Genomic DNA, 283,335 nt, shown 5'->3' with positions numbered 1-283,335 from the left:
AGCTAGAGGCCTTGGCTACAGCCACAGCTGTGGACTGCTCACAGGGAAGGGAGTGGGTTTGTCCTGGAGCCTGATCTCCAGGACCAGGCTGGCCAGCTGCTTGGACGTCCCTGTTAGAGACACATGGAAGGATCTGAGTATGAAGTGTGTGTGTGTGTGTGTGTGTGTGTGTGTGTGTGTGTGTGTGTGTGTGTGTACATGATGGCTAGGAAAAGGAGCTGGACACAGTGACACGTGCCTGTAATCCCAGCTAGTTTAGAGGCAGAGATAGGAAGATCACTATTCCAGCTAACCCAGGGCAAAAAGAGAATGCACAGGGCCTGGGAAGGTGGCTCAGTGGTACAGTGCTCATATCTCGCATGCATGAGGCCCTGGGTTTGAATCCTCAGCACCACATAAGCAGAAAAAGCAGCAAGTGGCGCTGTGGCTCAAGTGGTAGAGTGGTAGCCTTGAGCTGAAGAGCTGAGGGACAGCGCCCAGGCCCAGAGTTCAGCCCCACAACCAACAACAACAAAAAGAGGATGCATAAATGTATGGTTCAAGTGGTAGAGCACCTGCTTAGTATGCAAGGGGCTGAGTTCAAAACCCAAGTACACCAAACACACAAACACCAGGCAAATGCCATTCCAAGGCAAAGTCAGCAGCCTTTCTGTGGCCTCTGGCCCACAAGGTCTGGGGACGGAGAGGACAAAGGGGAGGCTTGCCGGCAAAGCAGCCAGATTTAAAAAAAGAAAAGAGGAGGAAAGGAAAACAGAAGAAGAACCTGCCAAAAAGCTTAGGAGAGAAAAAAAATGACAGCCCCAGAGATTTGAGTGTAGTTTTTTTTTTTAAAGTGACAAGTGCTTGGAGCCTGGGAGAGGTTTTCTGTAGAAGATGGAGGGGGCTGTCTCCTCTAATGAGAGACACTTGAAAATTACAGATCAGCCCCAGGTCGGTAATTTCTGTCAAGTTCAGGGCAGCTGGAGGTCAGAGGCCCCAGGTGAACACAAGCGCGGCGCGGCCTGGTGGGAGGGCAGGCGGCCTGGTGGGAGGGCAGGCTGGATTCCCCGCTCTCATGTAGCAGGTTGTACTTTAAGTAATTAATGAGGGCAACAATCTCTCCCCAGACATCTGGTCCCCGAAATTGCTATTCTGCTACTGCCTCTAATTTCTCCGAGGTCCGAAAATAGATGGCACACGGGACTTGGAGCCTGACCCTCACTGCACACACGCTGTGACTGTAATGCACGCTCAAACCCACACTGCACAAACCGTGTGTTTCTCCCCCCCCCCCCCCCCCCGCCGTGGGCCATATCTTAATGCTGGCTATAAAAATGGTGCTCGGTCTAACAGGCTGGGCCAGGGGAGTGGAGGGTAACACCAGTCCCTAAGCACAGATTGGTGAGGGACCAAGAGGAGTACTGAAGTTCAGAGAGGTTAAGACACCAGCCTAGGTGGCACAGCAGAGAAGCCAGAAGAGGAAGCCAGGTCTGTGTTCACTGGTTGATTGGGCACAGGAAACAAGGATGTGCGTGTGTGTGTGTGTGGGGGGGGGTGTGCATGCATGTTGGTATCAGAACTTGAACTGAGGTCTACACACCTTCGCTTGTTTACTTCACTTAAGATTGGTGCTCTACCACTTGAGCCACAGCTCTACCTCTGGCCTTTTGCTGGTTAGTTGGAGATAAGAGTCTCATGGAACCTGGGCGCTGGTGGCTCATGCCTGTAATCCTAGCTACTCAGGAGGCTGAGATCTGAGGATTGCAGTTCAAAGCCAGCCTGGGCAGGAAAGTCCGTGAGACTCTTTTTTATTTTGGGTCCGGTCGTGGGGCCTGAACTCTGGGCCTGGACACTATCCCTCAGCTCTTCAGCTCAAGGCTAGCGCTCTACCACTTGAGCCACAGCGCCACTTCTGGCTTTTTTTCTTTTTGCTTATGTGGTGCTGAAGAATCGAACCCAGGACTTCATGCATGCAAGGCAAGCGCTTTACCACTGAGCCACCTTCCCAGCCCAAGTCTGTGAGACTCTTATCTCCAATTACCACCAGAAAACTGGAAGTGGCGCTGTGGCTCAAGTGATAGAGTGCTCACCTTGAGCTGATGAGCTGTGGGACAGTGCCCAGGCCCAGAGTTCAAGCCCCATGACCAACAACAACAAAAAAAGTCTTATAGACTTTCTGTCTGAGTTGGCTATGAATCTCAATCCTCAGATCTCAGCTTCCTGAGTAATTACGATTACAGGCGTGAGCCACCAGCTCGTCTGGCTCCTTTGTTCTTTTTGGAAATGAGAATCAATTTGCTATGCCTAGCGGGCAGGCCACGCCTCCAGACCATCCCAAGGCTCCACGGTGTGCTACAAAGCTGCTGGTGGATAAATACTGGGGGACACCAATTCCAATATGGGGGCTAGGTGCAGGGGTGTGTGTCTGCACGTGCGGCGCGCCTCCAGGTCAGGCTATCTGTGTCTGAGCTGAGGCTTACCATGCAAACGAGTGGCAGAATGGATGGGGAGTAGAGGGCACACCCCACCCATCATCTGAGCCCCTGCCCCAGTCCCGGCTCACGCGCGCTCTTCCCACTCAGGGGACTATTTCTTTTTCCTCAAGTGACCTGTCTTTTGTATACACAGGGTCATGCAGCTGTGGCTCACTCAGATTCCATCAGTAGGTAGATGCTAGATAGATGCTAGAGTTGTTGTCAGTTTTGTTTTTCTGCTAGCAACATTTGTGTATATATCATCGTGTGGGTATACATTTGCTGTCTTTTTTCTTTTTGGCTGTATTGAAGTGTAAAATCCAGGGCCTCACTGGAGCTGTGGTCCTCGACCACTTGAACAACACTTTCATCCTTAATTTTTGCTAGTCATTTCTGAGCTAGTATTTCATGAATTACTGTTTTTGAGCTGGCCTCAAACTGCATTGTCTGGATTTCAGCCTCTTGGGTAGCTAGGATTATGGGTACCAGGTTCATTTCTCTTGAGTATATATCTATTCATGGAATTTCTAGACCATAGGAGACTCTGTTTAGAAATAAGAACTGCCAAAGTATTTTTAAAAGTGCTTGTGTCTATTTTTATTTTATTTTTTTTTACTGCCTGGGTGATCCTGTTTCTCTATATCCTTGCAGCACTTGTGATTATCTTTTTAATTTTAGATACCCTGGTAGGTTTAAATTGGTATCTCACTGTGTGTATGTGTGTGTGTTTGTCAGTCCTGCGACTTGCACTCAGGGTCTGGACACTGTCTGTGAGCTTCTTTTGCTCAAGGCTAGCTCTCTACCACTTGAGCCACAGCACCACTTCCAGCTTTTTCTGTGTATGTGGTGCTGAGGAATTGAATCCAGGGCTTCACACATGCTAGGCAAGCGCTCTACCACTGAGCCACCTTCCCAACCCTCACTGTTTTTTAATTTGATTTTATTGTCAAGGTGATATACAAAGGGGTTACAGTAACATTGTAGTGGTACATTTCTTGTCAAACTTGTTACCCCTCCTTCATTTTACTCCCACAAGTTCTAGGGCTTGAACTCAGGGCTTGGGTTCTATCCCTGAGCTTCTTTTGCTCAAGGTTAGTGCTTTACCATTGAGCCAAGTGCCACTTCTGGTTTTTGTTTGGGTAGTTATGGAGAGGTAAGAGTCTCTTGGACTTCTTGCCTGGGCTGACTTCAAGCTGCGATCCTCAGATCTCAGCCTCCGGTGTAGCTAGGATTACAGGTGTGAGCCACCAGTGCCTGGCTGAGGCTTTGATTTGCATTTCCCTCATGGCTAGTAGGGCAGAACACCTTTCAAGTGCTTAGTGCAACATGTATGTTATCTTTGGAGCGATGTCTGTTAAGATAACTTACCCACTTGGAAACTGGGATATTTACCCTTCTCGTTCTGAATTGTAAGAATATTTCTTGAATATCCATTTGTACGGGTCCCACTACCAACACAGAAACTGCAGACATTTCCTTCTTCTCTGTAAGTCTGCTTCTTACTGTTTCAATAATATTTTTTTAACAGTCCTAACACTTGAACTCAGAGCCTGAGCTGCTTTTGCTCAAGGCTAGCACTCTACCACTTGAGCCACAGTACCACTTCTGGCTTTTTCTGTGTATGTGGTGCTGAGGAATTGAACCCAGGGTTTCCTGCATGCTAGGCAAACACTCTACCACTAAGCCACCTCCCCAGCCCTTTTTTTTTGATGTTGTTGTTGGTCATGGGGCTTGAACTCTGGGCTTGGGCGCGGTTCCTGCACTCTTCAGCTCAAGGCAAGCGCTCTACTGCTTGAGCCACGGCACCACTTCTGGTTTTCTAGTGGTTTATTGGACATAAGAGTTTCACTCCTGCCCGGGGTTGGCTTTGAACCGTGATCCTCAGATCTCAGCTTCCTGAGTAGCTAGGGTTACAGACGTGAGCCACCGGCGCCCAGCTGATAATATTCTTTGGAACACAAAGTTTTTAATTTTGGTGGAGTCTGAATTAATATGTTTTTCTTTGGTAATTCATACTTTACTTCCTTTTATATATAAATCTTACTTAAAAAATCTCATGCCTTCTAATTGCAATCCTCCTAAATATCAAAGCATTGCCTGTCTCTTGTTGTGTGTGTGTGTTTGTATGTGTGCACACGTACACACATACCAATACTGGGGCTTGAACTCAGGGCCTTAAGCTCTTACTCCACTTTCTTCATGCAAGGCTGGTGCTCTACTACTTGAGCCACTTCCTATTTTGCTAATTAATTAGAGGTCAGCGTTTTCCAGGCTTGTTTGCCCGGGCTGCTGGCTTTGAACCCCAATCCTCAGATGTCAACCTCCTGAGTAGCCAGGATTATGGCCATGAGCCACCGGTGCCTGGATAAATCTCATTTTAATGCAGCACACAAAGAAATAAATAGTAAAGACCACATAATAATTCATTTATATTGTCCCTCTAAGAGATCAAAACCGTGTCCATGAGGACAGACTGCCCCTTCTTCAGGCCGCCTGCATCTGATGGCAGGCGGGAGGGGAGGGAGGAGGTCACAGGAACTACAAGATGCAAGGAGGGCGGCGGTGGCCGAGAAGCCTTCCACGCAGACTCCCTGGGCCTTGTTACGCATCTGCTCCAGCTTCACATGGGTGTTGGGACAGAACCGGGGCGAACAGACGCTCCTGTAGCCATCTCAAGAGAGAATACTTGGTGCCAGTCATTTCCTTTAAGAGGCCTATTATTATTATTATATATTTTTAAATTTAGTGCTCATACTGGGGCTTGAACCCACAGCTTTACATTCTTGCTCGGCATTTTCCCTCAAGGCTGGTGCTCTACCAGTTGAGCCACATCTCCACTTAACGGTGTTTGGCTGGCTAATGGGTGATACAAGTCGCATATATCTTTCTGCCCCAGCTGGCTTCGAACCACGATCTTCGCATCTCAGCCTCCTGGGTAGCTGGGATTACAGGTGTGAATCAGTGCCTGGCAATGGTTCTGCTTTCAAGAGCCTTCCTTTTTTTGTACACAGTTTGGGCAGGCAGCTGGCCAGACACACTGACCTGGGGCCCATTGTGTGTAAGGACAGAGGATCCCCTGTGAATGGAGATCTTATGTGTGACCCCGAGGCCATCCTGGGCCCCCAGCCTGGCATGGAGGGGCCTTTCTCCCAGATTTGGTCCCAAAGGGCTCCGGTGGCTCTGCCCTTTCTCAGCACCTCCAGCTCGACGCAACAAAAACCCACAAAGCATTCATCATTGTGGCCTGGCATCTTTGAGACATCTCAGCCCAAGACAAATGACATTCTGGAAGAAGCTGCTGTGTAAGGGGACTGGATATGACCCAGAGGAAGCAAGGCCCCTCCTGGCCCCATCTCTACCTTGTACCCTGTGCGTCTCTCTCTCTCTCTCTCTCTCTTTCACACACACACACACACACACACACACACATATGCTGGCACCCACCCACCCACCCCAGGATGTAAATGATCACCGCCCAGCCATCACTTGTGAAGCTTGACAGAAAATAATGAGAAACACTAAATCTTTTATAAGGTCAACACTTGCCTTAGCCGAGCAGCTGTCAAACAAGAAAAGAATTTAACGCTGGAGCTGCGAAACTTCCATCGGCTCATTAAACCCAACAGGGCCCGGGCCTGGCGTGGCGGAGGAGACGCGGGGCCTTCCGTTTTGTGTCAGTAATTTGCGGTGGAGGAGGCAGAAGAAACAGCCAGTGCCAAAGGGACCCGGGGCGCGGCTGGGGAATCGTTAGCGCGCCAGGAGCGGCCCTGGCTCCTAATTGGAAGCGTTGGGCATTATCAACGGAGGATTTGCCTCGGCTCCCTGACAGCTAGTGGGTCCAGAATGATCGCCCACTTGTCAGTGTAAAAGACCATTAAAAACAAACCGTTTTGATTTAATTGGAGGCGGTACACCGGAGGGCCAGGTGAGGGGCGCTTCGGACGGCCTCGCCCGGCTGCACCCCTGGCCCTCACCGAGTGATGGGACAGAGGCCTGGGGACGCCTCTGGGTTCCAGATGTTCCACCTTTCAAAGGCACAGCCTTCGCCACCGCAGAGAGGCCTGTTTTCAATGGTGGTGTCAACAAACTGGGTGACAAGCTGACTGCAAGCTAGGGAGTGTGTGTCCCCATCTTCCAAGCCCAGATGACAGCAGTGTGCCGGGTTCTATTCTCCCAGGAGCGGGGTCCAGTTGGAGGGGCTCCGCGGGTGCCCGAACCTTTGCCATAGTCTGCCTGTCCAACTTAGAAATGTGACTTGGTGTGTGTGTGTGTGTGTGTGTGTGTGTGTGTGTGTGTGAGGGGAGGGGTTACTGGGGCTTGGACTCAGGGCTTGGGTGCAGTCCCTGCGAATTTTTTGCTCAAGGCTAGTGCTCTACCATTTGAATCACAGCTCCATTTTGGGGGTTTTAGTGGTTATTCTCATGGGCTTTCCTGCCTGGGCTGGCTTCAAATGGCAATCCTCAGATCTCAGCCTCCTGGGTAGCTGGGACTATAGGTGTGAGCTACTGTGTCTGGCTGAAAAGCATGACTTTTCTTCTCTTTAAGCTCAAGTGAGAGCTAAGGGACTGAGAGGAAGCCGTGTATTGATGGAGGCACTGCAGAAGGGTGTCTGTGAAGGGGAAGCCCAGGGATCTGGGCCCAGCAGAGCTTATGGTACTGAGCACCCTGATCACGAATCCTATCATCCCATTAGGAAGACACCGCTAAGCCAGGCGTCTGGGGCTCACACCTGCAATTTTAGCTACTTAGGAGGCTGACATCTAGGATTGTTCAAGGCCTGCTCAGGCAGGAAAGTCTTATCTCCAAGCAACCACCAAAAGGTTGGAAGCAGAACTGTGAGATTCATGCAATAGAGTGCCAGCCTTGAGTGAAAAGGCTCAGAAACACCATCCAGACCTTGAATTCAAAACCCCATCCTGGAATAAGAAAAAAACATAAAACAAAAGCTCCCAGTCGTGTAAATGGCAGGCTAAGCCCCTGGTGGGCCTCCCGCCACTGGCACACAGAGCTGCTACGGGGAGGCCCCGGCGCTGGGAGCTGGTGGGATCTGTGTGCACCATGGTAAATATTAATTGGAGCCCATGAGATCTCAGAGAAGTCCATACATTTGTATATGAGCCTCACCCCATCTACAAAGCCACAATCTCATTTACTGCCTACGTTTCTTTGGCAGTCGGGGCCAGCTTCCCATGCCACGCTGGAGGGGAGTTCTAGAGCCTGCCAGGTCAGGGAGCCTCACCAGCCAGCGTGTTCAAACCAACCCCACTCATTTCCACGAAGGAGCGGGCTGGAGGGTGACCCGATCCCCAGTGAGCGTCTAACTCCAGAGCTCCAGAGCAGGCTGCAGAGCTCGGACCATGGGGATTCCTTAATTATTTTCTCTGGAAATTTCCTGACAGGGCTTGCACAGGTAGCAGAAGGTGGTTATCCAGGCGCGTGGTTGCTCGGTTGACAGAGTCTTTGATTTTGTGCTCTGTTGCAAATGAAGTCCTTTGCTGTAGTGTTTGCATGGTGCGCACCAGCGGTGCTGTTTCCTATTCAGATAGGATGCAGGAGAGTCGGCATTACTGCAGGTAGCTGAGGCAACATTCAGAGGATAGGGTCTCTGCCCACAGGAATAGGGTGTATTGAAGTGGGGTTGATGTTATTATTCCCCCTTTGTCTTTCTGGAGTAGTGATCAAGATGGATTTTCCTGGCATCTTGGTGGAGGTCGACAAGTAGATCCTGCCAGGTCATAAGTAGGAGTGGAAGAATGGGTGACATGTCAGCAGGCGGGAGTCTTGGAGTAACTCTACTGTTAGGGACCCTGAGGAGACACTGACTAGATCTTGGGTGGACAAACATAAAGGGAGATGATAGAGGGATATATGCATGGGTGGATGGGTGGGTGGATGAGTGAATGAATGGATGATGGAACAATAGATGGATGGTTAGAAGGATGGGTGGATACATAGATTGATGGATGAATGGAGAGACAGATAAATAGATGCATAAGTAGATGGATGATGCATGCAGGCATGGACTGTTGGCTGGCTAGATGAATGGAGAGACAGATGAATAGATGCATAATCAAGTGGATGAATGGATGGACAAATGAATAAGTGGATATATGGACTGGATGGATGGAGATAGATGGATGGGAAGAGAGATAAATGGATGCATAGGTAGATGGGTGGATGAATAAATGGATGGATGGAAGGATGGACAGATGGATACATGGACTGGTGACTGGATGGACTGCTAGTTGGCTGGAGAGACTGATGAATGGATGCATAGGTAAGTGGATGGATGGAGAGGTGGATGAGTGGATACGTGGATGATGAATGGATACATGCATTGCAATGGGTGGATGATGCACGGAGAGAAAGATGAATGGATGCCTAAGGCCAGGATGATGGATGGATGCTGGCCTTTTGGACTGATAGATACGATGGCTGGATGAATGGATGGGTTCAGACACGGGTGAATGGGTGCATAGGTGAGTAGATGGATGGATGGATGGGTGGGGGGACAGATGGATTGATGGGTTAGGATCTTGTGATGAGACATTAGTACTGTTAGAAATGCATGTGAGTCCCAGGCATGCCAATAACCCTTTCTATCTGCTTTACCCAGCTGAGACGTTGAGTGGACACAGTGTTCTGTTCCCCCCAGCAGCGGCACCCTGGCCTCTTTCAAGTGATCTGAAGGTTCCCATGGGTGGTACATGATATGAAATAAGATGGCGTGTAGAAGAGACACCACCTCGAGTGAAGTGTGGAGACTTTTGAGCCCCTAAGTTGAGCTGCTCAGTTTTCCACCACATGGAGTACACAGGAGCAATTTCCAGCGTGCCAGCGGGTCTTCTCTCAACGGACGGGGTGGTGGCACTAAGTACTCTGTGGTCAGGAATGCAGATTTTTGCGTCAGATAGAGCTGAGTTGCAATCTTGGCCCTAGCACTTGGCAGCTGAGTGATGATGGACCTCAATTTCTCACCTTCATAGTGAACTCCTCCTACCCATCACCGGGTCACTGCCGAGCGCCTGGTGTGGTCCCTGGCACCCAGAGCAGCACTCAAGCCCTGCATGGTTGTTGCCGTTGTTGCTACTAATACTGGCAGCCAGCCTCAACTTCAGCTTGTTCCTGAAAGCACCTCCGACTTCTGGCTTTGTGGTTTCCTTGGACCGTCTTGTAGAAGGGAGAGCCAGCAATTAATTGTACAGGGTTCCAGAAGCAGTTAATACAGCCAGATGCCCATGGCCCATGCCTCTCATCCTAGCTACTCAGGAGGCTGAGATCTGAGGACTGCAGTTGAAAGTCAACCCAGGGAAGGAAAGCCTATGAGACTGTGATTTCTAATGAACTACTCAGAAAATGCTAGAAGTGGTGCTGTGGCTCAAGTTGTAGAGCAGTAGCCTTGATCAAAAAGAAGCTTAGGGACAGTGCCCAGGTCCCTAGGACAGACAGACAGACAGACAGACACACACACACACACACACACACCACCCAGAAGCAGGAAATACAAGCAAGAGACAAATGGAGCCTGATTTGGACTGAATGTGTCCACCCACCCGCCACTCCTGAAAAAAAACCCCAAAATCAACCACATAAATCCCTCCCAGTGGCATTGATGTACTGATGTCCAGGTCTTCAGGAGGTAGTCAGGGTTGGATGAGGAGTAAGTGCCCTTAGAAAGGGAGACACTGGAGACTTCATTTCTCCCGCCACAAGGATAGTGACCGGACAGCGGATGGTGAACCAGGAGACAGTCCCTCCGAACCCCACCACACCAGCAACTTGATTTTGAACTTCTGATTCCAGCACCACAAGAATATATGTCTGTTGCAGAAGCCATCTAGCCTTAGTAGTTCATCATAGTGGCTCAAGTACACCATCAGCACGTGTGTAGACGAGCACCTGTGCCCCAAAGTGCAGCTTTGGCTGCTCCAGGCCCGGTCAGGCTTTTGGATGGGAATCTGTTTTGTTTTGTTTTTTTTATCTGTGCAGGTATCAGGACTTAAATTCAGGACCTCTCATTCCTGCTTAGCTTTTTCTTTTTCTTTTTGTATGGAGCTTGAACTCAGAGCCCAGGCACTATCACTTAGCTTTTTCTGTTCAAGGCTGGTGCTCTACCACTCAAGCCACAATTCTACTTCTGGCTTTTCACTAGTTCACTGGAGATAAGAGTCTCATGAACTTTCCTGTCTGGGCTGGCTTTGAACCTGGACCCTCAGATCTCAGCCTCCTGAGTAGCTAGGATTATGGGTGTGAGCCACTGTGCCTCCATTTGACACCTGTCCTCAGAGGATCCTGGGTATGACCAAGCAAGAATCCAGGCCTCCTCTCATCCACAGATCCTGCAGCTGACTGTCCTCTTGCCAGATTTGGGCCAAGCATTTTCTCCACAAGGTTGTACGTGTTCGGCTGGTTACGCCTGTGTATGCCCATTTAGCAGATGTAGAGGCCGAGGCAGGCTGTCTGTGAAAGCCTGTGTGTGCAGACTCAGCCCCCCCCCCCCCGCCCCCTCCCAGTCCCCTCCCGGCTGTCTTTGTCTCTGTCTGCCTCCCACTTCCAACACAGCAAGGCTGTATGTGGAGCCAACGGGCCTCCTCCTCTTTAGCCTTGAGGCCAAACTCCAATTTCAAAGATGCTGGGGAGTTTATCAGGGTCTAATGGTTTTCAGGGCCGTGGGAAGTGTGTGGTTTATTGTAAAGGCTTAAATCAGCCAGAACAGGGCTGGCCACGACCCTCTGGACACTCATCAAGCCCTTGCCACTGACTGCCCTTCCTTTCCCTACCCTTCCACTGGGCCCTGACCTCAGCCACCTGCCGGCCAGGAGCTGGGGCTTGAGCTTTCTTTCTTTTGCTTTGCTTTCATTTCCTTTCCTTTCTCTCCCCTCTTCTCTCCCTTCCCCTCCCTTTCCCCCCCCTTCTCCCCTCTCTTCTCTTCCTGTCTTCTCCCCTCCCCTCCTTTCCTCTCCCCTCCCCTCCCTTCTGCTCCCTCTCCTCCCCTCCCTCGCTTTCCTCTTCCTTCTAACACAGAGATGTACCAGCGGCCCAGGCCAGCGTCTGGGAAGGCTCGGGATGGATAGTGGATGTCCTTGTCACAGCGGCCACCTGGGAGGCCCATCCTCACAGCCACTCTCTCCCTCGGTGCTTCTGGTTGAAGGCCTTTGATCCAACTACCCACATTTGCTTGTGTTGCTCTAGAACACCATTTCCTGGGACTTCTTTGAGCAGAGGAAAGGAATAGTCTAGACACTTCTAGCATCTTCCTTCTTCCCCAGGGTTGTTCCCTGGTGTAGTGGGCCTTGCCACTCTCTCCGAGGGAAGCCGGTGATCCTGTCATGTTGTGATGCACTTCACCTGCTGCTCCATGAGCCCCAGGTTTGTCCCAGGAAGCCGCGCTGGGCAGTTTATCTCATGGGCCTGCTGCTGGCTGCACTCACCATGGGGTCCCGGACGACAGAGGCTGACAAGTGGGAACATGGGGGAGATGAGAGACCCCAGGGGGACTTCAACAAGGTCCTCGGAAGTTAGGCATCAGGGAGCTGGCCTGATACTAAAGCAAGCAGTTCGACTCCATTTTCTGGTAGGTTTTGTACACAACTACTGTGTGTGGGGGGGGGGGACCTCGGGAGTTGGAGGGGGTGAGGGGTGGGCTGAACAGTGCCCGCCTGGCCAGCTCCAAGCCTGAACAGTGCTGCCGCAGACACTTTCAGACTTCTCCACTACTCTAGGAACTTGCCTCTCTCTTTCTCTCGGCCGCACTCCTGCACAACTCCTGCCTGTGTTTCCCATCCCCACACCTCCAGCTCTGGCTGTTTGTGCCTTGGAGCAGCAATGTCACCCCCTGAGCAGGCAGCCCCGAGGTGGTGGGTTATGTAAAGCCAGCGAAGCCCCTGCTCCTGCACGGGTGAGTCAGCGCGGGGCAGCGGTGGGTTTATAATGGGGTACCTGTCCTTAGGGAGGGACACCGGCCCCGTTCTTCCTCCCATCGCCCCCCCCCCCCGTTCTGCATGTGACACATCCATGCCAGCGCTCCCCACCCTCTCCCAAGCAACCCTGCAGGAGTTGAATTCCAATGCCAAAGAGACAGGGTTCTTAAAATACACCAGCAGCAGCAGGGCAGGTGATCTGGCATCTGTCCTTCCGCCCCCCGTGGGGTTGGAAAGCGTGACTCTGGGGTTGCAGAGGCCAGGCAGTGGGGTGGAGCCGTTCTGGGGTGTAACAGAGGGTTAACTTTCTAGCCAGCTATGATTTGTCAGAGGGTTCAAAGGTGGTGGAGAAAATCCTTTTTCTTAGATTCAGCAGCTTTCACTAATCAGCTGCTTCTCTGTCTGGGTGTCGCTGCTTGGCTGGCTGCTGATAGATTTTTTTTTTCTCCTCCATCTCTAGCTCCTGTTAGGAAGCCAGGGGCCCAGGAGACCCGAGGCAGGGTTAGTCTTCCACAGAGAGAGGCGCGCTCAGAGCACACGAGCTTGTAAATCTAGCTGTTAGCCTAATAGCCTGGGCCATTATTCTAAAGCAGTAGAGCTAAAACCAAAAGCCAAGTGAAAATATAGTCAATTTGTTCATACGTTAGTGACTGAATGACTATGAAATGTCGGTGGGACCCGTGCTGCAGGGAGACCCAGCTGTGGGAAGGGCGGAGGGGGTGGTGCAGGGGCGCTGCAGGGAGACCCAGCTGTGGGAAGGGCGGAGGGGGTGGTGCAGGGGGCCGGCAGGTGCTTGGGCAAAGCCTCTTCCGCATGGATCACTGGACTGAAATTCTAACTTGGACTTGGTCAAAAAATGATCCAGCCTCCAGAAGTCAGCAGGCCCAGCAATGTCTGCTTGACCCTCAGGCCTGACACAAACAACCACGAGAAACCAGGTGTGGCCTAAAGCACCCCAGTATTCTGAGACAACAGGAAGAATTGTCTCAAAGCGGGTGGACCGCTGGGAAGAGACTGGGGAAGAGTGCCACCTACTCTCCTCTAAAGCCCTCCTCTTTCTTTTTAAGAGATAGAATGAAAGGTGAAAGATTCATACGATCTGAAGAGAACGACATTGCCCCATTTGCCAGGAAAAAATTATCTATCTATCTATCTATATTTTTTTGCTGCTTCTGGAGCTTGAACTCAGGGCCTGGGCGCTGTCCTCCAGCCTCTTGGTGCTGAAGGCCAGCGTTCTACCACTTGAGCCACAGCGTCACTTCCAGCTTTTTCTGCTTATGTGGTACTGAGGAATCGAACCCAGGGCTTCATGCACGCAAGGCAAGCGCTCTGCCACTGAGCCACCTTCCCAGCCCCTGGAAAAAATTATATTAAGTGAAGTAAGCCAGGCCCAAAGAAACATAGGTCCCATGGCTTCCCTTATTTGCAATAACTAGTATATGTCTGAGTCAAGCAGAAAAGGTCAGATAAGTTGATGTTAGGGAATGAACTCCAAGATAAGTATTTAAATGTTTTTTTTCTTTCATGCAATTGTTTCTAACATATTTATAAGATGATTTCTATGTTGCTTTGTATGTCCTTCCCCCACAGTATAACCCCTGCTTTCACTGTATTTGATGTTGGTATAATTTGTGGAGGGTAAGGACAAAAACAAATCATTTAACTAGGGATACAGGTGGACCCATTGCAACAATGAGATGCACAAGTTGTTATGTCAAAAAACGAACTTTACAACTTTGGTGGGAGGGAGGAAGGATGGGGTGAGGGGAGGTGGGTGGAGTATGGGAAGGGATGGGAAGGGGAAACAAAGAGGAGGCAACAATGCTTGATAAGACATGTACTCGTTATCTTGCCCATGTAATTGTAATTCCTCTGTACAGTATTCTCACAATAAAAAAAAAAAAAGAGATAGAGTGTCAAACTCATGCTCCTCCTGAGTACTGGGATTACAGGCATGCACTTCCAGGCCAGGCTAAAATTTTGTGTGTGTGTGTGTCAGTCGTGGGGTTTGAGCGCTGGGCCTGGGTGCTGTCTGTCCCTCAGCTCTTCAGCTCAAGGCGAGCACTCTACCACTGGAGCCACAGTGCCACTTCCGGTTCTGGTGGTTTATTGGAGATAAGAGTCTTATAGACTTTCCTGCTAGGGCTGGCTTTGAACCGTGATCCTCAGATCTCAGCCTATTGAGTAGCTAGAATTACAGGCGTGAGCCACCCATGCCCAGCTTCCAGCTAAAATATTTGTAAAATGGCGTGGCTGGTTTTTATAAAAGATATATGTACTTATTGCCCACACCCAAACCTTACCGGAAAGCCTGTGAGAGAAAGGGAGAACACCCCGCTTCACCCAGCGCCACAGGATGTGGGGAGCCCCCAAACACCGGGAGTGTGACACAGACACAGCAAGGTAGACGGTGCTCTGGCCAGCCGGGATTGCACAGCCCAGGTTCTCCGGCAGCGATGTTCAGTGGAGGCCCTCATTACAGGCCCGAGTCCTGGCTTTCACTGGCCTGTGTCTTAGGGTGGGAAGACTGACCAGCAACCGTGTGACTTCAGAAAGGGCTCAGTAACAACAAAAGAGAGATCTGTATCCCCTCTCCTCAGGTCCAGTGAGGCAGACAGTTGGTCTGGGGAGAGCACGTGAACTGGGCACGCCAGCCTACCCTGGGGTGATGGGAAATAGGGGTGTCACTATGGGCATGGTCCCCATATCCCAAATGTGGGGGTGCCAGCTAAGCTTAATGTCCCTGACCATTTTAACATCTCACCTAGGAATGGGCTTTTTCAAACCATCCCTCCATTGATGCGGCGGTGTGTGTGAGGGAGAGATACTTATGAATGAACGAGTGGGTGATGAGTGAATGAATGATCGGCACCACCACCCACTCGGCAGCTGCCATTTATTGGTGGCTTCTTGTGGGCCAGCTGCCTGCTGAGCAGGGTACTCCCATGCGCTCTTCAAACCCTCCTAAGCTGCCCTGCCGGGGAGGAAGTAAATCACAGGACAGGTAGGAAAGGGCAGATGCCAATCTGACCCCCCTCTGGCTGACCCTGGGGGTTCACTCCCAGGCACAGGCAAGCCCCAGCCCTCCCCGCTACCACCCTGACCTGCAGCCCTCAGCACACACTGCCCACAACAGGACTAGACTGGACACCTAGTCCACCTTCTCAGCGGTGCCAGCCCCGCCTGGGCGGGGGGGGGGGGGGGGCTGGGGTCTTCCCCCACCCATCATGGTGACCCGGCCCACAGGGTGGCGGCTGCCCTGCCTGCTGCATTTCGGTGTGAAAGGTGTTTAATTGTTTCTGACAGAGTTCAGCGCCGACATCTGCTCCGAGCTGGAGAGTCCACTTAGCATATCCATCACTGTGACATGTGCAACTTTTTTGGGAAGCCTTTTTTTTTTTGTTTTGTTTTTTTCTTCTCCACAATAGGGCCAGGGGCAGCACAAGACCCAGACAAAGCCCCTCCTGGGCCTTCGTGAGCCGAGGTGGAGCGGCTGCCCCACGCAGGCACTGGCTGAGCTTCTGAGTCCACCCCCTCCCCCGGGCCCCCATCTGTGGTGGTGGGAAGTGCTTAGGCATTTGGGGAGCCAAGGGGTCAGGTCTGGGCAGTGCTGGCCATTCATTCAAGCATTCATTCATTCCCGCTGTTTAGTGACCGCCTCCTCTGAGTTAAGCACCCTGGCAGGCCTGGTCCTTGCGGGTTCACACTTCGCTGGGGACATCGGGAAGTATCCCTGATTGATGGGTTCATTGCAGAATGGCTAAGAGCATGACAGGGAGAAAGGAACCCTTTGGGGCTGAGGAGAGAGGGCTCCGTGGAGGGAAGGAGCTGTAGGAGACCCTGGGGTTTGGAGCCTCCAACTCCCCCTGGATCTGCTTCCTATAGGGGGTCTTCCTTCTGCTCTCCTAGCCAGGGCCCCCGGTGTGCCAGCCCTTGGCCCGCAGCGGGGCCTCTGCAAACTTCTCCCGCTGGGCATTCTTTCCTGACATCCCATAATGGCAGTGCCCGGGAGCCCAGGGTCCCCACTGGAGCCAGGCTGGGTGGTACCCTTGCAGGAGTACTGACCACAGATGGGGATCCAGGGAGGAGACTGTGGGCTGCTGAGGGCTGGAGAGGACCAGGGTGGGCAGACGGGCTGATGTGTTTTAAAAGGCAGAATGGCCGGGTGCCAGTGGCTCATGCCTGTAATCCTAGCTACTCAGGAGGCTGGTTCAAAGCCAGCCTAGGCAGACAAATTCAAGACATTCAAGAGACTCTTATCTACAAATAACCGCTAAAAAGCCAGAAATGGAGCTATGGTTCAAGTAGTAAAGCTCCAGCCTTGAGATAAAAGCTAACGGACAGCACCCAGGCCTTGAGTTCAATCCCCAGGCTTACACACAGGCATGGATACACACACGTGTGCGTGTGAGCACGCACGCACACACACACACACACACACAGAGGCAGGCAGGAGGTTGAGCGAGCCAGAGAAATGGGAGGGAGGAGGGAGGAGGTGAGGTGCTGTGAAGTGACAGCATGGCGGTGACCCCACGGCCTCGGGAACGCGCTGGCTCATGTTCTTTCCGTGACATTTGCTGTGATCGCAGAGGCAGCGGGGCTGACGGGCGGCAGGGCACATGGTCACTGACATATGCTGAGAGCCCACTTGGGCAGGAGGACATAGAGGCCACCCATGGGGGCGGGAGGCGGGTTGCCAGCCAAGCTTGTTCAAGTGCATTAGGCTCAGGAAGGCAGTAGCCCCCTTCAGTGTCTACAGTGTATTTCAATGCACACGACACAGCAGCCAGGCTGTCTTGTCTGTCTGTCTGTCTCTCTGTCTACCTCATGCAGCTGGCTTCCTGGGACCAGGCAAGTCCCTCGTGGCCTGCTACAGTGGCTCCTTCTCCCCGATTTGGGCACAGGTGGCCCCCTTCATTCTGGCGATGCTGGCTGCCTCCCACACTGCCTTCTCCCTGCTGAAAGTTGCTGACCTGCCCTGGGTGCTACAGGACAACAGAGCCAGAGGAACGGGGGCTCAGCTCCCATGCCAGAGCACGGCCCGGTGCCGGGGCCTTGTCTGTCACTGTGGTTGTATGCTATGCACATACACCAGTCACCCACAGACATTTGCTCCTCTTTCCCTAGGCCAGCACCACAAGGTGGGCACAGGGCTGTCTACATCCCCGAGTCCAGAGCCTGCAGGTGATTGATTGCATCTGTAATCCTGCATGTGACTGCATCCATAAGCCTGCATGTCATTGCGTCTGTAATCCTGTCCTTGCAGAAGGGAGATTGGATCCAGAAAGCCTCTGCCCTGGGTGGACTGATACCCAGCTCTGAGGTGAGGTGGCTAGGATCAGCCAGTGGCCCTGCCAGTGCCCACTACTGGCCCTGTTTCCTCCTGTGCCCAATAGGCGGGTGCTGCAGCTGTGTATAAGAAGAGTCTGAGTGAAGAGGGCTCGTGCCTGGCACCTAGGAAGCTCCCCAAAAGTGTCAGCCGTGATCACTGCCACCATTGTCTCTTTCACCCAATGGCTACAGGCCTGGAGGACCAGCGGAACTTCCGGTGCAGGACGGCGACTGCGAAGGAGACACTGACCTTCTGGAAGTGAGGCATGTGCCAGAGGCTGTCCAGCTTCACGGGGGGCTTGTACTTCCGCAGATGGCTGCTCCGGGTGTCGTACAGCTTCCCCAGGACCACCTGCGGGCGATCACATAGGTGAGAGCCTCCCCTGGCTGTGGAAGCCCTGGCAATGAACGGGGACCGCGGGGCCTCCTCCCTCCTGCTCCAGCTCGTTCTCTGAGGATGTTTAACAGCGGTCTCCCCCTCATCTCTGCCCCGGGGGGCTGCTTGTGGGCTGGGGGATGAGGTGGGGATAGGGGTTCATAGGATTCCCTGGCCATGAGATCCTGGTTTCCGGTGTGGCCCTAGGACACTTGGGGACCCTGCTTGGGGCCAAGCAGCAGCTCCCAGAGTAGGGAAGAAGTCCTGTCATCCTTGAACTTCTCCTCAGAGATCAACAGAACTGAGATTCACAGGGTCTCCACCATGTTTGAGTGATGAAAATGTGGGCTGGCCCACAGAGGAGGCCCACCCAGGCACAGAGACGTGTGAGGTCTCTTCAGGGGGCTCACTCTACCTCATATGCTCGGTGCCCACTAACAACTCTCCACAAGCCCATAATGCAAGTCCTATAGCTCCCGGGGTCTGCTGAAGACTGAGCTGTGGCCCTCAGATTCAGAGGGAGCAGCCTCTGATCTCATGCGAGGATGGTGTGGCGAGGAGGCGGACAGGGTTCATGCAGGATCACTGAGGCCCCTAGAACCTGACCCCAAATGACCTTCAGAGCTAGCTGGAGCAGATGTCTCAACGGCTGTGAAGCCTGAGGTGTGACAGCAGGCCGGCTGACTGAGCATACGCGCAGGACTGCCGTCCACGGCTAAACCAACCAAAATGAGCACAAGTTCCTCCTGGTCTGGTGAGCCAGATAAACACATCACGTCAGCAAGCTCTTTACTGATTTGTTCATCAGTTCCATCACCACCACCATCATCATCATCATCATCATCATCATCATCATCACCATCAACTCGGCCTGTGCTCTCACGAAGCCCCCTCCCCCTCCCCGCTCAAGGCTGGTACTCTACCACTTGAGCCATACCTCCACTTCCACTTTAACATTTTAATTATATTTTAAATTATCTTTAAGTAGCTGTACAGAGGAGTTACCACTCAACAAATCAGTTTATGAAGCCCATGCGTCTTGAGCCATGTCACTCCTTCCATTGTTCTCCCCCAACACGCCCCCCAAGCCCCACTCTTCCCCTCCATTCCCGTAATTTCATAGGATAGGCACTGAGTTTTATGACTGCATTCTCTCCCTCTTCCTTCTGGCTCTTTGCTGTTTAATTGAAAATAAGAGTCTCATGGATTTGTCTGCCTGGCTGGCTTCTAAGCAGGATTCTCAGTTCTCGCCTCCTGAGTAGCTAGGATTAGAGTGGGAATAATTTACAAGCCCTCTCAAACAGTATGGAAGCTACCAAAGTAGAGAAACCTTCTAGCCCACAACAGCTGGCCAGTGGGTCTTTAGACTCAAGCCAGTCCATTCCCCCTGCTGGGAAAGAGCTCCAGGTTTTTTGTTTTTCTTTTTTGTCAGTTGTGGGGCTAGAACTCTGGGCCTGGGCATTGTCTCCCAGCTCTTCAGCTCAAGGCAAGCGTTCTACCACTTGAGCCACAGCACCACTTCTGGTTTTCTGGTGGTTTATGGAGATAAGAGTCTCATGGACTTTTCTGCCCAGGCTGGCTTTGAACTGTGATCCACAGATCTCAGCCTCCTGAGTAGCCAGGATTATAGGCGTGAACCACCGGTGCCTGGCTGGGCTCCAGGCTTTGAGCAGAGCGGCCTTTGAATGGTGGTGATCAAATCCGGGGTACCCTGGCAGCAGTGTACAGACCTACAGTAGGGACACGTTACCCCTGGGACCGGGGCAGTCCAGCCTACAAACTGATCATCTTCATAGGCCAGACTCAGTAATACCTGATGGGTTCCTAGCTAGACACAAGACACCACACAAGTGTGGAGTGTGGTGCCAGCCACTTGCATCTCCCCTCTGCAGCCGCCGGCCCTGGGGCTAGGGCGGTTACCTTCTGCTTCTTCTCCAGCTTGATGGCTGCCTGCGTGGCCTTCTGCTCCTGCACCCACAGCTGCTGGTAGCGATGTTGAAGCAGATCGAAGAAGGGCGTCGACGGCCTGGGGGAGGCAAGGCCAGGCAGGGTTAGAGGCCGAGAAAGGAAGGTCAGCCCTCCTCCCTGCAGCCTCCATGTCTAGAGCTCACCCCAAGATTGTGCCAGGCTCTGGCCAGCACCCAAAATCTTGACAGAGGCAAGGCACGTGCATGAGTGCCTACGAGCAGAGCAGCAGAGAGGGCCAAAGCCCCTCTGACACACCTTCCGGGAGGGTGGACCCCGGGGCCGCATGCTTTCTAGGCATGTGTGCTGCCCTTGAAGCACATCCCTATCCCTTTCATCGCTTAACTTACTTTTTTTTTTTTTTTTTTCCGCTTAACTTACTTTTGAGAGGGGATCTCATGTTTTTTTCTTTTGGTTTTGTTTTGTTTTCAGAGCTGAGGAACTCAGGCCTTGCATCTGCCAGGCAAGTGCTCTTCACGAGCTAAATCCCTAACCCCATCATGCTTTTTTGGTCCAAGGTGGGCCTCAGACCTGGATCCTACCACCTCTGCTGCCTAGCTGGGATTATAGGCAGTCACCACTCAGCCTGGCTTTTCATTGGGCCTATACACCAGTTTTTTTTTTAAAATCTTTGAAGTGACGGCCATTGGTTGAAAGTCGTGATATCTCACATTTAGAAAAATGTGAGATTTTCAAGCTGGGTGCTGGTGGCTCACACCTGTCATTTTAGCTACTCAGGAAGCTGAGATCTGAGGATCACGGCTTAAAACCAGCCTGGGCAGGAAAGTTCTTGAGACTTACATCTCCAATTAACCACCAGAAGTCAAAAGTGGAGCTGAGGCTCAAGTGGTATGACACTAGCCTTAAACAAAAGCTCAGGGCCAGCACCCAGGCCCTTAGCTCAGCCCAAAGCCCCAGTACCAGCACACACACACACACTCACACACACACACACACACTCACACACACACACACACACACACACACACACACACACACATACACAAAGGGCTCGTGTCTTGAAACATTCCAGTTCTGATTTTTGGGGGTCTCATGCCAGTTGGCAATAATTGGTTAGCCATGAGATGAGCCTGGGCTGACCCGGCAGTCCTCACGCATGGTCTGGAGGAACTTGAGTTATCGGAGCAGAGGCTCCGTGGCTGTGAAATGCCCAGGTCCCTCACTGAACAGCCAGCAGTGCATCTATAAACACTGGCTCTTTGTTTTCTAGCTCCTTTACCCCTGTGGCGACTTTTATTACTTAATTATTACAAACCCCATGCCCCTGAGCAGCCTAATTTATAGCTGTGCTTTCTAATGACACTACGAGTGTGCGTAATCTCAAAATATCTACCCCAAGAGGCCGGTCCAAGGGAAGGGCTCTCCTCCCGGCAGCCTCTGCTATATCCATCACCAGAACCAGCCCTGGCAGTCCTGCGGCCTGGATGACCGCCTCTGGCCAGAGGTTCTTATTATTGGGAGAGAGAGGCAGGTGGGGCTGGAGCCTGGCACAGCTGCCAAGCTCTGCTCAGATCTAAGGCACTGGCTGGTCTTACTTCTGGTCTGGCTTCTTAACTTGGATAAACAGGAGTGGAGGCTAGAGAGAGAGAGAGGCTAGGACATAAATCAGATTCCCTCACTCCTTCCATTTCTCAGACCAAGTCCAGGAGCACCCAGCCACCTCTCCAAGACATCTGGCCCATCCTCAGATCCTTCCTGGCCTTCCGGGCCCTGTACCTTGCCTAGGGTCTTCTCCTGCCCAACTAGCACACACTTACTTCCCCTCTGCCTTGCAGTGAGTCCTGAATCATGGAAGCCTTAGACCATACAAACCCTATATATAACTATGGAATACTCCTCAGCCATAAAAAGCAATTATTAATACATGACACAGCTCATAGGGGTCTTTAGGTTTTGTTTTTGTCAGTCATGGGGCTTGAACTCTGGGCCTGGATGCTGTCCCTCAGCTCAAGGCTAGCACTCTGCCGCACCACTTCTGGTTTTCTGGTGGTTTATTGGAGATAAGAGTCTCATGGAGGGGCTGGGAAGGTGGCTCAGTGGTAGAACGCTTGCCTTGCATGCATGAGGCCCTAGGTTCGATTCCTCAGCACCACATAAGCAGAAAAAAAAAGACAGAAGTGGCACTGTGGCTCAAGTGGTAGAGCGCTAGCCTTGAGCTGAAGAGCTGAGGGACAGCGCCCAGGCCCAGAGTTCAGGCCCATGACCGGACCCAAAAAAAAAAAAAAGAGTCTCATGGACTTTCCTGCCTGGGCTGGCTTTGAACCATGATCCTTAGTCCTCAGCTTCCTGAGTAGCTAGGATTACAGGTGTGAGCCACCAGCACCCGGCATCTCTACTTTTTTTTTTTTTTGTCGGTTGTAGGGCTTGAACTCTGGGCCTGAGCGCTGTCCCTATGCTCTTCAGCTCAAGGCAAGCACTCTACCCAACACTTGAGCTACAGTGCTACTTCCAGTTTTCTGGTGGTTTATTGGAGATAAGAGTCTCATGGACTTTCCTGCCTGGGCTGGCTTTAACCCATGATCCTTAGTTCTCAGCTTCCTGAGTAGCTAGAATTACAGGTGTGAGCCACTGGTGCCTGGCTTCTCTAGGTTTTTATGCTGAGTGAAAAAGGCTGTTGATTTCATATATATATCATTCTTGAAAATTTCCAGGAAGTAGGGAATGGTGTGAAGGAAGGCTGGTACAGGGTGATCTCTGTGGTAATGGAACAATTTCTTGATTATCTTACACACTTACATGTGTAATAAAGTTGCACAGAACTAGGTTGGGTGAGGTTATTCATGCCTGTAATCTCAGTGACCTGGGAGAAGAAGTGGGAAGATCCAGGACTGAGACTGGTCCTGGGCAAAACATGGAGACCCTATCCAAAAATACCTAAGGCAGAAAAGGACTGGAAATGGGGCTTAAGTGGTAGAGACAGCCTGTTTACCAAGTACAAGGCCTTGAGTTCAACCTCCAGTACTGCCTCAAGAGATATTATGTAAAATATTGTTTGCCAATAAATTTGAAACCTAAACAAAGTGAGTGATTATGCTAGAAAAGTCTGAAAGAGCAAAGCTGGCTAAAGTATACATAGTTTGTTTATTTGTTTGTTTTTATTGGTCCTGGGTCTTGAACTCTGGGCCTGGGCACTGTCCCTCAGCTCTTCAGCTCAGGGTGAGCACTCTATCACTTGAACCACAGCACCACTTCCGGTTTTCTGGTGGCTTATTGGAGATACGAGTCTCATGGACTTTCCTGCCCTGGCTGGCTTTGAACCTTGATCCTCAGGTCTCAACCTCCTGAGTAGCTAGGATGACAGGCGTGAGCCACCAGCGCCTGGCTTTACATATATATAATTTAATATAGCTGAGGAATCAGGCCTGGGCACTCACACATGAGTTCTCCCAACTGTGATACAGAAAACATTCAAGAACATTCTAAAACTTTTAAAACAATGTCTCCACCTCCCCCCTTTTGTCTTTTTGCCGTCTGGGGCTTGCGCTCTCACTTGTTTCTTTCACTCAAGGTGGGTACTCTGCTATTGGAACCACAGCTCCACTTTGGCTTTTTTGGTGGTTAGAGATCAGAGTCTCATGGTCTTTCCTGTTCAGGCTGGCTTTGAACCTCAGTCCTCAGATCTCAGCCTCCTGAATCACTAGGATTATAGGTGTAAGCAGCCAGGACCTGGTTACAAATCAGGTTTTAATTACAAACAGAAATAAAGAGGGTTCACACTGAGTTATACTCAAAGAGCAATGAAAGAAACAATAGAAAACATCACTGAATCCCATGCGCTTTGTGCCAACACACAGAGACACATCTTGGCTGGGAGAGGGCACAGAAATGGGGCCCAGGGTGGGTACAGCTCATTCTCAGCCCCTCCCATTGAGCAGCCAGCATGGAGTGACCACAAATGTGTTTCCCAATGAAGCTGGAAGTTTCCATAATTCTCCTAGCCTGGACGTATTAACCAGTGCAATGGCGTGACAAGTGCCCAGGAAAACAACTTAAAACAAGGAAAGGGCCAGCCAGGCACTAGTGGCTCACACCTGTAATCCTAGCTACTCGGGAGGCTGAGTTCTGAGGATCGCTGTGGGTTTCTTCCTATTTACCTCATAGCAGCCAGGAAGGAGGGAGTGAGACAGAGACAGAGACAGAGAGAGAGAGAGAGAGAGAGAGAGAGAGAGAGAGACAGAGGTGACTATAGAAACAGGCCTTGAGTCTCTGTCCTTCCAATCTCTGCCTCCCAGATAGCTGGGATTACAGATGGAAACTACAATGCTTGGCAGGAAAAGGCAGGAAGCATCTTTAGGATTCACTCTTCTTATTTTCTTCCATATTTATCTTTTGCTGCTATGTTATATGTTCAGTTTGGTTTTGGTTTTGTCGATTGTGGGGCTTAAACTCTGGGCCTGTGCACTGTCCCTCAGCTCTTCAGCTCAAGGCCAACACATTGACCACAGCTGGCTTTGAACCACGATCCTCAGATCTCAGCCTTCTGAGTAGCTAGGATTACAGGTTTGAGCCATCGGCACCCAGCTCAGTTTTTTTTTTTGTTTGTTTTTGTACTGATACTGAGGCTTGAACATAGGGTCTGGCCACTGTCCCTTAACTTTTTTTTTTTTTGGGTCCGGTTGTGGGGCCTGAACTCTGGGCTTGGGTGCTGTCCCTCAGCTCTTCAGCTCAAGGCTAGCGCTCTACCACTTGAGCCACAGCGCCACTTCCGGCTTTTTTCTTTTTGCTTATGTGGTGCTGAGGAATCGAACCCAGGGTCTCATGCATGCAAGGCAAGCACTTTACCACTGAGCCACCTTCCCAGCCCTGTCCCTTAACTTTTTCACTCAAGACTGGCATTCTACCACTAGAGCCACTGCTCCACTTCCAGATTTTTAGTGATTAGTTGGAGATGAGCGTATCATGGGCTTTTCTGCCTGGGCTGGTCTTCGAGCTGAGATCCTCAGTCCTCAGCCTCGTGAGTAACTAGGTATTTTCCCTTTAAAATCAACTTAATTCAAGCCAGGAGATAGTGGCTCATGGCTGTAAACCTAGGTACTCAGGAGCCTGAGAGCTGAGGATTGAGTTTCAAAGCCAGCCTGGGTAGGAAAGTCCATGAGGCTCTTATCTCTAATCAACCACCAAAAAGCCAGAAGCAGAGTTGTGGCTCAAGTGGTAAGGTATTTGCCGTGAGCACAAAAGCTCAGGGACCGTGCCTAGGCTCAAGTTCAAGCCCCAGCACCTGTGCGCACATGCACACACACATACACACGCAAAAGTCAATGAAGTTCTTCATTGTAAAGAAAAGCACCACTATCCCCCATAAAGGTTTTGCCGTGGGCTGAGGCCCCTGTGGTAACAATTATAGTTTTCTCTGAACCTCACTTTTGAGGGGGTGGAGGAGTTCACAGAGAAGAGCTTAATTATTCATCCTCACTAAGTGAACATGGAAAAGGGAAGCAGAGGCCCAGATTGGTCAAAGAGCTTTCCCAGGGTCACCTGGCCACATCCACAGCAAAGCCCAGACTCCCAGCCCTCGGGCTACGGCGTCTCCAGTGCAGAGAATCCAGCTCCCCATACACAAAGGGCAGGCGGCTTAGGCTGACAAGGCTGTGCAGCTGGCCAGCTGCAGACAGAGGCCAAATGCAGGGGCCTGGCGATCCTCAGACTTTCCCAGCAACTGTCCTCTCACCAGACCCTGCAGCATCCCTGTCCCTGCCTTCCCATGGCTCAAGCTGCTCAAGCCGCTGAGGCTTTGGGGAAATGCATAGTGATTGATTTCTATCTGACCCCTGGGCTTCTCGCTGCCAGGGTCTGCGGGGAGCGTCTGGTGGGGGGTGGTTAGCATGGGCCTTTGCAAAGCCTCAGGCCCAGCTGCCTCCTGGCGCTTTTAGTGCTGCAGGCTTCTCTGGGGGGCCCGCATGCTAGGCAAGATCAAGAGTGCCTGCCACAGTGTCCCCTTTCCCATCTGGCTCTGGGAAGTTTGGCCCTGATGGTACCTGTGTCTCAGCTTCTTGAGTAGCTAGGTTCACAGGCGTGAGCCACTGGTATGGATGGCCTGTGGTTTCATGGCTGGGGGTGACCACTGGCCTGTCTGCTTGTCCTGCTTTGTGCTCAGGAGTGGTGGAAAGGCATGAATGGTGCGAATGTGCTGCTTGGACTGGCTGGAAGACTTTCCTATGTAGGAAAGTTTCTGAGGTGTTGATTCTCCGCGGGGACCATCGGGGGTCTCAGGCTGCGGGGTTTCTGTCTGCCGTTTCTGCTGGTCTAAAGCCAGCCCTGGGCTAGCCTGGGCACTCCCTCTGGCAAGGTGGCCATCTCCACACTGCTGCAGCTGCCCTGTTAAGAGCCTGACAAATCACCTGTTACCCAACCCTCTGAAAAGCTCCCGTTCACAGCCACACCTCGTCACTAAGTCTAAGAGAGCAGAAAATAGGGAGTAAAATAAAAATCAGCTCCTACTCTGGAGGGATGTTGGAGAACTTCCGATTAGTTTCATCAAATCTATCCTCCAGGCTTGGCGACGGATGCCCCAGACCAAGGGTTCCGAGGGACACAAAAGAGAAATGGAAATGATCATTTGCAAACATGAGGCTGACACGTGCGGTGCGGTGTGGCACGGGGTGGGCAGGCCGAGGTGGGGGCTGACAGCTCTGATTTGCCCAGGCCCGCCGCTGTCTGCCAAGAACGCTCTGTGGATTACAGGAGCCCCTTTCATGCAAGTCGTCTTCATCTGCCAGGCTCATTAAAACTTCTCAGAGCGGGAGAAGTTGGCGGGAGAGAGGAGGGCGGAGGCTCCTCGAGAGGGACGGGAGGTACACATTTGTTGAAAGGCGTTTCAGAAGGGAGCTTCAGGTCTGACAAACTGGATTTCAGTTCGCCTCTCCCATTCGCAGTGGGCTAAAATAATTGGTCATCAGTGACTACTAATTCAGTTTAGTAGCCAGAGGCGATTTTTTTTTCTTCCTGGAAAATCAATGACAGCACGGAGGTCTGAGCAACGCAGTTCCACTCAAGACGGGAGCCTTTCTTTGGTCATGTGCCTTCCAGTGAGAGACAGCTATTTTGTTAAAATAAAATTAAAATCCATCTCTTAGGTGCCGGCGGTCTCGGCTCCCTGGGGGCGGAGGAGGTGCTGGCTTGGCATCCGCACACCCTCAAGGGATACAGGGGACCGGCTGGGCGCCCTCAGAAGGGGACCTGATGGAGCTCCATGCGCTTCTGGAGGAGGAAGAGGCTGGCAGGCTGGTTTCTCTCAGAGTGCTGATCAAAACCCAGCCATGGGGGCTGGGAAGGTGGCTCAGTGGTAGAGCGCTTGCCTTGCATGCATGAAGCCCTGGGTTCGACTCCTCAGCACCACATAATCAAAAAGAAAAAAGCTGGAAGTGGTGCTATGGCTCAAGTGGTAGAGTGCTTGCCTTGAGCTGAGGAGCTGAGGGACAGCGCCCAGGCCCAGAGTTCAAGCCCTATGACTGACAAAACAACAACAACAACAAAAACCTAGCCAGATACCAGTGGCTCATGCCTATAATCCTAACTACTCAGGAGGCTGAGATCTGAGGGCTGAGGTTCAAAGACAGCCAGAGCAGGGAAGTCTGTGAAATTATTTTCAATTCATCAGTAAAAAGCTGGAGGTGGCAGTGTGGCTCAACTGGTAGAGTACCAGCCTTGAGTGAAGAAGCTGAGGGACAGTGGCCAGGCCCTGGGTTGAAACCCAAAACAAACAGAAACACAGCCTGTAGCCAATGTGGCACCTCCTGTCCCTCCTCTGGGACCCCCCACGCTGAGCTTGAGCTTTGGATTTGCCCCACCCCCATGGATGGCACCACAGCTGGCTCAGGAAGGAATGCTTTTCCTTTCGGTTTCCCAAATGGGCTCAGGTCTGACTGCCAAGAAGTATTTATAGAGCCCCTCACTCCTGATTTTCTTTTTTTTTTTTAAATTTTATTTTATTTTATTTGAGAACATACTGTACAGAGGGGTTACAATTACATGGGCAGGATAATGCATACATTTCTTACCAAGCATTGCAGCCTCCTCCTTTGTTTACCCTTCACCTCCCTTCCCAGCCTCCCCCCTCCCCCCCACCCAATCATACCCCCCTCCCTCCCCCCAACACCGACATTGTAAAGCTGGTTTTGACATGACATTTTGTACTTCTCATTGTTGCAACAGGTCCGCCTGAATCCTTAAACGACTTCCTGATTTTCTAAATGATTTGGAATAAATTTCCCTCCACACTACCAAGACTACTGCTAAGTCCTTTGTCTTGTGTGTGGTGTAACTGGCATTTGAACTCAGAACTTTGCATTTGCTGGACAGGAACTTTACCACTTGTGCCAAACCTCCTTTTTTTGTGATAGTCCTGGGGTTTGAGCTCAGGGCCTAAGTGCTGCTCCTGAGCTTTTTTGCTCAAGGCTAGCGCTCTACCACTTGACTCACAGCTCCATGGTGTGTGTGTGTGTGTGTGTGCGCGCGCGCACACACACACACACACACACACACACACACACACACACACACACACGCACTTAATTAGAGATAAGAGACTCATGGACTTTTCTGCCTGAGCTGGCTTCAAATCATGATCCTGAGAGCTCAGCCAGCCTCTTGAATAGCTAGGAATATAGATGTGAGACTCCAGTGCTCTACTCTTTCATTTAAAATAACTAAATAAATGAGGGGCTGGGAAGGTGCTTGCATACACAAGTTCCTGGGTTTGATTCCTCAGCACCACATAAGCAGAAAAAGCCGGAAGTGGTGCTATGGCTCAAGTGGTAGAGCTCTAGCTTTGAGCTGAAGAGCTGAGGAACAGTGCCCAGGCCTAGAGTTCAGGCCCCATGACCACCAAGGTCTTTGCCTCCAGTGAAGGGAGGGAGGAGGAAAGAATGAATTGCTGTCTTTAGAGAAGGCTTCTCCTTGAATTTGCCTTGTCTCCACCATTGCCCATTGCCTTAGCTCTGCCCCTATTCTCTTGTAGGCTTATGAATTTGTAACTCTAGGCCCTGGGTCTCTGCCTTTTTTTCCTTTTATTTATTTTTTGGCATTGGGGTTCGAACTCAGGGCCTTTCGTTTGCTGAGCATATACTCCGCCGCTTGAACCATAAGCAGTCCTTTCTGTTTTCCTTATTTTCCCAAAGGCTTGTTTTTTTCCCCTCAGGCTGGCCTGGACCGTACTCCTCCTATTTATGCTTTCCACATAGCTAGAATAACCAGAATGTACCACTATGCCCAGCTTTTTCTTGGTTCAGATAGAGGTCTTTTACACTTTTTGCCTAACCTGACCTTAAATCTGTACTTCTTAAACAACATCTACGGTCTGTTTCTCTTCCCCAGAGCTCAGAGACCTATCACAGGTGAGTCTACCCCATTGTTTCTGGTAGAGAGGTGGGGATGTGCGGTCCATGGGAACAGGCACGGTGGGGAGCCTTTGTGGAGTCTGGAGCTTTCTGGCTTCCATTCCTCCATGGTCCAAGTGGACCTCCCAAAACATGGGTTGGAAACTTGGACCTCAAATTCACAGGCTGATGGCACTGGCAGGAGGGGCCTTTGGATGGTGGTTAGGGTTTGATGAAGCTGTGAGGGGGTTGGTGGCCTCACAGGAAGAGCAAGAGAGACTTGGGCTGCCTCTGTCCCCCTGCAATGCCCTGTATGACACTGCGGGGCTACAGGAAGGCCTCACCAGACGCCAGCGCCATGAACCACGCATCCAGAACCACAAGCCAGAAACTTGTCTATCTGCATCAGTCTCCTGCCTCGGGTGTTCAATTAAACCAACAGAGCGCCAGTAAGACACCCCTCGGCCTTCCCGTTTGATCTGTGCACATAAGGAGAGTGAGGGACGCAGGAGGGGAGTGAGGAGAGGAAATCTTTCAAAGCCTCCGCTGGATTCGGGAAACATGGTGCCTGAGCCCCAAGACACTTCCTGGGGCACAAAATAGGTCTTCATTTCTTTTCAACCCAGATTGTAGTAAATGAGCTGGCTTGGATTATTGGGGTTTGGATTCAGGGCTTCACAGTTGCTAGGCAGGTACTCTACTGCTTGAGTCACACCCTCAGCACCCCACCCTCTATTTTTAGTTATTGTTCAGATAAGGTCCCTGTTGGGGCTAGCCTCGGACCACAGTGGGCCACACCCAGCTTGTTGAGGTGATTCCAGGCTAGCCTGGAATCTTATTATTATTATTATTTATTTATTTTTTTTGGTTGGTCATGGGGCCTGAACTCTAGGCCTGGGCGCTGTCCCTCAGCTCTTCAGCTCAGGGTAGCACTCTACCACTTGAGCCACAGTACCACTTGTGACTTTTTCTGCTTATGTGGTGCTGAGCAATAGAGCCCAGGGCCTCATGCATGCAAGGCAAGTGCTCTACCACTGAGTCACCTTCCCAGACCCTAGCCTTGAATCTTAATCCTATTCTAGCTGAGATTACAGGCATCAGCCACTGTGGCCAGCCACAGCATTGTATCTATTCCTGTGCCAGCAGAGCCAGAAAATACCTGAAGAGTTGAAGTAACTCCATTTTGAGGCAGCGGCCATTCTGTCATTTATGTTAAATTATGAGTGACCCAGAGCAAACATAAATTCCAGGAATATCTGTGTCGAAGTTAACCAGAGCTCACATAAATCCCAAGGACAGTTATCTGTGGCCACAAACTCCCCTCACTTCACAGATACCCCCTGCCCTTTATTGCCCTGGCCCAAACGGTCTGATCACCCCCTATCACCCCTTATCGCCCTAGAATGTCCTGTTAACACATCTGGTTGCTGTAACTTTGTGGTTTTGCCTTTTTAAGCCCTGTGAAATTTCAGCTCAGGGCCTTCCTCCTAAGCTCCGCTGAGTCGGTGTGTAGGATGAAGCCGGAGCTGCAGCCTGCCTGAATAAAGCCTTGCTTTTGCATTTCAGAACGTCTGACTCTCGGTGGTCTTCTTGGTGCGGGTACTGCAACGAGGTACAGGTACAACATACCCTTTTCTTTTCTACATGGAGGGAAGGACCCACAAAGACCAGAGCACCCAGGGTCTGCAGGAGCACCCAGGGTCTGCAACCCTGAGGGCGCGGCTCCCACACACCTAGGGCATGGGCCCTGAACCACGATCAGAAGTCTGACAACACGATCTCTCTGCCCTCCTGATGCCCATGCCACTCTCAGATGAGGAAGTGAAGAATCTCAGCCAGGTGCAGTGGCTCACACCTGTAATCCCAGCTACTCAGGAGGCTATCTGAGGATGGAGGTTGGTTTGAAGCCAGTCCAGGCAGAATAGTCTCTGAGACTGTTATTTATAATTAGTCACCAAACAGCCAGAAGTGGAGGTGCGGCTCAAGTAGTAGAGCATCAGCCTTGAGAGAAAAGGCTAAGGGCTGCACCCAGGTCCTGAGTTCAAGCCCCAGGATTGGTGCATGTGCGCATGCACACAAGTAGGACCCTCTAGCCTGGGTGAGGCCAATGAACCCACATTTTAACAGGGTGCACCCTAAACCCGTGATCCTAGCAGAGGCACCCCTGAACCTTTGTGGACTGCAGCTCTGAGCCTTTCCTGTGCGGAGGAATCTCTGCAGGCCCCCGTGCCCCGTCTCCAGTAGAGGCATTGAATGGGACGGTTGACTGGCCAGCTCCGCCCCCGGGCGCCCCCGGGCAGCTGCTGTCCACCCCTCCCACCACCCGCCTCTTTTCTGCTTGTCCTGCCTTTGCTCCAGGGCCTGGATTCCTGAGGGCCACTGAGGGGGCAGGGAGCGCCCAGAGCCTCCCTGACAGGGCTCTGAAGGCTAATTAGGCACGGGACCTCAGGGCTGGCCATTCTTTCTTAATTGTTTGTGGTTACAACACAAAAGCTAATGACTGCTGGGTTACAGCTCAGCCCTGACTTCTAAATTTGTCTAAGAGCTCATTTGCATTTGTTAACAATTTTCACAAGGGCGAATTCAATTAGTGACTCCAACACTGGGGCCTAGCTGCAGGGGGCGGGGGGGGGGGGGGGGAAGAGAGGGGGAGATGGTGGGGGGGAAGTAACTGAGAAAATCTAAGTTGTGACCACTGGGTGGTGGGTGGGGAGGGAGGGTAAAGGTGAGAGGCCTTGGGGCATCCAGACTGGGAAGAGAAACTAAGAGAAGGAACGACGGCTGGATGGTTGGACTTTGCCAAAGCAGGAAGAACAGCACGGGGGCCTGCTTCTTCCAGGCACTGCCCAACTCCCAGTCCTCCCACAGGACCCTTACTGCTACACTAGTGAGGTGGAATTGCAGAGATGGGCCCCTGGGGGCAGGGGTAGCGTGGGAGGCAGTCCCCGGTCACCTGCCCAGGAAAGTCACAGCTGTGTATCCGCTCTACAGGGGCTTGTTTCCTGGAGGACATTCAACATGATGGACAAGGTACTGCGACTCATGACTGTAATCCCAACTATTCAGAAAATTACCAGGAGGACTTCAGTTCAAGACTAGCCTGGGCAAGAAATTCATAAGACAACCCCCCCCCCCCCCACACACACACACTGGAGCTGTGTGTGCCCCATCCCACTCGGTAGCTAGAGTTGGTGGTACGGGCTGGGAAGGTGGTTCAGTGGTAGAGGGCTTGCCTTGCATGCCTGAGGCCCTGGGTTCGATTCCTCAGCACCACATAAACAAAAAGAAAAAAGCTGGAAGTGGAGCTGTGGCTCAAGTGGTAGAGCACTAGCCTTGAGCTGAGGAGCTGAGGGACAGCGCGCAGGCCTAGAGTTCAGGCCCCACGACCGGACCCTCCCCCCCCAAAAAAATAGAGTTGGTGGTACCCAGCTGTCCTTCCAGCTGTTCTGGAAGCATGAGTAGGGGGCTCATGGTTCAAGCTGGATGGGGCACAAAGCAAAACCTAATTAGAACAGTGTCGTGAACCAGCTGGGGGTGTGGCTCAAGCAGCAGATGCCTCCTTCAAACCCCAGGATGGGTCCTTTAAAAAAAAAAAAAGGGACGTGCTATATCCAAGGTGGTGGGCCAAGGCCCCCAATGCAAACGTGCTGAGTGAAAACATATGCTGCTGTGCAAAAGGACTCAAGGAGGGGATCACACTGGGACTAGCAAGTCTCCTAACAGGTGACATACACAAACAGTGTAAAGTGAAGGTCTGCCTTGAATCACAGTGCCAGCTCAGGCCGGGTTTAAGGCCAGGGGGGCACACAGGGGTGTCCCTCTGTGTTTATATGTTATAGTCTCTTCTTTTTCTTTTTGTCGGGCATGTGGTTTGAACTCAAGACTTGGGTGCTGTGTCTGAGCTCTTTTTGCTCAAGGCTATTGCTCTCACACTCTGAGCCAACGGCTCCACCTCCAGTTTTCTGGTGGTTCATTGGAGATGAGTCTCATGGACTTTCCTGCCCTGACTGGCTTTGAACCGTGGTGCCCAGATCTCAGCTTCCTGAGTAGCTAGGATGACAGGCGTGAACCATCAGTGCCCACCTATATTGTTTCTTTAAAAACAAAAGAAAGGACTAGAAGTGAATCCCAGCATGCGATGGTGTCTGTTGAATCTAAGAGGTGAGTTTCTGCAAGTCAGTTCTATAGATTCTGAACTTGTTTGCTTAGAAAGAGAAGTTTCCAGGAATTTCTCTAATAAACACAAAAGAAAGTGTTGGTAAAAATGTCTGCTCCTTAAACAAGCATTTGTGCCTGGTGTATTTTGGCTGATTAAAATACCACCCCCCTTCTTGTGCCAGCTGGGTTTTAACTCAGTGTCTTGCTAGGCAAGTCCAAGATCTTCCTATTTCTGTCTTCAGCATTGCTGGGATTATAGGCATAAGTCACTGTGTTCAGCACAGAGGCGAGACCACGGGTCCGAGCTAGAAGAGGATCAATTCCTGTTTCAGGTCACCTAGTTTTTGGTAACTTCTCACAGGAGCCCTGGGAAAGGAATCAACATGTCTCAACAGATGTGGCTAAAGCTTAGAGCCCAGACCCGAGGTGGCCACGTCCTATGTCCTTCAGCCCAAACATGTGGCATGGCCATTTTTTCCATGTAGGCAGCCAACGAGCATTCATAGAGAGCCTACTGTAGCCCATGCATGCACTAGGCACCACGACCCCCCGGTGCACAAGAGCCCCATGGAGGCTGGTGGGGAGGACAGGAGATGGAGGATGAGGAGCCTCGGAAGGGAGGGGAGCCATGCCGGGCAGGGCAGAGGCGGGGAAGTGTATCTGGGTTGGAGGGAGAAGCAGGGCGAGGCTGGAGGCAGGAGGAACAGGGACTGAGGCTCGGTGAGGCTCAGGAGGTTTCGAGTAGAGGCACTCAGGACCTGGAGTTCCCACAGTGCCCTTCACACATGGATCCTGCTGCCTCTGCCCACCTGGAAACTGCGCCACACTGTCCCTAGACACTGTCGGTGCCATCTTCCCTCTCTGTGCCCAGCACTGGTGGGTACTAAGCAAACATGCCGTAGGATGCAGGTGAGGGAGGGTTTAAAACAAACGCCAACACAGCCACCGCCCAACTGCACGATCATAGACCTGCATCCCCGGGCCTCAGTTTCCCCTTCTGTCAAATGAGGATAAGAGCCTATAGGGCTGCTCTGGAGATCTTGTGCTATGTTGGGAGTGACACAGCCATGAAACTGGAGAAACTGGAAACGGGTCTCATCATCATCATCATCATCATCATCATCATCATCATCATCATCATCATCATCATCATCATCCTTAATCAAAACGAACCCAGGGCGCTGAGGTTTCCAGCATCTACCACCACCTCCAATCAGCCTCTCAGCGGATCCAGATGGCACCTTCCAGCTTCAGTCCTGCTTGGCTGAGCCCAGTGGTGCCGGCTTGGCTGGGGGGCGGGGGTTCCATGCTGGTGTGATGCTGGTGGAGCCCAGCTCCAGCAAAAACAAAGCAGAGCTGGACGTGACTGGAGAGGCCCCAGGGGGCGCAGCAGCTCGTTAGTGCTGACCTTGGCACCCAGGAGTTCCTGATGGATGGGGTTCGGGTCTGGACAGGCCTTGGGGGAGCTGCAGCTCCATCTATTATGGGCCCATCAGCTCCGACCCAAGCCCTGCCGGTCCCCCATGCTGTAAGTGAGCGCCAGGCCAGGAATAAATCTCTGTGTGGGCCACAGGAGAACCAAAGGGAACAAGGGAAAGCATGAAAAATGTCTCCATCCTGCCTCTGGAAGAGGAAGCAGCAGCAGGAGCTTAGGGGGTCCGGGGAGATGCCAGGGCAGACAGGCCCCCACCCCAGAGAGATCTGGCTTCCTTCCAGAATGCCAGCTCCTTTCAGCCAGCACCCTGAGACTAGGTCGATAAAACTCCCTTGACACTGAGTATGGTGCATCCACCTGTAATCCCAGCACTTGGCAGGCTGTGGCAGGTAGATCATGAGTTCCAGGCCAACCTGGGATACATGTGAGACCCAAGTTTATAGAAAGAGGTATGAGGGGTGCCTTGTGTCTCAGTGGGACACGGCTGCACCAGACTAGGGTGCAGTCAACAGAGCCACATCCTCAATCCACCCATCCATCTTGTCACCTTTCAAGACAACCTCTCCACACCTCAGTTTCCATCAGCTTCAATGAAGGGGACAGGCACCTGCTTCAGAGAACTGCTGGGTGGATGGATAGAGCTGCTGGGGGAAGGGGGGTGCAGTCCCTATCCTTGCGAGTCACAATTGGCTGCTGAGTGCTATGGCTGCTCACTTCAACTGCCCCACCCCACAGCTCGGGGTGGCCCATCAGGGACAGAGGTTGGGAGGAGGAAGGGCTTCCAGGCTTCCTCATAGATGGGAAGGTATGGTTCCAAATTTGGCAAGTAAGTCTCTGCACCTCAGTTTTCCCATCAATAAAACCGGGCGATGATCTGCACTCAGTGGCAGTGAGTGCATTTAAGGAGCTAGTGCAGGCGTGAAGATCAATGCTGCACCGCGGGTCATCCAGAGCACTGTGTGGACATCACCCTCCACAGGTCCTTGTTTGATCTCCCCTCACCCCCCCCCCCACCAGTGAGCAGGACTCACTTCCTGTCTTGCTCTCTGTACACAGAGGTCATGTGCGCCTCTGACAGGTCCCCTCTGATATACTCTCCAGCTTCTAGACTTTTCTCCTGAACGGACAGTGTCCTGCTTTTTTGTATTTTTTTGGTGCCAGTATTGGGGCTTGAACTCAGGGTCTTGGGGGCTCTCCCTTAGCATTTTCTCTCAAGATGGGCACTCTACCACTTGCCACGGGTCAACTTTTGGATTTTTGGTGGTTAACTGGAAGTGAGAGTCTCGCAGACTTTCCTGCCCAGGCTGGCTTCGAACCTTGATCCTCAGATCTCAGCCGTCTGAGCTACCAGCACCCAGCATGTCCTGCACTTTTTAAAAAATTTAATGCTATAAGTAGGACCTAAGCAGCACATTGAACATGGAGGTTACTTCCTTCATTTGGGAACTGTTACCTCTATGAACACAGCCAAGGAACACAGTCTTTGTGGGGCCGTCAGGGCCCTGCTCTGTCATAAAATTAGCAGAAGTGGATGGAGGGCAAGGACCCTGCAGAGTCTGCTAATAACATAGGACTCTTCGGCTCTGCTATTCCTTTTCTGTATCTCCTCTCTCTGTCTCTCTCTCTCTGTATCTTTCTGTGTTCTAGTCCTGGCTTGAGCTCGGGCCCTGGTCACTATCCCTGAGCTGTCTTGCTCAAAGCTAATTCTCTACCACCTAGCCACAGCTCCATTTCCAGCTCTTTGGTTGTTAATTGGAGATAAGAGTCTCATGGACTTTCCTGCCTGAGCTGGCTTTGAACTGTGATGCTCAGGTTTCACTCTCCTGAATAGCTAAGATTATATTCATGAGCCACCCACGCCCAGCTTGGATCTCTTTATTTTTAATTACTGTCCCAAGGTCTGGGTAACAAACTCACCCAGTTCCAGGCATGGTAGTGGGCTCTGGCAATATATGTATATATAATATACAATATGATATACATATGGTATATAACACACAAACTATAAAACTTAGATAATTTTGGGGACAGAGTGCAGGGCCTCACTCTACCACGGAGCCACACCCTGGTCCCTGCGGGTGACTGAAACCACCACCCAGTGCCCCTGCCGAGCAGTGCAGTGGGCGGCTGGCATGGACTGGGGAGCAGGTGGTGGCTCCCAGGCCCAGCCTTCCCCAGTTCTCGCTGCGCCCCCTTGTGGTCAGCCCAGTTCGGCTCACGGCTGCCGGCGTGGCCGTCTTGGGAAGGGACGGATTGCTGGGGTTCTGGCCACCAAGTCTAGGCCCAGACTGATGAATGGGGCGGCTGTAAATTTGTAAAATGCATCAGTGTGGCAGGGAGATTCAACACCCTGTCAGGGAGCAAGCTTTTTTTTTTTTAACAGCCTGAAAATTTCCTCCATCCTTCACGCATGTCACTGTCAGGCGGGTGACATGTGACTGCAGGAAGTCCCTGCGCTTCCATCTTCTCTCCATGGACAGCACTAAGGCCGGGACTAAAGGTTCTGTGGAAGATGCCTTTTGCTACTGGCCTAACATTCAGCTCTGGATGTGACCAGCTGATCACGAATTCACTCAGCAAACATTTACTCAGGGCCTCTTCAGCAAAGGCACTAACTGTGGTCAGCACTAAGTACTGGGGTGAACAGATGCAGGCCCAAAGCACTCAGTGTGTCAAAGGAATCAGTCTACTAGGAAGACACTGAAAGTAAAAGAAATGACCTGCTTGGGAGATGGGGTGCGAGGTCCCCAAAGGCCCATGTGCTAAAAGGCCTGAGGCCCCCATGGCTACGCTGGGAGGTGGTAGGACCTTTAAGAGGTAGAACTAGCTGGAGGTGAGCTCTAGAAGGGATACTGCAGCCTGGTCCTCCTCCTCCTCTCCTCTCTGTTCCCCTCCTCCCTGTGGGGGGAGCAGGCTCCACCCCACAATGCCATCCCACCACAGGCCCAAAGCCACAGCCCAACTGCTCAGGGGCCAGCACCTCTGCAAGCCTGAGCCCAACAAACCTTTCCTCCTGTTAAGCTGATTACCTGAGGCATTTTGTTATACCCACAGAAAGCTGACCGACCAATGACACAACAAAAGGGAAGCTGAGGGCTGGGAATGTGGTGTAGTGGGTAGAGTGCTTCCCCAGTATGCATGAAGCCCTGGGTTTAATTCCTCAGCACCACATACACAGAAAAAGCTGAAAGCGGTGCTGCGGCTCTCAAGTGGTAGAGTGCTAGCCTTGAGCCAGAGAAGCTCAGGGACAGCGTCCAGGCCCAGAGTTCAAGCCTCAGGATTGGCAAAAAAAAAAGGAAGCTCAATGGATGCTTTAAATATTTTCAGATTGTGTTCTAAAGACCTGAGAAAAAAATGACAGACCCTGTCCTGTCTCATAACCTCTTTCAGGGCAGGAAAAACTGGGGGTACTCCCTCTAGTGATGGCCCCTCAACCCTCGATGGACGAGGCAATCCTTGCTGTAGCCAGTCTCCCAGGCAAGCAATTCCCTTTCTCTGACCCTCAGTCTTCCCTTCTGCAGATGGGGATGAAGAATTGCAAGCAGGTGCTCAGCAAGCTGCCCTGTTGCTCACAGAGGGCGCACCTGTGGTGGTTTCTGACATGTAACCCCAACAGTACACAGCAGCACTATGCATTCATCTGGCCTGTGCCACACGCCAATGCTTGGGCTGCTTGCTCGCTGACAGAATGATGGAATCCTCCTGCTGGTAATTCTGCCCACAGTGTAGCACGTGGCTCGTAAGCAGGGCGGTGGCAGAGCCCTGGGTCCCCAGGATCCACCTGGAACACCAGCTGTTCCCAGCGCCGTGGCTCCGGGCTCGGGGCTCAGCTCCTGTATCCCTGACTCACTGTAACTGACAATGCTCTGCCAATTACAAGCAGTAACAATTAAGATGTGCCGGGGGCATTTGCAAACACTTATTAAAATACATCAATAATTAAGCGCTCCTTTAATAGTTTCATGTCTGGCCTCCAGACATATCTGTGTTTGGACCCTGGGTCGCCGTGTGCTTTGAGATCTGGGTTAGGGCCTTACACGCTGGTAATGAGAATTTAAAATTCTTCCCTGACTAGAATTCTGAGGTCTGAGTGAACAGGAGCGGGGAGGGGGTGTGGCTCTGCCCAGATGCTGGATTCCAGAGGGGCTGCCTTCCCAGCTGTGCCAACAGGCTGGAAATCAACCCAGCTCCCCACTGTGCGGCCACAGCCCCTCCCTTCCCACATAGGTGTGTGCCCGTGGGAAAGACATGGGCATTAGCACTAGGGTGTGTAAATGTCCACGTCATTCAACACAAGTGATAGCTCCACGCTAAGAGCTCAAGACCAAGGCCTACACCAGCACAGGGAACTCTGTGTCTCCCCAAATGATGCACAAAAGGTAAAGGAGAGGGGGAGGGGGAGGGGAGTGTGTGTGTGTGTGTGTGTGTGTGTGTGTGTGTGTGTGTGTGTGAAGCGGGATAAAACAAGGAAGAAAACACTGTTCAAAATGAAATGTACTCATACCTTACATATGTACCTGTAACCTCTCTGTACATCACCTTTACAATAAAATAAAATTTAAATAGGGAAGGGAGAGGAGCCAGGCCAGGAGAGCCCCTCCTGCCCCAAGCCCCCACCCCCAGCCCCAGAGAGGCCCCGCCCCCAGAGAGGCCCTGCCCCTGGCACCACCTAGGGCTCTGTCTAGAGAAGCAAGAAGTCCAGCCTTTTCCAAACTGGTGCTAGGGATGGAAGCCAGGGCCTGTGGGAGATCCCACAGCAGGTGCCCAGGCACTGAGGCCCTGGGAACTGGGAGCTGGAAGCTGGGAGGGAAGTAATCGGGTAATTATTACTATTGTTATTCTTTTTGTTTTGTTTTTGTTTTTTTGGGTCCGGTTGTGGGGCCTGAACTCTGGGCCTGGGCGCTGTCCCTCAGCTCTTCAGCTCAAGGCTAGCACTCTACCACTTGAGCCACAGCGCCACTTCCGGCTTTTTTACTTTTTGCTTATGTGGTTCTGAGGAATCGAACCCAGGGCCTCAGGCATGCAAGGCAAGTGCTCTACCACTGAGCCACCTTCCTAGCCCCTATTACTATTGTTATTATCATGATTGTTATTTTGACATGTCTTATACCAAGAATTTATTTTTATTTTTATTTTTTGCCAGTCCTGGGGCTTGAACTCAGGGCCTTGGCACTGTCCCTAAGTTACTTTTACTCAAGGCTAGCATTTTACCACTTGAGCCACAGCACCACTTCTGGCTTTTTTCTGTGTATGTGGTAATGAGGAATTGAACCCAGGGCTTCATGCATGCTAGGCAAGCACTCTACCACTGAGCCACCTTCCCAGCCTGAGTTTACTTTTTAAATTATGGTGGGTTGTTTGTGCCAGTACTGGGGCTTGAACTGAGGGCCTCATGTCTGTGAACACATCTGTACTTCTGCATGAATGGTGAACGTTTGTTTCTTTTTTATTAGACCAAATCATCCTCAAGGATTCCTCGGGAGTCGAGTATAATCAGATTTGGTTTTTAACATGCTTTTAAAGTAAAGAAATAAATACAATCAAAGCGTATAAAAGGCAATCATTAGGGACTGGGCATGGCCACATAACTTCAAAGTAATAGTTCCATTATGGGGAGGGGCGCTGGGCTTGGGGCCCGGCCCCTTCCTTTCCATTGGAAGGGTGAAGGGTTGCCGGGAGAGCTGGGCATCTCAGTAAAAGCTTTTGCAGCTACCATTTAACCTCCATTTATGAAGAAATAAAGCGAAATGATACCGATTCAGCCAGCTTGGGGGGAGGCTGTGTTCGGTAAAAGCCCTGTTCCTGCCATTTGCTAAGTGGCCTGTCACTTTGGGAAGGGCTGTTGTTGATAAAGATAAAGCTTTATAGCCCTGGTATTCGCTGGTTACCACAACCTAATGTAGCATTTTCATTTTGGAGCAATTATTGTTAATGTCTGCCACGAAAATTGTCATTAAATACCATTTTAAAATCCATTCAATTTACATATGCAAAGCCCACTCTCTATCCTAGAAAATAGAACTCGCCCTTCATCATACACTCGCCCTGGAATTTCACCCGCTCAGTTTTATAGCAACTTAAGATTTTATATCAGAAGCTGATGATAATGCATGTCCCTTCCCAGCTTGTCTGACAGCAGCGGCTCCAGGGAAAACTGTAGCCTCAGGACCCCAAACTGGGGATGGGCTTTTGGAGGAGGGGGTGGTACTAGGGCTTGAACTCAGGGTCTGAGTGCTGTCCCTTAACATTTTTCATTCAAGGCATTCTAATGTTTGAGTCATACCTCTACTTCCAGCTTTTTGCTGGAAGACAAGAGTCACATAGACTTCACTGCTTGGGCTGGCTTTGAACTACCATCCTTAGAGCTCAGCCTCCTGAGTAGCTAGGATTAAAAATTGAACCACTAGTGCCTAGCAGCATTGTGGGTATTTTATACTGCACTTAGCTCTGGTCAACCCTGAACAGGGCAGCTGCAGCCTGGCTCCGCCAGCCTGGGTCTGCCAGCACTCTGCTGTGTGATCTGGGGACATTTTCTTCACCTCTCTGAACTTTCTAAATTCTCTCTCTTTTTTTTTTTTTTTGGGGGGGGTCTGGTCGTGGGGCCTGAACTCTGGGTCTGGGCGCTGTCCCTCAGCTCTTCAGCTCAAGGCTAGGGCTCTACCACTTGAGCCACAGCACCACTTCCGGCTTTTTTTTTTCCTGCTATGTGGTGCTGAGGAATCAAACCCAGGGCCTCATGCATGCAAGGCAAGCGCTCTACCACTGAGCCACCTTCCCAGCCCCGAATTGCACAGTTTTTGAGAATCACAAAATGCCCGATTCCTGGTGTGATGCCCTATTTATAGAGGAGGAACCAGAAGTCTGGGCAAGTGATATTAAAACTTCAGACACAGTAATCAGTTGGTTGAAAGTTCTTATTTCAGACAGGAGACCAAGCTGGAGGCGTGGCTCAGGTGGTAGAGTTCCAACAGAATGAGCAAGTAGGCAAAGCAAACGTGAGGCCCTGAGTTAAAAATCTAGTACTGACAAAAAAATTATCCAATTACAAGAGAGTAGAAAGAAGTTCAGAGAGGCGAAGAGCATTTTCAAGGTCACACAGCATATGAGTCAGGTCTTTCTGCTGGAGAGGGGAACAGCTCAGGCCAGCCCTGGCCCAGGCTCCTCCCTCAACACTGCACTGTATTTGGACAGTGTATCCAGCATAGACAAACCCTGTGATCTGTTTTTGAGGTGTGGACAGGGCTATCAGCAGGGGCAAAGAGGCAGACGCTGCAGGGAGGAGGAGTGGCAGGAAGGTGGTATGAACAGGGATAGATAATCCAGTCCAGGAGAATGTTCCAGTGTGTCTCCAATAACCACTGAGGGCGCTAGAAGCTGGGGCACAGAAGTGCATTTCTGGCCGGGCGCCAGAGGCTCACGCCAGTAATCCTAGCTACTCAGGAGACTGAGATTTGAGGATCAATGTTCAAAGCCAGGCCAGGCAGGAAAGTCCATGAGACTCTTATCTCCATTAACCACAGAAAACCAGAAGTGGCGCTGTGGTTCAAGTGGTAGAGTGCTCGCCTTGAGCTAAAGAGCACAGGGACAGCGCCCAAGCCCAGAGTTCAAGCCCCACGACCAACAACAACAAAAAAAGTGCACTTCTGGTCAGATTGACTAGCAAACAAGCCACAGGAGATGGGAGGCTTCCAGAAAGAAGGTGCTGAGTTGAACTTTGAAGAGCGAGAGGCTCTTGCCAGGTAAGAACAGGCAGAGGGGAAAGCACACACAATTGGGGTAGCTTACACACAAAAAATAGCATGGCAGCTCCTCAAAACATTATACAGAAGCCGGGCGCCGGTGGCTCACGCCTGTAATCCTAGCTACTCAGTAGGCTGAGATCTGAGAATTGTGGTTCAAAGCCAGCCCGGGCAGGAGACTGTGAGACTCCTATCTCCAATAAACCACCAGAAAACCAGTGGCCCTGTGGTTCAAGCGGTAGAACACTTGCTTTGAGCTGAAGAGCACAGGGACTGTGCCCAAGCCCAGAGTTCAAGCCCCATGACTGACCAAAAAAAAAATATATATATATATATACATATATATATATACAGAGAAAGGTAGGGCATAGCAGTACACGCATGTAGTCCCAGTTAATCAGGAGGCAAGGGTAGGAGGATCATAGTCTCGGCCCAGCACAGGGAAAAGTTAGTGAAACAAAAAGCAAAAGGTATGGAGATATGCCTCAACTGGTCGAGTGCCTGCCTAGCAAGTACAAGGCCCCAGGTTCAAATCCTACTACTCCATGAAAGTTAGAATGTGTTTGTGACTTTAACTACGCATCACTATCCCAAATACTGTGAAACTTGGGAAATTATGTAACCACTTAATCACAATAAAAAATTTGGAAAAACAAACAATAAATCCTACTACTGTGAAAAAATGCAAGTAGAATGACTAATGATCTTGCATGTATACTCAAAAGAGCTGGTGAGGATAGGGACCTGCTGAGAACATGCAATAAACTCCCTGGTCTGTGTGGTCATGGCACCAAAGAACAGATGTTTTGCCACGCGCTGGTGGCTCACGCCTGTAATCCTAGCTACTCAGGAGGCTGAGATCTGAGGATCATGATTCAAAGCCAGCCTAGGCAGGAAAGTCTGTGAGACTCTTATCTCCAATGAACCACCAGAAAACCAGAAGTGGCGCCGTGGCTCAAGTGGTAGAGCCCTGGCCTTGAGCTGAAGAGCTGAGGGACAGCGCCCAGGCCCAGACTTCAAGCCCCAAGACCAGTAAAACAAAACAAACAGATGTTTCCCAGGTAACTCTGGAGCTTCCTGGTGGGCCAACTGGGTTTGCTGTTTTCTTTTTAACTAGAGCTGGCCTGGAACCAGGAGCCTCCCCTCCCAAGGAGGCCGGTGTATGCCACCAAGCCCAGCTATAGTGGCTGAAAAAAAACGGGAGTCTCAAAAACTTTTTCCCCTGCTGGCTGGCCTTGAACCTCCCTCCTCCCGATCTCTAACCCTCCCAAGTAGCTGGGATCTCAGGTGTGAGCCAGGGTACTGAGCGATGTCTATGAGTGGTTTTACAGGAGCATTTCCACTTGCAAACTTCATTAAGATGAACACTTGGTGGTCTATGCACTTGATGATGCCTAAGTCAAATCTTGGTAATATTTCTTCAAATGTCATAGATCTTTTTTTTTGTTTTGTTTTGTTTTGTTTTATTTTGGTTGGTTGTGGGGCTTGAACTCTGGGCCTGAGTGCTGTCCCTCAGCTCTTCCGCTCAAGACTAGTGTTCTACCACTTGAGCTACAGCGCCACTTCAAGCTTATGTGGTGCTGAGCAATTGAACCCAGGGCTTCATGCACTCTACCACTGAGGCACCTTCCTAGCCAAAATGTCATAGATCTTGAGTCTGCAGCTTATACTGCAGGGTGGGAACTGACATTTATGAAGGGGTCCCAGAGCCCCAGCTCCGCACTGAGCAGCAGGTCACAGAATGCCCTGGGTATCAGAAACCGAGGCGTGGCCCTCGGTAATCACAGCCAGAGGCCAGGATTGAACCTGGGTCCTGTAATCCATCTCCCCACTTTCCACTCCATCTTCTTGAGTCCTTCCCTTCCGTTTTCTGCCTGATGGAGACGAGGAATGAGGACCCCCAGCCACGTCACAGACCCGGGGGAGGGCACAGGGGCCTCACCGTGACTGGATCCCGAAAGTCATGTCCGCAGGGATGGACGGTGGCTCCTTCTTCAGGCGCCTGTCATCCTGCTCACTGATGCGGATGTCATTGAGCCTCCGGTAGAGAACGTTCTCGTGGGCCGTCACCAGGCCGGCTTTCACCGCCCCTCGGTTCATGGCGATGTAGTTCCGGGTCAGCTCCTGGGGGCAGGTGGGCTGCTGCTTAAGCACGTTCCAGTGCCCGATGGCTGGGGACAGGAAGACAACTGGGGTGAAGAGCCCGAGGCGGCAGAGAAGAATCAGGGCTCCCTCATCCCACAGTGCCGGTAACGGCCCTGCATGCCCTGGAAACCATGAGACCTGAAAAAGAGGGATTCCCACAGGTCCTGGAGTGTCTGCCATGGAGTGGGCTTGTCTGGCCTTGACCCCAGTGGGGCCATCAGAGGCTTGCATTTTGTGTGTGTGTGTGTGTGTGTGTGTGTGTGTGTACACATGTGTGTATATCCTGGGGCTTGAACTTGGAGCCTGGAAGATGTCCCTCCGCTTTTGTGCTCCAGGCTGTTGCTCTACTACTTGAGCCATAGCTCCATTTCTGTTTTTTTGGTGGTTCATTGGATAAAAAGACTTTCCTAGCTGGGTACCAGTGGCTCACGCCTGTAATCCTAGCTACTCAGGAGGCTGAGATCTGAGGATCACAGTTCAAAGACAGCTTGGGCACGAGACTCCTTTTTTTGGGGGGATGGGGGGGGGGGTTGGTCGTGGGGCTTGAATTCTGGGCCTGGGCACTGTCCCTGTGCTCTTCAGCTCAAGGCTAGCACTCTACCACTTGAGCCACAGTGCCACTCCCAGTTTTTTCTGTGTATGTGGTGCTGAGGGATCAAACCCAGGTCCTCATGCATGCAAGGTAAGCACTCTACCACTGAGCCACCTTCCCAGCCCTCTGTGAGACTCTTATCTCCAATTAAGCACCAGAAAACCAGAAGTGATGCTGTAGCTCAAGTGGTAGAGTGCTTGTCTTGAGCTGCTGAGGAACAGTGCCCAGGCCCAGAGTTCAAGTCCCAAGACCACTACCACCACCAACAAAAAAGACTTTCCTGCCCCAAACTGTCTTAGAATGGTGATCCTACTATCTCAGCCCCCTGAGTAGTTGGGATTACAAACGTGAGCCATGATGCTCAGCTTTGGTTCTATTCTCGAAGCTCCATCAGCATAAAGCATGGGCAGATCCCCAATCCCTTCCTGAGGCTGCCCTAGTTGATCCTCCAGCCCCCCCATTCCTAGTCCCTGTGTGGTCCTCCCCATTTATCCATCCATGGCCTGTGGCCCTGCCACTGCCACAGCCACAGACTGGCGTCATCTCCACCGGCCGGGAGCTGAGCGCTCAGGGCGGGGAGGGGCATGCCAACCCGGCTCGGCGCCCTGTGCCTCACCTTCGGGGACCCCTCCGTCCAGGCCCCGGGTGTAGAGGCCGTAGTTGAATTCAACACCGGGCAGGCTGCAGTTTCTCTCCCTTGGCTTGCCCAGCTCTGCCTGTTGGGGGAAGGAGAGGGAGAGGTAAGAGCATGTTCCCCGCACCCCAAGGAGCCGCTGCAGGCGGGGATACTGAGGCATGCTCGGCAGGGGATGGCGGGGCCCGGGCTCTGTGACCCATCTGCCAGCTGGAGAGCGGGCCTGGGCCACTGCCAAGCTGGGTACCTGTGTCTGGTGGCACCTGGGCAGTAAGGGCAAGTTCAAGGAGGCACTGGAGGAGGGGGAAGGGGGCGAGGTAGCTCTTCCATCCCCACCAAAGATGGCCCCTCCCCTCTGACTCCTCGCCTTGGGGTGGGAACATGAGGTCGGCGCCTCTGGCCCCCACCCCGGCCCCTGGACAGTGGGTTCTAGGGGGCGGAATGCTTTGGCTCTTTGATTCCCAGAAGGGGTCTGTAAGGAAGGAAGCTGACCTGCTATTAACCTCGCCAAGCCTCCCATTTTCTAGCTAAATAAATTCAGGCCTTATCCAGGGTTCCTGAGGGACGGGCTGGATGTGGCAGGCAGGTGCACCTGTGCTGGGACTGGGCTTGAACTCAGGGTCCAGGCGCTCTACCACTTGAGTCACACCACCACTTTCAGCTTTTTGGTGGTTAATTGGTGGTAAGAGTCTTTGGAACCATGGCTCTCAGATCTCAGCTCCTGAGTGGCTGGGATTACAGGCGTGAGCCACCAGCCTGGCTCTAGTGGAGCTCTTTACTGCCCTGCCCTCCCAGACTGCTTCTCTCCAGAGCCATGCCCCCATGAGACAGGGGGGTCCCGCCCTGCCCAGGGTCCAGAGCCCCTCTGCATATAAGCTCTCTTGTTCATTTGGGACTTAGAATGAACTTCATTTCCAAGGATGTCCAGGTTGGACCACCTTGTTTAGACCCTAAGTTCCTACACCATCTGGTTGTGCCTTTTGTATTATACAGAGCAAGTATGGAACAATGCCCTGCACAGAAGCCTCTTCCTCCAGGAAGCCTTCTGGGATTGGCGTTGACCTAGAGCACTCCTCATTGTGGGCTGAGCCCAGGAGATGTCATCGGCCTCCTGTGTGTAGACTGCACATCTCACAGGCTGAGGAGAGCAGCTTTGTCCCCCGGACCCCCCTCATGACTAATTACCTGCAGGGGGCTTCCAGGATTTTCACCTATGAGTTTTGGAGGACACAGCATGCCTCCATGACCTTGTCCTCCTCAGTCTCCCCCCACACCCCCAGCAGCTCCTTATTTCTCTCCATCTCAAATCCCAGACTCCAGACAGAGGGTCTAGATCCAGGGGTCCTGAGTGTCCACCTCTGCTGGGTAATCTGCCGCAAGTCCTCCCGTGAGGCTCACTCTGGGCTGCAGACAAAGCCCTGGCCCCTCATTTGTTTAGGAAACCAGGCGGCCTTCCCAGGGACGGTGGCAAGGTAATTAAAACGGGGCCTCCCCAGAAGAGGCGCAGCGCCTGGGGGGCAGGGGCAGAGGCAGGTGGGCAGACTTCCAGCTGGCAGGAGACAGCCACCCTCCAGCAGGGAGCGGGCAGTGGGGAACGGCGGGCAGGTGCCTTGGACTTGGTGCTTCTGGAATCTAGCTGCAGAAGACATTGGCCAACAGGAGTTGCTTATGCTTTCACTCCACATGCATTTGTGTGTCACCTGTGCTGAGCGCTGTGCTTGGAGCTCTAAGGAGAACAGGACAGGCTCAGACCTCTGGGCTCGGGACATTCATGGTCACACACCCACAAAGGACACATGATGACAGTTGAGTATCCCAAGGACTGTGATGTAGGAAAGCTCAAAGGGCTCAAGCTCAAAAAATCTGAGGCCATAGCCGGGCACTGGTAGCTCACGCCTGTAATCCTAGCTACTCAGGATGCTGAGATCTGAGGATTGTGGTTCAAAGCCAGCCTGGACAAGAAACTCTGGGAGACTCTTATCTCCAATAAACCACTAGATAACTGGTAGAGCACTCGCCTTGAGCTGAAGAACACAGGAACAGCTCCCAAGCCCAGAGTTCAAGCCCCACAAGCAACAAAAAATAAACAAAACAAAAAAATAACTGAGGCCACAAAGTAAGAGAAGATATTTGCAATGCATATATCTGATGAAACTTCTGTGCCCTTCATATATAAAGAGCAGCCATAAATCAACAGGGAAAGTACTCTGATAGAAAAAAAAAACAGCAGAAGACTTAAATAGGTATTGTATTACAAGGATGTCCCAGGAGCCAAGATCTGTATGGCAAGGTGGACAAAGTCAGATCTCAATGCTATTGGCAGGATTTGGAGCAGCCAAGGGTCTGATGATCTTGGTGGAGTAGTATAAGCACAGTGGAAAGCAGTTTGGTGGTGTTTGTTACACGTCTGCCTGCCTATCATTCAACCATACTTCCTGGACACCCAAGAGTAATAGACAGCTCCTCAGGACCACACAGATCAGCTTTACTGAGAACTCTTGAAACACCATCTGTATTGGGCACTAGTGGCTCATGCCTGTAATCCCAGCTACTCAGGAAGCTGAGATCTAAGGATCGTGGTTCAAAGCCAGCCTGAGCAGGAAAGTCCATGGGACTCTAATCTCCAATTGACACCAAAAAGTCAGAAGTGGAGCTGTGCTCATGTGGTAGAGCATTAGACTTGAGCATGAAAGCTTGGGGAACAGAACCCAGGCACAGCTCAAGCCCCATGACCAACACCACAAAACCAGAACCATCATCATTAAAACATCAGCTTTTCAATTGGGTGCCTGTGACTCATACCTGTCATTTAGCTACAAAAACAAATAAATAGAAATCAGCTTTTCCTTTCCCACAAAACTATGTTGTTTCCCTCCTCCTCCTCCTTCTTCTCTTCCTCCTTCTCCTTTTTCCCATCCATCATGGGGCTTAAACTCAGGGCCTGGTCGCTGTCCCTGAGCTCTTTTGCTCAAGACTAGTGCTCTACCACTTTGAGCCATGACTCCACTTTGGATTTTCTGGTGGATTGGAGATAAGAGTCCCACAGACTTTCCTGCTTGGGTTGGCTTTGAACCATGATCCTCAGATTTCAGCCTCCTGAATTGCTAGGATTACAGGCGTGAGCTGCCAGCGCCAGTCACCTTCTTCTGGCTGAATTCTTCAAGCACCTCCCATGCAATCCTGAAGGTTATTAACCAGGCCCACTGTGGCTTTGCAAGGCAGGGAACTGCAGACAATCATCCGTCACCCAGACTGGGTTCTCTCGCCGGAGTCTCTTGTTCAGGAGGTCTAAAATGAGGTGTGGCTGCCACACATCCCTTAGCTGCCTTCAAACTGTGCCTTTCCCCCGAGTTTCCTCTGTCACCAAGTGGCTTGGCTGCAGTACAGCTCTGGGTGACAGCTGTCCGCATCAGCAGACAGCTTCATTAAACCTCATTAAGATGTCATCCGTCTCTGTCTTATTTTCCAGCTCTCAGCTCTAATTAAAACCATCTCTCTCCCTGTCCCTGGGGGGCCTGGGTTTCTCCTGGCTCCTTCTGCAACAGTGGCTCCCTCCTTTCCCTGTAGGAAAGACTGGAGCCCCAGAAACCAGCGCTGGGGCTCAGCAGGCAAGCAGGCAGGCAGGCAGGCTGGGACTCTGGAGCAGCCAGCGGGGGAGCAAATGATGGAGGTCCCAGGAACAAAGGTCCCGCCTATATTCATGAGCCAACTTCTTCAAAGCAAGTGACTCAGCCTTGTAAACCCCAAGGCGATCATTTCTCATCCCACACCACTTTCCCTAAGTGGGAACTAACGCCCCCTTCATGCCAAGTAAGCGCAATGGGTGGTCTCTGTTGGCGTTACTGGCCCAAACTAGACCTTGCTCTAGTTATTTCCCAAATGCCAGGTTTTCAACTAAGGAGCTGGAGGCCTGCATTGTAGATCTGAGCTGTCTGTTCCGTCAAGATCGAGCCCTCAAATGCACATCACTCCTGGCTTCCAGGCAGCCACGCTTAGCCCAGCTCCTGGACCTACAGCTGAGTGTTGGGGGACAAGTTGAGAAGCTTCCGCTCGCGGTCCCGCATGCTACTATGACACAGCGATGCGATTTCCCACAGAAATCGCCCGGTAGTTATTAAATAAATATCTGTGTACAGCTCGCCCGTGCATACAGATGCACACACATGCATTTGTGCTCACGCGCGCGAGGTAGTTCATTATTGTAAAACAACTTAAGATCCTCCAGTGAAAGGCACAATATAAATGCAAATGATGGTCATTATTAGCAGAGAGGATATTTATTTATTTCCATAATGAGAGCCTCAGATAAACATTCATGTAAAATAAGGTGCATTACGGATCAAAGGACTCTAGGGTATCCCGATTCTTTGAACCATTGTCTGAGTGGCGGTTAAACACGGCATAATATACTAAAACACACACACACACACACACACACATATACGAGAAGAGCACATCTAAATATGATCAAAGTCATAGCAAATAATGTCAAGTGAAAAGAAGCAGACACGGCGGGAGTTGACATTTTACACACACAGTGCTGTCATCCATGTTTGAAAAATGCACTGACAGGCAGGGACAGTGGTTCAAACCTACACTAACGCCTAGTTGAGAGGCTGAGATCGGAAGGACTGAAGTTCAAGGCCATGCTGAGCAAAATGTTTGTGAGCTACCATCTCAAACACTAAAAGCTGAATGTGATGGCACATGCCTGACATTCTAGCTACGTGGGAAATACAGGAGGATCACAGTCTAGGTTGGCCTGAGAAAAACCAAAATCTTATTAAAAAACTAAGAAATGCAAAAAGGACTGGGAGCATGAATCAAATGGTAGAGCAAGGCTCTGAGTTCAAACCCTAATACTACTGGAAAAAAACAAAAAAGAGAGAGAAAGAGAAAGAGGGAACAGCTGATACTAAGGAAGGAAATGTACATATCACCCAATTTGTTAGAAGTAGTTTTATTGTTAAAGTTCATGGTGTTCATAAGCTTTGTAGATGAAGATAATGATTGTGAAGGTTAAGAGGTTTCTGTGACTTTAGCTAAGTAGGCCCCAGTCTTGTGAAACTTATGTAGTCACATAATCTCAATAAAGAAATATTTTGGGGGAAAAAAAGCTTTGAGAAAATACTAAAAGGAAACAGAACATGTAGCTGTGCCCTGTGAGGGCACATGATTAGCAGGGGAGAGGGCATCAACATTTCACTTTTATCACTAAAAAAAATCCCAAACCAAGCCAGGTGCTGGTGGCTCACACCTGTAATCCTAGCTTTTCAGGAGGCTGAGAGCCGAGGATCGCAGCTTGAAGCCAGCACAGGCAGGAAAGTCTGTGAGATGATCTACAATTGACCACCAAAGAGCTGGAGTTGTGGCTAAGGGACAGTGCCCAGGCTCTGAGTTCAAGCCTCAGTACTGACTCCTCACTGCCCCCCCCCAAACAAAACAAAAATGGCAGTCCTGTAGGGAGCCCTGGTGGGTGGGGCTCCCCGGGTGGGTCTGGTTCTGGGCCAGGCCTGTGCTCCTGTCAGCTGATGTATGTCCTAGCTGAGAGGCGGTCCCTCCCCTCCCCCTCGCCAGCTTGAAATCAGCTCCTTCATTTGCATTTACATGATCTCGCTGTGTAGCTTATGAGATCCAGAGATTTATTTGCTACTTAGCTTGATGGCGGCAGCGGGCGGGCAGAGCCCGGCTGCTCTGCTCAGAGCCTGCGGCCTCAGGGGGCCCCTAACTCAGCCTCAGGTTTAGGTGGATTGGGCAAGGAAGGGAGGAGGGGGAAAACAGTATGTTTTGGGGGGGGGGGGGGAAGCAAAATGTGAGCGATTGGAAGGAACTAATAACCATGATTTGGACGTACTGTTTTTTAAGCAATATAAACGGGCCTGGAGTCACCTGAGATTATGAAGTGACTGCCGTCACTCATTGTCTTGGGGGTGAACTCACAGAAACTTTTCCTCCTGGGCTGAGCAAGAGGCTCCTGGAAGAGAGGCAGGTATCAGAGCCAAGAGTGGGGGTGAGCAGCAGCACATGGCCCACCAGCCACCCCCATGTGGTCTTGACCTGGTCATTTGTATGATCGGGTCACTAAAGGTGGCTCAGTGGTAGAGCGCTTGCCTTGCATGCATGAGGCCCTGGGTTCAATTCCTCAGCACCACATAAGCAGAAAAAGCTGGAAGTGGTGCTGTGGCTCAAGTGGTAGAGCGCTAGCCTTGAGCTGAAGAGCTGAGGGACAGTGCCCAGGCCCAGAGTTCAGGCACCATGACTGGCAAAAAAAAAACAAAAAAACCTTGCCCATCACTTTTAAAGTGAGAACTACACACCTAGTTTCTAGGCCAAAGGCTGTGACAGCCTCGGCCCTGTGGGGACACAGAGGACACAGCGATAGGGAGAAACTGACCTAGGTGACCAGACTGTTCTGGAATGACACAAGAGGGACGAAGATCACCACCGAGACTCTGCAGTCACATATCCCTGGCTTTTTTTCAGGGCGATCGTCAATGTGGGGGGTCGATCCCTCCCTCTCCCCCCGGGCAGGCAGCTCCCAATGGCTCCCAGCTCGGCATGCTCAAAGCAGAAAACTCATTTTCCTAGCAGTATGTGCCTGGCATGACGAGGCTGGAGATGGTGGCTGCCAGCCTCTTCCCCACATCCGATCCAAGCGGAAATCATTTGGCACCTTCCTGGGGCACGACGGTTGAGTGATGGAGAATGGAAGCTGAGGCCAAACAGCCCGCGCTGGAGTTCTGGCTTCTTCACTCTGTGACCTTGAGCAAGGTCACCTCCAGCCTCTTGCTCCTCACATACCAACCAAGTATGGCTGAGATGCCACTCGGCTCAGGGAGTGCCAGGGCAAAGTCATGGGAAAGGACAAGTGCTTCCTTCCTTTCTGAGACCTAACCTCTCTATGAAGCCCAGGCTGGCCTTGAACTCCGAGTCGTCCTGCCTCTGTCTCCAGGATACTGGGATGACAGGCATGTACTACTTCACCTAGCTCAGTCTTAGCAAAGGGTTTAGCAGGTTCTGAATAAAGAGGACACTCCACAGTTCTGAGTTGCCAGTAACTCTGTCTCCGTGAGCTAGACAACCAGCTATAAAATGAGTATAGTTACTTGCTGGTTTTTCAAAGAGTTAAAGATAGAAGTCACAAATGACTGAGAAACAAATTCCATTCCTAGGTACAGACCTAAAGGAATCAAAACAGGTGCTCAAGCTAGACCACGTGCACCTGTGTCCACAGCAGCACTGCTCGCCGTAGCCAAAAGAAAGAAACCACTAAATATCCACCAACAGACAACTGGAAGAGGAAGCCTGGAGAAACCTTGCCTGAAGAGTATTCAGCCATGAGAAGCACAAAGGATTACCCCACCGGTGACAACATGGGTGGGCCTGAAAACGTTATGCTCAGGAAGGAGCCAGCCAGACACAAACGACCACCCACAGACCAGAAGCAGACAGGGGCTGGCTATAGCTGGAGGGAGGAAGGCCAGGAAAGGAGGGTTCCAGATGCACGGCCTCCTTCTGAGGTGAGGGAAATCTCTTTTAACGAAACAGAGACACTGTTGGTGTGCCATGTGAAGTGGTTACAGCCACTGAATTGCTCAATTTAAAATTGGTTGATAAAGCACTTGTAACTCACACCTGTAACCCCAAACACTTAGGAGGCTGAGATCTGGGGATTGTGGTTTGAAGCCAGCCAGAAGTCAAATCTGAAAAACTTTTACCCCAATTAACCAGCAAAAAGCCAGAAGTAGAGGTGTGACTCAAGTGGTAGAGCACCAGCCTTGAGGGAAAAAGCCAAGAAAGAGCCCAAGGCTCTGAGTTCAAGCTCCAGGATAGGCACATGCACAATATGTACACACATACGCGCGCATGCACACACCACACACCCACACACACAAAACTTGGTTGATAGTTTTTATGTGAATTTTATCACAATAGGAAGGAAAATGAATGCTTCCCAACTGAGTGATTAAGGGGAGTCCTGGGAGACCTCTGCTGTCTCCCGGTAGGACGGCGGCGGCCTTGCACGCCCAGCTGCCCTTGTGGGAGAGGGTGTGGGGCGTGGGGAGCAGGGCTCTGTCTGGGCTGCGATGGACAGGAAATGGTAGGCCATGGTCATCCAGACCAGTAGCCCTCAAGATTTGTAGACACTTGTCTGTAAAGGGACAAACTGAAGATGTGTGGGCCGGACAGACCCCATTCACTCAGTTCCTCCTTTGCTTCCTGTCACCTGAGTGCTGGAAGCCTGAACCACAGGCTGTAGTCACGGTTTACCCTCCTTCTCCTCCATGCAGCCCTCTCGTCTGCACCTGGCCCCTAGTGACTTCCCATTAGAGTACTCTCTGCCCTGCTCGGTGTCTCTCGTGGATGGTGATGAGAGGATGGGAAGGAGTGTGTCGCCTTCACTCTGGGCCGGCTGGGCGGCTGCTCCATTACATGCTTCATGGATGAGAGGCCTCACATCACAGTGCTTTTGAAGGGAGTTCTGTGATCTTCAAGGAAAACAATATTGAACCAGATGTGGTGGCACACACCTGTAATCCCAGCTACTTGAGAGGCTGAGGCAGGAGTTCCAGGCCAGCTTGGCTCATGTAGAAAGACATATCTCAAAGAACAAACAAAAGAGCCAGGAGCTAGGGAGCCAGGTTCTGGGGCTTATGCCTGGAACCCCATTTATGTGGAAGACAGAGATGGGGAGAATCTTGGTCTGGGAAAAATGATGAGATACTATCTGAAAAATACCTGAAGCCAAAAGGGGCTGGAACATGGTTCAAGTGGTAGACCACCTTCCTAGCAGGCTTGACAAGGCCCTGAGTTCAAATCCCTGGTACTGCACAGGGACAGAAAGAGGGAGGGGAGTGTGGACTGTGCATGTCACCCAGTGGTAAAGCACTTGCCTGTGACCCTTCCAAGCCTTGTGACCCTGAACAGGCTCTTGACCTCTTTCAGTCTGTTTCCCCTCCCTCCTAAAACAGGCCTCAAAGGACTCTGTCCTGGGGTAATGACAAGATGGAGACAGAAGAGCAAGTGGTGGTGCCAGGCACCCAGTAGGGCTGCAGGAGTTGGGAGGGGCCCTTCTGCCTTTGTCTCCAGTGCCACACTATTTTCAGAAGAGGAAAAAATTTGCCAGGAGTTGGCAGCTCACGCCTGTCATCCTAACTACTCAGGAGGCTGAGATCTGAGGATCAAGGTTTGAAGCCAGCCCAGGCAGGAAAGTTCATGAGATTCTTATCTCCAATTAACCACCAAAAAGCCAGAAGTGGAACTGTGGCTCAAAGGGCAGAACACTAGCCCTGAGCACAAAAGCTCAGAGACAGAGCCCAAGCCCTGAGTTCATGCACCTGGAGTAGCAAAAAAATAAAAATAAAAAAAGAAGAGGAAGAAACTTCTCTGAGCCTGCCTTGATGATGTGGCCTCACGGTGGGTGCTGAGCCGCCTCAGCGTCCGGGGCGACGGGGGCTCAGGAAATAAACCCCACTGCCACTTGGTCATCGGGGTATTTGTGACACAGAGACTGTCAAAGCTGCCAAGTCTGCAGTGAGCAGATTTACGAGAGAGGCACGCACCCTAGGAAAAGAAAAAGGAAAAACAGAAAGAAAGGAAAGGAAAAAGCGGAGCATGATTTATGTACTTTTCAAAACTTAAAACAGAAATCAAAGGCAAACTGAACTGTTTTAAGTCTGACAGCTGCAGGCATGGTTCTGTTTGGTTACTCTATTTATGTTTCCATTTTCTGTCGAGATTCATTGAAAATCGAATCATGTAATAGGAAAAAAAAATGTTCAGTGCCCCCCCCTTCACCCCATAAACCTTGTTCCTTCCAGAGGAGAGATGAAACCGCCAGCACCAGGGAGACTTCCATTTTGATGTATATTTCATAATATCTCATTGATTGTAAGTTTTATTTCTATGTCAATAAAAAAAAGTGGCATTGTAATAAATGAGAAGGAATTTAACATAAAATGGCAGCTGACCTGTCAGCAAAGCAGGAAGCAGAGGGGCGGGAAGTGGCTAAAGAGGAAGTCTGTTAATAAGGCTGGGTGAGGCTTGGGAGCTGCGGCTGGTGGCTATGGATTCAGCCACAGCGGGGTGGGTGCAGAGAACATGGCTGTGGGAGCACAGTCCACAGAGTAGTTATGTGCTGGGCTCCAGACCAGCTTTGTACAGGGCAATGGCGGGGCCTAAGCAGCTGCAGAAGAGCAACCACTGAGCAGTGCAAACTGCCATGCTTGTACCCTGGAGCCTGTGATGGATGGAAATTGGGGAGGGGACAGGTAGGGAGTTCCAGGATTTGGGAGCTAATCAAGAAAAAAGTATATAAACACATAACAATAGTGACCATAGAAGCCAGGCACCAATGGCTCGTGGGGCTTGAACTCAGGGTCTAAGCTCTGTCCTTGAGCTCTTTTGTTCAAGGCTTGTGCTCTATCACTTTGAGTCACAGTCCACTTCCAGTTTTCTGGTGGTTAATTGGAGATAAGAGTCTCACTGGGGGGCTGGGAAGGTGGCTCAGTGGTAGAGTGCTTGCCTTGCATGCATGAGGCCCTGGGTTCGATTCCTCAGCACCACATAGGCAGAAAAAAAGCCAGAAGTGGCACTGTGGCTCAAGTGGTAGAGCTCTAGCCTTGAGCTGAAGAGCTGAGGGACAGCACCCAGGCCCAGAGTTCAGGCCCCATGACTGGACACAAAAAAACAAAAGACTCACTGGGCTGGGAATGTGGCTTAGTGGTAGAGTGCTGCCTACCATGCATGAAGCCCTGGGTAGGATTCCTCAGTCCCACATACACAGAAAAAGCCAGAAGCACTGTGACTCAAGTGCTAGCCTTGAGCAAAAGCAGCTCAGAGCAGGGCTGGGAAGGTGGCTCAGTGGTAGAGTGCTTGCCTTGCAAGCATGAGGCCCTGGGTTTGATTACTTAGCACAACATAAGCAGAAAAAGCCCAAAGTGGCACTGTGGCTCAAGTGGTAGAGCACTAGCCTTGAGCTTAAGAGCTGAGGAATAGCACCCAGACCCACAGTTCAGGCTCCATGACTGACCAAAAAAATAAATAAATAAAAATAAAAAGAAGCTCAGGAGAGTGCCCAGTCCCTGAGTTCAAGCCCCAGGATTGGCAAAACAAAACAAAACAAAAAACCTAAAAAAAAAACTGCGGCTGCTGATGATTAATGCCTGTAAACCTAGCTACTCAGGAGGCTGAGATCTGAGGATCATGGTTCAAAGCCAGCCCAGGCAGGCAAGTCCATTAGACTCTAATCTCTAATTAACCACCAGAAAACTGGAAATGGTGCTGTGGCTTAAGTGGTAGAGCACTCGCCTTGAGCTGAAGAGCTGAGGGACAGCACCCAGGCCCAGAGTTCAAGCACCACGACTGACCAAAAAAAAAAAAAGTCTCACAGACTTCCTGCAATCTTCATATCTTGGCCTCCTGAGTACCTAGGATTACAGGGGTGGGCCACTGGTACCTGGTTTCTATGGTCACTTTTGTTATGTGTTTAATATGTTTTTCCTTGATTACCTGGCTCCATGAGACTCTTATCTCCAGTTATCCACCAAAAAGCCAGAAGTAGAGCACAAAAGCTCAGGGATGGCACCCAGGCCCTGAGTTCAAGCCCTACGTAGGACTGGCACCAAAAAAAGTGGCCACAGGGTGGGGAAGTCCCTCCCAGCAAAACTTGCTGCCCAAAGACCTACAGCAAGTGGGGAGAGGGGAGCATGGTGGTGAGGGTCCCTGGGTTAGAGATTTCCATGGGTGGTCGCCGGCATCTAAACGCACATGTGTCTTCTAGAACTACATGGCCTGCTTCTTAGGCTCAGAAAGTCAGAGCAGCTCAGTCTGGGCACTTTTGGGCCACCTTGATGTGGGTTGCTGAGTGACCCTGGACAAGGGCCTCACCGCCCAGCGCTTGGCATCAGGTGAAGCTCTTTGCTGGCCTTCATATGATGGCCATGCCAACTATCCACAATCAGAATAAGTAGCTGTAATTCTTAATGAGACAGGAGGGGACCTGCCCCATGATCAGCTGCTGCCTTCATGCCCACGTGCACTCTAGCAGAATGCCCAGACAGAAGCCACTGGAACACGGACCATAGGCTCCCCAGTACCTCCTGCCAGCCATTTTGGGAATCCCCCTGGGTTTGTATTTTCCAGAACCTCAATAACTCCTGTAAATGGCTAACACTTGATGACAATCCCAGTGAAGACCCTCAAATCTCCTCAGGCCAGGCCCAGCCTGCCAAGCCTCCCCCCCACCCCCCCACGTGCCTGCATTTTAAATCGCCGAGGTTCTGAGTGCTCTATATAGTTGTTTTTGTTTTTTTTTTTGTCGGTCGTGGGGCTTGAACTCTGGGCCTGGGCGTTGTCCCTCAGCTCTTCAACTCAAGGTGAGCGCTCTACCACTTGAGCTATAGCGCCACTTGCATTTTACATCTGTGTGGACAATGGGCAGCTAGTGAGGTCACCCCATCATGGCTGGAAAGAGGGGGTGAGCCACACCAGAAAAGGTCTGGATTCCTGAATACATGCCTATTAAGGAGCAACATGAATGTGGAACTAGGGGCTGCACTGTAAGTGACTTCATCAGTGGCTTCTTCCATGGGACAGGGCTGCAGACGAAGGCAAAGATTTCAGATCTACTGTATCATTGCTACATGCAAAATCCATCCTCAGGGGGCTGGGAAGGTGGCTCAATGGTAGAGCGCTTGCCTTGCATGCATGAGACCCTGGGTTCGATTCTTCAGCACCACATAAACAGAAAAAGCCGGAAGTGGCGCTGTGGCTCAAGTGGTAGATCACTTACCTTGAGCTGAAGAGCTAAGGGACAGCGCCCAGGCCCAGAGTTCAAGCCCCATGGCCAACCAAAAAAAAAAAAAATTCAGAATGAGGAGACATATTAGGGCAAAAGACTCCAGTGAACATCTTTTTGTGTGGTGTGTGCCAGCCCTGGGCTTGAACTCAGGGCCTGGGCACAATCCCTGAACTTTTTCACTCAAGGCTAGTACTCTACAACTTGGAGCCACAGTGCCACTTCTGGTTTTCTGGTGGCTAATTGGAGATAACAGTCTCATGGATTTTCCTGTCCTGGCTGGCTTTGAAATCTGATCCTCAGAGCTCAATATCCTGAGTAGCTAGGATTACAGGCATGAGTCACAGACACCCAATTCACCAACTCATTTTTGCATTTTTGTTTATTTTAGTAGTTAATTGGAGCTAAAAGTCTCATGGACTTCCTTTCCTAGGCTAGCTTCAAACTGTGATCCTCAGATCTCAGCCTCTTGAGTAGCTAGGATTATAGGCACTAGTGCCCAAATTTTCAAAAGGATTTCAATTCAAGTAATCAGATGGTGAGTACAATGCATTTTTTTTTGGGGGGGGGGTCTGGTCATGGGGCCTGAACTTTGGGCCTGGGCTGGGCGCTGTCCCTTAGCTCTTTAGCTAAAGGCTAGTGCTCTACCACTTGAGCCACAGCGCCACTTCCAGCTTATGTGGTGCTGAGGAATTGAACCCAGGGCCTCATGCATGCAAGGCAAGTGCTCTACCACTGAGCCACCTTCCCAGCCCCAGTGCAATGCATCTTGATCAATGTGACCCCCTCCCTCATTGTCTCCCAGCTTTCCCAACCCCATCCCACCCTCAGCTTACACGGTTCCATTTCACACATGTCCATGGACTATGACAACTGTATGTGCCCACCCTCCATTCATCTGCCACCCCCTGAAAAAAAAATACGTTTCAGCTTCCTGGACTTACTTTGCTAAATAAACTTTTTTCATCGCTCAGAGGAGTTATAACACGGGAATAAACCCTTGAGTATATCACCCTTTAGTCAACTACTGTGTGTATATATGCACATAATCCTGTATATGCTTTCATGTATATTTATATTATAGATCTAACTTCCATAGATGAGAGAAAACATGCACTGTTTGTGTATCTCTGAGACTGACTTACTTCATATAACAAAATTTTTTCCTAAGTCCATCCATTTCCCTGGAAATAATATAACATTATTCTTTCTGATAGATGAGTAAAATTCTATCATGTGTATGTATATCTTATATCATATATGTGTATATATCATATGCATACCACATTATCTTAATCCATTCATCCATTGTAGGACATCTGGGTTTTTTCCATAGTTTGGCTATGGTAAACAGTGCAGCAATGAACATGGATGTGCAGGATATAGTAGTATAATATTCTGGGAGACGTCCAGAGTGGTATTGTTGGATCATAGTGATGATCTTGACCTAACTTATAAAACAGACAGATAGGAGCCACCCCAGGGTTCTCTTTTTCCCAGTACTAAGTCTGAAATGCTAGTGAAGCTGTTGATTACAAACTTGGGGGGGGGGGTGGAGGGGTGGAGGACCAGCCTGTAATTACCACAATAGGAAAAGAACAGCATTTTTGTAATGAATGACAAGCTGCTGAGTGGAAATTTAATTTGGTCTAATTAAGTAGCCTTTTGTGAGGATTTGTCTTCAGATGAAAACAGGGAACAAGGAGATCTAAATGCAAATGAACCCCATCATTTGGGTTTTAAAGGGCTAGGCCCTTGCCTTCATTCGTCTCTCAGAGCCTGCACCCATGCCAAGGCCCACCTGCCTTGAAGGCACCTTGTATTTTTTTTCTGTCCCTGGTCCCTCTTATCTTTTCAAACAGACACCTGGCATCGACAGGGCTGACAGGGAGCTTCTGCTTCTGCTCGAGCAAATTTTATTTTGCCCAAAGTAATGGAAGCCAATGGGGTTTTACTGATGAGAGGAATTCAGTCCTATTCCCTGTGACTGGAAGGCATGAACACACCACCACCACCACCTCCACGGGCACTGCCAAAGCCACTAGGGAAACCAAGCCTGTGTGTAGCGGGGATCCCTGGACGGAGGCTGGGCGCCCATCTCCTAAGCCATATCACAGAACAAGTGATCTGACCAGGGGCTTTGAACTCTCCAAACCCACAGGGCTGCAGCCTTGCGATGTGACTTCAGGGTAGGCAGAGGCCAAGGGCTCAGCTGCCATTCAGAGGTCCTGCTGTTGTTTCCACAACTTACCAGAAGGACTCACAGAACTCAGCATGGTGTGAGGGGAAGTGAGGTCTCCCTGGCTAGGCAGAAGATGGAGATCAGGGCGGATTCAACATGGAGGAAGAATGACGTAGCAAGACACAAGTACCCTATGAAAGCAACCATCCCAGAAGACCACAGGGACACAGTCACATACAGCAAAAGGAGATTATTGTCAGCAGAGCTGATAAGGCCACTTCTCTCATGGGAGAGGGAGAAATAGTGCCTGTCCTTTGTTTAGGGGCAATTTTATACAATCATGGGACCAGGGCCATCTGCATGCACAGCTGACCGCTAAAGTTAGCACATAGCCGGGTGGTATTTTCTGACTGTAACAGTTATAGTTAGGCAGCAACCTGCTGATGCAGTTGTAGGCTAGAGATAGCGCAGTTTAGGTGGGGGTGGGCAATTGTAGCCAGGCCTGGCCTGGTCACCTGATTTCAGGTAGAGGGTAGAGGACCTAGAATGGAAGCTGTCAAGCCAAAATAGAGGTGGATATACTAGGAAAGGACTGAGGAGGGATGACTCAGTAAGATATAGGTGGAGAGGGGGGAACCAATCATAAGACTCCTCACAGCACATGTCTACCCCTCAACCAATCAGACCAGGGGCACAGCCAAAGGGGGAGACAAGGGGCCCTATATAAAACACCTGGAAGAGTCTACACACACCTAGCTCTGGGGCCCCTCCTTGGACAAGGAGTCCATTTTGCTGTTTCTTTTGCTTTCAAATAAACCTTCTCTTGTCTGCTTTAAATGCTTTCCTGCCCTTTTATTCTTTTTTGTTTTTGTTTTTTTTTTGCAAGTGGTAGGGCTTGAATGCTGGGCCTGGGCATTTTCCCTAAGCTCTTCAGCTCAAGGCTAGTCCTCTACCACTTCTGGTTTTTCTGGTTGTTAATTGGAGATAAGAGTCTCACAGAATTTCCTGCCTGGGCTGGCTTTGAACCGTGATCCTCAGATCTCAGCTTCCTGAGTTTTTACAGGCATAAGCCACCAGTGCCCTGCTTTTTAAAATTTTTACTCACTGGGCTGGGAAGGTGGCTCAGTGGTAGAGTGCTTGCCTTGCATGCATGAGGCCCTGTGTTTGATTCCTCAGCACCACATAAGCAAAAAGAAAAGACCAGATGTGGCGCTGTCGCTCAAGTGGTAGAGCGCTAGGCTTGAGCTGAAGAGCTGAGGGACAGCGCCCAGGCCCAAAGTTCAGGCCCCACGACTGGACCCAAAAAAAAATTTTTTTTACTCATTTATTTATTGTTATTGTAAAGGTGATGTACAGAGGGGTTACAGTTACAGAGTCAGGTCATGAGCACATTTCCTTTAGAACAGTGTCACCTTTCTCTCGTTTTCTCACAGTTTTCCCCCTCCTGATATGTAGAAAACATAGTGCACCCCTGGCATGGTACCAGGTGTGTGTCATAGCAGAAGACACAGATTCAGATGGGAGAGAAGCAGAGCCTACGACGGAGCCCGGCGGTTAGCTGCCAGGAACTTCTCCCAGAGTTGGGAGGCGGTTGGGTCTTGCCCACCAGGGAGGCCAACTGGAGCCTCGGAGCCAGGGTTCAGTTGAGGACATGGCTGATCCATGCACCTGACCTTCAACTCCTGTTCCAGAAGCTGAGCCTTCACTGCCTTGTCCAGGGTCCCCACACACTTGCACTGGCAGCCTGGACCAGCTGGCCTGGCTCAGGGCCCTAGGCCAGCCTAGAGGGGTTAATTAGGCAGGACAGGTCAGGGCTCCCGGTGACTGGTCACCCTGCAGGTGGGGATAGGGGCAGAACTGTACTGGGAATGTTAACTAAATGTTTAGGGCTTTTCATCTTCTAAACTAGGGACAAACCGAGTGTCTGAGAACAGGTGACTGTAGTAGTTCAGATTCTGAGTACCCCTCCCAGACTGCCTGAGTCTACGGCCTCCATGCTTTCCCTAGTTCTTTCTCTTTTCTCCACAGCTGCCTTCGGGAGACCCAAGGGAGAGATCTGGAAACAGAGGTCTAGTGGAGTGTGAGACAGGAAAGGCACTGTGCTGGTCCTAGCACTCGGGCACTGGTGGCTCCTGTCTGTCATGATCGTAGTTTGAGGCCAATGCAGGCAGAAAAAGCTCACAAAACCCTTTCTCAATCTACAGCTGGAAGTAGTGGTGAGCACCTCTCATCCCAAGCAATGGGGGAGTGCCACGACCACCTCGACCAGCAAGGAAGACGCGACACGGAGCTCTTCTCTCTGCAGTTTATTCAGGACCTTTGAGTAATCTTCTGACCCCAACCCCGGGGAAAATTCCCCACAGCCTTAAGTACCCGCTGGGTAGCCAACCCTGATACGCCACGTGGGATCCACCAATAGGTCCAGGTGCGCGGAAGCAAGCCAGATTCTTTGCCTTAGCCATATAAGGAGTTGTTTACCACAGAGAGCACTCGCCATCGGGAAAGCCGGCGCCATCTTCCAGGTGCGGCTGCACGCAGCTCTCTACAGGGGAGGCTGAGTTCTAGGACTATAGTTCTAGACCAGCCTGAATCAGCCCAAGAAACTTGTCCATGAAAGGAAAGCTGGATGCAGTAGCACATGCTTGTGATCCCAGTGAGGACAGGAAGCCTAAGGCAGGCAGACTGTGACTCAGATACGGCGACCCATTAAAAACTAATCAGTAATACACAGAGTTGGAGGTATGGCTCAGCAGTATGGCACCAGCCCATCAAGCTTGAGGCCCTGAGTTCAAATTCTAATACACACTCAAAAAGAAAAAGATGACACACAGCATTGTGCAGAGAGAGCTAGAACAGGGCAGAGGGGAGGGACTGGCTTCCAGACTTGAGTATAAACAGTGAGACAGGATCAGAGACTGAAGAAAAGAAGGAGGCAGAGTTCTAGAGTCTCACTATCCAGCCCTTCCCAGAAGCCTGGGGAAGGTGTCTTGGGTGTGTGTGGCTTGGACTCAGCTACAGGGAGAGGAGTAAGATCTTCCTGGTGGTTAATCTAGGGGACATTCCTAGAAGCACCACACTTGGGCTCCAGCAGTGGAAAGGACACATGCAAGATGGCTGGGCACAGAGGAGATGGGCCTGAGCGTCAGAAGGGAGGAATCACAGACCACAGGACTGTAGAAGAGAACAAGCTCCCGGTCCTCACGGGGTCCTGACACCTTACCCCAGAAGAGGTAAAAATGCTGAACCCAGAGACGAGGGGCTGCTCTTCACAGCATATGAAATGAACAGGAAACCCAGCAGCCCCAGTACCCAGGCACCTGTATCTTACTTCAATATCCTAGCTACTTGAGAGGTTGGGAATAGGAGGATCACAGTTCTAGGCAGTAAAGTTCATAAAAATCCCTCAAGGATGGGCAGTGAGTACCGGGGCCAGACCGTGCTGGGCTATCATCTTTGGCAGGTAATAGGGACCACGGCTGGCTGTGGACTAATGGACCTCAGTAGGGCAGTTTAGGAAAGTCATAATCATGGAACAGGAGGGACTAGAAGGGAGAGCAGGGAGTGGGGCACCAGGTGCCTGGTTCTGTACTTGGGAGGGGAAGGAGATGGTGGAGAGGTGGGAAGGTTTGAAACTGGGAGAGCAAATCTCAGGACCTTCCAAATATCAGCAAGAGGCTGACACTGGAAGGTTTTAGCATCTTCAAAGATGAGCTGATGTGGAGAGCTCCACACAAAACTGCCTCACCAGCCCGGGATCGTGCAGATTCTTTGTGCTTCCTGCTCCTGAGCTTCCCACTCTTCCTGCCTTCTGCTCCCCACGTCTTCCTTACCTGGGGCATTCTGGTCAGGCTTCCTCTCACCCCAATGTCCCCTCAACAGGGGGGCTCAGGAGTTGAACCCACCTGGGGTCCAATGAGGGTCCCAAATGCAGAAGCAGCCTCAGTGCAGGGGCCTAAGGGCAACGGACTCAAACATAAAAACAAGAATAAAACATCAGCTCTGGTCCAGATCTGTCTCTTGTCAAGATGCCTGATGTTCAGCTTGGACTCTTCCAGCTACCTGAGCAACCTGTCCATCCTGGGCTGAACATCTGGAAAAAGCAATACAGGATAGTTCTGCCTTTGTTACCCAGTTGAAAAGGCAGTTCCCAGCTGGGCACCAGTGTCTCACGCCTGTAATCCTAGCTACTCAGGAGGCTGAGATCTGAGGATTGAGGTTCAAAGCCCACCTAAGCAGGAAAGACTCTTATCTCCAATTAACCACCAAAAAGCTAGAAGTGGAGTTGTGGCTCAAATGGCAGAATGCCAGTCTTAAGCAAAAAAGGTAAAGAGAGCACCCAGGCCTTGAGTTCAAGCCTCAGTACTGGCAGAAAAAAATAAGGAAAGGAAGAGAGGAAGGAAGCAAAGAAGAAAGGGAGGGAGGGAGAAAAAGAGAGAAAGAAAGAAAAAGAGGAAGAGAGAAAAAGAAAGGAAAGGAAAGAAAAGGAAAAGAAAGGGGAAAAATTGAAAAGGCAGTTCCAAACTGGGTGCTGGTGGCTCATGCCTGTAATCCTAGCTACTCAGGAGGCTGAGATCTAAGCATCATAACTCAAAGCCAGCTTGGGCTGAAAAGTGAGACTCTTCTCTCCAATTAACCACCAAAAAAGCTAGAAGTAGAGCTGTGGTTCAAGTGGTAGAGTGCTATCCTTGAGCAAAAGAGCTCAGGACAGTGCCCAGGCCCTGAGTTCAGATTTCAGCAGTTTTCTCCCCTTGTAGACCTCAAGGTCTGCTAATGCCACCAGCTGGTGATGAGAGCCTTCTTGTCTAGAATCATCTCTATCTGAACAACAAAATAGTTAAAAGTTTTTGCCTAAAATGATGTATTTCCATCATATAAAACCGACCTTAGAAGGTCTGAGCGTCTTTATGATTCTACACCCCAGAATTCCCACAAGAAATCAAATATAATCCTCTTTAAGAAGCTTTAAATAATTTTGAGCTTTCTTATTGACTTATTAAAATGCAGCTTAAAGCACGCCTTCGATGCAATCCTTTTACAAGGTCAGGGATATAAAAGTTAGAGGAAGATGATTAGTAGGTCAGTTGGAAAGACAGATGCAATAGGATCCAGTTTTGACTAAATGCCCCCGGGCACTTCTGATACTCCCCCCACCACCCCCAACCCAACTGGCCCTGAGCCTCCTGGGCCGCAGTGAGGTCCTTCATCTGACCCACTCCACGCTAATTTGGCAATTCCCTCAGGTACTCTCGGCACAGAAAAACCCACTGTCGGGACCCCATTCAGTGTTCCCTGCCACCCCTCTCCAGCAGCTTCGTTTGTGAACGCCCCTCTGGTTCTACTGCTGAGACTTTCTTAGATGCTTTCATTACCAGCTTCAAAGGGCCCTGGAACAGTCTAAGGGCAGCCTTTGATTCCGGCACACTGGATGATATGCACAGCGGTGAGCCGCCATGTTCGTCTCCTTCCACTTGAGTTGGGCTCCTCCCTGGATCAGCGGGTCCATGGTTGCAGCTGAGCCACTGCAAAAGCTCTGCGGGAGCGAGCCAGTGAGCAAGGCCTGTGCGTGTGTGTGACAGTCCAACAGAAAAGCCAAGATCTAGCACGGCGGCTCACATCTGTAATCCTAGCTACTCAGGAGGCAGAGGTCAAAGAGTGCACAAAATTACATCTCAACCAATAGCTGGACACTGGTATGCGCCTGCCATCCCAGCTATGTAGGAAGAAGTACAAATAGGAATGTTGCAGTCCAGGCTGGCCCTGGGTATAAATGCAAGACCCGATCTTAAAAATAATTAAAGTGGGCTGGGAATGTGGCTTAGTGGTAGAGGGCTCACCTACCAGGCATGAAGCCCTGGGTTCCATTCCTCAGTACCACATACACAGAAAAAGCTGGAAGTGGTGTTGTGGCTCAAGTGGTAGAGTGCTAGCACTGAGCAAGAGAAGCTCAAGGACAGTGCTCAGATCTTGAGTTCAAGCCGCAGGACTGGCAAAAATGAATAATAATAATAATAATATAAAAATAATAATAAAGTAAGAAGGACTAGGAGACTGGTTCAAGTGGTAGGGTGCCTGTCTACAAAGTACAGGACCCCATCCAAACCCCAGTACCACAAATAATAAGACAAATAATAAAATGCCATCAAAGAGATCAGAAAAAACACTCTCCTAGGGCAAGCCCTTCACCAGACCCCATGTCCTCCCTACCCAAACAAAAGATATACATCTTAAATACAGACCAAACTTTGTTCCTAAACAAGTAAGACTTTTTTTTATAAGTGCAAAAATCTTTTTTGGGGGAGGAGGTAAATTTGATCAAAGTACATTCTACGCATGTTTAAAAATATCAAATACCACAATGAAACTCCTTTGCATCATTAATATACACTAATAAATATAGCTTAAAAAATTGCAAGAAGTGGGCTGTGAAGGTAGCTCAGTGGTAGAGCGCTTGCCTTGCATGCATGAGGCCCTGGGTTCGATTCCTCAGCACCACATAAGCAGAAAGAGCCAGAAGTGGCACTGTGGCTCAAGTGGTAGAGCACTAGCCTGGAGCCGAAGAGCTGAGGGACAGTGCCCAGGCCCAGAGTTCAGGCCCCACAACCACCACCACCACCAAGAAAAGAATCACTAACCCTAGGTATTTCAACTTTCTACATTAAATAAAGGCTCCATTTTCTTTTTAAAAAAAAATTGCAAGAAGCAGGTTCAATGATTCCTGCCTATAGTCCTGGCTAATTAGGAGGCTGAGATCTGGAGGATCATAGTTCCAGACCAGCCTGGGCAAAAAAAAAAAGTCTGTGAGACTTCAACTCCATTTCATCCTACATAATTAACTGCAAGCCAATCCTAGTGGCTCACGCCTGTCATCCTAGCTACTTAAGAGGCAGAGCTCACAGTTCAAGGCTAGCCCTGGCATAAAACTTCATCTCCACCAATGGTGGGGCACAGTGATACATGCCTGTTATCCCAGCTACAGGGGAAGCAGTGACACTCACCTGTCACCATCCCCAGTGACACAGGCCAGCACATGTAGGAGGATCGAAGCCAGGCTTCTTGGGTATAAAGAGAGACCCTATATGGAAAATAACCAAGGCACAAAGGGGCTGAAGGTGAGGCTCAAGAGGTAGAGTACTTACCAAGCAAGCAGGGGCCCAGAGTTCCATCCAGGGGAGAAGAGGAGAGGGGAGGGGAGGGGAGGGGGAGGAAGAGAGTGCTTTGCAAATAACTTTCAAATAATTGGCCCACCTAGTCACAGAACTTCCCAGGTGCCCTCAGAACACGTCCTAGACAGCCTGGTGTCACGTGCACTGGGCTTCGTGCTCAGCGCTGGGCATATAGACGTTAGAGACACTGATCCGAGCTACTCAGGAGGCTGAGATCTGAAGATCGAGGTTCAAAGCCAGCCCAGGCAGGAAAAAAATCTGTGAGATTCTTATCTCCAATTACCTACCAAAAAGCTGGAAGTGGCGCTGTGGCTCAAGGTATAGAGCACTAGCCTTGAACAAAAGATCAGGGACAGTGCCCAGGCCCTGAGTTCAAGCCCCAGGACTGGCAAAACCAAACCAAAACAAAAAAACACAATGTCAGTGAAATCTGAGGAGAGTGACCAATTGTTTTTAGTATAAACATGTCCCAAATATTGCTTAGGCATCTTTGTTACTGCATGGGTCATACTTCTTACTCGTTGTTATTCCTTGTGGGTAGTGGAATTCAAATGTCACTGATGTCCTGTATTTCATGTAGCAGGCTACCAGTGGAATCTGAGGACAGCCTGTAGTAGACTGTATCCATTTCCTGCTTCTGCAATTACATTCGTTATTTACAATAGTGCTGGCAGGAAGGAATGCAAGGTCTCTCACTACCATTTTTGCAATTTCTTCTATGTATTTTTTCTCTCCTTGTGCTGGTACTGGGGCTTGAAGAAAGTGCCTGGCACTGTCCTTTAGGTTTGGGGATTTTTTTGTTGTTGTTTGCTTTTTGTTCTTTGTTTTTTGCTTAAGGCTGTCACTCCACAACTCTACTTTCAGCTTTTTTGGTGGTTAACCGGATATAAGAATCTCACATGGGCCGGGCGCTGGTGGCTCACGCCTGTAATCCTAGCTACTCAGGAGGCTGAGATCTGAGGATCAAGGTTCAAAGCCAGCCCGGGCAGGAGACCGGGAAACTCCTATCTCCAATAAACCACCAGAAAACCGGAAGTGGCACTGTAGCTCAAGTGGTAGAGCGCTTGCCTTGAGCTGAAGAGCTGAGGGACAGCGCCCAGGCCCAGAGTTCAAGCCCCACGACTGACCAAAAAGAAAAAGAATCTCACATGGGGCTGGGAAGGTGGCTCACTGGTAGGGTGCTTGCCTTGCATGCACGAGGCCCTGGTTTGATTCCTCAACCCCACATAAGCAAAAAAAGCTGGAAGTGCTGCTGTGGCTCAAGTGGTAGAGCACTAGCCTTGAGCTGAAGAGCTGAGGGACGGCACCCAGGCCCAGAGTTGAGGCCCCACGACCAAAAAAAAAAAAAAAATCTCACAGACTATATGGGCTGGCTTCAAACTTCAATCCTCAGATCTCAGCTTACAGAGTAGCTAGGATTGCAGGCGTGAGCCACTCGTAACAAGCAAAAAAACTAAAAGGCAAGTGAAATCCCTGGCATGAAAGAAAATGCTAAGGCTAATAAGGGCTGGAAGGCAGTGGACTTCACACACTGAGCCTCGATGCTCAGTTTCTGCCTCTCCGGTCCTCTCAGGCCCTTCGTGCAGCTGCCCGCGGTATTTTCCTTCATTATGCCAGAGCCTCAGAAGTAAACCTCTCTAATTTCCTACACCACCGCTATTTATTTAAATGCTAACTCGCATTATGAAGTGATAATCCACACGCGCAGGAGATAATTTATGAAGCATTTAAATTAAGAGCAGCAGCTAATTGGGAGCATGTGTCTTATAAGCCGAGCTAACACCAGAAAACTACAAATTAGGGGGAAATGGAAGATGCTTTTCTCTTACCTTCATCTTCTTTTTAAGGCGCCTGGGTGATGGCAGAGGCTGGGCCACTGTCCCTCTGCTGGCCATGTCCCTGTCCCTGGCCAGAGGCACGGGATTGGTGCCACCACTTTGGTTAACAAGGGGCCGCTCTCTGTTCTTAGAAAGCTTCTCAGCTCCATCATAAATAGGATTTTAACCACACCTACATGGGAGGCTGAGGCAGGAGGACCACAAGAACCCAGGAATTCAATCAAGGTCAGTCCGAGCAATACAACAAGACTCTACCTCAAAAGCAAACCTCTTTTGTGTGTGTTGGGGGGGGAGGGGATTGAACTCAGGGGTCATGCTTGCTAGGCAGGCACTGCCTCTTGAGCCAGGCCCCCAGCCCCTTTTTGCTTTTGTTATTTTCTAGGTAGGTTCCCCCTTGATGTCCAGGCCAGGCTACTTCCCTGTGTGTTAGGGGCGACAGGCACAAGCTGCTACCCCCAGCTATGGCGCGTGCACCACTGTACCCAGTCTCTGGTTGAGCTAGAGTCTCAAGGCTGCCCCACTCCCACCCCTCCCCTGGCTGGTTTCAGACCACTATCCCTTGATCTCCAGTCTTCCAAGTAGCTAGGATTACAGGTTTGAGCCACTGCACTCAGCTAACGCCAAACAAACTTTTAAAAAGACAGAAGAACGAAGGGCAACTTGGCAGAGGGGGCTGAGGGCTGGGTTTGTTTCATAGGTACTTTGCTTCTACTCACTTGGAAAGGGTAGCCGTGAACACTTGAGTGGCGTGGGTACTGGGTGTGCTTATTCACAAGTTGTATGTTTCTTTCTTTAGTCTTTCAAATGCTTATCAAATGAGGCCCTACTACATGTAAGAACTGGGGACAGCGCATCCAGCAAAAGAGAGCATTATCCTTGGTCACCTGAGGCTTACCCTCAACCCGGAAGGCAGACCCAGCAGGACAGAGCACTCGGACCTCCCTGGGAAGCACGTGCAAGAGCAAGGTGGATGGGGAGAACTATGGCCTGCCATGGGGTGTCAGAGGAAGCGTTCTGTGAGGAGAGGCATGAGTCAGACCGGCAGAGGCTGCACCAGGCAGCAGGAATAAGAGGAAGAGCCATACTTACTCTGAAAGCATGCCCAGTCGGGGGCAGCCGAATGACGTCAAAGTGGTCAAGTGGAATCCCATTAGCCAGCCCGGACACAGCAGCTCCACCGCTCAGCCTGGCCTCTTGAGAGGCAGACATTGGGAGGATCACACTTGGAGGCCAGCTTGGGCAAGATGCTATTGAGACCCCCCCATCTCAATCAAGAAGCTAGATGTAGTTGTCTACAACTGTGACCTCAAGATACTTGGGAGGCCAGACATAGGAAGACCACCCTGCGAGGCTAGCCCTTGGACAAAAGCAAAACCCTACCTGACAAAAATAAATTAAAGCAAAAAGAAAGGGCTGGGAGCATGGTTCAAGTGGTAGGTAGAGCGTCTACCTAGTGAGTGCAAGGCCCTTAGTCCACAAACCCCAGTGCCACCACGAAAAAAGAAGAAAGAGGGGGGGGAAACCCACAAAACAAAACAAACACCAACAGAAAATACAGGAACACTGGCATACACTTAATTTTTTCCCCCAGCATAACTCCCAAGAAACATCCCCTTCTCCCACCCCACCCCCAGATCCCTCCTGGGATTTCAACACTGAGTCTGTGAACTGCTCGCATGGGGAAACCGGGAATGGCGCTGTGTGACAGTCACTAATCGCTACCTCTCTGAGCCTCTTTCTTCTTGCCCATAAAACGAAGGCACAGAGAGATGTTCAATCGACAGATATTGGGTAGCGCGGTGAGTGAGAGACCGCAGAGCAGAGTCCTCTTCGCTTTTCCTTGATTTCTCCTCCTCCTTAACATGTGCAGAGAGAACCAGCAAGCACTCTTGGGGCTTTAAAAAAAAATGCTTATGGGTTCTCAAGGACACGGGCAGCAGTGCAGCCGTGGCGGGTCTCCCAGGAAGCCTGTCCCGAACAAAGCATGGTGGCGTACACCAGTAATTGCCTCCTTATGGTCATCAGTGTCATTGATCACGCGGCCCCGGCGGGGGGACCCTGGGGAGCAGTTCTGCCTTGGGTAGGCCAAGCCCCCCGCAGTCTTCCCTCAGCCATCCTGGCAGAATAAATCCTCTGTCGCTCTTTGCTGAATGATCATAAAGACATGACTAAAGCCCCCAGATTTATAGTTTCCTTGGGTTGGATGAATCGAGCGGTTGGTTCCTGTTGCTGCCCAGTTAGCTGCGGGGGACAGGGGAGGGAGAGGCCCTCCTGCCCAAGAAGCAAGCCCAGACCATGCCACAGGAACCAGGGCTGGCACTGCCAGGTCTCCACCTCACACAGAAGCCAAGCCTGTGTCCCGCCTGGCCTTGGCCACAACTTGTCCCTTGGTTTTGTGTCCCTAGGAAGTAGCGGGGGCTGGCGGCCTTCACGGACCTCACACAGCCTGTCAGTAAGCACCTTCCCTGTGTCCATATCACCTGGAATCTCGGGGTGCACACACATGCCACACTGTGGCCACAGGCGAGGGTCTGCATGGAGACCCCAGACCTGTGAATCGAGTTCGCCATCATGTGTTTAAGTGCTGGCCTTCAAGCCAGGACAGGTGGCTCACGCCTGTAATCCTAGCTACTCAGAGGCTGATAGCAGAAGATGGCCATTCAAAGCAGCGAAGTCCATGAGATTCTTGTCTTCAATGAACCAGCAAAAAGCAGGAGTGGGGCTGTGGCTTAAGTGGTAGAGCACCAGCCTTGAATGAAAAGCTAAGAGGCAGTGCTCAAGTCCTGAGTTCAAGCCAAGGACTGGCACCAAAAAAGAGAGCTGCACTCAGGGTCTGCTAGGCACTGGGCTGAATGGTTTCTGTCAATAAGTGTTCCTAAGTTTACAATTGTTGCTTTATTCAACTGGAAGTTAAAGGGACACTTAGGACATTCACAGCACGGCACAGGATGCCCCAAACTGCTCAGTAGGTCCTTCTCGTCCCAAAGCATCCCTCCTCCCCTCTTCCCTCCCCCCCTCCCCCAGCCCCAGCAATTTCTGTCCCCGTGGATCTATTTCCTAGAAACGGAATCATCTGACAACCCACATGCAGCCTCTCCTGCATTTGTTTGCAGGGGCTTCATTGTTGTGGCAAGTTGGCACCTCCTTCCTTCTAAACCCTACTCCACCTTGTGAAGGGCATCTGCTCAGCTTCTGGCAGACATTATTTTGGAGACCATCTACTCTCCCTTTCATTTCACAGAGGCTTTGGAAAGTCAGGTCACTGACCGAGGTCCCAGGACTCAAGAAGTAAAAGAAGCAAGCGCAGCCTGGCGATGTGACCATGGAGCTGCAGGGGACTGGGGGAGGGGCTGGGCCAGGGCAGGAAATGCACTCAGGGACTTCCCATCTCCTGGGCACAGCCAGAGAAGCTTCCAGAAGCTCTGCAGGGTCGGTCAGTAAACCCAGGATGGCCATGCTTGTATGGAAGTATAAATACTGGGAGACCTGGGGAATCCATTTTCTTGAAAGTCTTCCACAAGTATGCTGTTATGTGCTACATACACACATGTTCACACACACACACATACACACACACACACATACTCAGAGAACCCATCTAGTTGGGTCAGCTGCCTCAAGATAAATTAAGACAGTGCCAAGACTGTAAAGTGAGCTACTACTAGGAAAGCTGAGCACAACTTACCCAGATTATCTTTGGATACCTGCCCAAGGCAAGTTTCTACTTGCAAATCTGCCCACATCTTCACCCCTGGCTACACTTGAGGAAGGGAGTGACTTCAGACGGACGGCGGGCTTCATGATCTTCACACTTTCATCTCCTGCACACACACTACATTTTTTTTTTTCTATTGCACTGCCTTCTCGAAAGAACAGCTACCAAGGTAACAAAAGATATAACCAGGAGAAGAGTTCTTTCTATAGTGTCCAGGGTGTCTTACCACATTGTGCTGCCCGATACCACAGCCTCCAGCCACAGTGCTGCCCTAGTTCAGAACAACTGAAGTTAAATGAGGAGCTTAGAACCGGGCAATGGTAGCTCCTGCCCATAATCCTAGCTAGGTTGAGCTCTGAGGATCACAGTTAAAAGCCAGCCTGAACATTTAAGTCTTTGAAACTCCAATCTCCAATTAATCACCAAAAAGCCAGAAGAGAAGCTGTGGCTCAAGTGGTAGAGCACTAGCCTTGAGTAAAAGAGCTCAGGGACAGCATGTAGGCCCTGAGTTCAAGCCCTAAGACAGAAAAAAGCTTGTCATTGGAATCATGGGCAGTGCTGCCACATGCCTGGGGATACTAGAGGCCTGCGCCAGTGCAACCTGCCCAGCTCTCCCACAACAGGACCATCTTTATGCTTTGATTTAGGGCCTGGCTGGATTTTCATTGCCTGGCCCTGACTCTCATGTACACACACGTGCAGGCACACATGCACGCACACAAGGCTGAGCCAGGAGAAGACTCACACCTTCGGCCCTGACGCTTCTCAGAGCTGCAGAGCAAATGGGACCATAAAAAATGATGAGCAGGGGAGGCACTGGCTTCAGCAAGAAACGATCACGGCTGTTAGGCTTCTAACTGTGCCTGAGAGAGATGGACCCCTCGGTCTAGAATACCAGATTCATTATGGCCAGCTTGGGGGCACAGGCTGGTTTCGGAAAGGAGGAGAGATGTTTTAGGAGCTGAGATCCAGAGACACACAGATACACACTTCCTGAAGCTCCCTCTGGTCCCTGCCATTCCCTTCCCTTTCTCTGGGCCTCCCTGAGAAGCAGGCAGGAGCAGTTTGTTTTCTACTGCTGGAGGAGACTTGAAATATGACAAGGGTGGCACTCGGAACGCTCCCTCCGGCCCTGCCCCGATGGCACGCGAGCAGACATAAAAAGCAAATACCATCAGTAACCTGTCGCTGGAACCCGGCAACCAGGCGGGAGTTTTTCTCCCTGCCGGTGCTGTTAGCAGCAATGTATTTCTCCCTGCCCTAAGTACCATCTTTCCCCAGGCTGCATTACAATGATTTATAAACCCCATTTCTGGGGAAAACGAATAGATCAAAGGAAGGAGAAAAGAAGAGACAACACGAGCAGCTGGAGGAAGATATTGAGGCATGCAACAAAAACACAAATGAAAAACTAGGCAGTGACACAATCCAGCTCTTCCTCGCCACCCTTTTATCAGAGAGAAATAATAGCAAAATCTCAATTTTAATGCTCCCTCCTCCTTCTCCACCTTTGTGGCTTCCTGCCAGTGACTAGGGGCTCTGCGTGGGATCTGGGCTGACAGGATCTCACCTGGGTCCCGGGCTTCGGAACACAGCCACAGCCTCACCTTATTGGGGAGAGAGGCGACCTGCACTATGTCCAGCCCTCTCTTGCTTTCCCAATGGGAAAGAGGCTCAGGGGCTTCTCGCTCTCTGTCTCTGTCTGTCTGTCTCTGTCTCTCTCTCCCCATTTGTTTCTCAGGGCATCCCACTTGCTAGGCAAGTCCTGTGCCACTTTGAACCACATCCTAGTCCTAGAGTCCTTTTTGTTTGTTTTAATAATTTTAATTAGCATACATTAGTTGTACAAGGCTGAGTAGCTAGGATTACAGGCCTGAGCAGCCACTGGTGCCTGGTGATCTGCCACTTTTTTTTTTTTGCCAGTCCTGAGGATTGAACTCTGGACCTAGGCTCTGTTCCTGAGCTTCTTTTGTTCAAGGCTGGCACTCTACCATTTGGGCCACAGCACCACTTCTGGCTTTTTCTGAGCAGTTTATTGGAGATAAAAGTCTCAAGGACTTTCCTGCCCAGGTTAGCTTTGACCTATGATCCTCAGATCTCAGCCTCCTGAGTAGCTAGGATTATAGGTATGAGCCACTGCTGCCTGGCCTGTCACTTTCTTAACGGTCAACATGGTGGTCACATAACCAAGAATGCTTCTAGAAGAGGACTCACCATGCAGTCATGTTTCAAAAAGGGTTCATACCAAATAGTCACACAGTTGATAGAAATGAGGTTTATGGGTGGTCTCTCCCAGACACATTTGCAGTTGAACAAAACTAGAGACACAAAACCCAGCACTGATTCCTTTCTGTGGCGGGCAGAAGCCCCAGCAACACCTGAACAGATCAATTGAAAAAAGATGCTTCAAGCCATGCGCTGGTGGCTCATGCCTGCAATCCTAGCTTCTTAGGAGACAGAGATCTAAGGATCACGGTTTGAAGCCAGCCTGGGCAGACAAACACAAGAGACTCTTATTTATAATTAATCAGCCAAAAAAGCTAGAAGTAGAAGTATGGCTCAAGTGGTAGAGCACCAGCTTTGAGTGGAAAAAAGTCAAGCAAGAGTACAAGGTGCTGAGTTAAAGCCCCAGTACTTTTTGTATGGGGAAGAAAAAACAAATTTAACCCTAAAAGCTGGAAGAGGAGAAGACACGTGGGCTAAGTTGTAGAAAGTACCTACAGTATCTCTACAGCCTGTTCTGACTTTTAAAAGATGAATTACAAACCCCTTGAAAATTGGAGTTTATAATTGAAATATTGATAAACTCTTTCCCATAAAGCAGCTACAAGATCCTGTAGTAATAACTAGAAAATAGGCACCAAAAAAATCATGTTTTTCTCTGCTAGGCCAAGAAATACAATAGCGGAGTTTATTGCTTACAAAACACAAATGTCTTTCCTCAAATTGGATAGGAAAAAAAGAACCCCAATAAATTATGATGCCCCTAAATTTCAAAGTACGTACATCAATTATTAGGGTGTCACTACCATCCTCCTGGACAACCTACTTATTAGGACTGTAATTTATTATTATTAGGCTTGAGTGCAAATAAGCAGGCTGATAAAATGCAAATCTATTGAAACGAACGTCTTCCTTCCTCTGAATCAGTGAGGGACAACATTCCAAAAGAAAGTGTTGTAAATTACAACAGCCAACTGTTCTTGAATCCTTGGAAGTAGACACCAAACGATAATTAAGGAGGAAACGCCCAGCATCATCCAGGTTTTCTCACTTTTTGCCCAGAAACAGGATCGGCTACAGAAATAAACAGCAAGGCATACAATTGGGGTTTATTACTTGGTTCTCTAAGCACCAGAGCCTAGGTTAAAGCCCTCTTATGAAGATATTCTTGTGTCATTTTGCCTTTTTCTCCTTTTTCCTTGTGTGTGTGTGTGTGTGTGTGTGTGTGTGTGTGTGTGTGTGTGAGAGAGAGGGGGAGAGAGAGAGAGAGAGAGAGAGCACATGCGCACATGTGCTAGTTCTGAGGCTTGAACTCAGGACCTAGGCACTGTCCTTGAGGGTTTTTTGTTTGTTTGTTTTTTTGCTCAAGGCTGGTGCTCCACCACTTGAACCACAGCTGTATTTCAGCTGTCTAGTGGTTAACTAGAGAAGAGAGTCTCATGGATTTGATTGCCTGGGCTGGCTTCAAACCATGATCCTCAGATCTCAGCCTCTCACGTAGTTATGATTACAAGCATGTGCTTAATTTTAATTAAAAAAGGGAGGGAGGAAGGATGAACAAATGCAATCATGCTCTTCAGTACACACTATGGGGAAAATGAACTATGCAACTGGAGGACAGGAACAGGAGGAAGAAACTGGGGGAAAACGAAGGAAGGGGTGACATTGGCCAAAAAAAGAAATGTACTCATTACCCAACCTATGAAATAGTAACTCTGTATAACTCCTTGATAATAACAATACAATCATATATTTTTAAAGCTGTTAAGTGCGGGAAGCATTCGGGGCCAGGCCAAGGTCTCAAGAGCTGCCCAGATCCCTTCAGCTCCGTGGCACGAAGCCTGGCAGAAGAACATCCAGGCGGCTCCAGTGCACACTGTGCGCTAACACAACATCACCAAGTGCTTCCAGACTGTTTTCTTATTAGAAAAGGAACTGGGCTCAGCCTCCAAGAACGTGAGAGGCCAAAAGGGTCATGAAAGCTCTGGTCCACCTTCCCATCCAAGTGTTCTTTGTTGAAGTGCATGGCTGCCCGGCTCCTTTTGGAACGGGGCGCACTGTACACAGGGCAGGCAGGGACCCCATCTCATACACAAGTGCACCACAGCAAGAATCTCTGTCTCTCTCTCTTATACTCTGTCTCTCTAATCTTTACTAGTAATGGGGTTTTGAACTCAAGGCTTTGTTCTTGCTAGGCAAGTCCTTTACCACAGAGTCATATTCTTATCTCCTTCTAGCACTGGTTATGTATGTATATATGTATGTATGTATGTGTGTGTGTATGTATGTGTATGTATGTATGTATTTTGCCGATCCTAGACTTGAACTCAGGGCCTGGGCGCTGTCCCTAAGCCTCTGATTGCTCAAGGCTATAGTGCTCTACCACTTGAGCCACTGTACCACTTATGGCTTTTTCTGGGTACTTTATTGGATATAAGAGTCTCATGAGCTGGACACCGGTGGCTCACGCCTGTAATCCTAGCTACTCAGGAGGCTGAGATATGAGGATCACGGTTCAAAGCCAGCCCAGGCAAAAAAGTCTGTGAGACTCTGATCTCCAATAAACCACTAGAAAACTGGAAGTGGCGCTGTGGCTCAAGAGGTAGAGCACTCGCCTTGAGCTGAAGAGCGCAGGGACAGCGCCCAGGCTCAGAGTTCAAGCCCCATGACTAACAAAAGAAAAAAAAAAAAAAGAGTCTCATGGCCTTTTCTGCTAGGTCTGGTTTTGAACCATGAACCTCAGAGCTCAGCCTCCTAGGATTATGGGTGTTAGCCACTGGTACCCAGCTGGTTATTTTTGAGACAGGGTCTGTCTTGCTTCCTGCTCAGGCATGTACTCAGACCACAGTTCACCTATTTTAGGCTTCCCATCATAGCTGAGATGACAAGTGTACACCACCACATCCAACTTCTTCCAACTTGTAGACTTTTCTGCCCAGGCTTGGCGGATCCAGTGTGGCAGATCCAGGGTTGGTGGGGATCCAGGGCTGGTGGGGATCCAGTGTTGCTGGGGATCCAATGCTGGTGGGAACCCAATGCTGGTGGGGATCCAGGCTGGTGAGGATCCAGTGCTGGTGTAGATTCAGGGCTAACGGATCCAGGGCTGGTAGGGATCCAGGGCTAGCAGATCCAGGGCTGGTGGGGATCCAGGGCTAGTGGATCCAGGGCTGGTGGTATGAAACAGTTCTCTTAGGGGCAAACCAGAAAAAACTAAAAAGTTATGGCCAGATCCAACTTTAGCCTTTCTCCTCCTTCACCCAGCCCTCCCATGGCTTCTGGATTGTTCATTCACTGCCTGCTCCACGGTGACCGGAACAGAGCCTGGTATGTTCCCAGAGCAGGGCCCTGGAGACGGCATCGCATATTCATGGCAGAGAAACTTTCATCAGAGATGAACTACAGAAGAGCTCCCTCTGCCATGTCTCCTTCCCCATGAGCTCAATCCAACCTGAAGGGCGGGGGGGGGGGGGGGGGGAATATCCATTTTCCCCAGCTCTGCCCTACTTAGTCTGGGACTTGAACTCAGGGCCTCATACTCTCTTTCAGCTTTTTTTTTTTTTTGGCCCATGGCTGGTCCTCTACTGCTTGAGTAATGCCTCTAGTTCCAGCTTTCTGCTGGATAACTGGAGATTAAAAAAAAAAAAGTCTTGAGGCTTTGTCTGCTTGGGCTGGCATCTAATATCATTCCTCAGATCTCAGCCTCCTGAGTTCATGGCAGGACTATAATGCCACTTACATCTGGCATTACTCTGGTTATTTTTTTTTTTTTTTTGTCGGTCGTGGGGCTTGAACTCTGGGCCTGGGCGCTGTCCGTCAGCTCTTCAGCTCAAGGCGAGCACTCTACCACTTGAGCTACAGCGCCACTTCCTACTCTGGTTATTTTTGATAGTCTTTCTCTTTTTTCAGGCTAGCCTGGCCCCAAATCCTAATTACATTGCTCACTACAGATGGAATGGCAGGCATGCTCCCAACACCCCAATTTTTCTATTGAGATGGGGCATCATGAATGTTTTTTGCACAGACTAGTTTTGAACCACAATCCTCCGATGTCAGCCTCTTATGTATCTAGAAATAAAGGTGTGGTGCCACCAGCACCTCAATTTCTTTTCCTCACCTTGTAAAATACTTATTTTTGTTCATTTGTTTTGGCAGTATTGGAGCTTAAACTCAGAGCTGAGCGCCGTCCCATAGCTTTCTCACTCAAGGTTGGTGCTTTACTACTTGAGTCACAGCTCTACTTCTGGCTTTTTGCTGGTTAATTGGAGATAAAGAGTATCACAGACTTTCCTCCTTGGTCTAGATTTGAATCCTCAGATCTCAGCCTCTTGAGTAGCTAGGCATGAGCCACCAGTGCTCAGCTCCTATTTAAAGTCTTTCAAAGCATCCTCTGGACAACAAAATCTAAACAAGATTCATTTCCAAGCAGGGAAGTGAGGTGGAGTGGTTAGGCTCCTGGTCTATACAATCCATTTCAGTCTCACCCTCTGGCTCCTGGTTATTCATGTGTAGCTTGTTAGGGATCAGATGTGCCTCCTGGCCTGGTAAAAGGATTAACAGGAAGCCTCATGCCTGTACACAGGAGTCAGCTACAGTGCCTGTTTTCATTACTAACCATCTAGGCCTATGTCCAGCCTGCTTTTCCTGCTTCCCCACTCCCATGCTAGGTAAGCACTCTACCACTAAGCCATACTCTTAGCCCCAGTCTTTTAAAAATAAAGAACAAAAGCAACTTTCTCTGACTTCCCACTCCTGGGCAGCCCCATCGCGGTGAGGACTGCTGGACCTCGCCATTGGCCATGCGAGCCTGACTCCTGGAGTGCCTCTGCCTCCCAACTCTTCATTACAAGGCTGGAGTTCGCAAGTCTCGAGCACTGTGCCAAGTATTGTCTTACACGTCCTCATTCAACCTTCACAACAACCCCAGGAGGTGTGTGCCACTACCCCAGCGCCACAAAGAAGCAGAGGCTGGTTGGGGTGTGGCTCAAGTGGTAAAGCACCCACCTAGCATGTACATGGCTCTGGGTTTGAGCCCCAGCACGGACAAATTAATAACAAATCAGGTGCCTAGAGAGGTGAAAAAAAAAAAAAAAAAGAGCTGCTGGGGTATCTGACAGGAGTGGGCTGCATGTCAAATTAGGGCGGATTGAATCAAATGGCATTATACTGCCTGATGCCAAGCATGAGAGAGAGAGAGAGAGAGAGAGAGAGAGAGAGAGAGAGAGAGAGAGAGAGAGAGAGAGAGAGAGAGTTTTATTGACTCTTAATTTGGGAGTCATCCTGTTTCCTATTCTATCTGGAGCTGCAATCTGAGTTGTGTTGTGTACAGACACACACACACACACACACACACACACGTGCACGTGCATTCTCCATCCACACAGCCTGAGTTATTTCCCTTCTCTCCGTTTCTGAATTCAACCAAAGAAACTAAATTAGACCTCAGCCCAGGAGACAGCAACTACCTTACACACGCCGGGACCTCTGGATTGCCTTCTAATTAAGCCACACTCCCAACCAAAGCGTCTGACAGTGTCTCCCACCGCATCAAGGTGGCCGCCTCCCTGCAGCACCTACTGCACATGCCCGCGGCTTGCTTTAAAACAAACAATAACAGTGCTGAGCAAATGTGCTCGGAAGTAGGCCGTCCTTTGAATGGTGGGTGGTTTTACGAGGGAATATTCTGCGGCTGAGTACAGAGAGCAAGTAGCAGGGTGGTCCTTTAATCAGCCCAGTTTTCTGAAATGTTCTACCTTTTAGCTTTGTAGAAATCCGCTCCTGTGTGCTGCGCTCAATGTTGGAAGCACCCTCCCTCTGCCCCCTCCACGCCACCCCATTCCCACATTCTCTGCAGTTGGTGGCTGAGTGTAGACTCAAAAATTGTGGAGTTGGACACCGGTAGCTCACACCTGTCATCCTAGCTACTCAGGAGGCTGAGATCTGAGGATCATGGTTCAAAGCCAGCCTGGGTAGGAAAGTCCATGAGACTCTTATCTCCAATAAACTACTAGAAAACTGGAAGTGGCGCTGTGGCTCAAGTGGTAGAGCACTAGCCTTGAGCTGAAGAGCTCAGGGACAGCGCCCAGGCCCAGAGTTCAAGCCCAAACACCAACCAAAAAAAAAAAACTGTAGACACATTCTGGGGCAATGATGTGCCAATCAGTACAGAACTGAGCCACCTCTGCAAGGCTCTGTGTATGGGGACACCCACAGGGAGAGCCACCTGCTCATGGCTGGCACCCACATGCCACAGACTGGGGACTGAGTCTCGCACACACCACTCAGATGGACCCCTATTTAATGCTTCTACAGAGATCTTGCTTTCAATTATTTGTTAGGCTTGAAAGGAAACTGAAATGAACCCAAGATGGTGCTTTTCTCCTTTGTAGAGAGTCCCTAATTTTTTGTCAAGTGGTAGGCTAGCGTTCTACCACTTGAGCCACAGCACCAGTTTTGTGAGTGGTTTATTGGAGATAAGAGTCTCATGGACGGGGTCTGGGAAGGTGGTTCAGTGGTAGAGCGCTTGCCTTGCATGCCTGAGGCCCTGGGTTCGATTCCTCAGCACCACATAAGCAAAAAGAAAAAAAGCCGGAAGTGGCACTGTGGCTCAAGTGGTAGAGCGCTAGCCTTGAGCTGAGGAGCTGAGGGACAGCGCCCAGGCCTAGAGTTCAGGCCCCACGACCGGACCCAAATAAATAAATAAATAATAAAGTCTCATGGACTTTCCTGCCTGGGCTGGCTTTGAACCACAATCCTCAGATCTCAGCCTCCTACGTAGCTAGGATTACAGGTGTGAGCGCCTGACTCTAAAAATTTTTAAATGATGGGTTAATTTCACCTTGTTTACTCTCTGCATTCCCCTCCTTGAAAGGTCGGAGGGCTGACAGGTTTTGAGGCCTGATACCTTTGGCTATGTCACCACCCAGGAGCACTTAGGAGTTTTTGTTGTTGTTGTTGTTGTTCCTGTCCTGGGGCTTGAACTCAGGGCCTAGGCACTGCCTCTAAGCTTTTTTACTCAAGGCTGGCACTCTACCACCTGAGCCACAGTGCCATTTCCAGCTTTTTGATAGTCAATTGGAGATAAGAGTCTCACAGACGTTGCTGCTTAGGCTGGCTTTAAACAGTGATCCTTAGCTCTCAGCCTCCCGAGTAGGTAAGATTACAGGCATGAACCACAGACACCCGCATGAGGGTTTTGTGTTTTTTGTTTTGGTTGGTCATGGGGCTTGAATTCTGGGCTTGGGCACTGTTCCTGTGCTCTTAAGCTCAAGGTAAGCACTCTACCGCTTGAGCCACAGCACCATTTCCGGTTTTCTAGTGGTTTACTGGAGACAAGAGTCTCACGGACTTATCTGCCCGGGCTGGCTTTGAACCGAGATCCTCAGATCTCAGCCTCCTTAGTAGCTAGGATGACAGGTGTGAGCCATCAGCGCCTGGCCGGGTTTTTTGTGGGGTTTTTTTTTTTTTTTCAGGAAAATACTGAGTCAATGGCGTAGAGTGGACCGTGGACAAAGTCAGACTCGGGATTGCATCCAGCTCCTCCACAAGACTAGTGAGATGTTCAGTTTTGTTTCAAAAGTCAGGAAACTGTTCACTCATACATAATAGCCAAAAGGCAGAAGTGATCGGTGTCCATCAATGGCCATCAGCACCACCCAGCTGCCACCAGAAGTGAAGTTCTGGCCACATGGCAATCTGGCTGATCCCAGAGGACGCTGATGGGTGAAATAAGCCAGACCCCAAAAGACAAAGGATTCTTGAACTTTATCTAGAAAAAAAGTGCACTTGCCTTCCTATGCTACCAGCCCATTCCCTCTCTCCAGTCCTGGGCAGTCCTCAGTCTGCTTCCTGTGTCTAGGAATTTGACTACACAAGGTCCCTCCTACAAAGACCAGCACAAAACCAAAAAACAGAAAAAAAAGAAGTTTGAGAGATCTGTGGCAGTTATGGCTGTCCACTGAACTATACACTGAAAAATAGATATTAGCTCAGTGATGATTTTTCTTTTTTGAGATAGGCTCTCAACCCAGGCTGGCCTTGAACTCTTAAATTTTCCTGTCTCCGCTTTCTAAGTGCTAGGAATACAAGAGTGTACCACCATGTTTAGTAAGATGACAATTTGTGTTTGTGTATGTGCGCAGACATGTGTCTGTCTGTCTGTGCACATGCCAGTACTGGGGCTTGAACCAAGAGCCTGAGTATTGTCCGTTAGCTTTTTTGCTAAAGGCTGGCATTCTTATACTGGAAGCAAAGCTCTACTTCTGGCATTTTGGTGGTTAATTGGAGGTAAGAGTGGCACAGACTTTTCCTACCTGGGCTGGCTTTGAAAAATGATCCTCAGATTGCCAAGTACCTAAGATTATAGGCACAAACTACCAGAGCCCATTTTAAAATGGCAATTCTTATGTCAAGTATAACTTAGTGCAATCGTTGTAAAAAAAAAATAATTGGGAAAGTTAGCACTTTCTAAATGGTTTGCGTTACCCTTCACAATGGAGGCGAATGCTGCAGGATTCCAGGCCATCTCTGCTCAGCCCCTGAGGGCCCACCTCACCCTGAGCCGGGATCAGCCTCCCAGCCTCGCCTGGGCCTCCCTCTCCAATCAGACCCTGCTGCTCCAGGCCTGCAGAAAGGTGGAAATAGAGTGCACTCCACAGACATAGAGCAGTGTGGATGTGTTCAGAGCCTGTGCTGCTGTGCTTCTCTCGTTCCTCTTCCCTGGCATGCCTCCAGCCCATCATTAGGCAGATTCTCCAAGGAGAGAGAGTACTTCCTGCCCAAATGACAAGCTGTGGCTTACGCAGATATCTTTCCAGATGTGGCATTTGTCTCCCTGGCAATACTGCAGGTGGCTCTAGGTTTGCTTGGCTGGGACGCTCATCCTCACAAATATGTCCTTCCGTTGCACCTGCGAGTGCCCACAGCTTCCCGCGGCAAGCTGCTTCTTCTCCCAGTGGCAAGGTCCTGCTCTGTGGGGAAGGGGAAAGGAAAGGGGGTGCTCAGAACCCAGCGAGGGAAGAAGTGGGGGTGCTCAGCTCTCATCCCTGGAGAGCATCTGACCTCAAGGCCAAGGCGGAGGCCACTGTCACCTCTCCAGGATCTCCAGGATTAATCCTCAATAAATGGCTGCTGAGCCAGGTGCTGGTGGCTCACCCCTGTAATCCTAACTACTCAGGAGGCTGAGATCTGAAGATCTCGATTCTAAGCCAGCTTGGGCAGGAAAATCTGTGAGACTCTTACCTCCAATAGAGCTCAAGTGGTAGAGTGATAGTCTTGAATAAAAGTCAGACCCCCTAAGTTTGAGTTCTAGTACTGGCACATGCATGTTTTCTCTCTCTCTCTCTCTCTCTCTCTCTCTCTCTCTCTCACACACACACACACACACACACACACACAGATGGCCATTGAATGAATTTAATCGTTGATCAATGAAAGGGTCCAGAACTGCTATGGATGTTACATAGTGGTGTGTGTTCAAAATGTACCCTTTGCAACTCCAAACAAGCAAGTGATTCTCAAGTGCCAACAACCACTCTTCAGATGTGTGCTCTGGAAAGTTTGTGAATGTGAGTGGAGACCTACACTCAAGGTAACACTCTGGTCCAAGCCTTATAGACCATGCTACCCTTCAGAAAGCACGCTTATATGTATTGGTGAACACGCTAGAAAACTGCCACATACACAGATCTCAATGACTGATGCTTTGACAATGTAAAAATCCACACTGGTGAAGGATCAGCTTGTCAAGACTGTCTATTTTACATAAGAGAGACACCGGCCTATTTTAAATTCAAGAATATTTTGTTTTGGTTTTGTTTTTTGTCGGTCATAGGCTTGAACTCATGGCCTGGGCACTGTCCCTGAGCTTATTTTTGCTCGTAGTTAGCACCCTATCACTTTGAGCCACAGCGCCACTTCCAGTTTTCTGGTGGTTAATTGGAGATAAGAGTCTCATGGACTTTCCTGCACAGGCTGGCTTCAAACCATGATCCTCAGATCTCAGCCTCCTGAGGAGCTAGGATTACAGGCGTAAGCCACCAGCGCCCAGCAAATGTGTTGTTTTTAATGAGAGTCGATGTCCATCAACAAATGAATGATGTTATTTCTGTGTAGTAGTGGAATATAACTTGGTAAGTAAAATAGGGTGGAATATTGATACATGCTGTAATGCAGCGGAACCTGGAAAACATGATACTTGGCAAAAAGTCACAATCCAAAAGCTCACAACTACTGTCGTCCTTCATCGTCATCATCGTCTTCCTCCTCCTCCTCCTCCTCTTCTTCTTCTGCTTCCTTCTCCTCCTCTTTTTTTCTTCTCACCCTCCTCCTCCTTCTCTTTATCCTCTTCCCCCTCTCTCCTCCTTGTATTTCTAGGACCTAAGTTGGCTCCTGGGACATAAAAGGTACTAAATGATTAAATAACAACCAGTAAGTGAGCTTCCCATAAGATGGGCAGGTGGAGGGTCATCTGGGCCAGTCTAGCGCATCTCACACTTGGATACTTGGGAGCTGGTTAGATCTGAGGCAAGGGTTGAGAGTTTGCATTTCTAGAAGAAGTCAGGAGGCTCACGTCACGTGTCTACCAGCCACGCTTGGAGGACGAGGCACCCGACCCCAACCCCTGCTTTAAGATAAAAAGCAGGCCAGGTACCAATGGCTCACGCCTATAATCCTAGCTGCTCAGGAGGTTCAGATCTAAGGACTGCAGTTGAAAGCCAGCCTAGACCAAGAAACACATGGGACTTATCTCCAATTAACCACAAACAGCTGGAAATGGGCTCAAGTGACAGAGCACTGGCCTTGAGGGAGAAAGTTCAGGAAGAACACCCAAGCCCTGAGTTCAAGTCCGAGGAAAAAAATATCCCTGCAGTTTTGTGTATTTGAGTGTTTGAACCCCAGCTGTGTGTGGCTCCCCATGTCCCTGCTCTCCCTTCCTCACAGAGGCAGCTCCAGTGCATCCTTGCTGGCACTCAGAGGAAAATGATTAAGGTAATTGGCAACTTTTCCCCGTGATTCTGAGGCAGGCTGACATTTCAAGGAAAACAAGTCCACGCCAATCGGCAACACTCACTTTTCAATGTTTTCCAGTGTGTGCTGGGAGGAGGGAGATGGGGAGTCTGTGCACACACCCCCAATAAAAAGACGCTCAGGCTGCTGTTCTCCCTTTGTGTTCTGAGCATGTAAACTCAGCTCGAATCACAGCTAATAAATAGGTCATCTTGTAGTTTCAAAATAAAAACACGTTATATTTCAGTGGAATCGTAGCTGTACATAAAAAGCTGTCAACTTCCTTCCCCGAACCTCGCACTGTGGAAAGATACCTTGTCACTCAAGCTGAGCGCAGTTTTAACTGAAATATCTCCTTGTCTGCGTAAATAATGAGCAGAATTGCGTGAAAATATCTGGCCCACAGCCCCGGCTCCCGAGAAATGCTATGCAAATGACACCCATGTGGGGTCTGTCTTCTGACAATTCACTTTGAAAACAGAGGTAGGGGTGGGCACCCAGCCAACCCTGGCATCGTGTCCTTTGGATGCAGAGAGGAAGGGGGAAGGAGCCAGGAGAGCCAGCCCTGGTGATGGAAATGGTATGGTTCTGTTGTTGTTCCTTTTGGTCTGGTACTGATGCTTGAGTGTTGTCCCTTAGCTCTTTTTTTTTAATCAAGGCTGGCACTCTTGAGCCACAATTCTACTTCCAGATTTTTGGTGGTTAATTGGAGATAAGAGCCTCACAGACTTTCCTGCCCAGGTTGGCTCTGAACCATGATCCTCAGATCTCAGCCTCCTGAGTAGCTAGGTATGAGCATCTGGCCAGAAATGGTGATTTTTCTCAAGCAAGCCTTTTAGTTCCACGACTGTCATACAGTTAGGGCTATACAAGTTGCGTCAGAAAGTGCCACATATGGGGTATATTTACGAAAGAATGCTAAGTCTCCATGGCATTATGGAGAAGAGAGCCCACAGATCCTCAGGGTCAAGACCCAGGCTCTAGCCCCACTCTGCCATCTTCAGATGGTAAGCTTTTTGGGTGTTTTTGGAGCTGGGGCTGGAACCCTGGGTGTCCCCCCATCCAAGGCAAGCGCCCTACCACTAAGTGACACCCCTAGCTCTTCCTCAGCGATGAGATCTTCCTCGCCTCTCTGCATCTCTGCTTCCCCCTTCTCTAATGACAGTAGTCAAGTGTGCAGGGAATCTTCACATGTGAGTTAGGTGGGCACCAGGCCTCAGTAGCTGGCTGATGACATGGGACAAGTTATTGAACAAGTGAACAAGTAGATGGGTGGGAGGGGATCTGGGTTCTATCATTCCCAAGCTGTGTGACTTCGACCAGTTTCTAAGCCTCTCTGAGTCTTGGTTTCCCTAACTGTGAGTTGGGGACAACAGTTGGAACTACTCTTGTAGGGCTATTGGAAGAATACAAGCAGGGGATGCAGGTAAAACTCTTGTCTGACACACACAAAGGGCCCAGCCAACGTGAACTCCTTCTTGCTGCTCCTGCCACTGCTTAGGATGATGGTGGCATTGATGAAGAGGATGCTATTGGCGCTGGAATCTGACATTGATGATGATGTCTCACAGTGAGCATTAATTCTAGTGATGTATTGGATGATGATGATGATATCGATGGTGCTGGAGACGGGGATACTGACACTGATGACAGGAACGATGATGTTATATTGATGCAATTAACTCTAGCAACATGCTATCGATGATGGTGTGTTGGTGATGTTGATATTGATGATGATGGTAATGGTGATTTGATAATGTGGATGATGACAGTGATGTATTGATATTAACAATGATGATAATGATGATGATAGGTTTATTTTTGTTGGTCCTGGGGCTTGAACTCAGGACCTGGGCACTGTCCTTGAGTTCTTTTGCTCAAAGCTAGTGCTCTACCACTTCAAGCTACAGCTTCACTACTGATTTTTGAATGGTTAAATGGAGAAAAGAGACTCACAGAGACTTTTGTACCAGGGCTGGCTTTGAACCATGATCTTCAGATCTCAGCCTCCTGAGTATCTAGGATCACATGCGTGAGCCACCATTGACGACATTTTGATGATATTCATACTAATGGTGATGATAATGTTATTGACGTTGATGATGATGATGGTGATTGTGACATTACTCATTTCTCCCTGAGTCATGATCTAAAAAGCTATACCATAAGGTTAAAGAATAAAGGAGATATAATTCAGGACGTATAGATTAGAAGCCGGGCATGGGTACCTCATATCTGTAATCCTAACTACTTAGGTGGCTGATATCTGAGGATCATGGTTTGAAGCCTGCCTGGGTAGACAAATCTGAAAGACTCTAATCTCCAATTAACTAGAAAAATAAAGCTGGAAGCAGAGCTGTAGCTCAAGTGGTAGAGCACTAGCACTGACAACAAAAGCTCAGGGTCAGTACCCAGGCCCTGAGGACCAGCACGCGCACGCACGCGCGCACACACACACACACACACACACACACACACACACACACACACACACACACACACACACACACACACACACACACACACACAGAACTGGAGGAGTACTCAAGTGGCAGAATGCCAGCCTTGAATAAAAAAGCCATGTGAGAATCCAAGTCCCTGAATTCAAGCCCTAGTACTGACATAATAAACACACAGGTACCTAGAATTCTTACAACTATTATTATTGACAACCAGAGATAAAATTTCAGGCCACTAGCAATATGCCTACTAGTGGTTCATTCTTTGCAAAGCAAGGAAGAGGCTTCTAATAAATTTTTGGTAACACCTCTCTTTCTCTCTTCCTCCCCCCCCCCCCCCAGAATGAAAGCTATACCACTAAATAAGTAAGTAAATAAATAAATAAACAAGTGGGCCGTGTGGTGGTGACATTTTCATTAGCCCTCTCTCTCTTTCCGTCTCATTAGCCTTCCTGGGGAGAGAAAGGATCATATAATCAGCAGGGTTGAAAAGTCTGGCTGGGCTGCCTCCCCTCCTGCTGTTGAGGAGAGGATTACCCTTCAGTTTATAAAGACAATTCTCAGCCCCCAGAGCCCACCAGGCCTAGCCAGCCACCCGGCCAGCTCCTAGGCTGGAGGAGATCCGTCCAAGAGAAAGGGATCCGCCCAGCCCGGGTTCAGCATCTCTGAACAATGTTCTTCTTTTGCTAAGCATTCAAGTGTAATTCAAGCGTAATATTGGGTTTTATCAGAGAGCTCAATATCATGTTACGGCAAAGTCCTCTCTAGTCTATCTGGGATAGACTTTTTTTTTGTGCTCCAGGCTGGTGAGGCAAGCCAGGTATCTGACAGAGTGACCATGCAGAATGAAGCGATGATTTCTTCATTGAGACCCAAAGCCTGGCCAGAACCAAACCAAACAGGTTCCTGCACACACTTCCGCTGCTCTTAGACTAGGAGGGGCTCGGCGACACATGCGCCATTGATATGAGTTGAGTTTCAATTACACAAACGTGTAGGTGCAGATATTTGGCCTCTTAATGTGGCCCAATGGCAACTTCTCAGTTTCACCTACCTGTGCACATAGGCGTGCTGCGCTGCCTACCTTCACTGAGAAAACCCTGCCTTTAAATCTTAAAAAAACAGGGTCTTCAGTTTGAATTGAAAAATAAATCTAGCCATTCATAGGAATGCCAAAGCAAGCATTTACTGGGAAACAGTCTCCCTGGTGCTCATTAAGCTGATTATTTATCTATTTGTTGGACAAACATGTATTGAGAAACTACTTTGAGCCAAGCACTGCAGATAAAAAGATGAAGGCGCCCACAGACCAGACATTCCAAAGTAATAGAAATGACAGAAATACACATCGGATATTTTAGAGGCCGAGGTGGGGGGCACAAGCAACTTCTCAGAGCAGAAGTAGGGTCTGGAAAGAGTCCAGAGGAGGGATGTGAGGACTGGCATGTAAAGGATGAGTGGGGAATGGCCCAGCGACCAGCAGGACACAGTGGAGGGCAGAGAGGCTGGACCAGGCCATGGGAGCAGTGGTCTCACAGGTGGGCGGCAGATGCCCCTCTTCCTGGAAGGGACAGGACAAGGCCCATACAGCACATTCGCACACAGTGGTGAGAAGAAAGGCCACACAAGGCTGTAGTTTCTACAAGCCCAGGCAGCTAACAAAAGAATGTAGTCAGCCCTCCATATTCACCACCAAATGAAAGTGGCAGGGGGCCTGGGGGGTATTGTGTCTATATGGAATATGGACATTTTTTCTGCTCATTGTTTCCAAATGATAACAATTATTCAGCATTTATACTGCATTATTATAATTAATTCAGAGGTTTTTTTTGTTTTGTTTTGTCTTGTCGGTTGTAGGGCTTGAACTTCGGGCTTAGACGCTATCCCTCAGCTCTTCAGCTCAAAACAAGCACTCTACCTCTTGAGTCACAGCGCCACTTCCGGTTTTCTAGTGGTTTATTGGAGATAAAAGTCTCACGGACTTTCCTGCCCAGGCTAGTTTTGAACCATGATCCTCAGATCTCAGCCTCCTGAGTAGCCACTGGTGCCTAGCTCAGAGATGTTTTAAGGTATGTAGGAGGGCATGTATAAATCACATGCAAAACTATTTCAAAACTGGGGCTGGGAAGGTGGCTCAGTGGTAGAGCACTTGCCTTGCATGCCTGAGGCCCTGGGTTCGATTCCTCAGCACCACATAAGCAAAAAGAAAAAAGCTGGAAGTGGCACTGTGGCTCAAGTGGTAGAGCGCTAGCCTTGAGCTGGAGAGCTGAGGGACAGCGCCCAGGCTCAGAGTTCAGGCCCCACGGCCAGACCCCAAAAAAAAACAAAACTATTCCAAAACTATGTTGGTGGCTCATGCCTGTAATCCTAACTACCCAGAAGGCTGATGATCATGTTTGAAGCCAGCCTGGGCAGGAAAGTCTGAGAGACTCTTATTTCTAATTAACCACAAAAAAGCTGGAAGTAGAGATATATTCAAATGAAAAAGCACTAGCCTTGAGCAAAAATACTCAGGAACAGTGCTCAGGCCCTGAGTTCAAGTCCCAGGACTGGCACAGACACATATAAAGACCATTATGCCACATTATAAACTGGACTTTGAATCCAGGGCTTGGGCACTGTCTCTACCACTTGAACCATACCTCCACTTCCAGCTTTTGGGCGGTTAGCTGGAGATAAGAGTCTCATGGACTTTCCTGTCTATGCCGGCTTTGAACTGCAATCCTCAGATTTCAACCTCCTATATAGCTGGGATTACAGGAATGAGCCATTAGCAAGAATACCCACTTTTTTTAGTGGCTTTTCAGTTGAATAATTTGGATTAACAGATCTTCAATTTCTCTGACTCTTCTCTTACCTAGAATCTGCTATTGAATGAACCATTAAGTGATTTTTTTTATTACAGATATTGTATTTTCACTTCTAGAATTTTCATTTCAGGTTTATTGGTTCTTTTGCCTATCTTTTCATTCATTGTGAACATCCTGTCTTTTACATTTTGAGCATGGTTATAAAGTCCCTTTAAATTCTTGATTGTTGGGCTATTGTTTTTTTGTTGTTGTTGTTGTTGTTTTTTTGCTGGTCATGGGGCCTGAACTCTGGGCCTGGGTGCTGTCCCTCAGTTCTTCAGCTCAAGGTTAGTGCTTTACCACTTGAGCCACTGTGCCACTTCCGGCTTTTTCTGCTTATGTGGTGCTGAACAATCGAACCCAGGGCCTCATGCATGCAGGGCAAGCACTCTACCACTGAGCCACTTTCCCAGACCCTATTGTTAGTCAGTCCTGGGCTTGAACTCAGGGCCAGAACACCCTGAGCTTCTTTTTGCTCAAGGCTAGCGTCTATCACATGAGCCACTGGTCTACTTCCTGATTTTTTTTTTTTTTTAATAGTTTGATAGAGATAGGAATCTCACAAACTTTCCTGCTCAAGCTGGCTTCAAAATGTGATTCTGAGATCTCAGCCTCCTGACTAGCTAGGATTATAGGCATGAGCCACTGGCACCCAGCTGAAACTGGATATTTTAAGCCCTAGACTCATACATCTGGGTTTCCTAGGTCAGGTCCAGTCACTTGCCCAACACTACAAGTAAAAAGTCAAATTATAAGGAAGGGCAGAAAAGGAAGTTTACTAGGCAACTCGAGGAATATAAGGAAGATGAACTTCAGTTCATCTTCTGGGTACAGACATGAGCTATAGAGTTTAAATAGACAAAGAACTAGGGCAGGGGAAGAGAGGTTTGCATAATTATTAAATGGTTCCAGTCATGGGTGTGTTCAGGGGGCGGAGGAGGCTGAGAGCAAACACAGGTGCTCTGGTAGCTCACTGTCTCAGAACAGGCCTTGTTACAGTAAGAATTTCCAATGCCTGGCAGGTGGCAAGGGTCTTCCTAGAGTCTAAGATGGCTGAAAAGTGACTGCAGGAGAGCCTGGCTCAGAGAAATGGACAGAGGTAGCAAGTGGAGGCTGGGAGGCCAAGCTTTCCTGCCCTCAGATAATTCACGGGCCCAAGGAAGGACTCAGTATCCCTTAGCAAGAGCAACTGTGTTAAGCACCTTGATGCATGGCTCATTGGTTGAGTACTTGCCTATCACGCATGAGGCCCTTGGTTTTGGTCTCCAACACTATGGAAATAAATAAATAAAATCCAATTATTGACTGCTAGTTCCAAATCTGTGTGATTTATAAAGCTTGTCTCAATTACGGATCTTTTCACTCCTGAATGAATCCTGTTTTCATATTTCTTTGTGTCTATGTCAAGCAGTATTAAAGTGCTAATTATCTCTAATATTGGAAAGTCTAGATTCCATTATATATTGCCAAGATTTTTGCAGTCTAGATGCTATCCTATAGGTAATGGATGAGTCATAAAGAAACTGGATTTGTATGGTAGCTTGTCAAGAACAAAAATAGGACCACAGGGCAAGTACCCCTGGTTTACTGCAGTGCCTCTCATTGCCTCTCACTAAAGAAACTCTCATTAATGCATTGATTCATCCATTTTCTTTTTCTTTTTCTTTTTTTTTTTTTTTTGTGTCCAGTCTTTGTGGGGCCTGAACTCTGGGCCTGGGTGCTGTCCCTCAGCTCTTCAGCTCAAGGCTAGTGCTCTACCACTTGAGCCACAACGCCACTTCTGGCTTTTTTTCCCTGCTTATGTGGTGCTGAGGAATCGAACCCAGGGCCTCAAGCATGCAAGGCAAGCGCTCTACCACTGAGCCAGCTTCCCAGCCCCATTCATCCATTTTCTTATATATCCACTCAGTCTTTTATGTGGCAAACAGGCCAAGAATTTGAAATAATGAAGTAAAAAAGCCATGTGTGGTGGGGCACACCTGTAATCCCAGCTACTTGGGAGGTGGAAATAGGAGGATCACATTCCAAGGCTTGCCCAGGCAAAAGTGCAACAACCTATCTGAAAATCCATTTAAATGCAGAAAAGGGGAGCTAGGAGCTTATGTTATAGAGTCTTTGCCTAGCAAGTACCAGGTCCTGAGTGACTTCTGGTAGTGGGAAACAGTTTCAACAATGCCAGCAGTGTGCAAAATGACAGTGGCATATAGAAAGGACTGGGACAGGAGAAAGCACTTTCAGGAGAAAACTTCTTGAAGATGTAAAGCGTATGTAGGAACCTGCCAGGTGCACAGGGCATGTGGAGTAGAGACAGGAAACCATGTGGGTGGGGCATGGACGCTATAGAGGGGAGACAGAATAAAAGAGTGGTCCTGGCGGGAATGCAGAAATAGCAAACCGTCAGATATTTGCCACAAGCCTGACACTTACTAGCAACAAATCCCCAAAAGCAAACTATGACTTCCACCCAGGCATTACCCCTCCCACCTCTATCCACAGATACACGAGTCCTTGTGATTGACCTCCGTGTCTCCACCTCCCCAGCCTCCTCAAGGGCCTGGGCTCACCTGGGTGAGTGGGTCTTCCTGAGGCCATGCTGTAGCCCCCAATCTGATCTCCACCCAAACCAATCTGATCTCTAACCAACAGCTTGAGTCCTCACTCCCTGCGTAAAGGTCTTGACTGGGTCTTCACTGTTCTGGGCTAAAGATCAAACTCTTTAAGGGGCCTACAACCAGTTCCCACACGGTCCAGTCCCAGGAAACCCAAATCTCTTACCCACACACCCACCTTTCTCTTCTAGTCCCTGCCCCAACAGCCTCCAGTTCCCATAGTCCCTGTACTTTCATTCTCGGTCCACCCAGAGCTATTCCAAGGGCCCTGAAGGCCCTTCTCCTTCCCTGCTAATTTAAATCTCAGCCCAATGTTGGCTTCCTCCAAGAGATCTTCCTTCCCCTCCCAACTAGGGGAAGACTTCTAGTTAGACGGACATAAACTTCTTCACTTATATCACAGCCACAACCTTACCTTGACTTGTGATTCTCTGATGAATGTTTATCTGCAATTAGACACTAAGCTTCCATAAAGGCAATGACCAGGTTGACTTTTGCTCACCATGTCTTTCTAATGCCTAATCTAGTGCCTGGCCCACACTATGGATATTTCTTAAAGTAGCTTTCTACTAGGCAGTGAATGAATGCTGACTGGCTGGCTGGCTGGGTGCATGCATAGATAGATGAGACATGGATTCATGGCTGCATACATATATGCATCATGAATGGATGGAAGTATGGAAGAATGGATGTATGCATGGATGCCTGGGTGGATGGACAGGTGGATGTATGCATGGATGCATAGATGGATAACAAATATCCCTGTGGGAAAATAAAAGAAGTATTTTAGAGTCTGCCCTCAAAGAATATCTTACAGATGGTTAGTGACCCAAGCTAGTTATACTTAAGGGTTAAAGACCACTGAAATTGCCATTGGTGACACCAACCTGGAAGTGAAGGTTTATGTTTACTTCTCATGTACTGGAAAGGAGACCATAGAGCTCAAATGCTGTCTCCACAGCACCCTCAAGGTGGGCTTCAGCTTCAGCACTAGGGGTACTGCTGCCTCTAATGAGGACCCGTTATCTTTACCTCAACTCATGGAGCAGAAACAGGCCCCGAGCCCAGCGAGTCACACCTACGTGGGACAAGAAGGGGCCAGTGCTTATGTTAGCTGCTAATCAAGGAAAGCCCCTTTAGAGGAAAACTTCTATATGAATGCACTTGCCAAATGTCCTTTCCTTTATTTTTAGCTACAATTTTAGGAGATAAGCTGAGCACGCCCAGAGGCACTCCTGCCTGTCATCTTAGCCATGGCCTTGAGCTAAGCGTGCTCCCAAAATGTGCCTTCCATCTTGCCTTCTCAAAGTATGACCTGAAAGTGAGCATACTCAGGAATGTGCCCCTGCCCCCCCAGTGAATATGCATATAAATAAAATCCCCAGGCTTCCTCTGTCTCAGGAGGGCTTTGCTTAGGAGGTAATTCGTCTGCTCTCTTTACCTGAGTAGGTAATAAGTCCTTCTCCATTCTCTTACATCTTGGCTGTGCTTGCTTTGGCTCTGTACTCAAAAGAATGCAAAACCATTGCCTTGGTTACAGCTGGAGGTGGTATGTGACTCTGTGTGTGTGTGTGTGTGTGTGTGTGTGTGTGTGTGTGTGTGTGTTTCCATATTAGACATCGACAAACCAACACCACCACAGCTTGTGTACAGAAGATGTCCCAGCATGGGAATAAGGGAGCCCAAAATTCTGAGGACCTCAGGACCAGACATGCCTGAGTCTCAACGCCCAGAACTACAGCTGGCAAGAGAATAGCCTCGCTTCTGCACCTGCACAGCAGTGTTGAGAAGGAACCTCTCGGCTTCTCTTCGGTGCTCAGCGACTGAGGGTCAAGGAGCCCATGGAGGTGTCAGGGGTTGGCCTGTGTCTCCCCGAGATTCATACATGGAAGACCTAATTCCCACTATCTTAGAATGTCCCCTTATCTGGAAACAGTGCTATTATACTTAGTTAACATGATATCATACGCAAGTAGAATGAGGTCCTAATCTCATATCAATGTGACTGTGTCCTTATATAAATGGAATCTGAGGCTAGATATGGTAGAGCATGCCTATAATCCCAGCATTCAAGAGGCAGAGGTAGGTAGACAGAGTTTCATGCCAACAGGGCTACATAGTGAGACCTTGTTTCAGAAGAAAAAAAAAATGGAGTGGAGCCAGGTGCCAGTGACTCACATCTATAATTCTAGCTACTCAGGAAGCTGAGACCTGAGGAATGAGGTTCAAAGCCAGCCTAGACAGACAAATCCTCGAGTCTATCTCCAATTCCAATTAAGCACAACAAAAGCTGGCACTGGAGCTGTGGTAGAGTGAAAAAGCTAAACAAGAGTGTGAGGCCCTAAATTCAAGACCCAGTACTAACACCAAAAGCGGGGGTGGGGGAGATATGGAAACAGACACACAGGGAGAATATCATGTGACTGTAAACACGGCATCCATACAGACAGACGCACAGGTAGGGGCACTGTGGTCTGAGGCTGGTCCATGCAGAAAGCACAAGACCTCATCTGAAAAATAAATGAAGCAAAAATGGCTGAGTGTGTGACGTAAGTGGTAAAGCACCTGCCTAGCATGAATGAGGCTCTGAGTTCAAACTCAAGAACTGACCAAAAAAGGGAGGGAGGGTTATTTACAAGCAAAAGACTGGCCAGCAACAAATACTTCCCTCACAGCACTCAGGAAAATGTGAACCCTGCCCCATCTTGGTTCTGAACTCCTGGCCCCTGGACTCTGAGAGGATATCTGTCCTTAATGCACTCGTTGTGGCAAATTTGTTACTAACACCCAGGGCAAGTGGCTAGATGCAAGAAGGACGAGAGAGGGCCTGATGGAGCAGGTGGGCGTGGAGCGAGGCTTACACAGCCAGGCTTACACAGGTGGACGGGGGAGAGGAGATTGGAACAATGAACAGGCTAGAAGAAGAGCTGAGAGAAAAAACTTCTTGGCTCACAAAGCAGAACAGGGCCTTCTGGGCTCCAGTTCCAAGTTGCCTAACCCTGGGCAAAGCTGGCCCACCAGCATTCAAGACCGGCTTGAACTCAGGGCTGGGGCTCTGTCTCTTAGCATCTTTGCTCAAGGCTGACGCTCTACCGCCTGAGCCACAGTTCCCACTTTTAACTTTTTCCTGGCTAACTGGAGATAAAAGTCTCACAGAAGCCGGGCGCTGGTGGCTCACGCCTGTAATCCTAGCTACTCAGGAGGCTGAGATCTGAGGATCGCGGTTCAAAGCCAGCCCGGGCAGGAGACCGTGAGACTCCTATCTCCAATAAACCACCAGAAAACCGGAAGTGGCGCTGTAGCTCAAGTGGTAGAGCGCTCGCCTTGAGCTGAAGAGCTGAGGGACAGCGCCCAGGCCCAGAGTTCAAGCCCCACGACCGACAAAAAAAAAAAAAAAAAAGTCTCACAGACTTTCCTTTCCAGGCTGGCTTCACACTGTGATTCTCAGATCTCGCACTCCTGAGTGGCTAGGAGTTACAAATGTGAACTACTAGCATCCAGCTCCACCTGTGTTTTAAAATGTACTCTCTCCAGCCTAGAAATAATTCAAGTGCAGGCTTTTTATATTGATAAATTCATCCTATTATTAGGCAGCGTCTTCTTTATATTTAGATGAATAACCACGTAATGATCACCTGTGCTGATTTAGATGGTGTCATTTTAAGAAATTATGGGTTCCATCCATCTTCTCTTTCCCCTTTCCCTCTGCCCTCCCTGAATTATTCCTGAGGAAGAAACCAATTAATAGTAGCTTGACTGCTATAATGCGGCCTGCTGTACAATGTAGCAATACCTAATGGAGTTTTAATTTCCCCATGGTGAGTCAATATTTGCTTTAAGAAAGAAAAATGTCACCATAAACCACAGCCCCAAATGAATTTGGTAGCACAAAGGGCGCGATGGTTTTTCCTTTTTCAGCAAACAGTCATGGAGAGTGGATATGGGGTTGCAGGGAGGAGGAGGTGCAGAGAGGAGGGGACAGGGTGGGAGGGAAATTCACTCTTGGCAAACTAGGTTACATAAGGCTTTACTGTTGCTGTTACTGCTCAGGCTGATGATGGTTATTAAAATATTTTGCTTTGCAAATGCAGTCGACTGTCAAGAAACTCAACCACAGTTTAAAGGGCCTGAAAGAAAGTCATTATAATCCAGAAGAGCAACAATTTATTCCAGCCTTTTTAATAACTTGGGGAGACTCAGGAGGGAAGACCGGAATTCCAGGCATTCCTATCTGAAGACATTCTGGTTGATTCTCATCCCGGCTCCCCTCAGGAGGCACTGAAATCAAATCCTACCTTTTTTGTTTTGTTTTATTTTAACAAAACATATGAAGCCTTTAAATGGCCCTGCAAGGAAATGAAAGTCCTGGAATCTGTCCTTTCTCCTTCTATCCTCCCCTCTTCTCTCCTCTCTTTCCTCTCCAGCTCTCCTCTAATAAGCCTGTCCCCCAAAAAACAATGTTGCTCATTCCATTGCAAGACAGTTTCATTTCAAAACTCAAAACTGCAAGGAAAAATTGGCCTTGCCAAAAGAACATTGTATACCGAACTTGTCAAACCCTTTCTCCTGACACAAATAAAAGGTAACACTGGTGGCAGCATGTAAAACAGCTCTGACAGTTAGCAAAGGAAGACAAAGAAATATACATACAGTGATTCCACAATTCCATTTTAGAAGCTGGGGGGGAGGGCGGGGAGGGATCCCCAGCCGCAGTGACTTGGCCAGCTTGCAACAGCTTCAGGTACCAATTGAACAAATACTTTCATGTAGACTTTCAAAGATATAATGACCTCAGTTTCCAATTAGCCAAAATATGACAAGAATCTCAACTTTTTTAGCAGCACAAGCTGCCAGAGAGAAGCCCGCCCGAGTGACAAGACTCTTCATTCAAAACTTTAAGGGCGCGTTGCGCGGCTATAATTACTAGGTCTAACACGGTGGGAAATTTTTCCATGTGCATTTCAAAATAAATAACGTAAATGATCACTCTTTCGTTAGGTCTGTACTCCTATCGCGTAAGTGACTTTTTTTTTTCCTATTAAAATTGTTGATTGGAGGCCGTTAGCTGTTTATCAGCTCAAAATTACATTTTTGCTCTCTTAGGGGCTTAAAAAAAAATCACACTTGGTGCCTAGTTAGTAACAAGAAAAGACTCCTAAAACTGCAATTTCGGGGGGGTTGGTGGAAACATAAGCAAGAACCCCAGATTGCACTTCCGTATCCCCAAAGGCATCATGCTTCTTTGTTCTGCTAAGAAAAATTAACCTCAATCTCAGCTCTGGGTCCCTAGATTGATTACCATAGTCATTTAAATACTGTAATCTCATTTTCAGTCTTGGATGGGGGGGAGGGGGCAGAGAAAGGGGATTGGGGAGCAGGGCTGCAGAGAGAAAAAGAGCGAGGGGGGTGGTGGTTGGGAAACAGAATAAATTATCTGACAAAGGGAATCAGGCCTTTCTGCTCAGAGAGCCTATTTCAGATCCTTCCACTTGATTGGAAAAGTTGATGAAGTTTAAATGAAGCAGAATTAGAACCTCATGCCGCTGAGTATTGACTGGAGGTGGGGGGTGTCTGTCACAATGTGTAATTCAATCGCCCTGGGTTTGGGCTGAAAACAAGAGAAAAGCCTAAATGGTATAATCTTCAATCGCCTACAACATCCACACTGACAGGCAGGGTAATGAGTTAGGCCAGATCAGGCCTGTTGGTTAAAGAAATTAATCCCTCCGCCGCCCTGAGCCAGGCTTTGAAGCTCATTGTGTGGGCCCCTGTCCCAGTCTATCTAAATGCTAACTATGAGGGTGAGAAGCGGACTGTGCTTTTCATTGCTGGCGCTAATCTGATAACAATTTGCTCTCTCTGATTAGGGAGGTGGGGAGGAGAAGGAGCCCCTGTGTGAGAAGAGGAGACACCTCCTCTTTGAAACCATTCTGGTTAGCCTGGATGGAAGAATCACCCTAAGACATCCCATTCCCCAGCCAACAGAGGCATGCATTGCAAATAACCTAAATATTTATGTTCCTTTTCTCTGGATGTCTTGCCTTTTCTTAAATCTTAATTGTCAGCCTTGTGCTCTGATGACTCACACCTGCAATCCTAACTACTCAGGAGGCTGAGATCTGAGGATCAAGATTCCAACCCAGCTAGGGCAAGAATGTCTGTGAGACTCTCATCTCCAATTAACTACCACAAAGCTGGAAGCAGAGTTGTGGATCTAGTGGTAGAGCACCAACCTTGAGTTAAGAAAATTTTAAAAAAATCGAAGAGACGGTTCCATGATGGGTCAGCACAGTGCCAGGCCCAGGAGTGGCTGCCCACACAGTAGGCAGCTGCTATCTGTGGGTTTAGAGATCCATAGCCTGGAGCTTCCTAGAAATCAGGAGTCTGAGCTCAGCTTCCACCTCCCAGTCCTGCTGTGGGGAGGTTGGGCCTGTGAGCTTCCTGCCCTCAGTTCTGCCTGAGAAAGGGCAGCACTCTTACCAAGCAGACACTTTCCCTTTGGAAGGGGAGGGGTTTGGGGTTGGTATTTATTTTTTTTGAAAGACTTATTTAAACCTCCGATTTTATGCCCACTGGGTGCCTACAGAGAAAGCAAGATCTTCAGTGACAGTTTACAGAGGTTTTAGAAGCAGCCGCCAAGCCCAGCAGCCGTCAGCCCGAAGGGACCCCTCAGAACCACACCTGCAGGTTCCCTCAAACGTCTTGGTAGCAATTTGGAGCGGTTCACACTCAAGCTTGGTTAACTTGCCAGAAAAAAAAAATACACAAGTCGCGATCGCTAACCTTGAATCATCACAGGACGATGCACACACACACACACACACACACACACACACACACACACACACACACACACACACACACACACACATCACCACCACCACCACCACCACTCATCCATGCTCCCAACATCCAGGCTGGTAAGAGGTCTGGATGGAATTAACACATCCATCCCACCCTTCAGACTCACTGGTCTGCAGGTGTGTAGGTGTGTGTGTGTGTGTGTGTGTGTGTGTGTGTGTGTCTGTCTGTCTGTCTGTCTGTCTGTCTGTCTGTCTGTCTCTGCCTGCCTGCCTGCCTGCCTGCCTGGCTCAGGGAGCAAGGCATAGCTCTATCCCCCAGGCCTCTGGCTTCTGTCTCCTTTATCAGGCTTGGGCTTCTGCAGATCTCTGTGGCTTTGGACATCCCGCACACCTTCCCTTCCTCAGTACACCACAGCTCTCCTTTTCCAATGTTCCAGGCTCCTCCTGGCCTTTTAAAAACCCCTTCTTCTGCCTAGATGGGTCTCTTCCACCACCCAACCCAACACGGACACACACACTCCACCTCTGGCACCTGCTCAGTGGCCCCTTCTTCCAGGGGGGGACTGTCCAGCCTCCTGGCAGCAGGACTCTGCGCCTGCACTCATCCTGATGTGAGGACCACTGAGCTTCCTGCTGCAGGGAGAAAGCAGGCACCTATGGCGAACACACAGCTGGGTATGGAACAGAAACATTTTGCAAATGGTCCAACGTGCCAAGGAAGGCTGGGCTCAGGACAACTCATAAGGGAAGTGTACAACGTTTAGTGAATGAGTGACCTATAGCCAGAGAAGAACTGAGGTCTCTCAGGTCAAGCACTGGCCCTGCGCCTAGCCTACACCAGCACTGGCTGTGCTATGCTTCTCTTGGAAAACTCCCTACTTCCACTCCAAAGTTGATTTACCCAGAGACAAAGGATGCTTTATCACTCACTAACCCTTGAATATGATTTCCAAAATTTATCACTTTTTATTGTTTCTTTTTATAAAAAGATCCTAGAGTTGCATTTCTGCCCAACCCAACTTCTGCAGTTCCTGCCTTCCCCCGCCCCCCATCACCAATATTCTTTATGTCTAAGTTCATCAGAGGCCAGCAGCTAGCAAACCCTGTAATTCCCTGTATAGAAAATGCCATGGCTGAAAGATCACCTCTGTCCACATCTTTCTGGGGCTCCCTGTCTTCGTGGAAGATTGCTACGTGTTATCTGAGCTTCAGTCAACTGGAGAAATAGTGGTTACAAATGGCCAGCCACCTGGTAGCTGTGTGGTCTGTCACAGAGGCCACACCTCAAAACCACAGGCTTCCGATCATCCACCCTGGCTCTTCTGGACAAAAATCAGAGGATTTTAGCCAGCACAATGTAACTTATCTCACAGGCTCCTCAGTCTCATAATGTGTATGGTTGGGTTTATAATAAACAATCAGAAATCCCTCTTTGGAGCTCATTCTCCTGCCTACAATCCTTTGGATGGGTCCTCAGTAATGACCTTTGTGACTGAGGTCTGTCTCTTGACCACCCACTATGTGCCTTTAAATTAGTGGGTGGAACTGGCTTACTTCTGTAATCCTAGCTATTCAAGAGGCTGACATTAGAGGATCAAGGTTCAAAGCCAGGTCTCAACAGACAAAATAAAGAGATCTTATTTTCAACTAACCAGCAAAATAAGTGGAGGTCAAGCTGTGGCTCAAGTGGCGGAGCACTAACCTTGAGCAAGAAACCTAAGAGAAATCACCAAGGCCCCAAGTTCAAGCCCTAGTACTGGCACAAGAAATATTAGTGGGTGGAAAATTATAGCTATTTTCTTTGTAAAGCAAATGTACTTACTTACCTGAAATGCAGTATTTAGTGTCAAGATTAGAGCTCGAGGTTGTAACAAGGTTCTAGCCCACTGTGAGTTAATTTCTGGTGGACACAATTAATTTTGTTTTGTTTTGTTTTATTGTTTTGCCAATCCTGGGGCTTGAACTGTGGGCCTGGGCCCTGTCTCTGAGCTTCGTTTTGCTGAAGGAGAGCACTCTACCAATTGAGCCACAGCGCCCCTTCTGGCTTTCTTTTAGTAGTTTATTACAGATGAGTCTCACGGAGTTTCCTGCTGAGACTGGCTTTGAATCATGATCCTAAGATCTCAGCCTCCTGAGTAGCTAGCACAGTCGTGAGCCACCAGCACCTGGCTCAATCCTGTTTTAAATCATAGTTTATACAGAAGAAAACAAAACCTTTTGAAAGTTGGTAGAGGAAGGAAACAAGCCCTGCTTCCAGAGACAGTCAACAAACCAGCCTCATGCTAATTAGTTTACCTAATAAATTATTGAGCTGCACTGTTGGGTCCTGGAAATGCTTTTGATTTTCATTGAGCTACAATGTGGGCCAGACTAGAGACAGACAAGCTGCAGGCATAAGTTAATAAACTTATGTAAGCTACATCACTAAGGGGAAGAAAATAGGAAAATTTAAACAGCATTGACTGAGAAGAGAGGAAACAAACAGATGGATATAGAAAGGATTTTTTTTTATTGGATGCCATGGCTTATGCCTGTAATCCTAGCTACTCAGGAGGCTGAAATCTAAGGTTTGTGGTTTAAAGCCAGCCTGAGCAGGAAAGTTTGTTAGACTCTTAATCTTCAATTAACCAGCAAATAGCCTGAAGCAGAGCTGTAGCTCAAGTGGTAAAGCATCAGCCTTGAATGAAAAAGCTAAGGGACAGTGCCTAGGCCCTGAGTTCAAGACCCAGTCACCAATCAAAAACAAAACAAAAAAGAACAACTGATGTAATTGCAGAATATAATCATCTTTTCCATGGTATCATTAATGTCATCGAATCAGTCATCATTACAAGCTGTGTTGTAATAAAGGAGGTCTTAGACTCTAAAAACAAAGAAAGGATCAGGAAGTTAAGTTACTTGCCCAAGACATGGGGGCAATATTCAACCAGTCTATACCAATTGGATCCAGGGCCAAAGGGTTTATGACATGGAGTGGGGACAGTATTCTTCAATGACAGCACAAAGAGGGAAAATGTAAACACTTGCGTCATTATAAATTCACAACATTGTGTAAGTTTGAGCTTTTTGGGGGGTAAGGGGGTGCCAGTCCTGGAACTTCAAATCAGGGTCTAGGCATTGTCCTTGAGCATTTTTGCTCAAGGCTGGCACTCTATTACAGTGGCACCATAGTTCCACTTTCAGCTTTTTTTTGAAAATATCACAATGAAACACTCTTGTACAATTGAACATAAGCTGTAAGGAGAATAAAAAAGAGAAAATAAAAGAGAACTTGGTCTTTCAAATAAGAACAGGGTTGAGCTGTAGCTGGGCGGCAGAGCATTTGTCTAGCTTATATAAGGGACTGAGATCAAATCCCAGCATTGATGTTTTTAAATATAATTTTATTGATATTTATTAAGGTGTTGTACAGAGGAGTTACTGTTTCATAATTCAGGTAATGAGTAAATTTCTCTTTGGGACAATGATACCTCTTCCTTCACTTCCACCCAGTTTCCCTCTCCCATCCCTGTCCACAAGTCACAAAGTTCATTTTCCACACAGTATATACTGCACAGCATGATTGCCAGTCCCTTTTTGTGCTCACCTTGGTCCCCTCTAAAAATTATTTTTAACAGGAAAAACAAGCTGGGTCCAGTGGCTGAAGTCTGTAATTCTAGCTACTTGGGAGGTAGAGATCTGGGGGTCACAGTTGGAAGACAACCAGACCAAAAAGAAAAACAAAAACAAAAAAAGTTCACAAGACTCCACCCTGATCAATGGCTGGGCACCGTAGCACACATCTGTGGTTTCAGCTGTGTGGGGAAACGCAAGTAGGAAGACTGCAGTTCAGGCTAACCCAGGCATACAGTGAGATCCTATCTCAAACAAACAAACAAACAAACAAAACCACCCAATAGGAAATGTACTCATTACCTTGCTCATGTAACTGTAACCCCTCTGTACAGCATTTTTACAATAAAAAAACGTACCAAAAAAAATGCCACAAGAACTTCACAAAATGGCTCAAGTGGTATAATCCCTGCCTAGTAAGTGCAAGGCCCTGAATTTGAATCCTAATAGCATCTACGAGAAGGAGGGAAGGAAGGAGCAAGTAACCTAACTTATACGGTGAGCAGCACTTGAGCCTGCAATGCCCTGGAAGGTGCTAGAAGCGACCACTGACCGGCTCAGTGGGTCTTCCCACCATCCCACGGCAGAATTCTGACAGCCACATAACTGGCGGATGGTTGAAGTGAGTGGGATAAATCTAGATCTTGCTTCAGGGGGACAAAGAGAACCCTCCAGGCATCCATTAAAAGCCAGCAGAGTGGGCAGCTCTGCACTCTGGAACTGCTTTGGTCCTGAGGAGGGAGAGTAGTTAGTTTAAGGCTCACTGAAGATGCTGCTGGTTGCCAGAAATGGGGAGAATGAGAAGGCTTTGATTTAAAAGAAGGAAAAAATAATAATAATAGCCAGCAGGTGGCCGGTGGCTCACACCTGTAACCCTAACTACTCAAGAGGCTAAGAGCTGAGGATGAAGGTTCAAAGCCAGCCCCACAGGAAAGTCTCTGAGATTCTTATCTCCAATGAACCATCAATAAACCGGAAGTGAGGTGTGGCTAGCCTTGATTGGAAAAGCTCAGGGACCACGTGAAAGAACTGCCAGGAAACACACACCATACTCCCTAAGCAAATAAGCCAAGGCTGGACCATGCTTACAAGGAGCTCATCTTTAATTCTTTCCTCACATTTTATTCTCTGATACACTGTAATTGCATGCAAAGGGGATAGAACCATCAGAGGTATATTCTCTCCAGCAGATAAAGTGTATCATTTTCAAGCAGGACTCAGTTATAATAAAATACTGACCCACGCTGGGATACTTGCACAACTGTGTCTTTACCACCTTACCTTTCTTTTCATTGTCTCTGTCTATGTGTTTATGTCCACAAACATCAATATTTATTAGAGATGGTAAGCTATTGGTGCGCTCATCTAATTTTGTACAGCATGCATTCAAACCCACTGGTTCTCAATAAACGCTTTCTCATGATGATGATTCCAGAAGCATCATTGAGTCTCATGAACTAGAACTTGAGTCAAGATGAAAACCTGTGAACACCAAGGAGCTGAGGCAGGAAGAATCATTTTGTCCCAGAGAGCTGAGGTTTGTTTGTTTGTTTGTTTGTTTGTTTTCCAGTCTCCTCACTTCTGAGATGAACCTGCTTTTCTCATCCTTCAAGATCTAGTCTCAGGTCTGTTCTCCCATAAAGCTTTGCTGAGTCCTGCCTAGGATATCACCTCTCTTCAAATCTGAGCCTCTCTAGGCAGTATAGTTTACTGGAAAATTCACAGGAGTAACCTATGACATGGACTGGCTTCTTGTGTACATGTGTATGTGTTCAACAATAAGAACAGCTAGCATGTCATGAGCACCTTTCTCAGCCAATGCTGTGCTAAGATGAGCACGTGCACACTCATGCACTCAGGTTGGGGGTGTGGTTTCTGCCTCCCCAGTTAAATACTACACAATTAACTCTTTGTAGGCAATGAGAACATAAGATGGTTCCAGACACTTAATAAACATTTAAGAAGTATTTCTTGCCTGTCAACCAAGTCCCAATAAATCAGTAGAGTTCCTTGTGGAAGAAATATTGAGATGGTATTGAAATTAGTTAGTGAACTTTGGCGACTGCTGGTTATACAGTATATAGCCAACTTGAGTTGTCATGAATGAATAAATCAAGAGATGCGACCAAATACACTCGGACTGAGCTAGACACCAGTGGCTCATGTCTGTCATTCTAGCTACTAAGAAGGCTGAGATCTGAGGATGGAAGTTTGAAGCCAGTCCAGTTAGGCAAGTCTATGGGACTCTCCTCCAATTCTGGCAGTAGAGGTGTGGCTCAAGTGATAAGAGCATCAACCTTGAGCGGGAAAAGCCAAGGGAACAGTGAGGCCCTGAATCAAACCTCAGTACCAGAAGAAGAAAAAAAGCCCAAACAACAACAACAATCCAAAACAAAACAAAAAAATAAAAACGCAGTCAGAGTCTCGTCCAACTTCTGACACCACAGCAGCTTGGGTGATTCTCTTCCCTTGGCGGGCCTTCCTATCCTCAAAAAGGAAAGATAGATCAGATGTCTGTAAGCTTCCTCCCAGCTCCAGATGCTGTGATTGCCTGGCTCTATTTTACAAATGCATGCACTTTTTATTTGTGACAAAACCCCCTACAGAAAAACAAAGTCGGTAATAAATTATGAAAACAATCAGGTGCCTGATCATTTGCACTTTCTGAGGGTGCTCAATGGAATAAATTCCACCCCTGTGTGCCGCCTGCCTCTTCAGGGTGATGGAAGCTTCGAGGCTGTCAGGGGAGCAAACCAAGCAGTCTCTCCCCATAATTGTATTGACAGGATATCAGCCGAGTCCCGATGGCAGGAAGGGTGCACCCTGACAGGTTTTGTGAAGGAGCCTTGAAGGCCATTGTTGCAGGATTCTATGTTGAGTCACAGGATTCGAAAGAAATGAGAGTCAAGAAGGGAAAGGCTTGGTTCTTTATTTAATTTTATTCTTCCAGAAAGTCACATTGGAGAAAAACTGGAAAATTGCAAAATAGCTGCGTACAACAGAGGAGAGGTCCTTGCTAATGAAAACATTTACAGCACTTTTTGTGGCTATCTTGATTCAATTAAATCTCATAACTTGGCTGGGTTTTAAATGAGGCATCTAGGTGCTGAGTGTTTGTGGTTGGGATTCTGCTTAGATGCCTGAGTTTTTTCATTTTTCCTTTGGTTAACTGTGGCATCTTGCAGACATGCTCTTGAATAACGGATGTCTACACGTCCTGGTAAATTCTATGGGTGGAAAACACCGATGTTGTGTTTGTTTGGTCTGTGTCTCTGCATTTTAAATGGAAAAATTGCTGATTCTATTCAGTGGGAAAAACAACCTGTGCAACAAGCTCCCCGTATGGTGAAAGAAGCCATTCTTTCTAAAGTGCTACATTCCTCCAACAGAGATGCATACCTCCAGGCACAGCCATCAACAAAACCAAAATACATTTCAGTTCCCATCATCCTCTGCAGACACACCCAGGGCCCAGGACTCCTGCCCTCTGCCACATACAATGAAGACACACATGCCAGCACACGACTTGAAAATTGGGACCAGTGAAACCAAGAAATTGCAATGAAGGATTCCACAGAACAACAGAAATTCCACTAATATCAAAAAAGGATTTCAAATGGAAACAAGAGGTTTTTTCCTTTGTTGCTGTTTTTGTTTTCTTTTCTTTTTGTCTTTGGGTAAAGGGAGGAACAGAAATGGAGGTACCAAAGGTGAACAAATGCAGCACTGATTGTCACTAGACACTGTGTTGAAAATTACCTCTACAACTCGTGGGTGGGGATGGGAGGGAAAAACTGGGAGAGAGAAAGTGAAGGGGTGACACTGTCCAAAAATACCTCGGGGCTGGGAAGATGGCTCAGTGGTAGAGCGCTTGCCTTGCATGCCTGAGGCCCTGGGTTCGATACCTCAGCACCACATAAGCAAAAAGAAAAAAGAAAAGCCGGAAGTGGCGGTCTAGCTCAAGTGGTAGAGCACTAGCCTTGAGCTGAAGAGCTGAGGGACAGCGCCCAGGCCCAGAGTTCAGGCCCATTACCGGACCCCCCCCCCCCCCAAAAAAAAGCAATACCTCAGGGCTGGGAAGGTGGCTCAGTGGTGGAGCGCTTGCCTTACATGCATGAGGCCCTGGGTTCGATTCCTCAGCACCACCTAAGCAGAAAAAGCTGGAAGTGGTGCAGTGGCTCAAGTGGTAGAGCATTAGCCTTGAGCTGAAGAGCTGAGGGACAGCGCCCAGGCCCAGAGTTTAGGCCCCACGACTGAGACAAAAAAAGAAAAAGAAAAAAAAAAAGAAATACATAGCTTATGTAACTGTAACCCCTTTGTTCATCACCATTATAACATCAATAAAAATTTTTGCTGGACGCCAGGCGCTGGTGGCTCATGCCTGTAATCCTAGCTACTCAGGAGGCTGAGATCTGAGGATCGCGGTTCAAAGCCAGCCCGGGCAGGAGAGACCGTGAGACTCCTATCTCCAATAAACCACCAGAAAACCGGAAGTGGCGCTGTAGCTCAAGTGGTAGAGCGCTCGCCTTGAGCTGAAGAGCTGAGGGACAACGCCCAGGCCCAGAGTTCAAGCCCCATGACCGACAGAAAAAAAAAAAAAAAAAATTTTTGCCGGGCACCAGTGGCTCATGCCTGTAATCCTAGCTACTCAGGAGGCTGAGATCTGAGGATCACAGTTCCAAGCCAGCCCGGGCAGGAAAGTCCGTGAAACTCTTATCTCCAATTAACCACCAGAAAACCAGAAGCGGCACTGTGGCTCCAGTGGTAGAGTGCTAGCTTGAGCTGAAGGGCTAAGGGACAGTGCCTAGGCCCAGAGTTCAAGACCTATGACTGACAACAAAAACAAAAAAATTTTAAGAACATAAGAAAAAATTAGAAATATTACCTGACTTACGTTACTATAACCCCTTTGTATGTCACTTTTATAATAACAATTTTAAAAAAGGATTTCCAGGGGCTGGGAAGGTGGCTCAGTGGTGGAGCGCTTGCCTTGCATGCCTGAGGCCCTGGGTTCCATTCCTCAGCACCACATAAGCAAAAAGAAAAAACCCAGAAGTGGTGCTGTGGCTCAAATGGTTGAGCGCTAGCCTTGAGCTGAAGAGCTGAGAGACAGCGCCCAGGCCCAGAGTTCAGGCCCCATGACTGGACCCAAAAAAAAAAAAAGGATTTCCATGCTCTAGAACCTTAATTATTTTCAATTTTCTCCCCTGCTTTCTTTAAAGCCCAAGCCCCCAATGTTCCCTAATTCAAATTTTTCTTACTATGTATAGGAATCTGCCTAAAATGGCAAAAATAATGGGCTGGGAGTGAACATAGTTTCTAACCTAGGATCTTCCACAACCTTAAGCCAGATGCTGGGCAGAGATGGGATTGATGCAGTCATTTGTAAAGAAGATTCTAGAAAAGGTTTCTCTCCCAACTTTTTTTTTTGGGGGGGGGAATCGAACCCAGGGCCTCATGCATGCAAGGCAAACGCGCTACCACTGAGCCACCTTCCCAGCCCTCTCCCAACTTTTATTTCAGTCAGAGGTGATGGAAGACATCAAAGGTGGACATCATCTGACCACTACAGAAAGAAAAGACTTTACAGAGTTCCAGGTGCTAAAAGGACAGTCGGAGGAACAGCTACTTCTTATCTACCCCTGAGAGAAGAGAATCCTGGTATCTTCACCAGAGAGCTCAGAGGTTGTGGACCTTTCCGCTTGCTGGGTCACTGGGGACCAGGGCAGTCCTGTAACCACCCAAAGACAGAATCCATTGGCAGATCAGTCCTGGCCTGTACATGTTCTGTCCCTAAGCTCCAGTTCAGGAATCATCCTGGAAGGTGTTCAGCTAGTGCCACCCAGAGGCCAAATGTTGTCCTTAGCACAGCCAGGAGGTGAATCAACAAGGAAAAAGAAAAAGGGGAGAAATTTGCACAAATATACCCCACATTTTACACATGAAGGCGTATACTAAAAAATATTGTGTGTGTGTGTGTGTGTGTGTGTGTGTGTGTGTGATGCCTTGTAATCCTAGCCATTCTGGGACTGAGGTCTGAGGGTTGTAATTCAAAGCCAGCCTGAGCAGAAAAGTCCATGAGACTCTTAAACCTCCAATTAATCACCCAAAAGCTGCAAGTGGAGCTATGGCTCAAGTGCTTGAGCACCATCCTTGAGAGGAAAAGCTAAGGGACAACTCACAGGCCCTGAGTTCAAGCCCAGTCCCAAGCACCCATGTGCGCTTGCACACACACACACACACACACACACACATCCCTAAGAGCAGTAGACTTAATTTCTCTCCTTATCCTGGAAGGAGGGGCAAGAACTTCCGTCTGAATGCTGAGAATGGCTCTCTCCGCCCTGAAGAGGTGCAGGACCTTGCTGCACTTTGGTGCCGCATTAGATGGAGGGGCGCTGGGCCGGGGTCCTTGGCAGTATCCCAGCCCTGAGGAGCTCAGGGAAGGCTGTGCTTTCCCGGAAGCCCATAAATTCGTTCAATTAACAAAAAGCCGATAGACGCCGCTAATTCCAGCGGCGGCACCAAAGCCACAACGAGAAGCACAACCTCCACCGCCTCTGGGCTCCTATCCGCTCCCGGGGCGGGATGAGTCCTCTGCCGAGTCCGCGGTGGCCACCTGTACCCCTCTCGCCCGAGTCCGGGGCACACCTGTACCCCTCTCGCCCGAGTCCGGGGCACACCTGTACCCCTCCCGCCCGAGTCCGGGGCACACCTGCCGCGCCCGGACAGAGCCGCATCTTTAGCCGCACAGTGCCCTCCAGCGGCACAAGACAGCGCTCCCCGGCCAGCTCCACCGCCAAACTTGGGCTGAGTTTTCCCCGTGGCCCCGGGAAGGTGTCGCGGCGCCAGACCGGCGCGGGAAACCAGACGCGGAGCTGAGGTGATCCAGCCGGAAACGCAGCTGCCCGGCCGGGGCCGCCGCCGGGGCCGCCGGGGCCGCCCGGGCCGGAGACGGGCGCTTTCCCCCTCGCTTCCCCCCTTCTTCCCCTTCCCCTCGGAAGCTGCAGCGGGAAGGGGTGCGGAGCGCTTGTAGAAGGCCGGCGGCGCCGGCGCACGGCCGCGGCCTCCGCCCGGGGCGCGGAGCGCGGGGCGCCAGCCGCCCGCCACCTCCCTACGGCTCGGCCCACTCGGGCTTCCCAGTCACCCCGTCGAAGTTTGAGAGAGCCCGGGGCAAAGCCACGCGTTCCCCCACGCTGCCGTGGGGCCCCCCGGACTGGGCCGGGAAGCCCGGGCACCGGCGGGCGCCTCACCTTGACGATGAGCGGGTTCTGAAACATGGAGTCGCGGACGACCCCCAGCCGCTCGTTCTCCATGCCCGGGCGGATGTCGGCCAGCGTCAGGGGCCGCCGAGGCGGCGGGCAGATCTGGCTGACGGTGCGGTGCATCGGCTCCTTCTTCTTCTTCCATCGCGTGAGGTCCTGGGCGGACGTGTCGGGCTCCGGCATCCCGGCGCGCTCGGGAAGGGCGCCCACCGACTCCACCCGGAGCGCTTTCCCGCGTCCCGCCCCGCTCGCCGGGCCGGACCAGCTGCGCGCGGGGGGTGCGCCCAGGCCGTGGGGCCCCTTCGCCGCGGGGCACGAGCGCTTCCCGGCGGCACCTCGATGCGCAGGGCCCTCCGGACGACACCCGGGGCTTCCCGGTGTCTGGGAAGGCATTCGGGGCCTGGAGCTGTGGATTGGGAGGGGCAAGAAAATCAGGACCACCCCTTGCCAAGGAATAGAATGGTCCGTCTCCTTGGCGACGAGACGCCAACAACGTGAACGCCGCACCTGAAACCCGCCGCGACCGAGGCCGGCCCGTTCGAATATTCTTAAGTAGGCGTGGAAGAACCCAAGAGTCGCAGCGACCCTGTGTTAAACGCCACGGGGGCCCGAAGCTGGGGGCTGACGCCACCGAGCTACTCAGGAGGCTGAGGTCTGAGGATCCCCGTTTGAAACCATCGCGCTGAGGAAAGTACGCGCGACTTTAATCTGCAACTCACCAGCAGAAAACGATGGCAGTGGAGGTGTGGCTCAAGTGGCAGAGCATCAACCAAGAGCGGGAGACCCAGGTACCAGCACACGTCCCCCTCTCACACACAAGCCACAAGGCCCTAGAGGACCATTAACAGTGACTTTCAAATCAAAGATGCCCTGTCATCAACCCCACTCCACACAAGGTCTGCTCCCTGAGCTGCACATATACATCCCAGATGTAGCACTAAACACTTCCAGGTGAAATAGAAGCATAACTCCCAGCCTGCTGCTGCTGTTAATCTAGGTATTCAATTCTCTCAAGCCAGTCACCCTCTTGCCTCCTCCTCCTCCTCCTTGTCCTCCTCTTCTTCCTCTTCATCTTCCTCCTCACAGTGCTCATCCCCAAAGCACTGAGGTGATTTATTGAATCAGAATACCCAGAAATGACATACTCTGAGAACTTTTATGTTGAAATATGTAAGCTCACAGAAAATTGAAAAGATGAAAACCCATCTAGAATCCACTAGTCTGTGTGTACTTGCCACATTTGCTCTTACACTTGAGTGGGCTCATGCTCAGGGACCTGGCATGCTTGTGTGCAGATGTGCACACGTGCACACACACACACACACAGCTGAGTTACTTGAAAACATCTCAAAGGATATCTCACCAGAAATACTTCATCATGTATCAAGAGCAATCTCCCACATTTAGAATATCCGTATTATTCAAGGATTTTAATGTGATGTAATTAGCACTTCCTAATATGCAGTCCATTTGCAAAATTGAGATTCTGTATTCTTTAAAAGCTTCCCACGTGATTAATACAGTGTTTTACAACCATTCACCTGGATAATATCCAATCTTCCTTCCAGTCTTAGTCTCCACGACTTCATTGCGAGGAACCTAAGTAACTCCATTTCACTTAAGACCCCCATCTCAGTTCTGCAACTTAACCCTTGACCCTCTTCAGCCCCAATGCTAGGAATTAGGACAGTAAGCTTTGCACAATTCTCGGAACCACAGATGGTGTTTTCTCCAGACAGTATGTCAAGGTATCTGAAATTCCAGAGCTGCCCCTCCTGGGGTCTGGTGACCTTTATCTAAACCAGACACCCTACAGTTTAGCACCTATCCTCTTGAGACTCCCCTGTGGTGCAAGCCAACCAGTTTAAACTACGTCAGCACCCTTGATCTAACCAACAACTTGTTTCTGTCCTTTCCCACTTTGTAGTGCACCAATCATACTATAGAGTTGTTTTATGATTTTTCCCGCGGTTTGTAGTCATTTGTTACAAGAAGTTATGATGTATGCAAAGCCCCTGTCTTCCCTAAAAAATGTATAAAAAGTGCTGGAACCCTGGGCTCGGGTCCTCTCAGCATTGTGGGCTGCTGGCATGTACTGGGGGGGGGGGGTGGAACCAAGCTCAAGCTTGCAATAAAGACTCCTTTGCTTTTACATTGGTGACGGTCTCTGGTGGTCTTTTGGGTAAGGATTTCCGAATTCGGCTTTACAATTGTCCACCACTAGCATTTTCATTGAACACATAAAAGACTCTTACACACCACTCTGGGTTCACCAGAGAGCAAGCTGTGCTGAAAACTAATCTGGACTTTGAAGCTTTATGTTCTAACAGAGAGCAACATCAACTCCTCATTAACTAAATACATCAGGCAGATTTCCAACTGTTCATCCCAGATCAGAAGCTGCCCTTGTGTAGTAGTGTGAGTGTGCTGGTGTGTGGGTGTGGGTGCCCATGTGCTTGTGTATGTATGCCCATATGCTTGAGTATGTTTGTTGGTTTTCCAGGTTGCCTGATATCTAGACTTTGACACATGTATATGTTGATGACTTTTCTTTATATTTGGGGGACAGTGGTGGGGTTGTGGGATTTGAACCAGTGCCTAGGTGCTATCCCTGAACTGTTCGCTGAAGGCTAATGCTCTACCACTTTTTTTTTTTTTGTCGGTCGTGGGACTTGAACTCTGGGCCTGAGCACTGTCCCTCAAGCTCTTCAGCTTAAGGTGAGTGCTCTACCACTTGAGCTATAGCACCACTTCCGGTTTTCTGGTGGTTTATTGGAGATAAGAGTCTCACGGACTTTCCTGCCTGGTCTGGCTTTGAACCGCAATCCTCAGATCTCAGCCTCCTGAGTAGCTAGGATTACAGGCGTGAGCCACTGGCGCCCGGCTGCTCTACAACTTTGAACCACAGCTCCACTTCCAGGTTTTAGGTGGTTAATTGGAGATAAGTCTCCCAGCTTCCCTGTCTGGGTTATCTTCCAACTGCAATCCTCAAATTTCAGCCTCTTGAGTAACTAGGATTACTGGTGCCCAGCGTTTGAGGGCTTTTAATAAAGCTAATTTGCAGTTCACATGGAGAATGTCAGGGTGGTGCGATGAAAAGCAGGCTAGTGGAGGGTAAGAGCCTGGACCAGGTTAGTCAACTTCGACATGTTACCCTAGACCTCACTTCTCTCATTACAAGATTGGAGTAATAAATACATCACTGCCTTTTAAAAAAAGAAATATAGGGCTGGGAAGGTGGCTCAGTGGTAGAGTGCTTGCCTTGCATGCCTGAGGCCCTGGGTTCGATACCTCAGCACCACATAAGCAAAAAGAAAAAAGCTGGAAGTGGCACTGTAACTCAAGTGGTAGAGCACTAGCCTTGAGCTGAAGGGCTGAGGGACAGCGCCCAGGCCCAGAGTTCCGGCCCCACAACCAGACCCAAAAAAAAAAAAAGAAAGAAATATATAAAGAAACTGAATTAGAGTTTTGAATTCTCAAGGTCCAAAAGCCAGGACTTTCACATGTCAGGTTCAGCCACTCACCTTCATATACTTTGTGTATGGAGATACATAGCCATGAGAAAACAGTGCTTCGCTTCACCTTTAGTCATCATTTGGGGCACAGACATAAGCTGTATTTGTTTTTATTTGTTTGTGTGTGTGGGTGTGTGTGTGCCAGTCCTGGGGCTTGAACTCAAGCCTGGGCACTCTCCCTGAGCTTTTTGCTCAAGGTGAGCACTATACCACTTGAACCACAGCTCCACTTCTGGCTCTTTGGTAGTTAATTGGAGATAGTCTCAGAGACTTTCTTGTATAGACTGGCTTCAAACTGTGGTCCTCAGATCTCAGCCATCTGAATTGCTAGGATTTACAGGTGTAACCACCAGCACCCAGCTAAAAGCAATTTTTTTTTTTTTTTTTTTTTGTCGGTCGTGGGGCTTGAACTCTGGGCCTGGGCGCTGTCCCTCAGCTCTTCAGCTCAAGGCGAGCGCTGTACCACTTGAGCTACAGCGCCACTTCCGGTTTTCTGGTGGTTTATTGGAGATAGGAGTCTCATGGTCTCTCCTGCCCGGGCTGGCTTTGAACCGCGGTCCTCAGATCTCAGCCTCCTGAGTAGCTAGGATTACAGACGTGAGCCACCAGCGCCCGGCTCTAAAAGCAATTTTTATGTACCCATTACAATACCTACAACAGAAAATGGTAAGAAGAGAAAATTTGCTCCCATTTGTGCTTATGTTCACTATGTAAAATGTATGAAAGTTTGGATGATATCCATGTATATATACACACAAATACATATATATATAATGACCTTGATTTGATTACCTGATTATAGCATTACTTTATATACTTTTTGGCAGTACTGGTGATTGAATTCAGGGTTTCAAGCTTGCTCACCTGACTCTTTACCACTTAAGCTATGCCTCCACCCCTATCTTCTAGTTAGTTTGGAGATGGGGTCTCAAGGATTCCTGCCTGTGGTGGCTTTGAAGCACCAGACTTCCCTGAGTAGCTAGGATTACAGGCATGGGCCAATGGCGACTGGCCATTGTTCTATTTTCATAGTCAAGAACAATCTGTTTAGACTGTATTCATCCTCTTTCATCCACAGTTCTATTTTCTTGCTTGCTTGCTTGCTTGCTTGCTTTCTCTCTCTCTGTCTCTCCTCTCTCTCTCTTTCTGCCAGTCTTGGGACTTGAACTAAGGGCCTGGGCACTGTCCCCGAGTTGGTTTTTTTTTTGGGGGGGGGATCTGGTTGTGGGGCCTGAACTCTGGGCCTGGGCGCTGTCCCTCAGCTCTTCAGCTCAAGGCTAGCCCTCTACCACTTGAGCCACAGTGCTACTTCCGGCTTTTTTCTTTTTGCTTATGTGGTGCTGAGGAATCGAACCCAGGGCCTCATGCATGCAAGGCAAACGCTCTACCACTGAGCCACCTTCCCAGCCCCTCCCCGAATTTTTGTTGTTGTTGTTGTTGTTGATCATGGGGCCTGAACTCTGGGCCTGGGTGCTGTCCCTCAGCTCTTCAGCTCAAGGTTAGTGCTCTACCACTTGAGCCACAGTGCTACTTCCGGCTTTTTCTGCTTATGTGGTGCTTAGGAATCGAACCCAGGTCTTTATGAATGCACTACCGCTAAGCCACCTTCCCAGCCCCGTCCTAATCTTAGGGAGAGACCCTGTAACCTATCTATCCCGAGTACTAGAACGCAGCCACGCAACTACGCATGCGCACTCATCAGTTCGGGCGGCCGCGGTGTTGCTATGGCACCGTGACGCCAAGGGCACCGGAAGCGACGCACAACGACTTCCGCTTCCACAGCGGCTGCACTTCCGGGTTCGGGGGCAGGTGGCGACGTTTTCAAGGGGTAAGTAGGAAGCGTCTTGGCTAGTAACTTGCGCCTGAGTGAGCCGCGCGGCGGGCGGCGTCGCCCTCGCCCTCCGGAGGCCCGCGTTGGCGCAGCGGTGCTGGGGGCCGCCCCGGGCCCCTCGCGCGGACTCTCGGCTCCCAAGCGGCGGCCCGGAGCGGAGCCGGGTCCGTGTCGCCCTCGGGAGAATCGGGCACCAGACCCGGGCACCGCCCGAATGAGCGGGGTGCGCGCGTGCGGCCGGTTCGCCGGGTGAGCGTGGGCCCCCGTCCGGGGCACGCGACCGGGGAGGGGTTCTCGGGGACCAACGCTAGCTGTGAAGGCCGGGCCGCGAGCCCCGCGGGAGCTGGCGACGGCCCCTGGAGAAGGCCGGGGCGCGGAGCGGCGGCTCGAAGGAGCGCCGCCGCGGCTGGACGGGGCGCCCGGGCAAAGCCCTGGAGAAGGGGCGGGGGGTCTGAACCCAGACCCGGGGCCGCGGGGGCCGAGGTAGGCGCGGCCGGGCGCAGCCGGGAAGACGAGGAGCCTCGTGGGTTGCGCTGGGTTGCGTTTTTTCCCCTGGAGCTTGAACTCAAGGCCTGGGTGCGGTCCTTGAGCTAAATTTTAGCTCAAGGCTAGCCCTACCGTCTTAGCCCTAGCTCCACTTCTTTTTTGTGGATTAATTGGAGGTAAGAATCTCACAGCCTTCGCTGCTGCGAGGGCTGGCTTCAAACCCTCAGATCTCTGCTTACTGAGTAGCTGGGATTCCTGGCGTGTTTAAGCCCCGGGGCTTAAACAACCATTGTTTACTTAAATTATACTTGGGTTTAAAGCTACCTGAGAAGCGGGGTTTGCTGTGTTAGTATATCCTTGGGGGAAGGGGCCTTTCTCGGTGTAGCAGGAAAAACAACCTTGAAGTAGAGACTACCCAGCCAAATTCCTGAGGTGGGAGGCAGCGGAGATCCTTCCGGTAGAAGTGAAGGAAGGATAGGCCCCAGGCATGTTGAGGAACCTGGGCAAGGTGCGGAGCGACCGAGCCCAATTGGAAGAGAGAGGGTTAAGGCTGGGAGAGTGGCTCCGTGGTGGAGCGCTTGCCTCGCACGCCTGAGGCCTTGGGTTTGATTCCTCAACACCACATAAAACGGAAAAAGCCCGAAGTAGTGCTGTGGCTCAAGTGGAAGAGCGCTAGCCTTGAGCTGAAGAGCTGAGGGACAGCGCCCAGGCCCAGAGTTCAAGCCCCACGACTGGCAAAAAAAATAAAAATAAAAAGAAGGAAAAGAAGAAAAGAGAGGGTCAGAGATGAGGTAGGAGGAGGATAGAGCCCAAGGGTATAGGGTAATACTGTTCTCTATGAATTTTTTTTTCCCATCATGAGACCAGAGGAAGTAGACTACAGTGAGCCTCTTATCTATTTTAAATAATACAAAATTTATAATCATGACTCCAGGCTTGTCATTTTTCATACAGTTTGATTTTGCTGTGATATTCCCCCCATAGGCTAATGTTTAAAATGCAAAAATAAACCACTGTTGTCACATTTCCCTAAAGGAATAGAATGGAAGGAAAACCAAGCACATTTGAAATCCACACTTCAGTATCAGGCAAGAAAAAGAAGTATTCTGTATATAAGGAAAAAGCCCAGAAATGGGGTCAGGAAAGTTTCTGCGACTTCTCTGTAGCAAGTGACCAGCCTCAGGTAACTAAGAAGAAGAAGAGGAGAAAGGATTTCCAGCAGCTCATGTCCCCTTTAGAAAAGTCAGAACTGTGTGATGAGACTGAAAAGGCTACTTTGATACACAAAAAGAAGAAAAAGAGACAAAACATTGTTTGGGGAGTCGAGGAAACTGGTGTCGTGCGAGTCCTTGTGGATAAAGAAAACATTGAGTACATGCCAAAGAATTTTAGAAAGAACATGGATGTGGTTTATGTTGCAATGAGCGAGGAACAAAAATTAGCAAAAGCAGATAAAACAGGTAAACTGAATACAGTTGCTAAGATGCATAAAAAAGCATCAAAAGAACTTTGTAAAAAAGCTAAGAAGAAAACAATTAAGACCCATGAGGGGAAGGTTGCATCCTGTGACGTTATACAGGAAAGCCAGAAGGCAAGCGATGCCCTACCCCCGTCAGACTCACACACACAGCAGTCCTTGCCTTCTGTGGATCTCCAAGGCAAAAACACAGATCTGCCAATGTCTCCTAAGAAAAACAAGTCTAAGAAAAAAAAGAAAAAAGGGTCTGCTAACCAGGAATTGGAGACCATGGCCATGCCTGAAAGTCTTCATCTCACCCCGTCTGAAGGATCCCGGGTGGTTAGCAAGGTTAGGACTGAGGAAGGAGGTAATGTATCTGAAAAGGCTAAAGGATCCCACAGCATGAAAAAAAAATCCAAGAAAAGGGAGCGGGTGCTAGCCGAAAGCACCCCAGCGACTGGTGATGAGGTCTCATTGCCTAGTATAAACACGGAGAACACACTCTCTGACTCTGCAGCGGGTGAGGGGGTCTTGATGGAAGAAGATGTGAACCCCAGGCCGCCGAAGAAGACCAAGGCCTCCCGCGCCAGTTCAAGAGAGAGGCGTGTGGAAGAGGTACAAAGGTAATTTATAATTTCTATTGGCTTCAGTATAACTTTCTGTTCTTTTTCTCAGCACATATTAACTGGCAAAAATCAGAGACAGTCACACATGCAGGATAATGCATGAAAGGATCCATCACATCATCCCAGGGAACACAGAGGCAGGCAGGCACAGGAGAAAGATGACAAGGTTTTTTAGAGCAGCCATATTTCTCCCGGAGAGAGAACATGTGGAGACCTTCACTATCTAGGTAGCAGCAAGGTGGGGGGGGGGGGGGAGGGAGGGATAGGAAGTGAGGTAGATGGGAGTTCTGGTTGGTCTGGGCGGAAAGAGGGAGGGGCCAGGTGTATTTCAAGAAATCCAGGGCAGGGAGGAGCTCAACTCTGGGTGGAGCTGAGGACCAAGGTGGGTAAGGCTTGCATTGCACACATTTAATCCAGTGAACTTGGCCCAGCCTAGTCCCAAAGTCTCTTAGTTATGTCTATGTGCTTATATAAAAAGAAGCAAGGATTGAATACATCAGACTTACAATTCTGCAGATCAGCAAAACAAAAAAACCTTAAGATTCTCACTAACTTAGGGAATTTAGATAACATTCACATATATACCATTTAAGTATACTGCCTGATGAATTAATAAAAGGGCTTTTTAAAATTTTGGTAGTACTGCATGGGATTTGAACTCAGAGCCTCACGCTTGTTAGGCTGGTGTTTCACTATACTTATGATGCAGTTATTTTTCAGGTAGGGTCTCTCAGTTTTGTTCCAGGAGCATCCTCAGATCACAGTCCTCCTAGATATGCTTTCCACATATCTGTGTTACAGGCATGTGTGACATGGTGTTTATTTGGTGAAATGGGGTCTTCCTAACCTTTGCCCAGGCTGGCCCCAAACCATGATCTTTCTGACCTCTGCCTCCATATTAGCTGGGATTACAAGAATGCATGTTTCAGGATCTGCTTTTTCACTTTGTCTTGTAGTTCTTAGGATTCAAATTTTTCTTCCATTTTTGCTCAGTGATATCCTTAAAGTTAAGTGGAGGAGCCCCTTTAGAGAGGTCACTGATTGAAGCTATGGGTGATTTACATTGTCCTCTATGCTAGGTTATTGGGGGGACATTTTGAGAACACTTATCACAAGATAGGAGTGTAGTTCCTAACTTCCTTGGGCAGTATGCCCTCTGAAAGGTGTTAACTGTTAACCTGTCTGAGGCCTTTAACCAATAGGCCTGAACATCCTATGAGCAGATTTAGACCAATGGCAGAGTTTGTGAGAAACTGGGATGGGTACATAAGAAACAGCAAAGGAAAGGGGAAGCCTCTGGTATTAGCCGCAAAAATAATTGTTACTATGTTAGCTCTAGATGGCGCTTTAATGAAGTAGTTGGTTGTTTTCTAAAACTTGACTATCTCTTGCTGGGAATCAGAGGGCTTCACTTGGACAGTTACTATCTAAATCCAGAAAGACTAGAACAGTTGCACAGAGAGATAAAAATGTAGAAGTGGAGCAAGGCTTTGGACTTCACGTTACTGTCTAGATCGCGTGGGGGATGCATGTGCACACGTGTGTGTGTGTGTGTGTGTGTGTGTTGTGTGTGTGTGTGTGTGTGTGTGTGTAGGAATGCTTGTGCATGCATGTGTGAGCATACAAATGTATATATATATATATATACAAGTAACATAAGTTTCAATCCAGAGGTTGAAAATCATAGACTGAAAACAAGACCAAGGTCCTGTCTAGTTTAAGTGCTGTTGTAGACTAAGTGAGAGCCAGGAAGGGCTTAAAAGTTACCAGATCCGAGTGATGGTTAATGTTAACCTAGTTTTTCTTCTTAGATTAGAGCGTACCAGTGAAGAAGAAAGCAATTTGGAACGGTCTGGGGATTCGGCAACAAGACACTTAGCCGAAGATTTTGAGGACTCAGAAGTGGACTTGGACTCTGCTGTGAGACAGCTTCAAGAGTTCATTCCTGACATAAGCGAAAGGGCAGCCACCACAATTAAGCGGATGTATCGGGATGACCTGGGGCGGTTTAGAGAGTTTAAAGCCCAAGGTGAGCCACTGGCAACGCAGTGGTCCTTGCACTTTGCTGGCTGCTTTTCTAAATGACTTAGGCTGGGGAAGCAGCCTTGAGCTCCTCCTTTTTTTTTTTGGGGGGGGGGGAGGGGTCCGATCGTGGGGCCTGAACTCTGGGCCTGGGCTCTGTCCCTCAGCTCTTCAGCTCAAGGCTAGCACTCCACCACTTGAAACACAGCCCACTTCTGGCTTTTTTCTTTTTGCTTATGTGGTGCTGAGGAATCGAACCCAGGGCCTCAGGCATGCAAGGCAAGTGCTCTACCACTGAGCCACCTTCCCAGCCCCAGCTCCTCCTTTCAGAGTTGTTACCTATGTGAGGAAAAGGGTCCTGAACTAAGGACCTTATGCCTTACAAGGTAGGCACCCTTAACCACTGAGCCACACCTCCAGGCTGAAAAGGATAAAAAAGTAAAAGTATAATCTAAGGGCTCAGGTGAGCAATGGTCCCTTAGATGAGGAGTGGCTTCTTTTTTTCAAGGTATACATTTGAGGGTGAGTATATATCATGGGTATGATCCACTTGATCCTCTGTTTTACTGAGTTAGAAAAACCACCCAAAAAGCTCATTGGATTAAAAAGTAAGCCATAAATTTGAAGCTGTGTAAACAGTGAGCAGTGTTTACTGAATATCTGTTGTGTGGGGCCTAATACTACTGATTGTTAGAAAAAGTGAAAGGGCTGGGTGCTGGTGCTCATGCCTGTAATCCTAACTACTCAAGAGGCTGAGGTACAGGGATCATGGTCTATGAGACTTGTCTAATTAAATACCAAAAATCTGGAAATGGAGGTGTGCCTCAACTAGTAGAACTCGAGCTGTGAATGAAAAAGCTAAAGGACAGCACCCAGTTCCTGAGTTCAAACCCCAGTACTGGTGAACATGCACAAGTGTGTGTGGGCACACACACAAAATTTTTTTTCTTTTTCTTTTTAAAAATTTTCTTTAAGTAGTTGTACAAAGAAGTTCCCATCCTACAAAACAGTATATGAGTACAAAGTGTCTGACAACATTGTCATCCATCTCTTCTAACCCATCCCTTCTCTCACTTCTTTTCTTTAATTGAGATTAGGTGATTCCATAAATTTCACATATTTCATAGTCTTGTGGAATAGTGATACTTAGTTAAAATCACAAACACACAGAAAATTAAAAGTCCATCTTCCCTCAGTTTAGGGAGCTAATCAATTAGTTCAGAAGCAAAGTGAGCCAAGTGCCGGTGGTTCACACCTATAATCCTAGCTACTCAGGAAGCTAAGATCTGAGGATCATGGTTCAAAGCCAGCCCAGGCAGGAAAGTCCGAAAGATTCTAATCTCCAATAAACCACTCAAAACCAGAAGTGGTGCTGTGGCTCAAGTGGTAGAGTGCTCACCTTGAGCTGAAGAGCTGAGGGATAGAGCCCAGGCCCAAAATTCAAGTCCCAGGACCGACCAAAAAATGAACCCATAAAGTGATATTTTAGTTACATCTCATAAACTTATGTTTCAGTTTTTACCACCACAGAAGAGAACAATATTCAACAGGTGGTTCTCAGAGAAGAAGCTAATATAAAGTGAAGTAGCATGTGGTTCCTATGCATAGGAACCTGTGACATTCTGCCTGCTTATGCCAGCCTATGCAGAATACTACAACTGCACAGGGAAGAATTAACTATCAAAAAGCCAGAAGTGGCCCCGTGGCTCACATGGTAGAGTGCTAGCTATGAGCATGAAAGGTCAAGAACAGCACTGAGGCCCTGTGTTTAATCGTCAGGACTGGCACACACACATACAAAAGACTTTGAAAAAGTTGGGCTGGGAAGGTGGCTCAGTGATAGAGCGCTTGCCTTGAATGCCTGAGGCCCTGGGTTTGATTCCTCAGCACCACATAAGCAAAAAGAAAAAAGCCAGAAGTGGTACTGTAGCTCAAGTGGTAGAGCGCTAGCCTTGAGCTGAAGAGCTGAGGGACAGTGCCCAGGCCCCACAACCGGACCAAAAAAAAAAAAAGACTTTGAAAAAGTGATCAGTGAGGCAGGAAAGATCCCTGTTGGCAGTGGGGGATTGTAGGAGAAGAGGCCTGGCTTGGCAGAAGTCTAATCAAAAAGGTGGGACTCTGCAAGTAGGGTCTGGGGCTCCAATGTCAAGTGCACCAGCACGGCTGCTCCTGGCAGATGGGTGCCAGCCAGTGCTGGTATGCTGGAAGAAGTAGGTTTGCTTTTGTCTGTTATTGACAACACATACTTTCTCTTCTCCCCTTCAATCCTAGGTGTTGCGATTAGATTTGGCAAGTTTTCTGCTAGGGAAAATAAGCAGATAGAGAAAAACGTACAAGACTTCCTAGCGCTGACAGGAATTGAGAGTGCAGACAAGCTACTGCACACAGACAGATATCCAGAGGAAAAGTCTACAATCACCAACTTAAAGAGAAAGCATGCATTCAGGGTGCACATTGGTAAGTTCAGAAGTGTTTACTCTGGCTTTCAACCTTAACCAAGATTACTCTTGGTGAGTAAGAATTTCACATGGCTGACTGACCCTCCCGGCCCTGCGGTGCCTGGGACCAGAGCCTGTGCTCAGTAGATCCATTGCCAGGCTAACCTTTTGGGCCTTTGGACCCTGTCTTTATCTCCCAGATGGAGAGCTTGTACAGATTTTATAACAAAACTCAAGCACATTTGTCTACTTAGAAATAATTATGGCTTTGGTTTTGTCCTATTCTCTATTGCAGCTTTTTTTTTTTTTTGGTCTAACCTGGGGCTTGAACTCAGGGCCTGGGCACTGTCCTTGGGCTCTTTTGCTCAAGGCTAGCACTCTACCACTTTGAGCCACAGCTCTACTTTTTGGTAGTTAATTGGAGATAAGAGTCTCATGAACTTCCCTGCCCAGGCTGGCTTCAAACCACAACCTTCAGATCTCAGCCTCCTGAGTAGCTAGGATGACAGGCTTCTTTGCTTTTCTCTGGAATTTGAATCTGGGTCATTCCCAAGTATTCTCTAGATGGTAAACCCTGCAGGAGAACAAGCACATCTGTACAGAAGGAAAAGTAAGAAAAGCTTACATCGGAAAAACCTGTTTTTCACCTTGTGGAGAATTGGTGACACATGGCCCTAATATTACTGTTCCTTTTTTTTTTCCTTTCTTTTTTGTTTTTTTGTCGGTCACGGGGCTTCAACTCTGGGCCTGGGTGCTGTCTCTCAGCTCTTCAAGGCTAGTGCTCTACCACTTGAGCCACTGTGCCACTTCCAGCTTTTTCTGTTTGTGAGGTGCTGAGGAATCGAACCCAGGGCCTCATACATGTGAGCCACTGTGCCACTTCCAGCTTTTTCTGTTTGTGAGGTGCTGAGGAATCCAACCCAGGGCCTCATACATGTGAGCCACTGTGCCACTTCCAGCTTTTTCTGTTTGTGAGGTGCTGAGGAATCCAACCCAGGGCCTCATACATGTGAGGCAAGCACGCCACTGAGCCACCTTCCCTACCCTGTTCCCTTTTTCTTGTGGTCAGTTTCCTTTGTGAGGATCTTTGCCACAGACAGAGTAGACCTCAGAAGACACTAGAGCCTGCAGGCCCTGAGTATGTGCTTTGCTAAGTTCTCCAAAGTTGATCAGATCCATCAGCTGAGGGGTGTGTGTAGGACATGGGAAAGGTAGCCTTAGCATGCAGGACAGACTATGGGAATGCAAACATGTCTCATGCCAGCTACCTCATGTACCTCTGACTCTTCCATCTTCTGACTATAGGGAAGGACATTGCCCGGCCTTGGAAACTTGTGTACTATCGAGCAAAGAAAATATTTGATGTCAATAATTACAAAGGCAGGTAAGGAAAAGGCTTTAAGTTGAGCATTGTCTACTTGTCTGTAGTCTCTGCCAGTGTTCTGAAACAAAATATGTACCGCACTAGATGAGAGGTAAAAATCATGAAGCTTCTTATGTTGAAACCAGACTCTGGATTTGTAACATGTGTGTCTTCAAGGCTCATTACAATTTCTTCCTCTATAGTAAGCCTTTTAGGATCTTCTCATTCTTAAATATCTTCAGCTGCTTCTTCAGACTTTGGTTTTCAGCTAGACATTCCCTGCCTCCTCCATGGCCTCCCCATGCTCTGCTCACTGCTGTGTTGTAATCATCACCTCCAAAGCTCTCTTCTCGGGCTGGGATGTAGCTCAGTGGCAAAGCGCTTGCCTAGCAAGTGCAACATCCTGGGTTCGATCCCCAGTACCAAAAAAGAAAAGACAAAAAAAAAATACAGTTAAAAAAAAAAACCAAACAAAGCTCTCTTCTCAACCTGCTTTGCTGGTCTTTTCTGCCTTTGTTAGCTCAGTGCTTTGGGTTTCTAGTGTGTCTTTGAAAATGGTAGTCAGAATAGTGTTGGCTCAGTTAAGCAATTCAGTAGTCTCAATGCAGAATGTCTCATGGGATTCTTTACTCTCTCTCTTCTCCCCAAGTAAAATTTCCAGTAATAATTTGTGTTCAACATTCCAAAAAAAGGTTCTTTTTTAAGCAGTGAAGCAGAGTTTAATAGAAAGTACTTATTAAGGGATCCAATGGGCCCCAGCTAGATGGCTCAAGAGCCTCTCTGTGTGTGTGTGTGTGTGTAGAAAGAGAGAGAATGAGTGCTCTCAGGAATGGAAGTTGAAGACAAAATAGCAGCTGTTCTTTGCTCAGCTGTTCTCTTCTTCTTCTTCTTTTTTTTTTTTTTTTTGGTCAGTTGTGGGGCTTGAACTGTGGTCCTAGGTGCTATCCCTCCCTCCACTCTTCGGCTCACGGCTAGCACTCTACCACTTGAACCACAGCGCCAGTTTTCTGGTGGTTTATTGGAGATTCACGGACTTCCTGCTTGGGTTGGCTTTGAACCGCGATCCTCAGATCTCAGCCTCCTGAGTAGCTAGGATTACAGGAGTGAGCCACTGACTCAAGGCTGCCTTTGTTCTTTCTGTGCTGGGGGGATATGATGCATGGTCATGACTTATTTCGACCTCCAACCCACAGGCAAATGGTTCTGAGTAGCTGAGATGGCTGTTATTTATTATTATAAGATATGGAGACATCTCTAGACCTCCCCAAAACACAGAAATGATAAATGAACTTTAGGGTTTCCCTTCCTTAGATAAAAGCAGGATGCCAGGCAATTGGTAAAAGTTTTTCCACTACTGCTTCATACTACCATGAGAACACTGTTTCTCATCTTGCAATTCACGCAATGGTGGATTTGTTTCCCCTCTCTCAGGTACAGCAAAGGAGAGATGGAAAAGTTGAAGGCATACCAATCCATGCATGGAAACAACTGGAAGAAGATTGGTGCTATGGTGGCCCGCAGCAGCCTCTCGGTGGCCCTAAAGTTCTCCCAGATGGGCAGTCGTAAGTGGCGCATCTCTGACCACGATCCCACTTTGAGCCAGCACCTGGAGATCGCTGTACTCTCAAGGAACTATGTTCAGGCCAGGGTGTCTCTAGATCTCTTCACTTTCCTCTCTGTGTTCAGTGAAGCCATACAGCCTTCGCTTACTAGATGGATTTCAACCACACAAATTCATTGTCTTGCAGCAGGAATCTAATTGGGAGTTTTCCTGCTGACACTGGAAGCTATCAGGGAACCTGACATAAGGAGGCACTTCTTGGGGCTGGGAAGGTGGCTCAATGGTAGAGTGCTTGCCTTGCATGCATGAGGCCCTGGGTTCGATTCCTCAGCACCACATAAGCAGAAAAAGCTGGAAGTGGTGTTGTGGGTCAAGTGGTAGAGCGCTAGCCTTGAGCTGAAGAGCTGAGGGACAGAGCCCAGGCCCAGAGTTCAGGCCCCACGACCAACAAAAAAAAAAGGCACTTCTTCACATATACATGGCTTTTGGGAGGGAGGGAGTTATACAGTAGATTGGCCTGTTAGGACCTTATCCATGACCTGATGAACACTTGTTTCTTCTGAACTCTTTATTTGGGGTGGGGGTGGGAAGGGTCAGTACTGGGGCTTGAACTCAGGGCCAAAGTGCTTCTTTGCTCAAGGATTGTGCTCTACCACTTGAGCCATAGCTCTGCTTTTGGCTTTTTGATGGTTACTTGGCAATGAGAGTCTCTTAGATTTGTCTACAAAAGCTGATTTCAAACCTCTATCCTCAGATCTCACCCTTCTGAGTAGCGAGGATTAAAGATGTGAGTCACTGGTACCTGGTACTTTCCTCTTCTTGATAAAAACCTCCTTGGATTATATTCTTTACATTAGAATATGAAAAAGTAGTGGCTGGGAAGGTGGCTCAGTGGTAGAGCGCTTGCCTTGCATGCATGAGGCCCTGGGTTCGATTCCTCAGCACCACATAAGCAAAAAGAAAAAAAAAAGCTGGAAGTGGCGCTGTGGCTCAAGTGGTAGAGCACTAGCCTTGAGCTGAAGAGCTGAGGGACAGTGCCCAGGCCCAGAGTTCAGGCCCGACAACCGGACCCCCCCCAAAAAAAAAGGAATATGAAAAAGTATTGCTTTAGGACTTTGAGATGGCAGTCCTTTGGCAGGGCACTGCTGGACACAGCTCATTCTTCAGCCACTGAAGTAGTGAGTGCCATGCAGTCAGGTCCTCACACATCCAAGAAAGAAAGAAAAAATCTGGAATTAAAAAAATATAGCCAGGGCTTGGAAGGTGGCTCAGTGACAGAGTGCTTGCCTTGCATGCATGAGGCCCTGGATTCAATTCCTCAGCATCACATACACAGAAAAAGCTGGAAGTGGCACGGTGGCTCAAGTGGTAGAGCGATAGCTTGAGCTAAAGAGAGGAGGGTCAGTGCCCAGAGAGTTCAAGCCCCATAACCAACAAAAAACCAGACCCTGGTAGCTCATGCCTGTAATCAGAGATATTCAAGAGACTTAGATCTGAGGATCCCAGTTCAAAACCATCCCAGACAGGAGAGTCTATGAAACTTACCTCTAATTAACTACTAGAAAACTGGAAGTGGAATTGGGGCTCAGAGTGGTAGAGTGCTAGTCTTGAGCAAAAGAGGTCAAGGACAGTGCTGGGCCCTGAGATCAAGCCCCAAAGACTGACACACACACACACACTGACACGCACGCACGCATGCAAGCACACACGCACGCACTCTCTCTCTGTTGGCCAGGCATCAGTGACTCCTTAATTCTTGCTACTCAGGAGACTGAGGTAAGGATTATGGTTCAAAGCCAACCTGGGCAGGAAAGTCTGGGACTTATCTCCAATTAACTACCCACAAGCCAGAAGTGATGCTGTGGCTTTATAGTAGCACTAGGCTTGAGCACAAAAGCTACAAGGACAGTGTCCAGCTCTTGAGTTCTAGCCCCAGGAAAAGCACAAGACATTGTGAACTCCAGATACCTTTTTTCGAGGTATCTAGATTTTTTTTTTTGGTCAGTGGTAGGCCTGGGCACTGTCCCTGAGCTCTTGAGCTCAAGGATAGCACTCTACCACTTGAGCCACAGTGCCACTTTAGGCTTTTTCTACTTATGTGGTGCTGAGGAATCGAGCCCAGGGCCTCATGCGTGCAAGGCAAGCACTCTACCACTGAGCCACCTTCTCAGCCCAAGATCTCTTGATTTTTAAATACCCATTCAAATTGCTACGGGAGGCCAGGGGAGATGCTGTGTGTATGTGGGGGGAGGGGGGAGCTCTGTCTTGCTGCATGCCTGCATGGCCAGTACAGCAGGATCAACCATAGTGCTTCTCACACTGCATAGATGACTGGCTTCAAAGCCACCATTGATGTCACACTAAGAACTCCAGAGGCGGGGAGACAGGCACAGAATAGAAAAGTCATTCATTGGATTTTTTTTTTTTCATTACATGTGAGAGCTTGACAATACCATGCAGGTGACATTGTTTCTGAAACAAGAGCAACTTTTTTGAACTTAAAAAAAAATACTGGTTTAGGACTTCCCACCTTATGCTGTAGTGGGTATTGAACCCAGGTCCAGGTCTTGAGTTCAAGCCCCAGGAGAAGTACAAACAAACATTGTGAATTCTAGGTACCTTGGATGCTTGGTAAGGGCTTTACTATTGACTGTACTCCTAATAGGTAATGTGTCACCGGTTCCAGGTGAGGGTTTGAGTCTTGAGCAGAAGCAGCTCAGGGACAGTGCCCAGGCTGAGTTCAAGTTCCAGGGCCAAAAAAAAAAGTGGGTACTCAAAGGGAGACACCTGGGCTGGGAAGGTGGCTCAGTGGTAGAGCGCTTGCCTTGCATGCCTGAGCCCCTGGGTTCGATTCCTCAGCACCACATAAGCAAAAAGAAAAAAGCTGGAAGTGGCACTGTGGCTCAAGTGGTAAAGCGCTAGCCTTGAGCTGAAGAGCTGAGGGACAGCGCCCAGGCCCAGAGTTCAGGCCCCACGACCGGACCCAAAAAAAACAAAAAAAAACAAAAATCAAAGGGAGACACCTCAGCTCTTTTGGCATTGGATTCATATGTGATCAAAGGCAGGATTTGGCTTTATGTTATTCTAGGATAAGTATTTTACTTTGTTCTCATACCTGGTACACTTAATCACTCCCAGTGTTAAACTTTTATCACTTGTTATCATTTGGCTCAGGGTTCCTTAGACTGGCCTGCTTATTAATAAAACTGATCAAGAAAGGATACGTTCTGTCATACATGTTTTTCAAGACAGACATCCTTGAGATAAGTACTCTGTGCCAGGAGAAGTCACTTTCCCAAGTAATTGCTATTCTGAAATAAATGTCTTTCTTTATGATGTCCTTGTTCAGTTTTTAGAGCACACTAATTGTTTTGGGCTAGCAAGCAAGGTCAGATGGAAAAAGCTACTCTTGTTCTTTTCTTTCGTGCCAATGTCTCAGTTTATGAAGGAGTGTAAGAGTTAAAGAAGATAGTACTTGTATGTTTTTAATAGTAACTATGAATTTAGTACAGTGTTTTGTTTTTTGAATTCCTGGCTGCTGTTTATCATGCTTCATTTCCCCTAATTTGTTCTGCCTCAGCAGGACTTACTGCTGAATTTCTGACTTTGCTTCTCTTTGTGTGTGTGTGTGTGTGTATGCACATGCACGTGCACATGTGCACATGCACCAGTACTTGAACTCAAAGCCTGATGCTCTTGTTGGCTTTTTACTCAAGGCTGACACTCTTAACACTTGACCCACACCTCCATTTCTAGGTTTTTGGTTGATAATTAGAGATGAGTCTTTTGAGGCTGGGTGCTAGTGGCTTATGCCTGTAATCCTAGCTACTCAGAAGGCTGAGATCTGAGGATTGTGGTTCAAAGCCAGCCCAGGCAGAAAGTCCATGAGACTCTTACCTCTCTAATTAACCATCAGAAAACCACAAGTGGAGCTGTGGCTCAAAGTAGTAGAGCACTAACCTTGAGCAGAAAAGCAGAGACAGTGCCCAGGCCCTGAGTTCAAGCACCATGACCAACAAGAACAACAAAAGAATAGTTTTTTGGATTTGCCTGCCCAGTCTGGCTTCAAACAAGATCCTCAGTCTCCTAAGTAGTTAGGATTACAAATGTGAACCACTAACATCCAGCACTAGACCTCTTTCCTTCCTTCCCTTTCTTCCTTCCTTCCTTCCTTTTACCCTCCCTCCCTCCCTCTTTCCCTCCCTCCTTTCCCTCCCTCCCTCCTCCCTCTCTCTCCTTCCTTCCTTCCTTCCTTCCTTCCTTCCTTCCTTTCTTTGTATGCCTAAATTGAAACCTTAGCTTCCTAATTGTTGGGATTATAGGCGTCTACCACCATACCCTAGACTGGTTTTGGTTCTTTTTTTTTTTTGTCTGTTGTGGGGCCTGAACTCTGGGCTTTGGCGCTATCCCTCAGCTCTTCAGCTCAAGACTAGCGCTCTACCACTTGAGCTACGGTACTACTTTTGGCTTTTTCTGCTTATGTGGTGCTGAGGAATCAAACCCAGGGCCTCATGGATGCAAGGAAAGCATTCTACCACTAAGCTATCTTCCCAGCTCCCTGGTTTGGGTTCTTATAAAGAATCCATGGCTACTTTAGTACTTTCATTTGAGTTTGCATGTACTTATGCTTAGACATTTTAGGCTTGTTTAATTGAGCCATCGGAAAGTGCTGGATTTTCTGAGTGCTGGTGGCTTATGACTGTAATCCTAGGTATTCAAGAGGCTGAGATCTGAGGATCACAGTACAAAGCCAGTCTGGGCAGAAAAGTCTATGAGACTGTTCTCCAAGAAACCACCAAAAAAGCTGGAAGTAGAGCTGTGGTTTAAGTGCTAGCTTTGAGGGGAAAAAAAAATGTTAGGGATAGTGCCCAGACCCTGAGCTCAAGCCCCAGGACTGGCAAAGGCGGAAAAAAAAAAAAAAAAGTACTGAATTTATCATCTTGTTTTTAAATGATGGTTGACTGCAAACAGATTAGCAACTACATGGCCTCCTTTTCTATCTACAGAAATAAATCATGGTACTTGGAGTAAGACAGAAACCCAGAGATTAATCAAGGCAGTTGAAGACGTAATTCTGAAGAAAATGTCTCCTGAGGAATTACAGGATTTGGATTCTAAACTTCAAAAAAGTCCTGAATGTCGCCTGTCAATTGTCAGGGAGAAACTCTACAGGGGCATATCATGGATAGAAGTGGAGGCCAAAGTAGAAACCAGGAACTGGATGCAGTGCAAAAGTAAGTGGTAAGTTTTTAAGACTTCTTATGTACATTTCAGCAGGATTCTCTTGCCCTCACTGCCAGTCTCCAGGCTCTTTTCTTTTTGTTTAGAGTGGGTGGAAGGTGAGGTTGCCAGGAATATGTCCATAATAACTTACATGTCATCTCCACATGATTGCATCTCTGGTCTACTACTCCAGGCTGTTTCAGTACCAACATCTCATTTAAATGAGCCCTGAGCCACGTACTGGTGGCTCATTCCATAAACCTAGCTACTCAGGAGGCTCAGATCTAAAGATTTCAGTTCAAAGATAGGCCAGATAGAAAAGTCCATATACTCTTTATCTCTGGTTAACCAGCAAATACCCCAAATGTAGGTATGGCTCAAATGGTAAAGTACTACTCTTGAGCAAAAAAGCTGAGGGACAGCACCTAGGCCCTGAGTTCAAATCCCACTACCAAGGAATGAATAAGGAACGTCTTGCTGAAGAATCCACACATTTAGGGTAACATGCAAGATGTAGTGTGTGTGTGAGACACACGCACGCGTGCATGCATGCGTGTGTTTGCACCAGTACCAGAACTATTCTTTCTCAGCCTTCTTGTTTATGGTTGGCACTCTATTACTTGAGTTATGCCTCCAGACCAGCATTTTGCTGGTTAATTGAAGATGATGTCTCTCAGATTTTCCTGCCTGGGCTGACTCTAACCATTATCCTCCAGGTCTCAGTCTCCTGCTAGCCTCAGCTAGAATCACAGGTGTGAGCCACCAATGCCTGATTTCAGGATTTTTTTTTTTTTTTTAGTTTGAGGCAAAAATTAGGAAACTTAAACTCTAAACTTAGGTTAGTTTGTGCAACATTGCCATGATGCTGTGCATCTCCTCGATCAGAATTGCAAATGGGAACCCCTGCTTTCACTATATTTGATGTCGGTATAATTTGTGGAGGAGACGGGAAAAACAAGTCGTTTAAGGATACAGGTGGACCTGTTGCAACAATGAGAAGTACAAGTTGTCATATCGAAAACGAACTTTATAACTTCGGGGGACGGGGGGAAGGGATGTGAAGCATAAACAAAGGAGGAGGCTGCAATGCTTGATAAGAAATGTACTCATTATTTTGCCCATGTAATTGTAACCCCTCTGTACAGTATGTTCACAAAAAATTAAAAAAAAAAAAAGAATTGCAAATGGGAGGCTGATGGTCTGTTGGCCCAATTGTGGAAGCCCTTGGTCAGTCATCTAACTGCAGGTGCTCTCACCAGGATGCCAGGCAGCCTCCCAGCCCCCAGCTCCAGGTGCTGGAGGGATCATCAAGCCATTAAATACTTACTATAGGGGGCTGGGAAGGTGGCTCAATGGTAGAGTGCTTGCCTTGCATGCATGAGGCCCTGGGTTCGATTCCTCAGCACCACATAAGCAAAAAGAAAAAAGCCGGAAGTGGCATTGTGGCTCAAGTGGTAGAGCGCTAGCCTTGAGCTGAAGAGCTGAGGGACAGCACCCAGGCCCAGAGTTCAGGCCCCACGACCGGACCCAAAAAAAAAAAAAAGAAGAAAAAAAAAGAAATACTTACTATATTTGTCCTTTTTGGTGTCCCAGACACTGCTGGTGATAATAAAAGCAATATCTGTTTTATAAAAAATCAAAAATATAAATTGAGTTTATAGTGTTTCCTTTAGTGACTATTTATAGGCTTCTTTTTTTTTTTTTTTAATACGCATCGCTTCCTGAATTTGTGTGCCATCCTCACACAGGAGTCATGCTAATCGTCTCTGTATCTTTCCAATTTTAGTATACTGTCAAAGTGAGCATAGCTTATTCTTTTTTTTCCCTCCCTTTTAAACAGTTCTTATGAAAACTTTACTGTACACTAACATAGAACTCCTCGTAGCTGTCATCCAGTCTCAGTCATTGGATTTCTTTTTTATTTTTGTCAGTCATGGGCTCGGACTCCAGGCCTGGGTGCTGTCCCTTCATTCTTTCACTCAAGGCAAGTGCTCTACCACTTTGAGACATAGCGCCACTTCTGGTTTTCTGGTGATTAGACATAAGAGTTTCACAGACTTTCTTACCCAGGCTGGCTTTGAACTGTGATTCTCAAATCTCAGCCTCCTGAATAGCTAGGATTACAGGCATAAACCACCAGTGCCTAGCATCATTGGCTTTCATTTTATTTTTCTTTCCTTTTTCAAATAGATATGGTCTTAGTAATGAACAAATAAGATGGAAAGGTAGAATTGGTTCTGAATGAGGACAGTTTGGATGAGAAAATGTAGGACATTCTAGTAGAAACTTTTTTTTAGCAGATCTAAATGTATTTTTCTTTCTTTTAATGTAGGATGGAAATTCTCACCAAAAGGATGACTAATGGCAGGCTCCCTCACCGGGGAGTCAATGCTCTGCAGGCCAAAATCAACCTCATTGAAAGGTATGGATAGAAATGGATACTGGGGGCTGGGAAGGTGGCTCAGTGGTAGAGTGCTTGCCTTGTATGCATGAGGCCCTGGGTTCAATTCCTCAGCACCACATAAGCAAAAAGCTGGAAATGGCACTGTGGCTCAAGTGGTAGAGTGCTAGCCTTGAGCTGAAGAGCTGAGGGACAGTGCCCAGGCCCAGAGTTCAGGTCCCACGACTGGACCCCCCCCCCCCAAAAAAAAAAAAAAAAAAAAAAAGAAAGGAAATGGATACTGGTTTTGTTTTTGGTGATACTGGGGTTTGAATTCAGGGCCTTTCACTTGCTAAGACATTCTACCATTTAGGCCATATCGCAGCTTTTTCTGCTAATTATTTTTCACATAGGGTCTCACTTTTTACCTGGGCCAACTCACACTCTGATCCTCATATTTTCACTTCCCTCATAGCTGGGATAACAGATGTGAGTCACTATGCTCATCTATTTTCTTGGTTGAAACAGAATCTTACAAACTTTTTGCTCAGGCTGACTCACATTCCTTCTGATCACAGCCTCTTAAGTAGCTCAATATACCAGCGGGAGCCACTGCACCAGCTTCACTTCATATTGTTTTGTCTAGTTTCTCTCAAGCCAAAGAGTAGTTGTTAACACAGTAAAGACTGTAGCTTCATTTCCAGAGGTTAAATCCCTGCTCTAGCACCTTCCACATACATTTCTGTGGGCACACAATCTGCCTCTGAGTCTCTGTTAACTTGTCCTAAATGAGGACGGTGACGCTGAGACGTCCCATCTCCTTAGTAGTATTGGGGAGATAGGGTGAAATGCTCTATGGAAAATGTACTGTGTATACTGTGGGTTCAGTTTCCTCTGTGGAGGTTTTCCTGCCCATTAGGAAATGGAGATAGAAAATCCAGACAGCCTTGCAGCTCTGCAGTAGGAGTTTTCTATTGTCATCATTGTTTGATCTTTGGTGTTTTGCTTTTTTTTTTCTGGTCTAGGGACTTGAACTTGGGGCTAGGCACTGTCCCTGAGCTTTTGATCAAGGCTAGAGATGCTTGAGACATAGGCCCATTTCTGGCTTTTTAGTGGTTAATTGGAGGTAAGAATCTCAGATACATTTTTGCTGGAGCTGGCTTGGAACCATGATCCTCAGATCTCAGCCTCCTGAGTAGCTAGGATGACGGATGTGAGCCACTGGTGCCTGGCTTAGTCTGTGGCTTTGTCCTTGAGTTGCTCTTTGGTGCAGAATAAAGTGTTTTGAAGGAAGAGGAGACATGGGCCTGTTTTGTAAAGGCTGGAAATCTGGTAGACCAAGCTCTTGTTTACAAAGTAATAACAAAGACCAGCAGCATGCTCTGGGGCTCTGGCCACCCAGCCCAGCTTCCTTGATCCTACTCTGTCAGGAGCCTGTTCTGAGTTCATTGCTGTGGTTCCTATTCTCTCTGCTAGTCCTGCTGCCCATCTTCCACTCTTCTTCCTCTGCTGGTGAGAGCTTGGAGCAGAAGATCTGAGGGAGCATCACTGAGAGGTGCACTCTTGGCACCACCTGGTACTTATGAGTGAGCTTGTCTCAGGAGTCAGGGGGGCTGGGGAAGCTAATCCTCTGAGCTCAGCAGATAGGGTTGAGGGTTATTATAGATGAGTAGCACATATGTTAGTATCACTGCAGTGTGTCACCTTGTAAGTGCTGAGAACAGATATGCTGAGTACAGTCACTGTGTGTTGATTGGAGGGATAGCCTTCCAGTTCATCTCCCTAGCTCGCTCACTCAGTGAACTTCAGCTGACTTGGATGCAGGTAGGCATGAAGGGGCTAAACCAGATGAAAGCACCAGTGCCCTCCAGCTCCTGCCGTTCTGTGAGAACTGGTGATGTCTGTCTGCTGAAATTATTGTGTTCTGTCTTGCAGGTTGTATGCCCTGAATGTGGAAGATGCTAATGAAATAGATTGGGAAGTTCTTGCTGGTGCCATTGGGTAAGAGCTTGTGTTCCACTGGATGGTAATAGAAAGCAATGACTCAGTAAATGACTAAAATAAAGGATGGTGTACAAACCAGAGTTAAAATAAATATTGTTTGTAAGAAAATCAATCTAATGCAACATAGAGTAGAAATGGTCTTAGAAACAAAATGTATTTTTCGTGTGTGTGTGTGTGTGTGTGTACTGAAGCTTGAACTCAGGGTGTGTGTGTGTGTACGGGAGCTTGAACTCAGGGCCTGGGCACTATACTTTAGCTTTTGTGCTCAAGGCTAGCACTCTACCACTTAGCCACAGCTTCACTTCCTTTTTTTCTTTTTTTGTCAGATGTGGGGCTTGGACTCTGGGCCTGGGTGCTGTCCCTGAGCTCTTCAGCTTAAGGCGTGTGCTCTTCCACTTGAGCCACAGCACCACTTCTGGTTTTCTGATGATTAATTGGAGATAAGAGTCTCATGGATTTGCCTGGGCTGGTTATGAACTGCGATCCTTAGATCTCAGCCTCCTGAGTAGCTAGGAATCCAGGCATGAGCCACCAGTGCCTAGCTAATTGAGACTCTTATCTCTAACCACCAGAAAACTGGAAGAGGCAATGCTGTGGCTCAAAGTGGTAGAGTGCTAGCCTTGAACAAAAGAGCTCAAGGACAGTATTCAGGCCGTGAGTTCAAGCCCCACAACTGGGGGGGAAAAAAAATAAAGATTCACAGACTTTCCTGCTTGGGCTAGCTTCAGACTGCAACCCTCAGATCTCATCCTTCTGATTACAGGCATGAGCTACTGGTGCCAGGCTACAAGGAGGTCCACTTAAAAACATCTATCTAAAGGGCTTGGAAGGTGGCTCAATGGTAGAGTACTTGCCTTGCATGGATGAGGCTGTAGGTTCGATTCCCTAGCACCACATAAGCAGAAAAAGCCAGAAGTGGCGTTGTGGCTTAAGTGGTAGAGCACTAGCCTTGAGCTGAAGAGCTGAGGAACAGTGCCCAGGCCCAGAGTTCAGGCTCCATGACCGACACCCCCCCCCCCCCCCCAAAAAAAAAAAAAAAAAATCTAAACATTTCCTGAAAAAAAGTTAAAAGGGAGAGGGACATTGTTGATAAAGTAGTACTTTATTCTGGCTTAAATATTAATAGTTGAAAAACATCAAAATAAACTCAGCTGTAGAAAATATTTAAATAGGCCGGGCACTAGTGGGAGGCTGAGATCTGAAGATCATAGTTCAGAGCCAGCCTGGGCAGGACAGTCCAAGAGACTCTTATCTCCACCAGAGAACCAAAAGTGGCACTGTGGCTCAAGTGGTTGAGTGCTTGCCTTGAGCTGAAGAGCTGAGGGACAGCGCCCAGGCCCAGAGTTCAAGCCCTGCTACCAACCAAAAAAAAAGAAGAAGAAGATTTAAATAGTAAAGAGAACACTCCTGTGTGGTAGTGTACTTTACAATCCTAGCAATTTATGACTTGATTGTTCTTGTTGCTCTAAACTGAAATGTAAATTGAACATGAACCAAAATATTATAAGTATTCTTTTTTAGCTTTGCAATGTAAAAAGTCAGGATTTAGGAATGTATCTGAATGTCTGTGGTCTAGAGTGTGGTCTGGGGAGTTAGAAACCCAGGAGGAGGCCCAGCTCTGTCTTCCAGTCACTCTGTCTCAGTTTCTTCCTCTCCAGAACACAGGGGAAGAGTGGTGGCTCCTTTCTACAGTGGTTGTGAGGGTCATTTATTACAAGGTTGGACGTCCTAAGGCTGGGCCACATCCAAGGCAGGGATAACTTCAACCATTCTTCATGTGAACATAGCCATCTTGTACTATTCATTTTCTCTTTTTGGTTTAATGTTTTGGTTTTTAGTGCCTTTCATGTTTGTTTTACAACATCATGTTTATGAACCTATTGATGGTCAGGAACAGGATAAGAAAATTGTAGATGTCCATAGAGTTAGAAAATTGCTTGCACAATTATTGACATAATAGATTTTTAACTGACTTTTGAAAAATTTTTTCCTTTTTAAAGTGATGTGCCTCCATCTTACGTTCAAACTAAACTTTATAAGCTGAAAGCTGCCTATGTTCCCTTTTGGCAGAAAAAGACTTTTCCAGGTTAGTATGCCTAGTGTTTGTTTTGTTACAAACAGGATGTTGTGCTGTAGGCTGTGTATGTCATTAGACTGGTGACTTCAGTCATAAAATGGTGTGAATGTGGGGCTGGGATTGTGGCTTAGTGGTAGAGTGCTTTGCTAGCAAGCATGAAGTCCTGACTTCAATTCCTCAGTACCACATACACAGAAAAAGCCAGAAGTGGCTGTGGCTCAAGTGGTAGAGTGCTATCCTTGAGCAAAAGAAGCTCAGGTATAGCATACAGGCCCTGAGTTCAAGCCCCAGGACTGGCAAAAAAAAAAAAAAAAGGTGTGAATGATGTCAGAATCTGCCTGACAGGGCTTACAAAGTGTGATCATGTCCCTTGGGCAGGAGCTCTGTGCTGCTGGTCTGGCTGTCCTGGCACTTGTGCACACATCCTACAATCACATGCATTACCTAACATAACACACAGACACCACAGAGTGTGTCAGATGCCCACTTCCTGTTTTGTAGCCATCTCAGGGTGGTTTAGTCTTGTTTGTCTGTGTGGCTTCCTGGGTCTCATCCAGACCTGCCAGACCCTAACCTCCAAGCTGAGAGCAACCACAGGCATATCCCCTGTACTGTCCAATGGCAGTGTGTACCTGCAGCCACAGGTGGGGATACTTGAACCTGGCACATGAAGAGGAAGGACTTGGCATTCAGCAGACATTACCACCTATACTTACTTACATTCTTGGTACCTCTGTGACTTGGCAAATCTTAGAAGGTTATATGCCTTCAACTTCTTATTGGGAAAATGGCTTCAAAGTACTTACCTGATAGGATTGTTGTGAGGGTTTAATTGAAGTGAAGAGAATAGGATTTGCATGAGTAATAGTAGTGCAGTGTGCCAGTATTCCATAGCCTTTGGTATGTGTGTTGAGGGGATACTTGAACTCAGGGCCTGATCTGTCCCTTAGCTTTTTTGCTCAAGGCTGTGATGTTCTACTATTTAAGCCACAGTTCTACTTCTGGCTTTTATTTTCTGATTACTTGGAGGTAAGAGTATCACACAGTTTCTGCTCACTCTGGCTTTGAACCAGGATCCTGAGATCTCAGCCTTCTGCGTAACTAGGATTATATGTGTGAGCCACTGGCATCTGTCTGTCCTTTACCCTTTGACTTGGATAAGAGGTTTTGTACAAGCAGCTTCAAACTTTGATTTCTTTTCTGTAGAGATCATTGACTACCTTTATGAGAATAGTCTACCTTTGTTTAAAGAACAGTTGGAAAAGAAGATAGAGAAAGAAGGCACCAAAATTCCAACTCCCTCAACACCCAAGCAGGATTTCCTATTTAAAGATATCTTCTACTGTGACGAAGATAGTGAGGGAGAAGGCATGGAGGAACACAGTTAACTGGAGGTGACTGTTGTCCTTGTTCTTTGTTTATATGGATGTGTATTTCCAACACCATGATGAAATACCTGAGATCAACTGAACACGGAGAAAAGGTTTATTTTGGATCACAGGTCTCTGTGTTTCAGTCCATGGTCTGTGGACCTGTGGTAAGGCAGCACATCGTGGCTGGAACAGACACTGGCCTCATGTCCAGGAATCAGAAGAGAACAAGGTTGAGGGAGGGGTCCCATAATCCTCTTCAAGGTATACCCCAGGAACCTCTTAAAAGACCTCCTAGAAGCCTAATAATACTACTCTGGGGACCCTGTCTTTAATTCGTGGGGCTTTGAGAGACCTTCCAGATCCATACAATAGCAGAGAGTAAAGTTCTGTTTAGTTCTGGTGTTTAATTAATAAAGAATGTGCATTGGCTAGAGGGGGGACATGAGTGGTAATTTTTGTTGATTCACATTCATATTGAATGAGTTGATTGAATATTTCTGTACTATTGTTTTGACAGTACTGACACGAACAGCTCTGTGAAGCCACGCCAGCCCAGTCCCTCTCACTGCAGCAAGGGGTAGCGTCCCATCCTGTGACTTTTCCCTATGTGGGTGCCACTGTGCATGTTCAGCAGAATTGAGGAAGCCGACTGTCTCTGAAACGTGCTATTCTGCCTGTTTTTCCAGACACTCAGATGTGCATCCTCAGGGTGGCAAGTTTGAGGATGTGGATCTGCTCTTCCCTCACTCAGTATCTGTTGTGCTGTCTCTGCCTTGTGTGCATTTCCTCATCCTGAGCAGGACACTGACCTCTGATCTGCTTCTCACGGAAATTATCCACTCTGAGCAAGTCACTGAATGATAATCTCAGTTATATTAATTACAGAATAAAATGAAGTGCTAGTCATGGTATAAGTAGGAGGAATATGATTATGATTCAAGGCCAATCCAAGCAAATAATGGGAGGCCCTACCTGGAATTAGAGCAAAAAATATTTTTTAAAAGCTTAGGGCCAGGCGGTGGGAGTTCATGCCTATAATCCTAGCTACTCAAGAAGCTGAGATCTGAGGATCACAGTTCAAGGCCAGCCCAGGCAGGAAAGTCCATGAGACTCTTATTTCCAGTTAACAACCAGAAATCTGGAAGTGGCGCTGTGGCTCAAGTGGTAGAGCACTTGCTTTGAGGTAAAGAGCTGAGGGACAGTGTCCAGGCCCAGAGTTCAAACCCCACGACCCAGCAACAACAAAAAAAGCGTAAGGCATGGCTTAAGTGGCACAGCGCTTACCTAGCAAGCTTAAGGCCTTGAGTTTGAGCCCTAGAACCTTCCCTTGTGGGGGAAGGGGGTGGGAATCAACTGTAGATGCAAAGCATGGTGACATAGGCCTATGATCGCAGCACTCTAGGCTGAGAAAAGAAGATTGCAAGTTTAGGACTATCTGAGCTACATAAAATGAGACATTCCCTAAAAAATAAAAAATTAAAAAAAAACAAACCCTGCTAAATGGGATAAAAGAACCATCTGGGGAAGGGTAAATTGCCTGGGTTGGGGCAATATAACAAGGTTGCTGTTACCTGTGCCCCTGTCCCTATACCTGTGTCTCAGGGGACATAGTAACTGCTGCTTCCTCCTGCCTTCTAAAGTGTCCCCAGTCATCCCTTAGCAGAACCTGGCTCTGTATAACCGGTGTTTGGGAAGTTGGTGCTGAGGCTCCTGGACCTGTGTGCAGGAGATCCCAGCACAGATGCTGGAATGGCGCCCCATGTAGCAATGGCCACTTCTGTTGCACAGTGTACCTGCACTGTCCCTTGTGTTCTCAAGTATCATTTAAGTGGCACCCTTATTTACAGAGCTACATGTGTTCCAGACCTGTCATGAGAGGAGAAGCACACAGGAGAATTGGATTCTTTACTCACATGATCTCCAGCAGCTCACCTTGTGCTAACAGACAGTGAATCTTCCGCAAGTAAATGAACATCATCTTAGTAAACATTTCTCCTTGAGTCAGCCCCCTCTGTCCATCACGCCTATCATTTCCATGCCAGATGGAGCCACTGGGTAAGATACATTAGAACATTAGATACATTAGATGCACGTATCTTGTGGCCAACCAGTGGTTTTGCTTCAGGGGATCTGTCTTTTGCAGTCATGGGACTTAAATTCAGGGCCTGGGTGCTATCACTGAGCAACTTTGCTCAAGGCTAATGCTCTGCCAGTTTGAGACACAACTCCACTTCTGGTTTTCTGGCAGTTAATTGGAGATAAGAGTATCATGGACTTTGCTGCCCAGTCTGGCTTTGAACCACAGTCCTCAGATCTCAACCTCCTGAGTTAGCTAGGATTATAGGCAGGAGCCACCAACATCTGGCTTAGAATGTTTCTTAATAAGAACAACTATTCAGCTGTTCAAGATACATTCCTAGAAGGCAATATTATGTGGAGATTTAAAATGACATTTCATTGACATGAAATATTTTAAATGAAAATTTTCAGATTACCTATTTTCTCCATTTTGTAATTGTAAAAAATAAATGTATTGTGTAAACAGGTGTATTGAAATGTCTAGAGTGGGGTCAGTGGTTTCTGTAGGGGTTTCTAGATGAAGACTTGGGACACTGAGACGCTCGTCTCATGAAAGGATGAATCAAGCTCCTTAGCCCCCCCCCCCCCCCCCCCAGTTCTAGGGGGCGGGGATCTGGGCTGATTCTCTGCTGTTCCTTCTGCACAGTCCATCTGGTGTTCAGTGTGCATAAACCCACCCCTTCCAACCCCATTAAGTGCACACCCAGCAGAACCACTACAGAGATTTACCCAGGAAGGGAAGGTTCACTCCAATCTATGGACTCAACTCAAGAGTTGAAATTCAGCTGAGAAGATGGATAGTCAAGATCCCATTGGCAGAAAAAAAGTGGGGGAAGGATAATGTGGAAATAGCCCATGTTCATGCTGGATAGCAGGTGATTATATGGAGCCTTTTACATTTTGTCCAGTAAGCTCATACAGTTGGATCATTTTATTTTTTTCCCTTTTTTTTTTTTGGTCATGGGGCTTGAAATGCTGGGCCTGGGTGCTGTCCCTCAACTCTCCAGCTCACAGCTAGCCCTCTACCACTTGAACCACAGTGTCACTTCCGGCTTTTTCTGCTTATGTGGTGTTGAGGAATTGAACCCAGGGCCTCAGGCATGCAAGGCTAGCACTTTACCACTGAGCCACCTTCCCGGCCCCGGATCATCTTATTTTTATAACCTTGTTTCACTTGGCACTTCCATGCCTCTCCTCCAGAAGAAGCAAATTGTATAGATCTTAGCTGATGACTTTTTTGGGGGGGTGGCTGGTACTGGGTCTTGAACTCAGGGCCTCATGCTGTTGCTTGCCTCTTTTTGCTCAAGACTGGTCCTCTACCACTTGAACCACATCTCTCCACTTCTGGCTTTCTGCTGGTTAATTGTCTGCCTTGGCTGGCTTCAAACTTCAAATGAGCCAGCCACCTATGTTTATTGGCCCAATGACCCTTTTTTACATAGTTCCAGGGATCTGGGTGAAAAGGCCAACCAGGCATTTGTGTGTGTGTGTTGTGTGTGAAGTTGGACAGTGCAGGAACTCAATGAGAGGACCAGAATGTGGTTCAGGATGGGGTCACTGTGAGGTCCTCAGGGATGCTTTTTTTTTTTTTTTTTTTGGTTGGTCGTGGGCTTGAACTCGGCCTAGGCGCTGTCCCTCAGCTCTTCAGCTCAAGGCTAGTGCTCTACCACGTGAGCCACAGCGCCACTTCCGGCTTTTTCTGCTTATGTGATGCTGAGGAATCGAACCTAGGGCCTCATGCATGCAAGGCAAAGCACTCTTACCATGGAGTCACCTTCCCAGCCCCTGAGGAGCGCTTTTACATAGACTTCCAGTCCATGGACAGAGAGAGAACATGACCAAAGAGATGAATTCATTCCCTCCATGAAGATTCAGCAGTAAAGCCCCATGCAGGAGGAAAGGGTGAAGGAGGAAACCTGGTGGTGCCTGTGTTCAGTGCCCAGCAGGAAGTGGTATCCACCAATCAGAATGACTACAGCAACCACAACAACCCCCCCCCCCCCAGCTTACTGCAAACAAGATGGGATCAACAACTCTAAGATGTTTTAAACAGCCTTGAGCAGGTTCTGTGGGTTCTTGTACTTCAGAGGCTGTGCCTGCCATGGCTGATCGCTTCCACCAGCAGCAAACACCCAGAGAGATGCCGTATATAGAACACAAAGAACTCCCTTCAATTCACCTAAGGAGCTGGTGGGCCACCTGCAGTGAGCCAGGTCCTAATAGAAACTGAGGACACAAGACTCCCAGCTTCCTGGACTGCTCCCTCTTCATACACTCCATCCTTGCCTCTCCTCTCATGGCACTTTCCTATGCAAGACCCCTGGGTGAACTCAGCCACTTTGCTTCTACCTGTACCCCAAGGGCTGGCTATTCCTAGAATAAAACAGCTAAGCTGACTGGCTTTACTGTAACCATGGTAACAAGCCTCAGGTGGACCCAGCAATCCACTGCGACTCCAGCATTTTTTTTTTTCTTTTTTGATGTGCCAGTACTGAGCACTGTTTCTGAGCTTTTGTGCTCAAGACTAGAGCTCTACCATTTGAGTCGCAGCTCCATTTCTTGTTTTCTGGTGGTTAACTGGAGATAAAAGGCTCATGGACTTTCCTACCCGGGCTGGCTTTGAAGCATGATCCTTAGATCTTAGCCTCCTGAGTAGCGTGGATAACAGGTGTGAGCCACCAGTGCCCAGCGGTCCTTATACTCTTCCTTTGCTTTTTTTTTTTTTTTTTGCCAGTTTGGGGGCCTGAACTCTGGGCCTGGGCGCTGTCCCTCAGCTCTTCAGCTCAAGGATAGTGCCCTACCACTTGAACCACAGCACCATTCCGGGCTTTTTTCTGCTTATGTGGTGCTGAGGAATCGAACCTAGGGCCTCATGTATGCAAGGCAAGCACTCTACCCACTGAGCCAACTTCCCAGCCCCTCTTCCTTTGCTTTTTTGCTCAAGACTGCTGTTCTGCCACTTGTGCCATACCTTCACTTCATGAGTCTTAGGCTTGTCTGCCTGTGCTGGCTTTGAATCATGATCTTCAGATCTCAGCCTCTAAAATAGCTAGGATTACAGATGTGAGCCACAGGCACCCAGCTTCTCTAGTAGTCTTGCCTGTCATTACCCTATAATGGCTATTCACTCAGCCCTTCCATACTCCTGCATTAATAACAATTCAGTGAGAAACTCGAAGTCGTCCCTCATCACCTCCCGCAGACAACGTGCATGCCCCCCTAAGCCAACCCCTGGACCTGAGCCTTCCACATTTTCTCCCAAGTTTCTCATCCTGCACTGATCCCTGTCCAAAATGGTTGGTCTGGATCATTGCTACCGTGAAGAACTGGTCTCACCAGTCATGTATGTATGCATAAAACTGGTTGTACATGTGGAATCAGCTAGCAGTTGCTGCCCACCTGCTGTGGTCCCAGCCATTATTTTTCACCGTTCTGTAAGCAACACCAATAGTGTGTTTTCCAGTTTTTTAGTTTTTCATAATGTTTTTCTACTTTATCTCCACTCTTTACATTTCTTTTGTAACTTTTGATCTGTTCATTTTTTTTTTTTTGGAGCTTCAGCTGCAACAGCAGAAGAGACAGTTTATTGCACATGTGTGACACATATTCAGCCACAACTAGGAACAATAAAGTAATGAAGTAATAAAAGTGATTTGAGATCTTTCTTCTTTTGTAATGTTAGACATTTACAGTTTCACATTTTCTTCTGAGCCCTGACAGTCAATAGATCAATAACTGGTCCAGGGACCAATGATTCTTTTCAAAATTGGATTCTGTAATAATTGGATGAATGGATATGGAACAAGCTCTTGAGCTCATGGCTGTAATGAGCTACCTTCCTTAATGATAATTTGAATAAAGTTTGTTGCTGTATTTTACTGTGTTGCCTCTGATCAATTCCTTGGTCAAGACTCTAGACAGGAATCAAATGGGCCCACTGGTAACAAATCTAGACTCTCTTTTATCACATGTAACCCTCCCCCCCCCCCCAAAAAAAAGCTAAAACTAAGGGTAGAAGAAAAATATGAGAGAAAATATAAATTCTTAGAATACAAAAAACACTAACTATTGAAGTAACTAGTTACACTTTTGTCAAAATTTAAAATGTGGGCTAGTGCCATTGGCTCACGCGTATAATCCTAGCTACTTAGAAGGCTGAGAGCTGAGGATTGAGGTTCAAAGCCAGCTGGGGTAGGAAAGTCCATGGACTTATTGCCAATTAATTACCCAAAGAGCCAAAAGTGGGGCTATAGCTAGTCTGAGCAAAAAGAACTCAGAGAAATAGGGATACAGGTGGACCCATTGCAACAATGAGATGTACAAGTCGTTATGTCAAAAACGAACTTTACAACTTTGGTGGGGGAGTGGGGGGAGGATGTGAAGGAATGGGAAGGGGAAACAAAGGAGGAGGCTACAATGCTTGATAAAAAATGTACTCATTATATTGCCCATGTAATTGTAACCCCTCTGTACAGTATTTTCACAATTAAAAAATAACCAAAAAAAAAAAAAAAAAGACAGCACCCAGGCCCTAAGTTCAAGCCTCAGGACCAGCACCAAAAAAAAAAAAAAAAAAGTAAATGTACTTCAAGGTTAGCCCAGGAAGAAGACTTGATCTCCAAGATAACCAGCAAAAATCACAGAAGGTCCAGAGCATAGAGACAGAATGCCAGCCAAGCAAGCAAAATAAATTTTAATTGACTCTTAAATCCACTGTTTGGGGGCTGAGAGAGAGGATTAGCATGCACGAGGCTGTTGTAATACCATAGACTGGTATAAACATTTCTTTTGTATATGTGTGTGTTTGCCAGTCCTAGGGACTTTTTTCTTTTGGTCGTGGGGCTTGTACTTGGGCTGGGTGCTGTCCCTCAGCTCTTCAGCTCAAGGCCAGTGCTCTACCACTTGAGGTACAGTGCCACTTCCGGCTTTTTCTGTTTTTTTTTTTGTGGTGTTGAGGAATCAAACCCAGGGCCTCATGCATTCGAGACAAGCACTCTACCACAGAACCATCTTCCCAGCCCCAGTCCTAGGTCTTAAACTCAGGGCCTGGGCACTGTCCCTGAACTTCTTTTGCTCAAGGCTAGCACCTATCACTTAAGCCACAGCTCCATTACTGGCTTTTTGTTTTGTTTTGATAGTTTAGTGGAGATAAGAGTCTCACAGATGTTCCTTCCCTAGCTGGCTTTGAACTGTGTTCCGCAAATCTCAGCCTCTTGAGGAGCTAGGATGACAGGGATGAGCCACTTGTAGCCTGGCAACATTTCTTAAATAAATGGTTTAAGCTTTAAATGAAGCCGGGCACTGGTGGCTCACACCTCTAATCCTAGCTACTCAGGAAGCTGAGATCTAAGGATCTTGGTTCAAATCCTGCTCAGGCAGGAAAGTCTGTGAGACTCTTATGTCTAATAAACCACCAGAAAATCAGAAGTAGTGCTATGGCTCAAGTGGTAGAGCACTTGCCTCGAACTGAAGAGTTGAGGGACAGTACCCAGGCCCAGAGTTCAAACAGCACGACTGACCAAAAAAAAAATCAAAAACATATTTTTTGAGGGTCTCAAACTGGAGTTACCATGTCTCAAGGATAGATTTCCCTCATTGAGAATTAAGGGTAATGTTCAATTTCTTCTCAGGCAGTTTGGGCATGTATATTCTTTACTGTAGTTACTTTAGTTTTAAAAAAAATCAACTAAAGAATACAGTATCACCTAATTCCATTTAATTAACTCTGCCAGGATCTATACCAAAATGTGAACTCCATCCTTGTTTTTGCATTTGAAAGTATCCCATGAAAGTCTCACTTCCAAGTTGTTTAGAGCGGGTGTTAACCAGGTGCTGGGCAGAGGGGCTGCGGTGACAGGTCAGAGGTGTGTCCCTGTGCGTTGAGGGGCTGCGGTGACAGGTCAGAGGTGTCCCTGTGCGTTGAGGGGTGCACGCACCCTTTGCCAGGGTCGGCGCGCTGCCTAACCGCTCCTCCAGCGCCGCACTGCCGTGGGGTCGCGGCTCAGGCCCGCGGGGAGGGGAAATAACGGATTTTTGTCTGGTGTGGGAGGGGGTCGCCAACGGTCATTTGCCTCCCAACAAGCCACGCCCTTTTCTGGAATTTTCCCTGGCCGGAGCCCTGCCCGCGTTCTGCCTGCCTCGCCTCATTCTCCGGGAAGATTCTGCAGCGGTAAGACGTCTCCGCCCGGGCCCGGGGGCCTCCATGCGGCCGGGGCCCCTCCAGGCCGGGCCGGGCCTGCGGCCGCGCAGCGCTCCAGCTCCCGCAAGCCCTTTCCCTCCTAAATACTTTGGGTTTTCTTTCTTCTTTCTATGTTTTCCTTTTGTCTCCATCATGAGGCCTGTGCTCAGGGCCTAGGTGCTGTCCTCAGCCTTCCACTCAAGACCAGCGCGCTGCCATCTGTAGCTTGTTATTTTCCTTTATTACCACCTCCTTCTTTCTTCTTCTTTCTTCTTCCTCCTCTTCCTCTTCTTCCTCTTCCTCTCCTTCTTCTCCTTCATCTTGTTTGGTTGTTAATTGGAAATGAGTCAAGTCCAGGTTGGCTTTGAACTGCTACCTACAAATCACAAGCTGCTGAGTTGCTAGTATTTACAGGAGTAATTTATATATTTTTTATAGTTCCCCCCCTCCCAGTAGTACTGGAGTTTGAATGCCGGGCTGTGAGCATGCTAGGCAGACTCCTACTAATCTGTGTCCCTAGCCTTTTTTTTCCCCCTCTTTTGGGACTAGGGCTCCCCACTTGCTGAAGTGTCCTCCTGTTTGAGCCACGCCTGCTTTATAGTCAGGATCACTAGTAACTATTTGCCCTCAGAAAATAAGCCAGCAAGTTCGAAGTGTGGCTCAAGTGGTGGAGCACCAGTCCTGGGTGAAAAGGGCAAATGAGAGTGAGGTCCTGGATTCAGGCTCAGAACTGGCACAAGCAAGCAGTGCGCTCCCATCTCCAAGAGCAGCAGTGGGTTTGGTTTTTTAATTTTTAAGGGGTTGAGGAGGGGAGAGACAAAAACAGAAAAAAAAAAAAGGTGGAGGAGGGAAGGCGAAGCACAGGAGACTCACACCTGTAACCCTAACTACTCGGGAGGCTGAGGATAGCGGTTCGAAGCCAGCCCAGGCAGGAAAGTCCCTAAGACTAATCTCCCATTAACCAGCAAAACGTTGGGAGTGGAGCTGTGGCCTTGAGTCAAAAAGCTTAGGGACAGTGCTCAGACCTTGAGCTCAAGCCCCAGGTCTGGCACCATAAAAGGGTGGTGTAGTAACAGCTTTCTAGAGGATGTGACTAGTTGGAATTCTGTATTCTTTACCATGCCTAGGGCCACTTTTCTGTGGTCTTACACAAATTACCCCCAAATTACGCGTTTACCCATTAAGTTTTAGGTCTCTAAAGGAAACCTAGAGAGGAAAAAAAAATCCATCTCCGTTCTTAAAACACCCATCCTGAGACAGTCATAGGACAAGGAAGGGGAGAGAAAGGGACCGCAAACGGTAGGAGGAGGGCGGGCGTCGAGTCCGGCCCGGCCAGGCGCGTGGCCGGGGCCCGCCCACACCGGCCTCAGGTTGCAGCCAATAGTCAGGACGGGCGTTGCTGATTGGTCCTCCCTTCAGTCCGGAGATGACGCAAATCCAGGCTTCAAGCCTACCGAGGCACCCCGCAAGGGCCTCTTTAGCTCCGCCCCTCGGCACACCAAAACAAGCAAGCTGCGCGGGGGCGGGGCCCGAGCTAGGCCGACGCCGCGCGGGGGCGGAGCTTCGGCTCGCGACGACTGAGGGTTGGATGGCTGGCCGCGGCCCCGCACTTCCGCCCGCGGCCGGCTGTTGGGCGGAGACGTGCAGGTGGGTTACAGGCCGAGGCTGGCTCTGGGTAAGCGGAGCGGCCGGGTCGGGGCCGCAGGCCCGGCGGGCGCGTGCGCGCGCAAGCCGCGCGGGGTAACGGGCGTGGCGCGAGGTCGCGGTGGGGGACGGGGGGCGCGAGCGGGCCCTGCACGTCCGGGTCGCGCGCAGGGGCCCGGCGGGCCGCTCCTTTGTGCTTCCTGCACGTCGGAGGCCGGACGTCGGGCGTGCGGTCCTCCCGTGGGTGTACACCGCAGCTCCCGGTGCGCGGCCCGGCGTCCAGGCTCTGCGCAGTTTCCTCGGGCGAAGAGGTCGCGTGGGGCCGAGTGTCGGGCCTGGCCCCGCCCCCGTCCCGTCCGGCCCCGCCGGCCGCGCTCTGGCTCCCGAGCGCCGCCGACAGCCGCCCCCTGGCCGCCGGGGGCGCTGACAGCCGGCCCGACCCGGCTTCGCGGGCGCCCCCTGCGCCCCGCGTGAGAGCTCGCGGCGCCAAACGGGCAGACAGCGGAAGGAAAGGCGCCCTCCACGGGAGACAGGTCTGCTGGGGACGAGGGTGGACAGCCCGGGCTGAATCACCTGCACTTGCTGGGGATGGGCTTGAACGCGGGGCCTGGCGCTGCCCTTCAGCTTTGGTGCTCGAGGCCAGCGCTCTATCCCTTGAGCCACAGCTCCTCTTCTGGCTCTTTTTTTGAGTCTCACAGGCTTTGCTGCGCAGGCTGGCTTTGAACCGTGAACCTCAGGTCTCAGCTTCTGAGTAGCTAGGCGTGAGCCACCAGCACCCAGCTTGATGATAGGGAGTTTTGGCTAAGTGTAGAGCTGTTCTTGAGTGGGAAGTTCCCTGAATATCTAGGGTGTCAGAATTAGAGTGTACCTCTTATTCATTTCTAGTGTGTGCGCGGATCGACTAACCTGCCCCAACTTCCTCAACAGATGTGCTGGTTTTGTGAGGTTGATGTGATGCTGAGGTGAGATTTAAAAAGTTAAAAGTCACATTATAAGTTTTGTTTCTTTTTGAATTTCAGAAATGTTCTTTCGGATGCAAAAGGCTGAATGGATATAAATGGATCCTTTCTCCCTCACAAGCCCAGTAGTAGGCGCTGAGAGGGTCACTTCTCTGTAGAACATTTGCCAAGGTAATCACTACTTTTTTTTTTTTTAACTTTACCACTTTTTTCAGTCATGCATATATATATATATATATATATATATATATATATATATATATAAAACATACACTGAGCACTGAGCTACAGAGAGAGAGCAGGTCCTTGCCTTAACAGATCCACACTGCTTAGGGCAGCTAATGAAAGTCAGTAGGAGTTCAGACCACATTGATGGGTGCAATGGTGGGTACACATACAGGGTCCTGAGAAGCAGAGAAGGTTTCAGGCCAACTGGAAGAGAGGATGAGTCCAACCAGCCTCCCAGATGCAGTGGCACCCAGGACACATTACACAGTCATTGTTCTCAGGTCCAATTTTCTCAGAATCATTAGTAGAATGCTTCACTCCCTTCCCCCTTTTTTTTTGGTCAGTGCTGGGGGGGCTTGAATTCAGGCCCTTATGAGCTCTTGCTGAGCTTTTTCACTCAAGGTGGGTGCTCTACCATTGAGCCATACCTTCACTTCTCCCTTCAGGCTTTTTGCTGATTAATTGGAGTTAAGAGTTTCTTGAATTTGTCTGCTGGGACTGGTTTTGAACCTTGATTCTCAGATCTTGGCTTCCTGAGTAGCTGTGGTGCCCAGCAAGTACACACACATATAATGTGATATGTATATATATATTTCATATAAGTAAATTTTGTATATTTTATATGTATGTATATACATATATATACATATACATATACACATACACAGGTACATGCACACACACATGCTGGTACTGGGGTTTGAATTTAGGGCCTCATACTTGCTTCACTATCAGTCTACCACTTGAGCCAATCCTAAAACTTTATCTTAGTTCTAAGGAGAAGATTTTTTTTTTGGGTCCGGTCGTGGGGCCTGAACTCTGGGCCTGGGCTCTGTCCCTCAACTCTTCAGCTCAAGGCTAGTGCTCTACCACTTGAGCCACAGCACCACTTCCGGCTTTTTTCTTTTTGCTTATGTGGTGCTGAGGAATCGAACCAGGGCCTCAGGCATGCAAGGCAAGCGCTCTACCACTGAGCCACCTTCCCCAGCCCTAAGGAGAAGATTTTTTTCTTTTTGTTGGTCGTGGGGCTTGAACTCTGGGCCTGGGTGCTGTCTCTCAGCTCTTCAGCTCAAGACCAGCTCTCTATCACTTGAACTACAGTGCCACTTCTGGTATTCTAGTGGTTTATTAGAGATAAGAGTCTCAGACTTTCCTGCCTGGGGTGGTGGGCAGGAACCTCGATCCTCAGATCTCAGCCTTCTGAGTAGCTAGGATTACAGGCATGAGCCACTGGTGCCAGGATCTTTTTTTTCCCCCAGGATCTGTGGGGTTTGACTTCAGGGCCTGGGCACTGTCCTGAGCTCTTTTGTTCAAGGTTAGTGTTCTACCACTTTGAGCCACAGTGCCATTTCTGGTTTTCTGGTGGTTAATTAGAGATAAGAGTCTCAGGACTTTCTTGCCTGGGCTGGCTTTGAATGTCCATCCTCAGATCTCAGTCTCCTGAGTAGATACATGAGCCACTGGCACCAGGCTTCATTTTCTTTTTTTAAGTGTTCCTATGAAACCTTGGTTCTAGTTCAGTACAGATGCAAGTACTTCTGCAGTGAGGATATGCCAGCACCATGAATTATTTTAGAAAGACCCAAGTGAGGAGAATTGAGTGTGAGGAGACACCAGGAGGTAGTGCTGAAGCCATGTTGTGGAGGGCCTTTTGCTTGAATTCAGAATTTGAATTTGAATTTTATCTCCCCTGTGGAGGAGTTACCTGTAGGTAGTGCTGGAAGTCTAGGCTGTGCATTGGCAATATATTGGAGGAAAAATTGGTAGTGAATTACCTAAGAGGTAGAGAACACAGAGAAGAAAATATACATGCAATTAAGGAGATAGACTCTCAAACTCAAGAGATGAGGACAAGGGAGAATGAGAAGATGGGATAATTGATAGGTTACTGGTTTGAAGATTGAGTAGATACAGAGCAGGTATGGTGGTACAAGCTTATAATCCCAGCTACTTAAGGTGGGCCCGAGGCAGGAACTAATGGATAGGATCTCCATCTTATTAAGTTGGGCAGCATGACATGTCTCTAAGTATAGGTGAGAGCATCATGGACTGAGGCTGGTCCTGGGTAAGACCCAGGCCCAGAAAACCCCACACAATCTATCCAGAAAATAGCTAAACCAAAAAAGCCTTTCAGATAAGGTTCAAGCCATAGAGCTTTTGCTTAACAACACAAGGCCTTGAGTTCAAACTTCACACTGACCCCTACACATGCGAAAAAACCCAAACCCTGTCAATAAGGGAATAGAGATGAAGAGCAGATCAGGGCAAGAGCTTTGTTCTGGTCTGGTCGAGCTTACTTTGCAATGCCTATCAGGACCTGGAGTAGCGTTCCATTGTTGGCAGTTGGGTATTGACTACAACTATAGAGTTTTAGGTTGTACTATAGAGTTTAGGCTATGCTGCCATTAGTGCAGGGGTGGGGAACCTTTTTTCTGATTTGTGCCATTTGGGTAGTTATGAAATTTAGAAAATGATCAGCAGATGGGTCTCAGGCTAGCTGGCAGGAAGCACGTATCTGTCCTGTCATGTACCTAATCTAATGACTCCACTCACCTATAGCCAGAAGCTTCCACATTCCTGATTTATTGAGTAGCAGGAATAAAGCATTGCATCTCTACAAGCTTAGGAGGGGTTAGTAGTTCAGTGGTAGAATGCTTGTGTAGCAAATGTGGAGGCCCTGGTTTCTTTTGCTAGTATGTATATACATATAAAGATGTAGATATAGAGAAATAAAGATACAGAGATAGATAGAGATTTATCTATCCATCCATTCACATTTTAGCTGGGCGCACTGGCTGTGAATGTAGTCCCAGCAACTAGAGAGACTGAAGCAGGGGCTCCCTGGAGCCCAGGAGTTTGCCAGCCAGAGCAGCATAGTAAAACTTGATCTTTTATATGTTTTTCAGTCTTTGGGTAACTTCAGTATGGGAATGATTCATGATTTGAATAAGGTCAACGAGAAGGGTGGAGGGTATTGAATGTGGAGGTTAGAATAAGTCTTAAGCCATTGGAGGTAAGTTGTTTGAGACAGAGGTTTACGATACTCTATAAATTCATTGTGTAACCTAGGCTGGCCTTGAACTCAGAATCCTGCCTCAAGCTCCAGTACTGGGATTATAGATGTGTACCACTGTACCTGGATGCCTGACTAGGGAGATTTTGGTATTTAGACTGGGAGCAAAGGAAGAAGTGATTGTGAAGGAGTTTGAGTAACACATTGCCAGCGGAGTGGCATGTTAGTATAGCTAAAGAATGCATAGTGAACATGTCCAATTGGATTTGGTAATAGAATGATCATTGGGGACTTTTAGGAAAGCATGTAGTGGAAAGTAAGGATAGAGGCTAGGATGAAAAGGACCTGCCAACCCTGGGGCTTGAACTCAGGGCTTGCTCACTGTCCTTGAGCTTCTTTTGTTCAAGGCCAGCTCTCTGCTACTTGAGCCACTGCTCTACTTCTGGCTTTTTTTAGTAGTTTATTGGAGGCAAGCATTTCACAGGCTTTTCTGCCTGGGCTGGTTTCAAACTGTAATCTTCAGATCTCAGCCTCTTGAGTAGTTAGGATTATGAGCATGAGGTGCTGGCATTGGCCTGAATTGCTTTTTTTAGATATTTTTCTTGGTAGATCTCAGCCTCCACAAAGCTGGGCTGACAGATGCAGACCACCGTGCCCAGCTAATGGGTGAGAAGTGGTCTGGAAAACTTTTTGGTTGAGCTGGACTCTTATCTGTAATCTACCCAATCTCAGCTTCCTTTGTAGCTAATGTTACAGATGTGAGCTAGTGTGAAGCCAGCTACCTGGCTGGTTTCCGTTGCTAATGTGCTCTACACAGCAGTGTCTCTGCTATATTCTCCATTCATAGGTACCTGTTTTATGACAGTAATTCTTACCTACTTGTGTGTATGTGCTGGTACTAGGGCTTGAACTCAAGGTTTTGCACTCTTTATCTTTCAAGGTTACTGCTGTACCCTTTGAGCCATACCTACCTGGAAAAATTTAATCTGCCTTTCTAGGGTGTGGAATTAGACTAGGTTTCTGTGAAATATAAGACAAATCCTGAGCCGGGCGCTGGTGGCTCACACTTGTAATCCTAGCTACTCAGGATGCAGAGATCTGAGGATCGAGGTTCAAAGCCTGCCTGGGTAGGAAAGTCCATGAGACTCTTATCTCAAATAAACTACCAGAAAACCGGAAGTGGTACTATGGCTCAAGTGGTAGAGCACTAGCCTTGAGCTGAAGAGCTGAGGGACAGTGCCCAAGCCCAGAGTTCCAGCCCCATGACGGACAAAAGAAAAACAACAAAAGAAAACAAGCATTTTTCTTAGAGGTGCCTTTTGGTCTCTGCTCGGTTATATTAAAGTGTACAACATTTTACTTGCACTACAGTTCCTTAAGATTTAAGTTTCAATTGACTATAATTTGTTACTTGCCAAAATTGTGTTTGAAACAGTTTATGACTGCAGAATCTGTGGAGTGTCACTTTCTATTTGTGGGCCCTTAGTTGACGCCCCACATCGAGTTGACAACCGGAAAAACCAGCTTCTGCAAACCCTTAACTTTCAGTATTATGCTATTCTTCCTTTAGGACTAAGTTCTTACTTAAATAAAATAATTTTATATTCTGCACAAACATGGCTAAGGCTGTGTGCATTGTATTCCCTAGTGGGCTGTGCCCGTGCCGGGTGGACATTAGTAAGCTGTACCTGAGTGGCCTTAGGGCCGTTATCTGCAGCTGAATCTGCATACTATTTTATTTTTTCAGATGAGAACTCATATATTCTCTCTGTCCCACTTTTGAGGAAGTTCCTAATTTTAGAATTTTTTTTTTTGGGGGGTACGGTCATGGGGCCTGAACTCTGGGCCTGGGCACTGTCCCTCAGCTCTTCAGCTCAAGGCTAGCACTCTACCACTTGAGCCATAGCACCACTTCCAGCTTTTTTCTTTTTTCTTACGTGGTGTTGAGGAATTGAACCCAGGGCCTCATGCATGCAAGGCAAGCACTCTACCACTGAGCCACCTTCCCATCCCCTAATTTTAGAACTTTATTCTTTAGCTTTTTTTTTTTTTTTGGTGGTACTAAGGACCAAGGGCCTTGCCCTTGCTATGCAAGCATTCTCCCACTGAGAAAAATCCCAACCTCTAGAATATTATTTTTGTGCTTTTCCTGAGGCATGAACTCATGGCCTGGGTCATGTCCTTCAGCTTTAAATCTCTCTCTCTCTCTCTCTCTCTCTATCTATCTTATCTATCTCTATCTACCTACCTACTTACCTACCTATATTTTATTATTGTTGGTGGTAGTCATGGGACTTGAACTCAGGACCTGAGCACTGTCCCTGAGCTTCTGCTCAAGGCTAGCACCCTACCATTTGATCTATAGTGTCACTTCCTGCTTTTTCTCAGTAGTTTATTAGACATAGGAGTCTTATGAACTTTCCTGCCCAGGCTAACTTTGAAATGCAGTCCTCAGATCTCAGCCTCCTGAGTAGCTAGGATTACAGGTATGAGCCATTAGCATCTGGCTAGGAGTATATTTCTTTTTTCCTCTTCCTTTGCTTTCCTTCAGTTTGATCTCCCTGAGCTTTTCTGCTCAAAACCAGCAGCACTCTACCACTTGAGCTCCACCTTTTTTTAGTAGTTAATTGGAGACAGGAGTCTCATGGACTTACCTTCCAGGACTAGCTTTGATCCTCAGGTCTCAGCCTTCTGAGTAGCTACAATTACAGGTTTGAGCTACCAGCTCAAGAATCTTTTTTTATTGTGCCAGTCCTAGGGCTTGAACTCAGTCCCTGAACTTTTTGTTCAAGACTCATGCTCTACCACTTGAGCCCATAGCTCCATTTACTTTATTTATTTATTTTTTTTGTCAGTCGTGGGGCTTGAACTCTGGGCCTGAGCACTGTCCCTCAGCTCTTCAGCTCAAGATGAGCGCTCTACCACTTGAGCTACAGCACCACTTCCGGTTTTGAGTGTTTATTGGAGATAAGAGTTTTACGGACTTTAATGACTGGGCTTTGAACCATGATCCTCAGATCTCAGCCTCCTGAGTAGCTAGGATTACAGGTGTGATAGAACTTATTTTCAACTTCCTTTTCTATGAATATTTTAATATTGAAAGCTAGTCTAAGTCCCTGTAAAAGTGTAAAGAAAGTATGTTTCTGGAAAGTATTAAGTAAAAATAAGAAATTTAAACAGTTTATAATACAAACACATATATTTGATTGCACTCATTCATTTATGTAATTATTACATTAGTTGTGAAGTTAAAAAAAGCCTAGCATAAAGTAAAAATTTTTTCAAAATGTTACCGTTTTCTGTTAGTGGAAATTGTGAGTACATAATATGAATTTCAGGCAGATTTCATATTCAAATACATTACACTACCAAATTCTGTGTCCAGATGTTCACTCACTTTGTTTTTTGTTTTAGTGAGGATCAAATGTAGGGGACTGTGTTTTAGGGAAGCACTGCACTGCTGAACTCCACCCCTGCCCACCCCATATCCCTGGTTTCAGATTTGTGTTCATTCAGGTCTGCAGTTGATAGCATGGGCACAGACCTTTTGGCTGTGAAGACACATTTGAATTGAAAACCTGGGTTATAAGTAGAAAGGCACCTGTTCTTCACAATAGCAAGGATATGTTTTCCTTCAGTTCTTAGCTGTTTTCTCTTTTGGATGTAGGTCCAGAATGAGCACTTGTTGCTGGTGCACACCGGGTGGCATTTCCACCCTTGACTTCCTAAAGAGCTATGCCTCCAGGACCCTCTCTGGAGAATTCCACACAGCTGACGAAGACCTCTGCTACTGCTTAGAATGTGTGGCTGAATACCACAAAGCAAGAGAAGAATTGCCTTTCTTGCATGAGGTAAATAACATTAGATAGGCATTATTTTTCATAGATTACTGACTAAGAAAAGAATGTTTGAACTCTGTTAGAAACGTTCAGAGAAATACATTTCTAACTAATTGTTGGTTTATGTAGGTGCTGAGTAAACACTTAGCCCTGATAGAAATGAATTAAAATCTAAAGCAGAATTTATAGTTAGTTTCATTAATTTCAATATAAAACGATTTTATGAAATGCAGCCATTCCCAATACTTGGGAGGTGAGGGCATGAGGATTTTAAGTTTAAGGCTAGCTAGGCTACAAAGTATGACCCTATCTCAAAAAGAGAAGAAAAAAAAGAAATTAAGTTGGATGGGGGTATTTTTAGTTTTATCTTTTATGTCAATATCAGTACTTTCAGTGGGGTTTTGTTCGCTTGCTTTTGGTTTTGTGCCACTGCTAGGGCTTGAACTTGGTGCTTGGAAGCTCTTCCTTAGCTTTGTTGCTCAAGACTAGTGATTTATCACTTGCCTTTTTGGTGGCTAATTGAGATAGGAGTCTCATGGACTTTTCCTGGCTGGTCTGGTCTTTGAACCAAGATCCTCAGGAGGTTCAGGCCTCCTGAATAGCTAGGATTACAAGTCTGAGCTATCAGCACCTTGCAATGTTTAGTTTTAGTTTTTTTTAAAGTAATGACTTTTTAATGGTAAGTAGTTAGAAAACTGAGGATAACCATATCTACTTTGTTATATTTATCTAATAAAACAAACACAGACTACAGAGGTGTGTACAGTATATGGAGGTGAGGATGAGTAGTTAGTTATGAACATGTCCAAAATCTTGAATTATATAAAATTTCTACTTGTGAAGCTACTCATTGTCATTGAAGTTAGTGTTCTAAGGTAGGCACCTGTCTGGTTTTCCTGCCGTGGCTAGCTTCAAACTTCAGTCCTCTAGCTCTCAGACTCCTGAGTATTATAGGTATGACTTATTAGCTAATACAGACAGCTATACTCTGTTTGCCTCTTTATTTTATTGTGTACTATAAATGCTTTATTTTGTACAAACTGAAAGCTTGGGTGTCCTGCTTAGAGTGAGTCTGTCAGTGCCACTTTCCCAGCAACTTGTATTCTGTTTGTGTCTCTTTCACAATTTGGTGATTTTCGTATTTCTAACTTTTTAAGTATTATTGTTAATGTTATGGTGATCAATGATCTTTAATGCTGCTATTATAATTGTTTGGGGGGTACGATGAGCCCAGGTTAACTGTCCAGTAAATGCTGTGTGTTCTGACTGCTTTATTGATTACCCATTCGTTTTTCTCTTTCCTCAGGCCTCTATAGTCTGGAAACATACCAGTATTGAAATTAGGCCAATTAGTAACCCTAGAGTAGTCTCTTTAAGCAAGAGTCACACATCCTATGCTTTAAAGTCACAGATGATTAAGCTTAGTGAGGAAAGCAACTTAAAGGCTAAGGTAGGAGCTGGGCACTGGTGGCTCACACCTGTAATTCTAACTACTCAGGAGGCTGAGATCTAAGGATTGTGGTTCAAAGCCAGCTTGCACAGAAAAGTCCCCATGAGACACATCTCCAGTTAACCTCTCAAAAATGAAGTGGAGCTGTGGCTCAAGTAGTAGAGTGCTAGCTTTGAGCACAAGGAGGCTTTTGGACAGTGCCCAAACCCTGAGTTCAAGCCCTGCAACCAACAAAACAAAGCAACAACAACAAAAAGAAAAAACAGGCTAAGGTAGGCTGAAAGTTAGGCCTTTTGTGCAGAATAGCCATAGTGCTCCTGTAGCAGCTTCCCAAGCTATGGAGAAGATCTGACTAAGATAATTGATGAAGGTAACTGTAACAAACAGCAGATTTTCCATGTAGAAGACACAGTTTACATCAGGAGAAGATGCCATCTAGGACTTTAATGTCTGGACAGGCGAAGTCAGTTCTTGGCTTCAAAAAAGGCAGGTCAAGCTGGGCGCTGGTGGCTCATGCCTGTAATCCTAGCTACTCAGGAGGCTGATATCTGAGGATTTGGATCCTGCCCAGGATCTAGCCTGGGCAGGAAAGACCATGAGACTCTTATCTCCAATAAACCACTCAGAAAACTGGAAGTGGCGCTGTGGCTCAAGTGGTAGAGCACTAGCCTTGAGCTGAGAGCTGAGGGACAGCGTCCAGGCCCAGAGTTCAAGCCCCATGACAGACAAAGGAAAAAAAAAGGCAGGTCAACTCAATTAGGGGCTAATGTAGTTGCTGATTTTTTTAAGTTGAAGTCAAGTGTTCATTTACCATTTTGAATATCCTAGGGTGCCAAAGAATTACACAGATTCTGCTCGGCCTGTGCTTTATAAAGGGACTGTTCTATAAATAACAAAATCTGGAAGATAGCATGTTTGTTTACACCTAGCTTTACTGGATATATTAAGCCCACTATTGAGACCTGCTGTTCCATAAAAAGAATTCCTTTTTAAATGTTCGTATTGATCGACAGTGTACCTGGCCACTTGGAGCAAGGTGGGGATGGAATAAGGCTGATGGCGTCCGTCATCAGTGCTTCCTGACACGCATCCATTCTGCCTGTGGGGCAAGACGCAGTTTAGAATCAGATGTTGTATAGATTCATAAAACTGTAGCTGCCACAGTCATTCCTCCATATCTGGGCTAAATAAATTGAAGACCTGGAAAGAATTGACACTTTAGATACCATTAAAAAACATTTGTGGAAGTGGCGCTGTGGCTCAAGTGGAAGAGCGCTCGCCTTGAGCTGAAGAGTGCAGAGCACCTAAGCCCAGAGTTCAAGCCCCACAACTGACCAAAAAAAAAAAAATCTAAAAAACATTTGTGCTGGGCACCGGTGGCTCACGTCTATATGATCCTAGCTACTCAGAAGGCTGAGATCTGAGGATCACAATTCAAAGCCAGCTTGGGCAGGAAAGTCCGAGACTCTTAATCTCCAATAAGCCGCTGGAAAACCAGAAGTGGCACTGTAGCTCAAGTGGTAGAGTGCTCACCTTGAGCTGAAGAGCACAGGGACAGCGCCCAGGCCCAGAGTTCAAGTCCCGTGACCGACCAAAAAAACAAACATTTGTAGCTGGGTACAGTGGCTCACATCTATATAATCCTAGCTACTCAGGAGGCTGAGGTCTGCAGTCTAGGTTTGGAGCCAGCCTGAGACAGTCTTTAAAACTCTGCACACGTATGTGTGTTGGGCCTTGAACTCAAGGCCCCACTCTCCTTTAGCTTTATAAAAGCTCAAGATTGGCTGGCACTCTATCACTTGAGCCATACGTATATTTTCATTTTTATTTTATTTTTTTTATTTTTTATTTATTTATTTATTTTTGTCGGCCGTGGGGCTTGAACTCTGGGCCTGGGCGCTGTCCCTCAGCTCTTCAGCTCAAGGCGAGCGGTCTACCACTTGTGGTTTATTGGAGATAGGAGTCTCATGGTCTCTCCTGCCCGGGCTGGCTTTGAACCGCGATCCTCAGATCTCAGCCTCCTGAGTAGCTAGGATTACAGGCGTGAGCCACCAGCGCCCGGCTCATACATATATTTTCATAAATCCTTGAAATTCATTACAGTTGAGCAGAAAGGAGGGTTCTCGAAACAATGCTTTGCTGTCCTGGTGAAGATGCCTGAACATTGTCAAAAATGACAACAAAGAATTTAGATGTAATCTCAGTTTATGTCTCTCAAACTCAGCAGATGAAGTGGATTTGAGAGAACTGACTCCAGTTGAGAAGGTCTGTGGTGACATGGCACCATGGTGTAGACAGTCTCACTGTAGTTTTTAGTGAGAGGGATAATCAGTGTGGCTAATTACATCCCATCCCACAGTAGTCAAGTCCTTCCAGAGTCATGGCTCACCAACTTTTTTTTTTTCTTTGTCAGTTGTGGGGCTTGAACTTAGCTCTTCAGCTCAAGGCTAGCACTCTGTCGCTTTAGCAACAGCATCACTTCCAGTTTTCTGGTGGTTAATTGGAGATAAGAGTCTCATGGACATTCCTGCTGGGGCTGGCTTTGAACTGCAATCCTCAGATCTCAGCCTTCTGAGTAGCTAGGATTTCAGGCTTGAGCCACCAGTTCCTGGCTCACTGACTTTTTTAATGCTGTTTCTAGGGCTTGAACTTAGAGCCTAGGCACTGTTCCTGAGCTTTTTTACTCAAAGCTGGTGCTCTACTAGTTGAGCCACAACTCCACTTCTAGCTTTTTGATGGATTATTTGAGATAAGAGTCTCATGGACTTTCCTGTACTTTCCCAGTTTTTCTCTCCCATCCCCACCCACAAGTTGTGTAGTTCATTTTCAACATAGTGTCTAGTGCCTGAAGTTTTAAATTAAGATATATATAGCCAGATGCTGGTGGCTTGTGTCTGTAATCCTAACTACTCAGGAAGCTGAGATCGGAGGATTGTGGTTAAAAGCCATCTCAGGCAGGAAAGTCCATGAAACTCTTATCTCCAATTAACCACCAGAAAACCAGAAGTGGTGCTGTGGCTCAAGTGGTAGAGTATTTGTCTGGAGCTGAAGAGCTGAGGGACAGTGCCCAGACCTAGAGTTTAAAGCCCATGACAAATCCTCCCCCCCAAAAAAAGGATATATATATATATATATATACATATATATATATATATTTATTTATTCTTGAGAAGTACTGTTACTTAATAGGCTGTATGTGGTATAAAAGCTTACACACACAGGAAAACAAAAGTTCAGGGAAAATGTTTTCCAAAATGATATCACAGCTAACATATTTTGTTGATAAGATATAAACCATGCTGCTCATTTTTTTTCTCTCTAGGTTTTATGGGAATTAGAAACCCTACGTCTCATAACTCACTTTGAAAAATCTATGAAAGCAGAACTTGCAGATGATGATGATGACGAGTTATATATAGTAGACAGCAATGGAGAGGCACAGCTGTTTGACTTTACTGGCCAAGACTTTGAGAATAAGCTTCGCGTTCCTCTGCTTGAGATACTGAAATACCCTTACCTGCTTCTACACGAGCGTGTCAGTGAGTATCGTAGGCTTGCACTGAGGCCCCTGTATGTGGTATGAGGTGCTTGACCGCTTGAGCCACCTGCCCCTCCATTTTGTTAATTTAAAATTTGGAAGCAAGGATGTGGTAGCATAGTGGGAGAGTGCTTACTTAGCCTCTGTGAGGTCCAAGATCATCCAGTCCCCACTATAAACCACGAATCTTACATTTGAGGCTTATTGGTAATAAAAATTTATTTGCTCAATGTATAACTAGAATACTTAATATTTCCCTCAACCTCTTATTATGAAAGTTTTCAAATAGTGAATAGCATGTAACCTTCCATGGATTCTGCAATTTGCTATATTTGCATTATCATGTATCTTTTATGGCAGTTTTTTTTTTTTGGGGGGGGTCCGGTCGTGGGGCCTGAACTCTGGGCCTGGGCGCTGTCCCTCAGCTCTTCAGCTCAAGGCTAGCGCTCTACCACTTGAGCCACAGCGCCACTTAGGCTTTTTTTCTTTTTGCTTATGTGGTGCTGAGGAATTGAACCTAGGGCTTCATGCATGCAAGGCAAGTGCTCTACCACTGAGCCACCTTCCCAGCCCCTGTCGTTTTTTTTTTTTAAGTGATGCTGAGATTTGAACTCAGGCCTCGGCTTGGTATGCAGATAGATACTCTACCACTTGAGCTACCTACTAGCCCTAAGTAATTCTTGGTTGTTAGGGGACTGCAGCTCATTAGGGGATATTGAGTGGCATCTCCGGCCTCTTTTTATCCAATGTCAGTAGCATCCTCCAGCCCGCCTGCCACCGGGACAACCCAGAATGTTTCTAGACATTACTGAGTGTCCTGTAGGAAGAGGACGAGGACGCAGGACACCTGATTGAGAGCCACTGGTTTGTAGTGATGTTCACCAATCACCAGTCAGTGGTGAATTGTAGCTGTCTAGATTTGGTTTATATCTTATATCTATATGTTTTATATCTTATATTTGCAGTTCTTAATATGAATCTCTCAAAAGTAAAGATATAGCTGGGCACTGGTGGCTCACACCTGTAATCCTAGCTACTCAGGAGGCTGAGATCTGAGGATCTAGGTTCAAAGTCAGCCCGGGCAGGAAAGTCCGTGAGACTCCCATCTCCAATAAACCACCAGAAAACTGGAAGTGGCACTGTAGCTCAAGTGATAGATAGCTCGCCTTGAGCTGAAGAGCTGAGGTACAGCGCCCAGGCCAGAATTCAAGCCCCATGACTGACCAAAAAAAAAAAAAGACATCTAATATGTAATTTAACAAAATAAGAATACCTTTTTCTTTTGAGACTGTCTTGGTCGCTAGTTAGCTCAGACTGGTCTTAAGCTTAGAATTCTTCTACTTCAGGCCCCAGAATGCTGTAATTATAAACATGTACCACTACATCTGCTGGCAATAAGAATACCTTTAAGGAATCTAATATCTAGTCCATTTTGTGTGTGTATGTGGACACGCACATGTGTGTATGTGTATGCACGTATTCATGCATGCACTGATGCCCTGGGCGTGAACTCAAGGTCTGGGTGCTGTCCCTGAGCTTTTTTCCTCAGGGATGGCTTCTCTACCACTTGAGCAACAACTCCATCTCCAGTTTTTTGGTAGCTAATTGAAAATAAGAGTCTCATGGCTATCCTGCCCAGGCTGGCTTTGAATCATGATTCTCAGATTTTAGCTTCCTGAGTAGCTAGGATTACAAGTGTGAGCCACTGATACCTAGCATACAAAATATGCTTACAAAAATATGTTCTATGACTGGTTTGTTTAAATTGGAGTCTCATCAGGAGCTATACATTACATTTAGTTATTTCTCCCCACCCGTCACACATTAATCATAGGGGGGATTTCATGTGACATTTCTACTCTTATATACAACCTGTTCCACTCCCTCTCCCTCTCTCTTTCCCTTCCCTGTTTATAACACAGTTTCATAGTTCTGTTTCCATATATGCAAACTGCATTGACCATATTCACCCTGACATCACACCCTTCCTTGTTAGCCCAACCCCTCCTGCTAGTGCCAATTCCAGCTACAGAGCCTGTTGATCAAAGCTTTCATTGAGGGTCTTTATGCTGTTCTCATACATATACTCATCTTCTGTCTTTGTTGCTCCTTTTCGTTCTCCAAGTATTCCCTTAGCTAGATGTATGTTCTTTGTTTATCCAAATACACATGTATATAGGTACATATATCTGTGTACATGCCCATGCATAAGCATCTTTGAGGTCTAGGTTCCACAGGAGCAGCAACATATACTACTTGTGTGTGTGTGTGTGTGTGTGTGTGTGTGTGTGTCTGCATCTGTGTCTGTGTGTCTGTGTGTGTGTCTGTGTGCGCACACGCACTTGCGCATTGGTGGCCAGGGTTTTTTAACTCAGGGCCTGTGCTTTCACTTGTCTTCCTCACTTACAACTGGTGCTCTACAGCTTGACCCACCCTTCTAGTTTGGCATTTTGCTGATTAATTGGAGATAAGAATTTCATGAACTTTAGTGCCTGGGCTGATTTCAAACCAACATCCTTAGATCTCATCCACCTGAGTCGCTGAGATTATAGGGATGAGCCACTGGCACCTAGCTGATATCTAGTGTTTTGAACTTTTCTTACCTCATGCAATAGAGTGTCCTCCAATTCCATCCCCATTTCTACAAATGACATGTTTTAATTTTTTCTTTATGGGTGTGTAATCCATATTGTGTGTGTGTTTGTTATGTATCATCTTTATCCATTCATCTCTCATTGAGCACCGTGGCTGATTCCTCACTTAGGCTATTGTGAACAGTGCTATAATAAACACGGATATTGCATATGTCTTCGCTGGATATATGCCAGAGTGGTGTGGCAGGGTCATAAGGAAGGTTGACTTTTTGTGTTTTGAGGAACCTCCACACTGATTTCCATAGTGCTTGCACTAGTTTATATTTTAACCAAAAATGTATGAGGGTGTTTTTTTTTTTTTTTTGCCTCTCATCTTTGCCAGCAGTTATTGTTGGTTTTCTTGATAGATGCCATTTTGGGGTAAGGTAGAATCTTCCTGTGGCTGTGATTTGCATTTTCTTTTTTTTTTTCTTTTTTTGTTGGTCGTGGGGCTTGAACTCTGGGCTTGGGCGCTGTCCCTGCACTCTTCAGCTCAGTGTAAATGCTCTACTGCTTGAGTCACAGCGCCACTTATGGTTTCCTAGTGGTTTATTGGAGATCAGAGTCTCCTGGACTTTTCTGCCCGGGCTGGCTTTGAACCGTGATCCTCAGATCTCAGTCTCCTGAGTAGCTAGGATTACAGGCGTGAGCCACTGGTGCCCTGCTTGTCATTTGCATTTTCTTTATGGCTAAGTATGTTGAACATTTTTTCATGTATCAGCCATTTTTTCCCCCATGGGTCTTAAACTTAGGGCCTGGACACTGTCCCTGAGCTTTTCTGTTCAAGGCTAGCGCTCTACCATTTTGAGCCACAGCTCCACTTTGGGTTTTCTGGTAGTTAATTGGAGATAAGAGACTTGATACTCAGATCTCAGCCTCTTGAATAGCTAGAATTATAGATGTAAACCACCAGCACCTGGCTCTATTTTTATTTCTTGTGAAAACTGTCTGGTCACTTTGCTTGCCCATTTGTTGATTGGCTTGTTTGTTCTTTTGCTGTTTAATTTTTTAAACTATATTCTGTGCATTACTTCCTTATCTGTTGAATAGCTGGCAAGAATTTTCTGCCATTCCATTAATTGTTCCTTCTTACTCCTACCCCCTAGGCAACCGGAGTCCTATTCAGAAAAATTTACTTGTGCCTATAATTTCCAAGGTTTCCCTACCTTTTCCTGTAGTAGATCTAAAGTTTCAGTCTGACTTTGAGCCCTTTGATCCATTTGGAGTAGGATGAGTTTGGCTCCTTTCTCAGAGATTAGCTAGCTATGTGTGTTTTATTCCTAGGTCTTCTATACTGTTCCATTGATCTTTGCCTCTGTTTTTTTGTATTAGTACACAAAACCACAAAGAAGCTTGCTATTTTGTTACTGTGGCTCTGTAGTTTAATTCGAAGTCTAGTGTTGCTCTTTTTACTTAGAATTGCTTTTGCTGGTTGGGGTCTTTCATCCTCCATATGAAGTTTTAGATTGATTTTTTTCTATTTCTCTGAAGAATAGTGTTGGGACACTGATTCTGTAAATTGCTTGAGGCAACATCCAATCCATGAGGATTAGAAGTCTTTGCATCTTGGTGATACCTTCTATTTGTTTCTTCAAAATGTTGTGTTTGGTTTTGGTTTTGGTGTCACTCCTGGTGCTTGAACTCAGGGTCTGGGAGCTGTCCCTTGAGCTTTTTTGTTCAAAGCTAGTGCTCTACTATGTTAGAACAGAAAGCTGCTCCTCCCACCCCATGGTGCCAAGAAGCAGGGTGATGCACACAAGATGTTGAATTCCTGCTGCATTCTGCATCGTGGGAAGCCAGAGCCTGTATTGCTATAGCTGAGGGATAGCACCTAGCCCAGAGTTCAAGCCCCATGACCGACAAAAAAAAAAAAAGACATCTTCTAATATGTAATTTAACAAAATAAGAATACCTTTTTCTTTTGAGACTGTCTTGCTCACTGGTTAGCTCTTCTCTTCTTCTGTCTCTGTTTATTCAAAACTCTCTTCGTGGGCTGGGGATGTGTAGCTTAGTGGTAGAGTGTTTGCCTTGCATGCATGAAGCCCTGTGTTTAATTGTCAGTACCACATACATAGATAAAGCAGGAAGTGGAGCTATGGCTCAAGTGGTAGAATGCTAGCCTTGAGCAAAAGAAGCTCAGGCAGTTCCCAGGCCCTAAGTTCAAGCCCCAGGACTGGCAAAAACAAACTCTGTGTACACACACACACACACACACACACACACACACACACACACACACCTGCAAAAACAAACTGTGTACACACACACACACACACACACACACGCACACACACACACACACACACACACACACACACACACACACACACACACACACACACACACACACACACACACACACACACACACACACACACACCCCTTCTCTCACACCTTCTCCATGCTTTGAACTTGTTAAGACCATATAGTTGCCTGATAGAGTTTACAGATTTTTCTGATTGCTTGTTTTTTTTGTTTGTTTTAGTTACTGTTTTTCCTATTGTTTGCATTTCAGTAAACTAAATGGTAGATCTAAAGATTTAATTAAATTCTCCATAAATAAATACAAAGTAATTGTAACAAAAAATTTTGTGTGTGTATATGTATGTATGTATGTGTGTATGTATGTGTATGTGTGTGCCTGTCCTTGAATTCAGGGCCTGGGTGTTGTCTCTGAGCTTCTTTTCTCAAGGTTATTGCTCTACCAATTGAGCTGCTACACTACTCAGACTTTTTCTGAGTAGTTTATTGAGTTGAGTCTCACAATCTCTTCTGCCTGGGCTAGCTTTGAACTGATCCTCAAATTTCATCCTCCTGAGTATTACAGGTGTGGGCCACTGGCACCCAGCTAACAAAGTCTTCTTTTTTTTTTTTTTTTTTGGTGCTCCTTCTGGGGCTTGATCTCAGGGTCTGGGTGCCTTCCTTGACCTTTCATGCGCGAGGCTAGTACTGTACCACTTGAGCCATAGTTCCACTTCTAGTTTTTTGTTTGTTTTTATTTGTTGTTTGCAGAGCTGAGGACTTATTAAGTAAGTGCTCTTCCACAGAGCTAAATCCCCAATTTCCAGTTATTGGTAGTTAGTTGGAGATAAGAGTCTCATGGACTTCCTGCCTTGGCTTTGAAATGTGATCCTCAGATTTTAACCTCCTGAGTAGCTAGGATTACTGATATGAGCCACTAGTACCTAGCTTCCCAGCATTCTTAAAGTTATTTTTTTTTTCTCCTGAGACCAGGACTCATTGGCTATTGCTGTACCACCTGAGCCAGAGCTTAAAACTTCATTAAAAGCTGAGTGCCAGTGGCTCACACCTGTAATCTTAGCTACTCAGGATGCTGAGATCTGAGGATCAGGGTTGAAAGCCAGCATGGGCAGAAAAGTCCGTGAGACTCTTATCTCTAATAAACCATTAGAAAACCGGAAGTGGCACTGTGGCTCAAGCAGTAGAGTGCTCACCCAAGCCCAGAGTTCAAGCCCCATGACCGGCAAAAAAAAAAAAACAAAAAACAGCTTCACTAAGGAAATAACATTTTAAAGCTGGGCACCAGCGACTCATGCCTGTGATCCTAGCTACTCAGGAGGCTGAGATCTAAAGATCATAGTTCAAAACCAGCTTGGCAAGAAAGTCTGTGAGACGCTTACCTCCAATAAACTACTCAGAAAAAGCTGCAATTGGCACTGTGGCTCAAGTAGTAGAACACTGGCCTTGAGCATAGAGAGGCTCAGGGACAACGCCCAGGCCCTGAGTTCAAGCAAAAAAAAAACAACAAAACAACAAAACATTTCAAGAGGCAGCATGGTGACATGTATTTGTAATTCCAGCACATAGTAGTCTAAGGCAGGAGGATTTCTAGTTTGAGGCCATCTATACTACATACATAAGATCTTGTCTCAAAGATATATGGACATAAAGCTTGTATGCATATGAACAACTATATGTCCATATTCAGAAAATACCTTGAAGATTTTTTTTATACTCATAGCCACCATTGAGATAAGACAATATCAGTATCCTTGAAGTTTCCCATATACACTCAGTGTCATTGTTCTCTCCCCAAAGCAAGCACTTGTCCTTGCATAATAAACTGATTGATCATTCAGTAAATGAAAGTGGAATTAGTAGTCAGTTGGAGAAAAACATCCCTCCACCCCTGTACCAGATAAAATTCCAGATGAAGGAAGATGTAAAATGCAAATAGAATTGAACCTATAGTAATACTTGTAAGAAAACACTCTATGGAGATAATTATGTGAAGTATTCTTAAAAATGTATATTCTGGTAAAGTCAGTTCCTAAGAATACCCTTAGATTGTAGCTGCATTTGTCAGGGCTCACTTGGGATATATATAGCTCAGTGACAGAGCACTTGCCTAGCAGCACAAGGCCTTGGGTTTGATTCTAGGGCCACTGAAGAAAATAGAATTTCTATTTCTCAGTCAGGTAATTACTATTCTAGCACTTAAATTATCAGTGTTTTTATACATCAGTTAAAAAAAAAACAAGAAGCAGGCTTAAGGAATCTTGAGAATTTGATAAGATTTTGATCTCTTATTTATTGAGTCATTATTTTCTTTTTAGATGAATTATGTGTGGAAGCACTTTGTCGGATGGAGCAAGCCAACTGTTCTTTTCAGGTTTTCGACAAACATCCAGGGATCTATCTGTTTTTGGTTCATCCCAATGAAATGGTGAGTGTGAGTGTTAGGCAATAGAAGGATATGTTTTATTCTCCTACACGGAGAGTGTTCATAGAGGCGTCAATAGTGGGTTTTGTTGTAGGTTCTTTAATATGATTGCCAGACATTTTTATTTTTACATTTAAAATGACTACACATAAGTAGAGGAGCTAGGAGGTCAAAGAATGGGGAATCCAAGAGGTAGTGGGCACTTCGGATGGGGGATAGTGGTACTAAAGAAGGCTACAAGGGAGTAATCGTTGTGCTTCAGTCAGACTTAACTAATGAAGGGTTCTTCTTCCTTTCTTTTCTATTCCCTCCCTCACTTTCTCCCTCCTTCCTCCTTTCCCTCTTCCCTCCCCCCTTTTTTTCTTTTTTCCTTCCTTCCTTCCTTCCTTCCTTCCTTCCTTCCTTCCTTCCTTCCTTCCTTCCTTCCTTCCTTCCTTCCTTCTCTTTCCTTCCTTCCTTCCTTCTCTTTCCTTCCTTACTTCCTCTCTCTCTCTCTCTCTCTCTCTTTCTGTCTTTCTTTCTTTCTTTCTTTCTTTTTCTTTCTTCTTGTGCCAGTCCTGGGGCTTGAAGTCAGGGCCTGGGATCTGTCCCTAAGCTTCTTTTGCTCAAGGCTAGTGCTCTTCCACTTGGGCCACAGCTCCACTTCTGGCTTTTTTGGTAGTTTTGGTCAAAGTCAGAGTCTTACAGACTTTCCTTCCCGCGCTGAGTTTGATCCATGATCCTCATCAACCTCTCCTGAGTAGCTAGGATTTACAGGCATGAGCAACTAGTGTCTGTTCCTTTCCTTTTCTTTCTTTTCTTTTTTTTTACATTATTAGCTTCCATTAGTTGGACCTGTGGGGTTTCGTTGTGACATTTGCATACGTTTACATTATCTTCCAGTCACTCTCAACTCCACCATCACTTTCCCTTCCCCAGACAGATTCTTGTTTCTCATTTTCCTCATTTTCCTCCTTTCCACTCCAAACACGTGGAAATTACAGTTAAAATATTTATAAATGTTTTGCTGATAAATGAGATTAAAAGGCAGGGGTTTAGGGGATTCCTGGGTTCTAGAATGAAGAGAACAGAAGTGAGGGTAGCAAGAAGCACAGAAACCAAGCACCAGGGAATCATTGGATCCTCATGTAGATCTGTGGCTCACCAGGTATTGAGCACCTGAGTGCTGTGGGTTCTCTGTACCTTGCCACTTAAAATTGAGCCAGGGAAGCTCTGTGTGTGTGTGTGTGTGTGTGTGTGTGTACGCACGCGCGTGTGCACGTGCTAAATTATGCAACAGAAAAGAGCCATTTAAAAAAAAAAAAGCATTGTAATAGGGTTTCTTGTTAAAAGTGGTAGTAAATTTCAGTTTTTTGTGCCAAATATGATAGGAAAGATCTCCAAAGAAAAAGTTAAGAAGATTGACACCAGTGACAAGTGGCTAACACTGATCTGAGGATCAAGGTTCAAAGCCAGCCCATGCAGGAAAGTCCATGAGATTCTTATTACCAATGAACCACCAAAAGGCTGGAAGTGGAGCTGTGGCTCAATTAGTAGAGTGCTAGCCTTGAGCACAAAAGCTCATGGACAGCCTCCAGGCCCCTGAATCAAGCTCTAGGACCAGCACCCACTCACAAAAATGACCGACAGGGGCTGGGAAGATGGCTTAGTGGTAGAGCGCTTGCCTTGCATGCATGAGGCCCTGGGTTCGATTCCTCAGCACCACATAAGCAAAAAGAAAAAAGCTGGAAGTGGCGCTGTGGCTCAAGCGGTAGAGCGCTAGTCTTGAGCTGAAGAGCTGAAGGACAGCGCCCAGGCCCAGAGTTCAGGCCCCACGACCGGACCCCCCCCCCCCAAAAAAAAAAAAAGACTGACAGCTCTTAGAAGCTAACTCTGTAAGCCAGCAGTAGAATAGAAGCATGAAAAAATGAGTAGGTTGTTAGGCCTTTGTGGCCGTAGGTAGTGAGGAATCCAACTTATGCAGCATAACAGGACTTAGAAATATCTTCCAGGCAAGACAAAGGACCGGAGACAAGGTCTGTGTCCAAAGCAAGGACCAGGCTCCTCTGCCCATGAAAGAAAGTTGACAAAGTACAAAATGGTTGGGGCTTGCTTGTTAAAACGTTTTTATCTTTACTTTTTAGAGGAAGCAGGTTGTGGTTAGTTTTCTGTCACTGTAACACATATTTGAGATGATCCAATTTATGTTTTTTGTTTTGTTTTGTTTTGTTTTTTGGGTCCAGTCATGGGGCCTGAACTCTGGGCCTGGGCACTGTCCCTCAGCTCTTCAGCTCAAGGCTAGCGCTCTACCACTTGAGCCACAGTGCTACTTCCGGCTTTTTTCTTTTTGCTTATGTGGTGCTGAGGAATTGAACCCAGGGCCTCAGGCATGCAAGGCAAGCACTCTACCACTGAGCCACCTTCCCAGCCCCTGATCCAATTTATGAAAAGAATGGTTCATTTTCACATAGTTTTGGAGATTTTACTTGGAAGGCCTCCTGGCCATTGGCTTGAGCAGCACTTCATGGAGGTATATGTGGGATGGGCAGAACCTCGAGAGAAAGGACTCCTTACAGTCTCTTTCAAGGCTCATCCTGCCAGCAACCTGAACACCTCCTACTAAAAATATACTTTTGTTATTAAGGTGTGGCACAGGGGTTACTGTTTCACAAGTCAAGTAATAAGTACATTCCTTTTTGGACAATGTCACCCCTTCCTTTGCTTTCCCTCAGTTTCCTCCTCCCATCCCTGCCCCAAATTGCATGGTTCATTTTCCACATAATGTCTACTGAGTACCATCCATGCCTGCCTGCCTTCCTTCCTCAGTTTCTGCACTCCTCCTTGCCCCCCAAAAGACAAAAAACAAAAACAAAACAAAAAGCAAAATCACTACCACCAACTTTTTTTTTAATGTACTAGGGATTGCGAGACTGGCTGGCTTCCTACTGAGCCCACCGCAGACCTAGGTTCCACCTCCCAATAGCACCAAGCTGAGGACCAAGCCCTTGATTTCTCCTCCAAACTATAGCACAAGTCTCATGTCATAAACATCCTTAGCTATAAAACCATCAGAACTACACTAGGATTCTATCTCATTCCATTCAAAATGACTGTCATCAGAACAACAAAGTCCACAAAATGGCACTAATATCTGTTGTGTCTTCAAATGTGTAGAGAATCCTATTTGCTTCTTTATGTCATTGTATGTAGACTATGGTTTGTTGAGTGAAGTGGTAAATAAACTGTGTTGTGCATTTAGGTTCGGCGTTGGGCTATCCTGACTGCAAGAAACTTGGGGAAGGTAGACAGAGATGATTACTACGACTTACAGGAAGTTTTAACTTGTCTTTTTAAAGTCATTGAGTTGGGGCTTCTAGAAAGTCCAGACATTTATACCTCTTCTGTCCTGGAAAAGGGTAAACTGATTCTTCTGCCCTCACACATGTACGATACTACCAACTACAAAAACTACTGGCTAGGTGAGTGTGATTACTTTATACCAGTGCATTTGGGGGCTTCCTGAGGGTCCCGAGCAGGAAGTGATCTCTTGGGGATTGTTTCCAAATTGCTAAATACAGAATTTCATGGTTTCAAATTCTTGTTCTATCATTAAGTTGACTTAGCCAATGTGTATCTTACTTAGTAATAACATGTATGTAATTAATTACCCTAGAAACCTGTAGAAGGGGTACATTTTCAAGCATCCGCAAACTAGTCTTGTTCAAAGCAGTATTAGAATAGTAAAACATGAGCATGGTGGTTGAATTTAAATTGGGTTTGACTGCTAGTATTTCTAGTATACAGAGAATTTACAGGTAGAGAGACATTAGTATTGTTTGTGAGTTCTGCACTGACTCAGGATAGCTGTGCCCTGTTTAATTGATTATAGTTCATGTGTCATAATTAGTAATTGTTTTTTTCTTGCTCTGTGGTATGTGAAATAGGGCAGGGCACACCTAAAAATTGAACCTCTTAACACTCAGTGAAATCATGTGGTAGTCATCTTAGAAACTGATTTCCAGCTGTGCTAGTACTATTTTCTCATGTTACACTCAATGCAATCGTAGGGTCTGTTCCTGGGGAGCAGGTGGTGTGCATTAGTGTCTAGACTCACGTGTTGGGAACTAATTCCATTGGCTTCATTGACATTTGTCCAGTAGGCAAGACAAATATGTGAGTAGTGGAAGGAAACTCTGTTTTCTCCCACAGGTATTTGCATGTTGCTGACCATTCTCGAGGAGCAGGCCATGGACTCACTGTTGCTGGGCTCAGACAAACAAAATGACTTTATGAGGTCGATCCTTCACACCATGCAGAAACAATCAAATGGTAAAGCCCTTTTCTTGCTACTTGCTTTGGAGTTCTGTCATGGTACACTGCCACGGACCAGCTCGGCCGGAGCACTGGGACTGATGGGTCAGGAATCTCGGGATACGTGGGCAAGGAGTCGGCGAGGTGACAGACAGACACAGGCTCAAAAGAGTTGCATCTGGGTGTTTCTTCATTGAGGAGAATTAACATTTTTATACAGTGTGTGATTGTGACATAGATTCTTTGTTTATTTAAGCATGCAATCAATTTCTAAGAAAAGGGAAGCATTAATAGGTTACATGGAAATTGATGACTATCCCACCAACTGTTTAAGCTAAGTGGTGCGAGACAAGTCTAGCACATTGTTTAATACAATGCATCATCTATTCAGCCTTTTATGTTTAATAATTAACAAACCTAAGACAAGGCTGTACTTATATTGTACTCTTTTTATTTTTTCCATAAATTTTTAAGTCCCTTTGAAACCATCCTAAAAACCACTCCCAGGTTAAGTCAGGCATTCTCAGTTTTCTATGACTTTGATCCCAATATTTTTTTGCAAATGAATTTCTAATTGTTATTTTAAACTATCTTGTTATTGTTTTGATAATAAACACCACAATGGTCTAGATCTACCTAATCTTTGCATAAAATCTAATGAGTACCAAAATACTCTTTTTCCTTTTACATTAATCCATCTATTTTCATCTTTATAAGCTCCTGTATAAGGCAATGGTTCATCGGTCAGCTCAGGAAATGTGATGTCACTAACTTTATATTTTGTGGGAAACCACCATATATTCTCTATAATATTCTCTTACATTATAACTGTTAGGGGAATCTTTCTTTTCCTTTTATTATCAGGGGTCCCTTTTTCTAGAACTCTCTGTGCTTCTGGGATAACGCCTTCTGGTTTAGTTTAATTCCTTAATTCTGCCTGTTGCAACATATCTGGAAATTTCAAATTTCTGTATTTACTATGAGTGAGCCACAGAACTGCTTTCAAAAATGGAGGGACATCTGGTGGCAGAGTCATGTAAGGTGATAGATTGATTGGGGCATTGTCCACATCTAATCTTCAGTCCTAGTCTTTATTATTCAGAGAAGCCGTCTCTATTGGACTAGAAAGGAACAACGTGCTCTGTTCGAGGATCGATAGAAGAATAGCCAGAACGAGAATAAAGGCAACGAATGTACAGCCAAGAAGAGAACAATAAGAATAAAGATAGAGGCAGTAAAGGTGCAGTCAAGTATATAGGAAGCCTTGAAGCAACACCTTCTTCCTGCAGGCATGCTTCCTTGAAGCTTATGCTTTGCCTGGCATGATCTCTCACACAGACTCTGCAGGAGGTGGCGTGGCAGTACACTTTCAAGATGCTAGCGTCACTGAGAATTGAGGAATGACATCGTAAGGAAAAAAGAAAAACTATATGATTGTGGTAGTGCCATTCTGTAATGCTAGCTATTCTGGAGGCCAGGATCAGAGAGATCACAGTTCAAGGCCATCCCCTAAAGTGGTTCTTGAGGCTTTATCTCAACCAAAAAAGCTAGGTGTGATGGTGCATGTATACCATCCCACTATGGCAGGGAAAGCTAGGAAGACCATTCTTGATTCAGACTGGCTGGGAAAATCAAGATAACCAACACAAAAAGGACTAGAATGTCACTAAAGTAGTAGAGCACCTTCCTAACAAAGTGGGAGGCTCTGAGTTAAATAAAGAAGAGATGGAGAACTTTCTGAGGTCAGACTGAGGGTTGGAAAGGACATTTAGAGTTTAATTTGGCACCTTACTTTGATAAAAGTAACTGAACTTCAGAAATATTTGTTATTTTTCCAAGGTGAAAAAATTTAGTGGTTGAATGAATGGTAGAAGCTCTGGGAGACACATCTGTAAAGGTATGGTGGTGGACACTGGGGGAGAGCCTCGCCTATCCCGTCGTCTCCCCTTGCTGTTGCTGCATTGTCCCCTGCTGCTCTAGGGTTGCACAGCCTGACATGAAATCACTGTCCACGTGTAGTTATTTAAGCTTCAGTTAATTAAAAATAAAACTTCAGCTTTTTGGCCACCTACTGGTGGCTCATATCTATATTCCTAGCTGTTGAAGAGGCTGACATCTAGAGGACCCCAGTCAAGACCAGCTTATTATGTAAGAATCCATCTTCAAAATACCCAGCAAAAAGTTGGGCTGAAGGCATGTCTCAGTGGTAAAGTGTTAGCTGAGCAATAAGCCAGGTGATCTGAAGCCTCTGAGTTCAAGTTCTAGTACCACTAAACAAGAAAAATAAATCATATTTTAAGTCCCACTAGCCATATTTCAAAGCACAATTAACTACAGGTGCTTGGGGCTTCTTTCCTTGACATGTAGATTCAATACATTTCCATCATGAGAAAATGGTCTTGGATAGTACTATTCCAGATAGTTGAGAAAATAAAGCAAATGCTGTTGTCTTGACACATGCCTGTAGTTTCCATACTTCAGGTGCTGAGGTGGGAGAAGTAGGAGTTTGAGGTCGTCCGGGCTACGTGGTAAATCCCTATCTCAAGAGACAAACAGAACACACAAAACGGGAGAGAAGGAGGAGAGAAAGAGAATGAGATCTGAAACTCGTAGTCCTGTTATCTATTAGATTGCAATCTTCAGTTCTGGTGGTTGGGTCAAACTGGTCATGGGAAGAGGGGGAAGAGTCTGTGCTTAGATAAAGAGTTTGGAATCTTGATGAAGAGGACCAAATCAGTAAAGCCTGAATAACTTGTCTGTGAAAACAGGTTGTATGTATTTTTTCCCCTCTTCCATGTTTCTTCCAGCAGCTCAGTTGTGGAAGTTTCTAAAAGACCTAATAGATACAAAGGAAAGGGCTGGAGTCAGAGCTTGTGAATAGCAAGAATTATTATAAAAGGGAAGGACAAGTAGCAAACAAGGAAGTGTGGATGGATGAAGTGTTTGCTTGCTTGTTACCCCAGGAATTCTTATGTTCCGTGGCTTGCAGATTTCCCTGTGTCATGGGCCACATTTAGATCTGGAAATACTGTTTCTCATGCTCTTCCTCTCCCCCCTCCTCTTTTTTTTGTTATTTATTGGTAAGTGGCAGGATAAAGTTCTGGGAGGGGCTGAGGAGCTGATGAGAAAAAATTGTTTCAAGTGTGGCCAGCAGGGGAAGAAGGTTGTATTTAGACTGCTTTGTTTCCAGTCCATAGGTTTGCCCATTGAATTGTAGGTTTTGTCTTTGGTTTTTGGTGGTACTTGAGTGTGTATTCAGAGCCTTCTAGTTACTAGGTTTAGTGCTCCATCACTTGAGCCACACTTCTAGTCTACTATTAAAAATTAGAGCGGGGTGCTGGTGGCTCATGCCTGTAATCCTCACTACTTGGGAGGCTGAGATCTGAAGATTGCAGTTGAAAGCCAACCCAGGCAGGAATGTCCATGAGACTCTTATCTCCAATTAACCACCAGAAACTGGAAGTGGCACTGTGGTTTAAGTAGTAGAGCACTCACCAGGAGCCAAAGAGCTGAGGGACAGTGCTCAAGCCCAGAGTTCAAGCCCCACAACTTCACTCCCCCCCCCCCCCCCCAAATATATATAGTTTACATTGGTGGCAACGTAAACTAACTAGTATAACCACTCAGCAGGCAGTTTGAAGGATCCTCATAAAAGTAAACATAGAGCCCAGACCCTGGTGGCTCTCACCCATAATCTTAGCTACTCAGGAGATTGAGATCTGAAAATCACAGTTCAGTACCAGCCCAGGCAGAGAAGTCTTTTTTTTAATTTTTTTTTTTTTTTTTTTTTTGGGTGGGTCCGGTCGTGGGGCCTGAACTCTGGGCCTGGGCACTGTCCTCAGCTCTTCAGGTCAAGGCTAGCGCTCTACCCCTTGAGCCACAGTGCCACTTCCAGCTTTTTTCTTTTTGCTTATGTGGTGCTGAGGAATCCAACCCAGGGCCTCATGCATGTAAGGCAAGCACTCTACCACTGAGCCACCTTCCCAGTCCCCAGAGAAGTCTTTTGAGACTCTGATCTCCACTAAAACTATGCCAAAAAAGGAAAAGCTGGAAGTGGAGCTGTGGCTTACTAACCTTGAGCAAAAGCAGCTCAGGGACAGCACCCAGACTTACTGAGTTCAAGCCCCAAGACACACTCACACACACACACATTCACACACACGCACGCACGCACAATTAAACATAGAATTTCTCTATGACCCAGAGATACCATTCTTGGGCATCTACACAAAATGTTCAGAACACGGTAAAGACACTTGCACACCCATGTTCATGCACTATTCACAATAGCCAAGTTATGGAAACAATCCAGATGCCCTACAGTAAGTAAGTGGATCCAAAAAATGTGGTATAGATCTGAAATATAAGTCGACATGACAACCTATACACAACTCCAGCCATTCACATACAGACTGAAGGAGAATACCAGTAGGAGATGAACTTAAAGGTGTAACTCTCCTGAACAAGTAAAATACTATTTATTGAAATGTATTCCAGGAAATGGGAACATGGGTTATTTATGTTGTTGGTGCTGGTGTTGTTTTTGTGTGTTTCTTATCTTTTTTTGCTTCTTAGAGGAAGTAAAGAGGGATACAGAAAGGAAGGGTGAACAAATGCAATCATATGCTATGTGGAAAACGAACTATGCAACTTGTGGGCAGGTATCGGAGGGGGAATCTGAGGAAAAGCGAAAGAAGGGGTGGTATTGTCCAAAAGAGAAGTATATGCATTACATGAATTGTGAAATATTAACCCCTCTGTATAATACTTAATAATAATACAATTATATCTAAAATTATATTACAGAGGGATGGTAATATTCGAAAAATTGAAAATTTGCCAGCTTTGAAATACGTCTGTCTCAGCCCGGTGCCGGTGGCTCATGCCTATAATCCTAGCTACTCAGGAGGCTAAGATCTGAGGATTGCAGTTCAAAACCAGCCCGGGCAGGAAAGGCTGTGAGACTCTCATCTCCAGTAAACCACTCAGAAAACCAGAAGTGGTGCTGTGGCTCAAGTGGTAGAGCACTCACCTTGAGCTGAATTGCTGAGGGACAGAGCCCAGGCCCAGAGTTCATGCCCCACAACCGACAAACAAAAAACAAATACAACCTCTGTCTCTAAAAGCTGATATTATTTTTCCTTAAACTACTTAATTTTGTTAATTTACTTAAATTGCTGCTTTGATTTAATCATCAGTGTAAATGCTAATCTTTAATATCTTTTTTCTTTTTCCTTCGGTCATGGGCCTTGAACTCTGGGCCTCTGAACGCTGTCCCTCAGCTCTTCAGATCAAGGCTAGGGCTCTACCACTTGAGCTACAATGCCAATTCTGGTTTTCTGGTGGTTTATTGGAGATAAGAGTTTCATGGAGTTTCCTGCCCAGCCTGGCTTTGAATCGCAATCCTCACATCTCAGCCTCCTGAGTAGCTAGGATTACAGGCGTGAGCCACCAGCGCCTGGCATTCTTTAGTAACTTTTAGTTAGTCTTTGTAATTGATTTGTAATTCAGAAGTTGTTGCATTGTATTTCAGATGATAGCATGGATCCTTTCTGGCCAGCCTTACACTGTTTCATGGTGATTCTGGATCGGCTTGGATCTAAGGTCTGGGGTCAACTTATCGATCCTATTGAAGCATTTCAAACCATCATCAACAATGTGAGCTATAACAGAGAGATCCAAAATATACGGAACAGCTCTGTGAGGTTAGTGAAGCTAATGTTAGGATTTCAAAACAATCTCTAGTTAGAGTGTGGTGGTAATAACTCTGTAATACCAGCACTCAGGAACCAGAGGCAGGGAGATCATGGGATTCAGACCAGCCTGGGCTACATTGTGAGACTCTGTCTTAAAAAAAACAAAAAAACATCATTGTAGCTGGGCACCGGTGGCTCACACCTATAATCCTAGCTACTCAGGAGGCTCAGATCTGAGGATCACGGTTCAAAGCCAGCCCACACAGGAAAGTCCATGAGACTCTTTGTTTTTAGTCAGTTGTGGGGCTTGAACTCTAGGCCTGGGCGCTGTCCCTGAGCTCTTCAGCTCAAGGCAAGTGCTCTACCATTTGAGCCACAGCACCATTTCTGGTTTCCTGAGTGGTTAATTGTATTGAATTTGTTATCGTTTTTTGGCAGTGTGGCCATTTTCACAATGTTGATTCTTTCTGTCCAAGAGCATGGAAGGTCTAATATTTCCTAGTGTCCTCTTTGATTTCTTTCTTTAGATTTTTATAGCTTTCACTAAATAGGTCCTTTACATCTTTGGTTAGATTTTTTTTTTTGTATCCTGCTACTGGTGGTTAATTGGAGATAAGAGTCTCATGGACTTTCTTGCCTGTGCTGGCTTTGAACTGCGATCCTCAGATCTCAGCCTCCTGAGTAGCTAGGGTTATAGGCATGAGCCACCAGCATCCGGCTTCGATGATACTCTTATCTCCAATTAACCACCAGAAAACCTGAAATGGGACTGTGGCTCAGGTATTAGAGCACTCACCTTGAGCTAAAGAGCTCAGGGACAAAGTCCAGGCCCAGATTTTAAGCCCCAGGACTGACGACAAAGAATCATTGTGAGGAAGTTTGTCGCATCTGATTTAACAGGGGGACTTTTTTCCCCACGTTCATTTTAGTGATTTTATTTATTCTTAATATTTTAAGGACAAAGGTAGAGCCGGAACCGTACTCGGATGATATGGTTACTTGCAGCCAGATTGTGTACAATTACAATCCTGAAAAGACCAAGAAGGTAAATAGAACCTTGGAGATAGAACCAAACAGTCGAAATGGAACCTTGAAAATCCCGATGATACTGTGGTTTTACAGATAGTGCAGTTTTATATAATTAATGGTTGCTGATTTATGGTTGCTCAGTGACTAGATACACAGGGAAAATGGCCTACACTATAGTTTGCACTTTGGATGTGCCAAAGTGAATGTAGGAAAGATGGAAGGCTAGAGGGTGGGGGAGGTGATATGACCAATAATCAGCTGGCTGATGAGAAGAAGGCTAAAGGTCATGAAACTAATGTCCAAACTCTCATGATTGTATTTTCTATTTCTTGGAGCTTTATTAGAAATAATACACAGTTGACCAAAATAGAAGTGTTGAGGGCGAGGAGTATATTGTTTCCAGTTTGAGCATTAAAACCTGTTGTGGTATTTGTTTCTCTGAACATTTTTTTTATTGTAGGATTCAGGATGGAGATCAGCCATTTGCCCAGATTATTGTCCTAATATGTATGAAGAAATGGAAACATTAGCCAACGTGCTCCAGTCAGATATCGGTCAAGACATGCGTGTCCATAACAGCACGTTTCTGTGGTTCATACCTTTTGTCCAGTCTCTCATGGACCTGAAGGACCTGGGTGTGGCCTACATAGTAGAAGTTATTCACCACCTGTACTCTGAAGTCAAGAATGTCCTCAACCACGCAGATGCAGGATGTGACAAAGTCACAGAGTTCTTTCTCCTGATTTTGGTGTCTGTGATTGAACTGCACAGAAATAAGAAATGTTTGCATTTGCTGTGGGTTAGTTCCCAGAAATGGGTGGAAGCTGTTGTGAAATGTGCCAAGCTTCCCACTACAGCCTTCGCACGGATTTCTGAGAAATCACCTGGAAGTTTCTCCAAAGGAACAACGATGATGTCCTCCCTGTCGTTGCATTCGGTGCCATCTAACTCTGTGCAGCTTGCTTGTGTGCAGCTCATTAGGAGTCTTCTCAAAGAAGGCTACCAGCTTGGCCATCACGCTCTTTGCAAGCGATTCTGGAATAAGCTTAACTTATTCCTTCGAGGAAATTTGTCTCTAGGTTGGCAGTTGACGGATCAGGAAACCCGTGAGTTACAGACTTGCTTAAAACAAATTATTAAGAACATAAAAGGCAAAGCCTCTCCATGTAGCACTCCAGTGGACCTGACTTCTGCTTCTAAAAGCCCGCTTGTGTCTTTTAAAGAAGAAAATGAAGAAATAGAGAAACCCAAAAAAGACACGAATGGTATGGAAAATTGTAGTCCAACATTTACTAAAGAACCGATCAAAATGGAGACCTATCAAGTGCAAGAGAGTCCATTGAGCAGAGCGGGTAACATAGAATGGGAGGATGTGAAGCACACTTACCCCAAGGATCTGAATGAGGAAGATCAACTCCCATCCGAGTCACACTTAGTGCAGAATAGTAAAGGCCTTTTTACCAAAGGAGCTCGAGAGCAAGTGAAACCCAGTAGAGGGAAACAGAAGTCTGCCAGGGAGAAAGTTGTATGCACCTCAACAAGTGGCCCAGAAAGGGATTCTGACAGAGGAGTAATTGTTTCAACATACTTGTTGACTGATTCTAGCACTGATTCTCTAGAAAAAGTGTCCACATCAAATGAGGATTCTGCTTTAACGGATGATCATGGTAAAACCTCGAGACCAAAGAATAAGGTGCATAAAGATGAAATATGTGCAAAGCTGTTCCGTGTCATAAAGCAGCAGCCTAGAAGGAGTACTTCACTCAGTCATGCTGCTGGGGCAGAAGGAAGCAAGAGTGACCGTGATGCCGAGGTAGAGAGCTCTGCGATAGGAGACAGCGTCACGTGTGATCCATCTGCAGACCCTGAAGCCATGCTGGATGTTGAGCAAGGAGAACAAAAGCCTGAAGACAATTTATTGCTGACAAAGAAACAATGGAAGAGTGAAGAGTTAGATTTGTACTCGCCTCATGAAAAGAGTTTTCAGATACAGGAAAGACGTGGAAAAGGGGTGGTATCGAGTACAGACATGACCAACATGACAAAGACTCTGTCTCCCTTTCAACATCCTTCAGCTGTACTTGAGTCAAGAGATACGGAAGCAAGTAAGAGTGCAGATTGGGTCTCCTCTACTAGGGACGAGCCCTCTGACACTACTCACAAGCCCACTGTTGGAACAGATTGCCTGGTGGACCGAGACCTCCACAAAGTAGTGGCCCAAGCCAGTGTTATTAAATTTCCATCAAATTCAACCAGAAATAGTTCACCCCAACTAGAAAGAAAAGTAAAAAATGACAAAAGATGTTCCACAACTAACCAGAACAGAGTTGCAGATACCAGCTATGGGCAAGTGATCGTCATTTCAGATTCTGATGACGACGAGGAACTTCTGGAACTTGAGAAACACACCAACCAGGACACAGTAAGCAGCACTAAGGAAGTGCCAGGCCAGTGTGACTCGGATGCAAATGCTAGTGGTGACAAGAAGTTTATAAAGGAGGAAGATGCAAAGTCCATTCTACTTGAGTCCGATTCACAGTTTTTTGAGTTTGAAAGTGCCTCTGAGGTGTTTTCGGTGTGGCAGGATCATAAAGAAGAAGGCAGCAAGGATTCAGTTGAGGAGGTGGGAGGAAGCTCAGGTGGGGCACATGTGTCTGCTGAGGCTGAGAAGGACAGCACAAAACGGGCAGAGCCACATAGTAGAGATGAGGAACTGTGTGAAATGGAAGTCAAAAAACCTAGGAGAAAACAGTATGAAAAACCTGTGGCCAAAGACCCTCTAAGGCCTTCATCTTCTAGAAAGAAGGAGCAGTCTCATGATGACAGTGACTTGCACGCTGTGGCCTCAGAGACCGCCACGCCCAGTCTGGCTGCACTGAAGAGGTCCTCGCCGAAGCTCCGGACTTACTCCAAGCCTATCAGGAAGGTCCCAGCCTCCAAAACGCCTAAGAAGACACATTCTGAATCTAAAAGAGGGCAGAACAAGAGTTCCCATTACCTGAGTTGCAGAACAACTCCTGCCGTTGTGCCACCCAAGAAGTTCCGCCAGTGTCCCGAGCCAGCTTCAACCGTTGAGAAACTGGGTCTGAAGAAAGCCCCTCGGAAGGCGTTCGAGCTGTCCCAGCGCTCCTTAGACTACTTGGTGCAGTTACGGGATCATGGCAAAAGTGTTGGGGTTGTGGAGACCCGAAAAAAGGCCAAGTTAGTTTCTCCGCAGACTCTTCCTGTCAAAAACAACAAGAAACTGCTGCCCGACCAGGATGATGTTCAGCTACAAAGGCAGGCAAAGCCTAAGAATAGAAAAGACGTTTTGGTGAGTGAAAGTACCCGGGCTAAGAGAACAAGGTCCCCCGTGGCTGCGAGTGTAGATGTTGTGAGGCCGGAGTCTGGCAGACCAGATGAGTCCGGGAAAGGCACAGAGGTGCTTGCCAACAGCGGTGAAAAACAGCTCCTCCACCTCTCATCCTCCAAAGCAGAAACACCGCCAGCAAAGCGCGCTTCAAAGGAGCCCAGTGATGATTGTCTTCTGAACTACTGTGATTCTAGAGCACAGAATGGAAGGATGCCAGACAGTGACATGCCTGCCTCGACTGCAGAGAGCCCTGGAGGCGGTGATTTGACCGGACGGAGCGGGCAGGTGGCAGTTGTGAACCAGTCTGAGCTGGATTCCGGCAGCGACATGGATGACGACAATTTATATTTGACACAAAATGACCCTGAAGACATGGACTTATGTTCACAGATGGACACTGACTACGCTCACCTGATTGAAGTGATTCCCGGAGAAGATGCGCTTCCGACAGAAGATGCTGTGCATCCACCTCACGTGGAGTCTTCGAGTGACACTAAGTGCAAGTACAAAGACTGTGTTGAAACCATAAAAGCCCAGAGTGAGTACTGCGCACAGCACTCAGAAGCTAAAACAGCAGACGACAATGTCTTCCGCAAACCTGGCCTGCCTCTTTCTGCAGTCAGGCCTTTGAGACCTACCACCACTAAGGTTTTCAGCTCAAGTGGTAGCTCACGGATTGCCAACCTCTCCAGGTCTCTGGACAACACTACAATCCCATCAACTCTAAGAAATAAGCCAACACAGTCAATTCTGAAAATGCCCCAGTCCTCCGCAGTATTGCAGAAGCCGGTGGCTGAAGTGAAGAGCTTGCGCAGTGCTCTCAACCCACAGAGCCCCAGCAGCGCCCTCAGGTCAGCCTACAGACCTCCGCCAGCAGCCTCCTCGCCTGCAAACGCGCTCTCTTCGTCACAGTCTATCTCTGACACCTTCATTAAAGAGGTCTTAAAGTGGAAATACGAGATGTTTTTGAACTTTGGTCAGTGCGGGGCACCGTCGAGTCTTTGTCAATGCATCTCAAGATCTGTGCCTGTCAGATTTCAAGATTGTACAGAGTATTTTGATGTTTTTCTCCCCTTGATGATATTGAATACTTTTGAAACAGTAAGTGGCATTCCGCTCTTGGCCTCTGCAGACCTTTTCAAGTTGTTCGTTCTTTATTGCTGAGTGATGATTAGAGTACAGTTCAAGTGCTTTGTTTGGCTTAGTTGTTGCATTTGGATTTTATATTGAGCAGACAGTAGTGCCCGGCCCAGTTGTGGATGCCAGTAGTATAGTTACAGATGGAGGGGGCTGATGGGCCAAGTTGATAGGTGGCACTGGAGGAGGTGTGTGCCAGTGCCAGGGAAGGGCCGAGGTCCCAGAGGAGATATCTCATCTGCACTCTGTTGACATTGTTTTGAAAGGATGTAGAGAGGCACTGTAGTTTTCTTTATAAGTAGCCAGGAATAAATTACATTGAACAACAGGACAATCCTAAATTTCTCTTGACATGTTTGTCTTCTTAACTTTCTGTCATAAGAGTTCTCTTTCTAATTTCCTATACCTACCTCTTCCCCCTTTCTATCTCTTCTCTTTGCTTTTTGATAGGGTGGCCAAATAAAATATAAAACTTGTAGTTCCAGTTATTGGTTCCCAGTTCAGATGGCGTCTCAGTGCTGGGCACAGTAGCATGCCATTGGAGTCTACCCACCCCTTTGGAGGCTGAGGCAGCGAAATCAGTTGAGTTTCAGGCCACTGTTTAGAGAGATACTATCTCAAAACCGAAACAACCCAGCTTAGAGAAACAGCAAATAATTCTTGAGCAGAAGCATTCAGCTGTGTTTCAAAGGTTGTTTTTGACGTTTTCATGGTGGATAAAGGTGTATATTAGGGACAAATTCTGTGTTTTTTATTTGTTTAAAAAAAATAGGACTGGGTGCTGGGAAGGTGGCTCAGTGGTTGTGCGCTTGCCTTGCATGCATGAGGCCCTGGGTTCGATTCCTCAGCACCACATAAGCAAAAAGAAAAAAGCCGGAAGTGGTGTTGTGGCTCAGGTAGTAGAGCGCTAGCCTTGCTAGCCTTGAGCTGAAGAGCTGAGGGACAGCGCCCAGAGTACAGGCCCCATGACCGGACCCAAAAAAATAAAAAATAAAAAAATTAATTAATTAATTAAAATAGGACTGGGGCTGGGAAGGTGGCTCAGTGGTAGAGAGCTTGCCTCGCATGCATGAGCTCTTGAGTTGGATTCTTCAGGCAACACATAAGCAGGAAAATCCAGAAGTGGTGCTGTGGCTCAAGTGGTAGAGAGCTTGCCTTGAGCTGAAGAGTGGAGGAACAGTGCCCAGGCCCAGAGTTCAGGCCCCACCACCGATAACAAAAAAAAAAAAAAATAGGACTAGGAATATTGAGGTGATTTTTTTTTTTTTTTTTGTGGTCCTCTGGTGTGTGTTCACCAGTGAACTGTGAAAACAGTGTGCTCCTGATAGAAGTCAGGCACAGGAGGTCACCTGGGAAAGAGTCCATCCATCCACAATAGGCAGTTCACGGAGACTGAAAGCTGATGCGTAGTTGTCAGGAATGTCTGGAGTGGAAGAGTCTGACTAGTGGTAGGGTTTCCTTAGAGGTGTGACAGACATGTTCAGGAACTACATAGTGATGATGGATGAACTAGAACCGGCTGTAGTGTGTACTTCAAAATAGTGGTTTGTGAAAGGGGATGAATAACAGAGAGGCTCAGGATGGCAGATAAAACCTCGTATGTTTTTATGTTTTTAAGGAATAATTCTCTCCATGGTTATACAGTAAAGGCCAAATGTGCTTAGATATCCGCTGTTCAGGAGATAACTTCAGAGATCTGGTGGATTGTGTTTTGAGGCCAGCCTGGGCAAAATAATCAGCTGTGTACCTGTGTGTACCTGTCATCACAGTCTGACGCTAGCCTAGAGTTAAACTTTACCTGAAAAATAACTAAAGTAGGAAAGAGCTGGGGGTCATGACTCATGGGTGAAGCCCTCAGGTCAAACCTGCCCTTTGGGAAAGATATGGTCCAAACAGTGGCAATAGTATGGTCTAACCCAGTTCTTAATGATTATTTTTTGCGCCAGTCCTGGCACTCGAATTCAAGACCTGGGCACTGTCCCTGAGCTTTTTTACTCAGGGCTAGCACTTTGCCACTTGAATCATAACTCCACTTGGAGCTTTGCTTTTTAATTTTTTTGGAAATTAGTTGTAGGTAAGTCTTGTGAATTTTTCTGCCTGGGCTGGCTTTGAACCAAGATCCTCAGATGCTGGCTTTCTGAGTAGGATTACAGTGTAAGCCACTGGTGACCAGCTTTCTTGTTTCACTCTTTAAGATTTTGTTTTTAGGTGTAAGTTGTAATCTGTATTTGGTTATAGGTAGTATTAAAACAGACATGCCGGTGGCTCACGCCTGTAATCCTAGCTACTCAGGAGGTTAAGATCTGAGGATCATAGTTCAAATCCAGCCTGAGGGACAGCGCTCAAGCCCAGAGTTCAAGCTCCAAGACCGACAGAAAAAAAAAGACACCAGAAGCTCTGTGGAAGGGGAGGCTTGTTGACCCCTGTGCTCCACCGGGAAGCTCCTCATCCCCACTCTTTAAGTTAATGTTATCATAGAGCACTCAATGCCAAGGGAATGCACCTGAACCAAGTATACACATAAATGGTTACACTGAGACCTTTATTAGACAAGTTCCTGCAGTAATGCTGTCTGCCACAGGTACACATATAAAGAGTCAAAAAGATTTGAAACAATGCAGACAGACATAAGCAGAAAAGGTTGGATCAAAACATGGACAAATGTTTCCCCTTTTTATTGAGGTACATCATCAGTGTTAATTCTGTTGGAAGTGTTACTGGACTTAGATGATTTTTTTCAAAGCTAGATCTTCAGTTGCATAACTGTTACCACAGTCCAATTTTAGGACCTTTCCATAGCCCTCACAGACTCTTGAGCCATTTCCTAGTTCCAGATACACATTAGGCTGCTTTCTGTACATTTCCTCTTTCTGGACCATCACGTATCTGGAACTTTCCACCACCCTTTAACTGTAGTTTCTTGGTAGTGTATATCAATATTTTCTCACTTTTTATTGTCAAATAAGAATCCCAGTATCTAGTGTTTCCCATTTGTTTATCCACTTACTGTTGCTGATTAGGTCATTGCAAAAAATTGGACATGACCATTCTAGACAACTTCATTAGACTTCCACGGATTAATTGATTGATCCTTATTGGTTGTCCCTTGGAATTCTGGGTTCTGGATTTACTGTTGTTCTGAAAAATTTTACTCTAAATTTAGCACAGCTTTCCAGAATGTACTGCTTGCTTCATTTGCTCTTTTGCTTTATACAGATGGCACAGGAATGGATCAACTCTCCCAATAAAGATAATTGCTATCAGGTACAGCTAAAAAAGCTTGCAGCTGATTATAAAAAAAGCTGGGAGTTTGTGGGTAAGTTCTTTCTTATGTAGCCTGGAGTGTGCATGATGATAATTGGAGATTTCTGTTGAAAAGGAGATGCCATCATTTGAATTTTCTCAGGTGTAGGTTTCCTAAGCTAAATTCTTAGAATAAATAAATGTGTTTATGTACAAAAGTTGAATTGTGTGTCTGTAGTGTCCCCTACATGAGAATGTAAGTTATGAAATTTCACTTTTTTTTTGGTTGGTCGTGGGGCTTGAACTCTGGGCCTGGGTGCTGTCTCTCAGCACGTCAGCTCAAAGGTGAGCGTTCTACCACTTGCGCCACAGTACCACTTCCAGTTTTCTGGTAGTTTATTGGAGATAAGAGTATTACGGGAACTTTCCTGCTGGGGCTGGCTTTGAATCACGATCCTCAGATCTCAGCCTCCTGAGTAGCTGGGATGACAAGCATGAGCCACCTGCACCAGGCAAAATTTCACTTTTCATCACCATGTTAACACTGATCTCTGTAGCCTTGGGGAGGGTATTCCTATAGTTTTCTGTAATAGAAGTTTCCTTGCAACTCTTATTTATCTTCTGGTTGCTTATAAAAACAAAAATGTGTTGAAAGTTTTTCCACTGATTTATATTGCCTTTGGTTTTCCTTGGAAGTTTTGTTATTCAGAGTTTAGTTTTTTCACATATTGCGATGGTTATGTTTTTGTTTTGTTTTAATTTTTTAAGTGTTTCAGTCTGTCTCATCCCAGCACTTAGTGCTTTAGATAAGTGTTACTGCTAAACCAGCAATTGATACTGGACTTTTTTTTTTTTTTCCTTTGTTGATTGTGGGGCTTGAACTCTGGGCCTGGCACTATCCCTGAGCTCTTCAGCTCAAGGAGAGCACTCTACCACTTGAGCCACAGCGTCACTTCCAGTTTTCTGGGGTTAACTGGAGATCTCACAGACTCTCCTACCCTGGCTGGCTTGGAACTGAGATCCTCAGATCTCAGTCTCCTGAGTAGCTAGGAGCGTCCAGCTGATACTGGACTTTTTTATTCTTGATCTTGCTTTATTTTTCCATTCCTCTTACTTTACAATTACCCTGTCTCCTTTGTTTAAAATGTTATTGATAGATTTTAAATTCTTGTATGTACTTAGATGTTTCTGAATTTTCTCCTTGCATTTTTTTTTGTTGTTTTTTTTGCCGGTCATGGGACCTGAACTCTGGGTCTGGGCACTGTCCCTCAGCTCTTCAGCTCAAGGCTAGTGCTCTACCACTGGAGCCACAGCGCCACTTCCAGCTTTTTCTGTTTATGTGGTGCTGAGGAATCGAACCCAGGGCCTCATGCTTGCAAGGCATGCACTCTACCCCTGAGCTACCTTCCCAGCCCCTCTCCTTGCATTTTTAAGTGAGGGACAAATGAAAGAATCTCATGATTAAAAGCCAAGAATAAGGTCAGGCATGGCGGTACATGCCTGTAATCCCAGCAACATTCAAGAGGCCAATTCAGAAGGATTATGATAGTATGGGCTCACAGTAAGTTCCAGGCTAGCTTTTTTTTTTTTTTTTTTGGTTCGGTCGTGGGGCCTGAACTCTGGGCCTGGGCGCTGTCCTTCAGCTCTTCAGCTCAAGGCTAGCGCTTACCACTTGAGCCGTAGCGCCACTTCTGTTTTTTTTCTTTTTGCTTATGTGGTACTGAGGAATTGAACCCAGGGCCTCATGCATACAAGGCAAGCACTCTACCACTGAGCCACCTTCCCAGCCCTAGGCTAGCTTTAGTTACATAGCAAGACCTTATTTTGATAAAATAAAACCAGAATATACCTTAAAAAAATGAACAATTTCTCAATATTATTCTATTTTGGTTTTGTAGTAGTTGTGTGTATGTATATGTGTTATATTTATTGCATGTATGTGTGTATGTAGGTATGTACGTAGGTATATGTATCTGTGTGCTGGTAGGACTTGAACCCAGGGCCCTCACACTGCAGCTTAGCTTTTTTGCTCAGATTGGCATTACGCCACTGAAGTACATCTCTGCTGTCAGCTTTTTTGCTGGTTAATTAGAGGTAACAGTGTAGATTTGTCTGCCTGGGCTGGCTTTGACCCTCAATCCTCAGGTTTCCTGAGGAGCTAGGATTACAGGTATGATCCACCAGTGCTTAATCTTCTGTAATAGTTTTCTTTTTTGTTGTTGTTGTTGTTTTTTGGTCAGCCATGAGGCTTGAACTCTGGGTCTGGGCTCCCTCAGCTTTTCAGCTCAAGGCTAGCACTCTACCACTTGAGAAACAGTGCCACTTCCTCAATTTCTTTTAAATCTTATCTAAAATCTGTTATGTAAATGCTGACATTTTATTTTTTATATAGTTTATCTGGATGAAAGTGAATTGGCTAAACAGCTTCATCCCAAGGAAAATGATTTGGTGTTTTTGCGTTGTGGGAGACTAAGTGGAGAGAAGAAAGACACGGAGAGAGGCAGCGTGGCAGACCACCATATGTATTACTGTGGCTATGTCCATAAGTTCCGTCGCACTGCGCTCAGTAAGTAATAAGTTGACAGGTTATCTGCTCCTTACTGTGGGTAGATTTGGGCTTTAGATGCCCTGGATGTGCCACATATTTTCCAGACAGGTATTTACTATGTTGATTTCTGGCTAAATTCTGTTCTCTGAGTCTCTACAACTCCTTCATTTTTTACAGGAGAAGTAACAGGAAATGTTTATCTTTTTCTCCCTACTTTTATCCTTTTCATACTAATATAAATGCTTGCCAAACATTAAAAGAGTCCTTTCTCTACTTTTCCTAGCCTAAACTTCTGTGTATTTTCAAATGTTTTAAAATGTCCTCTTCTGGTGCATTTTTTCATCTGTCCTTTTGCTGGTTATGATCTAGACCATTTTTAAACCGTAGAACTTGGGGAAAATCTCATTTCCCTAGCTGCCAACCATTGCTTTATCAGGATTTCTCCTCAAAATGATGTTAGCTTGAATTTTATAAGCACCTCTGTCTGCTGTGTGAGGAACCTTATAATCTTCAAAACTCTAATTCATCCAAAACAAGGGCTGGGGAATGTGAAATGGTCTTTCCAAGATTGTTGTCACTGTTAAGTGATCAGTCCAGAACTGGTTTCAAAAAGACCTCTGTTTATTTATCTCTTTTTTTTGGGGGGGGGGGGGGGTCTTGAGCCCTCACTTGGCTTTCTTACTCCTAGTTGGTGCTTTAGCATTTGAGCCACACCTCTGCTATGGCATTTTGCTGGTTAACTGGAGAGAAAAGTCTTGAAGACTTATTTGTTGGTTGTGGGGCTTGAACTCAGGGCCTGAGTGCTAGCTAGCTCAAGGCTAGCACTCTACCACTTTGGGCCATAGACCCACTTTCAGGTTTGAGGAGTTAATTGGAGTGGTTAATTTTTTGCCAGGGCTAGCTTGGAACTTTGATCCTTAGATCTCAGTCTCCTGAGGAGTTAGGATTATAGACATGAGCCACCAGTGCCCAGCTTAAGACTTTCTTGCATGGCTTTGAACTTTTATCTTCCAGGTCTCAACCTCCTAAACAACTAGAATTATAGGCATGAGCCACCAGTGCCCACTAGGTAAAGTTCACATTTTTTTTTTGTCAGTCGTGGGGCTTGAGCTCTGGGCTTGGGCACTGTCCCTGCGCTCTTCAGCTCAAGACAAGCATTCTACCACTTGAGCTACAGTGCCACTTTCAGTTTTCTAGTGGTTTAATGGAGATAAGAGTCTCACGGACTTTCCTGCCTGGGCTGGCTTTGAACTGCGATCATCAGATCTCAGCCTCATGAGTAGCTAGGATTATAGGCGTGAGCTACCGGTGCACGGCTAAGTTCACATTTTTATTTTATGTCTTCGTGAGTCTGTCCCTTCTCCTTTTTGCGTCACATCTTAAATAGCAAGAAGCATCTTAAGAATGCAACATTATGTTGCTCTTCCTTGCAGCACACCCCAAATAAAGTCATCCCCTTTACTTACTGCATCCCCTTTTTTTTTTGTCGGTCGTGAGGCCTGAACCCTGGGCCTGGGCGCTGTCCCTCAGCTCTTCAGCTCAAGGCTAGCACTCTACCACTTGAGCTACAGCTCCACTTACTGCATCCTGTTTCTAAGCTCTTACTCAAATTGCTGCAGTGGCCTCATAAGTGATTCTTTACTTTTCCCATGAACTGGAATTTGAACTGGATATTGTGTTTGTGCTTGCTTAGGTAGCCACTCTGCTGCTTGAGCATGCACTTAGCCTAAAAGTAATTGGTTTCAGTGTGCACGATAGAGCATATTGCTTCCCTACACACAGCTGTCCTGTTGCTTTATATCTGAATGGATGGATTTGGAGTCATTACTGTGGTCTACAATGTCCTCTGTGTTTTACACTAGATCTCCTAGCACATGTCCTCTGGCTTTTCCTTCTAGCTCTAGTAGCCTTCTCCCTACTTCTAAAATGCTTTAACGCATGTCTGTGTGATGGTTTTTGTAGCTTATGCCTGCCTATAGCAGTCTTTGTTCCCTAGTAAAGACCTTGCTTTCTTCCTTACTTCAGTCTCTGCTTAGTACATCTCATCAGGAAGACCTCCTGGACCAGCAGGCTGTCTGCATCCCCATTGCTTCTCATCTCCTTCTCTGCTTGCTGCTATTAGTACTTGGCATGCCTGACTTGTTTAGTTAGTATCTGCCTCCCTCTTCTAGAAACTTGTCTCTTCAGGCCAGAAACACTGCCTGGTTCTTAGGAAGCATTCAGTAAACATTTATTGAGTGAGCTATTTAAATCATAGAAACATGAAAGTTATGAAGTACTTACGAATATACTTTTTAACTGGATAACATTCTTCACATGTAACTGAAATTGCCTTTTCTTCTTCCTGTCAATAGTGCGCAGTAGGAAATCGGAGTGTTCCCTTTCCATCCAGATTCAAGATCACTTGCCAGCCAGTTTAAACGAACTTATGAAATGTGTTGTAATCAGTTCCCTGGTAACAACACAGAGGAAATTGAAAGCCATGTCTCTGTTGAGTGGTCGGAACCAACTGGCCAGAGCCATTCTGAATCCAAATCCCATGGACTTCTGTACCAAAGATCTACCAGCTATGTCCTCTGAGAGAATTGTGAGTGCTGATTGGATGGTGCCAGGGAGAGTCAGAACATGTGTTGTCAGGAGGGGAGTGTCCCATTTGAAGCTGCTCCATGCTCCTCTATGTGTACGAGAAGACACGTCCATGTGCAGTGATGTTTGGTGTCAGCCCTCCTCCTTCGGGGAGGGGAAGGTAGGGTAAAAGCACCATGCACTGCAGGCTCCAGCATTCAGGAGCAGAGTCTCAGATTTAGTGCGGTGAGTTTTGTGTTTGAATCCTTGATGGATTTAAACTGGTCGTGGTACAATTGCAAAGGTGAAGTTGTCATCTTCCGTGAACGTGTTTTTCACATGTAAACTGCTGAAAACAGAAATGACAGGGGTAACTGGTATTTTTGAGCCCCATCATGCGCTGGGGCTTTTGTATGCATTATCTCTTGTCAGCTCTCATCGTCAAGGAGTGGCAGAGGTTGAGGCTCAGAGAGGTTAGGAGTTTAGTATGAAAGTAAATTGAAGTTAAAAGAAAAAAACTAAAGGTTAGACCCAGATCTGACCTGGAAAACTTATGTTTTCCACTCATGATTATTATATTATGAGGCAATGCTCTTAGAATATTTTTACTATCTAAAGAGATAACTGATACAATGAGAAAGAATGATAGAAGAAAAGTATAGATTAGTAAATGAAATTTATGATCATTTTTATTTTTCTGTAAATATTGGGGCTTGAAATCAAGCTGTCACTCAGCTTTTTCATTCAAGGCTGGCACTCTACCACTTGAGCCACAGTTCAACTTGCCCCTTTTTGCCAGAGATAAGAATTTCATGGACTTTCCTGCTCAAGCTGGCTTTGACTCTTGATTGGATTGCAGCTTCCTGAGCAGGCAGGATTACAAGGCATGAACCACTGGTGCCAGGCTTGTGATTGTCCTTATAAGAATCACAAACAAAAATGTAGTTACAGTTGTGAACTGAAGCCAGTGACACCAGTTAGCAATTCATAACTACCGTTCTTTGTGGTAGTGAAACTCTCCCTTAGATTAGTCACTTCTAGCCACTTCAGGATTATGCCTGGCCATCACCAAATGGTTTTTGCAATCTGAAAATTGAATGTTTACCTTTCTCATATGATACCATGGGTAGGAGTGGGGGAACAAACCTCTCACAATGTCTTTTTGTATATAGATTAACTACCTAAAAGATTTCAATGAAGATCAAAAGAAAGCAATAGAAACTGCATATGCCATGGTGAAACACTCACCATCAGTTGCCAAAATCTGTCTGATTCATGGGCCACCTGGAACAGGAAAATCAAAAACTATTGTTGGTCTGCTGTACCGCTTACTCACAGAGGTAGGTGTGGAGACGGCCACAGCTGCACTGTCCCACTGAGGCACTGCTTTAGCTCCTCAAGTTCACTGACATACAAATAGTATTAAAGTCTTCCTTTTCTTTTCCTTTTCTTTTTGCCAGTCCTGGGTCTTGAACTCAGGGCCTGGGTTCCCCAAGCCTCTCTGTGCTCAAGGCTAGTGCTCTACCACTTGAGCCACAGTGCCACTTGTGGCTTTTTCTGTTTATGTGCTACTAAGGAATCGAACCCAGGGCTTCATTGATGCTAGGCAAGCACTCTACCACTAAGCCACATTCCCAACAAGTCTTTTCTTTTCTGCATGTACTTTGTATGTTATGTAGAAGTATATCAGCAAAAGAGGTGGCAGAGAGAGGGACAGGTCATAAGAAGTGAAAAGAGGGCTAGGAAGGTGGCTCAGTGGTAGAGTGCTTGCCTTGCATGCCTGAGGCCCTGAGTTCGATTCCTCAGCACCACATAAGCAAAAAGAAAAAAGCTGGAAGTGGCACAGTGGCTCAAGTGGTAGAGCGCTAGCCTTGAGCTGAAGAGCTGAGGGACAGTGCCCAGGCCCAGAGTTCAGGCCCCACGACCGGACCCAAAAAATAAATAAAAAAGAAGTGAAAAGAGCAGAAAGCACTGTTTCACAGGAAAAAAAAATCCTCAGGACTATAGGGTAGTTTTTCAGGCTGCTTTTGTAGGTCAAGGTCTAATGCCAGAAACCCACCAGAGATGTATGCTTGGACTAAATGTTGGTTGGACTGAACATTGATTGAAGTAACTGGATACTAAAGAAAGACTCAGAGCATTTATAATAAAACTTCATGCTTGGCCCTGATGGCTCATGCCTATAATCCTAGCTACTCAGGATGCTGAGATCTGAGGATCATAGTTCAAAGGCAGCACATGCAGGAAAGTGCCGGAGCCTGCCGGCAATGAAAGGGAATCCTGAATTAGGAGGTGAGGACGGGGAAAAATAAAGACATAAGACAAAGGATGGGGTCGGGAGGTCTGCAGTTCAAGACTGCAGCACCGTTTATTTTTAACTTTCCCTAATGTATACTATTAGAAGTCAAGAGGTAACATAAGGTTACAATAGTCCAGAAAAACAAAGAAAATTTCAGTAAAAACAGAGTGCAGTAAAAACAAGACAAGGTCAACTGGTAGAAAGTAAAACAAACTGCAGACATAGCAAAGCAATCCCGGGCACCTGGTGTTTTTAAGTAAGCCAGTTCCTTGTACGAGCCTTCAAGTGAGCACCAGGGTCAAGATGATCTTTAAACTTTACTGTCAGCTCCCAACAGGAAAGTCCCTGAGACTCTTATATATCTAATTAACCACTGGAAAACTGGAAATGGCACTGTGGCACAAAGTGGCAGAACACTAGCCTTGAGCAAAATAGCTCAGTGCCCAGGCCCTGAGTTCAAGCCCCAACACCTAACAGACAAATAAATAAAGAGATGACAATAAGCATATACAGAATCTAATGCTGCAGGGAGTGTGGGTGGTAAAAGGTCTCCACACAGGAAACTGACATAAAGGATTAAATCCAGCAGTGTGTGCTAAGCAAGTGCTCTTTAGTGAGCTTCCTGTCTCCATGTAGAAGTAATTTTAAAGTCAGAATAAGATTCTTACATTTATTGGTTATCACAGGAGCCTTTAAATGGTAATGATAGTAGAGAAAAGCCTTAAAACTGTGTAATAATAGATAATAGAGTTCATCGTTACTTTGTGTTTGGTATGTGGCAAATTGCAGAACCCGAGGAAGGGGCATTCTGATGAAAACTCCAATGCGAAAAACAAACAAAACCGTGTCCTTGTGTGTGCACCTTCGAATGCAGCCGTTGATGAACTTATGAAAAAAATCATCCTCGAATTCAAAGAAAAATGCAAAGATAAGAAAAATCCTTTGGGTATGATACTAAGTGTGGGTTTCTAGTGTTTTTGTTCTTGGTGTTTTTGTGACACCTCTAAGTAAAGAGCAAGCCAGTCCTGGGAAAACTTCCACCCAGGGCTGGAGCTTATGTTTGCTTGGTTCACTTGTTGGTACATACCCCCTGTGCCAGGCACTGAGGTTTCAACAGTGAATCCTGACATGCACATGACATATGGTCTGATGAGGGAGTGGGCAGGTCAGCAGCTGGATAATAGAGCGAAAGGCCCATGGCTAAAGCCGGCGCTTTTAGATTCCTCAGAAGAACCCTTGATTTATTTGTGTGAGGAATCTTCGATAAAATCCTGAGTGCAGTTAGGAGTTCACTATAAAAGGGAGGAGGGCACTTTGGGCACACATGTCTGCCACTTAAAAGGGATCAGACAAGAGAAGTGCAGGGAGCCAGTGATAGAATGCAACACTGTTCCTGTGGGCCACAGTGCTGGTTTGTCCTGGCCCCAGGCTGCCCAGTGAAGGAAGTGCTGCCCAGTGAGGGAAAGGTGGGTCTAACTGTGAACATGGGCTTATTAGCAAAAGTAGTGAGACTGTTTTCACTGGAGTTACTTACTATAGTAGCTTACTATGCTGCAACCCCAGTCCTGTGAGCTAGGAATTAAATAACCCTGCCCTAGATGGAGCAGAGAGATTATGTTGTGTCATGGTCACAACTCTTGGTTGATTCACGTAACAGTGATGAGTACTCCCACATGTGATGAAGAAGTGAAAGTACTTAGCCTTAACTTTTTTTACACCCCTCACTTTGAGTTTGTCTTCTTCAGCTTTGTATTTTCCTGCTTTCCCAAGTGCATGTCTTGTCTTCCAGGCTGAATTAACTACCAAAACAGCCAAAGTGGAGCTGTGGCTCAAGTGGTAGATGCTGTCCTGGAGCAGAAAAGCTGTGTAAGGGAAAGAGCTCAGATCCTGAGTTTAAGCCCTAGTGCAGAAAAACACAAAAAACAGTAGTATAAAGGTATAAAGGAAAGTAAGCCTGCAGCGTACTCTTGGTGATCCTGCTAGCTTGTGCCAGGTAGAGAGGATTGTTAAGAAGAATAGCAAAATGCTGTCTAGGAAGTATTCAGTGTGGATTCTGGACTCTAGTTGACCATTTGTGTTATCTTCCTTCTCAATTGTCTGCATTTTTTTTCTTCACAATAGACACAATGTACGGAGACAGATAGGATTTATTGGCACATCCTTATTTGTCTTTTTGTGATTTTTATCAAAAGGAAACTGTGGAGATATAAATTTAGTACGACTGGGTCCAGAAAAGTCCATTAATAATGAGGTCCTAAGGTTCAGCTTGGACAGCCAAGTTAACCACAGAATGAGTAAGTACTAATGATGCTACATTATAGTGCTTTTTCCATTTCCTTCAGTCAGTAAAATGTAACCCTGAGCACTAACAGTAATTTGGGGACTTAGAAGTAGTCTAGTTTTGGAAATGACTTGTTGTTCTTACTGTAATTCTTTTAATTTTATTAGAGAAAGACTTACCTTCTCATGTTCAAGAGATGCATAGAAAGAAGGAGTTTCTCGATCATCAGCTGGATGAGCTTTCCCGCCAGCGGGCGTTATGCCGAGGTGGACGGGAGATGCAGGTATCTAAACATTTCAGTAGAAACCCATAGCTTCACAAACTAGTTGGTGAGTATTTGATGTCATTGTTTTATTGAGGAATGGCATGATTCCGAGAGAAAAATGTATAATGCTGGGCTCAGATCTGTAATCCTAGCTATTTGGGAGGTAGAGCTGAGAGCTGAAGTTTAGGCCAGACAGGGCAAGAAAGTGACAAAACTCCCTTTTCAAACCAATGGCTGGACATGGTGATTTATACCTAAATTCTAGCTGCTCAGGGGGCTGAGATCTGTAGGACCCATGTTCAAAGCCAGCCCCAGGCAGTAACCTCCTCAAGACTCCATCTCCAAAACAACCAGAAAAAAAAACAGACTAGAGATGTGGCTTATGTGGGACAGTGTAAGCCAAGCAAGCCCAAGGCCCTAACTCACATCTCTGGTACTGGCAGGCAAGCAAGCAGTCAGTAAGTATATATAAACAGACGGTGTATAAGAGGTAAGCTAAAGGCATGACTTGGGTAGTAAGGTGTCTGCCTGGGAAGTGCATGCCCCTCCGTGAATTTAATCTCTAGTACCTGACAAAATATAAAAATAAGAATGTGGGGCTGAGAATGTGGCATAGTGGTAGAGTACTTGTCTAGCCCTGGGTTCGATTCCTCACTACCACATAAACAGGAAAGAGCCTGAAATGGCACTGTGGCTCAAGTGGTAGAGCAAAAGCAGCTGAAGGGACAGTGCTCAGGCCCTGAGTTCAAGCCCCAGGACTGGCTGAAAAAAAAAATGTGTACTGGAATAGTTTGCCTGTATCAGGAGTTAGCTTTGTTTTTGGTTGGCCATGGGGCTTGAACTCTGGGCCTGGGCGCTTATCCCTGAGCTCTTCAGCTCAAGGCTAGCTCTCTACCACTTGAGCCACAGCACCACTTTCGGGTTTTTCTGTTTATGTGGTGCTGAGTAATCGAACCTAGGGCCTCGTGCATGGGAGGCAAGCATTCTACCACTGAGCCACCTTCCCAGCCCAGGAGTTAGCTATTTTTTATGAAAAAGGAAGGGGCTGGGAAGGTGGCTCAGTGGTAGAGTGCTTGCCTTGCATGCATGGGGCCCTGGGTTCGATTCCTCAGTACCACATAAGCAGAAAAGGTCGAAGGTGGCACTATGGTTGAAGTGGTAGAGCACTAGCCTTGAGCTGAAGAGCTGAGGGACAGTGCCCAGGCCCAGAGTTCAGACCCCATGACCAACAAAAAAAAAAAGAAAGAAAAAGGAAATAGACACTGTTGATTTTGTAGTCTCTTAGTGTAGCTATTTTGGTAGCTCTGAAGCTGCCACAGGTAGTGTGCGTGAGTGAATGTCCAGTTTGACTCACTGGCCAAGTTATGTTTTATTAAAGAGCCACCAAATTTGTTAGGTATCTTTTAGTGGTGAGTTAAACCAAGTTCGTGTTAGATTAAACACAAAGGAAATTTATTGGCTTTTACACCAGGGAAAGCCACATGTGAATTGGCTCCAATGTGGAGAGATCCAGAGACTAAAATGATACTTTTCTACCTTGTGATTTGTTTTTGTTTGTGTGTCAGTCATTCTTTCCTTCTCTAAGAGAGTGCCTAGCCCGGGTGTACTCCATCCTAGCTTGAGAACTCAGAGAAGGAGGTCTTCCACCCCATACATCAGTTCCAAGGAAGCACTCTGAGAGGGCCAAGCAGGTGTTGGCCCTGCAGTTTCCCAGGCCTATATCACATGCTGGGCACTGGCTGGAGGATGGCTGGGTTGACCGCCTAGGAGGAGGGGTGATGCCCCAGGCTGGAGAGCTTAGCAAGCTGACGGGTGACACTCTGCTGTATCTGGGCCTGACTGACTCTTACCCACATGGTACTGATAAAGAGAAAGTAAGCTGGGCTAGTGAGTTTTGGTTGATAACCTATTTTTAGACTCACTCATGAAATGTAAAGTAGTCTGTTGGAAACCATTCTAACTTAGTTTTAATGATGGCATTCTCATTTCTTCCAGAGGAAAGAGTTAGATGAAAAAATTACTAGAGTTTCAAAAGAAAGGCAAGAACTTGCTTCAAAAATTAAAGAGGTAAGTAGTTTACATATAGCATTTTATTTTCTTGATTGATGAAATAGTTCAGATAACATAAATGTACTTTCTAAATTACATCTTGAAAGTGTTACAAAAAATTACAAGCACAGAAGTAGTGTTATTACATTTATATATTTTTTTCTTTAAAGAAGAATTCCTCTCACCATCTAAGCTTAGTTTTGTGGTACAAGGGTTTTGTGGTATGAGGGCTCAATAGGCAGGCTAGCATCTGAAAGATTTCTTTTAGGAGGTGATTTTCCTCTTGGGTCTGCATAACTATGAAAAATCCTTCTTTGGGGATGGGAAGGTAGCTCAGTGGTAGAGCACTTGCCTTGCATGCCTGAGGCCCTGGGTTCGATTCCTCAGCACCACATAAGCAAAAAGAAAAAAGCTGGAAGTGGCGCTGTGGCTCAAGTGGTAGAGTGCTAGCCTTGAGCTCAAGAGCCGAGGGACAGCGCTGAGGCCCAGAGTTCAGGCCCCACGACCAGACCCAAAAAGAAAAAAAGAAAAAAAAGAAAAATCCTTCTTTGCTTCTTTTTCTTTCCTGCTGCAAAATAGTGACCATTACGATCAGATAAATGATCCATGGAAGTAGGTTTATGAGTGTTTCTCCCTATTGGAAAAGGAAGGTCACAGGTGTGGTTTTCGGAAAGAGTATGGCAACTGTCTGGTCTGTCCAGTGCTCTAGATGGTTAGGACTTGGCATCAGAAAGTTAGTGTGCCAGGTGTGGTGGTTCATGTCTGTAATCCAGATACTTGGATATCAGAAAGTTTGAACTTTAAGGCCAGTCCAGGCAAAAAAGTAGCAAGATTCCATCTCAATAAGCTGGTCATGGTGATGCATGCCTATCATCCCAGCTGTGTGGAAGGCTGTAGATAGGGGAATTATATTTCAAGGTGGTCCATGCAAGAGCACAAGGTGCTATCTAGAAGCTGGCTAAAGCAAAATGGGCTGGGTCATGGCTCAAGTAGTAGAGCACCAGTCTAGCTAGGTAGCATGAGCCTCTGAGTTCAGAACCTGGCACCACATAGAAAAAGAACAGCTTCATTTTGAGCAGTTCTTGGTTTAAGGCATACTCTTTGTGTGTGTCTTTGAATCCTGTAACATGTACAGTTATTCCCCGGTGTCTCCAGAGGTTGGTTCCAGGACTTTTCCCTCTCCTTGCCATACAGCAGAATGCAAAGATGCTTGGGCTGAGAAGGTGGCTCAGTGGTAGAGTGCTTGCCTTGCATGCCTGAGGCCCTGGGTTCGATTCCTCAGCACCACATAAGAAAAAAGAAAAAAAAAAGAATGCAAAGATGCTTTGCCTGTACCTGTGATAACACCTGTGTACTGTAAATCATCTCCAGAGTTCTTGTCCTGATCATACATGATGTGATACAGATGCTGTCTAGATCACTGCTACACCTATTGTTTAGAGAATAATGACCAAACCAGCCCACATATATTTCATAGAGACTTTTCTCCAAATATTTTCGGTCTGTGGTTGTTTAACTTCACAGATGTGGAACCCACTAGATACAGAAAGCCAGCTCTGTAGTTTTCCCCAGTATTTTTGGATGTGAAAATAGATAAGAGTAAATACAGCTTAGACTGGACCCTAATCAAATTAAGCAGATTCAAGAGGTCCGGGTGATGGCAAATGATGATGTTAGTCATGCTCTCCATCTGAGATAAATGCAGTTGAATTTAATGAATATTTCCCTTAACAGTTTGTTTAAACTAATAATTATCTGAAAGCTTTGTATTAAAATTAGAACCTGAGCCTAAATGGATCTTTGCACTCTTGAGGATGAGTTCATTGTTGGTGGTGTGTGGTCTTTACTGCACATCACACACGTTGTGTGGACTGATCAACCGTGTTTGTAGACTACTCACTAGATGGCTGAGCACAGAGGCCACCTTCCTCCTAAAGCTCACACTCAGGCCTCAAAGCCCACTACTGCTTCAGAGTGCCTGGGTCCTGAGGCTCAGGGGTGAGAGGTGGCAGAGTCTCTGCTGAGAATAGCACCTTATTAGAGCGACATCAGTGAGGAGGCCTTCTCCTTCTCTTCATCTTAGTGCATTCCCTTATTACCAGCTGACTGGGTGGTTTTTCTTACTGGGGAAGTAGAATATTCATTCTCCAGGCTTGTAGGCATTTTTATTGATGCTTTTATAAAACAGGAGAATATGTATTTTCAAGTACATATACTATATAGGCTTAGTTCTTTTTACTTTTACTCAGATAATTGTGTCACAACTCAGTAAAATTTAATTTCTCTTTATTCTGATACTTGCCTATCAATTGGGCTGTAAGGATTGTAATCTACTTTGTTCAAATCAGGACCCTGAATAATTGTTTTGGGGTGTGTGTGTGTGTGTGTGTGTGTGTGTGTGTGTGTGTGTGTGTGTGTGTGTGTGTGTGTGTGTGTGTGTGTGTGTGTGTGTGTGTGTGTGTGTGTGTGTGTGTGTGTGTGTGTGTGTGTGTGTGTGTGTGTGTGTGTGTGTGTTGTCAGTCATGGGGCTTTAACTCTGGACCTGGTGTGTGTGTGTTAGTCATGGGGCTTTAACTCTGGACCTGGTGTGTGTGTGTGTGTGTGTTTTGTCAGTCATGGGGCTTTAACTCTGGGCCTTGTGTGTGTGTGTGTGTGTGTGTGTGTGTGTGTGTGTGTTGTCAGTCATGGGGCTTTAACTCTGGGCCTAGGCGCTGTCCCTGAGCTCTTTAGCTCAAGACGAGTGCTCTACCACTTGAGCCACAACACCACTTCCAGTTTTCTGGTGGTTAATTAGAGATAAGAGTCTCATGGACTTTACTGTGCCTGGGCTGGCTTTGAATGGTTATCCTCAGATTTCAGCCTCCTGAGTAGCTAGGATTATAGGCATGAGCCACTGGAGCCCAGTCGTGAATAATTTAAGTTACACTTACCTCGCATTCCCAGCTTAGGTTGCAAAGCATGTTATTATTATTATTACTTTTTGGGGGGTGCGGGAGCAGGGGGTAGGGGTGGTAATTTCTGGTCATCTTGAATGTTTCTGCTAGCTTGTAGACTTGATGTTTCCCCAACTTCTGCCAAGTATTTCTCTGTCACATTCATAATACGTGGTGGGTATGTTGTTGTTAACAGTGGTTTGACAGAGGTAGGGAATGGTACAGGAGTGAACTGTGTAACCTGTGTGTCTTTTAGGTTCAGGGACGCCCCCAGAAAACACAGAACAACATCATCTTGGAGTCGCATGTCATCTGCTGCACGCTGAGCACCAGCGGGGGTTTGCTGCTTGAGTCAGCTTTCCGCGGGCAAGGGGGGCAAGCCTTCAGCTGTGTCATTGTAGACGAGGTTAGTGGCAGTGGGCTAAACACCCCGACTGGTAATGGGAGACGCAGCCTCGCAGCCTTAGATGAGTCCTGGCTGCCAAGATATTAGTAACATAGGTGGGATTTGTTTTGTGATGGGTTGGGGTTTTTGTTCATTTTAAGGTTTTTTTTTGGTGGCTTTTTTTCTTGGCAATGCTAGGGTTATACTCAAAACCTTGAGCTTTCTGGATTTGCTCTCTACTGCTTTGAGACATGTCCCCAGTCCCTAAAATAGTTTGCTTTTCAATCTGTTACATCTGAAGTCTTTCATGTTGAAATATGAGGCTCCTGGCCTGCCATTAATTTTCTAGTACTAGTATTGTAATAGAAATTCAGATGGCTTTGGCCACAGTATTGCCACTGACATCCTTTTTTACTAGTCCATTCACTGAACAGACATTTATTGAGTATCTACTGTTGGCCAGAATGAAAAGTCAGAAGACAAGAGAACTGGGGTCCAGGAGATCCAAAATCTAATAGTCATATTAGATTTTGCAGTTGTGTCTCAGTTAAATTTAAGCCAGGCATGGCGATTCAGTCTGTAATTTCAGTTACTCAGATGGTAGAAATTGGGAAGGTCATGGTCCCATGCCAGCCCAGGCTAAATGTCAGCGAAAAGTCTTAGAATGTTTTCCCAGCCAGCTCAAAGCCCTGAGTTCAAACCCTAATGCTTCCCCCTTTAAAAGTTTTTTTTTTTTACCAGAATTAATAAGTGGAAATGACTGAAGGAAATGTCATTAAAGAGAAACCTGTGTCTTGTGCTTGAAGAGGCCTATCAAGGAACCAGGAAGCAAGATGGAAATGCAGGGAGACCTTGCTCACATAATACTGTGTCTAAAATGCTAAATGTGCTCTCAGCTCAAGCCATCTGAACATAGAACACAGACCTAGCATGCCCTGTAGCCTTCTAATTTGTAGCTAGTTCCAAGGCTGAATATAAAATACATGCTAAGTTTTTTTAAATTTGTGTTTAGATGGTTTGTTTTTAAGTGGAGGTGGGGGGAGGGGGAACGGGGCAGTAAGGAGAAGGTCCCTGTAGCTACTAAGCCACCAGTGTAATCCTAGCTGTAATCCCAGCTGTAATCCTAGCTACTCAGGAGGCTGAGATCTGAGGATCACAGTTCAAAGCCAGCCCAAACAGGAAAGTCTGTGAGATTCTTATCTCCAATAAACTACTCAGAAAAGGTCATAAGTGGCACTGTGGCTCAACGAGTAGAGCACTAGCCCTGAGTTCAAGCCCCAGGACTGGCAAAAAAAAAAAAAGTTCTTGTTGATAGGTGGTGTGGGAGACAAATGGGATTAACTATGTGGGTGCACAAGTAGCAGGGATGACGCTCTTGCCCCTTCTTTACTTTCTGTCTTACCAAGGCTGGGCAGTCCTGTGAGGTCGAGACTCTTACTCCCCTCATCCACCGCTGCAACAAGCTCATCCTAGTGGGAGACCCCAAGCAGCTCCCACCCACTGTCATTTCCATGGTGAGTTGGAAGAGGCTGGTTTTATTCAGCCTTAAAATGTCCTCTCTTATTTGGAAGGAAGAGGAGGAGATGACTGAGAAAAGAGAAACAATGTTTGTGTTTAACTAGTGCAAATTAAGCATGGCACCTCAGGGGGGTTAGGCAGGAAAACCCGCAAGTTTGAGGCCAGCTGAGCTCACCTGTCGACACTGTCTCAAGAAAAAAGAAAACCAGGAAGTCTCTCCAAAGTCCTTTTGTTAGTGGTGTGCTGCTTCTGAGTGTGCCGGGCAGTGAAGGCGTAGTCGTCGGAGGTCAGAGCCCACAGGGCACAGTGCAAGCACGCTGAGCTTCCTGCAGGAGGATTGTAAGTCAAATACCGAAACAAAAAGAAAAAAGACCAGGAAGAGAGCCCTACCCTCTTGATTCACATGGAAAGATGCATAAATTGAGGAACATACAGTAAAGGATTATGATTTGGGGGCACATGATTCCAAGTACAAAAGAATACCTCTGTCCCTTACATGATTTAAAAATAACAAGAAAAATAATTCATCTTGCTAAACACATGATGTCCTAGAAATAAATATATATCAGAATCAAGACTCGATGGCTGTTCGAGGCAATTGGAATAGAGTGTAATGGCTTTGAAATTTCATAAAATATATTTATTACTAAAACAATCTACATAAATACAGAATAGTTGCCTCACAAACTTACTACAGAAAAGTTCTTTTTTTTCTCTTTTTTTTTTAGTGTGAAAATACCATATAGAGGGGTTACAATTACATGGGCAAGATAATAAGTACATTTCTTATCAAGCATTGTAGCCTCCTCCTTTGTTTCCCCTTCACATCCCTTTTCGAGATCTCCCCCCTCTCCCTGCCCCACTTCCCAAGTTCATTTTTCTAAGCATTTGTGCTCCCTGTGAATTAAATGTGTGCAGTTTTGTTGTAGTTAATGGCCTTGACTCTAGAATTCAAAATAATGATGCAGTTCTTGCTCGATGTATGAGCACAGCATAGGAGCCTGGCCACACTGGAGAACCTGTGTCCTAGGAAGACTCGATCAGCCCACAACAGACAGCCTTGCTGTTGTCCTTCCCCTTGCAGCCTGCCCCCTTTTTTTGGCTGCTTGTCGCCACAGCTTCTGGTGTGAGGATCAGGCTCCAAAATGGCCCCTCCCCTGAGTCTGTGACTATTGCTGATCATGTGCCAAACCCATCAGCACTGGCATTGCTTTAACCACCAGTGTGCTTTTCTCCTCTCAGAAGGCACAGGAGTGTGGCTATGACCAGTCGATGATGGCTCGCTTCTACAAGCTGCTGGAGGAGAGTGTGGAGCAGAACCAGATCGGCAGACTGCCAGTTGTACAGCTCACTGTTCAGTACCGGATGCACCCAGACATATGTCTCTTCCCTTCCAATTACATTTATAACAAAAGCTTGAAAACAAATAGGTGGGTTTGTGTGTAGGGTTTGCTCCATAGGAGAAACAGCACCTTTACTCTGCTCATTAGTCTTATCATTTTTAAAAAGTCACAAAATTACAATAATTTTCTCTATGTCATCATGTTGATTATACCAAATGCGATGGGTTGCTTTTTTTTTAAATCATTTTTTTGTTCTACGTTGATTGTATAGATTACTTTCTAGCACTAGAACAGAAAGAAAATCTGTCCATACCCATAAAAGGGCTCTCTTGCTCCCTTTCTTTTCCCTTGCCCCTCTGCTCTCCTGCACAGCAAAGAAAGGTTAGGGAGGATGAAATACACAAGATACATTCTGAATGATGACTGCTTTTTTATAGGCTCACTGAAGCCAATCGATGCTCCTCAGACTGGCCATTTCAGCCCTACCTCGTGTTTGATGTCGCAGATGGTTCGGAAAGACGGGACAATGAGTATGCTCCTCCCCTTCTCCCCAGGGGTGTTAAACAATCAGTACTGTTTATGTGTAGCTCTGTATCAGGCATTCCCCTACATATCTTTCTGCCCAGTGTCAAGACACAGTTATTTTCACTTCCCTTATTGGCTCTCTCCCTCCCTCTTCTGTGAACTGGGGCACCGTGCCCTAACTGGGGGCCCCATTAACACTGAGAAGGTGACTGCAGTGAGTGGTACAGACTTGTAAGATGATCGCGGTCTCTTGAGGGGGACCTTCCAGGGTGGTGGCTTGGGTGAAGGAGTGGAGATAGAGTTGAATTAAGGAAAGAATGGGGAAAGACATAAGAGACAATGTGAGACTACTTTGAAGATTTTGAGTTATGAGTCAGGCTGTCTGTGAATGTCAGCAAAAAGAAGTCATGGGATCTGGGAAGGTGGCTCAGTGGTAGAGTGCTTGCCTTACATGCATGGGGCCCTGGGTTCAATTCCTCAGCACCACATAAACAGAAAAGGCTGGACGTGGCGCTGTGGCTCAAGTGGTAGAGAGCTAGCAAGCTCAGGGACAGTGCCCAGGCCCAGAGTTCAAGCCCCACAGCCAGAAAAAAGAAAAACAAAACAAAAAAGAAGTCATGTATTGCCAGGTAACAGACCTGTCAGAGGAGTGCAGTGAGGGGGTGGCATGGAGGCACAGACATTCCTCTCTCATGAACTATGGGACACATGCTCCGCCTCTGAGTCAGAGTGTGTCCATGGAGTAAGGTGGTGGGAGGGGTACATTCATTGAAGAAGTTCAAGTGCAAAGGAGTTTGTTGTCTGATGGCCACACCACAGGGTGTGAAACTTGAAGGTCTCTTTGGAGCCTGCTGGAATAGAGACAGAATGAAGTCCAAGGGCATTGTGGGAGCCAGAGGTCACAAGGATTCTTGACCATAGAGGCCTCATCCAGGAAGCAACCAGGGAAAGTGACTTTGGGGATGGAAGAGCTGGACAGCCACTGGGTTGTCTCTAGTTGCTGAGTCTAGAAGTTGGTTAGGCAAGTGTTTCCTGAAGATCTTTAGAGCAAGAGCCCTGGCACAGTGTGTTCCTGAAGACTCTTAGAGCAAGAGCCCTGGCACAGTGTGTTCTTGAAGACTCTTAGAACAAGAGCACTGGCTCAGTGTATTCATGAAGACTCTTAGAGCAAGGCAGACAAGGACACTGGCACAGTGTATTCATGAAGACTCTTAGAGCAAGAGCACTGGCACAGTGTATTCATGAAGACTCTTAGAGCAAGGCAGACAAGGACACTGGCTCAGTGTATTCATGAAGACTCTTAGAGCAAGGCAGACAAGGACACTGGCACAGTGTGTTGGTGTTGGTGGGGTTGGATCTGGTTGGGGAATGAGGGCTGGGTTGGAGTTGCAGAGTGTGCATGGGGCTGAAAGGGGAAAATGAGGCCCATGTTCAGCTCTGGGGCCATGGAGTGTGACTGGTCCCTCTGTGGGATAGCACATGGTTAGCATGGCCAGTAGGCTTTTTGTTTTGTTTTGTTTTGTTTTTGTTTTTGGTCAGTCATGGGGCTTGAACTCTGGGCCTGGGTGCTGTCCCTCAGCTCTTCAGTCAAGACTAGTGCTTTTCCACTTCAGCCACAGCGCCACTTCTGGTTTTCTGGTAGTTTATTGGAGATAAACTTTCCTGCCCGTGCTGGCTTTGAACTGGGATCCTCAGATCTCAGCCTCCTGAGTAGCTGGATTATAAGTGTGAGCCACTGGCACCCGGCTGCCAATAGGCATTTTTATCAACAAAGATAATGTAGCGGAAGTCCTTTCTCAGTGAGTGTGAGACAGTAAGCCCTTAATGCACACTACCTGTTTATTATTCATATCCTTATTAATGTGTGTGCGGTGACTCATTCTTCCTGTTGCCAACCCTGTCTTAACTGGTCAAGAAAATGGCCCCAACCTCCAGTTAATGCCACACTGTCTTTGTATAACTCTTACGTTTCACTGCGCACCCACCTCTGTGTATTCATGTGTAGAGAATAATGGTCATTATAATGTTTGAAAGATAATTGAAAGATCAATCTTTTTTGTTGTTGTTGTTGTCAGTCGTAGAGCTTGAACTCTGGGCCTGAGAGCTGTCCCTTAGCACTTCAGCTCATGGTTAGCGCTCTACCACTTGAGCCACAGTGCCACTTCCGGTTTTCTGGTGGTTTATTAGGAGTCATGGACTTTCCTGCCTGGGCTGCCTTTGAACCGAGATCCTCAGATCTCAGCCTACTGAGTAGCTAGGATTACAGGTGTGAGTCACTGGTGCCCGGCTAAGATGAATCTTTTATGTTAATGGGAAACAATACTAAATAGAATGAGTTAGCATTTAGACTGCTGTTTTGATTTGTCTTTTCTTTTTCCATCTTGTTTAGCTCCTACGTAAATATTCAAGAAATAAAATTGGTGATGGAAATAATGAAGTTGATTAAAGACAAAAGAAGAGACACTACCTTTCGGAACATTGGCATAATAACCCATTACAAGGCTCAGAAGACGATGATTCAGAAGGACTTAGACAAAGAATTTGATAGGAAAGGGTAAGGTGTTTTAACCTATGTTCCTAGTGTTTGTGTTGAATTTGAAGGCAGTGTAGCAGGAAAGAAGAAAGGAAATGTTAGGAAGTAGTCTGGGTTTGTGTCAGGTGGTTGGAACATAGCACAGCACTAGGAGGTTGTGGCTTGGGCTTTCCTAGACTCGTGCTGGGTAGGTATTGGGTGCTTTGGCCCCAGTAGATAGAGTGCCTCCTGGGAGTCAGAATTCCTATCAGTGGATTATTGACTGGGCTCTCTAGGACTTGTGCTAGTTTTATGGCTTGTTAATCTGAATTCTCATTGTATTGAAACCAGTGAAGTCACATTTTGTTTGAATAAATTAATCCTTTTATGTCCTTATGTGTAGAGATAAGAATGTGTTTTTGTCTTGCCTCTAAAGTAAAAGTAAAGATTAACTATTGGAGCTTAGAACTAGTGGCTCACACCTGTAATCCTAGCTCTCAGGAGGCTGATGAGAGGGAAGATGGTGGTACAAGGCTGGCTCTGGCAGAAAGACTCCCATCTCCAAAATAACCCAACAAAAAAGCAGAGCTGGCGGCCAGGTGCTGATGGTTCACGCCCATAATCTTGGCTACTCAGGAGTTTGAACTCTGTTGAACAAAGTTCAAAGCCGGCTCAGGCAAGTCCATGACACTCTTTTTTTTTTTTTTTTTTGAGGGGGGGGAATCGGTCGCGGGACTTGAACTCTGGGATTGGGCACTGTCACTGTGTTCTTCAGCTCAAGGCGAGCACTCTACCACTTGAGCCACAGCGCCACTTCCAGTTTTCTGGTGGTTTATTGGAGATGAGTCTTACGGACTTTCCTGCCCGGGCTGGCTTTGAGTGTGATCCTTAGATCTCAGCCTCCTGAGTAGCTAAGATTACAGGCGTGAGCCACCAGCACCCAGCAGTCCATGACACTCTTATCTCTAATCATCAGAAAACTGGAAGTGGTGCTTTGGCTCAAGTGGTAGAGCACTGGCCTTGAAGCTGAAGAGCTGAGGGACAGGGCCCAGGCCCAGAGTTCAAGCTGGATGACCGACAAAAAAGCTCAGGGACAGCACTCAGGCCCTGAATTGAAGTCCAGAACCAGCACACAAAAAATTGAGGGCTGAAAGTGTGACTCAGTCAGTGTTAGAGAGTAGAATGGTGAATGGTGGTGCTCATCTGTAATGTTAGCACTTGAGAGGCTCAGGCAGAAGGATTTGAGTTTAAGACACCTGAGCTGCATATCAAGTTCAAAGCCTGTCTAGACTACCTAACAAGATAGTCTCAAAAAATAAAATGTAAAAATTATTGGAAATCTATTAGTTTAAAAGTTTCTTAGAAATTAGCCTGGTGCTGGTGACTCATGCCTGTAATCCTAGCTACTCAGGAGGCTGAGATCTGAGGATCACAGTTCAAAGCCCTCCAATAAAACACCAGAAAACCGAAAGTGGTGCTGTGGCTCAAGTGGTAGAGTGCTAGCTTTGAGCTGAAGAGTTAAGGGACAGTGCTCAGACCCGGAGTTCAAGCCCCACGACTGACAAAAAAGAAAAAAAGTTTCTTAGAAATTATATAATCACTTAATCACAATAAAGAATTTGCAACAACAAAAAAGCGACTAATAGCCAAAAAGGGGGGAAAAAAACTAAAACACATGGAGCTGGGAAGGTGGCTCAGTGGTAGAGCGCTTGCCTTGCATGCATGAGGCCCTGGGTTCGATTCCTCAGCACCACATAAGCAAAGAAAAAAAAAGCCGGAAGTGGCGCTGTGGCTCAAGTGGTAGAGCACTAGCCTTGAGCTGAAGAGCTGAGGGACAGTGCCCAGGCCCAGAGTTCAGGCCCCACAACCGGACCCAAAAAAAAAAAAAAAAAAAACTAAAACACAAAAACTGAAGGAAAAAAAAAGTTTCTTAGAAATACAGAGGAGATTAAAAATGGCCCTGGGGTCGGTGGGGGGAGGGCGCGAGGAGGAGTGTGGAGTGGAGACCTCAACAGATCTATATAACAAGTATCAAAAGAGTAGGAAACAATGGGGTTACACAGCCCAGGGATGAGGGCACCTGCCTGCACAGCTGAGCCTCGCCCCTGCACAAAACCCACCCAGGAGAGGAAGGCTACCTTCAGCCAGTAAGCAAGAGTGCTTGTAAGTCATATATGCCTAAGTCAAGACTCATAGCTTAGGTGATCAGAACTGGCAGTTAACATTTGTCAGAAGCAGATAGCATGTGAGACAGGTGCTCAGCACAGTTAGTTACTTGGGAGATGGGAGTGAGAACCCCAGGATGCCCACGATGAAGCTGGGCTGCTGAGAATGTACACTGGTGAGTCACTGTAGAATACAGTTCAATGATCGCTCAAGAAATTAACAGAAATGCTGCATGGCTCAGCAGCTCCCCTCCTCAGTATATACCCAGAAGGATTTTTCAATGGTCGCATAAAAGCTAGCCAGTGTTTGCAGGAGCATTGGTAATAGACTGGTAATTGGTAATAAAGTGGAAAGGACCCCCAGTCCGTCAGCTGTGAGTGGAATCTTGTGGAATGTTGCGAGAGGACACGCAGCAGGGGAGCCTTTGGAATGTTGGGCTGGGGCATAGCGGCCAGTCACAGGATTGTTCCAGTTCTGTGAAGCTGCTGGATAAGGAGGTGTGTCGCCACGGGAGATGAATGGTTATCAGGGAAGGGGGTGGGCCACAGAGCCCACTGCCTTTTTCTCTTTCCAAGCTGTTTTCCCTTTTGTAAATAGCTCGGCGGAAGTGGACACTGTGGACGCTTTCCAGGGCCGTCAGAAGGACTGCATCATCGTCACCTGTGTCCGGGCCAGTGCCACACAAGGCTCCATTGGGTAGGTAGCCGTCTTGGGCTTCCCCCTTGCTTGCTTGTAACCAGTTAGATCCAGGCGCATCACTGCTAGGCAACACTTCCGCTGGCTTTAGAAAATTCCTTTTGCAAAATCTGAATATCTTGTAAGACATCTTTTTAGAGTTAAGAGTTGTGCAAAAAAGATACACTGTGAAGTCTGCTTTTCCTGTTAAGACTGTTACTGATTTTATGAGTGAAGTCAGTGACCTTTTAGAGGTATATTTTGCACCAGTCTGTAGCTCTCATGCAGTTTTCTGGTTTTTGGTTTTGCTTTGTCTAAGTTCGTTAACTAAGGATTACCTTGAGACTCCTGTGATTATTTACTCCTACAGAAGATTGTTAATTTGTTGAATTATTTTTATATGTGCCAGAACTGGAGCTTAATTAAACCCCAAGCCTTGCATTCTTGCTTTTGCTCAAAGCTGGAGCTCCACCACCTGAACCACAGCTCCACTTGCAGCTTTTTACTAGTTAGAGAGAAGAGTCTCATAGAACTGGGCACTGGTGGCTCACACCTGAAATCCTAGCTACTCAGGAGGCTGAGCTCTGAGGATCAAGGTTTAAAGCCAGCCTGGGCAGGAAAGTCTGAGACTTATTTCTAATTAATCACCAAAAGATATATTTAAATTTCAGATTTAGTAATTGAACTAACATTACTTAGGTGTGAAGGGGGTGTGTATGTGTGTGCGTGTGTGCACGCACACATTCATGCACGCACGCATGCATGTGAGTGAGCTGGTCTGAAGGCTTGAACTCAGGGCATGGACGCTGTCCCTGAGCTTTTTAGCTCAAGGCTAGTGCTTTATCGCTTTAGCCACAGCTTCACTTCAGCTTTTTGGTAGTTAATTGGAAATAAGAGTCTCAAGGACTTTCCTGCCTGGACTGGTTTTGAACCTCTATCCTTAAATCTCAGTTTCCAGAGTAGCTAGGATTATAGGCATGAACCACAGGAATTCAGCTTATTTTTAGGATATTTTTAAGACTTGTTAGGCCAGGTGTGGTGCTGCACCTATAATTCTAGCTCTGGGAAGTTGAGAAGGCTAAGAATTAAAAGGTGAAAGCCAACTATAGCAAGAACTCAACTCAGAAGGGAAGGGTGTGGCTTAAGTGGCTGAGTGCCTGTCTGGAAAGGATCGTGTCCTGAGTTTAGACTCTATACAAAATGTAGGGGAGGAAGTGAGGAGGGGGAGGGAGAAGTGGGAGGGGGGTTCACGCTGATAAATTTTCCAGTATCTCATTTGAGTTCAAATAGGACATTAAAAAGGAATCGCTTTTGACATAAAGCACCAAGGGTTTGGCTTGGTCACACTTTTGTGGCATTAGAAACCAGACACTGAGTTGTGCGGAAGTGGACAGGGTGGCAGGGAAGGTCATCATCCTGTGTCCTGTGTCCCCTTCCAAGTCCAGAAAACCCTTGCATAGGGGAAAATGACTCTCTTTCTGTTGCTTAGATTCCTGGCAAGTTTGCAGAGATTGAATGTCACCATCACCCGAGCCAAGTATAGTCTTTTCATCCTGGGGCACCTGAGGACCCTGATGGTAAGCGCATCCTCAGGCCACGGGCTCCAAACTTGCCTGTTATTACTGTTACCAGCTTGAGGTTTCATTTTTGTTTTTTGTCAAAAAGGAAGTGATCCTGGGCTTCAGAATAAAGCTCAGCCCCAAGGCATGTCCACCCTAGGTTGTGTAGAAGAATGGGCCTGTGCCGGGTGCCGGTGGCTCATGCCTAGCTACTTAGGAGGCTGAGATCTGAGGATCGTGGTTCAAAGTCAGCCCGAGCCGGAAAGTCCATGAGACTCTCATCTCCAATAAACCACTAGAAAACCGGAAGTGGCACTGTGGTTCTAGCGGTAGAGCACTCGCCTTGAGCTGAAGAGCTGAGGGACAGCGCCCAAGCCCAGAGTTCAAGCCTCACAACCGACAAAAAAAAAAAAAAAAAGTCTGTGTCACAGGAGTGTGAAGAAGGCTTAAAAAGCCACACATGCAAAGTGAGCCTCGCCCTCTGGGTGAGGGGCCCAGAGGCCATGGGCAGCAGCACGCACTGTTGTTTTCTGTGGGCCCGTGCCAGCGTGCTCACATCTGGGAGAGGCATGTGCTCTAGGCTTTAGTAGACACAGACCATGAGCTATGCGGGTCATGGCCCCCTAAGCACTAAGCACAGCACTTACTTCCAGTTTGCCTCATTAGGAGAAGGAATTGCCCGGGTTTTCAACAGTCTATGGGCATCTATTTTTTCCCTCCTGTTTCTGTTTGTGCCACCAGAGGGCGTTCAAATGCACCTTCTGTCTCACTGGATTCTCTCCAGGATCTCTCGTCTTGAACACAGCTGGAAAGCTGTGTGCTCCGTACTTTATGTTCCTGATTTTAAGGTTATATGAAAAATCTTTTATTGTAACTAAGTATTGGTAAAGCTTATGATTCTTTTTTTTTTTTTTTTTTTTTGGTCGGTCGTGGGGCTTGAACTCTGGGCCTGGGCGCTGTCCCTCAGCTCTTCAGCTCAAGGCGAGCACTCTACCACTTGAGCCACAGCGCCACTTCCGGTTTTGTGGTGGTTTATTGGAGATAGGAGTCTCATGGTCTCTCCTGCCCGGGCTGGCTTTGAACCGCGATCCTCAGGTCTCAGCCTCCTGAGTAGCTAGGATTACAGGCGTGAGCCACCAGCGCCCGGCAAGCTTATGATTCTTAAGTGTTAAAAATACTGATATTTTCAAATAAAATGATGGTCTGGGATGTATTCATTGGGTAAGGGTATATGTAAGGCCCTGGGTTTAATCCCAGCACTAAAGAAAAAAGAAAAAGACGATAAGGTAAAATAAAATGGATTAAAAATACAACTGTTAGAGCTTTGTGCTAGAGGCCTATCATATTTTTTTTTTCCTTTCGGCCGTGGGGCTTGAACTCTGGGCCTGCGTGCTGTCCCTCAGCTCGTCAGCTCAAGGCTAGCGCTGTACTACTTGAACCACAGCACCACTTCCAGTGTTGTTGTGGTTAATTGGAGATAAGAGTCTCACGGACTTTCCTGACCAGATTGGCTTTGAACTGTGATCCTCAGATCTCAGCCTCCTGAGTAGCTAGGATGACAGGCGTGAGTGAGCCACCCGTGCTTGGCTAGAGGTCTACCATATTTATAATCCTAGCTACTTAAGAGGCTGAGATCTGAAAACCAAACCACAGTTTGAAGCCTGTGAGACTCTTTTATCTCCAGTTAACCAACTTGAGGTGGGGCTCAAGTGGTAGAGCATTACTAGCCTTTAGTAAAAAAGTTAAGGGAGAGTGCCAAGTCTCTCAGTTCAAGGCCTTAGTACTGGCACAAAAAGAACTCTTTTTTGTAGTCTTAGGATTGGATTCAAGTTTCAGTGTCTTGGGCTCAGGAAAAAAGTCAAGACCTCTCCTGTGAGATTGCGCAGGCTGCCAGTCTCCGGAAGTCTCCTTAGTTGAGGTAGAGCCCAGCCCCCGTCAGCCTGGGACCTGGGACCCGCTCCCGCTCCCGCTCCCGCGGGGAGGGATGGTAGGCCGCACCGTCACCATGCCTCGTGCTGTGCCCACGTGACCTCCTTTAGCCTGGCCAGACCCTCGGGAGCATAGTGGGCATCCTTGCTAGTTCCCACCCCAAGGCACTGATACGCCAGTGTTCTTTCATTTAGATCTTGGTTTTAGTTTCACTTAAAGGACGGTTTCAGGCCCTTTTTGACAGACTTGTATTCACCTCAGTCTTGTTCATGCGTAAAAGTTGAAAATACAAACGAAAGGATAGGAAGGATATTCCCAAAGGTGTGGTTTGTCCCATGCGCTCGTGGTTGTGAAGCAGCAGTGGACTGCAGGAACGGGTCTCGGGTGTGCTCCTGGTTCTGGTGCTGCTCTGTCTCCTGCTCCTCTGGACAATAGACAGAGTGGGGCCGGATCTTGGGACCCTCCCCCGTCCCCGCCCCCTCCCCGGGGGGGCTTCAGCCGGGGAGCCTCTGAGAAGCCAGGCAGAGCTCCCAGCTGCTTTCTCCGAGAGTCAGGTACTGCAGTTGCCTTCTGCAGCCAGCTTCCTGCAGGGGAGCAGAGCGCTGTCCGTCCTCACGGCTGGCCCCTGCAGAAGAGGGTGGCACGAGAGCCAGAGCTCATTCCGAGTGCTTTCTAACAGTGTCCCGTCATCATTTGGTCTTGGGTGGCATGTCAGGAGTCCTGAGCAAGCCGCTGACGCCTGGCAGCACACGTGCTGTGTGTTCAGAGGCGGGAACTGGGACCCCACGTTCCCCCAGCAGCGAGTCATTGTTTCTCTCTCTTTTCAGGAAAATGAGCACTGGAATCAACTGATTCAGGATGCCCAGAAGCGAGGGGCCATAGTCAAGACCTACGACAAGAACTACAAGCACGATGCAGCGAAGATTATGAAGCTCAAGCCTGTGCTGCAGAGGGGCCTGAGCCACCCCCCCACCACGGCCCCAGAGGTGGCCAGGCCCCAGGGCGGCCTGCCCAGCAGCAAGCTGGACGGCGCACTCGCCACCACCTCTTTTGCTGCTTCTCTCTATCACACGCCCTCCAACTCCAAGGAAGCACCTGTCACCATCACCTCAAATGGCCCCGAAAGGTCTTGTCTTCAGGAGCGCCTGAGGGACCCACGACTCTTTAGAAGGTTGGAGCTTGATGCCAAGGGGGTGTTCCCCAGGGATCCACAGCCGTCTAGCCCCCAGCATTCTGGGGCAACCCCTCCCTTGGGAGAGCCAGGCTTTCCCATGAGTCACCAGGACCAGGGTGGCAGGGGGTCCACTACCAAAGCGGCTCCTGTGAGCAGTGCCAGGTCTCTCCCGCAGGCCAGGCCTCCGGCTCCCAGCCATGCCGGGCCTACCAGCGGAAGGAGGTGCAGGAACCCGGAGCCGGGGCTGAGCTACAGGCGGGAGACCAGGGCTTTTAGCAGGGGCGAGCAGGAGAGGTACAGCTCGGTGTCCTACTATCCAAAGAGGAACTCTTACTGGCCCAGAAGGGGGCCCGAGGAGGACAGTGGTGCCAAGAAGAGACGGCTTTTATAGTGAAGCCGAGCACTGGGCCGGCAGCCACAGCACAGCTGTAAGCATGCCAAGACCAGCTAGCAGAAACATCAGACGGTTTTCGGTTTTTGTGTTCTGTTTTATTTTGCTTTTTCCTTAAAGAGTTTGTGTGCTGCCGGAAAACAAGCGCGTCTCAACACCTGAGCCTTCAATCATCTTCACTACTTTTTCTCCATTTGGAAAGCCTTCAGAGGGCGTCTGTGTACACACGCCTTGGCGGTGAGACTCCATGTGGAACTCGGCTCTGGCGTGGGAAGAGAGGTCAGATGGAGCAAATGTTGTAAAGGTTGAGATGTATATTTGTATAGCAAATTAACAAATTGTTTTGAGAATGTAATCTGGTAGACCACTTTTCTTTTCCCCTGCTTAAAATGTTGTATAGCACATTAACAAAACCTTTGGAGAATTTGATCTGGTAGACCGCTTTTCTTTCCCCTTGCTTAAATCATTTTTCAACAGAATGAACTAAGAGAAGAAGAAAAAATGAGCAGAGGGCAGGCCGCAGGCCCTTTGAGCCGCGGTTCTGTGCTTTGGGAGTGAGCTGGCATTGGTGGGTGCTGGGACTGGAGGCGTAGTCACGTTAGGGTCATTCCGCTAACCGTGACGAGTTCACTTACCCTTTTAGTATGCTCTTCTTACAATAATAGATTCTAGATGGAAGCATCATTTCTGAATTGTTACTCAGATTGGGAGCTCTGTGTTGCCGAATGTGAGCTGGCCAGCCGACCAGGCTGCAGCTTTCCACGGTCCCCCTGCCCAGACAGTCTGGAACTATCCGTGCAAAATGAAATGCTCTTTGAAGTAAAGGAAGCAGTGGGGCTGGGGAAGAGCCGCCAGCTGTGCTGTGCCCTTCCGGAGCCATCTGGTTGATGGCGGGTTATGCTCAGGTCAGGGAGGGGCTGCCTGATCTGTCCATACCCCCAGTGTCCCAACATGTGACAGGGGTTTGCAGTGCGTGCTCTGCCCGCCCCGCAGGGCGCTGGGGGCAGGGACACATCTCCTGAAGAAGTTTCTGTGGCCTTTGCTTTTAAGCAAATACAGTTTTGACTTAGAAATTCTATTGAGGCAGAGTTGAGAAAACAATGACGGCCCAAGTGCCGGCGTTGCATTTCCTCCTGTGGGACAGCAGGGGGCGCACCTCTCCAGTGCTGCGCCCCTGGGCCTCAGTGCTGTCCGGTGTTTGGCCAGGCCGGGCAGGGGTCCCTGACGGGGGGCAAGAATCTCCCTGTTCCTCTGCAGTTTCCTCTTCTGGGATCTTAGGAGAAGAGTGTGGTTTAACAAAGACATGGGTTTTCAAAGGAGGCGTGACAAAAACAGGTGTGGACTCGGCCTCCTGCTCTGCTCTTAATGACACAGCCCTTAAGAAGTTGGGTTTTCCGAATGTGGGCTTCCGGCCCCACGCTGGAGGCCTGGGAGCCTCCGTGCCCAGTGGCACACCACGTACGCACCGCACCGCACCACACCACACCGCACACGCAGAGGTGAGCAGAGTTGCATCCTCCTCGTGGTTTTTTTTTTCTTTTCTGTTTCTTTTTTCCCCCAGTGAGCTCAGGGCCTTGGGCCTGCGAGGCAAGCACTGGGCCTGAGCCACACGCAGCCAGGCGCCACCGTCCTGAGAACAAGCCTGGGTCCCAGTCCAGCCTCAGCAGAACGTACTGGTGTTTCACATCATATTTAAAACTCCGTTCCAATGGGTAAAAAGCATTGCCAAAAGGTCGTGTCCCGAGGCTGTGGTGCGGGGAGGTTGCGGGGAGGTGGGTAGGAGGCCTTGCCATGGCTCTCGAAGGAGGCGCCCTGCTTCCGCCGACCCTGCCCGTTTGGAAGGAACGTGTTCGACTTGAAAAGCCCCTTCTGCTTCTTGGCGTATCATTTTCTCGGGATTTACTCTGCAGTTCATTTTGGTGTATGTTTTTGAGAATTATTTGGAGCAAATATGATAAGTATGTTAATAACATCCTGTAAATGAATTTTGTAACAAAGTTGTACTAAACTATTTTCCAAAACTAGTTGTGCCAATTTTTCTGTCGTGGCTTTCCTTCCTGTCCTACAGACTCACAGCTGGGTTTGAGCAAACAGCCCTCTTGCCTTTGAAGAATTAAAAGTAGAAACAAGAAGCCTGCGTGGGTTAGAAGTTCTGTGGCTGACTGAAGGCCCCGGAGTAACAGACACTCCTGCCTGGCCTCCGTCCACGCCATTGCTCGTGTGCCAGGATACGCCAGGCGCTGGCGGTGCAGGCAAGGCTGCGCCCACCGCCACGTTCCCCACGCCAGGGAGCGCGGGGCTTCCGGCCCACCATCTTGGGGTGTTGCGCATGTATCTGGCAGAAGTGGAGGCTCATTGTTAAGCTGAGGACGAGGAGGGAGGAGGAATGAGCCACTTAGCAGTGCCTGCCACTGCCACGTGCCTGGAGACCCCTCCACATTATCCCTCCAACCACTCCCTCCATCCCCTCCATCCCTCCATCCCCTCCATCCTCTCCATCCCTCCATCCCCTCCATCCCTCCCTCCTCTCCATCCCTCCATCCCCTCCATCCCTCCATCCCTCCATCCCTCTATCCCCTCCATCCTCTCCATCCCTCCATCCCCTCCATCCCTCCCTCCTCTCCATCCCTCCATCCCCTCCATCCCCTCCATCCCTCCATCCCTCTATCCCCTCCATCCTCTCCATCCCTCCATCCCCTCCATCCCTCCATCTTCTCCATCCCTTCCATCCCCTCCATCCCTCCATCCACTCTATCCCTCCATCCCTCCCTCCTCTCCATCCCTCCCTCCCCTCCATCCCTCCATCCCCTCCATCCTCTCCATCCCTCCATCCCTCCATCCCTCCATCCCCTCCATTCTCTCCATCCCTCCATCCCCTCCATCCTCTCCATCCCTCCCTCCCCTCCATCCCTCCATCCCCTCCATCCTCTCCATCCCTCCATCCCCTCCATCCTCCCCATCCCCTCCATCCCTCCATCTCCATCCTCCCCATCCCCTCCATCCTCTCCATCCCTCCATCCCCTCCATCCCTCCATCCCCTCCATTCTCTCCATCCCTCCATCCCCTCCATCCTCTCCATCCCTCCCTCCCCTCCATCCCTCCATCCCCTCCATCCTCTCCATCCCTCCATCCCCTCCATCCCTCCATCCTCCCCATCCCCTCCATCCCCTCCATCCCTCCATCTCCATCCTCCCCATCCCCTCCATCCTCTCCATCCCTCCATCCCCTCCATCCCTCCATCCTCCCCATCCCCTCCATCCCTCCATCTCCATCCTCCCCATCCCCTCCATCCCTCCATCCCCTCCATCCCTCCATCTCCATCTTCTCCATCCCCTCTATCCCTACCACCCCTCCATCCTGATCCCTCCATTCTTCCATCCTCTCCACGTTATCCCTCCAACCACTCCATCCCCTCCATTCCTCCATCCCTTCATCCCCTCCATCTCTCCATCCCCTCCATCCCCTCCATCCTCTCCATCCCTCCATCCCCTCCATCCCTCCATCCTCTCCATCCCTCCATCCCTCCATCCTCTCCATCCCTCCATCTTCTCCATCCTCTCCATCCCTCCATCCCCTCCATCCCTCCATCCCTCTCTCCTCTCCATCCCTCCATCCCCATACATCCCTTCCTCTCCTCCATCCCTTCCTCTCTCCCTCTGTGGAGTTGCTCATTGTGGTTACTGGAGCCACAACCAAGTGAGCACAGTTCCCTGCAATTGTCCCTCCTCCTGGGTCTCACCACTCACTAGGAATAAATAATTCAGGGAGGAAGCTAAAATTTACCTTCAGCTTAAATAGAATTTAATATTGTGTGACACACAGGCAGTTTGTGCACCCCAGGGTTCCACCGTAACTCATGGAAGACGTGAGCTCTTGTTGCGGGTCCTGCGATGTGCACAGACGTCTGCCATGGCAGTGGGGTGAACAGTGCCATTAGACAGGGCCTCTGGACCCACGGGGGGAAGTATGCCCTTGTGGGGTGCCCTAAACACTGATGGACACAACTATGGTGTCGGCAGCCCTGCTGTGGATGGGGCTGCCACACTGACGACACTGGGAAGCTGGTGTCCAGAGGGTTTGCCCTCGCCCAGGGTGCCATGGAGCCACTGGCATTGCAGCTTGGCCCTGTGGGCAGCAGGAAGCAGAGCAGCCCTGGATGCCCACAGGGGCCCACGAAAAACCCATGCCATCTACTTCTGTCCAGAAGGGAGCTGCCCAGGTGAATGAGAGCACATGGGCCCAGGGGGGGAGGGGCTGTGGGGGGGGTGGGTAAGGAAGTGCCCGGTGGACAAGGTCCTGTGGGACTCAGTGGCTGCAAGGTCTCAAAAGGGTGAATATCCCCGCTGGGGGTGCTGGCCTCTGTGGAGACACTCATCTCCCGAGTCAGCAGCCTTCTACCCTTGGCGATCCAGCCATCCTTGCTCTCCCAACCTTTGAGAACAGTGCAGATTGTCCTGGCACCCTTGTGCATGGCAGTCACCATGGTGACTGAGGCCTGTGGGCCCTGTCTGCATTCCCATCTGTGTGTCCAGCCCCTCCAGCCTCCCTCTCCCTTACCTGAAGGGAGGGATGCTGCCCCACTGGGCAGTGCTGGGGGCGGGGCGGGGCGGGGCGGGGGGGGGGGGCAGAGCTGGGGGCGGGGCGGGGCGGGGGCGCAGAGCTGGGGGTGGGGGCGGGGCGGGGGGCAGAGCCCTGGCAGTGGATGCTTACTGATGCTGACTCCACACCTGGCCCTGTTCTCAACTCTAGAAGTACTCACTGGCTTGCTCCTTGGGATGGGCCTGGGATTTCCAATTTGCAGCATCCCATTTCAGAGCTAAGCGTCTGAGTCACCTGCTGGAGGTCACCCAGCAGCTAGGGAGTGCAGACAGCTCCACACACACACAGCCCCTGCCCTTGGCTGCTACTACTGTGCCCTTTGCAGACGTCCTTCAACCGATGCAGCCCTGTAGGTATCGAGTCCCATGCTCCAGCCCAGCCTAGCTGTCCTTGCTGCATCCCGAGGGTCATTCGCTTATTTAGCCAAGGACTGAGGATGCTACCTGGTCATCTGCAGGCTTCCAGCCTTAGGCTGCCCTTATAGGGCACAGTCTCCTGGGCCACCAGCAGCACAGCCTTGGGGGCTGGGAGGTCTGTGTGGAGCTGACCAGGCTGGGTGGGAGGAGGGCAGAATCAGTGAAGGTCTGCATTTTTTTTTTTTTTTTTGTCGGTCATGGGGCTTGAACTCTGGGCTTGGGCGCTGTCCCCAGCTCTTCAACTCAAGGCGAGTGCTCTGCCACTTGAGCCACAGCGCCACTTCCAGTTTTCGAGTGGTTTATTGGAGATAAGAGTCTCATGGACTTTCCTGGCCGCGCTGGCTTTGAACCAAGATCCTCAGATCTCAGCCTCCTTAGTAGCTAGGATTACAGGCGTGAGCCACTGGCATCCGGCTCCTGGGAGACTCAACTCCAATGAACCACCAAAAAGCTGGAAGTAAAGCTGTGGACCAAGTGGTAGTTGGAATGCCAGCCTTGAGTAAAAAAGCTAAAATGACATGGGCTGGGCATGTGGCCTAGAGGTAGAGTGCTTGCCTAGCATTCATGAAGCCCGGGGTTTGAGTCCTCAGTATCATATACACAGAAAAAGCCGAAAGTGGCTCTGTGGCTCAAGTGGTAGAGTGTTAGCCTTGAGCTTAAGAGTACAGGGACAGCGTCTAGGCCCAGAGTTCAAGAAGCCCCAGCACAGAGAGTTAAGGCCATCATCCTGGGATATAAAGCCAAGTCCTGTCTCAGAAATAAATGACCATTCGTTTGCTTTTCTGTCTTTTTTAACTTCCCTACAAGTTGTGATGTGTGTGCTACAAAGGAGAAAGAGGGAAGAGATGTTTCTCTACCTCAGCCCCTTTACCTCTCCCTGCCGGGATGAACTGGGGTGGGCTGGAGTTCCTTGAGGGCAGCAGGATGGGAACCTCCTTCCCCCCTGGCCTCCCAGGCCTGCTGGAGAAGCTGCGCTGCTCCCCAGGGGGCCCACAAATGTCTGGTGACTGTGAGGCATGACAGGAGGGCTGCTGACACAGCAGTCGTTTGTTGTTTGTCTGGAGGACTGAAGGCACAGCGGGGCAGGGTGGGGCCAGGCCCCCAGGAGGGCTGGAGGGGGGGAGGCAGGGAGGGGGGAGGGGGGAGCCATGCCCTGGCTGTAGCCAAGCTATTGGGATGAAGCCTGGCTCCCCTAGGGCTCCTTGCAGAAGGGAGGGGAGGGAGGTGGAGGGGCAGAGCCGGGCTGCCTGATGGATGCCTGAGCTCTTCATAGCTGAACTCTGGGCCTGGGCGCTGTCCCTCAGCTCTTCAGCTTTTCAGCTCAAGGCGAGCGCTCTGCTATTGAGCCAAGCACCACTTCCAGCTTTCTGGTGGTTTATTGGAGCTAAGAGTCTCACGGCCTTTCCTCCTGGGCTGGCTTTGAACCTCAATCTTCAGATCTCAGCCTCCCTGAGCAGCTAGGATGACAGGCGTGAGCCACCTGCGTCCGGCTCAGCCCAGCATTTTTGGCTGGTTATTTCAGAAGCAGCATTTCGTCCATTTTTCCGCCCAGGCTAGCTTTGGGAGCCACGATCCTCCCGGTCTCAGCCTCCTGAGCAGCCAGGATTATAAGCAGGAGCCACCAGGCGCTGGTTCCTAACCCGCGCCCCCTCCTAATCTCCGCTCCTTATAAGCAGTCATTCATTCAAACTCGGGGCAGTTCTGACCTGAGTGGCCTGGGAGAGGCTCTGGTGTCTCATTCCCACACCCGAGCCTCAGTGCAGACCCTCCAACTCTCCACTGAGAATTTCCCGGAACCCAAGGCCAAGGGTGCCAGGGCGGGGCTGAGGTCAGCTGACTCGGTCCTGGCTCCTGACCTGGAGCCTTGTCTCTCTCTGGGGCTGTGTGGCACCAGATGGGGGAACCTGAGCTCTGGGCCTGGGGGCTGCAGCACGCGCCAAGCTGGCTGTGACCTTGCTTGCTCCTCCCCATGTCTGGAAGATAATGGGTTTTCCACAGGGCCATGGGCAACTCTCTGCCCCTCCCGTGGCAGTCAGGCCCAAGGGCCTCTCCAGGGACCTAGCTACCACTCTGATTCAAGCGTGCTCACCACCCCCCCTGTCCCCCCTTCCCTGTTCCCAGGGGCGCTGACCCAGCAAGACCTGCCGGGAGAGGTCAGGGAGGACGGAACAGGCACTCACTGGGGCCCCTCCTCCCAGGGCATCTGAAGGATGCCAGGCCATGTGAAGGAGGGGAGTTAATGGTGTTAGGCACCTCAACTGCGACTCTGTTGCCCCAAAACTGTAACAGTGCTTGGCCAAACCCCTTGCTTCAAGATGGGCTCCAAGGCCCTCAGCCCAGGGGTCCAGCCCTTCCCTGTCCCCAGTCTCCTGCCCCCTATGCCTGTCCCCAATCCAACAGGTTTTTCCTTAGGGTCATCTTCCAGAAATCCTCCTGTCGACGTCTCGGTGGGACTTCTGGGAGCAGATCAGGGTCTCGGCTGTGTCTGCGGCCCCGCGCCCCTCTGGGTGCCGCTGGCCGGCCTGGCCTCCCCCTGGGCCTCGGTGGCTGTGGGTCCTGCTCTGGAGAGTGCAGTGACTCGGTGGGGGAGGATGGCCGGAGGGGAGGGAGGGGAGGGAGGAGGCCCCTCCAGGCTTGGTGGCACTGGGGCGCTACCTGCCGAGCTAGGAGGGACTGGTGAGTTGGTGCAGCCAGGCCTCAGTGTTTGTGGTTTAGAGTTTTCACGTGTTCGGTGCAGGCGCAGCCCCCGGGCTGGCATCTGCGGGGCCAGCGATCCCCGCACCAGCGCTGGCCGCCTGGCCTCACCATCCTCAAAGGCACGAGCTCATATATATATTTGGGGGTGTCAGGTGGCTCCCCCCACCCCCGCAGACTGGACATGGGAGCCAGGAGTGGGAGGGAAGAGCCAGGGCACAATCTGAGGCTGGGAGGTGGGGGGGGGGGCTTTCAGAACTTTCTGGAAGCTCCATCTATGACCCCAAGTTGATTTTTGTGGGCAAGTGTTGTGTCAGTGACCACACAATCCCATCCACAAGGATCCCCAGAGATGTGCTTGACGTTTACTGGGTACTTGGGGTGGGTTCCCTTGGTAGTGAGGCCTAAACCAGGGAGCTGGGGGGACAGAAGGGATGGCCTGGGGCTGAGCCCCACAGCCTGGCTGGCGCTGGGGATGGAGCTGAGCCAGGCCGGTAGGGGGCAGCATTTGCTTTCAGCCCTGGACGGAGCTCCTGCGGCCTGGCCTCAGAGCTGTAATCTCTTATTTCCCTCTCCGCTTTGCTTGGGAGAGTGATGGAAAGATCCAGTCTGAGTATCCCGGCCTTGGAAAGAGCGGGAGCAGCGGGTGAATTAGGAACTGCGAGGGGCCATGGGGCAGCCCACGGGACCACAGGAGGGGAAGCTGGGCCTTCTTGAGAAGCAGGTGGGAGGGTGATCCACCCCCCTCCAGGCCAGAGGCCTGAGCAGGCATCAGGGGCCTGTAAGGCACTCATGCGGCAAAGTGTCTGACAATGAACCCCTATCTTTGTTTCCTTTGTACCAGTCCTGGGGCTTGAACTCGGCGCCTGGGCATTGACCCTGAGCTTTTTCACTCAAAGCTGGTGCTCTACCACTTGAGCCACAGCTCCACATCTGGCTTTGTGGTGGTTCATTGGAGATAAGAGTCTCATGGATTTGTCTGCCCGGGCTGGCTTTGAACTGTAACCCTGAAATCGCTAGGGTTGCAGGCCTGAGCCACCAGCCAACCCTCAAGCTGCGGCCTCTCCGGGTCGTAGGAGAGGGCAGCGGGGCGGGGCCCCGGGCGGCGGCCGGGGCGGCGGCTGGCAGGCCCGGGCCGCGGGGGTGACACCGGTTTGGACGGTCAGGGGACAGACAGCAAAGCAGGGCGTGCGATTCAGCCGCTGAGAATTCTCCAGATCAGTTCCTTCTGGCTTCGGAAGCAAACGTCAGGACACTGGATTTGCTTTTATTGGGGGTGGGGGTAGGACTTCACCCCACAGTTTGAGGGGTACCTACCGCGAACAGGAGCGGCCGGGGGCGCGAACCCCAGCAGGGACGCGAGCTCCGCCTACCCTCGTCTGGGCGGCTCTGGGACTTGAACTCGGGGCCCAGGACCGCGGGGCAGCCCTGCACCGGGCGCCCGCTCCCCCGCGCGGCGCGGGAGGCCGGGTGGCGGCGGCTGCTTTCTGGGTTCTTCGTGGAGCCCCAACCCACCCCGCACCCCCCGACACGGAAAGGAAGCAGAGGCGGGAGAGGCAGCAGTGAGCACGGTTTACTGGGCCCCTCCTCCTCCCGGGCCCGCGGGGACCGCGCCCCGCGTCCCCCGCACCCGGGCCGGGCCGGGCCGGGCCAAAACAGTTCTCTACAAAACCCGCCTGGCCGTCCCGGCGCCGACCCCGCTCCCGGCCCGGACGGGGCGCCCGGCCCCGCTCCCCCGACGGGGCGCCCGACCCCGCTCCCGGCCCGGACGGGGCGCCCGGCCCCGCACCCCCGACGGGCGCCCGACCCCGCACCCCCGACGGGCGCCCGCGGGCGGCGAAGGACGAATCCAGACTAGAAAAGAATGGGGCCGGCGGCGGGGGCCGCGCCCCTCCCGGTCCCGGCTCGCCCCGCGGAGAACGAGAGGGACGAGAGGAGGGCGGAGGAGGAGAGCGGGCGCCGGGGACCGGCCAGGGAACGCCGGGCTCCGGGTCGCGGCGGCGCGGGGCCGCCGGTAGCACCTGGGAGCAGCGGGGCCGCCCCTGCCGCCGTCGGGCCCGGGCCCGGCCGCGGGGCTCAGCAGCCCGGGCGCGCGGCCAGCCCCAGCAGCAGCAGGCAGCCGAGCAGCGTGGCGGGGCTCGGCGCGGCCCCGGGCGCGCGGCCGCAGTCCGGGCCGCCGTCGGCGAGGTCGCAGCGGGGCTGCTCGCAGCGCGCGCCGGCGAAGCCGCGCGGACAGGCGCAGCGCTGGTTCTGCAGGCAGGTGCCGCCGTTCTGGCACAGCAGCTGGTCGTCGTCGCACACGTTGGCTGCGGGGCGGAGGGGGGCGGTTGGAGGCCGGGGCCCGGACGGCGACGGCGGCCGCGCGACCCCCGGGCCTCCGGCTCCGCTCCCGCCCCGCGGAGCACCGTCCACCCTCCGCCCGCGGGGCTCAGCGGATCTCGGCTGCCTCCTCCCCGGCCAGCCCGAGGCCCCGCCCCCGCGGCGCCAGGCCCCTCCGCGCGCCCCGCCCTCCAGGCCCCGCCCCGCGCCCGAGGCCCCGCCCTCCAGGCCCCGCCCCGCGCCCGAGGCCCCGCCCTCCAGGCCCCGCCCCGCATCCGAGGCCCCGCCCTCCAGGCCCCGCCCCGCGCCCGCGTCACTCACGGTAGCAGCCTTGCCGCCAGTAGTGCGTGGGCAGGCAGTCGTCGCACTTGGGCCCCGCCGCTCCCTCGCGGCACTCGCAGAAGCCGGTCTCGTTGCACCGGTCGTGCACGGAGCCGATCTGGTTGCAGTTGCACTCTGGGGACACGCGGGCCGGCGAGGCGGTCAGCGGGGCCCCGGCCAGCGCGGTGCGGCGGGCGGGCCTGGGTCTTTCCTGCGCTGGGGGCGCCCCTCCTCGAGCAGCCCCCCCAGCCCACAGTGCCCGGGCGGCTGGGCGGCCGGGTGGAGGGCGAGGGGCGCCCACTCGGGCCCAGGGCCGGCGGCGCCCGGCCTCGGCAGCCGAGGGAGTCACCGCAGGCCTGGGAGCTGACCCGGCCCAGGCCGGGCGGGCTGCCGCCACGCCGTGCGGGTGCGGCCGGGCGGGCGCGGGGCCGGACCACTGGCCCGGAGATGGGCCACACTCGGAGTGTGAGGCCCTGGAGGGCAGCTTCGGCCACAAACAAGGGCAAAAGCCCTGTCCCCTCATCCAGCTCCGGGTTTTGCCGCGGGAGCCCAGAGAGGGGCACACAGCACACAGCGAAGCAAGCCCGCACTCCCGCCCGCCCTCCCCAGGGCCCGGCCGGCCGCACTCACCGATGCACACGTTCTCGTCGTCCAGCTCCGCCGAGCCGTTGCGGTAGTAGCCCAGACGGCAGTGCTGGCAGTGCTGGCCACGCGTGTTGTGCTTGCAGCTCACGCAGGTCACCACGTTCAGGAAATCAATGTAGCTGCAGCGGTTGGAGTGGCCGTAACACTCGCAGTCTGGTCCAGCCAGCCGGGAAGAGAAACACCGGGGCTCAGCGAGCATTGTGGGAAACGGAGGCAGGGGGAGAGGAAGGCCCTCCCACGCCTTGGACACTGGGGAACCACGGAGCCCATGGCCAGAATGATTAGGTGGGTCATGCAAGGAGACTGGGGTCATGCTGCTAGACTGTGCCCTCAGACAGTGCACACACACACACGGCGGGGCTCCGTGGATGGAGAAGGCATGCATGCGTGTTGGGAATGATGGGGGGCCAGGAGCTTCCTCCCGTGCTGCTTTGGAAGTGTTGGAGGAAGGAAATGGCCGTCCTGTCCTTGCAGGCCCCTTTTTCTTTCCTTCCTTCTTTTAGTTCTGAATCCTGGCTCCGAATGTGCTAGGCGAGATCTCTACCGCTCACTTAGGTCCCCAGTCCCAGGTTCTGGGGTTTCAACTTCAAGCCTCGTGCTCCTACTTCGCTTCTTCACTCCAGGCTGGTGCCCTACCACTTGAGCCAAACTTCCACTTCTGGCCTTTTTTGTTTGTTTTGCTGGTTAATTGAAGATAAGATTTGTTTGCTTGGTTGGCAATCCTCATAGCTCGGCCTCCTGAGTAGCTAGGATTGGAGATGTGAGCCACCAGCACCCAGCTCTTCCAGTCCTTTGTGCTTTCATTCTCTCTTGAGACAAGATCTCCTTGCCTTCTGCCCAGGCGTGCTCGACCGTGCCCTTCTGAGCCTTCTACGCCTCTGCTTGCCACCAGGGTGCCAGGTTTTGCAGACTCTGACACTTGATGTTCCCCAGCCCTGGGCCTGCTCGTGGCTGCCACAGCCCCATGGCAGGAAGAGCCCCTTCTGCCACGCTGCCCTCCTGCGTGCCGCCCTATACCTCATCCTTGGGCAAACCCTCCCAGAGGCTCTGCAGGTCCCATGACCACTTGGGGCAAGGATCCCGGGGCTTATGAAGCACCACAGTGAGGGGGTCACTTTTGGGGTTCCTCCTGAGGGACTCAGTCTCCCATACCACTGAGCAGGAAGGCCAGGAAAAAGGGATGCTGGCCTGCACAAGCCCACGCCACCTTGCATCTGCCCTCAGGAGACCCCCACCTCCCTCTCCCAGGAGGTGGGTGCTGAGCACACCTCAGGGGTCGGGGTCCTGAGACCCTGGAGACATTTCCATGGGCTGTGGCTGGGCCTCCTGGACCTGGCCCTCACCTCAGCCCTCCAGACGCAGGGAGGAGGCGAGACGTCCACTAAGAGTCGCAAAGGGCATCGGTGACTGAGTGTCCCAGATTCTGGGCCAACCAAGAGGAGCCCTGGGCTGCACCTCCCAGGGGAGCTGGGACAGGCTATTTCTGGCAGCCACACTGCCTGCCACCCGGCCCAAGTTGCCTTCTGACTCATACCTGCTCCCAGCTCCCTTGGGGCCGGAAGGCCAGAGAGAAGGGAGGCTCGGTTTCACCTTGACCCAGCTACTCCACGAGGGTTTCCCAAACTGGCACCGGCCTCTGTCCTGCATGGGTCTTTTCCAGTGAAAGTGAGGGGCCATGTTGGGAGAACCCCCCCCCACCCGGGGCCTTCCTTACCTTGGAATTCTTCAATGGGCATCACTTCAGGAGATTTGGGCTTGAGCTGGAAAAGTCTGGAGCCCTGGGCAGGGGCCACAGTAACAGTGCCCACAGCTTGGAGAGATGAGAAACAGACTTTTCAATCCCATAGCTCAGCTAAAAACTGCCTGGACCAAGGGGAAAAGCTGGAGAAAACGTCTCCTGCATGCCCTGGGCCAGCTGGGGCCCGTCTGCTCAGCGCTGAGGCTGGGTGGCCGCTGCAGAGCCAGAACACAGCCCTGCGGTGGGAGCCGCACCCTCGCCAGCCCTGCCTCCTCCTCACACAGTATGACACCTGCTGGGGCTCAGATGTTTTGGGCTGATTGAAAACGCTTAAGGTGCCCCCGGCTTCAAATCCAGACCCTAAACCTGGCACTAGAGACTTGCTTCTCCCTTGCTGTCTGAAGCCATCTTCCTCCTCTCTCTGCTCCGGCTGAGTCCTTGACTGTCCAGGATTGTGCCTCTTGGGTGTCAGGCTGAGCCTTCACTTCCCAGCGGGTGGAAGTGGGGTGTCTGGACCCTCACAGCTGCAGCACGGCCATGCTTGGGCCCTTCCCTCACTGTGCCACACTGGCCAGTAGAGGGCGCTCCAAGCCTTGCTCACGGCTCAGAGCTGGGGCTGGGGAGGAACTTGAGGTGCGGGAACTTGAGGTGTGGGATGGCGTTGGGCAGGGACAGCCTCCCTTCCTGGAAAACCAGTGGCCTGTCTGTTCCCTGTACCCATCTCACTCCAATCCTCCCTGCCCTCACTTCATTCTTGCGGTTCCCCTCCCGCCCGGGGTCCCGGCCTCTGTCCACCTGTGGCCTCCACTGCAGCGTTCTGGGGCCTCAGGTCTGTGCTAGGTCCTGTCCCCATACCTTCTGCCCGGGAGGACACCAGGGGCCAGCGGGGGCTCTCCCCAAAGGGGGCAGCCAGGGATGGCTTGGTCCACTCTTGGGAGGAAGAAGAGAAGAAGCCAAGTCATGTGAGGGGTGACGCCCCCAAACCCCATCAACCCCGTATGAGCAGCAGCACTATGGAAAGAGAAAGCCATCTACACTGGCCAAGAGATCTGGGTCTCGGCCCATTACAGAGGCAGCATCTACGCTACTGCAGGCGTGGAGGACACAGGTGCTGAAAGGCAGGCCAGAGGGGGCGGGGCTGTGGGCTTCCCACAGCCCTTTCTTGAGTCTGATGGCTGGGACCTCTTCCCACCGGGGCCGAAGGGCAGAGCTGGACCTGCGTCTGGGCTCAGACCTCCCTGTGCTGAGTTGCTGAGCGATGCTACAGGTGGTCAACATAGCAGATGTGTCAGAAGGCCACCTGTCCAGCCCATCTGGGAACCAGAGGTCCCCCTGACCACCGCCTTCCCTTTGATGCCTGGTTTGAGCTCATTCTCATCCGGGACACCAGTGGCAGCCAGCCAGTCCCTCCGAGACACTGCCTTACATTTGTTTTTCTTCAGATTGACTGAGCATAACAAGCACAGGGCTGCTGGGGACGGTGGCTCATGTCTGTCAGCTACTCAGGAGGCTGAGATCTGAGGATCACAATTTGAAGCCTGCCAGGGCAGAAAAGTCTGTGAGGCTCTTATCTCCAATGAACCACCAAAAAGCTGGAAGTGGAGCTGTAGCTTAAGTGGTAGTGTTAGCTTTGAGTGTCAAAAAGTCAGGGACAGTGCCTAGATCCTGAATTTGAGCCTCAAGACTGCATTTTAAAAGAAGAGGAAGAAGGAGAAGAGGAAGAAGAGGAAGAGGGAGGAGGAGGAGGAGGAGGGGCGGGGCTGGCAAAGGCAGGCTTTGTGCTGTGTTGAGATTCAAAGGACAGAGCTGGAGGGCCTGGGAGAGGGCTGAGTGCTCCCACTTCTCAAAGGGATTACCCAGAGAGTTGATGGGGAAAGAAAAAAGAAAATCTCCCAGCTAAAAAGTGCTGGAGTCTTCTCAGCAGGGAGTCAGGAGCCTTTGGACTTCAGATTGACATTAATGTGGTGTTCAGTGGGGAGAGGAGGCGGCAGGGCCTAATTGGCAAGGGTTTAATTAGCGCTGGGGTAGGAGCAGCCCTGAGGGCATCTTGCTTTGCAGCCTGGCTGACCCCACCGCAGTGCGCATGTCTCCCCCCCCCCCCAGCTGCTGCCTGCCAGACAGCTTGACATTGGCAGGGAGGAGAAACATCTGGACCAGGAGATCAGGGCCCTGATGGACTCTGGCCAAAGAGGCCAAAGCACCTGTTGGAAGGGGCCTGGTTGTGGGGGGATTCAGGACTGTTCTGACCGTATCAGGCCCTGTCCGCCCCTCTGGGGCTTCTGTGAGCCTGACGTAAAGGTGGGTTGGGGCACTAAGTGGCGGCTGGAGTGACACAGCCCTGTTCCAGCCCTGTCCACGCGTCCCCATCAACCTGGGACCGTGGGCTGCTGCTTCTCTTTCTTTCCTCTATTTTTTTTTCCTCCCCAAAACATAGCTTTGTGGAGGTATAATCCGCACACTATATAAATCCAGCCACTTCTGCCCGGGCCTCAGCGCCCTTCCTGTGGGGAAAGGAAATTTAACCTGCGTCTCACAGAGCTGAGTGTGAGGCTCTGACAGCACTTAGGCAGAGCCGGCTCCCACCACCGGCGCCATCATCATGAAGAATGCACTTCTAGCCCAGCGCGGTGGCTCACCCCTGTAATCCCAGCTCCTCAGAGGCTAGGGTCTGAGGATCATAGTTTGAAGCCAGCCGGGGCAGGAAAGTCTGTGAAACTTATCTCCAATTAACCACCCAAAAAGCCAGAATAGGAGCCTGTGGTTCAAATGGTGGAGCACTAGCCTTGAGCACACAAGCTCAGAGACAGCGCCCAGGTCCTGAGTTCAAGCCCAAGAACCAGCACCAAAAAACAAAAAAACCAAAACACAAAAATAAAGGGGCTTCAGCAGCTACACAGGAGTTGGGGGCCCCTTTGACTGGAGGCTCTTGTAGCTAAGCGTCAGTGAGGAGCTGCTCACGGGCTGGGGCCGAGGCTGCTTGGATGAACCACGGAGGCAGGTGCACGTGGGGAGACAGGGCCCTGTCTTCAGTGGAGTGAGGGTGGCCTTGCTGTCACAGTAAGCACCCCCCTGGGGCGGAGGGCCATGGGGACGTCTTGAACTGTCGATGCTGACTGGATCTTCTGGCTGGGGCTGGGTGGCAGGTTGGCCGGGGAGGTCAGGAGGCCCCCTCTGCCTGGGATTTTGTGCCTCTAGGGTTCTAGCATTTTCTACTCTAAGAAGCAAGCACCTAGGGTCCCCAGGCCTGAGGAAGGCCTGGACTCCAGCTAGAGGCAGCCAAGAGAGGCTCCGGTACCCACCTGTGGGCTGGGGGCTGAGGGGGACTGGGGGGGCCGGGGAAGTGGACGTGGGAGGGGTGGGAGAGGTGGAGCGCCTGCCCGGGGCCTCAGTGACCGCGGGGGCTTGGGGCGCAGGCTCCTTCTGGGCCTTGCCGATGCCTGGCAAGAGAAAAGCAAGAGTGATGGAGGAAGCTCTGAGACTGACCAGCTTCACAAGCCAGGGCCCTGCCGGCCCAGCTTCCTTCTAGCACCTTCTCTGCCCGCTGCTGTGGGAGGGGCAGGGTGGACACCCTGTCCTGAGAGCTGAGCTGACCTGGACAGCCAGAGCACAGGACCGGGGCCTGGGCTCCTCCTGCCGGGGAAGGGGGGGGGATGCTGTCTACCCAGGGGGTCAAAGGGCAACTCCTCCCCCATTGAGGCCACGCCCACTTTCCAAAGCAGGACCCAGGAAGCTCCTGAGGATGGAGGGGTGTCACCACACAGAGGAGGGCTGGGAGGGAGCCGCAGAGGGGGTGTCTGAGGGGACTGCGGCTCAGAGGGACATCCGGCCCCTTCTCTCCATTTCCAGAACATGCAGCGCCCCGTGCCCCTGTACTTACTGCCGAAGGCCGAGCCCACAGCAGCGCCTGCGGGGAGACAAGAGGGTCACAGAGCTGAGGCGGCGGCCCCGGCCCGACGTGGAGGGGCAGGGCGCGCGCTGAGGGGTCCCTGGGGAAGGGGATGGGGGGGCCTGAGCACCTGCTGCCCCCCCTGCGCTCACCACCTCTGAAAGGCAGGATCCCTAGTAGCCCACTGACCAGATAGGGAAACTGAGGCTGGGAACTGCTAAGCAGCCCTTCTGATGGAATCTCAGAATTCGGGGCCTCTGGGCAGGTCAGGGAGCGGCTCCCCTGGAGGAAGGGGAAGACAACCACGCCAGCAGCTGCTGAGCGGAGGCTTCCTGCACCAGCCACACCGGGACGCCGGTGGCCCCAGCGCTGTGGTCTGGGAACCCACGCGGGATGGGCCCAGGAGTGGACGGGCGGGCCTCGGGCCCGGGTTTTCTGTCTGTGGCCCGGGAATGAAGGAGGCCCAGGGGTGAGCGCTGCCCGTGGGAGCTGGCAGCGGCCTGTGTGGAAGTCCTGACAAAGGGCACGAGGTAGCAGCCGTGGGGTGCGAGGCCCCGGGCCTCTCCTGCGTGGCATGGGCTGCGGCCGGTCTGGTTGGCTGGGGAGGACGAGCTTTCTGGCGCTCCTTGCTACACATCTGGGCAGCCTATGTGGCATGGGGGTCCCCCAGGGTGGGGCCGAGCAGCTGGGCCCTGAGGGCAACGTGGGGACCCCCCAGTGCGAGGGTCCCGTCCTGAGACCCCCAGCACACCTAGGGGCGCGGACGCGGGGACCTGGGGTGGGGGTGACCTCACAGGGGCCTCGTACACGTGTGTGTGTGTGTGCGTGTGGCTGATGGGCCGGGGGCTCTGCTCCCGGACACCCAGGGAGGGCAGGCCCAGGGCAGAGGCTGGCGGGACAGGTGAGGTGAAGCCCCCTGGGGCCTCCGTGGTGGTCAGGGAGGGCGGAGGCCAGGCTAGACAGCTGTGAGCGGAGACCGTGGCGGAGGACTAAGCACCGGTCACGGCGGCGCAGCCTCAAGCCACAGACAGATGTGAGAGCCGGATTTCCCGGAACAGCGAGCACCCCAGGGCCGACGGTGTTCACGGTGCGGACACGTGTGGGCAGAGCCACGTGGGTCCCCCGGCAGGGCCCCGGGCTGGGCTGACAGCAGGCGCCAGGGGCTCAGGGCAGAGCCCCTGAAAAACGGGGTCACAGCCCAGTTCCCGGAGGCAGGCTGAGGGCCGGGGAGGGGAACGGGCCGCACGCGGCACCCCAGACACGCTGTGACCCTCACAGCCGCGTCCCTGCAGCTCGGAGCTCTGCGGCGCGCAGGGGACTGCAGCGACGTCTGACAGATGTGTGCGCGCGCGTGCCCAGTATGTATGCGCGTGCCCGTGCGTGCCTGCTGGTGTGCGCGCGCTTTGTATATTCATGCATGGGCATGCGTGCACGTGTCTGCGCAACCCCCAGCTCTTGGCTCTGGGGGGCGGGGTGTGTGTGTACGACCAGGCTTGGGCGGGGCGTGTGTACGCCCAGGCGCTGTGGGTGGGACGTGAGTGTACTGTACAGGCTTGGGGGCGGGGCATGTCTACACACAGGCTGTGTGTGTACGCACAGGCGCTGTGGGCGGGGCGTGTGCACGCACAGACTGGGGGTAGGGCGTGTGTTCGCACAGGCGCTATGGGCGGGGCGTGCGCACGCATAGGTGTTGGGGGGGCGTGCACACGCACAGGTGTTGGGGCGGGGCGTGTGTACGCACAGGCTTGGGGCAGGAGGTGTGCACGCACAGGCACTGTGGGTGGGGCGTGTGCACTCACAGGCGCTGTAGGCGGGGCATGCGCACGCACAGGCTGGGGACGGGGCGCGTGTACGCACAGGCGCTGTGGGTGGGGCATGTGCACGCACAGGCGCTGAAGGCGGGGCGTGCGCGCACAGGCTGGGGGCGGGGCGTGTATACGCACAGGCGCTGGGGGCAGGGCGTGCGTGCGCACAGGTGGGGGCGGGGCGTGTGTACGCAAGGCGCTGTGGCGGGGCGTGTGCACGCACAGGCGCTGTGGGCGGGGCGTGCGCGCACAGGTGGGGGTGGGGCGTGTATACGCACAGGCGTTGGGGCGGGGCGTGTGTACGCACAGGCGCTGGGGGCGGGGCGTGCGCGCGCACAGGCTGGGGGCGGGGCATGTGTACGCACAGGCGCTGGGGCGGGGCGTACGCACGCACAGGCGGGGGCGGGGCGTGTGTACGTACAGGCGTTGGGCGAGCCGTGTGGCAGCGGCAGGTAGGAGCCGGCGCGCCAGGCCCGCGTGCGGAAGTTCTTCTTGCACTTGCCGCAGTCCGGGCCGGTGGTGTTGTGCTCGCACTCGCACTGCAGGCTGCCCTCGCGCACCGAGCACAGGTTGGCGTGCAGGTTGCACTTGCACCTGGGGAGATGCAGAGGTGGAGGTCAGCGGGTTCCCGGGCAGCCCGCCCGGCCCCTGGACAAGGCGAGCCCACAGGACAGAGCCACACACTCCCGGGCCCGTCAGGCCGCCGCCCAACCCGGACTCATCAGCTCCACCCCGATGCCCCGGCTGCGGGGGTGCCGGGCCGAGGGGTCCTCCCACCGCAGGCCCCAGGATTCCCTGCGGCCCGCCCTGCACGCTCCCACGACGGCTCCTGGGACCTCCTCATCCTAAACGCGGTGCTTGGGCGTGTGCATGTGCGTGCATACGTGTGTGTGCACGTGCGTTGCGTGCGCACGTGCGTGTGTGTGCGCCGGTCTTGGGGCCAGCGCCGTCTCGTAGCCTTTCTGCTCAAGGCTGGCCCCTCCCCACTTGAGCCACGGCTCTACTGCGTTTGGCTGGTGATTTGGACGCAGGTTTTGCACTTTCTTGCCCAGTCGGCTTCCTGCCTGGACCCTCGGATCTCGTCTCCCGAGTGCCCGGATTACAGGCCCGCGCCCCCCTTGGCTCCCATCACCTCGGCGGGAGCCTGAGGTTGGCTGAGGCCTCTGAGGAGCCAGGCCCAGCCCCGGCCGCTGCGGACCGGCTGGCCTGCCGGGCCCCGCGCCCCACCCCCGGGGGCGAGCCCCGCCACGGAACCGGGCCTGGGTTCAAAGCCATTAACCTAACACGTGGAATGTGTGTGACGATTCTTAAAGGTCGTTGTTTTAGCCAGACATCGGTGGTCATGCAGGTAATCATAGCTATTAGGAGACTGAGACCAGGAGGATCACAGTTCGAAGCTAGCCTGGGCAGTAAAGTCTGCCAGACTCCATCTCCCAATGAACGAGCCAAATGCAGGACCGGAGGGTTTGGGTCAAGTAGTATAGCACCAGCTGTGGAGCAAGAAAGCTGAACAAGGGCACAAGGCCTGGAGCTGAAGCCCTGGCACTGGCATGCATGCACGCGCGCGCACACACACACACACACACGTGCATGCACACATACCCTGGTCCTTTAAAGTTCCACAGAATGGAGTTATCTGACGCCTGGACATGCTTGGAGATTGGGTGGAAGGGCTGGGCCATAGGCCCAGGGCCGGGGGAGAGGAGATCCTCAAGTCCAGTCACAGAGGGACAAGCCCTCTGCATTCTGATGTGGGAAGATTTCCAAGGTATACTGTCAATATTTGGAAAAAGTAAATTGCACACTGATGCGCTCTGTAAGAATTGTATTTTTATTAAAATATGCAAGGAAAAAACATGTACAGGGTGCCTGTTGAGTGGCAAGTTCTGAGCTGGGGACAGAGTAAAATGATCTGAGATGCTGGTGGGGTAGGGTCTAACGGAGATAATGAAGAATTAGTGACGGGTGCTGGGAAGGAAGAGATGGTTCCAGTATGAGGGACTTATTTTTGGTCATGGGACTTGAACTCTGCCTGGGCGCTGTCCCTCAGCTCCTTCCCTTCACGGCTAGCTCTCTACCACTTTTTTTTTTTTTTTTTTTTGCCGGTCATGGGGCCTGAACTCTGGGTCTGGGCGCTGTTCCTCAGCTCTTCAGCTCAAGGCTAGCGCTCTACCACTGGAGCCACAGTGCCACTTCCGGCTTTTTCTGCTTATGTGGTGCTGAGGAATCGAACCCAGGGCCTCATGCTTGCAAGGCATGCACTCTACCGCTGAGCTACCTTCCCAGCCTGGACTTTTTGTTAAAGCAATATTGGAACTTGAAATCAGGGCCTACTCTCAGCCTTTTTGCTCACACTTGAGCCTCCAGCCTGGCTTTTTGCTGGTTATTTTAGAGATGAGTCCTGTAGATTTGTCTGCCACGACTGGCTTTGAACTGTCATCCTCAGCCTTCTGAGTAGCTAGGATCACAAGCGTGAGCCACCAGTGCCAGCTTTTTTGTACTGGCGTGTGTGCGTGTGTGTGTGTGTGTGTGTGTGTGTGTGTGTGTGTGTACTGGGGCTTGAATTCAGGGCTTGAGCACTGTCCCTTAGCTAGTGCTCCACCACTTGAGCCATAGCTCCAGTTCTAGCTTTTTGCTGGCTAATTGGAGGTTAAGAGTCGCACAGACTTTCCAGTCCAGGATAGACCAATGAAGAGATTGGGGAGAGGCCTGGGGCGGGGAGGGTCCCTGGAGTGGGGAGGGGTCTGGAGTAGAGGGGCCTGGGGTGGGAAGGGGCTGGGAGGGGCTTGGGGCAGGGCGGGGCCTCGGGTGGGTGTGCTGTCTTGGCACCAGGCACACCTGGGTGGGGCACTGTCCCTCAGGGCTCCCTTCATCACTAAGATGGTTTTGGGGAGCTAAGGACATGGCTGTGTGGGCGCTTGCCTGGATCCCAGACCCTGGCTCCCACATGGAGGGGGATGTTCCTGAGTGTGTAGCAGCATGTCTTCCCTGGTGTTTGGTGCTCCCACATCTGGCCCCCCAGATCCTCCCAGGCAGACCTCTCAAGGTCATACTGGGTGCAGCCATGCAGGGTGACAAAGTCTGGTGTCCCAGCACCACCTCTCCCACAGTGTGCTGTGGACCTACTGTGTGCTGTGGACCTACTGTGTGCTGTGGACCTACTGCGTGCTGTGGAAGGCACGAGCTGGCACTAGGGCTCCTCCTCCCGAGGATGCTGGGCCCCCCCTTTGCCAGCAGAGGATGCTCTCCAAATCGCCACACTATGGCCTCCACCCAGCCTGTTCCACAACAACCAGATTCACAGTAAGTGCACATTTGTCCTCTGAAGGTTCTGATTAAGTCCTGCAGGGAAGAAACGCATCTGACAGAAGCTGGTTTTTAAATGCATTTGACCTCAGAAGGGTATTTTTTCTTTCTGATTTTCTATTTAACACCCCACTGAGGGAGCTGGAGAGGAACACCTCGGGTGTACGAAGCCGGGGATGCACCCCACTGCCTGCCCAAGGAGGGAGTATTTTTAGCTGTCAGCCCCATAGCAAGAAGCTTGCCGTGCGCTCTGGGCGCACACACTGACCTTGGCTGCTTACAGATCATGGGGGTGGGGGGGTAGCGAGTCTGAGCAGCAGATTGCAGCATGAATGACTGGGAGGGGGGCTGTCAGTGCTGGCCTGGCCTGGGGAGCAGAGGTGGGGTGCAGCCCGCCCAGGCCAGGCGGCCAGGCGGCCCTGACCCCGTCCAGATGTCCCTCCCCGCTCTGGCCCTGCTCAGGCCGCATCTGGCCTGGCCCTCCCCTGTCTCGCTTCCTGGGGGGCCTTGAGAGGAATCCTGGCCTCACCCTGGTCTTCACAGAGGGAGGGGCTGCGCTGCTTGGTGGGCACAGCCACCGTGGGCCGGGAAGCCTCTCCCAGGCCTACGGCAGGTGCTTCACACTTCCCAACTCGTGTGTGTGTGTGTGTGTGTGTGTGTGAGAGCTCTCTTTCCAGACCTCTGCCTAGCACGTGCTCTGACCTTTCTGGCCTCCGGACCTTTGCACATGCCAGTTCCTCTGCGAGGCTCTACTAAAGCTCCTAAAGGCAAATGTCACTTTTTTTTGTACTGGAATTTTAACTCAGAGCCTCACACTTGCCAGTCAAGCACTCTGACTGTAGAGCCACTATCAGATGGGGAAACTGAGTCCTTGGAAGGATTGCCTGAGGTCCATAGAGGGAGAGACCAGGTGCCCTCCTGGTGGCAGGTCTGTGCCCAGGCCCGTGGGTGGGGCCTCAGCAGCTGGCTCCGCCCCCACCAGCTGCTGGGGTCTTAGTGACCTGTGAGAGGCTCTGGGCGGTAATCCTGCTTAAGCCCAAGGCCTCCTGGAAGGCGGGTGGGGGAGGTGCGCCGGTGGAGGGGCTGGGGGACAAAGGCCCAGCACACAGCGGGCGCCCATGCGGCTGTGGGGGCTAATCCTGATTATCTTTCCTGGGCACGGGCGGTGCTGGCCCTGTCCATCTGTCTCATGGGCCTGGCACACACTGACTCGCTGTGTGTGTCCTTATCACAGCCTCTGACCTTCCCTTGGCCTCAGTTTCCCTACCTGCAGTGGCACAGCCCACGCCGGTACTGGGAAGATCCGCGGGGCCACATCTACCAAGTGAGGAAACCTCTGTGTGGCTTCCTGTGCTGGCACACTGAGCTCTGACGCTGAATCTGAGACCCACCAGGCTCACCAGGAAACCCGACTGCTGCTGCCCTGTGCAAAGACCCCAGCGCTTCACAGTGCTGAAAACCTACTGCTCTCAGGCACAGAGAGGTCAAGGAAGCCGCCCAAGACCACACAGCAAACCCCACCGGAGGAAGCATCTCTAGCAGGACAGAAACCACAAGTCAGTATATCGCTGGCCAGACAGGAGCTTCCAGAAAGGACAACCTTCCTCAATCCCCAGACACCGAGGCCTCTCCCTTCCTCCCACACAGGAGACCTTCCATAATTCCCAGCCCCACCCCCATGCCAGAAGGCGGTGTGTGTGTGTGTGTGTGTGTGTGTGTGTTTGTAAAGTAAATGCAATGAATAAGCAAGCATGTATAAATAATTCACTGGCTCCCCAGGGATGGAGGGGGCTGCACCATCAACAGAAGCCCTCGCTACCCACAAGGCCGAGCGCCTCTGGGTCACAGGTGGAGGGAGAGGCTGCCTGGGTCTCAGCGTGGAACAAGAGGCCAGGCCTCAGCCCAGGCGGCTCTGAAGGAAGGGTCCCCTTGCCTGTGTGCCCCCCATGCTGGTCCAGGCCTGCGTGGAGACTCAGGGTCCGCGTGGCTCAGTCCTCAGTCCCCCCTCCCCCCCAGTCCTGCATCCATGGGATTGGTTTTCTCAAGGCACTGCTCCCTAAACTTGACCTTGAGAACCACCAGGCTCACCAGAAAACCGGGGCCCGGCCGCCCGACCCCGCCAGCCCTGGGCTCATCCATCAGAAAGCATCACTGAGTCCTGAAGGGACATCACCAGCCTCGGGGCCTGCCCTGTGCCCGGCCACTCCCGGCCCCTGGGACCTGTCCCCTCCTCCCTGCGGAATTCCGGGGCCCTAAAGCTTCAGACAGCAGCAGGAGGATTCACTGGGGACAGAGTGTGTGTGTCTGTGAGCGACTTGGGCACATGTGTGCACACACAGCGCTGGCTCTGCCCCTGCTCAGGACTGGGGAGGCGGCCTTCAACCATCCGGGGCCTCAGACGGTCTCCAGTCCTAAAAGGGACAGGAACCAGATCCTAGAGTCCACCCTTGCCGCTCGGCGTCTCCCCGCCTGCCCCCCCCCCGCCTGCCCTCCCCCCCCCCCCCCCCCCCCCCCCCCCCGCCTAATGCTGGCACGTGGGAGACGCTCAATGTCTTCCGAGGGGAGGGAGGAGGAAGAGGAAGGGGGGAAGGGAGGGTAAGGAGGGTGGGAGAGGGGAGGGCCCAGTTCCCCCAGGCTTGCTGACACCCTGCCCCTGCAGCTGCTGGCCTCCAGGTCCCCACGTGCAGGGACCGTCCATCCACCTCCTGTCTTTATGACCACCACACTTAGCTGCAGGCTGGGTATGGTGGTGTGTACCTGTAGCTCCAGCTAGTTGGGAGGCTGAAGTAGAAACATCTGAGCCCTGGAGTTCAAGGCTAGCCTCGAGACTTCCATCTTTCCTTCCCTTCCTTTCTTTTCTTCACGCCCCCGCCCCCCCCCCCCCCCCCCCCCCCCGTCATGGGGCTTGAACTCTGGGCCTGGGCGCTGTCCCTCAGCTCTTCAGCTCAAGGTGAGTGTTCTACCACTTGAGCCACAGCACCACTTCCAGTTTTCTGAGTGGTTTATTGGAGATAAGAGTCTCATGGACTTTCCTGCCCAGGCTGTCTTTGAACAATGATCCTTAGATCTCAGCCTCCTGAATAACTAGAATGACAAGCATGAGCCACCAGCACCCAGCTGAGACCTCCATCTGTAATCATAGCTGCTTGGGATTAAACACGTGTAATCCTAGCTACTTGGGAGGCAGAGATCTGGAGGATCACTTTTCCAGGCCAGCTAGGACACAAAAATTGAGAGGCCATCTCAACCCATTTACCATGGCTGAGCAGGGTTCCCAGCCGCAAGCAGGAGGGCGGCTGTGTGGGTGGGGGTGGGGTGAGGGCAGTCAAGACTGAAAAATAAGGGTTGTAGAAAGGGCTGGGCCCGGCCCCAGTGGTAGAGAATGAGTCTAGACAAACGAGGAATGCTGTGTGAGCACAGGCCGGGCCCAGGAGACTCGGTGCTGTCTGCCTGGGACTCACACCTGAGCCTGCACCTGCGGCCCGCCCCCTCCTAACCACCACGTGGCCCAGACCCACCTCCTCCTGACCTCTGACCCCTGGGGGCCTGGCCCGGGACACCCCCACTCCCCTTCTGGAAGCCCCGTCCTCCCCCAGCCCTGCCCGGGCACAGGCTGCAGGCGGCGGGCCGTCTGCTCGTCTGAGATATTCCTTTTTCTGGACTTGGCATGTCCCTAATGAGCCCCGGGAGACGGCCGCTGTCCCCTGCCGGTGCCAGGCCCGCTGCAGACACGCTGCGTCCTCAGGAAGTGTGGCAGGACCGGTTGGGGGGCTGACAGCCACACCAAGGACTTTGAGATGACACCAGCCCGTGCCAGACCCCCACGCGCTGCCCGGCGGGGAGGGCATGGCGTGCCCAGGAGCGGCAGCGCGGGCGCCATCTGGATGCAGGCCTGGCACCGTCAAGCCCCAAAAATCGTGAGCTGGGTGTCCCCTCCTCCGGGAGTGGGGGGGGGGTGGGGGGGTGTCTGGAATGTGGGTCAGCCAGGGACTGGTGACGTCACCCCATCCCTGAGGGAAGGGCCAGGCTGCAGGGAGCCCGGGCAGAGGAGGGGCACTGCGGAGGAGGGGCACTGCGGGGCCAGGAGGGGTGGAGGGGCGTCCCCCAAAGGCCCAGCCCCACTGGGACTTGCAGCATCGCTCCAAAATGGGGTGCAGGGCTGGGCTGGCCGGGCACTCTGGCAGAGCAGCTCCCTTCGGAGCCTGGGGTTCTCAGGAACGGCTCCACCGCCTGCCCAACCCTCCACCAAGCGGCCATCTGTCCGCAGGGAGGACCGAGGAGGCGCTGAGGCCGCAGCCGAGTGACACCTTGGAGAGGAACGCCAGGAGCAGACACTGTTTTATTTTAGCGATGGTCCTAGGGCTTGAACTCGGGGCCTGGGTGCTGTTCCTGAGCTTTGTTCTCCAGGCTGGTACTCTGCCACTTGAGCCACAGCTCTATTTCCAGTTTTGTTTTGTCCTGATTAACTGGAGATAAGTCTACAGACTTTCCTGCTGGGGCTGGCTTCCAACGGTGATCCTCAGACCTCAGCCTCTGGAGCGGCTGGGACGACAGGTGTGAGCCACCGCGCCCGCTTTAAAGGGACTGCGTGCAGAGGCCGTCTGCCTCTTGCAGGCAGAGCGCTCGCACTTATGTGAAGACTCTTCTGTAGTTTTAGGGGACACTCCCAGCTGGGACGTCACCCCAAGTGCTGTGCTGGCACACGGAGGGGTGGCTCTGAGGGGTCAGGGCAGGGGTCACCCCGGGCACCTCTTTCTGGTGGGGTGTTCCCGAGTCCGTGGGCAGGAAGGATATGGCTAAGTACAGGGCTGAGCACTCTGGGGCGGGGTGGCCCTGGGATGTCCCCCCCATAGCTAGGGGGTGGCCATGGTCCAGGGGTGCACACCCTCCAAACTGTCCTCTCCTCCACAGAGGACAAGCCTGCCATCCTAGCCCGAATCCAGCTTCGGGCAGCCAGCCACGTGGGCTGTGTGGGTGCCGGGGAGGCCACATCCTTGGGGAGTTGGGGTGGGGGTGCAGGGGAGCATGAACAGATCAACAGTCGCAAAAGCAAGAAGGAGTCGGGAGGGAAGTGGCCGAGGCCAGGGGGGACCCAGAGGTTCCAAGTGACCAGAGGACGTGGTGGAGGGCGGGGCATCGGAGGCTAGAGAGCTTGACCCTGAATGGGCCCAATGGCTGCGAATCAAGGCTGGGGCAGGAGCTGCGTCTCTGTACTCTGCTATGGCAGTGTGGAGCAATGCCGGCAATTGAGTTCACTGGCTAAATCAAATCTGGACTTGTGTGCAAAGTCTTTATATTAAGTGCTTCGGTGCTGGCCTCCCTGCTGTACGGTGAAATCCTGTTACCTGCTTCCCAGCCTCCGGCAGCCTCCCAGTGCATAGCAGGGGCCGGCCGGGGGCAGCTGTGGCTTGGATGTGGGGCTCGGGGTGCCATGCTGGGGGGCACCCAGGCCTGGCCGGGCAGGCTGGCCACTCAAGATGGGTTCCTTCCTTGCTGCAAGTTCTGAGGGCCCCCAAGGAGGGTGGGTCCCAGGGGAGGCCCCACAGCAGGCCTTGCAGGGGAGCTGGGGGTGGTGCGGAGGGGTGGGGCTCACACGGGAGTTGGTTCGCCCCTCCCACCTGCGGCTCTGCCTCCTGGTCAGCTCCTACTGGTGATTCTTTACAGTCTTGGGATTTGAACTCAAGACTTCTTCAACTTGCCGGCAGGTGTTCTACCACTGGAGCCACACCCAATCCCTTCTTGCTTTTGTCATTTTCTTTTTAAAAGTCAGATCTCCAGAGTCCACAGAACTCCTACTTACAGCAAACTGTGTAGCTGGGGTTCTAGCAGTGAGCCACTGTGCCCTGGTTTTTTTATTGAGAAAGGGGTCAGCACCAGCTCTTTCTGCTGGGATGGCCTTTGATCATGATCCTCCTGATGTCTACCTCTTCAGTAGCCAGGATTATGGGTGTGCGCCACTGCATTTGGCCCCAGTTCCTATTTCCCAGTCCTTTTCTTCACTGGGAGCTGTCCACTTATTAAGACTCATTTGGCTGTGTAAGTTCATTTGTTCATGAACGAGTGCGCGAGCGGAGGAGTGAGTGGGCCGCCTGTGGCTGCGTGCCGTATACTATGATGTGAACCGGCCAGGCAGCGTCCATGCACATCTGGTGTGCAGAGACAGGTGCACCCAGGAATGTAGCTACCGCAGCATGACCAGGCCGGGGAAGGGGGTGGAGGGAGGCGGTGCGGGGCTCGGCCTCTGTGAGCCCCCAGAGGCCGGGGGCTGGGGGACCCTGCAGAAGGAACAGAGTGGATCTGGCCCAAGCAACTCCACATTGGGGGTGTCTGGTCCCCAGGGGGAGGGCTGCAGGGGAGGGGGCGGGGAAGCCTGTGGTCTCCAGGCTGGGTCTGCGTGGGGAGGAGGGGAAGCACCCTGCGGGGGGCACCCCCTCCTCTGTGGGTGGGGGGGGGCAGCTGGGCCCCGTCTACTCAGGCCGGGAGTGGGACAGAGGCATGGAGAGGAGCCCAGAGAGACGCAGCCTTCCCTCCCGGCTGGGAAGAGGCCTGTGGAAGCCAGCTGCAGGGGGAGCCCCAGAGGGAGGCGAGCCCAAGAACTCCTAAGGCCGGGGTCTCCCCCTGACCCCTGCCGACCCCTGCTGGGGGGCCGTCGTCCTGGGGAACAGTGTGGAGGTGGGGTGTGGGGTTAGGCGCTGGTGAAAGGGGGTGTGTGTGTGAGTGTTGTGGGGGCTGGAGCAGGTAGACTGTCTACGGCTATAAAAACGTGCCAAGGCTCACATCTATAACCCTAGCCACTGCGGAGGCTGAGTGCGCGAGGATCGGCTGGAGTCCAGCCCAGGGCAGAAGCATTCCCAATACCCTATCTTGTAAATAAACAGCAAAAACCAGGGCTGGAGGTATGGCTCAAGTTTTAGAGCACCAGCCTGGCTTCAGAAAGACCTGCTGCGGCCCCCTCTGCTGGGGGTGGGAGGCTGGAACAGAGCTGACCTGGAGCAGACCTCTGCCCCCCACTTCCACCCGCGTGCTCACCCGCCCGCGGGCTGCCCCCCTCCAGCCAGCCCCGCCTGTCAGGCCCAGGCCTCCATCATTAGCCCAGTGTTGGCTGATAAGACCTCAAAAGTCACGGGTCTGGGCACAGTGGGGTGCTGCTGCTCGAGCCCCTGGTTACAGCAAATAGGAGAATGAGGCTCTCTTTTGAGCAGGGGTCCGGAGCCCAGCAACCACTCCCCACAGGGACCCTAGGCTCCCTGGGCTCAGCTCTGACTGGGGCAGCCAGCTGGAGCAAGCCAGCGAGGCTTGCAGGATCCCACTGTGCAGGAGGGGAAACTGAGGCACACCCTAAAGTAGAAAGCTCCTTTCTTTGGGGCTGCAGTGCTGGCATCACATCTGACTCTCGACAAAGAACCACCCAGAGCCAGGAGGACAGCTCCCTGCACTTGCCAGGATGGAGGAGGAGCCTCCAGAAGGTGCTAGAAATGGCAAGTCTGACTTAAATATGGAATCAATCCGCCTTGCCTCTGCACGCACCACAGCGGGATCCCCGTCTGCTCACGCAACTGTTCCTTCACCACGGCCCACACACGTGGTCTGCCTACCCCTCGCTCCGTCCCTGCCTCCCCCCCTCCCCCCCCCACCGAGGCCCATCCACCCCAGGTCACCCTTGGCTTGGGCCCAGCTCATGGTTATCTGGTTGGATCCTTCCCTCCACGTACCCTAGGGGCACCTGGCTGGGGAGGGCTTGTTGCGGGCACCTGTCACAGCTTGACTCAGGCCCAGCCTGGCCTGAGGACAGAAGCTTGTGTGGAAGTGGAGTCTTCAGGGATATGATTAAAATCTGAGCCAAGATGGAGCCATGCAGGAGCAGAGCAGGCTCTAAACCCAACACAGACACAGTCCTTACAAGAAGAAAGGACACAGGAGAGCCTGTAACACCTTGATATCAAACTTGGGGCCCCCAGAACTGTGGGGTGCAAAGTTCTGGCTGGAGCCCATGTGAGTTGTGGCTAGGACCAGGACAGGAGGGGTGTGTGTGTGTGTGTGTGTGTGTGTGTGTGTGTGTGTGTGTGTGTGTGTGTGTGTGTGTGTGTGTGTGTGTGTGTGTGTGTGTGTGTGTGTGTGTGTGTGTGTGTGTGTGTGTGTGTGTGTGTGTGTGTGTGTGTATGTGTGCGCACGCGCACGCCAATCCTGGGGCTGGAACTCAGGGCCTGGGCCCTACCCCTGAGCTTTTATGCTGAAGGCTAGTGCTCTATTACTTGAGCCACAGCTCTACTTCTGCCTTTTTGGGTAGCTGATTGGAGACCAGAGTCTCATGAGGTTTCTTGCCTAGGTTGGCTTTAAACCACATCCTCAGATCTCAGCCTCCGGAATAGCCAGGATTAGAGGCATGGGCCACTGGCCCCAGCTAGGAGCCCAGTGTTTGTTAAGTGAATTAGTCCAGCAAAGGGAAGGGGAGCACTCGGCAGGCTCGGGGGGAGCCAGGCCATCCTCAGAGAACCCACGGTTCCCTTCCTGCCCTTTGTGGGAGAGACAGGAACAGGACCAGCTCCTCACTGCCCCAGCCTTTAGTCCCTCCAAGCTACTATCTGCCTCCACAAATTAGATCACTTAGCCCTGGTCACTCACTGAGCCCAATGTCTTCAAGGTTCATCAAGTTGTAGTCAGTGTCAGGCTTTCCCAGGCCCTTTGCACAAGCTGGGCAAGTGCTCTACTACAACCTCAGCTCCAGCCCCTCACCCCCTTTAAAAAAATCAAGTCTGCCTTGGGAGCCAGGCTGGCATCAAACTCACGACTCTCCTGTCTCTGCATCCCAAAGACTGGGATTACAGGTTTGTGCCTTCACACCTGGCACTTTCCTTTTGTGTGTGTGTGTGTGTGTTTTGCTGGTCATGGGGCCTGAACTCTGGGCCTGGGCACTGTCCCTCAGCTCTTCAGCTCAAGGCTAGCACTCTACCATGTAGGCTAGAGTGAACTTCTGGCTTTTTCTGCTTATGTGGTGCTGAGAAATCGAACCCAGGGCTTCAAGCATGCAAGGCAAGCGCTCTTCCACTGTGTAATATTCCACTCTACATGCAGACCACGTTGTATTTATCCCTTCATACGTCAGTGGCTACACGGGTCCATCCTTCCTTTTGCTTTTTTTCTGGATCACACTGCTGTGAATGTGTATGTACCAGTATCTATTCAAAGCCTTGATCTCAATTCTTTTTTCCTTCTGGCGTGTATGTGGCAATAATGGGGTTTGAACTCAGTGCTCTAGCTTGCCTTTTGTGCTCACTTGAGCCACAGCTCTACTTCCAGTTTTTTTGTGGCTAATTAAAGAGTCTCATAGACCTTCCTACCTGGGCTGGCTTTGAACCATGATCCTCAGATCTCAGCCTCGTGAGTGACAAAGAATTCAGGCCTAAGCCACATGCACAGGGCTCCACTCGCCTTTTCTTTTTCTTTTTTCTTTTTTTTTGGGGGGGGTCCAGTCGTGGAGCCTGAACTCTGGGCCTGGGCGCTGTCCCTCAGCTCTTCAGCTCAAGGCTAGTGCTCTACCACTTGAGCCACAGCACCACTACCGGCGTTTTTTTTGCTTATGTGGTGCTGAGGAATCGAACTCAGGGCCTCAGGCATGCAAGGCAAGCGCTCTACCACTGAGCCACCTTCCCAGCCCCCATCCACTCGCCTTTTCTAAGAACCTCTTCCCTGATCCTGGCAGCCCTGACCTCCGGCAGCCCTGCTCGCCCGCTCTCTTCTCCCCTCCCCTGTCCTGCCATCCAAGCTGAGGATGGGGCTGCCCTTCTCACGGGATGATCACCACGAGATGCTGATGTTGGGATACATCTCCATTTTACAGATGGGGAAACTGAGGCTCAGAGTGGTCACAGCCACACTGCAGCTCCCCTGGTGATTGTCACCACCCCGGATCACTTGGAGAGGGTTTTCTGTACTTCTTCAGGCCATGGCTGTTTAGAGTGTGGGCGGGGGGGGGGCTCACTCTCGGGAGCCCCCAGGGTGTAGGTCAGGTGTGTTCTCCTGCTCCTAACAGGGGAGGGGCTGTGCAGGGCCCATTCTGTTCCTTTTCCAACTTAGACACTGCCAGGCTTTTCAAAGGAAAAAACCTAGCTCCACTCTCTCCCCACCTTTCAGAAATGCCCCCTGGGACAGGGCCCGGGAAGTGCTGGTGGCTGGGTTTCTCTCTGTGCTGCCTTTGACTCCCCCAACCCCAGGAGGGCAGTGCTTTAACTCTGTCCCATCCCATCCCCAGACTGTCCTTGTACTTCCATTGTACTAGTTCCTCATCCTCCATGATGAGCCGCTCTAGGCCCCTCCTGCCCCCTCCTGCCCCACCCCCCAAGCTGGAACAGCTGATGTGTGACAGAATAGGAAGCAGTACCTTTAAATCAAATGCATTTGGATGGCGGCAGGGAGGCCTTGGAACACACATTGCTTGCGTGTGGGAGGGCTGGAGACACAGTGGGGCCTGCACCTCACCAGAGAAAGCTCACTGTGAAGGGGTGTGTGTGTTTCATTGTCCAAAACATGAGGCAGAGGGGAGCACTGGCCCTGCAGTGGAAGTTTCACAGAGTGGAGATCAGGTCTGGCTTGCTCAATGCTACATTCCCCGTTCACGGGATCTTAGACCTTCAATAACCCACTGGGGAACGAAATGACTATTGATTAAACAAGATATGCATGTGAAGCTTTTAGCACAGTGCCCAATAGGAAATGGACCTGTAGGAACTGCTCCATAAATAGTTGCTGTTATGGCTGGCAGGTGGCAGTGGGAGGCCCCGCAAGTCTGAGGGAGTCCCAGGAAGGGGTTCAGTCAGAAGTCTCCTGGTCTGAGATTCTCCCAGGGCTCCCCAGACGCCCACTCAGCAGCTTCTGGGCCTTGTCTTTTGGGCAAGACACACCCGTCTTTGCCACGGGGCCTGCCTCGCTGGTTTCTTGGCACAGCTGACCTTTCCCAGGGGAAATTGAAGGAAAAGGGGAGGAAGTCAGCTCTCAATAACCAAGCTGTGGATTTCCTGCCAACCAGCCTCCAAAACGGTACTGGCTCCCCTTGGGAGGGATTGCTGGGCGCCAACGGGACCTTTGGGCCACCTAGCAGGGACAACCTGGCCACCTCCCCAAGGGAGATGTGGGCTCCAGACAGCCCCGCTCTTTGCCATCTACCTGGAAGGGGTGCTGAGGGTAGGGCTGGAGTCCTAGATCAGCAGAGACCACTGTCACCGTACTATAGCTGGAGGTGGTCATGGCAGCTGGCCCAGACATGGCCGTGTACCGAGGTAGGCCCTGAACACACCACGAAGATGAGGTGCCAGAACAGCACCCCTGGGAAGGCCCAGGGACCTGGTTCCCGCCCCTAAGCTGGGTGCGAATGTGAGGGCTAAGGTGACGCAGAGGTGGTATCTTCCACAATCCTGCTCATATACCAGGTGGCTTCTAAGACATTCCCTCCTGGTCGGGAGAGGGTGAGAACTCACAGCTGTGCAAACGACGGGCCTGATATATGCCAACGCTTCACCTCTGCCAGCCTTAGCTTGATTCAACTTCCTGTATGCCTCCCCTTTGCCTCATCCACCGGCAGTGTGAAATACCAGGCAGACTCGGGCCGACGAGGCCCCGCCCACAGAAGGCACGCCCACCCAACGAGAGACCCTGCCCACAAAAGACACGCCCACCCACAGGCCACACCCACCACCGCAACATGAACTCCTGTACCAGGCAAACTCAGGCTAGAAGAAAGGCCCCGCCCACGACCCCGCCCACAAGGCCCCGCCCACACAAGGCCCTGCCCAACACAGGACCGGGAGGTCCAGCTTTCCCCACCTCCTTTTCCCAATGCCCAAACCAGAGCTGTAGAACTACACACGTGTAGCATACTGCTTTTTTCACTCATCAGGAAACACTCGGAGCCTGCTGTGGAAAGACACCCAGGGCATGTTGCGGCCCGGGTCTGGGTGCAGGCTTCTGCCTGTACCTCCGTGGGTCTCAACTGTCCCCTCCGCCTGGCCGGCCCTGGCTGTGGCTTTGACAGTACACATACGTACAACCCAATGTTAGTTTTCAAGACACATACTATATACGGGAGGCATGCTACACTTCAGCGACGCGAACCCCAGTATGATCCAACAAGGAAGGCGGAGTGGGAATCCACTCAACAGATGGCTCTGGATGAGGTCACTGTCCCCACAGACTGGCCCAGTCAAATCTGCCAAATGAGCAGTGACCTGGAAACAGTTCACCACCCGTTAGACAGTTCCTGACAGTCAGAGGCCGCCCCACCCCCTCGGGGTCCTCCAAACACCCTCTCCAGATCACTGCGGCCAAGGTGAAGTTCAGTCCGCAGGCCTGCGGGGCCAAGGCTGCACCTTCCCAAGCACGCTGGCCCTGGCCCAGCTGAGGCAGGTGACCGGTAGCCTCTAAACTGGGGAGGGTCCTGGCCAGGAAGATCTCCTGTTTGGGGCCTTGGGACCCACTATACCACGATACAATTCATGGAGGGGTTTGGACTCTGTAGTACCAGCTCAGCTCCTGGAGGGTTTGCCATGGGGGCAGGCAGGCAGCCATGCCTACACGATCAACACCCAATAAAAGCCCCAGACACTGAGGCTCAGGCAACTGTCCCTGGCTGGGTCTCTCTACAGGTCAACCATCACTGCTGCCTGCATGCGTCCTCTGTCAGGGACAGCCAGACACTGGTCCCTGGGTCTCCTGGCCTTCGTCCTGTGGCTTTTGGCCTGCATTCTTTTATTGTAATCAACCTTACATGGTGAGTCTAAGGGCTTTGCCGTGGTTCCCTTTCTAGAGAATCCTTGAGCCAAAAGGTGGACTTGGGGACCCCCGGGCCCCAGGGGTGACGGGATCAGTGGGGAGCCTGGACATAATGAGCTTTGGCCACTCTCCAGACCGCCCTGGGGGACACAGGTGCACCATCACCTCCTCCAGTGGGAGTGCCACACAGCGTGTTCACACCGCCCTTGGCCAACACACACAGCCCCTTCAATGTAGCACCAGGCAACATTCCAAGCAGGTAACATCCTTAGAACCAGGCCAGGGGCTAGGCAGTGTCCCAGGTACCTGCCGACATCTCAGGAAGGAGGCAATGTCCTCCATGACACACAATATCCTGGGAGCCAGGTGCTGGCTCAGCCATCAGGTGACATCCAAGGCAGCAGTAGCACCCTCCGCTACCAACCAGGTGACACCCAGGCCCCAGGTGGCACCCCAGGAAGGGGTTCCCATCCCAGGCCCAGGGCACACCCACCCCCAGGCCCAAGCCCAGCCTTACCTGCCAATGACCTCGATGTTGGAGATGGCATAGAAGTACTTGTACAGGTTCTCCCGCTGCACGTAAGTGCCGCCGAGGGCGGGGCGCAGCAGGCGCACGCGCAGGTCGGTGAAGGTGAAGAAGTCCTTGAGACCCTTGGCGCTCTCCATCCGCGTGTACAGGTTGTCCATGTTGCGCAGGTCGGGGCCGGCGAAGATGGCGAAGCGGTCCCTCACCTCGAAGCGCACGTGCTTCTCCTTCTTGGAGCCGGCCCAGCGCGAGTACTCCTCAGTGCAGAGCACGCGGTGTGCACTGGACGAGGACATGTCCCGGGCCCGGCGTGCCGACATGCCGAAGGCCTCCATGCAGTCCTCTGCGTAGAACTGGTAGGGCTGCCACGTGCGCCCATTGTCCAGAGATTTCTCCAGGACCATGACAGTGGGCCGGCCATACTCGAAGGTCAGCACCACATCGTCCGTGAGCTCCACGCTCTTGTTCCAGGAGAGGGTGATGTTGGCCTCCAGCGGGCTGGGGTAGCGGCTCCAGGTGACACTCTGCCAGTAGGTGGCCAGGCCCTCCTCCTCCTTGTCCAGCATCAGCCGAGGAGGATGTGCCAGGTCTGGGTTGGAGGCATCACACTCGTTGCTGCACAGGTACGGATTCTCCTGCAGGAGAGGGAGGGGAGGGGTGGGGGCTGGTGGAACTCCTGCCCCTGTGCCCCCAAATCTGCCCTGGGTCACCAAGTCCTGGGTCTGGCCATCAGGAAAAGCCCTATCTCGGGGCCGAGGGGACGGGAGGACAGGGTGGAGAGACCACAGGTGCTGGGAACCTAAAAGTGCTCAAAGTAATAAAGGCTATTAAATTGAAAACACAACAAATCTCTGTCACTCACAGCCACACGGATCCCCGGAGCGCTCAGAGGCCTTTTGATGAATATTTCAGGTTGTCTGTTTTGCTCAGACACAAAATAGCTTGGATCTGAGTTTTTTAAATCCTCTTGCTCTCAAATGAGGCATTTGGCTCCCTGGGGGTGGGGCCGGGGCGGACAGAGCGCCACCCCCAGCAGACACGCTGTGGTCAGCCGCTGGCTTTGATCCTCCACGGCAGAGGAGAGGGCCCTGACCACCCAGGGCCCGACGTGGGGAGGACGCCAGGAGAGCCCTCCTTGCCCAAAATAGCTGTCCTTGGTAGCCCTACAGTGCTGCGGCCCATTCCACTGGCCTAGTCCTGCAACATTGTGGCACAAGGAACTCAACCCTGGGGTCTCATACCTTACTGAGCAGACTGGGGAAACTGAGGCCCAAGACCAGTAGGAAAGGCCCAGGCCTTCTGAGAATGAGAAGTGTTCTGAAGATGATGCCTCTTCCCATTTCCCCTCTTCTTCCTCCTCCACTTCCCCTATTTCCTCTTCCTCTCCCTGCCCCGGCACAGGGGCCCCAGCCTGGCTGGCGCTCACTGGAGGGACAGGCGGAGTCCTTTCCTTACATAGCCACTGGTATCTCTGGGGGGCTCATCCCCCGGCTTGCACTGCGGTCCAGAACAGAGAGGGGCTACGTGGCTGCGTGCGGAAGCCTGGCCTGGCAGGGAGAGGATGCGGCGGCTGGCGTGGCCGCTCGGTCTGAGGCTGCGCCGGGCCTGCTGCTGGTGAGAAGGGCGAGCTGCCCCTCGATGATGGAATGTGGGTGTCGGTGCCGGTGGGAGGGGATGGGCAGAGAGGTCGGCAGGCAGACACTCAGAGCCCCTGTGCCCAGACTGGGGCTGGGCGACAGTGTCCATCCAGGCCAGGCACCTCCCTACCCCCTGCTCCTGCTGCCCCGGTGCCTGCTGGGGGCCGAGTTGTGTCCCCCTAACCACCAGTACCTCAGAGGGTGGCTGTGTTTGGAGACGGTCTTCAAGACTCGAGAGGTGACTGGGTGGAATGGGGCCCTTGGTGGGCGCACCCGCTGAGGGCCTCCTCCCCTCCTCCTTTCCCTCCCCTCCTCCTTTCCCTCCCCTCCTCCTTCTCTCTCTCTCTTCCTCATTCTCCCCTGGCTGGCACCACGTGGCATCACGCTGCCTTGCCTGCCTAGAAAGCTCATGCCAGCCCAGTGCTGGCGCAGTCTCCTTCCCCGCTGCCTCATCCCCCCTCATACTATCAGCGAAAACACTGATAGTAATCTATCTTGTGTGTGCACGCACGCACGCATCATGCACAGCAGTACTGGGGCTTGAACTCAGGGCTTTGCACACTCACTTGGCTTTTTCTGCTCAACCCTGACACTCTGCTACTTGAGCCACAAGTCTGCTTCCTGCTTTTTGCTGTTTAGAGATAAGTCTCATGGACGGTGCTGCCCGTCTTGGCTTTGAACTCTGCCCCTCAGATCCCAGCCTCCTGGAGAGCCAGGATTACAGGTGTGAGCCGTCAGTGCTGGTCATGGAATCTCATCTCAAGTATGGGCAGGCATGTGAGTACCAGCCCGCGCCTGCCCTATGTCAGTCCCACCCTCTTGGCGGTACCTGGGGTGGGGGACGGTGGGGTCCCTCAAGCCCCTAGCTGCTCCTGCCTGAAGACTGGCACAGCTGACCATGTGCCAGCCCAGCCCAACCTGCTGAGCCCCCCGGCTCCCTCCCCGGCCCCCCGGGAGCAGATGGTCAGAAATTAATGAATCAGCCTGTGTAGTTCCCAGCCCCACACCGGCTGCCGCGCAGCTTTGCCAGCGAGCTCAGAAAATAAATCCCAAGCTGCGGCCGGCGTGACTCTCTCTCTCTCTCTCCGCTGTTTCCTTCTTCCTTCCACCCATCCCCACTCCCAAGCTCTGAGAATCCATTTAACCCTAGGTTCCGGGGAGGGGTCCGTGTGCATCAACAGCCATTCTCTGTGCACAGGCCCAGCCAGTGCACACGCTGCCTTCCTTGCTCTCCTCCACCAGGGAAAATTTGAGGATCGCACTGGGGATGGAACCTGGCTCCCTCCACCCCCGAATACCACAGCCAAGGACAGCACTGGGTGGGGGGGCAGCCTGCATGTCCACCTCTCCAGGAGACCGGCCACTGACCGTGACCGCAGCTGAGGACTTCCAGCCACATTGCCACATTCAGGATGGCACTTGAGCCTTCTTTTTTGGTCAGCACTGGGCTTAAGAGCTCAGGGTCTGGAGCTTGCTCAGCTCACTTGCTCAGCTGGTGTTCTGCCACTTGAGCCACACCTCCAGCCTGGTTGTGCCTGGCTAATTGGAGATGGAGTCTTGTGGAGTTTTCTGCCTGGGCTGACCTTGAACTGTGATCCTCCCACTCTCAGCCTCCTGAGTAGCTAGGATGACAGGTGTAAGCCACCGGCGCCCGGCTTCCCACAGGCAATGTTTACTACTCCCCAAAGCAGCCCATTGTCTCTGTAATCATTTCATCAACTGCAAACCCTTTTCCCCCAAATACCACCGACCACATCATCCCTACAATTCCCAGGGGTCTGTGGAGCCCCAAGTGCTGAGTTAGTCACTCCTCTCCCCCACCAATTTGAATCTGGAGTCATTGAGCTTCTGGCCATGGGATCTGGAATTCCCTGAATTTCATCTTGGCTCAATCCTTGGAGGCTGGGTGACTTTGAACAAGTCATTTTACTTTTCTGGGCCTCAATTTCCTCCATCCAGCGTCAAGGGAACAATGGGTACGAAATGCCTAGATGTCTGCAAATGATGGCTGTTGTTTCCACACAGCCACCTTCTGACAGAGACAAAGGCTAACACCAGCAGGCTCGGAGATGGCACAGATGGCAACATCGTGGCAAGGCTGCCCCGGTGACTGCTAGCCTGGGAAAACACAACCATGCTGTTCCCTGAGCACCACTGAGAGCCGCTGCTCACTGGGCCGCTCCCAGCAGCCCAGGGGGACGGGAAGGCGCTCTGGCTAGAGGCTCTTCAGAGATGAGAAACTGAGTCCCGCCAGCCTCACTTCTCTAGTCCAGACCCTGTGGTACTCAATGTTGGGGAGCCTTGGGAAACGAAACCCATCCGCTCTGCGCTCTCTGGCCCTGCACACCTCCCCGCCCCAGGCCAGTCTCTGACCAGACACAAGTGGGAAACACCTGGAAGGGAAGAGGATTTATGCTGTGCTGTCCAAACTTGGTCTTGAAAATGCTCTTGCTTGTGTGTTTTTCTCTGCGCAGAGGGTATCGTTGGAGTCGAAGGCCAGGCTGTAAACACCACAGACGAGCTCCAGACAAGAACAGTAATTGAATGGGAGAGGAGGCTGTGGGCAGCGGAGGTAATCGTGCCATGGGGAGGCCTGTGGTCTGAGCCCCAGGCCCCTCAGCCAGAGAGCACCTGTGGGGGACTGGAATGGTTATTTAGTCTCAGGAGGAGGAACAGCCTCATACCAGCTAGGCTGGAAGCCCAAGCCTGTAACCCTAGCTGCTTGGGAGGCTGAGAGGTGGGAAACTTAGTTCAAGGCCCAGCAGGCAAAGCTGGGTCTTTAGTGAATCAGCAAAAAAGCAGGAAGTGGAAGTGGGTGAAAAAGGTGAGCAAAAAAGCTAAGGAAGAGCATACTTGAGGCCGAGTTCAAGCCCTAGTACCAGCAAAGAAAGAAAGAAAGGAAGAAGGAAGAAGGAAGGAACGAAGGAAGGAAGGAAGGAAGGAAAGAAGCAAGCAAGCTCAGACCTGGGTTGGGACAAAAACCTCAGTTGCTGTCTAAGCAGAGGGAGGGAGACAGACAGCTTGCAGCTGGCCAGCTGGCCACCAACGGTGCCTATGATCCTAGCTACTCAGGAAGCTGAGATCTGAGGACTGAGGTTCAAAGCCAGCCAGGGCAGACAAAATGCACCAAATTCTTATCTCCAATTAACTAGTGAAAACTAGAACTGGAAACAGGATCTAGGCTGTGAGAGCTGAGGCTGAGTTCAAGGCCCCATGCCAACACCCCAATACACACGTGTGCGCACATGTACACACACAGAGCTGGACACGTGTGCGCACATGCACATGTACACACACAAAGCTGGCCAGAGCAAGTGCACAGGCTGTGCAATCGGCCACTGGCGACCAGTGGTCAGCACCAGCCTCCAGCCGTGGCTCCCAGCTCTGGGAGTCTGGAGGGGTCCCTGTCATGCTGCCCTAGCCCCCCACCCCCATCCCTTGGGATGACCGAGGAAATCTTTGTGGAAGGAGTGGGAGCTCACCAGACCGGTGACCACACCTTCCCAAGGTGATTGCAAGAGTCACAGGTGTCCTCGGGCCAGTGCTTTGCTTAGTATCTGTACAAGATCTTGCAGAGAGAGCTGGGAAGGTGGCTCAGTGGTAGAGCGCTTGCTTCACATACATGAGGCCCTGGGTTCCATTCCTCAGCACCACATAAGCAGAAAAGGCCAGAAGTGGCGCTGTGGCTCAAGTGGTAGAGCTCTAGCCTTGAGCTGAAGAGCCGAGGGACAGCACCCACGCCTAGAGTTCAAGCCCCACGACGGACAACAACAAAAAAGACCCTGCAGAGATAACCTCCCCCAGACCCACGAGTGACCCTGCCACTACTTGCTGGCCCCAAAGATGCAAGCCATTTCTTTTTTTTGGTGCCTGTACTGGGACTTGAACTCAGATCCCGGGTGCTATCCCTTTTTACCACTTGAGCTCTACTTCTGGCTTTTAGTGGTTAACAGGAGATAAGAGCCTCTTGGATCTGTCTGTCCAGGATGGCTTGGAACCATGATTCTCATATCTCAGCCTCAGGAGGAGCTGGGATTACAGGTATAAGCCACAGGTGCCTGGCCCTCCATCCACATTTTATAAACCAGGTGAACGCGAGCAACTCCCCGAGGTCCCACAGGAAACCCCAACTCTGAGGCAAGTGGGGGAGCTGTGTCCTTCACCCAAAAAGGAAAGGACATGGCCGCCCCCAGCCGTGCCGCTCACCGCAGATGCGGCTCCTCCCGGGAGGCAGACAGCACATCTCCCTGCCACCCGGGCGTGTGGGCAGGCCGGGAACAGTTTAGCAGTGACAGATTTTTTTTGAACCTGTCTGCCGAGTTGTCACCCTCCGGTGTGGGGGGGGAGTGGCCGGAGGCAGCTGTGTGTGTGTCCAGGTGGGAGGCAGGAGGCAGCCAAAGAGAGGCCTAGGGGGTGGGGTGCTAGGGAGGAGGGCGAAGGCAAATCAGCTTCCATTCTTATAAAATTTGGGAGTCTCAGGGAGGAGCCAGGGTGGGAAGCAGTGCTCCTTGAACCTTGAAGCATCTCTTCTGGCCCTGGGCAGATGTGTAAATCTATAACTGACTTGGCCAGGACTGATAGCTCACACCTGTAATGCCAGCTACTCAGGAGGCTGAGACCTGAGCATCAAGGGCCAAAGTCAGCCAGGGCAGGAAAGTCCAAGAGACTCTTAGCTCCAACTAATCACCAAAAAGCTGGAAGTGGTGTTGTAACTAAAGTAGTAGTGTCAGCCTTGAGTGAAAAATGTAAAGGTCAGTACCCAGGCTCTGAGTTCAAGTCCCAGTATGGGCACAAAAACAAGCAAACAAGAATCCTGACACGTGGACTCGGGGTGTCAGGACTCAGTATCGCTCTTAACATCGCATGCGATCTTGTTGTACCCATGCCTCACTTTCCCTACTGGTGAACTGATGAGCAAGAGTAGGCCGATCATCCTAAAGTCTTCACATCTGCTTACTGCTCAGCCCCAACACCCACTCCGGCAGGCGGAAGGACACAGAGGTACTCACTCCCAACTCCAGGGAGAAAGCTGGGGTACCAGGGGAATTCTCCCTAACAAATTATTTCCTACTTATTGGTAAGAAAAGTTGCAGCAGGGATAAATTATTAACAAAGCGGAAACGGAGATTCTGTTCAGGGCGGATTCTAATTCTAGCTGCCCTGTGTGTCTCTAACTCTCTCCTGTCCCTCCCCTCCCCCTTCATGGTTTCATTGATCTCTGGCCCTCTTCCCCCCCCCCCCTCCCCTTTGGAGGCTCTCTGGGCTGGGCAAGGTCACAGCCTCCATTCTGGTGAGTCAGCTCTGCCGGAGGGAGCCTGGCCTACTAGGGGCAGGCTGGCCGCTGACGTCCTCACCCCAACTGGAGCTTCTCAGAAGAACTGTGGGGGTGCCTCCATGGGTCACAGGTCCTCAAGAGTCAGGATTGCCAGGACAAAACTGGGGGGCGGGCGTGGAGGGGAGGGTATTCAAAGCTCTGGCTAGAAGAGTCATCTTCTGTCCAGGAACTTGCTACAAATTATTATTTTTTTCTGGTCGTGGGGCTTGAACTCAGGGCCTGGGCCTTGTCCCTGAGCTTTTTCATCATGGCTAGCGCTCTACCAGTTTGAGCCACAGCTCCATTTCTGCTGGCTCATTGGAGCTGAGTCTCATGGACTTTCCTGCCTAGGCTGGCTTTGAACCGTGATCCTCAGATCTCAGCCTCCTGAGGAGCTAGGATGACAGGTGTGAGCCAGATACACATGGGCACCGGCCTCAGAAGTTGAGGCCCACCTTCATTTGTACATCTCTGGGGACAGGGGCTCACTACCACAAAAAGCTGACAGAGTCGAACTGGATGGTCGTATCCTTCAAGATCTTAGCCATCTATTCTGTCCTGCCCTGTCCTGTCCTCCCGGCCCCCCTTTCTCTTCTATTTTGGTCCTGTTTCCTGTGCCTACACTGTAAGCATCTTTTAATCCACTGGGAAAGGAGAGAGGGAAGAGGGACCGGCCCAAACCTGCCCCTTCTCTCTCCAGGAGCTTAGTGATCTTCAAGGCCTGCGCAGCCGCTGCTCCGGCCTCCCCTTCCCTGGACGGGGCACACCTGTTCCCTGTGCCCTCACCCTCTGCCCACCCGTCCATACTCCCCACAGCTCCACGCTGTTACTTAATACTTTGAAAATAAATAAATTGAAGGAAGAAGGGCTGGAAGGAGGCAGAGGGCAGGGAGGGGAGGAGAGGAAGGGGGGCGGGGCGGGGAGAGGAAGCTTCAGAGCGCCCGGTGAAGTGCATTATTGATTCAGGCCTTAGAAAATGCTTAGAGTGTAGGAAAAGTGGCCTGCTCTTTAAAAGCTAGTGCAAAGCGTAAGCTAGACCCAGGCAGCCTTCCCAAAGAGAGCCTACTCTGCTGACATGAATATTTTATCAGGAGAAGAAAAGTGGCCAGAGGATCCCCGCGCTGGGGTGGGGGCCGGGCCTTGGGGAGGGCAGACCCCCCTGGGATCCCTCAGCCTGTTCAGAGCTCTGGGTCAGTCCATGGACTGGCTTCGGGCTGCTCTGGGCTTTCAGAATAGAACAGAACCTCCAGTCAGGTCCTGACACAGATTGGGGGGGGGGGACAGGACAGGTGGGAGAGCCACCCAGGGCCTCTGTCCGCCTCCCAGCCCCTGCCCGGCCCCTGCTCGGGCCACCAGCAGAGCTTCCAGCCTCCAGTCCTCTCAGCCTGCCCCAGGGGCCCTGGGAGGAGGACTACCAGGTCTCAGTGGTCCTAGCCTTTCAGCTGCAGCCCCTCCCCCACCCAGCTCACTCCTTCCCACCTTCCTTTCTCCTCTCTAGTGCCAAGGTCTACTCTCTACACCCCAGGCTGAGGTGTCAGGAAGGGGCACCTCTGTTTGGGGGCCCCACCTCCTGGCAGGTGTCTGCTTAGCTTTTTCCTGAGTGGCGGCTCTGGTTAAGGGCAGATCAGCGTGCCCCGCAGGGGAAGGCAGGACAGAGTCTGCGGTGACCCCCTGCAGCGGGCCCCTCTCCAGGGATGCACAAGTGGGCCTCACACCCAGCAGGCGGGGAACAGTCTCCCACTGCTGCTCTGGGGGTTCAGAGCGGGCAAAGGAAAGAGTAAGAAGATGCTGGGTGTGCCCCTCACTGGGCACACTGGACAGGCCCGTGCACCTGGACAGGTGCGCACCTGAACAGGGAACACACACCTGGATGGGGCGGTACACCTGCACCAGGAGCGCCCACCTGGACAGGCCATGCACCTGGGCTGGGAACACGAACCTGGACAGACCGTGCACCTGGACAGGGGCCCTGCTCTGTGGCAACGCCATCGCGGGGCTGGCAGTGGGGCTTCTCTGACTTGCCTGTTCTATCGCCAATCAGCACCTCTCCAGTCCCCTCTAAGCAAGACGCCCCAGGTAAGCAGCCCGCAGACCCCAATGTCCATCACAATGCCTGGAAAGGGGCCGTGACAGCAACCCTGGGTCTTTTCAATGAGTGCATGTGTGTGTGTGCGTGTGTGTGTCTGCGTGCACGCAGGCGGTTAGACCACATGAAGTTTTTACAAAGCTGGATCCCAGGCCCTGCTCCGAGTCTTCTGTGTGGCCAGGCTGGGATGTGGCCGGGCTGGGGTGTGGCCCAGGCAGGCACTGGGTGCAAAGGGCTCTCACTGTGGGCTGAACTACCAGGGGTGAAGAGGCAGGGGAGGGGGGGAAGAAGGAAGGGGGGCTCCCACAGCTGCCCACCTGGCCTTTGACAAGCCCATCCCGAGGGCTGGAGGGGAGGACAGGACAGCACCTCCCCGCCCCCTCACCCCGGGGCGATTCTCAGGACCCACGGTCAGGTCAGGTCAGCGTCCTGCCCAACCACAGCCTTAGGGGCCTGGTGTTCTCACCTGAAGCAAAGGACGAGGTGCCCCCGCCTTGAAGACAGGAAGCAGTAGGAAGGGGGGTGATGTCTCCCCACTCCCCCTGGTTTCCTCCCCTTCCTCCCCTCCAGTTTCCCACTGACGGCCCAGTGCCAGGCGGACGCTGGGCACCCCCTCCACACCCCATGCCATCTCTATTTTTAGGTTTATTACTGTCCATCGCTGGTGTGGCCCCCTCCACCCGCCCCCAGCAAAGACAGATCAAGTTCCTCCAGGCAAAGCCGGCTGCTTCCAGACAGACAGCACGTAAGCGAATTACCAGACAAGCAGATTAGCAGACTCCATCCTGACTCAAAGGGCAGGGGCACGTCTCCCCAGACAACAGCAAAGGCACCCGCCAGCACACAGGGCCGCACACGCACATGCACACATGTACACGCAAGTGCACACACAGATGACGGCCAGCTCTATCAGAAGCTTTCTGAGATGTTCACAGCACCTCGCATCAGCTCTGCCGCCCAGTGAGGAGCCCTGGTGCTGGGTTTAAGCCCAAGATTCTCTACTTGAACACTGTGTGACCCTGGGTAAGCAGCATAACCTCTGAGTCTCCCATTCAAAATCAGTATCTAAATAAACTTGACCAACTGAGAGCCAGTGGCTCACACCTATAATCCTAGCAACTCAGGAGGCTGAGATTTGAAGATGGAGGTTGGAAGCCAGCCTGAGCAGAGAAACCTAAGACACCCTCATTTCTAGTTAAACACACTAAACACACACAAAACACACACACACACACACACAGAAATGGAGCTGTAGCTCAAAGGGTAGCATGCCAACCTTGGGCAAGAATACTAAGGGAGAGCGCCCAGGCCCTGAGTTCAAGTTCTAGCACTGATCCAAAACAAACAAATGAACAAACTTCAGCATGTGTCTTCTGTGGGTGGTGAGGGTGCTGGCCAGCACATTGGGCTGTCAATGATGCCAGTGAATGCTCTGCCCAGCAGACGTGGCTGGGGCAGTGCGTTGGAGGCAGGGCTCGGTTCGGTGGGGCGTCAGCCACAGGGGCTCCCAGGGGCCTGGGTGATGGCTAGGAAAGGTTCACACCTCTTTGCAATCTTGGTGTGTGTGTATGCAGGGGTGTTATTCTAGGAAGTCCCATGGGTTCTCAAAGGGTTCTGAGACCCTTGAAAACCAGGGGCCTCTGCTCTGGGGTGTTGCTGCTGAGATAGGAGTTGGCCTGCCGTCCTCACGCTCCCTGGTCTTCCTGGCTGCCTGGGAGAACACGGCTTCTCCCCCATTTTTCTTTCTTTCTCTCCTTCCATGCGGAGCGTCAGGAACGCAGACGCTCAGAACTCCCTTACTTAGCAGGCCGGGAGGGGAAAAGCCCCCAGGAGCGGCTCAGCCTGCCGCCTGCCGTCCAGCTGTCGCTCAAGGCCGGGCGATACACCTACACAGCTGCTGGCCCCGGGCCACCGGCAGCACACCAGTGGGAGCTCTCGGGGTCCCGCAGCGAGGCCTTCCCGGCCTCCTCTTCACCTCCGACCCCATGGCAGGTCTCAGCTGTGGCCGAGGGGCCAAGCCGGGTTCATTTCCTCTTATTTCCCTGGCCGGCACTTAGCGTCAACTCGACAAATGACTGGGTAGCTGGAGGGAGAGGGAGGAGGGCTGGGGAGGCCAAGCGGTCCCCAAAGGGCAGTAGGTAAACCGTGTGTGTGTGGCGAGGGGGGCGGGGGAGTGCCAGAGCTTACATTCTAGAGCTTTCCAGTCTGACATCTGAAGGGCTCCATATACAAAGGGAGGTCAATTCCAACCCTCCTACCAGACAGACCCCTTGGAGGCCACCTGTGACTGACCGGACCGCTGCTCAGACACCTGCTACACAACAGCGGCCTTCAAGTCCCGCTTGGCTGTGCAGCCTTGACCAAGAATCCTCAGCCCTCCGAGCCTTCTTTCCTCTTCTGGACTCTAGGGTTGCTTATCTCAGTCCTGTAAAGATATGCATACTAAATGTGTTTCACAGCTAGGTACAGTAGCTCAAGCCAATACTACTTGGGAGGCGGAAATGGAGAGGATCATGGTTTGAGGCCAGCCCAGACCTCATAGTTCAGGAGGCTCCGTGTCGGCCGGTGGCTGGGTGCAGTGGTGGGTCAGCCCCAGTGATGTGGGGAGGCATAAATAGGAGGATCGCAGCCCCCGCTGGCCTGCGCATCACACCAGAACCTGTGCCAAAAATAACCAGTGCCGGGCTGGGAAGGTGGCTCAGTGGTAGAGCGCTTGCCTTGAATGCTTGAGGCCCTGGGATTGATTTCTCAGCACCACATCAGCAGAAAAAGCTGGAAGTGGTGCTGTGGCTCACGTGGTAGAGTGCTAGCCTTGGGCTGAGGGGTGGTGCCCAGGCCCAGAGTTCAAGCCCCAGGACCAGCAAAAACAAAAACAAAAAATAACCAGTGCCAAAGGGGCTGGAGATGTGGCTCAAGGGGTAGAGCACTGGCCTGGGAAGCCCAAGGCTCTGAGTTCAAATCTCAGTCCTGCCCAAACATATGAATACCAGTACATGGTAAAGGGGGGCGTGACACCGCCCCCCAGCTCCAACTGCAGGGAACTCCTGGGCAGCCCCAACCGTGAGCCCTGACAGGTCCGTGATGGCCGATGTTCCCGCCACCTTGCCATGCCCCTGCCTGACATCTCTGGACCCGTCCACGGGGGAGACACAGCACGGCTGGCAGAGGGCCGCCTGGGGTCGCCCGGTCCCCCCACCCCCGCTGGCAAGGGCCAGCTCAGAGCAGTGTGTGTGGTGACCCGTGAGAGCACACCCACACTGGCCAAACCCACGCGTCAGCGCGCCACGCCTGCGGGACCCCCCCCCCCCCCGAATTTCCACCCAATGTACGGAATTGTAACCTCTCTGTACAGATACACAACCATTTTCTTTTTTGGGTCTGGTCATGGGGCCTGAACTCTGGGCCTGGGCGCTGTCCCTCAGCTCTTCAGCTCAAGGCTAGCGCTCTACCACTTGAGCCACAGCACCACTTCCAGCTTTTTTCTTTTTGCTTATGTGGTGCTGAGGAATCGAACCCAGAGCCTCATGCATGCAAGGCAAGCGCTCTACCACTGAGCCACCTTCCCAGCCCCTACCCAATAATTTTTTAAAGAAGTGAATTTCCACTCATGGCTGGCGCTTTACCACTTGGTCCACAGCTCTACTTCTGGGTTTTTGGTGGCTAAGTGGAGATAAGGTCTCAAGGACTTTCTTGTGTGGGCTGCCTGTGCACCTTGGCCCTCAGATCTCAGTCTCCTGAGTAGGGAGGATTATAGGCATGAGCCACTGCACCTGACCTTCCTTTTTTTTTCCCCAGTGCAGCCTCTGGTGAGCGGGGCCAGCGTGCACTGGTAACACCACCAGCCCCCACTGCTGCGTGGGGAGCCCATGGCCGGGGTGAAGCCGCCTTAGGTCCTCTGTCCTCCTGCTAGGTACTGTGGGCCTCAGTTTCCCCAAAGGAAATGAGGGACTTGGACTCCATCAGGAGCCTAGGAGTCCCTGGGGGAGGGGCTAGGAGTGGGGTCAGAGGTCGGCAGCAGCCAGGTTCCAGGGGCCCATGCCCCACCTGAGCTGTTGGAGCCACCATGGTAGACTTAGCTATACAATCCTTAAGACTCCTCCTAAGCTGGTGCTATTTAAGATGGAGCATTTATTTAGCACCTACTGTATGTGGGGAGCGAGGTGTGGATGCCTGTGCCCAGCTGAGCGAGGAGGAAAGGAGCAGAAAACATGGCTGCAGAGCAAAGGAAGCCACAGCTCCCCTCTGATGAGCTGCCTCTGAGAACAGAAGTCAACATCCCGGCGGAAGCCCAGGTTAGGGAAAGGAGAAGCAGGTGTGTGTGTGGGGGAGGGGGGGGTTATGCATGTGTGCACACAGGCTTCCTCCTACTCAGGCCTCACTGTGGCACACCTGCCACACGCCTGAGACCCAAGCCTGAGCCTCGATGGCCCCTCGGCACTGGAGCCTCAGTTTCCTCTTCTGTAAAATGGGTATGCAGGGTAGGTGTGGTCTCTGCAGGAGGGTATTTGGGACAGTTGGTGGTGCACTGCACAGACAGCTCCGGCTTCCCTGGGGGAGAGCTGAGAACCCAGAGCAAACTCCTTATTCATGGTCAAGTGATTTTCAACAAGGACACCAGGGGCAGGAGTGCAGGATGGGGGAAGAGAGCTCATCATCAAGAAATGCGTCCCCCCTCCTCCCATGATGCCCCCGGGGTGCTGCCCCTGGGGCCTCAGACGCCCACAGGCCATATGGAGAACGTGTGGACCCTTGGCTCACACCATACATGGAAATCAGCTCTGCATGAATCAGAGACCTGTGCAGAAGAACCGTAACTCTGGAAGTCTGAGGAGAAAGGGAGCAGTAGTCAACCCGGACTTCATTAAAACTAAAATACTGTGCATCAAAGGATGCAATCCATGGAGCGGAAAGGCAACCCACAGAATGGAGGAAATACCTTCAAATAGATGAGTAAGATCTGGAATATGTAAAGAACACATGCAGCTCAACAAGAGGACAGCCCAAGTGCATGATGGGCCAAAGACCCGGCTCCGTGGCCAATGGGCACAGGAGGAGCTGCTCATGGGAGAAATGCAAGTTAAGAGGAGAAACTACCCCCCCCCCCACACTCTAGACGCTCCATTTACATGAAATGTCCAGAGTGGGTAATAGACAGGAAGTTGAGGAGTAATTATAAGGCCTGGGAGGCTGACAGGGGACGGTGCTTAGTTGGTACGGGGTTTCTTTATGGGGTGAGGAAGGGTGTTAAGAGGAGACAAAGGGGATTGTCGTACAATGTGATGAATGTGTGAAATGCCCTTGAACTGTTTTAAATGGTTAAAAAGGGAAATCTGATGTTTATTTCATTATACTATATTTCTTCTTTTTCTGTTTTGCATTGTGCCAGTAATGGGGCTTGAACTCAGGGCCTTGCACTCTTGCCTGGTTGGTGCTCTACCACTTGAGCCACAGCTCCGCTGCCAGCTTTCTGCTGGTTCACTGGAGATAAGAGTCTCACAGATATTCCTGCCTGGGCTGGCTTCTAATCACGATCCTCAGATCTCAGCCTCCTGAGTAGCTAGGACTACAGGCCTGAACCACTAGCGCCCAACTATACTAAACAAAAAATTGAAGGGGTTAATTTTAAGTGATGTCACCTTGACCTGGATTGCAAATGAAAATAAAATCTTGTAAACAGTGCTCAGGGCAGGGACAGGGCGGGGCCCACACTGGCAGCCTCCATTCAAACCAGCCTCCAGTTCTGCGTGTTACCTCAGGCTCTTAGGATCTATCTAGACACACACACACACACACACACACACACACACACACACACACACACACACGCACACACACACATAGAGTTAACTGAGTGAGCACCGTGGTCGAACATTTGGGGAGCCTGCAGCTCAGGGGCCCGGCCTGGGGTTCCCTCTGCCAGGCCTGCAGCTCGGGCTCCCGTCCAACATCCCTTCTGCCCCACCCGCCCCCGCCCGCACTTGGCTCTGCTCAGAGAATTAGAAAGACATTTTCATATATTTAAGAAAATCTTACCACAGCTGAAAAACAAACCAGAGCCGGCAACCCCCGCTGAGCAGAGCTGTGTGTGTGTCCTCTGCTGCCCCTCCCCGCCCCCCCCTCCAGGAAGCTGCTGGGCGTCCTTGGGGGTGACAGGTGCCTCAGCCAGGATAGAGGCAGGTGGGCCCTGCACTCTGCCCCTCCTCTTCTCCCCATGCCTGACTGTGTCTGCACTGAGCTTTCTGCCCACACCTTCGCTCCTCTGAACCTCCCAGACCCCAACTTCTGAATTCCACCCCTCAGCCCTATTCTGGGGCATCTATTATTTATTTATTTACTTTGTGGACTTGCTTAGCTTGTTTGCTCACTCCCTTGGTGCTCTACCACTTCAGCCATGCTTCTAGCCCAGCTTTTTGCGGATCAACTGGAGACGGAATTTCACTCAGGCTGGCCTTGAACCCACCATCCTCCAGATCTCAGCCTCCTGAGTAGCTAGGATTACAGGTGTGAGCCACTGGTGCCCGGCCCTGTCTAATATTTTCTATGTGTACTCCTTTTGTCCCTCAAGCTAAATTCTAGATTCAGAAAAGTACAAACCCTCTTTTTTCTGTGAATTCATTTAGTGGCAGTGCCCCAGACAAGGGCTTTTGTCTGAAATTTCCTCAGCTCACCCAAATGCCACCCATTTCCTGATGCAAACTCTGAGGCTCAGAGCAGGGAGCAAGGCTTACCCCAAGTCCCACAAGGCAGGAGGGGCGGGAGCCCCCTTGGCTGTCCCCACACCCAGCACGGAGGTGCCCATCCCCCGCCGGAGCCAGCCTGCAATCCAAACAGCCGATAGGAACAAAAGGAAATGACTGGAAAAGTCTGAGAGGAAGCTGGAGAAGCTTCCAGAAAGGTCCAGAATCTTGAGGAAAACCCTTCTGGGCTTGTCTGCTGCATGGCTCTGCCTTCCACCAGACATCTGGACCCAAAGGGACTCTCATGAGAAAAGCAGGATGGGGGAGCGGGTGGGGGGCAGGGCGGGAGCCCCTCCCATCTCATGGCCTGCATCCCCCGGGTCAGCAGGCCCCACCGTGCCACAAGGTGGCACCTGACGGATCTCTTCTCCTGCCAGCTGGGCTCTGCCTTGGGCGCTTCCACAGAGCCAGGGTCAGTCACGAGGATGACGGCACAGACTCCCAGCCTCTCGTGAGTGACTTAAGGACAGGGCTGTGCAAACCCCTGGCTTTGTCTCGGGACAGAACCTATGGAACAGGGGCTGCAGCGGGGGAGCCGCGAGAGCTCCTCATGCTTCTTCAATCAGCACTCATCCTCCGCCCCCCACGCGTCTTCCAAGAAGCCTTCCCAGATGGCGCCCCTCTTTCTCCTATTCATCTATTGATTCAATCAAGACTCACTGGGCATCGAGTGAGCCCAGAGTGAGGCCCTGGAGGAGCTCACCTCCCAGGGGAGGCTGGAGTCTGAACTCACGGAACTGGTACAAATAACCAGCGTGACCCTAGCCGCGACTGTGTACCAAGCATCGTCTGCCGAGCACATTCCGTTCATCGCCCCAACTTGGGGAAATAAGGCTCAGAGAGGGTTGTCTTACACTGGAAGCCCCACACACAGCAAGGGAGTCTACAGTTATCTCTCTCTGGAGACCTGCTAAAGAAAAAGTTAACATTCTTCTGTTTCCAAGTGGAAAGATGAAGACGGGTGGTGGCCATCGGGCCTCAGCTAAAACACACTCACACTGGGCTCGAGCGCCTGCAGGCTGCATTGGTTCTTGGTTTTTGTTTGTTTGCTGTGTGTCTATGTGGCTATTAGAGTGTGAACTCAGGGACTTGCGCTCTCGCTTGGCTCTTCTGTTCAAGGCTGGCATTCGACCACTTGAGTCACTTCTGGCTTTTGATGGGTTAAGTGGAGATAAAAAGTCTTGGGGATTTTGCTGCCCAGGTTGGCTTCAAAGTGCGATCCTCAGATCTCAGCCTCCTGAGGAGCGAGGATGGCAGGCATGAGCCACGGGCCTGGGCCTGGCTGACCTTCAGCTTTGGAGACCCATTTCCTTTCCCCAGGAAGGGGGGAAGGTAGGTGCACCAGTCAGTGTCCCTGTTAGGCCTTAGAGGGACCCCTTGTGCCTGAGAACCTCACCCCAGGACCCTGCAGCCACGCTGTCTGCTTCCCCCTCTGCTGAGAAGACACTGAGGAAATGTCAGCCTCCTTCCCCAGCACCACCAGGCATCCCTGGAGCCAGGGGCTGGACAGGCAGGGGTGTGGCCTGGGGCAGGGGCGGGGCCGGGCCTGGGGTCTGCACTGCAGACCAGAGGTGCCGGCTGCCCGGACTGGGGGCCACGTCTGGCTCCTGGCCTGCCAGCCCTCTCCTGACCCTCAAGTGGCCAGGTCCTATTCACAGGGCTCAGGCTCTGTTTTGTTGCTGCCCCCCCACCCCTCCATGCCCTCTCTAACCCCAAGGGGTCCTGGGAATTGAGAAGCCTTGGCCCCCTGCCCTTCCATCTCCGAGGCCCCAAGGCCTCCTCCTGGCCCCAGGGCACAGTCCTCCGGTGGGGGGGGAAGGAGGGCACCCCCCTCTGCAGTTCTCATTGAAATTTTGCCCTTGCCCAAGAATCCTCGGCTGAGAGCTCATCCCTATTAATTCTCCTTGTGCATTTAGAGCCAGTGGGTTTTTATTTATTCATTTATCTTGTCTCTCGTCCCCCTCCCCCCTTCCCCTCCTCGCCAGGCTGGAAGGCTCTCAGGTGGCCTTGTCCAAGGACAGGAGGCCTGGGGGAGAGGTCCACACCTCGGATCTGAAGTGGGGGACCCTCTGGTCCTCCTGAGGTTCCCACTCCGACCGGCTGAGTGCTGTCCACGGAGGGTGTGTAAGCAGTGACCCTGGCCAGCGCAGAGCTAAAGGACAGTGGGTGGTCTGCCACTAGTGCACCCCTGCTGGCTGGTGGGCCGCCTCTGCTCTGGCTGGAGTTTAAATCCCCTTTGTGCCCATCCATGGCAGCTGCCTAGAGGCTAGAAATGTGGGGTGCAGGGTCTTCTAGGCTGGGGAGAGGCCAAGAACTTTGAGGAATGAGAAAAGCTTGAAAACCAGCAGCAGTGCCCCATCATCATCATCATCATCATCACCACCACCACCACCACCACCACCACCACCACCACCACCACCAACACCACCACCACCACCACTACCACCAACAGTACATATTGAATACCTGTGTGCCAATGGATACCAGGGCCCCCTGGGCTGGCTGCACCCTCCTACAGTATGTGCTATTTTGCCAGACTAAGACATTGGGGCTCAGAGAGGGGAGCCCTTGCCCCCGAGGGGGTCAGTCCTGGCCTGGTCACAGGTCAGCTCCTGACGTGCCCTCCACGTCCAGTGACCTTGGCAGGATGAAGGCGACCTTTTCATGATCCCAAGAAGGGATCAGACCCAGACTGGGTGATGAGATGAGCCACACTTGGGCTCAGAGGAGTCAGGCAGTGTCAGGGCTGAAATCCAGACCAAATCCCCTGACCCTGCCGGCCAGCCAGGGCAGCACCCATCCTCCGTGACTAACACAGAGCCCACGGCAGCCTGTCAGCAAGGATTTACATCCATCAAACAGGTGTCAGCACACCGAGGCTCAGCCACCCCACAACAGCACCGCTCCCTGCCTGCCTTCCTCACCCAGCTTCCAGAGAGGGAGAACGGGGAGGAAGAGGGGCTTCTCCCAGACCCCAGACCGCAGCTGGCATCAGCCACTGGCGGGGGGGAGAGGTGTTTTGGGGTGTCTAGGGCGAAGTGTGCCCAGAGCCCAGCTTTGGCCAGGAGAGGGCCTCATGTGCTGGTTAGTTCCGCTCCTCAGCACCCTCCTGCAAGCTGGTTCAAGGAGTTAGCACTCACCCCCAGCCTGGGCACATTAGGAGAATGATGAATATTTAAGAGAAAAAAAAATACCGTTGAGACACTAGCACTGGAGGCCGACTGTGTGGAGCAGTCTGCACACACGGGCTAAGATGGGGGCTCAGAACCGGGCTCCCCTGGCGTCTGGGGCCTGGCCTCCTTGTCCAACCGGAGCCAGCGTGTGACCCTCCACTTCCAATGCAGAGATAGCTAGAGATTTACGCAGCCCTGGCTCCCGGCCCTGCCGCCGCCTCCTCCCTCCTCTCCTCCCTCCTCTCCTCCCCCTCCCTCCTCTCTCTCTCCTCTCTCAGCTGGCCATGGTCCAGCCACCACCCACAATGACAGTCTCATCCACTGACAAGCCCAAGTGGGAAGCTACCCTCCCAGGCTGGCTTCTCGGCGCTGTGACTGAAACCACCCCACGGGACTCAGACATCCTCGGGAGCCTGGGTGGTGACTCCAGGGTGGTGACACCAGGGTGGCCCTGCCTGGCAGCAACCCAAGGACACTCAGTGGCACCAGCCACTTGTATAGAGGCTGAGGCTGAGCCCTGGCTGCCCGCTCCCGCAGCCTGGCTGCTCTGCCAGCCTCTACCGGCTCAGCTGTCCCAGCCAGGGGACTTTGGGGCCTGATAGTAAGCACAAATCCTATAGCTTCTCTGCTTTGTGCTGGGTGCCCTGGGCCAGAGGCTTTCATGCCTGCTGCCTCAGTTTCCCCATCTGCAGTAGCGAAACGACAAAAGCAATCAGACTCTTAGTCCATACTTGCTCTGCACCCTACCCTGTTTTGAATACTTTAAATGTACCTTGAGCCCCTGGCCCCCATACACAGTGTCACGTGACTCCCTCAGGCTGCCCACCTTTGGCCCATTTGCAAGGTGGCACAAAGACTGGGTCCCCGTCTGAGCCTTGCATGTGGTTCTCCAGTCTGTTCACACATGCCCATGTCTTACCCCAACCCCCTCCTTCCCTGGGCCTGAGCAGCGGCAGCTGGGGACTCACATGGGAGCAGAACCTCTCAGGAGGGTCTCCGCAGGTGATGCCGGGGGGCTCCACCTTCACTTTGACGTAGTCCTTCAGCCGCATCACCTTGGGCTGGCAGGCATAGAATTCCCAGGTTGGGCCTTCATCTGTGGTCACCCAGGATTTGCAGATGTTGTAGTCCCCAGAGGCCAGCAGGAGGCAGTGCAGAAGAAAGATCAGCAGGTGCAGCATGGCTGCCCAGTCCACAGGGGTGTGGCCCAAAGAGGACCTGGACAGGGAGCGGCGGGGTCAGGGGGGACTCGAGGCCTCAGCATGGAAGCGCCACATCTACCAGGCAATGGTAGCTGGGATGTCCCAGAGACTCAAGACTGCAGGTCTGCAGTGAGCAACTTGTGCGTGTGTGTGTGTTTTCCAAACAGCTGATACAGAAAACACAGAGCCAGCGTTTCTCAGATTGCTGATGGGCAGATCAAAAAGTTGCCTGTAACTTTTTGTCCTCTTAACCTTGGCAGTCCACCTCCCCCGGAGGTGAAGCTGATCAGATCGAGCCGACGCTCAGATTGTGACTGTGGAGGGAAACGGGATACGGGACAAGGAGCAAATCCACAGGGATCCGGCGTGGGGCCGGATCAGATTGCTTTTAATTTTTGTCCTTCTGATCAATCCAGATCTTTAAAGGGCCCTCGCGTGATGTGCTCAACACAAGTGTTCGACAGCCCCTCCGGCCTGCACTGCAAAGATAAAATAAAATCAGTCAGTGACCAGGGTACTTAGGAACATGTTCTCTCTTTGGGGACCAGGCTTGGGATCTCAGACCAATAAAAGAGATTTCTTTTCATATGGGTCACAAGTGACAATAGTTTGATGTGACTGCAAATAAAAAGGAGGAAAAAAAGCCACTGTGTTTAACTGGGGAGGTTATTTGGCTCTGCTTGGGGGGAGACAGGCGATCATGGGGCAGCTGACCCTGGCTGGCGATCATCAGCAACTTGTTAGGAAGTTTCTGAGATGCCAGCTTCCCATCCATCTGGGTACTGGATCTCACTTGACTTTCATTATAAGAGGTGGGGGGGGGAGAGAGAGAGGAGGGTGGGAGAGAAAGAAAAAAGAGAGCGCTCATTAGCAACAACACCTGCAACAAATCAAAAGGAGGAAGATTAGAGATGTATAAGAACAAAAGCTCTCTGGCAAAATGTGCAAAAAATAAAATAAATAAAGAGGCTGCATTAGCAAGGTCTCCGGAGAAACCTGGGTTATTTTTATTAATATCAGTGTTGTGCATTTGGAAATCAGATGCGTTATTAAAAGCGCGTTGCCTCCTCCTGATTGACAAGGTGTTAATTCGAAAGAAAGGCCCTTGCTCTAAGGTCAGGAACTTTCTAAAACATCCCCAGGAGTCAAGGTTTAATGGTTACATGGAAACATCAGGCTCAAGTCCAAACTTCAGAGTTGCTAAAGCAACTGGTGAGAGCACAGGTGAATGGAGCCCAGGCCACAGGCGCAGACTACCAAGGCAGGCTCCTGGGAGCCAGCCCCGAGCACTGCTGATTGCAGGCATAACCTGCAAGTCATTTAATGTGGGTAGTTGTTTTTTTTTTGGGGGGGGGATGAATGTCATGGGGCTTGAACTTGGGGCCTAGGTGGTGTCCCTGAGCATTTTCTTTTTTCTCAAGGCTAGTTCACTACCACTTGAACTACAGCTCCACTTCCAGTTTTTTTTTTGGTAGTTAACTGGAGATAAGAGTCTCTTTCTTGCCCTGGCTGGCTTTGATCTTCAGCTCTTAGTCTTCTGAATAGCTAGGATTATAGGCATGAGCCACTAATGCCTAGATTAACTTTTTCTTTTTAACAGTAAAAAGAAGAAGAATGAAAAAGAAAAGACAAAACTGTTCCTGGGAAAGATGTCCACAGAAATGAAAATGTTTTGTCCACAGAAATGAAAACATGTTGTCCTGTCAAGAGTTTCTGATCAAAGCCAGCATTTTGCAGAGTAAGTCTAAAAATGAATCAATGTGATTATTGCTTATTGCTGTGGTCATTATTTACAAGCCAAAATAGATAAACTAATAGATAAAATAGATGAAATGAATGCAGATCCATGAGTCGTAGAGTGTGTGGTACATCACCAACCAAATCATCATCCCAAATGGGATCCTGCCAAAAATGCCAGCCAGTGGGGCAAAGACAGGAAACTAGTCACACCTAAAACACCTGTGCTAGAGCTGAGGCCTGGGCTCCAGGGTAGTTCTTGCCTAGCAAGAACTAAGGCCGAGTTCAAAGCCCCAGTGCACCACACACACAGTCTGTATCATTAATTATTCTGGTTATTATGCCCACGGTGGTAGCATTTAAACCCACAACCATACACAGCAGCTGGACTCTCACCTGACAGCTCTCCCAAAGGTTCCGGAAGGTTTCGGTCCAGGTTTGAACGAAACCCCATTCACCACCCAGAAGCAAACATGGCCCTGGCCAGGCATGACAAGCCGGGGAGAGGCGTGGACGCTGCCATCCTGTGGCTGGTGGTGAGCTCAGGGAGAACCCCCTCCACCCCCCGCGGGTCTAGGGAGAGGGGGAGAGCCACCACCATCTGCTCAGGCCCAGCATGGAACGCATCGATCACCTCGGGGCGCCCTGCCCCCCTTTCTGAATGAAGGGCCTCTTAATGCAGATGAATGAGGCCAGCCCGGCTCTCATTTTCACATCTCACCTCTGGTTGTTTAAAAAGAAACCTGTTATAGAACCCGCCCGGCCTTCAACGTGTTCCTTGCTAGAAAACTTGCTAGAGAGAACGTGCCCAGCGTCTATTTTTACAACCCGAGGAAAATGTAGTAAAAATAAAATAGCAGGCGGGCAAAGGTTTGGAGGCTGCTACCCGGGCGCAGAGCTGCCCAGAACACAGCATGCCCCTAATTAATCCTCCCAGCAGCCGGCTCCCGACCGCTCCCTAACAGGTAGGGAGCTCCCGGCGGCTGCGGCCTGCGAGCAAGGCCGGGACGGGGGCCGCGTCCGCAGGACGGGGTTGCCCGGGCTAGGAGGAGGCTGGACCGGTGGACCGGGGGATCCGGGAGGCCGGAGGCCCGAGGCCCAGGCCGCAGCGGGGAGTCCAACTCTCCGGTCTGTTCGTGGCTTTGTAGCTCTGCTGGAAAATGGGATGCGGTGACAACAACCCGCCAGGGAAGTCCAGCGGCTGGGCGTTGCGAGCCAGGGCCTGAACATGACAGTGTTTTTCTGCCAAGGAGGAGGAAGCAAGGAAGAAGAGAGGGGCGCGGGGAGGGGACGGGGGCGGCCCCGGCGCGGCCCGGGAGGCGAGGTCCGGCGGGCGAGGCTGCGTCCCGCGCCGTCCGCCGCCCGGAACGAGAACCCGCACCTGCGCTGTTAACGACGAACGCCGCCAACGAGCCCCGTGCCCCCCCGGGGTCCTCGGGGCCGAGAGCCAGGGTGTTCAAACCAGAACGTTACATTTCCTCAGGATTTCCGAACTCTGATGCTCCCGTCTTATTGAATTAACGGCTCCCGGAGCTGCCCGGGCTCGGGCGCGGCGCGCGGCGCCCCGGCCCCGCGGTGGGCATGGGGTCTCGGCGGGGTCCCGGCGCGCCCCGGGGTGCCCCCTGCCCCCCCGCGGCCAGGCGGTGCGGAGGGACCGGAGGCGGGCCGAGGAGGGCGAGGGGAGCCCTGGGGCTTGGGGTCACCTTCCTGCTCCCCCGTCCCCTGCCCAGGCCGGGACCCGGGGAACCCCGCGACCCCCGCCGCCCGGGGCGCCCTCGCTTTCCGACGCCCCCCCCCTGCTCCGGGGTGACGCCCTCTAGGCGGCCGGGCAGCCCCGGAAAGTTGGGTACTGGGGGCGGATCCCCGACGGGGCGGCTGGGGACCCCGCCCGCGCCAGCCCCGGCCCGCGGGCGCTGAGGAGCGGGGTGGAGCCCGCGCCTCGGGCCGGGCGGCACCGCACCGGGGCCGGCCGGGCCGACGGCGCCGCTCCCTTCGCCTTCCCGAAGTTGCACGCTGCGCCGCCGGAGCAAGTAATAATTGCGCCTTTAATGAAGGCCGGGCGGGCAGCGAGCCCCGCGGGCGGCCCTCGCGCGTGAGGAGCCGCGGGGCGAAGCCCCGGTCCCCGCGCGCGCCCCGCGCCGCCCCTCAGCCCGCGCGGCCGCCCCCGGCCCCGAGCGCCGCTTCCCGCCTTCCCGCCGCCGCTCGGGCTCCCGGGCCGGACGCCGCGCGCCGAGCCGCCGGCCCCACCCCTGCGCTCACCGACCCCCGCGCGGCGCCCCAGAACTTTCCAGCCGGGGCCGGCGAGAGTTCTCCACGCGGCTCGCGCAGCCCCCGGCTTGCCGGGCGGGAGGCGCGCGGGGGGCCAGGTGCGCGCGGGAGGAGGGCCGGGGGCTTTTACTTTCCACGAACCCCCCTCCCCGGGCGTCCTCGCGGGGCCCGTCCCCGCCCCGGGCGCGCAGGGGGGCGGGCGAGGACGGGGCGCGGGGCCCCCGCCGGCCCGGGCTCCCCTCGCGGGGCCGCGCGCTCCCACGCCCCCCTCCGCCCTCCTCCCGGCGCCGCAGCCGCCACTAAATAACTTTTGCCCGGGCGCGAGCCCCGGCCGGCGGCCGCAAGTGGCCGGCCCGGAGCCGGGCGAGGTCGCGCGGCGCCCGAGCCCTTCCCAGAGGAAGGCGGCCCCGCGGAGCCGCAGCGCCCGGCCCCGGCCCCGGCCCCGTCTCCTCCCGGGCGCCCGGCGCCCGCTTACCCCGCTCGGAGCCGCCTCCCGGAGCGACCGGAGACCCGGGAGGCCGACGACCGCCGCCCTCCGGCCGGCGCGCGCCGCGAGCCCAGCCGCCGCCGTCAGACCGGGGCCGGGGGTCGCCGGGGCCGCCGCGGGGGGCGCGGGCCGGGGTCGGGGGCCGCCCGCGCCCGCATCGCCCGCCCGGGCCGCGCGCCCAGATCGCCGCGAACAAGTGCAAACTTTTGGGGCGTCGCGGGCGGGGGGGCCGGGCGCGGCGGGCCCCGGCCGGGTGGGCTGCGCGGCCGCCCCCCGCGCGCGCCGGCCGGTTGGCGGGGCGCGGCGCTGCCCCCTGCGCTCCGCCCCAAGTTCGGGCCGGAGCCGAGTCCTCGGCCGCACTCCCGGCGCGGGCGGGCTTTTATCTCCCGGTCTGCTCGGGTGCGTAACTTCCTCCGCGCGGCTCCCGCTCCGTCCCGCCGCGGGGCCGCGGGCTTCTTAAAGGTGCAGGGAGGAAATTCCGCGCCGCTCCGGGGACGCGCCTGGGCCGGGGAGGGGCGCGGCGGGCAGGGACGCGCCGGGGCCGGGGAGGGAGGGGCGCGGCGGGCGGGGCCGTCCCGGCGGGGCCGCGGCCCCCGCGGGGGTCCCGCGAGGGCGGCGGGCGCCGCCGGGCCCGCGCGCCGGGGGTCGCAGCCCCGCGCATCGTCGCCTCCCGGCCCGCCCGGGACCGCGGGTCCCCGCGCACCGAGCCCGCCGCGCACTCCCAGCCGGCTCGGGTCAGGCGCAGCCGGGCCGCGGCGCCTTCGCTCTCCAGAGCCCGGGGCCCCGACCCGGTGCCCGCGCCCCGGGGTGCGGGGGCCGAGGAGGGGCCGGGCGAGCCCGTCCCCGCCCCCACCGCCGAGGGTTCGGGCTGCTCGTGGGTGCGTGTGCGTCTGTGTGTGCCTCGGTGTGTCTGTGAAGCTGCCACCCGGAAGGCCCCCCAGGCAGTGGGTAACGGGGTGGGTGGATTTGGGGAGACGGGGAGGGGCAGCGAGCCGAGCGCACCACCAGAGCCTGAATACCAGCTGACACATCGCCGCCTCCACCCTGATGGGCCCTGCTTTTGACGAAGCCAAGCGGGCTCGGCTGGGAGTGCAGAGTAGGGGCAGGGGGCCCGGCCGAGGGGCGCTCGGCCTGGCCAGGGCCAGCCCCGGAGGTGGGCCTGGGCGAGTCCCGCCGGGACTGGGCAGGGCGGGCGGGCGGGGGGTGGCAGGCGGGCAGCGCTCCGCAGCCCGGGGCGCACCAGTCCCTGGAGGTTTCCAGCCAGGCTGCCTCGGGCCGCGGCCGGCGAGGGGAGGGCTTCCTCCGCTCGCAGGAGCACGTGCGCTTTCTGGGTGCCCCGGCCTCCTCTGGTAAGTTCTTACCCAGTGCTCCTGCAGCCAGCATCATTATGTGGATGCATCAAGAACAAAGGGCCTGGGGGGGGGGGTGTTGTGAGAGAAAGAGAGAGAGAGAGAGAGAGAGAGAGAGATTGGTCCAAGGTCACTGAGGGTATCAGAAATGGGAGGCAGAAATAGCCCCTCCATGCTCCACCCCTCACCTCCACCTTAACCCTTCCCTGCTCTTGGCACCCCTAACCTAAAGATAGGGTCATATTGTTGAGTAGCATTTAGACTTTGTAACAAAGCAGGCAGAGGATGCAGAGCCATAGATTGTCATCTGTTATAATGACACTAATAACATTTATTAAACACCTGTTTTATGCCAGGCATCCTGCAGGCCGGGATCTGGGTAGGGTCCCCCGACTCTTCCCCCAGCTCTGGGACTACACTGCTACTAGCAAACTCCCAGCTTAGAGAAGAAGCTTAGCCATGATAAGGAACTTGCCCAAGGTCAACAAAGGGAAATTCTGGCCAGTTCTCAAATGGGCACACTGCCATCTGCTCGCTTGCTTATTGGCTTTGGGGCACGGCACAGATTGTGTTGGAGCCTCAGTTTCCCCATCTGTGAAACGTGAATGGCAAGCCCCTTTCCAAGGAGGGGGTCCGGGCTGGGCGTTGGTGGCTCACGCCTGTAAATCCTAGCTACTCAGGAGGCTGAGGTCTGCGGATCGCAGTTTGAAGCCAGCTCAGACATCAAAATCTGAGAGTCTCCTATCTTCAGTGAACCAGCAAAAATCCAGAAGTGGAGCTGTGGTTCAAATGGTAGAGCAACCAGCCTTGAACAAAAAAGCTAAGGAACAGTGCCCAGGCTCTGGCATAAAATATGTAAACAAGTAAAACCAATGGTGTGTTTGGCAGGGCCACGGAGTGTCTGTCTGCTTGTTTTAGATCTCTCTCCATGGGAGACCAGTCACGGAGAAGTCCAGGAGTAAGGGCACAGGCCAGGACCCAGTCTCTCTCCCCTGGTCTCAACGTATCCGAAGAGAACCGACCTCAGAGATTCTGATGTGTAAACTCTCAGCCCACAGGCACCAGGGAACGGCAGGCTGTGTGTGGGGCTCCCTGCACGGGGTGAGTGATGACCAGTTCAGCCCTCGGCCTGCTGTCTTCCCAGACAGAGCCATCCATTCCCGGGAAACGCCCTGCTGCTCCATCATCCAAGCGCTGCATGCTGTCAGGAAGGCCAGCAAGGCGTGGAGTGGCATGCTCCTAATTTCTAGTTTGTCCAAATACAGCAGACAAGACGTGGGGTTCATCTCCCCCCCCCCTCCAGATGACTGCCAGAATTGAGTGATCCGTTACAAAGATATTTCCCATTAGAGACAGTACTGTGTGCCTGTTTAGTATCGTCCAGTTAATCTTCATCACTATAAGTAACTTCAGGAACCTTGTCCCCCCCACACACCCCTCTCCCTCCCAGCCCCTCCAGTCTACCCATTTTCAGAGCCTGGAAGTCATGGTAAGAAGAACTGGAGTCAGGATAATATGCTTTTTCTTTCTTGACTCAGCCTTTTGCTAGTTGTGTGGCCCTGGGGAGATTTTTTTCCCCCTTGTTCTCAGCCTCAGTTTCTCCATTTTCCTAGTGAGGGGATTTGCCCAGGAGGCCTCTCCTTGCTGCTACAATCCTGAGTTGGCTGTCCTCAGAGGCAGCTTCCACGAGACGCTGGCATTTTTCGCTTTCAAAGGAGCAATAGATGTTTCCCTTCTAGGCTGGGGAACAAATAGAATTCCAGCCATGTAGGGACCAGGTGGTTGGGGGACGTTCATTTCTAAACTGCATTAAGGCGCTTTCTGATAAATGACCTTTTGCAGGCAGTGAAAAGAAGCTGAGCACCAAGAACAGAAAAGTGTTCAAGCTTGCCCTCCCCTGTCCCCGCCATCATGGCTAGCTCCTCCTTACCAGACGCCTAATCATTTTCATTGGTAGAGTTTTTGGCTCTGCCGCACTGTTCCAATTTGAATTGTGTGCGTAGTATCTTGTATCAAAAAAGCATCTGCAGAACAATGCATGGGATCTACTCCACCTGTTTTTCTTTTTTTTTTTGGTAAGAAAAAGGACTTGTGCATAATTATATGCACGTACATATTCTTAATATCTGTGTGCATATATATTTATATATGACAGACTATAAAGATACACATCAAAGTATAAACAGGAGAGATGGGAGAACAATGTGCTATATTGCATATATTCTTTTTGTGTGACTTGACTCTTTTACAATGAGAAAGAAGCGTGGGTTAGACACGTAACAGGAAATTATAAAGTCAAGTGCAGAAATAATCTACTAGCTTTGCAAAGAAAGGAGCAGATGAGGTCCGGCGCTCTGGGGATTTCTGAGCAAAGACCAAGCCTAACACAGACAGACAGACAGACAGAAAGACAGACAGATCAAATAAGCTGGGCTCTCTCAGATCACCAAAGCCTAGCTCCAAAGCCATGCCTACCCCATTCTCATTCTAGCCTCATTCATTCTGTTCACTTGTGCCAGACCAAGATTTGGCTTTTTCAAGAAACTCTGTCCCCTTGACCTCAAGCAGTTGAGATGCAGCTGTCCCTAGAGAGGGAGAGTCTATGGCCTGGCTCAGAACATTCTAGCAGTTTCTGCACATCTTTGGGCCGAGGCAGGAGCCAGGGGACAGAGACCAAGCCCCAAGCCCAGAGTGTTCCCCTAGGAGGACAGAGGCAGAGACTCCTGCCGAGCCTGCAAAAGAAGCACCGGACTCCTCCCTGCCAGTTCTGAGCTCTAATCTCCAGACCATACTCCCATTAATTATTATTACCATATTAATCATACATGTGATTAATTCAGTAATGGTGATTCATAATTGATTGCATTTTATATGGTGTCTTTCATCCACACATCTCTCAAGATGTGCACTGCTTACAATCAGACTCAGAAAACAGGATGTGTTCTTTGCTTGTCTGCGTGGTGTTGGATAGACTTCTCTTTGCAGAGGCAGGGGGTGGATGGTCTTCGGGCAGCCTGTGCCTGCCAGTCCCAGCCCTGTGCCCACTTCCCTGAGTGTCCTGTGAGGCCTGGTGGTGGCCTTACCCTGGGAGCTGGTACAGACTCTATTCCCTTGGTAGAGTCTTTGTGAACCCCCTCTAGGCTGGGCGATGCCCCCCTACCTCTGGAGGGGGCGGGCCACCAAGTGGCACCCAGGATTGCTCCAGAGTCTGACTCTCTAGTTCAGAGTCATGCCTCTGCTATGAATTAACTTGTGTG

The 283,335-nt window shown here is 50.0% G+C and overlaps 4 protein-coding genes and 1 non-coding gene across 15 annotated transcripts in view; 2 read left to right on the top strand and 3 right to left on the bottom strand.

The window, feature by feature from the left end:
• Cfap77 (cilia and flagella associated protein 77) overlaps positions 1-112,787 on the bottom strand; it is a 118,771-nt gene extending 5,984 nt beyond the window's left edge. Inside the window, exons 1-9 of the mRNA XM_042681218.1 lie at positions 112,578-112,787; positions 96,565-96,614; positions 88,638-88,644; positions 75,289-75,310; positions 57,921-57,931; positions 46,066-46,165; positions 44,655-44,883; positions 20,001-20,106; positions 17,955-18,056 (exon numbers count right to left, since the gene is read on the bottom strand). Coding sequence (XP_042537152.1) covers positions 17,955-18,056; positions 20,001-20,106; positions 44,655-44,883; positions 46,066-46,165; positions 57,921-57,931; positions 75,289-75,310; positions 88,638-88,644; positions 96,565-96,614; positions 112,578-112,787 — 837 coding nt within the window. The remainder of the gene's footprint in view (positions 1-17,954; positions 18,057-20,000; positions 20,107-44,654; positions 44,884-46,065; positions 46,166-57,920; positions 57,932-75,288; positions 75,311-88,637; positions 88,645-96,564; positions 96,615-112,577) is intronic.
• A 5,122-nt stretch (positions 112,788-117,909) lies between these two features.
• Ttf1 (transcription termination factor 1) lies at positions 117,910-142,018 on the top strand. 5 transcript variants are annotated; one of them, XM_042681194.1, is made up of 12 exons: positions 117,910-117,947; positions 119,421-120,518; positions 122,333-122,550; positions 124,815-125,000; positions 126,287-126,365; positions 127,776-127,906; positions 132,912-133,146; positions 135,461-135,550; positions 137,444-137,509; positions 139,513-139,598; positions 140,796-140,983; positions 141,480-142,018. In XM_042681194.1, exons 2-11 carry the CDS (start codon positions 119,479-119,481, stop codon positions 140,975-140,977), a joined length of 2,313 nt encoding a protein of 770 aa, XP_042537128.1. In that variant the 5' UTR covers positions 117,910-117,947; positions 119,421-119,478; the 3' UTR covers positions 140,978-140,983; positions 141,480-142,018. The 5 variants fall into 5 exon arrangements, 4 of the variants coding, with proteins under 4 accessions (XP_042537128.1, XP_042537129.1, XP_042537127.1 ...); XM_042681195.1 differs by having other exon boundaries at positions 117,919-117,947; positions 119,472-120,518; XM_042681193.1 differs by lacking the exon at positions 117,910-117,947 and having other exon boundaries at positions 119,472-120,518; positions 141,649-141,661.
• Positions 134,832-134,933, bottom strand: LOC122109091. The gene has a single exon (XR_006147668.1). It is a non-coding gene; the product is annotated as a U6 spliceosomal RNA (small nuclear RNA).
• An 8,792-nt stretch (positions 142,019-150,810) lies between the features above and the next one.
• Positions 150,811-221,095, top strand: Setx (senataxin). 4 transcript variants are annotated; one of them, XM_042680965.1, is made up of 26 exons: positions 150,811-150,866; positions 151,883-151,993; positions 158,731-158,914; positions 163,675-163,891; positions 171,101-171,210; positions 174,446-174,665; positions 175,396-175,515; positions 181,031-181,202; positions 182,151-182,238; positions 182,683-186,675; positions 189,928-190,027; positions 192,347-192,520; positions 194,857-195,248; positions 196,240-196,407; positions 198,156-198,312; positions 199,559-199,660; positions 199,815-199,930; positions 201,908-201,979; positions 205,151-205,300; positions 206,686-206,793; positions 208,040-208,227; positions 208,578-208,670; positions 211,055-211,219; positions 213,941-214,039; positions 215,508-215,595; positions 218,334-221,095. In XM_042680965.1, exons 3-26 carry the CDS (start codon positions 158,738-158,740, stop codon positions 219,069-219,071), a joined length of 8,007 nt encoding a protein of 2,668 aa, XP_042536899.1. In that variant the 5' UTR covers positions 150,811-150,866; positions 151,883-151,993; positions 158,731-158,737; the 3' UTR covers positions 219,072-221,095. The 4 variants fall into 4 exon arrangements, with proteins under 4 accessions (XP_042536899.1, XP_042536901.1, XP_042536900.1 ...); XM_042680966.1 differs by having other exon boundaries at positions 150,822-150,894; positions 194,857-195,089; XM_042680964.1 differs by having other exon boundaries at positions 150,822-150,894.
• Positions 221,096-228,793: 7,698 nt separating this feature from the next.
• On the bottom strand, positions 228,794-278,784 carry Ntng2 (netrin G2). Of its 4 annotated transcripts, none has more exons than XM_042681202.1 (11): positions 278,718-278,784; positions 274,004-274,711; positions 254,080-254,723; positions 237,916-238,088; positions 235,681-235,707; positions 235,103-235,240; positions 232,659-232,733; positions 231,780-231,875; positions 230,051-230,218; positions 229,421-229,555; positions 228,857-229,086 (listed from the first exon to the last, which is right to left on the bottom strand). In XM_042681202.1, exons 2-11 carry the CDS (start codon positions 274,214-274,216, stop codon positions 228,857-228,859), a joined length of 1,899 nt encoding a protein of 632 aa, XP_042537136.1. In that variant the 5' UTR covers positions 274,217-274,711; positions 278,718-278,784. The 4 variants fall into 4 exon arrangements, with proteins under 4 accessions (XP_042537138.1, XP_042537136.1, XP_042537135.1 ...); XM_042681201.1 differs by having other exon boundaries at positions 274,004-274,855; positions 278,718-278,782; XM_042681203.1 differs by lacking the exon at positions 235,103-235,240 and having other exon boundaries at positions 274,004-274,855; positions 278,718-278,782.
• Positions 278,785-283,335: the final 4,551 nt, after the last annotated feature.

This window comes from Dipodomys spectabilis, unplaced genomic scaffold (genome assembly GCF_019054845.1).
Source record: "Dipodomys spectabilis isolate Male_0828 unplaced genomic scaffold, ASM1905484v1 ptg000067l, whole genome shotgun sequence".
In the NCBI taxonomy this organism is placed as follows: Eukaryota; Metazoa; Chordata; class Mammalia; order Rodentia; family Heteromyidae; genus Dipodomys; species Dipodomys spectabilis.
This window is presented reverse-complemented; position numbering and strand designations above follow the sequence as displayed.

Coding starts and splice junctions, on each gene's coding strand:
- Ttf1 (XM_042681194.1), top strand. CDS start 119,479: ATGGAAGGAAAACCAAGCACATTTGAAATCCACACTTCAGTATCAGGC. Junction 126,366..127,775: donor GTCAATAATTACAAAGGCAG/GTAAGGAAAAGG, acceptor CCCCTCTCTCAG/GTACAGCAAAGGAGAGATGG. Junction 133,147..135,460: donor ATGCAGTGCAAAAGTAAGTG/GTAAGTTTTTAA, acceptor CTTTTAATGTAG/GATGGAAATTCTCACCAAAA.
- Setx (XM_042680965.1), top strand. CDS start 158,738: ATGAGCACTTGTTGCTGGTGCACACCGGGTGGCATTTCCACCCTTGAC. Junction 181,203..182,150: donor ATACGGAACAGCTCTGTGAG/GTTAGTGAAGCT, acceptor TAATATTTTAAG/GACAAAGGTAGAGCCGGAAC. Junction 206,794..208,039: donor CACCCACTGTCATTTCCATG/GTGAGTTGGAAG, acceptor TTCTCCTCTCAG/AAGGCACAGGAGTGTGGCTA.
- Ntng2 (XM_042681202.1), bottom strand. CDS start 274,216: ATGCTGCACCTGCTGATCTTTCTTCTGCACTGCCTCCTGCTGGCCTCT. Junction 238,089..254,079: donor AACATCGAGGTCATTGGCAG/GTAAGGCTGGGC, acceptor GCATCTCCCCAG/GTGCAAGTGCAACCTGCACG. Junction 235,708..237,915: donor ACACGGCTCGCCCAACGCCT/GTACGTACACAC, acceptor GTCTCCCCGCAG/GCGCTGCTGTGGGCTCGGCC.